This window comes from Hyperolius riggenbachi, chromosome 11 (assembly GCF_040937935.1).
Source record: "Hyperolius riggenbachi isolate aHypRig1 chromosome 11, aHypRig1.pri, whole genome shotgun sequence".
NCBI classification, from domain to species: Eukaryota; Metazoa; Chordata; class Amphibia; order Anura; family Hyperoliidae; genus Hyperolius; species Hyperolius riggenbachi.
The window spans coordinates 32,483,407-32,768,547 of record NC_090656.1 but is presented as its reverse complement, the minus strand read 5'-3'; the positions used below and the strand labels follow the sequence as shown (position 1 = coordinate 32,768,547).

Here is a 285,141-nt window from a genome sequence, read left to right as displayed (position 1 = left end):
GGTTCACAGACAGGAAACTGTCAGGACCATGGTCCTGACTTTACACTGTGGAAGGGGTTTCACCACAATATCAGCCATAAAGACCCCCCCCCCACCCCCCCTGATGATCCGTTTGAGAAAAGGAGAAGATTTCTCATGGGAAAGGGGACATCAGCTACTGATTTGGATGAAGTTCAATTCTTAGTTATGGTTTCTCTTTAGGTATACAGGATCTTCTCAAAAAATTAGCATATTGTGATAAAGTTCATTATTTTCTGTAATGTACTGGTAAACATTAGACTTTCATATATTTTAGATTCAAATACACGCAACTGAAGTAGTTCGAGCCTTTTATTGTTTTAATATTGATGATTTTGGCATACAACTCATGAAAACCCCAAATTCCTATCTCAAAAAATTAGCATATTTCATCCGACCAATAAAAGAAAAGTGTTTTTAAAGCAAAAAAAAGTCAAACTTCAAATAATTATGTTCAGTTATGCACTCAATACTTGGTCGGGAATCCTTTTGCAGAAATGACTACTTCAATGCGGCGTGGCATGGGGGCAATCAGCCTGTGGCACTGCTCAGGTGTTATGGAGGCCCAGGATGCTTCAATAGCGGCCTTAAGCTCATCCAGAGTGTTGGGTCTTACGTCTCTCAACTTTCTCTTCACAATATCCCACAGATTCTCTATAGGGTTCAGGTCAGGAGAGTTGGCAGGCCAATTGTTGGGTCTTGCGTCTCTCAACTTTCTCTTCACAATATCCCACAGATTCTCTATGGGGTTCAGGTCAGGAGAGTTGGCAGGCCAATTGAGCACAGTAATACCATGGTCAGTAAATCATTTACCAGTGGTTTTGGCACTGTGAGCAGGTGCCAGGTCGTGCTGAAAAATGAAATCTTCATCTCCATAAAGCTTTTCAGCAGATGGAAGCATGAAGTGCTCCAAAATCTCCTGATAGCCAGCTGCATTGACCCTGCCCTTGATAAAACACAGTGGACCAACACCAGCAGCTGACATGGCACCCCAGACCATCACTGACTGTGGGTACTTGACACTGGACTTCAGGCATTTTGGCATTTCCCTCTCCCCAGTCTTCCTCCAGACTCTGGCACCTTGATTTCCGAATGACATGTAAAAGTTGCTTTCATCCGAAAAAAGTACTTTGGACCACTGAGCAACAGTCCAGCGCTGCTTCTCTGTAGCCCAGGTCAGGCGCTTCTGCCGCTGTTTCTGGTTCAAAAGTGGGTTCATGCTTCCATCTGCTGAAAAGCTTTATGGAGATGAAGATTTCATTTTTCAGCACGACCTGGCACCTGCTCACAGTGCCAAAACCACTGGTAAATGGTTTACTGACCATGGTATTACTGTGCTCAATTGGCCTGTCAACTCTCCTGACCTGAACCCCATAGAGAATCTGTGGGATATTGCGAAGAGAAAGTTGAGAGACGCAAGACCAAACACTTTGGATGAGCTTAAAGTGAACCTCCGGACTAAAAATCGACTCAGCAGCACTGAAAAGGCCTGGTGTTTCTTTAACAGTTTCACAGCATCAGAACTTTGTTTCTCTTATCCAAGCCTCATTTTTAGCTGCACAGAAGAAAACTGCCCGGGCTTTTTTCCCCTGATGCTGTGCAAAGCATGATGGGATTTCTGATGTTGTTGCTCTCGTTCTGCTGTTTTGGTGCAATTTTTTTTTTTTTTTTTACATTTTGAATTTGACATTTGAAGCCTAGCGTGTGCAGCTGGGAAGGGTTATCAGGACACAGGACAGTTGTAACTGTGTCTCCTGCTCCTTGTCACCTCCTTTTAACCAAAAAGATGGCTGCCCCCATGACAAAGATGGCAGCCCCCATGAATCACAAACATTTGCCTGTTCTTTTAAAACAGGGTGGGTAAAAAATTATATTACCTATCTATTCTAATTAACATAACTAATGTAACTTAATGACAGTATGTTTGTTTAGGCTGAAGTTCCCCTTTAAGGCCGCTATCGAAGCATCCTGGGCCTCCATAACACCTGAGCAGTGCCACAGGCTGATTCCCTCCCTGCCACGCCGCATTGAAGCAGTCATTTCTGCAAAAGGATTCCCGACCAAGTATTGAGTGCATAACTGAACATAATTATTTGAAGGTTGACTTTTTTTGTTTTAAAAACACTTTTATTTTATTGGTCGGATGAAATATGCTAATTTTTTGAGATAGGAAATTTGGGTTTTCATGAGCTGTATGCCAAAATCATCAATATTAAAATAATAAAAGGCTTGAACTACTTCAGTTGTGTGTATTTGAATCTAAAATATATGAAAGTCTAATGTTTATCAGTACATTACAGAAAATAATGAACTTTATCACAATATGCTAATTTTTTGAGAAGATCCTGTATGCTAGAAAGAGTGTTTCTAGGAGCAAATCAAGGCATCAATCATGACAGGCATGGCAAAAGAGAGCTCTTGTGGGGACGCGACAGAGCAGGAGGTGTAAAAATAACCGTTTTCAGCATCATGTCAAAGCAGATCATTATTGAAACGTACATTGAAAAGAGCAAAATAGCCAGGGGATGCTTCATGAGACACATCTGGGAAATCTACAGTCCACAGGAGAGATGGCAAATACTGCAAAACACCTACTAAGTAAATAATCATCTTCCTCATTTTGCAGTTCAATATTATATCAGTCATGTAATCTGAGACTTCTCAGGCTCTAACGAATTTTGACACTGATTAACTTAAATTGCTATTATACCTCCTAAACTAAAAAATTCAGTAACTACAGGTGCATACAACCGCACTACTATAAGGAACGACGGGTCCGTCAGACCCTCCCACTGGGCGGGCGTTCCAGCGATAGTAGAGCGTGTGTACAGTCTGTCGGCAGACTGATAACACTGTTTCTGAACGATCTGTACACACGCTCTACTATCGTTGGAAGGAACGGGAGCGGGAGGGTCTGACAGATCTGTAGTTCCTTATAGTAGTGCGTGTGTACGCACCTTAAGTTACACAAAGGCATACACTGTACTTTCACTGCAGAGAGCAGTACAAGATAGCTTATCTCTGTCTCATTGGTAAAGCAGAAGACACTCTCTATCTCTGTTTTAACCGTCTCCCTCTGCTGAACAGACACATCACCCAGGCAACTGCTCAGTCACTTCAGCCAAAGGGAGGGGGGGCAGAGTGAAGGCACATGCCTCAAAGAGCTTCAGCCAGCAATGATTACTGAGATATGCTATCGTGTACGGTTCTCTGTAGTGAAAGCAGGACCGGCGCTACCATAGAGGCAAAGGGGGAAATCGCACCAGGGCCCCAGAGCCTGTAGGGGCCCCCAAGGTGTCTTTCTACCATCTTAACTGTTGCTCCCTGGGGTCTCTGCAGAGTCTTTGGCAGAGTAGCATCTCACCTGTGCTGGGGGGCAAGTGAGATCCTACACTGCCAAAGACTCTGCAGGGGCTCCAGGGAGTACAGTTAAGTTGGGAGGTGATTGGGGGAGGGTCAGCAGGCGGCTCAGGGGCCCAGGAAGGAAATTTGGCTGCAACAAAGGGCCCGTAATGCTGCTTTTTGGTCAAGGTTTCTGTTGGGGGGCCCCCAGATTAATTTTACCCTAGGGCCCCGTTGTTACTACAACCGGTCTTGAGTGAAAGTATAAGCTTTTACACCCAGCGGAGACTTCAGACTACCTAATACTGGGGGGCTCCTATGATTACCCACTACTGAGGGGGACCTCTGACTACCTAATACTGAGGGAGACCTCTGACTACATAATACTGAGGCGGACCTCTGACTAATACTAAAGGGAACCTCTGGTTACTAAGGGGAACCTCTAACTTTCTTCCATATGGTGAGTTGCACAATTCTAAATATAGTGGCTCTCCCTACTTCTTTATATTTTTGGATTTAAATCACAGGAGCCTATAGGCACAGATGTCCTGGCACCCTAGACTTCGCTCTCCATGAACCCACAAACCCCCACCAAGTATGCTGGCTGGCCCTGCTGTCACTACCCCCTTACTTCCTTTGCCCGTCATAGGTAGCTACAGGTGCCCTTTAGTATTAGGTAACCAGGGGTACCCTTATTAAGTTGCCCCTGACTGAAGGGAGACCCTATCAGTGGAATGTCAAGAATGGAATGTCCCTCATTAGGCGCCTGTAGACACGTGCCTATACTGCCTTATAGTAAATCTGGCCCTGACTGAGAGGGACTTCTGACTACCTAATAGTTTGTAAATATGACAGTATATGCTGTGTATATTTCATGTATTATCTTTTAAACACATCTTTTAAATCACACCTATTGCCACATCCACCTTTCGCTGCGACTCTTTAACCACTTGCCGACCGCCCACAGCCGATGGGCGGCAGCAAAGTGGATGCCGATAGGACTGCAATACGCCCAAGGGCGTTGCGTCCTTTTGGTATGGCGGGGGAGCGATCGCGTCATTGATGATGCGCGCTTCCCCCGGCAACTGGCTCCGCCCACCCGCGACGACAACCCGCCGGCCGTTCGGAAGCAAAGTGTATTATACAGGCTGCCTCCTGCCCTGGTGGCCACAGTGCCCGAGGGACCACCAGGGCAGGCTGCAGCCACCCTAGTCTGCACCCAAACACACTGATCTGCCTCCCCGCCCCCTGATCACCCACAGCACCCCTCAGACCCCCCCTGCCCACCCCCCAGGCCACTGTTTGCACCCAATCACCCCCCTAATAACCCATCAATCACTCCCTTTCACTATCTGTCAACGCTATTTTTTTTTAAGTTCCCTAAACTGCCCCCTGGGGACTCCTGATCACCCCCCCCCCTCAGATTCTCCCCAGACCCCCCCCCCCCCTGTGTACTGTATGCATCTATCCCCCCCCCTGATCACATGTCAATCACCTGTCAATCACCCGTCAATCACCCATCAATCACCCATCAATCACCCCCTGTCACTGCCACCCAACAATCAGCCTCTAACCTGCCCCTTGCAGGCAATCTGATCACCCACCCACACCATTAGATCCCCCGCAAACCTGCCGTCACATCACCTCCCAAGTGTATTGTTTACACCTGTTCTCTTCTCTAAACACCCACTAATTACCCATCAATCACCCCCTATGTAAAAAAAAAATCAAAAAATTGTCATTTACAGAGATATTTCTCCCACCCAGCATGGGTATGTGTAAAAATACACCACAAAACACATTATACTACTTCTCCTGAGTACGGCAATACCACATGTGTGGCACTTTTTTGCACCCTAAGTGCGCTAAGAGGCCCAAAGTCCAATGAGTACCTTTAGGCTTTACAGGGGTGCTTACAATTTAGCACCCCCCAAAATGCCAGTAAACACACCCCACAAATGACCCCATTTTGGAAAGTAGACCCTTCAAGGGTCACTCACCATGCCTCTCAGAATACTTTGGGATGTCTTCTTTCCAAAATGGGGTCATTTGGGGGGTATTTATACTATCCTGGAATTTTAGCACCTCATGAAACATGACAGGGGATCAGAAAAGTCAGAGATTCTTCAAAATGTGAAAATTCACTTTTGGCACCATAGTTTGTAAACGCTATAACTTTTACCCAATCCAATAAATATACACTGAATGTTTTTTTTTTATCAAAGACATGTAGCAGAATAACTTTCGCGCTCAAATGTATAGGAAATTTTACTTTATTTGAAAAATGTCAGCACAGAAAGTTAAAAAAGTTTTTTGACAAAATTCATGTCTTTTTTGATGAATATAATAAAAACTAAAACTCGCAGCAGCAATCAAATAGAACCAAAAGAAAGCTGTATTAGTGACAAGAAAAGGAGGTAAAATTCATTTAGGTGGTAGGTTGTATGAGCGAGCAATAAACTGTGAAAGCTGCAGTGGTCTGAATGGAGAAAAAGGCTCTGGTCCTTAAGGGGTAGAAAGACTGTGGTCCTCAAGTGGTTAAAGAGAACCCGAGGCGGATTTTTATAAATCTTAATAGGACACAGAGGCATGTTCTCTGCACAATGACATGCCTCTGTGTCCTTCTTCTGGTCCCCCCGGGCTCTGCTGTCCCCCCTGAAAAATAGTGCCCGGCTAGCAACAAGCAGATTGTTGCTAGGTGCTAGCCTTCTATTTACCTTGTATTTCTCAATCACTGTGCGCCTCCCCCGCCTCCTCCATTGCATGGCTCCCCGCCTCCGCAAACTTCCTCCAATCGGAAGCTAAGCCGCGACCCAGGAAGTAAACAGAACGCTAGCGACAATCTGCTTGTGACTCTAAGCTGCTCTGGCGCTATTTTTCAGGTGGGGCAGCAGAGCCCAGGGGGGACTGGCGGGGGCACCAGAAGGACACAGAGGCATGTCATTGTGCAGAGAACATGCCTCTGTATCCTATTAAGATTTAGAAAATCCGCCTCAGGTTCTCTTTATGTGCGTCACTCACTCAGTCCCTCCCAGTGTGTCCCGTCTTTCTCATTTTCAAATGTTTAGAGGTATAGGCCTCGATTCACCATTGTCTTTGCGATAACTTTTTCCAGTTCGTTAAATTACCAAATTCGAAGTCTATCAATTTCTCGTTGTATTCATCAAGGTTTTTCTGCATTCGGTAAAATATCAATAACAATGCGGTAACCATTCGATATTTCCATTTTACAGCGGTAATTTAACACAAGGCCATAAGATTCCCGTGGAATTGTGGGTAAAAATCCAGTCCTTTGAACACCACGTAGCAAATTCTGAATAGGGCTTAACACCTGGACCAGGATTCTGGAAGTGGCTTGGGACAATCCCACAATTTCGCCAGCTACGACTTGATAGGAGCCTCTTCTAAAAAAAATATAGTGCAGCTAGCAATTTAGTTTACCCTGCCACTGCCTGTGTTCTCTTACAAGATGATTCAAGAGAAATGCAGATGTCCTGTTATAGCAAATAAATCCATTCTCTTGCAAATTGATATGGTTCTAGACCTTATTCTTGCCCTTCTGCGCCTTTGAATCACTCTCAGCTGATACATAACCACTTCAAATGGCTCCATCTTCTCTGTCAGCAATGATCTGACAGGAATAACGACAGAGCAGTGAAGGCATAGCCCCCAACCGTCCCGGATTGGTCGGGATTCTCCCGATTTGGGGGGGCCCTCCCGCTGTCCCGGGCCCCCCCTCTTGAATCCCGGCCGGCTGGGCAGATAATGGAGGCGGAAAAACTGATCGAGGCTCCAGCCGCAGTAATGAGGGATGCGGGAGCTTCACTGCTTCCTCCCTCTCTGAATACCCCCCTATGTATGTCTGTGTGCCCCCCTCCCCTTCCTGTAGGCAGAGTGAGCGCAGCGGAGCGGGCAGTCGGGTCCTCTTACCGCTAATGCACGCGTACACTGTCTCTGGCATCCGACCTCCATGTGCTTCCTGTTTACTATGACGTCACAGGAAGCACATGGAGGTCCGATGCCAGAGAGACAGTACGCGCGGCGTGCATCAGCGGTAAGAGGACCCGACTGCCCGCTCCGCTGCGCTCACTCTGCCTACAGGAAGGGGAGGGGGGCACACAGACATACATAGGGGGGTATTCAGAGAGAGGGAGGGAGGAAGGAAGCAGTGAAGCTCCCCCATCCCTCATTACCGCGGCTGGAGCCTCGATCAGTTTTTCCGCCTCCATTATCTGCCCAGGCAACCCCCCCCAACCTAAAAGTGGCACCCTCCTCCCCACCCACAGGCACCCTTACCCTCCTCCCCACCCACGGGCAGGGTGTATGAGGGTATACTTATAAAAAAAAATATAAGGGTATAAATATTTAATTAAAAAAAATCTTCAAAAAACGAGGGTAGGCGTGTTGGGGGTGTGGTTAGGGGGTGTGGTTAGGGGTGTGGCCAGTGTCCCGGTTTCTTATTTTAAAATGTTGGGAGGTATGGTGAAGGAGATAACTAATCCTAAATGTAACGCTAAACCACGCCCACTTTCATTTTCATGAATTGCACTTTCTTCCTTTTTATCGCATCACTAACGAATTATTACTGCTGTAGATAACTTTGATGAATCCTGAAATCAACTTATCGAGTTCGGTATTTTACAGAGCTGTCGGTAATTGATTCGATAAGTCTTGATGAATCGAGACCATAGTCACTCCGCTCAGGGTCGGACTGGGACACTGGGGACCCACCAAAGAAATTTCAACCTGGGGCCCACACATCCCATGATTGCGGTGAAAAAAGGGCGTGGCCATGCACCGGAAGGTGGGCGTGGTCATGATGTATTATGGACAGGGCCAAATGTACATGATCTTAGCAGCATTGTAATTCAGAGACACTGCTGCGCAGCAAAACTTTGCATAGAGTCCCCTCCTTCAATATAAAGTAATGTCCTACTTTGCAGAGGTTGTGACCGCAGAGGTTGCGACCGCAGAGGTTGCGACCGCAGAGGTTGCGACCGCATCGGGGCCCTTGGGCCAAAGGGGCCCCGAAGGGCCCTCCCTCAACTACAGTATTGCCTCTCTACTGGTCCTGTGCTCATAATAATCACTTCTATAGATACTTAGAACAGTGGTAATCATTAACAAGCTATTTCCCATCCCCTTCTTGCACCTCTGACACTGTAGTTGCCATTGGCAGATTTTGGTGCGTCGTATCAATTGTTATGTATAGAGTGCTTGGGGGGCCACATTGTAAAATTTGCATCGAGGCCCACAGCACCTTAGCTACGCCACTGCTCTCAGCATGAGAATTTTTGTGCTGCAGGCAGAGCTGGGACAAGGTCCTCCAGCACCCAAGGCTGAGACACCAAAGTGCGCCCCTCCATCCCTCCCACCCCAGCCGTCACACATTGATTGCTATTAGACTAAGAGGGCCACAGGGCCCACAACCTCCCCAACACCTTAATATCTAGCTATCTGGCGTGCAGTCACTGCTATGTATCCCCTTTTCTTATTTCTTTCTGCTTCAAACACAATTAGGAATGACAGTTGAATGAATTGTGCGCCCCCTTCTACACTGCGTCCTGAGGCTGGAGGCTCTCCAGCCTATGCCTCGGCCCGGCCCTGGCTGCAGGCAGCAATTGGAGCTCTGTCAGACAAGGAGGGGGGGCCCACCAGAGACCTGGAGGCGGGGCCCACCGAGGGAAAAAACTGTACTACTGTGGCCCAGTCCGACCCTGACTCCGCTATAGCTTTATCAGAGGCTTCCAATGTCCTGCAGCCATTGGACAGGACCCTCTGACGGCTGCAGCTATGCATTAGCACAGAGCCGCTCGTGTACGGCTGCGCTTGTACACTGCAGGGAGCCTGCTCTCAAAAACATATCCAACCAGCTCTTGCCAGATATGTTCACATGGTCCGTGGTGCCAACGGTAGAGGAGAGGAGGACACTGGAAGCCTCTGGACTATCACACACCCTGACGAATCTCAGTGCAGGCATAACGCGTAGGTGGGCGGGTTCATGTCCCACAAATGCAACGAGTGCTCCCCATTGGCTACAGTCACGGATCTTTTTCTCATTTCACAAGTGCACGCTGCTCCCCGAGGAGACGCTGGCGGCTGGGTAGAGAAGACAACCGTTATTGAGCTGACAATCTGCAAGCGCAACTGAGAGGCCAGATGGGTTGGAGTGGTGAGAATACCTGTGACGGTTACATAACAAGTGCCTGTGTGCTGTTGCTGACAGCAGTTTCTATTACAGTGTGTAGTGAATCAGATCGGGCTCAAACCCACCAGCAGCCTTTTCTAATTGCTAGGGATTTGAAAAAGCTCTTGCTAATGCAATGCTATGGGAGATTTTTTATAAAATCACACCGCTCAAGTGGGATCACACCCATAGCATTACATTAGCAAGAGCTTTTCAAATCACAAAGCGCTCAGAAAAGCTCTGCTAGTGGGTTCAAGGCCTTCCTGTGTTTACACAGCAGCACCCTCACCAACTTATATACACTTCACTGACTCTGTCTTCCCACTCTGAAGATAACATCGGTGATAAGGGTACCGGTACCTAGTGTGTGGATGAGATATGTGTGTCAGCGAAATGCAATCACTTAAAGAAAAAATATGATATAATGATTTGTATGTGTTGTACAGCTAAGAAATAAAACATTAGGAGCAGAGACATAAGTCTAATATTGTTTCCAGTACAGGAAGAGTTAAGAAACTCCAGTTATCTGTGCCAAAGAGCCATTGAGCTCCATGACTTTCAAAGTTGCAGAGAGCTCTTTCTTCTAAAGCTCATTATCTGAACTGTCAGTCACTGTATTTTCTTTTTCTCTCCAGAGGACAGGTCAATAGTTCACTGGCCTGCTCTGTAAAATCATTTATATTGCTGAGTAGTGTGTAAACTGCAAATATTAGAGAATGATCCAATGCTATAAAAAATACCATGGCCTCGATTCATCAAGACTTATCGAATCAATTACCGACAGCTCGGTAAAATACCGAAATGGATAAGCTGATTTCAATATTCATCAAAGTTATCTACAGCTGTTAGCGAGCATTCGGTAATCATTCGGGTAAGGATGCGATAAAAAGGAAGAAAGTGCAATTCATGAAAATGAAAGTGGGCGTGGTTTAGCGTTACATTTAGGATTAGTTATCTCCTTCACTGCTCTGTCGTTATTCCTGTCAGATCATTGCTGACAGAGAAGATGGAGCCATTTGAAGTGGTTATGTATCAGCTGAGAGTGATTCAAAGGCGCAGAAGGGCAAGAATAAGGTCTAGAACCATATCAATTTGCAAGAGAATGGATTTATTTGCTATACCAGGACATCTGCATTTCTCTTGAATCATCTTGTAAGAGAACACAGGCAGTGGCAGGGTTAACTAAATTGCTAGCTGCACTACATTTTTTCAGAAAAGGCTCCTATTAAGCCGTAGCTGGCGAAATTGTGGGATTGTCCCAAGCCACTTCCAGAATCCTGGTCCAGGTGTTAAGCCCTATTCGGAATGTTGCTACGTGGTGTTCAAAGGACTGCCTTTTTACCCACAATTCCACGGGAATTTTATGGGTTTGTGTTAAATTACCGCTGTAAAATGGAAATATCGACACGTTACCGAATCGTTACCGCATTGTTATCGATATTTTACCGAAGTCACACCGAATGCAGAAAAAAACCTTGATGAATACAACTAGAAATCGATAAACTTCGAATTCAGTAATTTAACGAACTGGAAACAGTTATCGCAAAGACAATGAAAACCCTGCAGAACCACAAGTGTGCTGGCTGTCCCAGCTGTTGCCATAGGTAGCTACATGTGCCCCTTAGTATTAGGTAGCCAGAGCTATCCTCAGTATTTAGTAAGTAGAGGTCTCCCCCAAGTATTAGGTAGCTATAGGTGCCCCCGACTGAAGGGAGATCTGGTCAGTGAAACCTCTCATTTACACTCTACTCGGGTCTCTGCAAAGGTAAGGAGGGAGAGAGGCACTAGGGGAGGGGAGTGAGCCGCCTTTCCATCATCAGGCGCCTGTAGGCACATGCCTACAGTGCCTTATGGTAAATCCGGCCCTGACTTAATTCATAACAATCGACATAGTGCACCAAAACCTGCCAAGGACAACCACAGTATCTGAGGTGCAAGAAGGGGAAGGGGACCAGTGTGTTAATAATTAATTATATTCAAAGCATCTATAGAAGTGATTATTACCAGCACAGGACCAAAAAAGAGCTAATACTATGGTTGAGGGAGGGCCCCTCTGGCCCAAGGGCCCCAGTGAGGTGGCAACTTCTCCACCCACTATTGCTACGCCACTGTGATCCCACCTCCTTCCTCCACTGAGAGAGGAGGTGTCACTAAGCAATGCGGGCAAAAGAGGAATCATGTATATTTGTTAATTGGGAAATATGTATCTGAAAACTTTAGAAACTCTTCAGCCCCGCCTCCAATGCAAACTCTAATCCTGTAACCGGTAAGTTTCTGTATCTGTTCTGTACTGGCTCATATAAAGTCCTCACAGGATTATGCAAAGGAAAATGATTTCTGAGTAGCTTTTACCAGAAGTGACCCGGCTTCGGTTAAATCTGTAATAATACAACATCTGGATTCACAGCCATCCTATAAAATCCATCAGTGGTTTTGGCAGTATATCAGCAATATTGCATCAGACAGAATCACAGCACAAATTCCTGTGTGTTATGGACTCAGCCTGTGCAAATGTATCCCAGTAACACGGACCTCACATGTGCATAACATGCCTTAAAGTGACACGGGACCAATGATCAGTGAGGTAATTCTTACAGTCATGCATATGAATGAAGAGTGAGTGATATTTAGCAGGGATGTCTGTCACACCTCTATGTGGGCACCAGTATACTGTATAAGGGGCCGTGCAATGCCCTGAGAAAGATTTTCCTCAACTTGTCCCATGAACACAGTTCTCCATCCCTCTCCCTAAATACCCTTTCTGGACTCTGCTGGCTACATAGAATACTTTTTTCTATAGAGACACATACAAACAAGCAAATGTGGTGGAAAAGGAGGTTGTACTCAAAATTAAATTACTGCTCCAAAGCATTAAACCTACTACTACTACTACTACTACTACTACTACTACTACTACTACTACTACTACTGCTGCTGCTACTGCTACTACTACTACTACTACTACTACTACTACTACTACTACTACTACTACTACTACTACTACTACTACTACTACTACTACTACTGCTGCTGCTGCTGCTACTGCTACTACTACTACTACTACTACTACTACTACTACTACTACTACTACTACTACTACTACTACTACCTTTGATGTAATTTGAATGAATATCTGCACTTCACTGAAGCTTACTGAATTAAAGGGACACCCCAAAGGGAACCAGAGATGAACGTTTCACACAAAATGAACATATCAGTCGATAGCTTGTAAAGAATAAATGCTCTACCTGATAATTTCGCCACTCTGGTGTGCCTTTTTTAGTGTTTTGTATCCATTATTGCTCCAGGAAAAATCCAATATGGCCGCCATCTGAGTTGTTCTGGATGTGCTGTCTAGGCTAAATGAGAAAGGCTGCTGCAGCCTTTCATCTGTGTGCTTTCATTTTGGTATGATGTGCAGCTGCCTGTTGGAAGGGTCTCATAGGAATGAAACTGCAGTCATCATCATTATCTATGCAGAGGCACACAGAGCACATAAATCATATTGCAGCCACACTTGTCTGTTTCAGAGATTCTCTTTCAGCAGAAGCAGCCCCTCCCATCAGAGCTCTCAGTATGCAAAGCAGCAAAGCTGAGCCATGAGGGGGCAGGCTTTGGCTTGAAAAGACTCATAAACAAAAACACACCTGATTAAGAACCTAAAACATTTTATATACTCTGGTAGAAAAGTATTAAAATATAACTTTTATTGAAATAGCAAAATTGATCCTTTTTAATGCTGACCATATAGTATAGATGCGATAAAGTGGACTGGAGGTAAGGGTTAAAGGTCAGAAGACCATCCTCCTAGTTCACACTAGTATTCATTAAACCCTACACCAAACTCAACATGTTTCATTTCCTCAATTGGAAACTTCGTCAGGAGTGAAAAAATACCCTAGTGATAGAGTGACAAAGTGCTCAACATAATAAATACATAATATAAATCACATATTTACAATAGGTTAGCAAACAAAGTAACAGAGTAACGGCCACTAACAGCAGCCTGCTGGAGAGTGAGCGTTCAACCTCTCCTTTTATACTGTGATCAAGCACTCAGAGGATACTGGGTAGGGCGGGACTAATCACGCCCATCCACTAAGTGCAATAGTCCCTCCTTATTGGGCCCTGCAAACATCCATCACATTATTAGACCAATAGCAAATAGCGGCAACTGACCACCATACATTCTCAAAAGGGCACAAAAAGTACCTGTTTCTGAGCGAAAAACGCTCTTTGTATACCACATTCTATGCGCATCCACCAATCAGAATGTGGGATTCACGGAGAGACAGTTTACTCCGCTTTATCTATAGCGGAGACCCTGCAGCTTCTAGGCAATGAATATGGCCTCTTTGGAGTATACAAAGAGCGTTTTTTCGCTCAGAAACAGGTACCGTTGTGCCCTTTTGAGAATGTATGGTGGTCAGTTGCCGCTATTCGCTATTGGTCTAATAATGTGATGGATGTTTGCAGGGCCCAATAAGGAGGGACTATTGCACTTAGTGGATGGGCGTGTTTAGGCCCGCCCTACCCAGTATCCTCTGAGTGCTTGATCACAGTATAAAAGGAGAGGTTGAACGCTCACTCTCCAGCAGGCTGCTGTTAGTGGCCGTTACTCTGTTACTTTGTTTGCTAACCTATTGTAAATATGTGATTTATATAATGTATTTATTATGTTGAGTTGACTTTGTCACTCTATCACTAGGGTATTTTTTCACTCCTGACGAAGTCCGATCTCGCCGCCGCCGATTCCCAGCTCGTTCCCCACGAGCGGACAATGGCAGGGAATTGAGCGAAAGATAAGCAGCGCCGGCGGGGACGAGCGGGTATCTAATCCGACGCACTGATAATGCTGGTCAGTAAAGGCAAGTTTATTAATTAGCAGCCAGTGATGCTCATCACGACCTCGTCATCACGGAATAGCCGTGAATCATAAGCATTTTTTCATTATCCAAATTCGTGATTCAAATTGATGATCGCCTCCCACTCTCAATCATGGATTCAGTTCCGAATGCATTTGTGATTGTGGTCCAAATCCAGCTCGGGATCACGGATTTAGCCATAATCACGGCCGAGATTAAAACCGCCAAAACCCGCCGACTTTAGCAGTTAATAGCAAAGCCCCCTTACATGATATAAACACCCAATTTGCAGGATATGTTAAGTAGAACGGTGGGAAAAGGGGGGAAAGTTGTTTCTAGTAGTAATATATTAGTCATCTTTATCAATATATTACTATGACCTAACCAAACCCTACTCTCAGTTGCATAGCAATAGGGGGTGCAGAGGTTGCAACTGCATCGGGTCCTTGGGCCAGAGGGGCTCCAAGGAGCCCAGTCTCAACCACAGGATTAGCTCTTTATTGGTCCTGTGCTGGTAATATTCACTTATAGGTGCTTTGAATAGTGGTAATCATTAACGCATTGTCCCACAAACCTTGCTTGCCCCTCTGATACCGTGGTTGTCCTTGACAGGTTTTGGTGCCCCATATTGGTTGTTGTGTATTGAGTGCTTGGGGGGCCTAATGTAAAACTTGCACTGGGGCCCATAGCCCCTTAGCTACGCCACTGCCTACTCTCACACAGAACCCTCCCTCTCTGCCGCTGCCTAACCCTATAATCCCCCTGGTGGTGCCTAATGCTAAGTCCCCCAGTGGTGCCTAATCCTAAGACCCCCTGGTGGTGCCTAGCCCTAAGAATCCAGTGGTGCCTAACCTCCCCCTAGTGGTGCTTAACCTTAAAGAGAACCTGAACTGAAAATAAAAAGTCAAAATAACCATACACAGGTCATACTTGCCTCCTGTGTAGTCTACTCCTCAATCTCTTTCTCCTCTCCTGCGTCCCATTTGTCCACTGTGATCAATGGAATTCTCCAGCCTCCATTTTAAAAATGGCAATTACACACTTACAGCTTCCTGGTCAGCACACTGTTAAACTGTAATGTCACGTGTTTGAGCCATAGGAAAACATGGACATTACCTTTCACATTCAGTTGTAACTGACAGCTGCTGATATATAACTGACAGCAACTGGTAGGTTTCAGTTCTGACAAAATATTGTCAGAACTGAAAGGGATCACTGTAAGAAGAAAATGGTGAGCTTCTGAGAGGAACTGACAGTGAGTATGTATGTAATATTCATTTGCAGATATGTCATGTGTATATTTTAAAACATTTTACTCGCTTCAGGTTCCCTTTAACCTGACCCTGGTGATGCCTAACATTAACTCTTCCCCCGTCCCAGTGGTACCAAACCTTAACCCCCCACTGGTGGTGCCTAACCTCGACCCCCCACACACCCACACAACTCCAAAGTATACACCCCCCCCCCCCCCCCTTCTAGACTGCCTACACAAATTACCATTACAAGGGGCGCCAGATGCACCTGATAATGCAAATTGTGACTACAAATCAAATCACAGTAATCAAAGCTACCAGGAAAATTAAGCGGGTGCATGTGCACCTTTAACCACTTTATCCACCACTACAGTATATCTACGTCCTCTGTGACTTCATCTAAGCCATGAGGACAGAGATATACGTCTTGTAGCAGAAGCAGTTCTGTGCAGGACTGAGCTTGTTCCTGTGCATACTTACGGCATTTTCTGATGCAGCACTAATTGGTGAAAGGGAATATTTGTTACCTGAGCTAACGGGATTGATTTTACCATTAAATTGGAATTGGTAAAACTGAGAAATGATGTGTTTTTTCTATTTTTGTACCTATTTTTCCATTAAACTTCATAGAAAACAAAATAGTTTGAGGGGAAAAAATGCCATACAATGAAAGCCTAGTTTGTCTTGAAAAAAATAAATAAATATATATTTCATTTAGGTGTCATAAGTAGGGATAAAGTTATTGCTGATTAAATAGGGGCATAGCTAAACTGTCAAAACTGCTCTGGTCATAAGGGGGAAACAATGTCTGGATGTGAAGTGGTTAACCTCATTTGTTGGAACCCTGCCCATCAGTGGCGTAGCTAAGGAGCTGTGGGCCCTGATACAAGTTTTTTAATGCCCCCCCCCCCCCCAAGCACTCTATATAACAATTGATACGGTGCACCAAAACCTGCCAAGGACAACCACAGTGTCAGAGGTGCAAGAAGGGGATGGGAACAGCTTGTTAATGATTACCACTAATCAAAGTATCTATAGAAGTGATTATTATGAGCACAGGACCAATAGAGAGCGAATACTGTGGTCGAGGGAGGGCCCAAGGGCCCTGATGCGGTCGCAACCTCTGCAACGCCCCTGCTGCCCATGAATATCTAAGCAGAGATATGTGGGGTTCAGCCAGGCACGTGCAGAGTCCATCGCTGTGCGACATTCCTCTCTTCTTACAGCTCGCTCTAGCAACTAACATCACCTAGAGCATGACACATGTAATTACGCATCATGCAGAAGATAATGCCCGGGCGCTAGAATGAGCTGTAAGAAGAGAGGAATGTCGCACAGTGATGGATTCCTGCCTGGAGGTGAGTAGATTATATCTAGTGGCTGAATAGAGTACTGGTTAAGGGCACTGCCTTTGACATCGGAGACCAGGGTTCGAATCCTGGCTAGGGTCAGTACCTATTCAGTAAGGAGTTCAAGGAAAGACTCCCTAACACTGCAGTGTGGCCTCCTGAGCGCGTCCCAGTGGCTGCAGCTCTTGAGCACTTTGAGTCCGACAAGAGAAAAGCGCTTTATAAATGTTCAGATTATTATTATATCTCCCATACACAGTCAGCCATAAGTCTCTCTGCAGCCGGGACTCAGGAATAGGAACTTTCTGCTGAGAAGAATCATTAGCATTACTTCTTTGAAAATCTCAAATAACATCAATTAAGGCCAATTCATACAGATGTGACTTTAATATCTTTATTCATAAAAAAACACAATAACTTATTTATTTACAATAGATATATATAGCACAGACAGGCATGCACTCACAGACTGTGACATACAACACACACAGGTTTACACTAGAATATCAGGCGGGACGCAGAACGTCACACGTGGGCGGCGGCTCTGCCTGCGGCGCCATGTTTGATCCGGGTGTAAGCAGGACTAAACCACAACACAGATGGAATTGTGCAATAAATACGTTTGTTTGAAAAGCCTGAAGCTGCAAGTGACACTAAATATATACAGTATATATTTATAGATATATACAAAACCCACATAGGACTGTAGCATAAACTGGTTAATAAAACACAAAAATGTGAATTTAAATATTGACACAAACTATTTTTGGCTATAATATTTGTTGTGAAATGAAAAATAAAATGAATAGATATGATTAAAGGAGATCTGTTACTAGAAACACATTACACATAAAGAAGACTGTTTAACGCAAACTGAAGCGAAAAAACCTCATGTTATAATAAATTGTATGTGTACGGATAATGAATAGAACGTTAGTGGCAAAAAATAGTCTCATATTTTTTGTTTGCAGCTGTATAGCTTTTTTTTAAAAATAATATTGCATTATTCTGTCACAGTTTAGTTGCGATTTTAAAACCACACTCTGGGGTTGATTCAATAACCAGTATAACGAGCGCAGCTCATTATAGCGGCGCTAAAACAATTAGTGGCGCTATAGAGGCTATGCTTGCTCCTTGCAACGTAGCGTGGCTTATTGTGTAATGTGCGTTGCTTACATAGCAACACGCGCTCCTAATAGTGGCCGTGATACTTCACTAGCGCAGCCTCTACTATGTTAATTAACATAGTAGCGGCCGAGGTCGCAATACTTCACAGAGGTGGCCGCTATTAGAAGAAGTGCGCATTGTTAAGGAAGCAACGCGCATAACACAATAAGGCACGGTATGCTGCAAAGAGCGAGCGTAGCCTCTATAGCGGCGCAGGCGCTAGTTGTTTTTTAACAAGCGTTCGTTACACTGGTTATTGAATCCATCCTCTGTCTTTTAAGGAGAATCTGTACTCTAAAATTCTTACAATGAAAAGCATACCATTCTATTCATTATGTTCTCCTGGACCCCTCTGTGCTGTTTCTGCCTTTCCCTGCTGTAATCCTGGCTTGAAATTGCCAGTTTTAGACAGTGTTTACAAACAAAAGACATGGCTTCTAACCAGAGTATGATAGGCTGAGAACAGCTTACTGTGTGACTCATGCAGAGCTTGGAGAGGGTGTGTAAAGCTTCTGCCAATGACAAGCAGTGCTGTACATTCCAGCCTGAGCCCGACAGAGCCGACAGAGGAAAGGAGATAAGATTTATTACAGAGACAGTGCAACTAGAAAAGGCTGCAGTAAGACAGACCACATTAGAACAGGCATAGGAATTTATAGGATAGAAGAAATAAGGCTCAAAATTGTGTTACAGAGTCTCTTTAAACTATAACACAAAGCAGAAATAATGACCCTTTGAACTTTCCTTCAGTAAAATGATATCTCGAGTTGTCTTTCACTGTTTCTTTGTTGCTTAAGTGCTTTAGAAAACATTTAACCCAAGTTGGGTGGAATAGCTCAGAGAAGCTCTTCTGCATAGATAACAGCTGAAGTTTCTTAACCTACCCTGTACTGGAAAACAATATGAGGCTCTTGTCTTCTTGCTACTAATGTTCTATTTCTTAGCTGCGCTACACATACAATTCGTTATCAAATAAGTTTATTTTCGCTTCAGGTTTGCTTCAAAGGGACACATGGAATCAGAGAAATATGCCATCTTTATCTAATTGTGCAAAAAGTTTCAGATCCTCGGCACCCCATAGTCTCAAAATTGTGTGGTCTATGGATTACCCGAAACGCAAAGGGCACTCGGAAATTTGCCTCCATAGCAGCTTGGATGACAATGGTACAGTCTGTGGACCAGTGCCAACTGTTTCAGTTCACCACAGAAAAAAAATATCTACTAGCCAGGTTTTAAAATAGTTATAAAAATATATAAGAACCTTAATATTCTGCATGTACTGACACATTATTAATCCATCCGACTATCATTTAGATACAAAGTAATATAGACACATTTTTTCCTCTGACATCCTATGTTGTTTTCGCTTAAATAACTAAATTGTGCAGGAAAATATATCAGACATGGAGTACAGACAGAGGATTGTTGAGTTTTTCCCAACAGTTGGATGCTGATGGAAGAGCTTGGAACTGGATGGTGGAGTGAGGAGATTCTCATGCAGTGAGGAGGCTACACAGAGTCTGGTTATTTGTCACATTCCAGGTCCTGTCCGATCTCTGCACCGTGATAATGCTCCTGGCAGAATTCCCGGATACGCCTGCAGGCCTCCACCATCATCTCCTCGGGAACCGTGAGGACAACCCGGAAGTAGTTGGGGTATTCAAAGCACTGGAATGACAGGATGAAAATTAGACGAGGGGCAGAACATGTGTGAGCTTCAGCAGAGAGAGACTTCAACAAGGGAGTTGGTTGTGTTGTGGTTCCACCCAAAGAGGGAAGATTACAGATAGAGTTTTTGATGACCACAACGATTCAGGGCTGGACTTAGAGATGGTCAGTAGTGATTAGTGTTGGGCGAACATCTGGATGTTCGGGTTCAGTGTGGTTCGGCCGAACATGCCCCTGATGTTCGGCATGTTCGAGCCGAACCCCGAACCCAACCCGAACATGTCCCTTTGGGGCCCCTATAGGGTCCCAGCATAAAGGGAGAGCATGCCCCGAGCGCGCGCGGGGGGGGGGGGGTCAGAAATGCCCCCCACCCCTCCCCGCTAAGCTCTCCCTTTTGCCGGTTACCTATAATGTTACATTTAAGCCCCCCAAAAGTACCTGAGGAGGAGGGCAGGAAGCGGGCAGCCGGAGATGCTAGGCGCTAGTACCATCTGGTACTTCCGCCCTCTCTTGACGCACTTCCTGTTTACATTTGAAGTCGCATCAAGAGAGCGCAGAAGTACCGCGATGACGCGAACGAGGGTACGCGTCATCTACATGATGACACGTACCCTCGTACGCGTCATCGCGGTACTTCTGCGCTCTCTTGACGCGACTTCAAATGTAAACAGGAAGTGCGTCAAGAGAGGGCGGAAGTACCAGATGGTACTAGCGCCTAGCATCTCCGGCTGCCCGCTTCCTGCCCTCCTCCTCAGGTACTTTTGGGGGGCTTAAATTTAACATTATAGGGAACCGGCAAAAGGGAGAGCTTAGCGGGGAGGGGTGGGGGGCATTTCCGACCCCCCCCCCGCGCGCGCTCGGGGCATGCTCTCCCTTTATGCTGGGACTCTATAGGGGGCTTTGTTCGGCCGGACACGGCTGTGTTCGGCCGAACAAAGAAGGCCTGTTCGGGTTCGGGCAGCGTGCCTGAACACTCTCCCGAACACCATGAGGTGTTCGGGGGGTGCCGAACCGAACCCGAACAGGCCAAAATCCGGGCGAACCCGAACAGTGGCGAACACTGTTCGCCCATCACTAGTAGTGATAAGCAAACATTTATCCTAGCATGGAACTCTCACTGCAGTCTAACCTCAGCCGTATGATTCCTAGACTGCCCCCCATTGTGACTAATTAACCTAAGTTTGGTTTTGAGGTTCCAATTAGTAGCTGATACCCCCTTTCCCATCAAGAAGTCTTTACCTTCGCTCAAATAGATCATCAGGGGGGTTTGTATGGCTAATATTGTGGTGAAACCCCTCCCACAGAGTGATGTTATGTCCATGGTCCTGACTGTTTGCTGTCTGTGTACCATGTTGCATTGTGGGAAATAACATCTTTTTCCAACTGCCAAGCAAGCAGTATCTCCCTCTGTGCATAGAGCTTTCAGTTAGGGTCAGTGCACACCAAAAAGCGCTACCTTAATTGCAAACGCTCAGCGCTTTTTGAAGTGATTTTTAAGAGCAATTCTAGGCATGTGCCTAGCGATTTTCTAATCATGCCTAGCAATTTTTGGTGCGTTTTGGTATAGCGTTTTTATTGTTTGTTACAGTAGAGCTGGAACTGAACAGCTTCTGTAACAAAAAGGCTTGGAACATCGCTCTGTTCTAGCGCTTTTCAGAGCGATTTTCCACTTTTCCTATGTTTAACATTGAGGCTGAATCGCCTCAGAAAAGCGCAGCAATGCTGCAGGACCTGCGTTTGCGGTTGGGAAAAAAAAATCACAGCGCTCTGGTGTGATCCATTCTATTAAAATACATTAGCCAGGCGCTTTTTAAAGCGCTGGCGTTTCTAAAAGCGCTTAGTAGCGCTCCTTTTGTGCACCAGCCATAACAAGCATTTTGTGCAGATCACCTGGCAGAACTAAAAATGTCACCACCAGTGATACATTTCAGAATGTACCAGTAAATCAGAGAGAGGAAAGATTTTACAATGGGCAAACACTGACAAAATAATTTATAAATGATTTTTATAAAAAATAAGCAATTTTATTAAGTTATTTTCACTACAGTTCCTCTTAAAAGCTGTTGGGATTTAGAGACTTACTGTAGCTGGGAGGCAAAAGACGGACTGTTCAGAGATCATCCTCTCTGTGAAATCCACGTCACTGTCAAACTCTGGGAAATGCTCCATGTCTATCCCAACCTAGACAGTCAAAGGAAAGCATTATGTTGTGCAACCAAGCTTGTGGAAATAATATTGTCAAACTTCAAAGCCTAGGCAGATCGATTTATTCAAAAACAGAAAAAGAGAAGAAGACATTTCCCCATAAAGAAGAGGAAGTCCCACCCCTGACAGGTGTCACCAGAACAACTGCCCCATTCTGGAATTTATTGGTAGGTGAACAGAGGCGCCAGAAGGATAAAAGTACATAAAATTTTTAAAAAATTGCTGGGAGGAAGTGGTGGACTCGCCTCCGTTAAAGCAGACACCAAGGACTGTAAATATATAGATATACACATTTATTGAAAATACCCCAAAGATGCAACGCGTTTCGCGGGCACAGCCCACTTCTTCAGGCAATAAGTAGGGGATAAACAACAGCAATTCAGTTGTAGCAAGTAGAGCACCTTCTGGAATTTGTATCCCCAGCCAGCCAGTTCCTCATCCAGCCTCAGCTATAACATTTGGGAGTTTGGAAGGGGGCGGGCTTATTCCCAGTTCAGATAACTTTTCAACCAGTTTTAAGTAAATGTGAAGTTGTGTGTCAATGATTTGGATGGTGAGTCCTCAGCCTAACTCCTGTGAACTGTATAAAAGGTTACCAAACCTGCCCTTCCCATTTATAGAAACCAAAAGGAGGGGCACACAGCACTCAAATGGCCTCAAGGCAAAACACTGCTTGCTAGGATCTTCATTTACATATCAATGGGACTTAAAGTGAATGGGAACAGCATTTAAAAAAAAATGAAGCAAATACTTACCTAAGGAGAGGGAAGGCTCTGGGTCATATAGAGCCTTCCGTCTACTCTCTCGGTGCTCTCTATCCTGTGCCGGCTCCACCCGCTACCCCCCCCCCCCCCCCCGTTTCAATCCCCAGTCTAAAGGGTATTTCGAAGTCTCTGGGAGTCGTGTCCTCCCGAAGACGTGCGGCTCCATACTGCACAGGCGTGAGCGTGCAAGAGAGCGTGCTTGTGCAGGCGCAGTACAGGGCCGCCCTTCTTCAGGAGCACTCGGGCTCCCTGAAGACTTCTGAAGCCTCCTTCGGCCGGGTAAAGCAGTATTTGACTAAATTAGTCAAATACTGCTACCGGGCGAGCCAGCACTAGAACAAGGGGACCAGGAGAGGAGCGGGAAGGCTCTATAGGACCCAGAGCCTTCCTTCTCCTTGGGTAAGTATCTGTCTCATTTTTTTAAATGCGGTTCCCATTCACTTTAAAGGACAAGCAAAGGTGTAAAACTATACACCCAACAGATACATATAAACGTACACATTGTAACTGATGCCAGGCATGTTGTGTTACACGTATGTTATTAGCTATGTGTGAAAAAAAGCACATAGTGCGTAGAAGGCATTAATCTTAATCTGGTCATATACTATGTGACAGTATGCGACACCATGTGACAGCTGCCTGATTCGGTAAATAGTTGATTTCTACTTGCTTGCAAATCGAGTGATGCAAGTTGTGCCCAGGTTACTGCTTTGTACAACAGGATACTGATCAGGTTTGGTTGAACTTGCAGAACAGACAGTATGTGTCAGCCTATCTTCTCACTGTGTTGGTTCTCTATCTGAACTCTTCAGTGGTTTCATGATATGCATGTACGTCACTCCCTCCCTGGAGCGGCACCAAGTCACATATTACACAACATGGCTCTTGTCTGGCCAGTGAGGCTCTTACCATGAGGTACATGGCTCCTGCCGGCCGTACGGGGCACAGTCCAGGGACAGCGGAGAGGGAACTGTAGCAGAGGTCAGCATTAGACTGCAATAAAGAACAGATTGCACAAGAATAAGTGGGGATCAGGAAAGGTTCCAGAAAACTGCTGATGTTGAGTGCTAGATAGCCAAAGTAAAGAGAGAGATGGTGCCAGAACTAACTGTAACCCACTTGTGACGATGCCCAGCAGGGAGGGCAGATCCCATAGCCAGTAACAATGTTTGTCTATATTAAAGGCGGACACAGACACCCACCGTCACCTCAGGCCTCAAGGACAATGCACTAATGTATCACTATCATCTGTATTCGCCTCCCCCATCCCACCAAACAAGGAGAGGACCCTGATTCACTGTTCCGTACTCCTTTTCATTATGCAGAGCAGCCTCAGCGGAATGCAATTACCTGGTCCATCAACAGGTCCTCCCCAATTTTGCACTGCAGCCGCCATGCAGCAGCGTCTCCCATAGGCTTCCGATGTCACATGACAGGCATCAGGAGTCTACTGTGAAATGCTGCTGCCCAGTGATAGAAGCAGGGCAGTTTGTTGGGCAATGTGGGCAGGGCAACCGCCCTGGGCACCTTCCGGCAAGTAGAAGAAGGGGGCGCAGGCAGAAGCACATAACTGCTAGGGAGCTGGTCACGCACAGTGCAGCCAAGAAGATTACCAGCGTGATCACCTTCCTTGACTCCTCCTATGACTGCCTGGGTCCAACATCAAGTCATCATCACGTCACCACAGCGTGATGACACCTGATGTCCTGTAGCAGTACTGCAAGCTGTCAGTGCACGGCGCCCATGGAGGAGTCGGCTTTCCGGGCTCTCTTCTCCTGTGTGTTTTCCTGGTCTCTGCTTCCTCCTAGATGAGCGGCTGGTCACTAGAAAGTAGGCAGATCTACTTGTGACCTGTGGCTGTGTGACTGTGTGAGTAAGGGTTCACGAGGCCACGGGGGTGGGGGGGAAGGGGGTGCAATTTTTACACCCTCGCCCTGGGTGCAATTTAGCCTAGAAACTGCCCTGGATAGGAGAGGTACAGTACTGAAGAGGATGTTGGGATAGACCAGGTAATTGGGCTTTGCTGCGGCCCCTCTGCATATTGATGTCACTCACCGGTGCCACCCTCCAGATATTGCCGCCTGAATAACATGACTCAGGTAGCTTCATGATAGCGCAAGCAGCACTGCAAACAATTTGCATGCGAGCCAGATTTCATGACATCAATCTAACCATTTTGGTAGCCTTTGTGTTGTTGGGTTTTTAATCCATGGAAATTGAAGAAATTGGCAGAATAAAAACTTGGCAATAACTTATCTGCTCTACTTAAATTTCACTTCCTGGAGAGAGTTTCCCTTTAAGCCTTTAGATTTACCTTGATAAAGTTAATAGTGTTGTCATAAAAATGTTGAGGGGTCCTCTTTATCAGATGCTCAAGTGCCCCCTGAACAATGGTACACGGCCCCAGAATCCTCTGACTTAGCCGCACCAGCCCCTCCCGGATCTGAAATAAGCAAAGAAATTGAAGAAAATTAGGTTAGCAGGGTTTTTTTTGAGACAGAACTTAAATAAACATGGCGGACTTTAGGAATAAAAGTATAACTTATTTGCATTTCTAATTCCTGAGAACATTCTTTATGCCTATATTTTTGCAGTTCTTCAAATTTACTGTATATACTCGAGTATAAGTCTAGAAATTTTAGTCTGATTCACTTCATAAAAGTATAGGGGGTCGACTTATACACGAGTCACGGGCAACATTGAGCACACTGAGTAATGTGTGTACTATTAGTGACATTACCATTTGCAGCAATTTACCCTGTGGTAAGTTCTACTTTGAGAAAAGGAAATTACAAGAAAACACAGGTTTGAAATTCCCGGCCATAATAATTAACAAGGAAAGGGGCAGAGGGGAAATACTTGGCTGCATAAAAGGCAGTGAATAACTGCAGCACTTGGGGGCCTGGAGGAGGTATTGGATGCACTTAAGGGACAGGAGGGGTTAACGGCTGCAATACTGTATGCAGTGCAATCATTATCACCTCCTGAGCCCCAAATGCAGCCAATAACTTTGCTGGGTAGACTTAACCTGAGTCTACTTAACTTGAGTCAATAAAAAATTCCAGCTTAAGAGGGTTGAAAATTGGAGTCGACTTATGCACGAAGTCGACTTGTATTCGAGTATATACAGGTAAGTTCATTACAAAATGGTAAATGGTATTAATGGTAAATTAATAAATTCCATGTAACTTCACGTTATTTACTAATAGAATAATCCTTAAATACTCAAAGGGAACCTGAAGCGAGGAAAATTATTCAAAATAAACAGGACATAGCTGCAAATGAATTACATACTAACCTCGCCATAAGTTCCTCTCAGAAGCTCACCATTTTCTTCTTACAGTGATCCCTTCCAGTTCTGACAATATTTTGTCAGAACTGAAATATACCAGTTGCTGTCAGTTATATATCAGCAGCTATCAGTTACACCTGAATGTGCAAGGTAATGTCCATGTTTCCCTATGGCTCAAGTGGGTGATATTACAGTGCAACAGTGTGCTGACCAGGAAGCTGTTATGGGGTAATGGTTATTTTAAAATGGAGGACAGAGAAAACCATTGATCACAGTGGACAGTCAGGATGCAGGAGAGGAGAAAGAGATTGAGGAGAAGACTACACGGGAGGTAAGTATGACCTGCGTATGGTTATTTTGACTTTTTATTTTCAGTTCAGGTTCTCTTTAATATTTAAAGTGACACTGAAGCGAAAAGAATACTTATGATATAATGAATTGTATGTGTAGTAGGGATAATGAATAGAACATTAGTAGCAAAGAAAAGTGTCTCATATTTTTATTTTCAGTTATATAGCTTTTTTTTAACATTGCATCATGCTGTTATATTTGCAGTTTACAAGCCACACACTGTATTTTAAACTATGAAACAAAGCAGAGCTAATGACCCTTTGAACTCCTCTGCAGTAAAACCTTATCTGAAGCTGCCTCTCGCTTTTTCTTTGATGTATAAGTGCTTCAGTAAATAGGACTGCCTCCGACCCAACTTGGGTCAGAGAGCTCAGAGACGCTCTTTAGCATAGATAACAATTGACGTTTCTCAACTCTTCCTGTACTGGAAACAATATGAGACTCATATCTCTGCTGCTGATGTTTTATTGCTTAGCTGTACTACACATACAAATCATTATATCATACGTTTATTTTCTCTTCAGATTATAAGGATGTTTTATCCTTATATAGCTGGGTAACTTTCAGCTACGCATTGGCCTCAATTCACTAAGGGCAGTCAGGGCATATAGACAATTTTCTAATTTTTCATTTAGGGAGCAAAAAATATTAATCTAACAGCAATTTCAAAAGTTGTAGTTTACAGTGTCTTTAACTGAATGGAATGTATGTTCTTCTGCCATCTTTATGGTCTTTAAAGAAACCTGTTCTACTTGCCATGCTGCTATACAGATTCTTTCCTCTAATCCTTTCTCAGGGCCGGTTCTAAACTTTTTGCTGCCTGAGGCAACCTTGTGAGGAACAGGGCGTACCTAGAAATCCCCGGGCCCCCCACCCCCCTTTGGCCGCTCAGGGACTTTTGTGAGGCAAGAGGGGTCGCAGCATAAGAGGAGAGCGTGGCCGCAGATCGGTGGGGAGGGGGGACATTTCCCCCCCCCCCCCCCTCCCTCACCTCGGGCTCTCCTCAGCGCTTTCCCTCCTGCAATCATTGGTGGCAGTGGCGGCGGCAGGCAGGCTGAACATATACCTCCTTCTCGTTGGAGGTCTTCCGATCACTAAGTGCTTCATGTAACTTCCTGTGTAAACAGGAAGTAGCATGAAGCTCTTAGAGATCGGAAGACCTCTGGCGAGAAGGAGGTATGTGTTCAGCCTGCCTGCCTCCACCCGCCAATGATTGCAGGAGGGGAGCACTGAGAGGAGAGCCTGAGGTGAGGGGGGGGGGGGAAATGTCCCCCCTCCCCACCGATCTGCAGCCATGCTCTCCTCTTATGCTGCGACCCCTCCTGCCTCACAAAAGTCCCTGAGCGGCCCTAGGGGGGCCCCGGGCCCCCCGCGGCAGCTGGGGTCGCATCCCCTATTGTTACCCCAGTGGTGAGGAATATCCCCCTTATTGGAATAGAAGGATTACAAAGCAAGTAAGACAGTTATTTCTATGAAGGAATAAAGGAGGCAGACTCTGCATTCCTCTCACTAGCGATGGTCAATGCGATGCTAGTAATTCTGGGTTGATACAAATTTTATATACATGATTGCATCAACTCAAAATTCTTAGCATTAAAATGACCAGCCCTACAGATAACCTTTAACGTTACATTAATTCACTTTTATAACATTACCTCTTTGCCAAAAATGTCTTTACGATCATGAATTAGAATCCATCCCATCCTCCAGCCTGGTACCAGCCAGCGCTTAGCAAGACCTCCGCAGGATACTATTGGGACATTGGTGCTGAGAGGTGCAAGAGCCTGGTAAGCACCATATTCAAATACCTACGGAGACAAACAAAAAAACCCAAATTAAATATAACTTAAATATAACTTAAAAAAAAAAAAAAAGACTTCTCTACTTTTTCTCTATTTACATTCTTGCTTTCTTGCTCAAACTGATATTAAATAATTATTCAATTTTAAACAATCACAATCACTATCACACAAAAAAAAATTAAAATACATGAAATCACAGAAATAAAGAGTACACGTCTCCCAGTGTAAAATGTGCTATAAATCACTTTTCTCCTATGTTGCTGTCACTTTCAGTTGGTAGTAGAAATTTGACAAAACTGATAGGTTTTGGACTAGCCCATTTCTACAAGGGGGAATCTGAGGGTTTTCTTTATTTTCAAAAGCACTTAGTGAACGGCAAAGCCTCAGTCCAACTGCCAGAATGGTGTGCAAACAGGTACGGGAGTCGGCCTGCATCTTTGAATAAATCCTTTCCAGTGAGTGCTTTTGTAAAGAATAAATGCAATACTGAGATACCCCCATGAAGAGATGGACTAGTCAAAAACCTGTCAGTTCCATCTAATTTTTACTACCTACTATAAGTGACAGCAACATAGGAGAAAAGTAATTTAGAACTCATTCAACTCTGGAAGAAAAATACTTCTTATTTGTATGTGTTTTAACTGTTGCAATTTTTCGCGATAGTGGTCTTTTAAAGTGAACTTGAGGTGAGGGATGTGGAGGCTGCCATATTTATTTCCTCTAGCACAATACTTGTTGCCTGGCCATCCCATTGATCGTCTGGCATAAGTATATCAGAGTCACAACCCCAAAACAAGCATGTAGCTAATCTTGTCAGATTTTTGTCAGAAACATCTGATCTGCATGCTAGTTCAGGGTCTATAGTTACATGTATTAGAGACACATGCTCAAGGGTACAACCTGGCAACTTGCATTTTTTAACGGTAAATAAATATGGTAGCCTCCATGTCACTCTCACCCCGGGCTCCCTTTAAAGTAAAAAAAAATTAAAATTAGAAATGAAATAGTATAATATAGTCTAATCTCCCTTTGATGTGGACATGAAAAAAATACAGATCATGAAAGGGATGTGTGTGCCCAGGGGGTGTAGATAATAATATATATACTTATCTTCAGAATCAGAATAGATTAGTACATAGTACAGGTAGTCCCCAGTTAACGAACGAGATAGGGACTGTAGGTTAGTTCTTAACCTGAATCTGTTCTTAAGTCGGAACAATGTGCTATCTCTGTCCCCTGTACTCCTCTGTGCCCCCCTATGTCCCCCTCTGTATCACCTCTGCCCTCTGTACCTGCTTATACAAAAGTTTAAAGAGAATCTGTATTGTTAAAATCGCACAAAAGTAAACATACCAGTGCGTTAGGGGACATCTCCTATTCCCCTCTGTCACAATTTCGCCGCTCCCCACCGCATTAAAAGTGGTTAAAATCAGCTTTAAAAAGTTTGTTTATAAACAAACAAAATGGCCACCAAAACAGGAAGTAGGTTGATGTACAGTATGTCCACACATAGAAAATACATCCATACACAAGCAGGCTGTATACAGCCTTCCTTTTGAATCTCAAGAGATCATTTGTGTGTTTCTTTCCCCCCTGAGGGGGGGAGTGCATAGCAGAACCACAACACTGAAGAACTTGGCAGCCTTCCAGACACAGGCTGACAAGTCTGACAAGGGAAAGATACATTGATTTATTACAGAGACTGTGATAGTACAAAGTGCTGCAGTAAGCCAGAACACATTAGAATAGCTTTTGGAACTTGTAGGATGATAAAAAACAGCATGCAATTCTTGTTACGGAGTCTCTTTAAGACATTTTTTATTTGAATTTTTTTAAAATTGATTTTTTTCCTTGTTCCCATGGAGACACTGAATCCATGCCATTCGTAACGGCAGGTCGTTTGTAAGTCGGGCGTTTATAAGTCGGGGACTACCTGTACAGCGTATTGTACAAGGAACTGTTTTTGCCACAGACTGCCCAACGGATCACTGCCCAAGTAGGTCTGACAGGCTGTCTGTGCTAAATATACGGTAATTGCTTGTACAATACCATGTACTTGCCTAACAAAATCCTCTCTCATTCTTAAGAAAATAGAATATATATTAATATCTACACCCCCAGACTTCTTTGCAATATATGGCTATATGATATATGGCTTATATATGGCTTTTATTTCTACTATCAGTATATTTTGTTTTATTGTACTTTTATGTATTATTAGTATGTTCAGTAAAAATAGTAAAAAATAGTCTTAAAATGAAGCAAACTAGCAACTAAACATTTGAAATAAAATATATTGATCCCCTTAAAGTGTACCTGAGGCGACATGTGACATGATGATGTGTATGTGCCACTTTAATGCAAAACATTAATAACCAGGCTGTTTTACTTGTTTTATTTTGGTGCCTAAAATAGTAAATTTCTAGGCATGGAAGTGACAGTTTCTGTGTTGTCGGTACTTTGTCAGGAATATAGTAAACATCACTGATAAGGAATATACAGCTATAAATGTTTTCCTGGCAGAATACAACTTCTGAGAGCAGAGGGAGATAAAATACATGAACTATTGACCTTTTTCTAACTCTGGGACACTCATTAGTCTGCCACTGAGCAGAGGCAACAAAACATTCAATCCACTTTGTAAATGTTTAAATAAAATAGAAAACAATGGGATATCTAAAAAGGTCATTTATACGAGTAGGAGGATAAATACAATTGTTTATCTCATAAGTTTATTTTCAGCTCGGGTTCATTTTAATGTAAAACCTTAGAGATGATAATCAGAGAACTATGGTTTGGAAGTTTAGAGTTGGTCTTGTTAGTATGACTGTTGCAGGATTGATTAATGGATTGATTGATTGATTGATTAATGGATTGATTGATTGATTGATTGATTGATTAATTGATTGATCTGAACCTGTAAACTGATAAGACTGTTGGTTCATGTTAATTCTGTCCAAAAATATGTAATTGAAAAAAAAAAAAGAAATAAAAATGTGTTACATTTGGAACATTTAAAATGTTCTCCCCTCTTGAGATTTGCAGAAAAAAAGTGAAATATGCTAAATATTTCAGAACAAAAGAAAAAAAAGAGTAACACACACACACCACACACACACCACACACACACCACACACACACCACACACACACCACACACACACCACACACACACCACACACACACCACACACACACCACACACACCACACACACACCACACACACACCACACACACACCACACACACACCACACACACACACCACACACACCACACACACACCACACACACACCACACACACCACACACACCACACACACCACACACACCACACACACCACACACACCACACACACCACACACACCACACACACCACACACACCACACACACCACACACACCACACACACCACACACACCACACACACCACACACACCACACACACCACACACACCACACACCACACACCACACACCACACACCACACACCACACACCACACACCACACACCACACACCACACACCACACACCACACACCACACACCACACACCACACACCACACACCACACACACACACACACACACACACACACACACACACACACACACACACACACACACACACACACACACGTTAATACGTGGCACTTAGTTGGCCATTTCACCTATTTCCCTGTAGAGTGGAATGTGTGTAACTTTCCTTGTCAGTAATGGCCTGATAGCTTACATACGTCTGTTTAGCTATGAACTAAACCATTTATTTAATATATTGTATGTGCCCACTCTGTAATGGCCTCAAATACAACTGGAAATAAACAAATACACCGTATGCTGGATTGGTTGTGAAATTGTTGTCTGGTCCTTACGTTGCGTAAAGAGGAGTTAATATTTTGTGGCTGGCGTGAAGTTATTCTGTTCCCGTTGTGTGCCGTAAATATGCAGAAACATCTGAGAGTGTTTAGAAGAGCAGAGATAGAACATCGAGGCCACAAAAAGATAACATCAAACATGTACAGAATCTGCCAAGTCATGGTGACATCTGGATCGGGTGAGAGGCAGGAAAGGGCGGGGCTAACATTAGCTGTTGGCTTCTAGCAGGGAGAAAGCAGTGAATACCGACAACTTAGAACACCAAAGAGCAGGGTTGCATCTCTGGAACCCATAAGCACAGAGAAATTCTGCTATCCTAAACTCCACTGATCACGGAAATCCAGACGAGATTGAGAGTTTGCCTGATGAACCACACTACAAGTGTTCTCTCTATCCCCATTCTTTGGTGGATGGGCGGGCTGGGGGGGCGTTAGTATGGGTACAGGATGGTGAACGTTAGTATGTGAACCAGTGAAGGTCACCTTTCAGCACACTGGCACCTCTAGGTTAATGCTTAGTATGCCTGATGCCTAGTCCAGCACCTGGACCACAAATTGGCATGGTGTCGGCCAGCAGCCACCAACATTAACAGAAGAGAAATTGTACTTTGTTAAGTAATAACACATCTTGCACTGTAATTTCTCAGGAGATTAAGACATTAGATTCCAAGTACCCAGACTGACTCCTAAACTCACCATGTCTCCATAGATCTCGTCAGCCAGGATGGGGACACATTGCCTGGAGGCCACTGAAAAAAGTCAAAACGGCCACTTTAGGGAAGTGATCATGATGGACAAGATAGAAAGACAATCATTTTTTTTTTTGCTTTTAAATGTTCTTGAAAATGTAATCCAACTTACTGATAAGAAGTTAGAAGTAAAATCCCCGTCAGACAAATATATTTCAATTTGAGTAGAAAAGTAAGAATTTTTACGACTGTCTGTGTTTCCATTGTTATGATTTTTTCTCATATCCTGTATTTGGAACCTCCATGGAACTTTGTGGCTTGAGGGTAAACCATGTAGGTCCTGAGGACAGGAAAAATGGGATTCTACAAAATCCTGAAGGGACCCTTCAGTGAAAATTCATAAATGGGGTCCAAAGGACCTCATAAAAAGAGCAAAAGAAGAAGGTAGGATCACGTTCCCACTCAGGAATCTGGTTATACTGCACCAATGGTCACCAGTGTTGGTCACTCCCCAGTACAATAATTAGCAGTGAAATTTCAACTATCTATTCACTATCCACCTACCTCCTGAGGCTACAACAGTCTTAACACATATTTCATTTAGGCCCAAGTACAATGCATTTTGTGTGACAACTCCCACTTCTTATAATATCAAAACAGCAGAGCGCTCAACAACTCTCAAATCTATTACAATATTCAAGTTCCTTTCAGACTAATGGCCATAAAGTCCTTCCATTAGTACAAGACACTTCTATGTCTCCCGCAATCTTTATGCAATCCGATATTCCATCACATGTAAACAATATAAGCTCACCAGAAGGGATGGCTAATCAATCAAGATCAGCAAAACACGTGTTTGGCCCAGCCTGTAAAACTCTTCCTTTATCTGTTGTCGCTCTTCTTATACTCATTAATCATGTGGAGAAAATAAACTTCAATAGTGTGATACTGTTAAATAAATGAGCATCTACTTTTCACCAGTGCTCCCCTATTGACCAATACTATCACCAGCGTGTCTCCACCACCTTAGTAGGTAAGCCTCTCACCAGATTCTGTGGCCGACCCCTCACCCCTCCAGGCGTGGCCTGGAGAGCCGGTGAGACGCTAAGACCTCGAGGGGAGAGATACTTTTTACATGCGCATATTTTATGGAATACATGTGAGTGCACTACTTTTTAATGCTTTTTTTAAATAAACGGAGTTATGCTATGTCAAGCGTTGTTTGAGTTTTAGAACATTTAACGCCGGAGGCAAAGACTTATAAGATATATGCTGAACTGCTGGTCTGTGAGGGGTCGGCCACAGAATCTGGTGAGAGGCTTACCTACTAAGGTGGTGGAGACACGCTGGTGATAGTATTGGTCAATAGGGGAGCACTGGTGAAAAGTAGATGCTCATTTATTTAACAGTATCACACTATTGAAGTTTATTTTCTCCACATGATTAATGAGTATAAGAAGAGCGACAACAGATAAAGGAAAAGTTTTACAGGCTGGGCCAAACACGTGTTTTGCTGATCTTGATTGATTAGCCATCCCATCTGGTGAGCTTATATTGTTGACATGTGATGGAATATCGGATTGCATAAAGATTGCGGGAGACATAGAAGTGTCTTGTACTAATGGAAGGACTTTATGGCCATTAGTCTGAAAGGAACTTGAATATTGTAATAGATTTGAGAGTTGTTGAGCGCTCTGCTGTTTTGATATTATTGTAAGTGAGTGTGGCACGCACTATTTGCACAGCGATCCAACAAAGAAAGCATATTACTGTGGAAGGATCAGTGAGGAGCGCAGAATTATTCTATTATCTAAACTCCCACTTCTTCTAGTAAATAGTGCCACAAATTTGTTAAAACGTATGTGAGCACCTCTAACTATAATTGTCTGAGCTGATCCCTCAGAAGCTATGAAACAACTAGTGAGGTTCACAGATCAGAACACATTATACAAATGCAACAGGTGTGGTCCAACCTATTGCCCTACTAAACAGTGTTTATCTTTACTTAAAGTGGATCCGAGCTCTAGCATAGAACGGACTAAAAAGTTTTCATTCCACATAGAAATGGTGTGGAAATCCACTGCACTGAGCTGTGTGTGTTTGTTTAGCTATATCAGAGTGTAATTAGGCTTATCAGTAGCTGTGACTCACAGACTGCTGCTCCCTGAAAGTTCATCCGTTAAATTTTTAGAGCTTTTTTTTCATGATTTTTATACATTGTAATAGAGGAAGTTCTGAGCTCAAATCCACTTTAGGTGTTGCAATGGTAGACTGATCATTACATTGTGTCACATAACTCTAATACCCTACTATTTTACACGTCGCCGAGTGGGAACGATCTTCAAATACTGAAGAGCCATGATATGCTTAGAGTTGAGCTGAAATTTTCTTAATTTCGCATTACTAAAATTACGCATGCGAAATTTGCGATTACGATGCGAAATTACAGTAGCGTAATTGCCATTAAAATCGTAATTGAAAATACCGTAAGCGTAATTTTCAACGCGTAATTTCGCGTTTCGTTCATGCCGTAATTTCGCATTAAACGCTACCGTAATTTCGCGTTAAACCGTAACGCTCCGTATAATATAAAAAAGCCGCCGACTTTAAGGGTTAATAGCAAAGCCCCCTTAAATGCTAAGAGCCTCAAATTTAGAGAATATATTAAGGAGATCAGGAGGAATAAGAGGAAAATTTTTTTTTTCGAAAAGACCTTATAGTTTTTGAGAAAATCGATGTTAAAGTTTCAAAGGAAAAATGTAAACATTTAAAAACCCGCCGACTTTAACGGTTAATAGCAAAGCCTGCTTAAAGTTTAGGAACACCAAATTCCCAGGGTATATTAAGGGGATCAGTGGGAATAAGAGGAAAAAAATTTTTTCAAAAAGACCTTATAGTTTTTGAGAAAATCGATTTTTAAGTTTCAAGGGCGAAAATGTCTTTAAAATGCAGAAAATGTCAGTTTTTTTTGCACAGGTAACAATAGTGTATTATTTTCATAGATTCCCCCAAGTGGGAAGAGTTTTACTTACTTCGTTCTGAGTGTGGGAAATATTAAAAAAAAACGACGTGGGGTCCCCCCTCCCAGACCTCTTTAACCCCTTGTCCCCCATGCAGGCTGGGATAGCCAGAATGCGGAGCACCGGCCGCGTGGGGCTCCGCACCCTGACTATACCAGCCCGCATGGTCCATGGATTGGGGGGTCTCGGAAGGGGAGGGGCAGCCAAGCTTTCCCCTCCCCCTCCGAGCCCTTGTCCAATCCAAGGACAAGGGGCTCTTCTCCACCTCCGATGGGCGGTGGAGGTGGAGGCCGCGATTTCCTGGGGGGGAGGTTCATGGTGGAATCTGGGAGTCCCCTTTAAAAAGGGGTCCCCCAGATGCCCACCCCCCCTCCCAGGAGAAATGAGTATAGAGGTACTTGTACCCCTTACCCATTTCCTTTAAGAGTTAAAAGTAAATAAACACACAAACACTTAGAAAAAGTATTTTAATTGAACAAAAAACATAACCACGAAAAAAGTCCTTTAATATTCTTAATTAACCATTAATACTTACCTGTCCCTTTAAATAAATGATCCCTCGAAATAGCCTCGGAAATGTTCTATCAGTTACAATGTAACAAAGTTATTACAATGTAACAACTTTGTTACATTGTAACTACGCTGCACACATTCCCGACAGAGCTCTGAGCTATATAGCTCAGAGCTCTGAGAAGCATCTTTGTATTTTGGCTCCAAGGAGCCCCATTGGTCCTTAGCAGACCAATGGGGTTCCTTCAAATCAAAAGGAACCCCATTGGTCTGCTAAGGACCAATGGGGCTCCTTGGAGCCAAAATACAAAGATGCTTAGAGAGCTCTGAGCTATATAGCTCAGAGCTCTGTCGGGTCCGTGCAGGACGCTAAGTCCCCGCCGGCTCCGCTGCCCTCCCCGCCTCTCCCACATGTCACCCATGTGGGTGACAGATGTGGGCGGGGTGGGCAGCGGGAGCTGCGGGGATTTAGCGTCCTGCACGGACCCGACAGAGCTCTGAGCTATATAGCTCAGAGCTCTGAGAAGCATCTTTGTATTTTGGCTCCAAGGAGCCCCATTGGTCTGCTAAGGACCAATGGGGCTCCTTGGAGCCAAAATACAAAGATGCTTCTCAGAGCTCTGCGCTATATAGCTCAGAGCTCTGTCGGGAATGTGTGCAGCGCAGACGCGTATGCGGCGGCGGCGAGTGACGTCGGGTGCGGCGTAGTTACAATGTAACAAAGTTGTTACATTGTAATAACTTTGTTACATTGTAACTGATAGAACATTTCCGAGGCTATTTCGAGGGATCATTTATTTAAAGGGACAGGTAAGTATTAATGGTTAATTAAGAATATTAAAGGACTTTTTTCGTGGTTATGTTTTTTGTTCAATTAAAATACTTTTTCTAAGTGTTTGTGTGTTTATTTACTTTTAACTCTTAAAGGAAATGGGTAAGGGGTACAAGTACCTCTATACTCATTTCTCCTGGGAGGGGGGGTGGGCATCTGGGGGACCCCTTTTTAAAGGGGACTCCCAGATTCCACCATGAACCTCCCCCCCAGGAAATCGCGGCCTCCACCTCCACCGCCCATCGGAGGTGGAGAAGAGCCCCTTGTCCTTGGATTGGACAAGGGCTCGGAGGGGGAGGGGAAAGCTTGGCTGCCCCTCCCCTTCCGAGACCCCCCAATCCATGGACCATGCGGGCTGGTATAGTCAGGGTGCGGAGCTCCACGCGGCCGGTGCTCCGCATTCTGGCTATCCCAGCCTGCATGGGGGACAAGGGGTTAAAGAGGTCTGGGAGGGGGGACCCCACGTCGTTTTTTTTTATAATATTTCCCACACTCAGAACGAAGTAAGTAAAACTCTTCCCACTTGGGGGAATCTATGAAAATAATACACTATTGTTACCTGTGCAAAAAAAACTGACATTTTCTGCATTTAAAAGACATTTTCGCCCTTGAAACTTAAATATCGATTTTCTCAAAAACTATAAGGTCTTTTTGAAAAAAAAATTTTTCCTCTTATTCCCACTGATCCCCTTAATATACCCTGGGAATTTGGTGTTCCTAAACTTTAGGCAGGCTTTGCTATTAACCATTAAATTCGGCGGGTTTTTAAATGTTTACATTTTTCCTTTGAAACTTTAACATCGATTTTCTCAAAAACTATAAGGTCTTTTTGAAAAAAAAAAATTTCCTCTTATTCCTCCGGATCTCCTTAATATATTCTCCAAATTTGAGGCTCTTAGCATTTAAGGGGGCTTTGCTATTAACCCTTAAAGTCGGCGGCTACCTAACATTGATACATGCGTCAACTTTTCCGCTTCGGGAGCATGACCATACGCATTAATTTCATAATACCCATTGCAATGCGAAAATTACGCGAAAATTACGCATACGCGAAATTTCACGAAATCCTTCTTCATTACGATTATGTACTTACGGCCATAAACGTAATTACACTAATTACGCGAAATCGTAATTACTCCATTACGCTCATCTCTAGATATGCTGAGTCCTGATTCTCTGATGAATTGGATTACAGCTGAACTTACCGGCAAGAATCTTCTGCAAGTGTTTCTTGCTGAAGACAGAGCCGCAGGGATTGGATGGGTTATTGATGATGATGCAGGCAGTCTTATCATCCACCATAGACTCCATATGCTTCAGATCAATCTCCCAGGATTTCTCTGGCTGTGAACACAATGGGGCGACATTAGTGATAAAAACGTTTGGCCTTCTTCGCTTTTCCTTTCTGCTCCGCATGCAGCCACATAACTATAATGATAATATAACACTTCAGACCAGATCCAGTGAGAACCAGCCAAATTATATTTGGCATCTGATCTGGATCTGATTACAAAAAAGCCATAATCATCCAACTAAAAGGCTTTGAGGAAGGAAAACCAAGGATTGCACTGAAAGTAATGCCTGTTTGTCATTTTCTCTGAACCTGTTAACCCAAATGTGATGTTTTCCAACCGGCAGATAGACTAACTCTTAGGTTCAGTTTCCACTTGAGAAGATGCAAAGCGGGCTTGGTAAGTGCTCCGTCCATCTAACATCTGTTCTGCACCATCTGCTTCACAATGCTCGTCCATGGTGAGCGGTACTCACCTGTCCGCCTGCCAATTGCCGTCCCTATGTACTCAGCCCAGAGGCCGGCAGGAGCATGGGTCTTTCAATAGGATGCAATACACCAGCCTAGAGGCCGGCAGGAGCATGGGGCTTGCAATAGGATGCAATAAACCAATTCTCCCCACCCTGAACTGATGAGAATTTTTCCTGTTGCTGAGGATTCCTATTGGTCTTTTGCAGGCCAATGGAGATTCCCATGCTTCTGCCAGCCACCGGGTTAGAAGCACTAGGCGTAGTTGTAGCAGTAATGTAATTCAGTAATACAGTAATTCTGGGTTCCAGTGATTGCCAGACCCCGAATTACTCCTCCCTCCAAATTGCTACGACTCAGAGGGGGAATAGTATTTAATGCCGCCAGGGACTTGATCGGCAGCAGGGTGAGCCGTCATTTGGCTCACAGATTTATTTCCAGAAACATTTCAGGGAATGAGATTTTGGCCCCTTCTCTGAATGAAATCTCTCAGATTCCTAGAAAGCTGTGTGGCTCGAAAACGAGCAGGAGCAACATCGGTCTGTTCTGCCATACAGCATGTTTTAACCTTTATACTCAATAAAGCCTCTGTGATTGATCAAGGTGGTGCGGACTTCAATCAATTTCTTGGCATTTTAGTGTAATCAGGCCTTGGGTGGCAATTTCTGCAGTCTGGTATGAAACGCCTCTATTACTACACTCATGTCAAAACCATTGTTAAGGCCAAGCCTCTAAAAGAAGATACTCACAATTAAATTATAGAGCTTCACCTCCACCCCCAGAGATAAGGCCAGCGTCTTATAGAGAGAGAAGCCCGGCCGTGGTACCAAGATATTCTGTCCGGGATTGGCCAGAACTGCCAGAGCAAGTTCGATGGCTTGGCTACAGCCACTCGAGAGAATGACATCCTAAAATGCAATCAGATAAAATGTATTGGTTACTTACATAGGCAGATAAGAGAATCTATGCTTCATCTAAACAATATGCCGCATTTAAACAACAGTATTCAATAAGTGTGTTTTTGTAGGAAATGAAAACCTGATCATGGCAGCTCTATCACTTTAGGAATGTTGAGGGCTCTGCTGTTATATTACTGGTACCACCTGACCACAAGTCTGAGCTCTCGGTTGTCTAAGGACAACTGAGCTGATGGATGGTGGGTACATACATGGCAACTAGGGCATGGTCACTAGAATGAATATCTTGTCAGAGTGGAGCTCACTGGCTTGCCATTACTTTATGTAATGTGGTAGGGAAGTGGTCTAAAGCAAAAATATCAATTGTTATTTTATTTGTCTGCCTTTTCATATTAAAAGTCCTTGTCACAATTATTTAACTTACTTTGGCTTCCAGTGGAGCTTCAGGGCACGTATAGTACTTGGCGATCACCTCTCGGCTTGACTGATAACCTAGTAATGAAAAAAAAATATATAAGAAAAGTGCTCTTGAAGGAAATGCACCTCTTTGTAAAAAGGACGCCATGATGAAATGCCAACCAATGCCAGCCTCACTGTTCCCACCGCCTTCCCAGTTTCTGTAATGTGATGGACAGTGTTAAAGATGAATGGGAATCCCAACAAGGGCATCAATGACTGGAAGATCTGCTTCCCTTTGTGTCCCAATTGGAGTGATTAGCTTTTACTTCCTGGTTTAGGCCCATCATGGCTTCAGTATGAACTCTCCCCTCTCCTAGTGCCTCCCTCCCTCCTTCCCTATGCAGAGTCCCAAGCAGAGAGTAAATGAGAGGTTACGCACCCAGGTGTCAGCATTCCACTGACCAGATCTCCCTTCAGTCGGGAGTACCTCTAGCTACCTAATACTGAGGGAACCTCTGGCTACCTTATACTAAGGGACACCTTAGAAGTCTAGGGTGCCAGGACATCTGTGCCTATAGGCTCCTGTAATGTAAATCCGGGCCTGGGTCTCCCCGTGTCTGAGTGGGTTTCCTCCGGGCACACCAGTTTCCTCCCATACCACAAAAACATGCAGATAAGTTCATTGGCTTTCCTCTATTGGCTCTAGACTACGATATGACTATGGCAGGGATTAGATTGGGAGTTCCTCTGAGGGACAGTTAGTAACATAACTATATATAATCTGTAAAACACTGCAGATGATGTTGGTGCTATATAAATACTAAACAATCATAATAATGGTACTGCAGCTTACCTATACTTGGAGCATATCCGTTATACTTCTGGGAATCAATGGCGTCTTTCATTGCTCTGGACACCTCATCATCAGTTGGAAGGTTCCCAAATACTGTAGGATCTCCTGCAAGAAAGATTACAAACAATCAGACTAAAAAACAAACAAACTGTAGCTATTGTATTATTTAGTTTATTTAAAGAAACATTATCTGGAAAACTTATATAATAAATGCTGGATGCTCATCAGAGCAGTTGGCACATTGGGGGCAATATATTAAAGCACACAGCAGACATCCTGTCTGTTACTCCATGTGGAAACAGAGCTATAGGCTGGCAGTGACAGCATAAAACTATGCCGATGTCACTATCCCTATACAACGGCAGGCTATGGTTGGATGTATTATGTAACATACCATGTGCAGTCGCTCCTATCTTCTATGTATACAAACTCCCATCTTCCATGTACAACAGAATCCAACTTCCATGTACAACAGCTCCCATCATCTATGTACAACAACACTAATCCTCCATGTACAACAGCTCCCATCTTCCATGTACAACAGCTCCTATCCACCATGTACAACAGCTCCAACACTCCATGTACAACAGCACCCATCCTCCATGTACAAAAGCACCCATCCTCCATGTACAACAGCTCCCATCCTCCATGTACAACAGCTCCCATCCTCCATGTACAACGGCTCCAACACTCCATGTACAACAGCACCCATCTTCCATGTACAACAGCTCCCATCCTCCATGTACAACAGCACCCATCCTCCATGTACAAAAGCTCACGTCCTCCATGTACAACAGCTCCCATCCTCCATGTACAATAGCTCCCATCCATGTACAACAGTTCCCATCCTCCATGTACAACAGCACCCATCCTCCATGTACAACAGCACCCATTCTCCATGTATAGCAGCTCCCATGTTCCATGTACAACAGCTCCAATCTTCCATGTACAACAGTGTTCATCTTCCATGTGCACAAACTCCCATATGTATAGTGGCTCCTATCTTCCATGTAAAACAGTCCACATCTTCTATGTACAACAGCTCTCGTCTTCCATGTACAGCACCTCCTATTTGCCCTTATTGGGTGTTCCACTTGCCCCATTGATTGATCTTGTAAATACAGAAAGAGAAGTAATCCTTCTATATCAGGGAAATTGAACTCCAGTCCTCGAGGGTGGAAGTCCTCCTCACACATTTGTGGCACAACTCAAATTATTTATGGTAATGAATCAGGAAAGGTGTGTTCCTCAAGTAGAACACATTTCTCCATTCTCAGTCCCCAGTAAACACCGGCATGGATATGACCCTCAAGGACAAGTTTGACATCGGTGTTCCATATTTACAGCATTGAAATTCAGCCTGCTCACAGCAAATCTCTCATTCAAGGACAGCCACAGATATAAGAGGATGGTCAGATAGGCAAACATGGTCTTACCATCCTCAGGCATGTACCTTATCAACCCTTTCCATAAATGTTGACTGCTGTTTTTGCCAACACAGGAGCGAGGAGAGAAATGTAAGTGAATTGTAATTGGACCAGGACGTTTCACCTGCTCAACTGAAGGTGCTGGAAGGTATCTGCTTGGCCAACAGACACAAGATCAGATCACCCTTTCTGAGCTTCTCAGGTATATTCTAAGTACTTAAGTACCTACAGGTATAGTGCTCCTTTAAAGTGCACCTGAACTCCGAAACTTCCTCTCTGCTCTAAAAGATAAGCAACAGCATAATAACCTTTACAGAAAAACATTTGTTGCAGCCCATAGAACTCCTGCAATAAATCTGCAGTGCGTCTGCTTCCTGCTTTCATGGAAGCAGACAAGGCGTTAACATCTTGTGTTTACAAATAAGCTAAGGCTGCCAAGGATTGCCGAATTTCTGTGCTGACACAGCTGAGAGCTCAAATTACAAGTATGATTAGTCACAAAAGAGGGGGGGATTAGATAGGCTGTTCACTCTAAACACAAACAAGGTGGCTTCAGGTCCACTTTAAGATTCCTAGCGAGGGAAGTTGATCTTGTGTAATTGTGAAGAACTCTGAGATTGTTGATGCTGTCCACTGTTTATTGGAGCTCATAAACAAAACTAAGAATCAAAATGTTTCAATATTGCAATGCAACCAAATACTCCATTTCTATTACCTATACCTAAAACATCTGCAATATGAATGGCTTCTATTGGCAAGATTTCTCTCTCATATCAACTTTTGACAAAAAGAGACCCTATTGACACACCAACAATATTCATATTTGCAGTGCTCTGTCTTTAAAAAATAGCATTTTAATCTATTTAGCCTTAGCAATCTGCTCCCAGAGCATCACTTGTCTGGAACTGGCTTTAACCTTTAAGAGGAGATTGGGAAGAAGATGACAGAAGAAATTCCAGTCACTGACCTATAGACAGGGCAATCATTGGCTTGTTGGGATTGGGTTTGGCTTTCATGGTGTCCACAATGGCTCTGATGGGGTTAAATGTTTTCTTGGACATCTCTGATGCCCGGACAGACCACCTTGGTTTTCGGCTTTTCATCTTCTCGATGCCATTGGTTCCCTGAATATTGACATGGACGTCGAGGACTTTAGGATGGACTGCAGAGCCGTTCACTTGGATGACGTAGGAATCTGTCTGCATTTTGCTGCAAAATGAGAAGACATTACCAATGGAATCCAGAGGCTATCACTGATAAATAACATACATACTGCACATTGGGAAAACGGCTTAAAACGTGAAACAAAATAGAAATCAGGCTCATATAACTAAATGATCAAAAAGCAGCTGTCCTGGGTCCACCATAAAAAAATTGAGCCAATGTAATCATAAAACTACAAAGGATAGGTCTTACTATTGGTTTGTGAATTAAGTTAACTTTTAGAGACAGGATATGTACTTGTGTTAGACTGGTAGATGGGTTAGCATGCTTCCCTTGCAGCTCTGGGGTCCTGTACTTAACTCCCAATAGTTAAAGTATGTGTATGCAGTTCTGACGTTTTGCCTGGGTGCTCTCACAAAACAAGTAACAGTACTGGCGGTTTAACTGACTTCTGTAACTCCCCCCATAAATATATAAATACCTCAAAATTTATTGTCAAGAGATTAAATTATAACCTTTGAGTACAAGAGTTCCAAGCACTGAAAAAATATGCTGTATAAATACAGGAAATTAATAATAAAAAATACCCCTGATGTAGTAAACACTATTAAGACAGACCAAGGCCACTTATGTCCTAAATTGGCTCATGTTGAACTTCTTAATTTATTATCGTCGTAATGTATGCAAATTATTTTTTAAAATCCTTTTTTTTTATGACCTTATTTGTCTGTTTTAATTATTTGCAATTCGTTTTTAAAAATAGGTTTAGGAATTAATATAAAAGAACACTAAAGGCAAAAAGAGACTCAAACAAAAAAAAAATAATAATAAAAAAAATGTATTAATTTCCCCCCAAAATTCCCCAAAATTAAAACCTGAAACTCTGGTTTAGAATAGTAAAATTTACTTTAAAATAGGAAGCGCAATTTTTTTTTTTTTATGTCCAGCTCACAATTTTCATCCAGGCTAAAAACTGTATAAATTATCTGAATAGTCATTAAGTTTGGTTTATCTGTAATCAATACTTACATAAATCAATGGGAGGTAGCAAAGTGGGACAACTTTCATCTGACTAACAAATCTATACATGACATTAAATATTTAATAGTACCGGTATTTTACAAATAGTTCAGTAATACAATTAAATATGAGGTGCTAAAATACTTCTGTTTTCGGTAAAATGACTTACCGTAAACCTCATAGTCTGCAATTCTCATAAGATTTTTTTTATTATAATCACAGAACAAACAAGATTTATATTCAATTAAACATTACATTTAGATGTGATCCATAATAAAATTAAATGCCTATTTCTTTATTACTGTGTGACATTAACTAATAATTAATAAAAGCATTTAGGTTTGAAAGATCTACAAATATATTTTTTATTCTTTTTAAATCTACAGAAAGAACAGCTAATTTAATGTGGTAAATTCTGATTTTGAAGGAACACATGCAATTGTAAACAAAAATGATATTCTCTCCCTACACTAATCTTAATCATAAATAAAGTAACAACCTAACATTTATAAAATAAATTTAAAATAAGGCATTGTAACATCAGGTCTGCTTTGATTTGTTTTCCTTATTTCCTACAAAGCCACAATTAAATAAAAAACACAGATATAATTTCAATCAATGTACCTCTGTTGGTCAGGGCTATCTTGTGCTGAAAAATGAGACAATCTCTGGACTCTCTGACACAGATGACAAACAAGACTTACAGGTTGGGCACAGCTGTCCATAAAATAGTCCCGAAAAATGGGAGTTGGACCTGATTCCGCCTTCCTATTGGTGGAAAAAAGAGGGCTGTGTTCCATTACCAGAACATCCCTCCTATTGCTTTATGTACCATATTGAACTGATTTCCAAGGCATCTCAATTAACTGTTTCAGTCATCCCATCACCACTAAAAATATTAGCTTTGTACCTTATCTGTGGGATGAAAAGGTGTGTAAACAGTTCTGTTACCAAAACAAGACTTGTGTAATTTTACACTGGAAAGACTCCTATAGATAACGGAGATGAAATGAACACAGCTATAGTTACACAGATATAGTTATCTTTCTGTTATGATTATAGAATACTTTATTCTGCTTTCAAAGCAGAAAGATCAATCTTTACATTTTATCATAATTTGCAGTGTATGTCTAGTAAAGTAACACATATATAAACGGCACTATAATAGAACAAAGTATTCGGTTGCTGCTTCGTTCCTCCCTGGATAAAGTATGTGGAGCAGAAATGGTAAATGGGGACAAATATCTAAGTCCACAAAAATGCTGATTACAACTTTTTCAAAGCTCAGCAAAGCTTCTGTTTGAGGCTCGGTTCTGCGCCGGGTCACGTGTGGCCAGCAGGAGTGGACAGTAAGTGTAGTGTCCGCTCCGATGGTCCACTGCGGTCCGACTGGTGCATGGGGCAGATGTGCTCCCCCATAGGCTATATGGGAAGTGAACGCATCTGCCTGCTCCAGATTATCGCAGACTGCACAGAAGTGCGGCACGCTTAGACCACTTGTGTTTTCTGCAAATACTGACCGGTGGCACGGATCCGTTCTGGTTCGGTCCGTTCTGAGAACATCTGTTTGCCATCCAGATCCGGTCAGTTCACGTTCAGTTTGCATCTGGATTTACTTCCGTTCTGCATGCAGATTTGGATCCGTTTCCATTTTCAAGGCGCTGGGGTCATTTTTGGAGAGAGCCTGCTGTGTGGACATCATCCTTGGAGAGAGAGAGAGAGACTGCTGTGTGGACCACGGATCCAGTGGTCTGCGTGCCCCTTGTCCCACGGGGCTGTGCCTGGACGGTCGGGGGTACTGTGGGAGAGGCTGGGGGCTGTCCGGCGCTGGGCATATGTGCTTCGCTGTCCAGATGGCCGCCTGTACCATAGAAACCCCACAGGAATTGGGGTAGGACGCCCAGCTTTCATCCGGAAGTGTACTGTGCACTTCCATTTTCTATTGGCTCCTGTTGTGCTGGGTTTTTTGTCTGGATCTGTTCCGGCGGCGGTGGACGGAGGTACCGGTCAGGAAAAAAGGCGCAGGTTGGAAAATTCCGGACCGAAAAACGCATCTGGATCAATGGACGAGTGCGTACAGATCCATTAGCATTCGACCCTTTCTCGTCTGTTCCGTTTCCGTTGTATGCGGTCCGGCTGCGGTCCGCAAAATAACACCAATGTGAACCGGGCCTTACAGCAACGGATCCCGCAGATCCGTAGCAGAGTGACAAGTGTGAACGCCTCCTATTTATAAAATATTTATAAAACTATACTGGGACTGAGAGATGTTCTTACTGCAACAGTGGACTTGTTTTACTATATAGATAAAGGTACACTAAACTTGCTATAATTACAATGATTGTTTAGTAAAAAAAAAAAATAAAAAAAAAATCTGATCAATATCTTTTTTTTTTTTTTTTTTTTTAATCTCTGTTTTAAAGTGGCCCCAAAGTTTAAAAAAAAAAAAGTGCCCCTAAGGGGTACTTACCTCAGGAAAGGGAAGATTCTGGATCCTAAAGAGGCTTCCTACCATCCCTCTCAGCAGAGGTGATCCAGCATTGGGGCTCACAAATCACAGCCGCCCCCTGCTCCTTTTGCTAATTGGTGCTGATGGTCTCACATGGAACTGTCATTGGGCCAATCACTGAACTTGATCAGTGGCAGTGGCATTTGATATGTCACTGCTACTGATCAAGTGCAGTGATTAGCCCAGTGATGGTGCCATGGTCCTGCCTACGAGACCATCAGCACCAGTTGGCAAAAGGAACAGCAGGCAGCTGTGATTGGCCGGCCTGGTGCCAGCACCCTTGACTGATTGGCTTGAGCCAAAGCCTCCCCTCTGACTGGCCATCTCTTGCCGGTGATGGGGTTTATATGGGGGTAAACATAATATGAGGTACATATGATGAGTAATCAGCATTTCGGGGGGGGGGGGGGGGGCACATCCTCCACAGTTTGCTTCTGGCAGCATAAAGTCTAGAACCGGCCCAGGTTATGGTTATTGTCTTTAATTGTCCCGGGCTGCAGGCGCTGGATCAAAACAGCATAGGAAGACGGGGAAGCCTCATTAGGATCCCGAAGTTCCCCTCCCGAAATATCTGATTTTTTCTATTTAACAAACACAGAGGTTTTCTCTTGCATACACAAGCACTATGACTGTTACCTGCAACAGTCGGGACTTGATCTCCTATGGTGGGTACACACGATGCGATTTCCTGCTCGATTTGTTATTCAATCGATAGCTGCAGTAGTCGACTCCCGGTTTTCGCCTCCACACGGAAACGATTTTTCTTGCGTTTTTTTACTTTTTATGATAGATTTGTGTTGAAAGAAATTCGATTTTTTATGTGATCGACCGGAGGGGCGTGTGATTTGGGGGGTGGTGAGGTGATATGATCGAGATAAAATCGTAAAGTGAGCGTGGTCAAAACGATTGTAGGAGGATGGGTTGAGGACAGCTTCAGTGCTTTCATTGTCCCAGTGCAGTGTGGATCATTGCTGTTCTTTCTGGGCCAATCATGTCTGATGTAGACCATCTACGCTGTGCGGTAGCTCTGTTGTGTGTTGCAGAGCACAATAGAGTATCAAAGGAAGGCCAAGAGACAGTGGGCAAAAGGATGGTTGCAAAAGAGAAATCATTTTGATCACATGGCGTTAATCCAGGAGTTGATTTCTCCAAGATTTCCGCAACTACATGCGAATGACGGACGCAAGCTACAACCATTTGCTGGAGAGACTGCGTTCAAGGATTACTAAGCAGGACACGGTTATGCGGGCGGCTATCACAGCAGAACAACGCCTGTCTGTGACGCTGCGATTCCTGGCCACTGGTCGATCCTATGCGGACTTGAAGTTTACGTCAGCCATTTTCCCGCAGGCACTCAGTCGCATCATTCCTGAACCCTGTCAGGCCATTGTATCAGAGCTGATGGGAGAGTACATCAAGGTATGTGTTCACTGTTTCATGATTTTCATAATTTATCTATGCAACAAACAAAGTATAAGTGCACACCGATGTAGCGTCCTTCCATGATTTTGACGGCAATGTTGGTTGATTGAAAAAAACTGTATAGCAGACTGGTCCCCTCCACCATTTAGTCAGTGGACAAGCAGCATACATTATAAACAAAATGGTGGTGGGACAGTATGCTGTACACACAGCTTGTTCAAGCAACTTCCAGCGCTTTTTAAAAAAACAAACAGACATTGTATACAAGATGGTGGAAGGTAAACACTGCTAGAGGTGGACAAGCACCATACATGCTTGTCCACCTCTATCAGTGTTTATCTTCTACCATCTTGGTATACATAATGAATGAAGGCCGATGTCTGATGTCTGCTGTATGTGTATTGGGCCCTCCTTACTTTGCTTTGTTCCTGTCTGTTGTCACCCATTGTTCCATTCCACAGAAAACAATGATGTTTCATTAGTTGTCCCCTTCAAACAGTGCAGTATTTGTTTGCGCTTGGTGAAAAGCTTTCGTTCAAATTCTTTATCAGAAATTCAAGTTAAAGTACTTAATTAAATTTAAGTAATGTGTAATAAGTGTGGAATTCGGTTTTGCGTCTTTCAACACTTTTTTAGGTGCACAGTACAAAGTTTGTTGACCCATCTTATGCGCATATTAAAATATATAATTTTAAATTATATAATTTATTTAATTCTTTTATATTTGAACAGTTCCCACAAAGTGCAGCAGAGTGGCAATTGGTGGTGGAAGACCTCAACATCAGTGTAACTTCCCAAACTGGGGTGGTGCGCTGGACAGAAAACATTTCTGCATCAATCCGTCGCCCAACAGTGGATCATATTTTCATAATTACAAAGGCTTTTTCAGTGTGGTGATGATGGCCTTAGTGAATGCCGGTTATGAATTCCTAATGGTTAATGTTGTGAAACATGGAACGAATCTCAGATGGTGGCGTAATGAAGGATACTGAGTTTAATAGATGCCTAAAAAACAACGAACTGCGTTTGCCAACCAACGCACAAACAGTGGCTAATATGAATTATGTATTGGTTGCGGACGAGGCGTTTGCCTTGGGGGAACACCTTCTAAAACCTTACCCACAACGCGGGCTGGATAGGGGAAAAAAGAGCTTTAATTACCGCCTCTCCAGAGCCAGATGTGTGGTTGAAAATGCTTTTGGGATTTTGGCTTAACGCTTTAGGATTTTCTTGTCTGCTATCAACCTGGAACCTAGCAAGGTTGAGGTAATAGTTCTAGCCGTGTGCACACTGCATAATTTTATGCGTCGGCAGACTCCTCACCATTATTGCCCGCCAAATTCGGTCAACCAAGAGGACATCCAAACTGGGACTATTGTGGAGGGCGAGGGGAGAACAGGACCAAACATCACTGTATTGCAACCGATGCTTGGTCATAACTCTACGACTCTTGCTAAACGGAATAGAGACGAATACATGAACTACTTCTGTTCGACAGGCGCAGTCAGCTGGCAGGACAGGATGGTTATGGGAGCACAGTCTACAAATGTGCCACAAACTGTTGCAAGCAGCCAGTTGTAACCACTGATAGTTTGTAGTGTTGCAGCTTTCGTTTATTTGTTTTATTATACAGTTACTTGTTGAGATTTAATAAAGTGGTATTACGTTATATTAAAAGAGTGACTTTTACATTCTAAAAATTATTTTTTGGGGTCGCACTGGTCACCCAGATAAATGTATCAGGGGGCCCAGGTGCCAGGCACTGAAGGGGCATCAGTGCAGCTGTGTTTCCAGGGGTCTTCCATCCGGAAACACTGCTGCACTGAGCCTTCCCGCACTGCGACGCAGCTTGAGACCAGGGGGCCCAGGGGCATCAGTGCAGCTGTGTTTCCAGGGGTCTTCCATTCGGAAACACTGCTGCACTGAGCCTTCCCCCACTGCCACACAGGTAAGGAGCAGAGAGTTGAAACAGTGCAAAAACATTTTTTATTAAACAAACTTACAATTTGTCCGTCCACGGACAACGTTTTCAAATGGAATCGCTATAAAAATAGATTTTATTTTTTTTTGGGGGGGGGGGGGGGGGGGGTTACTTAAAGATAGTGTTGGGCGAACATCTAGATGTTCGGGTTCGGGCCGAACAGGCCGAACATGGCCGCGATGTTCGGGTGTTCGACCCGAACTCCGAACATAATGGAAGTCAATGGGGACCCGAACTTTTGTGCTTTGTAAAGCCTCCTTACATGCTACATACCCCAAATTTACAGGGTATGTGCACCTTGGGAGTGGGTACAAGAGGAAAAAAAAAATTTAGCAAAAAGAGCTTATAGTTTTTGAGAAAATCGATTTTAAAGTTTCAAAGGGAAAACTGTCTTTTAAAGAGACTCCGTAACAAAAATTGCATCCTGTTTTTTATCATCCTACAAGTTCCAAAAGCTATTCTAATGTGTTCTGGCTTACTGCAGCAGTTCTACTATCACCATCTCTGTAATAAATCAACTTATCTCTCTCTTGTCAGACTTGTCAGCCTGTGTCTGGAAGGCTGCCAAGTTCTTCAGTGTTGTGGTTCTGTGATGCATCTCCCCCCTCCAGGCCCCTCTCTGCACACTGCTGTGTGTTATTTAGATTAGTGCAGCTTCTCTCTGCTCTACTATCTTTTACAAGCTGGATAAATCCTCCTCTGAGCTGGCTGGGCTTTCACATACTGAGGAATTACATACAGGCAGAGCTGTCTGCACTCTGCAGGAAGAAACAGCCTGACACTTCAGTGGAAGATAGCTGCAGGGGGAAAAACACACAAATGATCTCTTGAGATTCAAAAGGAAGGGTGTATACAGCCTGCTTGTGTATGGGTGTATTTTCTATGTGTGGACATACTGTACATCAACCTACTTCCTGTTTTGGTGGCCATTTTGTTTGTTTATAAACAAACTTTTTAAAACTGTTTTTAACCACTTTTAATGCGGCGAGGAGCGGCGAAATTGTGACAGAGGGTAATAGGAGATGTCCCCTAACGCACTGGTATGTTTACTTTTGTGCGATTTTAACAATACAGATTCTCTTTAAATGCGGGAAATGTCTGTTTTCTTTGCACAGGTAACATGCTTTTTGTCGGCATGCAGTCATAAATGTAATACATATAAGAGGTTCCAGGAAAAGGGACCGGTAACGCTAACCCAGCAGCAGCACACGTGATGGAACAAGAGGAGGGTGGCGCAGGAGGAGAAGGCCACGCTTTGTGACACAACAACCCAGGCCTTGCATGAGGACAAGAAGCGTGCGGATAGCAATTTGCATTTTGTCGCCATGCAGTCATAAATGTAATACAGATGAGAGGTTCAATAAACAGGGACCGGAAACGCTAACCCATCACAGATGTTCATTGTTCATGTTACTTGGTTGGGGTCCGGGAGTGTTGCGTAGTCGTTTCCAATCCAGGATTGATTCATTTTAATTTGAGTCAGACGGTCTGCATTTTCTGTGGAGAGGCGGATACGCCGCCGATCTGTGACGATGCCTCCGGCAGCACTGAAACAGCGTTCCGACATAACGCTGGCTGCCGGGCAAGCCAGCACCTCTATTGCGTACATTGCCAGTTTGTGCCAGGTGTCTAGCTTCGATACCCAATAGTTGAAGGGTGCAGATGGATTGTTCAACACAGCTACGCCATCTGACATGTAGTCCTTGACCATCTTCTCCAGGCGATCGGTGTTGGAGGTGGATCTGCACGCTTGCTGTTCTGTGTGCTGCTGCATGGGTGTCAGAAAATTTTCCCACTCCAAGGACACTGCCGATACCATTCCCTTTTGGGCACTAGCTGCGGCTTGTGTGGTTTGCTGCCCTCCTGGTCGTCCTGGGTTTGCGGAAGTCAGTCTGTCGGCGTACAACTGGCTAGAGGAGGGGGAGGATGTCAATCTCCTCTCTAAAGTCTCCACAAGGGCCTGCTGGTATTCTTCCATTTTGACCTGTCTGGCTCTTTCTTCAAGCAGTTTTGGAACATTGTGTTTGTACCGTGGATCCAGAAGGGTATAAACCCAGTAATTGGTGTTGTCCAGAATGCGCACAATGCGTGGGTCGCGTTCAATGCAGTCCTAGGCCGAAGAGGTCATAGCCTAGGGTCACAAAACCTGTTTATTGGGCAATTTCAATGGTGGCGAGTCTGACGTACATAAATCGCAGCAATGGCCGTTAGCAAAGTCTGAATCTCACGAAATGTCTCATGCAGGTAGAAGACATATTGTTAGACTTGGATTCCAAAGATGGGGTCCCTACATCTCTGCAAACCAGAGTTACAGGGGTCCAAAATTGGTAAAATCCCCCATAGGATTTCATTGGCTCCCTATTTCACTTTCCAAAATCTCACATCTTTTCAAAGGGCAATGGCTCAGCAGTACCAAATTTTCTAGCATTGTAGGGACCCTTAGGGGGATCATGACTGGTGAGTTTTGCCACTGCTGAGCCATTGCCCTTTGAAATGGTGTGAGATTTTGGAACGGTAAATAGGAGGCCCAATGAAAGCCTATGGGGGATTTTACCAATTTTGGACCCCTGTAACTCTGGTTTGCAGAGATGTAGGGACCCCATCTTTGGAATCCAAGTCTAACAATATGTCTTCTACCTGCATGAGACATTTCGTGAGATTCAGACATTGCTAACGGCCATGGCTAAGATTTATGTACGCCACCATCACTACCATTGAAATAGCCCAAATAAACAGGTTTTTGTGACCCTAGGCTATGACCTCTTCGGCCTAGGGGCCCGAAACTCACCAGTCATGTTCCCCCTAAGGGTCCCTACAATGCTAGAAAATTTGGTACTGCTGAGCCATTGCCCTTTGAAAAGATGTGAGATTTTGGAAAGTGAAATAGGGAGCCAATGAAATCCTATGGGGGATTTTACCAATTTTGGACCCCTGTAACTCTGGTTTGCAGAGATGTAGGGACCCCATCTTTGGAATCCAAGTCTAACAATATGTCTTCTACCTGCATGAGACATTTCGTGAGATTCAGACTTTGCTAACGGCCATTGCTGCGATTTATGTACGTCACCATCACTACCATTGAAATAGCCCCAATAAACAGGTTTTTGTGACCCTAGGCTATGACCTCTTCGGCCTAGGACTGCATTGAACGCGACCCACGCATTGTGCGCATTCTGGACAACACCAATTACTGGGTTTATACCCTTCTGGATCCACGGTACAAACACAATGTTCCAAAACTGCTTGAAGAAAGAGCCAGACAGGTCAAAATGGAAGAATACCAGCAGGCCCTTGTGGAGACTTTAGAGAGGAGATTGACATCCTCCCCCTCCTCTAGCCAGTTGTACGCCGACAGACTGACTTCCGCAAACCCAGGACGACCAGGAGGGCAGCAAACCACACAAGCCGCAGCTAGTGCCCAAAAGGGAATGGTATCGGCAGTGTCCTTGGAGTGGGAAAATTTTCTGACACCCATGCAGCAGCACACAGAACAGCAAGCGTGCAGATCCACCTCCAACACCGATCGCCTGGAGAAGATGGTCAAGGACTACATGTCAGATGGCGTAGCTGTGTTGAACAATCCATCTGCACCCTTCAACTATTGGGTATCGAAGCTAGACACCTGGCACAAACTGGCAATGTACGCAATAGAGGTGCTGGCTTGCCCGGCAGCCAGCGTTATGTCGGAACGCTGTTTCAGTGCTGCCGGAGGCATCGTCACAGATCGGCGGCGTATCCGCCTCTCCACAGAAAATGCAGACCGTCTGACTCAAATTAAAATGAATCAATCCTGGATTGGAAACGACTACGCAACACTCCCGGACCCCAACCAAGTAACATGAACAATGAACATCTGTGATGGGTTAGCGTTTCCGGTCCCTGTTTATTGAACCTCTCATCTGTATTACATTTATGACTGCATGGCGACAAAATGCAAATTGCTATCCGCACGCTTCTTGTCCTCATGCAAGGCCTGGGTTGTTGTGTCTCAAAGCGTGGCCTTCTCCTCCTGCGCCACCCTCCTCTTGTTCCATCACGTGTGCTGCTGCTGGGTTAGCGTTACCGGTCCCTTTTCCTGGAACCTCTTATATGTATTACATTTATGACTGCATGCCGACAAAAAGCATGTTACCTGTGCAAAGAAAACAGACATTTCCCGCATTTAAAAGACAGTTTTCCCTTTGAAACTTTAAAATAGATTTTCTCAAAAACTATAAGCTCTTTTTGCTAATTTTTTTTTCCTCTTGTACCCACTCCCAAGGTGCACATACCCTGTAAATTTGGGGTATGTAGCATGTAAGGAGGCTTTACAAAGCACGAAAGTTCGGGTCCCCATTGACTTCCATTATGTTCGGAGTTCGGCCATGTTCGGCCCGAACCCGAACATCTAGATGTTCGCCCAACACTACACGTGACCCGTTCGGCCAATCACAGCGCTAGCCGAACGTTCGGGTAACGTTCGGCCATGCGCTCTTAGTTCGGCCATATGGCCGAACAGTTTGGCCGAACACCATCAGGTGTTCGGCCGAACCCGAACATCACCCGAACAGGGTGATGTTCTGCAGAACCCGAACAGTGGCGAACACTGTTCGCCCAACACTACTTAAAGACACTGGAGTATACAATTTGCTATTTCCCTAATATTCACCAGGGGCATGTGTGCCCCTGCTAAAACGCCGCTATGATAGCGGCGCTATCCCACGGCAGAACGGGGGCTCTTTACCCTCCAAATCCCCCCTGCAAAATCCACGACCAACTTGGTCGTAGATTTTGCTGCTCATGGAGGCAGGGCTAACGGCTGCAGCCCTGCCTCCATGCGTGTCTATCAGCGGCGGATCTCCGCCTCTCCCCGCCCCTCTCAGTGAAGGGCGGCCGTTAGCCCTGCCTCATCAGGAAGTGATCCCAGGCAAGTACGGAGGGGATTTGGGGGTAAAGACCCCCCTGCTGAATATAAGAGAGAAAGACAGTTTTTTTCTCTCACTTAAGACTCTCTTTAACAAATAACAAATAAGACAACTTTGCAGAAATATGCACACATATTAACCACCCTGGCATTCTATTAAGATCGCCAGGGTGGATGCGCAGCAGTATTTTTTGATTTCCCCCCCCCCCATCATGTAGCTAGCCTAGCGCTAGCTACATGATGCCCCCCCCCCCCCCCCCTGTGCTATCCCTCCCACCCCTCCGATCGCCGCCGGCGCACTGGCCCATAAGGAAATCCTGTTCTGAACAGGATTCCCTTTAGGGCTTCCCCCATCGCCATGGCGATGACGTCATCAACGTCGTGATGTCATCTGGAGTTCCGATCCACCCCGCAGCGCTGCCTGGCACTGATTGGCCAGGCTGCGCAGGGGTCAGTCTCGGCGGGGGGCGGCAATTATGCGGCGGATAGCTGCGCATCGGCGGCGATCGGGACCAACATGCAGCAAGCAAAGTGCTTGCTGCGTGTTTGAAAACAAAAATTGTGAAAATCGGCCCAGCGGGGCCTGAGCGGCGCCCTCCGGCGGTAATGGACGAGCTGAGCTCGTCCATTACCGCTAAGGAGGTTAAAAAAAACATGACAAAAATAAAAATAAAAAACTCTGCAAGGAGTTCAAACTTTGCCCACTGTTTGAGCTCAGGAACATTGCGGCTCAGGGGACACTAGTGCAAAACTCAGGTAAACTTTTTGGTAACAAACACAACGTTGATAACACTACAACCGTACTAAATATCACGCTGACACTGCTCTTCCATCAGCTGGCACACATATTTCACCTCGTTGCCAAGTCGGTCGATTTGCTTGTTGAAGGCAACTTTGATGTTCTCCACATCCCCTTTCATTTTGTGGACCCGCTGCTTGATTAGCTGCTGTCGATCGTCAGGTTCTTCATTGATTTCTGTAGTAAGGAAACAATGAATTATTTTTTTCCACGCATTCTACATTCTCAGCGGCTGGGTCATCCCATGTTCACAACAGCCTGTTAGCGTACACTCCAGCCAACCAGCGCTCCTCTACAGCACATTTGTGAAAGCCAAGCCCCAGTATAGGTTGTATTGCTGCCACAGTCGTTTTGTTAACACAGTATAGCTAGTCTTGCTGATACAGTATAGCTAGTATATCTTCCCCAGTACAGCTATTATTGATGCCCCAGTATAGGTAGTATTGCTGCCCCAGTATAGATAGTATTGCTGCCCCAGTATAGATAGTATTGCTGCCCCAGTATAGATAGTATTGCTGCCCCAGTATAGATAGTATTGCTGCCCCAGTATAGATAGTATTGCTGCCCCAGTATAGATAGTATTGCTGCCCCAGTATAGATAGTATTGCTGCCCCAGTATAGATAGTATTGCTGCCCCAGTATAGATAGTATTGCTGCCCCAGTATAGCTAGTAGGCTTACCCGGTTGTACTTCCTCGTTTGAGTTCTGTGTCGAGCTCAAGGTGCTGGCCGCTTCTTTTTTTTCTCTGCGCTGCAAACATAAATTAGTGAACATCAAACACTGACAAGAAGGAGCATGATGGAACAGTAACAGGTGTAAAAGTAAAAAAAAAAAAACACCTTTTTATGGCTTTCCTGACCTGACGCATTCGGTGTCCATCGCGTTGTAAGTCAAACCATTTTTTCTGAAGCGCCACTTTGCTCTTATGAATGCCAAAAGACTGGGACAACTTTTTCTGGACTTTTTTTTATGACGTAACTTTTGTGGATGTTGGGGTGGGGAACTTCGGTCTTGGTGCACTCATAGTCCAATTCATCCAAAGTCTTCACCATTACCATCAGTTGCTCGAAAGACATAGCATCAGATCGTCCACAATCAGTGTCAGATGACTGTCGCTGTTTATGCTTATGTTTTTTCTTTTTTTTCTTGTCCCTCTTTTTTGTTTTCTTGGTCTTGCAAGGCCTGGTGTTCAAGTGAACTATGCTGTGTGATGACAGTTTGCTGCTGGATGATCACTATATCCAGGGGTGCAGCTAAGGTTTTTGTGGCCCCAAGCGGACCGCAGGAAGTGGCCCTATCCTGCGCCGTGGCGAAAAATGGGTGTGGCTATTCCGCACGAAAGTGGGCGTGTTCATGACATGTAGGTCGAGCGGTAAGAGGGGAGGATAGCACCAAAAAAATTGGCGGGGGGGGCATGGGGGGGGGGGGGGTAGCGTCGCGCTACGCTGAAAAATGGGTGTGGCCATGACATTGTATGGGTGGAGCATAACCGTAACCCCAAAGCAGCAAATATAGCCAACTATGACCATTAAATAATAAATGCAGCAACAGTTACCTCAGACACCAGAAAATAAACGCAATTGGGGCGACATTTCAGCAGATAAGCGCAGTTCAGGCGACATTTCATCAGATAATAAAACGCAGTTCAGGCGACATTTCATCAGATAATAAACGCAATTTGGCCCACATTTCATCAGATAATAAACGCAGTTCAGGCGACATTGCATCAGATAATAAAAACGCAGGTCAGGCGACATCAGATAATAAAACGCAGTTCAGGCGACATTTCATCAGATAAGCGCAGTTCAGGCGACATTTCATCAGATAATAAAACGCAGTTCAGACGACATTTCAGCAGATAAGCGCAGTTCAGGCGACATTTCATCAGATAATAAAACGCAGTTTAGGCCACATTTCATCAGATAATAAACACAATTTGGCCCACATTTCATCAGATAATAAACGCAGTTCAGGCGACATTTCATCAGACAATATACAACATACAGAGGGGCTGCAGCACACAACAGGAAACCAGTGGCAGGGGCTCTTGGTTACGCTTTAACGTGCACCAACTGCGCCAAAGTGTCCCCGATCTGGTGAGTCCTACTCTAACCATGCAATGCTAGTTTTTATCAGCAGTCTAGTGGGAACTAATCCAAAAACCCAAGAGTCACCTAAATGGGAGAAAAGGAAATTAAAAACACCTCACCTTCCACTAGCTACCAAATGAACTCTCTGAACATGTGCAATGCACTCATTTATATGCTTAATTGTGCTAGAAGTGGGCGTGGTTATGCAGGCTCACAAGGGGAAAATTATAATCAATTAGCAAGGGGTGAGCAGCACAAACCAACTTTTGATGCAATTTTTTTGCAAAGTATGCACACAGCAGTGGAGACCCCAATCCCCACAAGAAATATATATAACATACAGAGGGGCTGCAGCACACAACAGGAAAACAGTGACAGGGGCTCTTGGTTACGCTCACCCCTTGATAATTGATTATAATTTTCTCCTTGTGAGCCTGCATAACCACGCCCACTTCTAGCACAATTAAGCATATAAATGAGTGCATTGCACATGTTCAGAGAGTTCATTTGGTAACTAGTGGAAGGTGAGGTGTTTTTAATTTCCTTTTCTCCCATTTAGGTGACTCTTGGGTTTTTGGATTAGTTCCCACTAGACTGCTGATAAAAACTAGCATTGTATGGTTAGAGTAGGACTCACCAGATCGGGGACACTTTGGTGCAGTTGGTGAGCTTAAGCGAGTTAAAGCGTAACCAAGAGCCCCTGTCACTGTTTTCCTGTTGTGTGCTGCAGCCCCTCTGTATGTTGTATATAGTTCTTGTGGGGATTGGGGCCTCCACTGCTGTGTGCATACTTTGCAAAAAAATGCATTAAAAGTTGGTTTGTGCTGCTCACCCCTTGATAATTGATTTCATCAGACAATAAACGCAGTTTGGGCCACATTTCATCAGATAATAAACGCAGTTTGGGCCACATTTCATCAGATAATAAACGCAGTTTGGGCCCCATTTCATCAGATAATAAGCGCAGTTTGGGCCACATTTCATCAGATAATAAACGCAGTTTGGGCCACATTTCATCAGATAATAAACGCAGTTTGGGCCACATTTCATCAGATAATAAACGCAGTTTGGGACACATTTCATCAGATAATAAATGCAGTTTGGGCCACAATTCATTAGATAATAAACGCAGTTTGGGCCACATTTCATCAGATAATAAACGCAGTTTGGGCCACATTTCATCAGATAATAAACGCAGTTTGGGCCACATTTCATCAGATAATAAACGCAGTTTAGGCCACATTTCATCAGATAATAAACGCAGTTTAGGCCACATTTCATCAGATAATAAACGCAGTTTAGGCCACATTTCATCAGATAATAAACGCAGTTTGGGCCACATTTCATCAGATAATAAACGCGGTTTGGGCCACATTTCAGCAATAAAAAAAAAATCACTCACTTGACAGAAGTCTTCTCTTCCGGCCGGCTTCTGGCGCGCAGCTCCCCCAGAGATCTTTCTCTTCCTCCTCCTGCAGTCTCCCGCACTGGCAGTTAGGCAGAGCAGGGCTACGGGAAGATGGCGCCTGTACTGGAGACACAAATAGTCTCCAGAGCAGGGATTCGGCGGCAGCCATCTTCCCGTAGCACTGCTCTGTGAACTGGCTTGCGTGGCGTCAGTGCGGGGCCTGCGGGCAACAGTGTGACATCACGATGATGTCACAGAGCCTCCGAGGCCCCTAAGAACGTGAGGCCCCAAGCGGCTGCGTGGTCTGCTTGGTGCCTGGCGGCGCCCCTGACTATATCCAAGTCTGAGCCACCAGACTGTTCAATCGGCACACAGTCCGCTTGTATGTCCGTGGTCTCCATTTCCTTCATCATTTCGGCGCTGCCAAATCCGTTCGGAACGTTTATTTGCCGGCGTATCATCATTTGAAGCTGCTGTGGTGGAGGATGGCATTGGATTCTCACAGCACATGTCATCTTCATCAGCTTCCATCTTGTGCTCTCATGCTGTGGGAGAGGCTACAGGATCCGGCAGTGACGTCATCGTGGATTCCCTGTCGTGCGCCGGTAAAAAAATTGTTTTTTCATCGGAATTAATTCCTGAACGGTTTGTGTTCATCCACGGGCACCAGCTTTTCTTCATCCATAGTTGAGCACTTATCACAAACACTTTTAAATCGTCTTCATCATCCATCGTGTGCTCTTGTGCCGTGGTGGACAGGATCCGGAAGTGACGTCATCGTGTATTTCCTGTAGCAGCCTGGTAAAAAAAAAATCGCCTTTTCTTCGGAATTCCATCCTGATTGGGTTTTCTTCGTACACGGACACCAGCTTTGATTCTGCCACAACGAACACTATACAGTTAGGTAACTACTGGAAGGCTTGTTTCCCGATCAGTTCGCGATCACTTTCAGTTCGAAAAGGAACTTATTTAAAAAAAATTATTGTATTTGTGATGCGTGCATGCATGCTTTGTATGAATAAATGTATGCTTTTAGTATAAGTAGGTGTGCAACTTGAATTGTTATGCCTCTGCATGTTCTGGAGTGCTCCTTTTGTGTACTTGTTTTGCACCTGCGCAGTACTCTGCCGGTAACGTGGCCATGAGTGACTTCCTGACTGCGCCACCCTCACATGCGTAGAAGGACGGGGACGCAGCGAGATAAGCCATGTGACATATCAATGTTGAGGCGTACATTTGAAATCGGCGCCAGTAGACTTGGGCGCAGGATACAGCCGGTATATGGCTGATCCTGCTTCTGCACAAGTCCGGCCCTTATTAATTACAATTCCCCCTCCAGGCCTCCATGTATAGTGGGGGGAACAAAATAATTTGGCTTCTAGCGATTGCTGGAGGCCAAATTATTGTGTTTTTAAAGCAACTTCAGCTCCATCTTCTGACGGAGCCGACGTTACTCACTGAGCGCCGCTATAAACTGATTCCTATTACAGTCTATGGCGGCGCTGGCTGCACCCAAATGTTGCAGCGCTGAAAAGCACTGCTCCGATGTTGAAAGAGAGGAAGCCAAGGGTTATAAAATCGAGGGTGGGGGGTGGAGTGGACAGGGCCGGCCCTAGACTTTTTGCCGCCTGAGGCAAACTTAGAAAAAATGCCCCACCAACAGTGGGTGGGGGGCCGCCGAGCTGGAGGGGTAGCGGGCAGGAATGGGGGTATTGGGCCTAGCGGTGGGGAGGGGGGGTCGGACCCCCCCTCCCTCGCCTGGGTCCCCTGACCTCCGCTCCCCTCCAGCTTACATCAGCGTGCGCTCCACAGTGGAGCGCACGCTGGAACACGGAAGAGGTGAGTGATCCCCGCCCGTTCCTCTTACTAAAGCGCCACCAAATTAACTATTTAAAGCTGGAGGGGAGCAGAGGTCGGGGGATCCAGGCCCCCTGCCCACCGCTAGGCCCAATAACCCCTTCCTGCCAGCTACCCCTCCAGCTTGACCAATCAGCGCACACACACTGGGGGTGTGGGTGGGGGTTGTGTGTGGTGTAGTAACAATAATGTTGTAGTTACTTGGCTGTCCATGGGGGGTAGGGGCATAAAAGAAACATATTGCCAACTTGGGGAGGCTGTATAAATAAGAATAGATGTGTTGCTTGTTGTGGGTTTAGATTTGGACATTTGCCTAGCAGGGGGTGGGGGGCTGGTAATGAGGCACATGCAAGCAAGTCTGGTGGGGGGGGGGGGGGGGTGGAAGAGAATATGTAGGAACACATCTGTATATGTGGGTGTAATAATATAAGAATTGTGATAATTTTGGATCAACCTTGACCACATCCACTACACCCAAGTTACCACTGTGTTACGACAAATGCAATGTAGTAGTGGAGGCCTATATCTGTATACACATCCCCACATTATTGTTTTTTTTTTTTCCATTCACGCAGGTGCAGTCTGTGGACACCAGCGAACAAGCTGACATGCCTACCTCGGCCTTTCTGGCTCCTGAACCTTCCACATCAGAACCAACCGCTGGAAGTGTGGATAAAAGCAGCACACCTCAAAGAAAAGGAAAAAGGAAACGCGGACCTGCAACCGAAACAGAAGAGTCCCGCTTCATGGCCATGGCCACCAACTTGACGGCCCGAAAGAATGATGATTCCGACTCTTTCTCAAGGCACATGGCCAATCAGACGAGTAGAATGAGGGAAGATCAAAGACTTATATTTGAGATGGTAGTACAGGACAATATGTACAGTGGCTTGCAAAAGTATTCGGCCCCCTTGAAGTTTTCTACATTTTGTCCTATTACTGCCACAAACATGAATCGATTTTATTGGAATTCCATGTGAAAGACCAATACAAAGTGCTGTACACATGAGAAGTGGAACGAAAATCATACATGATGCCAAACATTTTTTTACAAATAAATAACTGCAAAGTGGTGTGTGAGTAATTATTCGGCCCCCTGAGTCAATACTTTGCAGAACCACCTTTTGCTGCAATTACAGCTGCCAGTCTTTTAGGGTATGTCTCTACCAGCTTTGCACATCTAGAGACTGAAATCCTTGCACATTCTTCTTTGCAAAACAGCTCCAGCTCAGTCAGATTAGATGGACAGGGTTTGTGAACAGCAGTTTTCAGATCTTGCCACAGATTCTCTATTGGATTTAGATGTGGACTTTGACTGGGCCATTCTAACACATGGATAGGTTTTGTTTTAAACCAGGGGTGCCCAATACGTCGATCGCGATCTACCGGTAGATCGCGAACGACTGTCTGGTAGATCATGGCAGCGGCCGTCATATTTTACTGCCGTTCGCTGCTCCTGGATCACGGCCGCCGCGTTCTGTTATATTGTGCTGCTCTGCTGCCCAATGCAGAGCAGCACACAGCCAATCGGAAAAGCCAGGGGAGGGGAGAGGAATGGCAAGGGGAGTGGCGCAGCTGAAAGGGGAGAGATGCAACTGAATGAGAGACAGCGTCTCCCCCTCCAGCACTTCCTGTGGTGATAGCCGTCCTTCCCTTTCAAGCAGTTCACGTGGTTTAGGGAGGAAGAAGAGCTGCTGGGGACGAGTCGCTGTGTGAGAGCAGCCACACAGCAAGAAGAGAGCCACACAGAAGGTAACGAGGGGAGACACACAGGCTGCAGGTGTCTATCTGTTTATTTTTACAATGGCTGGAAACAACGGATTTAGGGGAACGCTGCACTATGTGAAGGGTGTAATTACTTTGTGGTGGGAACTCTACTCTGCTTGAGAAAGGTAAGGGGGGGGGGGGGGGGATCGGAGTGATTGCATCTATGCTGGGATGGGGAAACTATGACTAACTATATTTATTTTTGACTGATTTGAGAGGTAGCTAGCCCAATTATTTTTATTAAGGGGGATACTTCTTAAATATATGTGTGGATTTAGGGGGGACTCTGATATACATTTAAATATTTATAGGGGCCTCTGCCTAATTACTATTTTTTTTTTTTCCAGGGGCAGTAGATGTGCAGTAGATCACGGTGACCGGATAGTTCAAAAAGTAGCTCACGAGCTGAAAAAGTGTGGGCACCCCTGTTTTAAACCATTCTATTGTTGCCCTGGCTTTATGTTTAGGGTCGTTGTCCTGCTGGAAGGTGAACCTCCACCCCAGTCTCAAGTCTTTTGCAGTCTACAAGAGATTTTCTTCCAAGATTGCCCTGTATTTGGCTACATACCGTACATCTTCCCATTAACTCTTACCAGCTTCCCTGTCCCTGCTGAAAAGAAGCACCCCCAGAGGATGATGCTGCCACCACCAAATTTGACAGTGGGGATGGAGTGTTCAGAGTGATGTGCAGTGTTAGTTTTCCACCACACATAGCGTTTTGCATTTTCGCCAAAAAGTTCCATTTTGGAGTCATCTGACCAGAGCACCTTCTTCCACATGGTTGCTGTGTCCCCCACATGGCTTGTGCCAAACTGCAAACGGGACTTCTTATGCTTTCTGTTAACAATGCCTTTCTTCTTACCACGCTTCAATAAAGGCCAACTTTGTGCAGTGCACGACTAATAGTTGTCCTATGGACAGATTCCCCCATCTGAGCTGTAGATCTCTGCAGCACGTCCAGAGTCACCATGGGCCTCTTGACTGCATTTCTGATCAGCGCTCTCCTTGTTCGGCCTGTGAGTTTAGGTGGATGGCCTTGTCTTGGTAGGTTTGCAGTTGTGCCATACTCCTTCCATTTCTGAATGATCGCTTGAACAGTGCTCCGTGGGATGTTCAAGGCTTTGGAAATCTTTTTGTAGCCTAACCCTGCTTTAAATTTCTCAATAACTTTATCCCTGACCTGTCTGGTGTGTTCTTTGGTCTTCATGGTGGTGTTTTTGCTCCCAATATTCTCTTCGACAACCTCTGAGGCCGTCACAGAGCAGCTGTATTTGTACTGACATTAGATTACATACAGGTGCACTCTATTTAGTCATTAGCACTCATCAGGCAATGTCTATGGGCAACTGACTGCACTCAGACCAAAGGGGGCTGAATAATTATGCACACCCCACTTTGCAGTTATTGATTTTTTAAAAATGTTTGGAATCCTGTATGATTTTTGTTCCACTTCTCACGTGTACACCACTTTGTATTGGTCTTTCACGTGGAATTTCAATAGAATTGATTCATGTTTGTGGCAGTAATGTGACAAAATGTGGAAAACTTCAAGGGGGCCGAATACTTTTGCAAGCCACTGTATAAGGCGCTGCAATGTTCATTGGTAGATGCACCTGCGAGAGAGGTCGCCACTGCAAACTGTACACGTTGCAATAGACATGGATACTCAAAGGGCTTGATTCACAAATCGGTGCTAACTGTTAGCACGCCTGTGAACACTCCCTTAACATGTCTAACGCAGACACCTTTTATGTCGCAATGAAACACTACGTCTCAGTGGGAATATGCCCTACTCTCCTCAAAAGTATACATAAACCTAAAGGTCTGACTATATATAGGAACGTAGTAGGCGTCCAGCAATGGTTTCCTTATGGGGAAGCATATCCGGCCTTTGACCTGTGCGACCAGAGCGGTCGCACAGGGCGCCGGCTTCCAAGGGGGCGCCTAATAGCTGGTTACCTATACTGAGAGCACCTACACCTGATTTCCTATACGGGGGGCACCTATAGCTGGCTACCTTTACTTAGGGCACCAACACATGGCTACCTATACTGGAGGCACCTACGCCTGGCTACCTATGAGGATGATGGAGACCTTCAACTGACTATACTGAGGGCACCTATGCTTGGCAACCTATATTGAGGGCACCTACACATGAGATCGAGGGGGAATTTTTGGGGGGCGCGCACTGCGGCTATAACGCGTGGTGCAAATTGTTGGTGCTGTGCCATCATTGTAAATGGGGGTGGGGTGGATAACTGTCCCACTGATTGTTTTTATTAATATTCCTGAAAGGTTCTAGCCTTCATTGCTAAGTATATTTAGGATAATTCACTTATTCCATCCATTCGTGGTTATTAATAGTATTTTTCCTATTATACATATGTGAAGTGTCACAGAGATCTGAGCATTTGGCATGATGTGTCACAACGTCAAAAAGGTTGCTTACCACTGTCCTAGGAGATATCTCAGGAGAAAAGGTGAATTGCATATGGGCCTGTGTGTGTAAGTGCGTGTGTGTGTGTGTGCGTGCGCGCGCATGCGTGAAGAGGATGAAGGGAGGGGGGGGGGCACAAAAATCAGGTTTCGCTCATGGCGCTGTGAAACCTAAGACCGGCCCTGTGGGGAAGTTTCCCATTGCTGCACTGCAGTCAGTTCTGCTTATTGCTGTACGCTCATGATTTTTATCATGAGCGGAGCGCAGAAAGCTGAAGTGACAGCCACGCTGCAATGGAAACTACTGTGAACCTGCCCTACCCCTTTCCTTGCAGCCCTGCTGTCCTAATTGGCTGCAGTACTGCAGTTGTGTTGAGAACCTATTAATCATGTGCCAAGAAGGAAGTACTGTTCGTAGTACACTCCCTCTCCAATGATTGACTACTCCCACTATATAGATTACATGTTTAGTAGGTGGGTCCATGGAAATGCCTAATCGATCACTCTATCGAGCTGCGCGATCGAAATTCGATTTTAATTACAACGAAAATCCACACAAACGCTCGATTATGCATATTTTGATCGACTATTTCCAACATGTTCGTTCAGATTTCGATGGACAATATATCCGATTATTTGGTGCGCTTCGATAAGTGATATTCGATTGCCTCCAAAAATTATCTTCGCTTCGATCTAATTAATCGAACGAATAGCAAATCGAACGGGAAATCGCATCGTGTGTACCCAGCATTAGGCGACAGTTCATGGCCAAGAATTGTTGTACTGTTGCCATAAATGGGGCAACAGACGCAAAGATAAAAAGGCTTTCAGTAGGCGGGGAAAGGAGGAGAACAATGTACTCAACTAAGACAATCCAGCACCTTCCAGTGACGCATTGGGGTTGTTGTACATGTTAGATTCTTGAGGATGGCAGCAACCAGCCACCTCTGCCTCTCTGTTTAGACTAGCAGTAGCAAGACTTAAAGAGACACTGAAGCGAAAAAAAAATTATGATATCATGATTTGTATGTGTAGTACAGCTAAGAAATAAAACATTAAGATCAGATACATCAGTGTAATTGTTTCCAGTACAGGAAGAGTTAAGAAACTCCAGTTGTTATCTCTATACAAAAAAGCCATTAAGCTCTACGACTTTCAAAGTCGTGGAGAGGGCTGTTTTCTGACTTTTATTATCTCAACTGTTAGTTAATATTTTACTTTTCCTCTGGCAGAGGAGAGGTCATTACTTCACAGACTGCTCTGAAAGAATCATTTTGAATGCTGAGTGTTGTGTAATCTGCACATATTAGAGAATGATGCAATGTTAGAAAAAACACGATATACCTGAAAATAAAAATATGAGAATATTTTGTTTGCTGCCAATCTTCTAGTAATTATTCATAGTACACAACCAATTCATTATATCATATATTTTTTTTCGCTTCAGTGTCTCTTTAAATAGGAACTGCAGTAAAAATAACGTAATGAATAAAGTTGCTTTTTTTTTTTTTTTACAATATTCATTTAAAAATGATTTACTCAGTATTTGGCCGTTGTGAAATCTCTCCTCACCCCGGTTTACATTCTGAAATATATCACTGGTGGTGATATCTTTAGTCCTGCCAGGTGATCTCTGCAGAATATTTACTGAAAGTTCTATGCGCAGAGGGAGATACTGCTTGCTTGGTAGTTAGAAACAGCCATTATTTCCCACAATGAGAGCAGGATCATCCACCAGGCAACCAAGGCAGGTGCTTGGGTTCCCAGTGGGTGTCAAAGTGCCCACCTGCCACCTTCTTTGACCTCTCTCCACTTCGGCTTACCAAAAGGACCATGAGAGGGGCTGCGAAAGGGGTTTTGGGGCCCAGTGGGCATCAAGCGGACCACCTTCCACCTTCTTCGACCTCTCTCCACTTCATCTTACCAAAACAACCACAAGGGGGCCCCAAAACTACCACCCAATACATCTTAATCCATCTTTGCCCACAATGCAACGAGGTTCAAAGACCACAAACTGTCAGAACCCTGGCCCTGACATCATGCAGTAGGATGGATCAGCCACACAGTTAGCCACACTATCCTGTTCCGTCCTCCGGCTCACCAGTCACGTACGCCGTAGCTCCGCCCTATGCATTTCATCATACAATGACTCATCAGGGGCCTATTAAATCTTTAGAATAATTGATCTCTGGTTTCTTTTAAGTTCCTCTTTAAGGGTACTGGCAAATAATAGTTCGATTGGTAATTAAGTATAATAAGATGAAGTTTATGGAATAAAAGCGGTTGGAACAGTGGACCTACTTTCTTCAGTTATTGCCTTATCTCCTCCTAATTAGTGTTATAGTGGTGATTTAAGTGATAATCATTACCAAACTCTACCCTTTCCCTTGCTGGCACCTCTTTTGACATTGTGGCTGTCACTGGAAGGTTTTGGGAATAGGCGGATTTACTGGAAAGACTGATTCCTGTACACATAAAGATAGACAAACGTCAACATTTAAAGAGGAACCGTAACCAAGGATTGAACCTCATCCCTTAAGCTCCGTCTACACGGAGCGATGTACAGCCAATGTTACTTATCAATCGAGCCGCTGATGCGGCTCGATCGATAAGATCCGTCAGGTCGGATTTCGCCACCGCCGATTCCCTGCTCGTTCCCCACGAGGGGACAATGGCAGGGAATGGAGCGGAAGATAAGCGGCGCCGGCGGGGACGAGCGGGGGATCGAATCTGACGCGCGGGTGAGCGGGGACGCGGCGGGTACGTGCGGGGATGCGGAAGAGGCGATCCGGCGGCTAATCGAGCCGCCGGATCGCCTCGTGTAGACGGGGCTAAAAACAGTAGTTGATAACCCCTTTCCCATGAGAAATCTTTACCTTTTCTCAAATAGATCATCAGTGGGGTTTGTATGGCTGATATTGTGGTGAATCCCCTCTCACAGTGTGATGTCATGACCCTGGTTCCGACAGTTTGCTGTCCGTAAATTTTGTAGCATCGTGGGAAATGACGTCTTGTTTCCAACTGCCAATCAACCAATATCTCCCTCTGTACATACAGTATGTATATCTATAAAAAATAAAAAAAACAATCTTTTAACCTATCGCATGGTTAATGGGTATGGATATAGATACTGGCAGTGGGTACTGTCCCATGGCGAGCGCTCCGTTGCAGAGGATGACCTTGAGGTTGTCCTTACTGCACCTGTGTGAAGTGCCGTTGTCAATCAAGCCCACGTTGTCCGCCGCGTACTGCGCAGGAATTGTTATTTACAGCTAGGAGTCGGGTGTCCATCGTTGCTGTTCATGTCTTGCTCACATTGTGATTCTGGTAGATTCTTGTGGATTCTGGTGGCTGGATTTGACAGGCAGTGTAAGGGTTCCCATACATTACTTTATTCTCTAAGAATTTGGCTTTTAAGCTCATTTAGCTTCCTTTTATCCTTTTGGCGCCTCTTTTCTCCTGCATATTACTTTATTTTTGGAATCAATATCTGGGCAATTCAATCATAATGATCGAATCTGACAGATATAGACAGTGGCGTAGCTGAGGAGCTGTGGGCCCCGATGCAAGTTTTACAATGGGGCCCCCCAAGCACTCTATACATAACAATGGATACGGCGCACCAAAACCTGCCAATGGCAACTACAGTGTCAGAGGAGCAAGAAGGGGATGGGAAACAGTTTGTTACTGATTACCACTATTCAATGTATCTATAGAAGTGATTATTATGAGCACAGGACCAATATAGAGATAATACTGTAGTTGAATGAGGGCCCTTCGGGGGCCCCTCTGGCCCAAGGGCCCCGATGCGGTCGCTACCGCTGCAACCCCTATTGCTACGCCCCTGGATATAGATGATCGCTCCCTCCTGGAATCTTCATTCCTCACATAAGCCACTCTTGTCGTCCAGCCTGGTCACCTCCTCTCATGCCGCATCCAGGACTTCTCATTAGTGGCACCTCTCTTTGAAACTCTCTCCGACAGTTTGTCCATCATGCTCCAAGCGTGTAAATCATCAAACAAACTCTTAAAGGACTCCCAGGGACTCCCTATCTTTACTTACCTGGGGCTTCTTCCAGCCCCTAGAAATAATTTCAGTCCGTCACTGCAGCTCCAGTCCTCCTGAGTGTCCTGGTGTCCTGCTGGCCACCTGTACAGATTTCGAACGTGCCCGTGTCATCTGCAGACTGCCGCCTACTGTGTCTGCACATTAAGTGCCTGGTGCTCACACCTGCCTGAGCATGCGCAGAAGGGCAGACCCGCCAGCAATTTTTATGGGTGGCCAGCGAGACACCGAGGAGGACTCGAACTGCGACAAGGGACCAAAATGACTCCTGGGGGCTGGAAGAAGCCACAGGTAAGTATGAATTTTTTGTTTGTTTTATTTTCAGGTTTTCTTTAGGCTCCCTGCACACTGCATGCGATTCCGATTTTTAATCTTTACTGCATGCTGCGTTTTTTGATCCGTTTTTCTGTTGAATGTATTCATGGAAAATCTGAATTTTAAATCGGAAAACGGATTTGCAGTGTGCATGAAGCCTTAAGGCGGGAACAGACTTTTTTTTGCCCGTTCTCTGCTCATTGCTAAAGTGAATGGCTCCTATGTCATACATAGGAGCCGTTCACACTTGTCACTCTGCAAGGTGTCCGGGGGGGTAACAGTAAATTCGGGCGCCTGAGGCAAGTGGACAAATCGGGCGCCGCCATTCACTCCCATAATAAATATCGTTTAATGGGCGCCCGACAGGAAAAAAGGGCGCCGGAGAAAAATAACGTTTTATAAGCGGCGCCCGGAGACTTTTACTGTTTTATAACTGCTTCTCATGAATACACATTATTAAATGATTTATAATTTTTTAAACATTATTTTTAAACGAAAAACAGTACAATCTTTTTTAAAACATTATTTTTAAACGAAAAACAGCACAATATTTTTTTCACACGTTATTAATGCTTATCACAGGGGGGTCTTAGGTTTAGGCATCAACAGGGGGGTCTTAGGTTTAGGCACCAACAGGGGGGTCTTAGGTTTAGGCACCACTAGGGGAGTCTTAGGTTTAGGCACCAACAGGGGGGTCTTAGGTTTAGGCACCACCAGGGGAGTCTTAGGTTTAGGCACCATCAGGGGAGTCTTAGGTTTAGGCACCACCAGGGGGGTCTTAGGTTTAGGCACCAACACGGGGGTCTAGGGGTTAGGGGTAGGTACAGGGAGGGTTACTTACTATTTTTTTTAAAACGTTATTATACGTTTCACTTTTTAAACGGAAGATTAACGTTTTCACAATTGCCAATTTCATGCACATTATTTAATGATTTATAACTTTATAAAACATTATTTTTAAACGAAATATAGTACATTATATTTTTAAACTTTATCCATGTTTATCGTTTAAAACCCCGCGCCCTTTTTTCCCAGCGCCCCTTTTTAACGTACGCGTCCGGGGGATCCGTGGCAGTAAGCGGAGCGCATTTCTGTGCAGTCCACGATAATCGCGGGCCAGGCGGATGTGTTCCTCCATATAGCCCATGAGGTGCATCTGTCCTGGGCTGCAGCCACATCAATGCGGCCCAGCAGAGTGGACAATATACTGTCCGCTCCCACTAGCAGCACATGATGTGGAAGTAGGTGGGAACACAGCTTAACTGATGGTCGATCTGGTGGCAGAAAAGTCCTATCTGGCGATTAAAGGTGGCCATACATCAGGCGACTTGACGGCCGATCGACCATCCAATTAGATTATTATAATCGAATTGGATGAAAATCAGTGCCCCCAAGTACGTGCCCGACCCACAATGCGACCAGTTTCAGGAAGAAAATTGCTCCTATTCTCAATCCCGCATGCTGCAAGATGTTGGGCCGACTTGCTCGATCGGGTGCGCAGCGGGAATGGCGTGCAATTTCTAGAGGAAACTCCCAATGCTGTACCCCCAATGTCCCCCCTGGTGCCCCATGTAAAGTATACATTACCTGTCGGCAGCCTCCGCTTGTCCCTCCGCTGTTCCGAGCGCATTCCCCTCTTCATACACGCACGCCCTACGTGGTTTCCTACTAGGGGCGTGCCCTTACTAGGAAACCACGGGTATGCAGTGGAGGAATACCTGAAGCCAGTGGGGGACAAACGGGGTCCGTGGACAGGTAATGTATACTTTACACGGGGCACAGGAGGACATTTACATTAGGGGTGCACAGCATCGGGGCAGCGAGGGGGCGGATGCGGTGCACAAGGCCGATTCCGGATTGATTTCAGCATAGGAATCGGCCTGTGGTGTATGGGCAGCTGACAGATGTCTTTCTTATCAGATTCGATAAGAGAGAGATTTGTCTCTTGGTCGAATCTGTCAATACATTGCTAGATATATGGCTACCTTAAAGCGGACCCAAACCAAACATTTTTTTAATTAAAAATATTTAGTTGCACCACTCTGACACATACAAAGATAAATAAACACTCCTTCAAACCTATGATCATTTCAGTGCATGCTTTTCACCCTTCTCTTTTCATAGCTAGGGTTATACTGGGGGCAGCCATTAGCAATTCCTCCATTGCCGGACACCATCTACTCCACCAGTTTGCCGGAAAAATCCCGGCAATTTGAAAAGAAGGGAGGGGTTCCTCCAATAAATGTAAAATATTTTATATTTGTCATCATGCAACTGAAAAAAGGCTGCTATTTATTATTATAATTTAGAAAATAGATTTTATTTCTGAAATCTTGTATTTTTAATTTGGGTCCACTTTAAGTAGATCAGGATCTGTTCAATGTCTACTCTCTATTGAAAGGTAAATAATCAGTAACTGAGCTCATCATTTCATCAGAAACACTATCTACTGAAAGGCAAATAGTGTACAGGTGAACCCACCACTACAATAGACACATGACAGATAAATAGACAACAAAAGGTGCCATAATTGTTTTCTGCACTCAGGAACTAATGTGGTGTGACTCATTGTGTCACCTCTCACTTTCCCTGCAGATCTCCCCCCATACCAGACCATACACAATCATTGTTTACTGTAGTGATGTAACAAATATATTAACCACTTCACCACTGAGGGGTTTTACCCCCTGAACCCCAGAGCAATTTTCACCTTTCAGCGCTCCTTCCATTCATTCGTCTATAACTTTATCATTACTTATCGCAATGAAATGAACTATATCTTGTTTTTTCCGCCACCAATTAGGCTTTCTTTAGGTGGGACATTATGCCAAGAATTATTTTTTTCTAAATGTGTTTTAATGGGAAAATAGGAAAAATGTGGGGAAAAAAAAAATTATTTTTCAGTTTTCGGCCATTATAGTTTTTAAATAATGCATGCTACTGTAATTAAAACCCATGAAATTTATGTGCCCTTTTGTCCCGGTTATAAAACCGTTTAAATTATGTCCCTATCACAATGTTTGGCGCCAATATTTCATTTGGAAATAAAGGTGCATTTTTTTCAGTTTTGCGTCCATCCCTAATTACAAGCCCATAGTTTATAAAGTAACAGTGTTATACCCTCTTGACTTAAATATTTAAAAAGTTCAGTCCCTAAGGTAACTAATTATGTATTTTTTTTAATTGTAAATTTTTGAATTTTTTTTTAATTACAAAAAAAAAAAAAATGGGGAGTGTGGGAGGTAATGAGTTAATTTTTTGTGTAAAAGTCATTTATTTGTATGTGAAAAATGTGTAGGGTGTAGTTTACTATTTGGCCACAAGATGGCCACAGTAACTTTTTGCTTTATTGCGACCTCCAAGCCTCCTTCCGGAAGCTTGGAGGAAGAATAAGGAGGCTGGACACGTGAGTTTCTTCTCACAATGATCGCGCTGCCCATAGGAGAGCAGTGGGTCATTGTGGGGCTTAGATCAACGAACGGGAATGGATTTTCCCGTTCATTGATCTCCGGGCGAGCGGGCGGCGGCGGTTTTACTAGCGGCGGGCGGCGTGTTTACGAGCGGGAGCGCGGACAGCGTCGGGAACGCGGAAAGTACGTGTTTCTCCGTCCCTGGTTTTTAAAGGATGGAAAAAGGGGCGGAGAAATACGTACGCGCGGGGGTAAAGTGGTTAAAGAGAATCTGTATTGTTAAAATCGCACAAAAGTAAACATACCAATGCGTTAGGGGACATCTCCTATTACCCTCTGTCACAATTTCGCCGCTCCTTGCCGCATTAAAAGTGGTTAAAAACAGTTTTAAAAAGTTTGTTTATAAACAAACAAAATGGCCACCAAAACAGGAAGTAGGTTGATGTACAGTATGTCCAAACATAGAAAATACATCCATACACAAGCAGGCTGTATACACCCTTCCTTTTGAATCTCAAGAGATCATTTGTGTGTTTCTTTCCCCCTGCAGCTATCTTCCACTGAAGTGTCAGACTGTTTCTTCCTGCAGAGTGCAGACAGCTCTGCCTGTATGTAATTCCTCAGCATGTGAAAGCCCAGCCAGCTCAGAGGAGGATTTATCCAGCTTGTAAAAGATAAGAGAGAAGAGAGAAGCTGCTCTAATCTAAATAATACACAGGCAGTGTGCAGAGGGGGGCCTGGAGGGGGGAGATGCATCACAGAACCACAACACTGAAGAACTTGGCAGCCTTCCAGACACAGGCTGACAAGTCTGACAAGAGAGAGATAAGTTGATTTATTACAGAGATGGTGATAGAACGTGCTGCAGTAAGCCAGAACACCTTAGAATAGCTTTTGGAACTTGTAGGAAGATAAAAAACAGAATGCAATTTTTGTTACGGAGTCTCTTTAAGAGAAATACTAATAGTAGTGATAAAAACAAAGAGCAACACTTAAAGGATACCACAACTGAAATGTGACATAATGAGATAGACGTGTATGTACAGTGCCTAGCACACAGATAACTATGCTGTGTTCCTTTTTTTTCTTTCTCTGCCTGAAAGAGTTAAATATCAGGTATGTAAGTGGCTGACTCAGTCCTGACTCAGACAGGAAGTGACTACAGTGTGACCCTCACTGATAAGAAATTCCCCTTTTTTACCTCTTTCTTGCTCTCAGAAGCCATTTTCTGCTAGGAAAGTGTTTTATAGTTGGAATTTCTTATCAGTGAGGGTCACACTGTAGTCACTTCCTGTCAGGACTGAGTCAGCCACTTACATACCTGATATTTAACTCTTTCAGGCAGAGAAAGAAAAAAAGGAACACAGCATAGTTATCTGTGTGCTAGGCACTGTACATACACATGTCTATCTCATTATGTCACATTTCAGTTGTGGTATCCTTTAAAGCGGAATATAACCCTGCATTTCAACTTTGCTCTAAAACATTATTTACAATATATTAGATGCAACCAGCATTTTTTTCTTTACTAGACCAGCATTGGAAGGGTTACACAGGGCTTTAAAGTTCCTGGAGATTTCTGCAGACGCATCCGAAGCTGACATAGATACATTTTGTTTACATAAATGTATCTAAGTGTTGAATGTGACTCACTGTCTCTGACTGAGAAGGAGCTGGAGGACAGCCAAAGAGTGTGTAACATTTCTCAATAGATACATTTAACTAAATAGAATGTAACAATCTGAACTGCTGCATATCTCTCCACTGAACTTTAAACCTCTGTGTTTAACCCTTCCAATGCTGGTCTAATAAAAAAAATGCTTTTTGCATATAATATGCTGTAAATAATGTTTTAGAGCAAAGTTGAAATGCAGGGTTATATTCCGCTTTAAATATCATCAGTAGCGTACATAAAGGGCCCTAAAAATAAATAGCATAGCTAGGGAGAGCATCCATCCTCCCCGAACAACATAATTAGGCATAGTACACAAAGGAAAATCTGGGGGGAAATATTTCTGGCAACTGATTGCTTTGAATGATTTCTTGATTTGTAATCAATTGATTGGGAATGTCAAAGCAATGTTCACAAGTGCCCAATGTCATTTCTGTCCAAGTTCCAAACTGGATTTTGGTTCTTGATCCAGGGGACATGTACATGACTGAATTGTATTTGCCAACATGTCTGATTGCTCAATCTCACCAATATTATAAATGCGAAAGTTGGGATGTTTGGATGTTTGTTACTCAATCACACAACAATGGCTGAACGGATTTGAATGAAATTTGGCACACACATAGTACATTACCTGGAATATCATATCAGATATATTTTATCCCCATAACAAAAAGTGGGTGGAGACAAATACAAATTTCACTGGGAAAATGTACACTGCAGCCATTCTTAGGCTCCCTGCACACTGCAAATCTGTTTTCCGATTCTGTTTCCGATTCCGATATGCAATTCCAATTTTCCCGGAATGCAATCAACAGGAAATCGGAGGAAAAAAACGCAGCATGCAGTAACAATTAAAAATCGGAATCGGATGTAAAAACAAATTAAAAATCGGAATCGAATGCAGTGTGCAGGGAGCCTTACACTGCTAATGGCAGGGTTCTCTAACTTTGCACAGTTGTTCACCGGGTGACTGGGATTAATATTCAGGAAAGTGAGTGGAGCCTACTACAACAGCCAATCAAAATTCACCTATTGATTTTCAAGGGGAATATTAATTGCTGAGGTTCAATTTCAGAAAAGGGGGTGGAGCAATAAGCAATCACATTTGTTTAATTTCAATGAAAATTATTGATGCCAAAGACCGCAAAGCTCGCAAACTAGGTAATTGATTAGTTAACTGTGTGTTAGGGTTAGAAAAAGTGGGCGGAGCCAACACCAGCCAAATACATACCCGGGCAACGCCGGGCCATCAGCTAGTGATCAATAAAGCAACCATCTATCCATAATATAAATCAGTCTGCAGAAGAATTTATTTCCATTCACCAGACAATCTAATGGAGATCAATACTGATTAGGGCTGGTTGGGCTGGTTCACACTGGAGGTGATTGTGATGCGCCTGCTGAACACCAGTGATCTGCAAAGCACTAGTGCAGTGTCAGGCTATGAGGGTGTTCCCACAGTAGCCTTGTGATTCGGTTAAAATCACAAACTTGCTGCATGTTGCATTTTTTGGAGCGATTCAGCTTGAATAAATGTGCCAAAAAGCACATTCCTTCTAAAATTGCTCAGAAAATTGTTTTTTCTCAGCTGTCCCTCTCTGCCAATCCCACCATTAGCTGCCAATTTCCCAAAGGATCCCAAACTCCTAGCCCATACTTGCTAACCTATACATACGTACCTCGTTAATTAACAAATACCATCCCTCCTGGAATCTTTGTTCCTACCATGAGATCCTCTTGCCGTCCAGCCTGGTTCCCTCCTTTCATGCTGCATCCAGGACTTCTCATGAGTGTCGCCTCTCCTCTGAAACTCCCTCCTACAGTTTGTCCATCATGCTCCAAGGCTAGAAATCTTCAAACATAATCTTAAAGCGGACCTGAACTCAGAACTTCCTCTCTGCTGTAAATCATAAACAACAGCATTATAACCTTTAAAGAAAAACATTTCTTTGTTACAGCTGATACAAATCCTGCAATAAATCTGCAGTGTGTCTACTTACTGCTTTCATGGAAACAGACATAGAGTTAAAGCCCGGTGTTTCCAAATTAGCTGCTCTGCCGTGGCACGCCGGCAGTGATGCTCGAATGTACCCAAATTCAATTTGAGTGCATTTGAATTCGTGTCCGGGTCAAATTTGGGTTCGGCCGTGATCACAACCAGTAGAATTCGATTTGAATTCGAGTCGTGATCGGTAATTGAATTCGGGTATTACCACGAATTCGTGATCACGAATTCGGATGGCCTTCAAGCTATTTTTTTTTTAAGGGAAATCACAATTAAATAGGTGTAACTTAAAAAAAAATGATGGAAAACTTTTTTTCTGCATTTCTTGTTTATTCTTCTTCACCGTCTTCACCTTCTTCTTTTTCTTCTCTCCATCTTTTTCTTCACTGTCTTCTTTTTCTGTTTTACCATCTTCTTTCTCATCACCATCATCTTCACCATCTTCTTCTTCACTGGCACCTGGTTCTTCTTCCTCTTCTTCACCTGGTTCTTCTTCTTCTTCTGGTTCATCCTCACTTGGTTTTTCATCTTCTTCTTCACCTAGTTCTTCTACGTCTTCTTCTTCTTCTTCATCATCATCTGGTTCTTCTTCTTCATCATCTGGTTCTTCTTTTTTGTCTTCATCATCATCTGGTTCTTCTTCCCCTGGTTCTTCTTCTTCTTCTTCTTTACCTGGTTCTTCTTCTTTCTTCTTCTTCTTCACCTGGTTCTTCTTCTTCTTCACCTGGTTCTTCTTCTTCTTTTTCTTCACCTGGTTCTTCTTTTTCTTCACCTGGTTCTTCTTCTTCTTTTTCTTCACCTGGTTCTTCTTCTTCTTTTTCTTCACCTGGTTCTTCTTCTTTTTCTTTACCTGGTTCTTCTTCTTCCCCTGGTTCTTCTTCACCTGGTTATTCTTCTTCTTCTTCTTCTTCACCTGGTTCTTCTTCTTATTATTCTTCTTCTTCACCACCATATTTTGTGTGTTTGTGTGTGTTCATATTCTTCCTCTTGTACCCAACTTAATGTTTTTTCCCTTACAGAACTCAAATGTTGTAAAAAAAAATTCAACAGCATGGCTAAATTTGTGGCGTAATAGCTAGTGGCGCATGGCAGCAGCACATAATTCTGTGGACCCTGGCGGTGGGAACACAGACAGCAGGAGGTTAAATGCAGCAGCAACAGCAGGAGGAGGAGGAGTGACGTGTGGATGCAGGCAAAGTAGTAGGCCGTGGCACTTATCGTTGGTACCACGGCTGTAATAAACACCATACAGCAGTAGGTGCTGGACAGCAGTCGTGAAGCCCACATTGTGTCCAATACACAACTGGGACAGCAAAGTTTTCAACCCAGACATCTCAGATTTTTTTTTTACAAAAAAAATGTAGCTTTTGTAGTGGCATAATAGCTAGTGGCGCATGGCAGCAGCGCATAATTCTGTGGACCCTGGCGGTGGGAACACAGACAGCAGGAGGTTAAATACAGCAGCAGCAGGAGGAGGAGGAGGAGTGACGTGTGGCAGCAGGCAATGTAATGGGCCATGGTACCTAGCGTTGGTACCACGGCTGTAAATAAACACCAACAGCAGGAGGTTCCAGACAGCAGTCATGAAGCCCACATTATGTCCAATACACAACTGAGACAGCACAGTTTTCAACCCAGACACCTCAGTTTTTTTTTACACAAGAACAGAAATAGTAGCTATTTTCAGGGTGTGCTAATTAGCTAGTGGCAGCAGCGCATAATGAAGTGGACCCTACTGGTGGTGGTGGGAACACAGACCGGAGGTTTAATGCAGCAGCAGGCAGCCTAGGCCATGGCACCTAGCAGTGGTACCACAGCACCTAAAGAAAAACCAGGTCAAATTTGCAGGGGACTGAAGGTTGATGTTCTGAAAAATAATTCCCAGGCACCTCATGTCCTCCTGTCGCCAACAACAGGTGCCTGGAACGTGCCTTCAATCCACGTAAGCAGCATGCAAATGCTGAAAATAGGAAAGTGCATGAAGAGCAATGTAATGTGACAAGAGATGCCAAAGAAGAAAAGAGCAAAAAGACAGCGTCTGAACGCTGGAGCAAGATGCTGGTGCTTACCAAGAGTATAAATCAGCAGGGGATGTGGGGCATGGTAACCTAAGAGAGCCTTCACGATTCGCCGCTCTAAGGAGTCTAGCGGCTTCCATTGGGCTTGAAAAATCAATAAGTGTGCTCGGCTTCAATCCAGGCCTGGTTGATCTTTAAAAATGTGTGTCTGTCCACGGACACTGTGGACAGATGAGAGCGCTTCTCTGTGACCATGCCACCGGCCGCACTGAAGCAGCTCTCTGACAGCATGCTGGAAGGGGGGCAAGCCAGGACTTCCAGGGCATACTGCGCCAGCTCACTCCACATCTGCAAGCGCTCGTCCCAGTATTCCAAGGGGTCCACAGGTTCCTCGCTGGTGTCAAGCCCGCTGACGGACCCCATGTAGTCGGACACCATCCGGGTCAGGCGCTGGCTTGTGACTTTGAGAGGAGGATGCTGCTGCACGCACCTCCTCTCTCGGCTGCTCTACCGTCATGTAGAGTGCCTTTGTCAAGGACAGCAGGTCTCCTGGGAGCCTGATGCTGCTGCTGGCTGCAGGCACCGGCTGATTTGCTGGCTGGACAGGGACAGAGGGGTTGGAAGGCTGGGGGAAGGCTTCCTCCAATCGCCGAACAAGGATCTCCTGCAACTCCCTTGTTCGCTGCTCACGGTCTCCAGCAGGCAGGAACTGAGCCACCTTCCCCCTCAGCCGTGGGTCCAGGTGCTGATGCAGGCGTCCTCCCGAGCTTGCATCTGCTTTACCCTGGGGTCTGTGCGCAGGCACCGCAACATGTGCCCTGCCATGGTGAACAGGCCAGTCCATACAGCAGAGACATCAGGGTCAGTGGCCTCAAGTTCGCTGTCCTCCTCCTCCGGCCCCTGAGCCTCTTCCTCCTCTCTCCACCCTCTCACCACTGCTGCAGCACTCCGCTGTTCCCCCTCAACAGCAACATCCAGCACCTCCAACTCCTCCTCCTCCTCCTCCTCCAACAACTCAAATTCCTGTGCATAAGTGGGCTGCGCAGGCGGCTGCTGTTCCAGCTGGTTCAGGGCCTCCTCTCCCACATCCATCAAATTACAAAGTGCCCTGTCCAGCAGACAAACAAAGGGCACCCACTGGCAGAGGGATGCCCGTTCCTCACTCACCAGGTTGGTTCCCTGCAGGAAGACAGCCAACACCAAGCAGAACTGCTGCATCTGCCCACACTGTGCGTTGGAGATGAGCTGGAGTTTGGTGGTGCCAGCGACAGTGGCCTCAACGATGTAGCGGTGGATAGCCCTCCTCTGCTCAACCAGCCGCTCCAACATCGCCAGGGTGGAATTCCAGCTAGTTGGCACATCAATGACTAGCCAGTGTCGTGGCAGGCCCTCTCGCTGCTGAATGTCGGCCAGGTTTGCTGCGGCAGAGGCTGAGCACCGGAAACTGCGAACAATTTTCCAAGCCGCTTCCAATATATTGTCCATCCCCTGGTAGGTACGCAGGAACTTCTGCACCACCAGGTTCAGGACATGGGCAAAGCAGAGGACGTGGGTCAAGTGTCCCCTGCTGATGGCAGCCAGCAGGTTTGCCGCATTGTCGGACACCACCAATCAGACTCTGAGGCCTCTGGGGGTCAGCCACGTCTTCTCCTGCACCCTCAGGTAGCAGAGCACGTTGGCTGCCATCAAACTGTTCTTCCCCAGGCTTCTCAACTCCAGCAGCACTTGGCAGTGGCGGGCCTTCACGCTGCTGTTGATGCGGGGTCGCTTGGTGGCGGGAGCTGCTGATTCTCCCCTGACCCTGCGTGGTGGCACCACCTAGTGGATAACTGGTGCCATTGCTGCTGCTGATGCGACTGAGGATGGACCTGCTGCTTCCTCGATGGCGCATTCCACCAGGCTGACCCAGTGAGCCGTGAAGGACAGGTAGCGGTCTGTCCCAAAATGGCTGTTCCAGGAGTCCATGGTAATGTGGATCCGCTCACTCATGGTGTGATTGAGCGAGCGGCCCACGTTCGCCATAGCAAACCAGTGCAGTGCTGGGATCACCATGCAGGAGAAGTAGTGGCGACTGGGGATTTGCCACTCCGGGATCCCATACTGCAGGAGCATTCTCATGTCACTCCCCTCCTGCACAAAGGAGTATGGCAGGAGCTGGGAGCTCATGGCCCGGGCAAGCAACCCGTTCAGCACCCAGATGCGCCTGTTGGTGGCAGGCAGAGCCTTGGTCACACCGGGAAAGGACTCACTGTGCAGGGTCTGGCGGCGTTTGCCTGCACGGGAGGATGAGGAGGCCACTGTGGAAGGAGCAGATGAGGCCACTGAGGACTGGCTGCCCGGGGGAGAAGTGACTTTCTGTGCTCCTGCTGCTGATGCTGGATGAGCAGGAGGGTGGGATGCTGCTGCTGCTGCTGAACTCTGTGCAGTGGCTGTCTGGCTCTGACCACTGGCTGCGCCACTGTCCTTCAGCTTCAGAAACTCACTGTAGTCCTCAAAATGTTTGGTCTCCAAGTGGGTCTGCCGGCACAAGGAACCCAACTTGTTGAGATCGCAACCTCTGCCCAGGCTGGCACCACAACTGTAGCAAATGGCACGGGTCTTGTCGTCAGCGCACACAGTGAAGTACCGCCAGACTGGGGAATTCAACTTGCCCTTCAAAATTGAGGGCTGTGGAACATTTTTGCCTTTGGAGGGCTGTTTTAGGGCTGTTTTTTTTTTTGGAGGAGGTTTGGTGCGGGTGGTGGTCGTAGCGGCTGAAGCAGCAGGCTGTGGCTCCTGCCTTCCACGCCCTGTGCTGGCCGCCATGCTGCTGCCTTCTCCGATGATGTGCTGCCTTCACCCAACTGTGCTGGTGGTGGCACTGGCACATCCAGCACCTCATCATCAGCATCCCCAAACATCTCCTCTGAGCCCTCAACCAACTCCTCTGCCCCAACATCCCCTGCATCAGGCCCCTCCTCCTGAAATTCCACTTGTTGTGCGCTGCCAACAACCTCCTCCACCCCAAACTCCTCCTCTTCCTCCTCCTTGCATTTCCCCATCTTCTCTTCCTCAAACTGTTCCACAACATCCCTCAAAACGCTTGCGGTCCCTGGGGTGAAGAGCGAGGTCAGTGAGGGCAGGCTGGCCGCTGGGGTCGACGTGACCTCAAGCGGTGGTGGAGGCTGACTGCTGCTGCGGACCAGAGTGCTGGTGGTGGCACTGGTGTCGCTGGCACTGGAGGTCTGGCTGGAAACTGTGGCATGCTGCTCCGCCATCATTTCCACCACAGCCTGTGCCTGACTCTCCGCAATGGGCCGAGGACGACGATCCAAGGCAAAGATGGGCGCAACACGCTACTGCTATGCCTCTGCTCTCTCCTCCACAACTCTGCAGCCAGTGGCTGGTGGCGGACCAGTCATAGTGCTGCCAGTGGCTGCAGTAATGGCGCTGCCTCTCCTGGTGGTGCCTCTACCTCTGCCAGTCATCGTACAATATACAAATACAACAAGAAAAACAAAACAAAACAAACAAACAAAAAAAAATATATATATATACATATATATATATATATATATATATATATATACAGTGGAGGAAATAATTATTTGACCCCTCACTGATTTTGTAAGTTTGTCCAATGACAAAGAAATGGAAAGTCTCAGAACAGTATCATTTCAATTGTAGGTTTAACAGTGGCAGATAGCACATCAAAAGGAAAATCGAAAAAATAACCTTAAATAAAAGATAACAACTGATTTGCATTTCATTGAGTGAAATAAGTTTTTGAACCCCTACCAACCATTAAGAGTTCTGGCTCCCACAGAGTGGTTAGACACTTCTACTCAATTAGTCACCCTCATTAAGGACACCTGTCTTAACTAGTCACCTGTATAAAAGACACCTGTCCACAGAATCAATCAATCAAGCAAACTACAAACTCTCCAACATGGGAAAGACCAAAGAGCTGTCCAAGAATGTCAGAGACAAAATTGTAGACCTGCACAAGGCTGGAATGGGCTACAAAACCATTAGCAAGAAGCTGGGAGAGAAGGTGACAACTGTTGGTGCGATTGTTCGAAAATGGAAGGAGCACAAAATGACCATTAATCGACCTCGCTCTGGGGCTCCACGCAAGATCTCACCTCGTGGGGTGTCAATGGTTCTGAGAAAGGTGAAAAAGCATCCTAGAACTACACGGGAGGAGTTAGTGAATGACCTCAAATTAGCAGGGACCACAGTCACCAAGAAAACCATTGGAAACACATTACAACGCAATGGATTAAAATCCTGCAGGGCTCGCAAGGTCCCCCTGCTTAAGAAGGCACATGTGCAGGCCCGTCTGAAGTTTGCCAATGAACACCTGAATGATTCTGTGAGTGACTGGGAGAAGGTGCTGTGGTCTGATGAGACCAAAATAGAGCTCTTTGGCATTAACTCAACTCGCTGTGTTTGGAGGAAGAAAAATGCTGCCTATGACCCCCAAAACACCATCCCCACCGTCAAGCATGGGGGTGGAAACATTTTGCTTTGGGGGTGTTTTTCTGCTAAGGGCACAGGACAACTCAATCGCATTAACGGGGAAATGGACGGAGCCATGTATCGTGAAATCCTGAACGACAACCTCCTTCCCTCTGCCAGGAAACTGAAAATGGGTCGTGGATGGGTGTTCCAGCACGACAATGACCCAAAACATACAGCAAAGGCAACAAAGGAGTGGCTCAAGAAGAAGCACATTAAGGTCATGGAGTGGCCTAGTCAGTCTCCGGACCTTAATCCAATAGAAAACCTATGGAGGGAGCTCAAGCTCAGAGTTGCACAGAGACAGCCTCGAAACCTTAGGGATTTAGAGATGATCTGCAAAGAGGAGTGGACCAACATTCCTCCTAAAATATGTGCAAACTTGGTCATCAATTACCAGAAACGTTTGACCTCTGTGCTTGCAAACAAGGGTTTTTCCACTAAGTATTAAGTCTTTTATTGTTAGAGGGTTCAAAAACTTATTTCACTCAATGAAATGCAAATCAGTTGCTATCTTTTATTTAAGGTTATTTTTTTTATTTTCCTTTTGATGTGCTATCTGCCACTGTTAAAATAAACCTACCATTGAAATGATACTGTTCTGAGACTTTTCATTTCTTTGTCATTGGACAAACTTACGAAATCAGTGAGGGGTCAAATAATTATTTCCTCCACTGTGTATGTATGTATGTATATATATATATATATATATATATATGGAGGGAAAGGCTGTAAACTTTAATAAAGAGTCTGGGTTGGTAGGTGAGTGACAAAAAAAAAAGTTTTTGTTTTTGTTTGTTTTTTTAAATACTAGTAGTACTAGTAGTGTAGTCTACAGTAGTCGATAACTAACTCGTGTGACAGACAGTGACAAATAAAAGTCTGTCACACACGGACACAATCAATAGGGTCAGGCACAGATGACAGTCACAGATCACAACAGATGCTGCCCTCTGTAAAGTAATTAACACAGTACTGAAGCTAATAAACGCACAGAATAACAACAGTAGAAATTAAGTAAACTAGTATGTAGGTAAATAGCATCCATCTGAAAATGGCGCCTGTGAATAATGGCGCACAGTGTTGCCGCTAATCCGTTTGCCGCTTATTGCTATTTAACGTTAAAGCCTTATTGTTATTTAGCGTTAAAGCCTTATCGTTATTTAGCGTTAACACACAGAACCCTCTCTGTACCTATCCCTAAACCCCCCCGGTGGTGCCTAACCCTAACCACCCCCCTGGTGGTGTATATTGTACTGTAACTATACCTAACCCTACTCTCACACAGAACCCTCCCTGTACCTAACCCTAACCACCTCCTTGGTGGTGCCTAACCCTAAGACCCCCTGGTGGTGCCTAACCCTAAGACCCCCCCAGTGGTGCCCAACCCTAACCTTGACAGTGTTACATTAAATCCATTCACCGTTTTGCAGTTAAATAACGTCTGCAGTTTGGCTTATGTAGGGCGCTATTGATAAATAACGTTAGTGTGTGCCACTATTGATAAATAACGTTAGTGTGTGCCACTATTAATAATAACGTTAAGTTATTAAGTAACGTTCTTTTTTCCCTGTGCGCCATTATTATGCAGTACTAACGATAAATAGCGATAAGCGTATCTTTTTAATGCGGCGCCATTTTTATGCATAGGCGCTGGGCGCCATTATTCACTGATCCCAGGTAGCTAACAACTAACTATAATCCCTAGTAGTAGTGTAGTAGATTAGTAGTCGATAATTAACTCGTGTGACCGCCAGTGACAATCAAAGTCTGTCACACACGGACGCAATCAATAGGGTCAGGCAGAAATGACAGGCAGTCACAGATTACAACAGATGCTGCCCTCTAAAGTAACTAACAGAGTACTGAAGCTAATAAACTTACAGACTAACAGTAGAAATGAAGTAAAGTAACTAGTACACACAACTAACTATAATCCTTAACCTACCTAAGCTAGTAGTAGGCTAAGGCCACCTAGGCTAGCAGGCCTAGCCTGCACACAGACCTATCACTAGCCTAGCACAGTATACAGTATATACACTACACTAGCTGACTGAACTATAACACTCAAATCACTATCTAACTATACAGCAATATAATGTGTTTAGGAGGTAAAACACTCTGTTTTCACAGTTGAAAAGCACTTGCTAGACATGCAGCAGCACTGGAGATACTCTCAGTACCGCACAGTCACAAGCAAGGACGGGATCCGCAACATGGCCGCCGTCTTATATAGAGGAGGGGAGAGCCAAGCTTCCCTCCTCTGATTGGTTGCTAGTGCCTCGGCTGGGGGCCTTCTGATTGGCCCAATGATGTCATCTCCTGGATACCGAAGCCAAAATCATGATCACGGGTTAAAACCCATGATCACGGCCGAATTCGAGATTGACTATTCGGGTACATTCGACTTCGAATTCGGGAGCAGTATCGCTCTTCGAATTCGAGTTCGGTGATCATGAAAATCTACCCGTGATCAAGGGTAAATTCGAATTCGCGATCTCTGGAGAGCAACCCTGCACGCCAGCTGTCACAGCCAAGTGATCAAATTACAGTTGTGTTTAGTTACAGATGAAGGGGAATTAGACAGGCTGAACTCTCTCAATACATGCAGGGTGCATTTTTCTCTGTTTTTCTTCTGTCCTGAGCAAAAATTCAAGTCCACTTTAAAACACACCTTTTCAAACAGGCTTATAATTTATTACAGCTAGCATTGGAGGCTCACTGCCTCATCTGCTAACCCCTTGTCTCCTCCCCCCTAGTGACTCCACCCCACTACTCAGTGTATCTTGATTCTGCTGTACTTCATTATATGTACCAGTATCGGTAATGTCTCTAGCACACAAGAACTATGTATGTATTAGTACATATTACTGGATGTCCTGATTGTACAGAGTTTTGAACTTCTCATGCATCTATGCTCCCCACTTTTTGTTTTGTACCATGTACAGCACTACTAAAGATGTTGGCGCTATATAAATAACAAATAATAATACTGGTTGTGCTTTATTGATACAAAAAAAGTAATCAAGCTAAAATAATAATTGCCCCGATCCTTGCAATATACAGAGCTAAATTAAAAGAACCAACAAAACGTTCATTTTCCCTTTAAAAAGGAACTCCAGTGACAATAATGTAATAAAAAAAAGTGTATAATTTCGTACAATAAGTATGTATAAATGATTTAGTCAGTGTTTGCTTATTGTATAACCTTTTCTCTCCCTGATTTACATTCAGACATTTATCACATGGTGACATTTTTTACTGCTGGCAGGTGATGCCAGTGGAAGTAGCTGCTGCTTGCTTTTTTGGCAGTTGGAAACAGCTGTTATTTCCCACAATGCAACAAGGCTCCCACAGTGTGATGTCAGTACCATGGTCCTGACATCACACTGTGGGAGGGGTTTCACCACAATATCAGCCATACAGCGCCCCCTAATGATCCGTTTGTGAAAAGGAATAGATTTATCATGGGAAAGGGGGTATCAGCTACTGATTGGGATGAAGTTCAATCCTTGGTTACGGTTTCTCTTTAATAACTGCAAGCTCTTCGTCCAGCATGGAGCTGCCACCGCTGTTCATTACTGCCAAGCATATTAGTTACCCCTTTACCTGCAGGAAGTGATACTTTGCCTTTAACACTTCCAATAGCCACTATAGGCTGTACTTGGGACGGAATAGAGGTCATACAGGCCTGTTTTTCAGTTATCTGCGGAGTTCGGTGACCCGCCGGATGGTGCTGCTCTGCAGAACAAATAAAAGATGCAGTAATAGGACACCGGCCCCTCTGACGCTGCATCTCAGGCGCTTACATCCACTCTCTCTGACAACCGAGTCCCTTAAAGGACCACTATCCCAAAAAATTGTAAAAGTTTACATGCATGAAATCAGAGTAAAATGAGCTATAAATTACTTTTCTCCTATGTTGCTGTCACTTACAGTAGGTAGTAGAAATCTGACAGAACTGACAGGTTTTGGACTAGCCCATCTCCTCATGGGGGATTCTCAGGATTCTCTTTATTTACAAAAGCACTTAGTGAATGGCAGTTGTTCAGTACAACTGCCAGAGTAGTGTGCAAATAGGCCTGCTTCTTTGTATAAATCCTTTCCAGTGAATGCTTTTGTAAAAAATAAATGAAATACTTAGAATCCCCCAAGAAGAGATGGACTAGTCAAAAACCTGTCGGTTCCATCAGATTTCTGATAACTACTGTAAGTGACAGCAACATAGGAGAAAAGTAATTTATAGCTCATTTTACTCTGGAAGAAACCTACTTCTTATTTGTATGTGATTACATATCTTTAAAATTTTTATATTTTTTTTTTTGCGATAGTGGTCTTTTAAATTTATTCTAAGTGTCCAAACTGAGGGTTCTTCTCAGAGCCGAGACAAGGTCCTCCAGCACCCAAGGCTGAGTCACCAAAGTGTGCCCCTCCATCCCTCCCACCCCAGCCGTCACACACTGATTGCTATTAGACTAAGAGGGACAAAGGGCCCACAACCTCCCCAACACCTTAATCTCTAGTTATCTGTCTTGCAGTCACTGCCATGTATCCCCTTTTCTTATTTCTCTCTGCTTCAAACACAATAGGGGAATGACAGCTGAGTTGTGCGCCCCCTCCTACACTGTGCCCTGAGGCTGGAGCCTCTCTCGCCTCTGCCTCGGCCCTGGGCATAGTGTATGGGTACAGTAAGGTGTGACACTGTGACATAAGGGGCAGTGATGGTGCTTGTGGCACAGTGTTTAGTATTATACAATTGGAATATAAATCTTAGCTGCCCCTCTTATTTCAGCAATGTCCCATCTGTTTACTCCTGGGAGTGAAACGTGACTGATGTGGCGTCGGAATCCTCTGTCACATTTGGCTGCTCTCCAAATAGAGGTGATCCTGCAGCTTTGCACTCTACAGACTTGGCTACAGAACACTGAAATGTATGTTAAGCAAACAGACATTTCTATAGGCAGACAACATGGATGTGAAAACAGCGCTTAACTCCTCTGTATGGCGGGTAAATGACCCCGTGGTCACTCCAGAACCTTCTCTCATGCACGTATCTCAGCATCCTAGCATGAAAGTATATAGGGAGAAATACTTGGTCATGCTTATTGTACCTGATGGGGGCAGATAGCCGGCATGGCTGTATGGAAGTGTAGCTATAAGCCAGCATTTCTTCATTACAGAAGGCCAATGAGATGCTAATTGCTCTGGCTTGCATGTATGGCTCTTAGAATTCACTTTCTCTTGATTTTGATTAGCCCTGTTCCAAGCTGCCTACAATCTGCATTTTTGGTCCCCCTCCCTCCCCTATACAGTTCTCTGGGGTCTAGTGGTCCCCATCCTTCTCCTATACAGTTCCCTGGTGTCTAGTGGTCCCCATCCTTCTCCTATACAGTTCCCTGGTGTCAAGTGGTCCCCATCCTTCTCTATACAGTTCCCTGGTGTCAAGTGGTCCCCATCCTTCCCATATACAGCTTCCTTGTGTGTAGTACCCCCCCCCCCCCGCACACACACACATACCGTTCTCTGGTGTCTAGTGGTCCTCATCCTTCCCTTATACAGTTCCCTGGTGTCTAGTGATGCCACTCCCTCCCCTATACAGTTCCCTGGTGTCAAGCTTCCCCCCCCCCCCCCACAGTTCCCTAAAGTCTAGTAGTCCCTTTCACTCCCATATATAGTTCCCTGGTGTCTAGTGCTTCATCTCTCTCCCCAGTACAGTTCCTTGATGTCTAGTGGTGCCCCACTGCCACTCTCTATCCTAATCCTTCCTTTGCCACTCTGCATGGGGATATCACAGAGGTGCCTACCAGCCCGGGACAGGTTGGGAGGCATGGTGTGAGGATCCGCTTGGCTGCCTGCGCAGGCAGGCAGCCTTTTGACCACTGTTCAGGTCTGCATTCTGCAGGTCTCTGGAAGGCTCCCTGCACACTGCAAATCCGTTTTCCGATTCCGATTCCGATTCCGTTTCCGATTCCGATTCCGATTCCGTTTCCGATTTTCCTTGAATACATTCAACAGAAAAACGGATCAAAAAACGCAGCATGCAGTTAAGATTAAAAATCTGAATCGGAATCGGATGTAAAAACAGATTAAAAATCTGAATCTGAATCTGATTTGCTTGCAGTGTGCAAGAGGCCTAAGAGAGACTTTTTGTCAGTATTGCAGCTTGCTGCTGAGGAGTTTGCATACACTCGTTATGCAAATCCCCTACCTGCTTCCTTTGATGACTGGCAATATAAAGAGCTATGTTTCCCAGAGTCCTTTGCTGGTCAAAAGGATTAGTCCGGTGTAACACTCTTGGAGTGTCAGCCTTGCTCTTTGTTTGAAGATTAGCCTAGAGTAATTCCTGGGACTGCACTAGGCAGGTTCCCTAGTGCAGTTAGGTTTGCATATCTGTTTTGTTTGTCTGTTGCGATTGTCCTGTCCCAGCGGTGGTCGACAGGAAGCCGTTCTGATCTTTGTTCTTGGAGTATAGCTGGAGCAGCGGTTGCTACCAGCTATCTCATCTGATCTGTCTTGCCAGGATCGCACTCGCCTTGCCCTAGTGCTGTGGATCCGTCTGATCTCCATCTCTCGTTCTATACTTGGATTGCACTCGCCTTGTGCTAGTGCTGTGGATCCTTCTGGTCTGCTACTCTCTTGCTGTACTTGGATCGCACTCGCCTTGCGCTGGTGCTGTGGATCCTTCTGTTCTGTCTTCCTGGATCGCACTAGCCTCTTGCGCTAGTGCTGTGGATCCTATCTCTCGCTTATTCCTGTTTTCGTGTATCTGTCTTGTCCGCTACGAACGCTTGCTGGAGGCTCGGTGAGGTAACCGTTAAGCAAGCGCTCGCGTCCTCTGTTTCATGTTTGTCTGTCGGTGGTTAGTTAGGCGTGCTTGTCTCTGTTGTGGTTAACACGCGGAGACCGCGCATAAACGCGTGCACTGTTGCGAATGAGTGCGGTGTTCGCGTTTAGTTAGAGTTTGTTATTTTCCTTACCTTCTCATTGTATGATTTGCTGTGCCTTTGCTATTCTCGTGCTCTGCCTTGCTGTAGCCTTGTGTCACCTCTGGCAATCGCCTCTCTCGCGATTGCATTCCTACTTCATATCTGCTGTTGTGTATGCACCGTCGCGGGTTGGCGACTAGTTTGGTGCACACACATACAATCTGTCCCTTTGCTCAATCTCATTCGCAATCGCTTCTCAGGCGATTGCGTTCTCACTCGGTTTCTTCTGTTGTGTGTCCACCGTCGCAGGTTAGCGGCTAGATTGGTGGACATACATACATTCCTCATCTGTGCTTATTCGGTCTTGTGTCGCTGTTAGCAATCGCCATCTCTGGCGATTGCCTTCTTACTTTATCTTCATGGTTGTGTGTTCATCGTCGCAGGGTGGCGACTAGTTTGGTGGACACACATACCCTCTGTCGCTTTGATCTCTCTCTTTCAGGGCTATCTTGCCCTGCGTTTCTTCGCTTCGTGCAATTCCTGTCTTGCGTCTGTGGCAGGGCAGAGGAGCTGTTCCTCTGTACTCCACAGCTCCACCTGTCGACAGGAATTTCCCTCTACAGGTGCGTTGCACCTTTTGCTGGGTTCCCTCAAATTACACGCTTGTGGAGAATTTCCGCAGTGTCAGCGCACGTTTTGTGCGCTGATCTCGGAGAGAATTCCACAATCGTTACACATGGATTTAGGGATATGTTATCTGAAACGTCGCACTACTTTAGCAGCATTTGAGGATTGCGTTTGACAGGAAGCTTGTTTATACTGTAAAGATTTTTGGAATAGACCCAGAGGAATATGAAAATTGGGACACATGCTCACTTGATTATGAAGAGGAACTTTAACAAACACCTCTATTTCCATCTGGTCTCCTTTTTTCAAGATAAGATTTTCTGCCTCCATATTAACATAACTCTCCTGTGGTAACTATTACCTTAAAGTGATGTGAAACTTAATATTTCCTCCTTGTTCTAAAAGATTATTTACAGCATAAAAGCTACTACCACCCAAAAAAATTGTAGCAGAACAGTATTCAAATAGTTAAACACAGCACTTTGTTCTTCAGTGGAAAGCTCCTTGCTTCAGTGGGCAGCTTGTAGCCGCATCCGCATTATTTTTAATTCACATTCCTTTGTCCGGCGCATTTAGTAAACTTTGGAAAACTGCCAAAACTGAGCCGAGAAGCAGAAAGAGTTGAGAAGTGATCACTAGATAGATTTTAATATATATACAGCAGCTATGCAATTAAATGCAAAGGCACCTTTTAGAGCAGATAAACTGTACTTTGGGAATTTTATGGACAGACAATATTACTTGTGCACAAAATCAAATATGATAAATGTATAGGTAATAAAAAGAAGGGAAACACATTTTTATTGAATGTAATGTCAGAGGGAGGTTTATCTCACTTTAACCACTTCAGGACCACAGTGCTAAACCCTCCTAAAGACCAGGCTATTTTTTGCTAAAATGGCCACTGCAGCTTTAAAGCCAAGCTGCAGAGCCGCACAACACAGCACACGAGTGATAACCCCCCTTTTCTCCCCACCAACAGAGCTCTCTGTTGTTGGGGTCTGATCGCTCACCAGTTGTTTATTATTTTTAAAATAAATATTTATGTTGTTATATTTTATTTAAAAAAAAACGTTTCTCCTGCCTCCCCCAGCCAGCCTCCCCCCGTCCCTCCCCCAGCCAGCCTATCACAGCGATAGGCTTCAGCCTATCCTTGCCGATCGCTCTTTTGTGCCCCAGGGGGACAGCCGCGTGATATGGCTGTCCCCAGTACAGCTCTGCTGCTTATCACAGCGCGGCACTATGGAAATAGACGCGATTACGCCGTCTAACAGTCTCCCGAGCGGCGATTGCCACTCGGAGACTGAAGGCGGGGCAGAACTCCTCCCCCCGAACAGGAGATACGCGCACCCTGCGTGCACCCTGCGCGCGATCTCCTGCAAACTGCAGCCCCAGGACTTGACGTCAATTGGCGTTATGCAGTCCTGGGGCTGCCGCCGAAACCACGCCCATGGGCGTGGAGCGGTCGTCTAGTAGTTAATCAGCAGAGAACAAGAACCCCTTCGTCACCTACATGTGTGGTAAAAGGGGTTGAGAAAATAGTAAACTGAGAGAAAGAAGAACTTATGAAGGTGTCTTGCCTGTGGTCACTGGCAGGATGCTGTCTGCCTAGTTGCCCAATTTATGTATCTGCTTGAACTAAATAGATGATATCCAGGACAAAATTAACCTTCCCCCAAATTCAAACAGCAATGTTAGCTGTGACAAGCGAGACACGTAAAGGAGAACTGGAGTGAGTGGAGACTACCATATTTATTACCTTTTTAAGCAATACCAGTTGCCTGGCAGCCTTGCTGATCCTCTACCTCTGATACTTTCAGCCATAGACCCTGAACAAGCATGCAGCAGATCAGGTTTTTCTGACAATTTTGACAGATATGACAAGATTAGCTGCATGCTTGTTTCTGGTGTGATTCAGACACTTCTTCAGCCAAATAGATGAGCAGGGCTGCCAGGCAACTGGTATTGCTTAAAAGGAAATAAATATGGCAGCCTCCATATATCTCTCTCTCTACAGTTCTCCTTTAAGAAATGACAGGCTCCCTTTATAACTGGATGAAGGTTGTGGTAAGGTTAGAAGCACACATATTTTGTAATTTAATTGTTGTGACTTTTTACAAAAGGTACCACAAACTTATATTTTACATTTAATGGAATAAGCCTCATAGCACAAAGCTGTGATGATAAACATTAAAAGGAGTTTTCCGCGACAATGTGCTGACAAACAGCAGTGTTGCTCAATGTCTGCTTTAAAAAGCTGCAGTTGCAAACAGGGCAGTTTCTGGGCCTCGTACTCTTTAGGGACAGTCATACAGCCACAGGTCACAAGTACATCTGCCTACTTACTAGTGACCAGCCGCTCATCCAGGAGGAAGCAGGGACCAGGAAAACACACAGGAGAAGAGAGCCTGGAAAGCCGACTCCTCCATGGGTGCCGTGCACTGACACCCTGCAGTACCACTACAGGACATCAGGGATCATCACCCAGTGGTAACGTGATGATGACTTGGCGTCTGACGCAGGCAGCCTAGGAGGGGTCAAGGAAGGTGATCCTGCTTGTAATTTTCATCTTCCATTTGACTGCACCACGCGTCACCAGCTCCCTAGCAGTTATAGCCTTCTGCCTGCGCCCCCCTTCTTCTACTTGCCAGGCTGCGCCCAGGGCGGGCGCCCTGCCCAAGAAACGGCCCTGGTTGCAAAGGTGCTAAAAACAAGCAATGCCTGCTGCCCCCATATTACTTTGACTTCAGGTGTCTCCTTCCAGCTGGAGAGGCGTATAAAGCATGCCCATGTAGGTGACGTTATTGCATTGTTAGACAACTGTTTAAATAATGATGGCTTTCTCTTACCATAACTGCTTACACAGAAAACCTGCTTCATACAAAATGACATTTTCCTCTGAGTTTCATCAGCTGAAGATGATTTATCCATATATTGGTTACAGGTTGTGAAAGGAGAGGGGATTTTCGTGCCAGGATAAAGCAATGTGTAACTTGGCTTCTGCACAGCAGGCCTTGTCCAAGCTGATCTGCCAGATGGTGTAAAGGGGAACACCGCTTCACCAATCAGCCCAGCAGGTCTTTTATCCGTGGGATCCTCAGACACCCAACTCCAATTGTTAAGGGGGTGGAGCTAGAGGAAATTGGTCACAACAGCAGAAAATGGAATATATATGTATGTATACATGTGTGTATATATATATATATATATATACAGAGGGTTGCAAAAGTATTCGGCCCCCCTGAAGTTTTCCACATTTTGTCACGTTACTGCCACAAACATGCATCAATTTTATTGGAATTCCACGTGAAAGACCAATACAAAGTGGTGTACACGTGAGAAGTGGATCGAAAATCATACATCATTCCAAACATTTTTTTACAAATCAATAACTGCAAAGTGGGGTGTGCGTAATTATTCGGCCCCCTGAGTCAATACTTTGTAGAACCACCTTTTGCTGCAATTACAGCTGCCAGTCTTTTAGGGTATGTCTCTACCAGCTTTGCACATCTAGAGACTGAAATCCTTGCCCATTCTTCTTTGCAAAACAGCTCCAGCTCAGTCGTTTGTGAACAGCAGTTTTCAGATCTTGCCACAGATTCTCGATTGGATTTAGATCTGGACTTTGACTGGGCCATTCTAACACATAGATATGTTTTGTTTTAAACCATTCCATTGTTGCCCTGGCTTTATGTTTAGGGTCATTGTCCTGCTGGAAGGTGAACCTCCGCCCCAGTCTCAAGTCTTTTGCAGTCTCCAAGAGATTTTCTTCCAAGATTGCCCTGTATTTGGCTCCATCCATCTTCCCATCAGCTCTGACCAGCTTCCCTGTCCCTGCTGAAGAGATGCACCCCCCGAGCATGATGCTGCCACCACCATATTTGACAGTGGGGATGGTGTGTTCAGAGTGATGTGCAGTGTTAGTGTTCCGCCACACATAGCCTTTTGCATTTTGGCCAAAAAGTTCCATTTTGGTCTCATCTGACCAGAGCACTTTCTTCCACATGGTTGCTGTGTCCCCCACATGGCTTGTGGCAAACTGCAAACAGGACTTCTTATGCTTTCTGTTAACAATGCCTTTCTTCTTGCCACTCTTCCATAAAGGCCAACTTTGTACAGTGCATGACTATTGGTTGTCCTATGGACAGAGTCTCCCACCTGAGCTGTACATCTCTGCAGTTCATCCAGAGTCACCATGGGCCTCTTGACTGCATTTCTGATCAGCGCTCTCCTTGTTAAGCCTGTGAGTTTAGGTGGACTAGGGCAGTCTTGGTAGGTTTACAGTTGTGCCATACTCCTTCCATTTCTGAATGATCGCTTGAACAGTGCTCCGTGGGATGTTCAAGGCTTTGGAAATCTTTTTGTAGCCTAAGCCTGCTTTAAATTTCTCAATAACTTTATCCCTGACCTGTCTTGTGTGTTCTTTGGACTTCACGGTGTTGTTGCTCCCAATATTCTCTTAGACAACCTCTGAGGCCCTCACAGAGCAGCTGTATTTGTACTGACATTAGATTACACACAGGTGCACTCTATTTAGTCATTAGCACTCATCAGGCAATGTCTATAGGCAACTGACTGCACTCAGATCAAAGGGGGCCGAATAATTATGCACACACCACTTTGCAGTTATTTATTTGTAAAAAATGTTTGGAATCATACATGATTTTCGTTCCACTTCTCACGTGTACACCACTTTGTATTGGTGTTTCACGTGGAGTTCCAATACAATTGATTCATGTTTGTAGCAGTAATATGACAAAATGTGGAAAACTTCAAGGGGGCCAAATACTTTTGCAACCACTGTGTGTATATATATATATATATATATATATATATATATATATATATAATTTTTTTTTTTTTTTTTTTTTTTTACATACACAGACTGTTGCACTAAATACCAAGATAAATGTGATGAACCTGAACTTAAGCAATTGTCCTTGGAATCACTCACTCAACAATAAGAACATATACTCCACTTTCTTCCTTAGAAACAGTATGTATGAGGTTGGTTCTGATCAGTGTTGCCAACTTAATTAACATTAAACTTTAATTACTTAAACACATGATGAATTATACAGGTCTTGTGGTTAAATGCAGTTTAGGCACTGGTTGCATGTAAGTCAGAATCAGAATCATTTCATTTCGCCAAGCATGACTGGGTCATGCCCGGAAGTGTTTTTGGCACAATACATGAGCTCAGGAGGAAGACATAGATAGAAAAACGGCATGGATATATAGCAGCGACATCAGTTAACATTACATTACAATATACATCCCAGTCCCCAGTGTATCCCTGAGATGACTGGCAGTTAGTCTTTTGGGCTGGTAGGTACGGTCAGCGGCTCGTTGAGGCTTGATTTGTCGGTAGTATGTGGAGAGAATTTAGGAGATTGACCGCCGAGGGGAAGAAAGAGTTCCTGTGTCTTGCGGTCTTTGTGGAAATGGCCTGTAGCCTCCGGCCCAATGGCAGCAGACTGAAGTAACGGTGGCCTGGGTGTGAGGGATCATTTGCAATCCTCAGTGCCCTGGACTTCAGTCTCTTGTTGTGTAGTAGGGCAAGTGAGGGGAGGGGGCACCCAATGATCCTTTCCGCTGACCTGATGACCCTCTGTAGTTTGACCTTGTCATGGGCGGTGGCACCGGCATACCAGACCAGGATGGAAGAGCAGAGGATCGACTCAATGGTGGCGGAGTAGAAGTTGGTTAGAATTACTTCAGTCATTCCGAACTTTCTCAGTTGGCGGAGGAAGAAGAGCCTCTGCTGGGCTTTCCACTGGGTGGCGGTGATGTTGGGCTTCCAGCTAAGATCACTGGAGATGGTAGTACCCAGGAGCCGGGCACAGGGCACCCTGGCTACCTCAGAGCCCTCAATATAAATTGGAGGTGAGGTGGGAGCAGACTTCCTGAAGTCAATGATTAGTTCAACGGTTTTTGCAGTGTTAAGCACCAGCTTGTTCTCCTTGCTCCAGTTGCAAATTCTCTCCACCTGCTGACGGTACTCCTGGACGTTATCCTTGGTGACAAGGCCAATGATGGTGGTGTCATCTGCGAACTTGATGACCTTGACAGAGTCTGCCTCAGATCTGCAATTGTTCGTGTAGAGGGGTTCTCAGTGGTGACAGGACGCAGCCTTGAGGTGACAGGACGCAGCCTTGAGGAGCACCTGTGTTCGTGGTCGCAGCTCGAGAGTGGATGTCGCCCAGTCTGACAACTTGAGACCTGCTGTTGGTAAGAAAGTCCGTGATCCAAAGTTGTAGACTTGGATGGACTTCAAGTGCAGCTAGTTCCCGTTGTAGAATGCGTGGGCAGATGGTATTAAATGCTGAGCTGAAGTCCAGGAGTAGCATTCTAGCGTACGTGTCTGGCCTGTCCAGGTGGTCGTTGATGAGCTCCAGGCATATATTGATTGCGTCATCCGTGGACCTGTTTGCCCTGTAGGCAAACTGGTGGGGGTCTAGGTGGGGCAAAGTGGAGAGCTTGAGGTAGGCTAGGACCGCACGCTCCATAGTTTTCATGATGATGGACGTCAGGGCCACGGGCCTAAAGTTGTTGAGTTCAGAGACCACTAGTTTCTTAGGGACAGGTATGATGGTAGACCTCTTGAAGCATGCAGTGACTTTGCCTACCTCTAGGGACTTGGTGAATATGGCGAAGAGGATGGGAGCAAGTTGCCGGCAACAGGTTTTCAGGCAGGCTGGAGATACTCCGTCGGGGCTTTCCTGGCATTTAGTGTTGATAAAAGGCGCAGGACCACTGCCTCGCTCACCACCAAGGGAGAGGGCGGGCTCAGGCTGTTGTTCGCAGGGCACAGAGGAGGAGAGGTCGTTGCCAGGTTCCTCTCCGGTGTTTCCTGGTTCTCGAATCTGCAGTAGAATCCGCTGAGTTCTTCTGCTAGTTTCAGGTTAGGTGTTGCATGTTGGGGTTGGGGCTTGTAGTTAGTGGCGGCCTCCAGCCCCTTCCATACAGCACGTGAGTCATTTGAGGATAGGTTGTGTCTCATTCTCTCGGCGTACCCTTTTTTGGCCACTCGCAGCTCCCGATTTAGGTCGTTTCTTGCCCTTCTGTAGTCCTCCTGGTTCTCGGACTTGTGTGCAGCCTCCTTGCGCCTCCGCAGCTGCCGTAGCTTGTTTGTGAACCACGGCTTGTTGTTTGGGTACACCTTGAAGGATTTCGTTGGTACACACAAGTCCTCGCAGAAACTGATGTATGAGGCGATGTTATCTGCCCATTCATCCAGATTTGGCGCTTCCAGGGACTTCCAGTTGGTGCATTCAAAGCAGGCTTGGAGTTTCAGTTTGGCCTCGTCTGACCACACCTTGGTAGACTTAACGATCGGTTTAGCTAATTCTAGGCGCCTCCTGTAAGTAGTGATAAGATGGATGAGACAGTGATTCGAGGATCTCAGGGCTGCCCATGGGGCTGCTTTGTATGCATCCTTCAATGCCGTGTAGCAGTTAGCAGTGGTCAAGGGTGCTCGTTCCCCTGGTGTGGAAGGCTACGTGTTGATAATAGCGTGGCATCTCCTGAAACCGGCATAACTTAGATGTGTCAGTATTTAAAGGGAGTCTGTGGTAACCCGTCAAATACTTGGTTCTGCCAAGTTTTTCAGAGCCCCCAGTTTCAGGCAAAAAAAAAAATTATGCAAAAAATTATGCAAAAAAAAGTTTTTGCAAAAGAAGAAAAACCTGTGCCCCTAATATGCAGATGTCCTCCTCAGTAACACAGCTGCCTGCTCATTTCACCTGAGGAGAAGTGAATTGGTGTAATAGGCATTTATTTCGTTATTTATTTTGTACTGCAAAAACTTTTGTAATAAAACAATACTTTTCAGCTACACAAGCCCAGAAAACTTTTGTTCCCCCAGCTAATCATACAGGGGATAACTGAATTATTTTGGATCACTGTTATGTTGCAAGATCAATTTTTGCCTGAGCGTCAATCTTCTGAGACCGATCTCACATTATCCTCAAGTACCCTCTGGTACAATGAATGAAGAATTTATGGTGGATGTGCAAAGCAGCACCAATGTTCATTTCCTCCACCCTGCTTTACAGCTGGTATCAATCAGGTCTTTCTTATAAAGTGCTGTTTTTGGTTTTCTCAAATATCTTCTGGCACTCTTGTCATAACATAATATACTGTATTTGTGTCTTCTTCTCCTGTCCACAACACATTTTTTGGATGAATTCTGGACTTTTCCTAGGTTTATAAGAAGAAAGTTTGCTTTTTTCTTCTGTTTAGACAACAAAGGTTTCCTCTTGACCAGGCCCACATTTTCATCACTGGAGCCTATAGGCACAGATGTCCTGGCACTGTAGACTTTACCCTTCAGGAGCCTATAACCCCCCGTTGAACCGCACCGCAAGTGTGCTGGATGGTCCAGCTGTTGCTTTCCTTGTCCATCATAGGTAACTACAGATGTCCCTCAGCATTAGGTAGCCAGAGGTACCCTCAGTATTAAGTAGCTAGTAATGCCTCCAGCTGAAGGGAGATCACGTCAGTGAAATGTCAAGAGCTGGGTGAGTGAGGTTATGCTCTTCTTGGGATTCTGCATAGGAAAGGAGGGAGGCACTAGGGGAGTGGAGTGAGCCACCTTTCCATCAAGAGGTGCCTGTAGGTACATGCCTACAGTGTCTTATGGTAAATCGGGCCCTGCTACTGACATGCACTTCCATGTAGATGTATGTTGTGCAGTATATGTCATGGTATGGAATTCTGAAGTTCTTAGAGTCCTCTTTCAGCCCATTGCATTCTCAAGCTGTATTTTCTTTGACGGCCTGTTCTGGGCAACATGGCAGTTGGAAATCTTCCAGGAAGCAGAACGATTGACATCCAGTTGTTTGGCAATCTTTGTCAACCATGTCCAAAACTTGTAGACCTCTATAAGTTTCTTTCCGAGGCCTCAGAGAGCTCTTTCAGGCCAGATGGGGTTCTACAACACATTTCAACAACAAATAGCAAACCTAACAAAATGTCTGAGGGCTATATGAGACTTGTTCCTCCAAAATCCTGTCTCCAACATACTTTTTTTTAGTTATCCTATGGTTTTATTTTATTTTGAAACATGTACAAAGTAAATGTTTTATTGTCTCTGCTCAATACAGTCTATTAAGTGTCCCAGAGCTAAAATACATGAACTATTGACCTTTTTATCTATCCCATGCTTTCAGAATATCTTCTCTTCCAGAAAAACTTTGACAGGGCTCCCAATGTTCTCACTCTTTCCCTTGCCTGCTCCTGGTGACCCTCGCAGCCTCAGAACCCATCTTACAAGAGTCAAAAAACAAGTGCAGACATCATAGTCTTCACACCTGTAACTAGTGTAGCCATAAAACACCTGATCTGAAGGATGGACCCCTTTATTGGAGGGAGTAGTAGTTAGGGCCCCCTTACAGCTCTGGGCCCACCCTGTGGTCGCAGGGGCTGCTCGCCTCTAGTTACGCCCCTGTGTCACTTGCATGCCTGATGTTTAACTTTTTCAGGCAGAGAAAGAAAAAAAGGAACACAGCATAGTAATTTGTGTGCTAGGCACTGTACATACACATGTCTACCTCATCCTGTCACGTGTCACCCCAGGTACACGTTAAACTTGAAGCCTACATTATAAAAAATGGTTAATGGTATGTATGTATTATATTCTGCAACCTTTGCCTATCAATATTGGTGAAATGAAAATAAAATATCCACAAAAATATTTGATGGCATATAAAAGTCTGAATTTAACCCGAGGTGAGAGGGTATGGATGCTGCCATATTTATTTAATTTTTTAAACAATACCAGTTACCTCGCTATCCTGCTGATGCTGTGTCTCTAACACATTTAGCCACAGACCCTGAACAAGCATGCAGCAGATCAGGTAATCTAACTCAGCTGATTTAGGGTTTACTGGATTAGCCATATGCCTGTTCCAGGGTTTTGACTCAGACACTACTTATGCCAGAAGATCAAGACTGCTGCCAGGCAACTTGCATTGTTTACAAGGAAATAAATATGGCAGCCTCCGTATCCCTCTCACCTCAGGTTCCCTTTAAAGGGTATAATAAAATTTGAACTTACCCGGGGCTTTCTCCATCCCAGCCCTGGTCGGGACGTCCCACGCCGGCCTCCTGGCTCTTCTCCCGGCGGCTGTCCGCATAGCGCGTACAGGCCGGTCCCCCCGGCGACACTGGCGAGTGTCGGGCCTTCTCCTTCCTTATACGTCACGAATGACGTCACACGCCGGCCGCCGCGCGTCATGACGGCGGCCGGCTGACAGCACGGCGCATGTGCGATTAAACCGGCGGCCGGCGTGTGACGTCATTCGTGACGTATAAGGAAGGAGAAGGCCCGACACTAGCCAGTGTCGCCCGGGGGACCGGCCTGTACGCGCTGTGGGACGTCCCGACCAGGGCTGGGATGGAGAAAGCCCCAGGTAAGTTCAAATTTTATTTTTAGTCTGAGCTCGGAGTCACTTTAAACTTTATCAGACCAGAAGAGAATGGTAGATGGCAATCTGGGACTTGTGCTGTCCTACAGTCACAGACCAGGAACAAGTCTTAAGCTGAATACTCATCCACCATAACAACACAGGAAGATGGATCCAGCCATGGCCGGATTTCAGGCAAGGCCACAAATGCCATGGCCTAGGGCACCAGGAAAGCAAGGGGCGGCCTCTGGACAGCAGGGTGGCAGTAGCAGTTAGCCTGCCAAACCTTTGTCCTGCTTCACAGAATTTGCACATAGAGGTGGGTGGCTACCAACAGACGGAACTGGCACTCGGGGTGTGAAGGGGCAGCGAACGGGCACTTACAGTGATCTCTGAGCTGCCTGTCACTCATCAAATGTGCTGCTCGCCAAGGAGCTTACAATCTAACCCCTGCCATCATGTCACTAACTGCTCTCAGAGGAGCTTATAGTGTAATCCCTGCCATTACTTTACTAACTGTCCTCAGAGGAGACTACAATCTAATCCCTGCCGTATTGGGAGGGAGGCGCTGGGGAGAGGTAGGATGCTGTCAGTTCAGGGGCAGCTGGGGATAGTGGGCCTTGGGCGGTAAAAAGTACAAATCCGGCCCTGGATCCAGCGACGTCCAACGATGAACAGTACCTCCCCGAGCCATCTTCTTGCTGGCGGGTACACTTGACATCATGCCACGTTTCACGGCGGGCGTGAACGGGAAGTCAAGCAATCGCGGTACTTTGTGCGGAGTGGTCAGGGATCTTAAAGATCCGTAGTGACGGTCGTTATCACGGCACGTCGCTAAATGTCATTGGTGTGATCCGAAGCGCCGGTACCCACGCCGCGAGATCGTTGAAAGGATCGCTTGTCACTCAAAAAAATCACCAGTCATCAGAAAAATCTTTAGAAATATCATGTAGTGGATACGGGACTTTATTCTAATACTGTACCATATTTGATAAATGGGTGTCAATCAAGTTGTATCATTTTTAATCATAACATTTATTATCTGTAGTTCAATCTAATTTCACAATTCCAATTTTTGGATTTTTATGCACAAATGTATATTTCCCCATCCAGATTCACGACTATGTTGGACCTGTTTATGCTGTAAATCCGATTGGAGACGCTTAGCTTTTACCGGACACCGGTCACATCTCAGAACTACTATTTTGAGATGATAACTTGGGTTATATTCATTTTGGCAGATCTGCTATTTATCTTCTGAAGGCGGAGGGGAACAGACGAGCAAATAACTTTGGAAATGGTCTATAAACTTAAAGGCTTAAAATATCCTGACTGATCCAATCCAGAGGTCGCACCCCTAGGAGAGAGCGCTCTCGTTGTATGCACACCGCGGTGACATCAATGCCAGAAGGCCAGATTGTTCCATGCTTCAGCCCTGACCAACTGTATGGCGCGATAACAGGTGGGTCAAGCTTCCTGGAACAGAGTTCACCACAGGGCAGAACAGGAGAGCGTAAGAGCGAGGCCCCTCTTACATCACACGGACAGGCAACGTTTACTCGAGATAAGAGCTCTGCACAAATACACACACACATGATACCGGACACAAGCCTCCATGGTGGTGCTGCTACTCCCATCTCTGTATGACACCATGTCTACGTAGAGAACCCATCAAACCACGTCAAGAACACGGTCATCCCACACACTATGTAAATAAACAGCAGACAGGCGGATCCTCTTTAGAATACATGCAAAGAAGATTTAAAAAAAAATAAATTGAAAACAGGGTATTTACTAATTTTAGCCATAAGAAGCTATGAAATGATGTGCCTCATCTCTCCAGTAGGTGGCGCAACAGCAAGTCAACTCTCTGCACAGGGCACCTCTATGTCTAAATGCACCCATAGGAGACATGATACTGGTGTCTGTTAAAAAATGTGCAACACTGAGCAGTTTCTCGCTGGGCACTTTTCCCACAGAAGATCTATTGCAAAGTCTAATAACACGCACGTGCCAGAAACTTCAGCTTACATCTCGTCTGCGAAACGTTACAAAGTACTTTCTGCAATACTCACTCACTACATGGGCGTAACAATAGACCCTGTAAGGGCTGCGGCCGCAGAGGGGGCCCAGAAGCCACAGGTGGCCTGTCCTGAGACTGACAACTAAGGGCAAGGAGATAAAAAAACTTTTTGCTCTCTGCACAATTGTTCTAATGACTGCATCTGCTCAGCCACTGATAAGGAATCATACAAAGTTTTGCAGACAAAGATTTGTAGACAGTTCCTATTCAGTGTTCGGCAGGCTCTTGTGTACAGACCTGTACTACCCCCTGCCTTTCGCCCCTCCCCAAGTGTTGTGTACTGTAGTGATGTTTGAGTAGCCTGGGCATGGAGAGAAAAAGCTTTCTATTCGGCCCAATCCAAATTTTCGCAGGGGGGCCCAGTGATTTCTAGTTACGCCCCTGACTCACTGAGCACTTTACTGAGAACACTACAAGAATACTGGGTAGGACCTCCCTTTATTCGAGACACTTAATACTGGGCAGTGCTTTTCTTTATTAGGCACATGATACTGTGAAACTTACTCTGCTTAGGCATAGATGAAAAACCGGCTCCGGAAAATTTGGGTGCAGGGTAAAGCTGAAAAACGGTTCACCCTGCTCCTGCAAGAGTCCTGGCGGCATCTTTTCCTCATCCACGCCGCCAGGCAGTAAGACGTTATTTGGCTGCCAACTATTGCTATTCCCCGCCCTGGAAGAGCCCCGCCTCCCACCAGTGCAGTGGTCAACTGGATAACTGAGAATCCACACACCATTATGGCCTGAAAATCATCCGTGGATGAGTTTCACTGTGTTAGTGGTTATTTTAAATGGAAAATCGTATAGACCACAATGCACTTACTCTGCATTTGGGAGAAACTCAGCTCAATGACTTAGCCACACCTGCCCAATCCGCTACCCCATAACACTTGGGCTTAGCACACTAGCGTAGCCACATTGACATAACTAACCCTGGAACATAGACAGCTGGATTGGTGGGCTAGATGGACAGTCCCATCCAGGTCTCTATACTCCAATCAGCTCTGATTGGAAAGCACAGAGTCTTGGATGGATATTCTTTAATGGAAATTTCCATCCAGCTCTCTGTGCTTTAATCACCGCCAACAGAGCACGAATTCTTGGATGAGTGTGCTTTCATGGGAATTTCTATCCAGGTCTCTATGCTTTAATCACCACATATTTGGCTGTAATTACCTGTAGCTTACCTTTCTTGCAGGATCTTTCCGCTAGCAGTTGCAGAAAGAGTGCGGCTAATATTGCCTCTGATGCCTCTCATCCTGCTCACTCCATCTTCCAGCTTATGCGTTCAGGAGTGAAATACCGTTCAGTTGCAACAAAAACTTCCAGGCATAGGAACAGCTTCTTTGAAATTGGATTTTTTTATGGCGACCGCATTTTCCCTTTTAAAACCCCTTTTGGGGCTTTCTTATTTTTACCTTTCTTTGATTCAGAGAAGGTCACCAATTTTTTACTACTCCCAGATGCTTCAGATGCATCAGTTTCCCCTCCCGACGCACCTGTTGATGGCCTTCTGTATCATGATCGGCTCCTTCTCCTATATTGACGTTTAGTTACTTTTATCCTAGGATCAAAAGCTTTCTCCCAATCCCATTTTTTTAAAATCATTTTGAAATTTATTGTTTTCTATTTTTGGTTTCAGCTTGCATTTTTTTCAATAAACAGTTTTAGTGATTTATTTAAAGAATCAAATTCGTCATGATGCCTGTATTTGTACAATTTGACAGCATTGGCTGAGATGAGGTCAGTTATTTCGTCCAACTGGACTCTCTCTTCTTCTGCTATCATTTTAACCACTCCAATGCCTCTTTCAAAGGCCTTCTTTTTCCATTTCTCCACAAACCTTTCGGCAAGTACGTTTTTTTCGTCCAGAATCGTTTTGTCATAAAGACCATCAGGAACGATTCCAGCCTTTTCATATGACTCCAAGAGAGAGGCATTCCACTTACGTTTAAGCTGTTTCACCAACAGACCTCTAGGTGTCCTAAACATGGCCTTCATCTCAGCCGTGTCGTCATCTTCCTTGTCTACAGGGGCAGCAAAGCTATCCTTTATTTCCTAAATAATTTCATCCGAAATCATATATGCCATTGTTGTTAGATCAGATGCAAGTTCAGATAATGTCACCAGTATTGTAATTGCCACTAAAATTTACTTCATAAAATGAATTGAAATTCTATTGATTTTATGGCTTCCAACAAACACTTGTTCACGCGGGCCACCTTAGTGTCTATTTATCTTGCAGTATTCCCATAATTGACAATCATATCTCGATAACTACTTAGAAATTTGATTTTTTTTATGGAAACCGCACCGCACAAATTCCTGTGCAGAGAGGTCTTTGTTTTGGCTCCATATGAGAAGCTCCATTGTGTCTATGGTGTTGTGCAATAATGTTTATGGTATTTTGGACTATTTTGAACAGGTGTCAATGGCCAATTTTTTGCAATTCTCTTTGAATAATAGGAACATCTTCTGGCAGGCCCAGATTTACATCACATGAGCCTAAAGGCACAGATGTCCTGGGCACCTTAGATTTCAACCCTCCATGAACCTACAAACACCACACTGCAACTGAACCCGCAATACTAGTGTGCTGGCTGGTCTAGCTGTCACTTCTTCCTTAGTTCCCTTGCTCGTCATAGGTAGCTACAGGTGCCCTTAGTATTAGGTAGCCAGCCGTACCTTAAGCATTAGGTAGCTACAGGTGCCCCTCAGTGAAGGGAGATCTGGTCAGGGGAATGCTGAGACCGGGGTGAGTAACCTCATTTACGCTCTCCTTGCGACTCTGCAAAGGGAAGGAGGGAGGCACTAGGGGAGGGGAGTGAGCCGCCTTTTCATCTTCAGGTGCCTGTAGGCAAGTGCCTACAGTGACTTATGGTAAATCTGGCCCTGGCTTCTGCCCTTAGGCGGTAGCCATGCTTAATGCAGAACCACGCCAGAGCTGCTAGGACTGGAAAACATTACAGCAAAGAACTGAAAATGAACACTTCTTACCCTGTTTGCTATCACTTTAACTTATATACTGTCCTTGACTTGTAATGATCTACACTGTGTGTCTTGGATGGATGTGCTTTAATGGACATGTCAATGTTTGATTTGTTACCTCTGCCGCAGATCCAATACTTGCCACAAATAAGTCACTGGAGGCAACCCGAGTCGGGCAGACAATTTCAGTCTACTGTTCAAGCTGGGGCTTGACTATAGGGGAAGATCGTGGTGGAGATTGGGGTAATGGATCTGAAGGATAACTTGTAATCATCTGAATTCCATACAGGAAAATTGCTGCAGGGGGAATCATGACATTAAATGATGCAAACATCGAGCTGTGCAATTTGTTGAGCAAGCTGTGGACCCTGTATCAAGTGTTTGGAGGTTTGTAATTCTGCAAATCCAGTTGTGAGTTTGGGTTCATGGACCTGTTCGCCTCGACAAACCACCATCCCTATCCTTTATATGTATTAGACTTAAACTTTATATGTTCTATTCTATGTTCTAGGGTATTGAATATATTCAGGATTTGGTCAGATATGGCTGAAAGCGTACTCTCCTTCCTTATTTCAGTGGAGGAGCTTTTAGGTTCTTTTTTTTTTCCTACAAAATACATGTCTGACACGTCCGTAAAACTGAGATCATTACAGAACCTCTGGGAGGCATATACTGGAGATGAAAGGAGGGCGATTAGAGCTTTCTTTCCACCAAAGAGGGCACAGAGGTCAAATTCTGCTCATTTGTAGCTATGGTAAACAGTACATCATTTTTTGCAAGCTTTAATGTAATGTGTACCAGCTGCTACTGCATTTGGCTTGTGCAGTTTCAACCTGCATACATACTTCAACCCCATTTGTGTTGGTTTGGAAAAAATTGCTATCAGGGAGTCAGGGACTGACGACTGGATCAGAAGTAATAAGTAATAAAAGTATAACTGGTTTTTGCTTTCCATGTCATTAACAGGTAATCGCTACCTTCCCAATCTTGTAATCTAGCCTTTTTCTTTTAATTACATCTTCAACAATCCATCTGGTGTTAGAGGACTCCGAGCCCTCCATGAGACTACGGCACAGGAGAAAATGGAGCCTTAGCGGTAAAAGCGTTTTAATCAGGGCTGATTTCCACTGTTCAGCATTTTGCGAACCGTTTCCGGGAGCGGAGGGGAGTTTGCAATAAAAACGATGGTGTACTACATTTGTTTTGGGGATAATAGGATAACAGAGGTGCCAATAGGATAAAAAACACTAAAAGAACTTAAAAACCCATCTTGGTAATAGAGGAGGCAGTGGTGGACTCACCCCCTCCAAGCAGAACACATGACTGTGGATTTTCAGTCAAAACAATTTTATTGGATACTCCAAATAAAGTGCAACGCGTTTCACGGGATACAAACCCGCTTCATCAGGCAATAACAGATAGGAGCAACCAGCATCTGCCAGTATCATCAACACTGAGCGCCTCTGTCACAGAGGCGCTCAGTGTTGATGATACTGGCAGATGCTGGTTGCTCCTATCTGTTATTGCCTGATGAAGCGGGTTTGTATCCCGTGAAACGCGTTGCACTTTATTTGGAGTATCCAATAAAATTGTTTTGACTGAAAATCCACAGTCGTGTGTTCTGCTTGGAGGGGGTGAGTCCACCACTGCCTCCTCTATTACCAAGATGGGTTTTTAAGTTCTTTTAGTGTTTTTTATCCTATTGGCGCCTCTGTTATCCTATTATCTACATCAAGTCCACCCTTGGTGGAGGGTTGTACCCTTCCTTCTCCAACTACAGAGAGCGACTTTTTAATCCTGAGTGGGGTCAGGACAATCTCCCCACCTGCTTTGACAGTGGTTGCCTACTTGGTAACCCTGGTTTGTATTAAATGAATATTATTACTCTATCAATTATACCTTACCAGTACATACTACACTATATTGGGCTCTTTGTGTTCTCTCTTTTTCTCATTTGTTTTGGGAGCCTTGTGATATGAGTGAAGAGCGGAGGAAAGAGGCGGTAATATCCGGAGAGGAGGCAGCTCCATTATTGAGATTTTAGCTGAAGGGCAGAGCAACATACCATGCAATGCAGTAATGTAGCAGGCCTCTCATCATGGTGGCTGCAGATGGGCAAAGCATAGATGAAAACATAGTGAGGTACACCAATAACATAGTCTCATAGGCCTGGTGCACACCAGAGGAGTTTTTCTGAGCGTTTTGAGTTTTTAAATCTGCTGCTAATGTTATCCTATGTGTCTGTGCACACTGGAGCAATGAGGTTTTGTACAAAACCCATAGCATTACATTGGGAAGAGCTTTTAGAGGTTTCAAAAGCTCTTCCCAATGTAATGCTATGGGGTTTTTTACAAAACCTCATTGCTCCAGTGTGCACAGACACATAGGATAACATTAGCAGCAGATTTAAAAACTCAAAACGCTCAGAAAAACTCATCTGGTGTGCACCAGGCCATAGAGAGAAGCAACAGAAATGTAGAACAGGTGGCATTAGGTAATCAGAATGATATTGAAGCAGTGCAATGTTGTGGGTTTGTTCATATTTACCATGTGATTATTGCTCCGCCCTCTGGTGCTCACATCAAGGGCTGGAGCAATGAGCCGAACGCATTGCAGGAGCCGGGCCTGGTGGATCTATATGGGAGGGGCATAAAAAGATTACATCATGAAGAGAGGTGGAAAAACAACATGGGAGGAGCAACAAATATCCATGTCTATAGCCTAGGTACACCATCATTATAAACTACATCTCTGCCCCGACATCTAAGTACTCCCAAATGCAGCACATCACCCAGTATTCTCCCCAGGCTCTTAAAACAGGGTGCTCCACCTGGCTAATTTTGGTGAACCCAGCTGTCATCGGCTTGCGCTTCCTGCAATGCTGCCCACTAGAGTACAGTGAGCGGTATTGCAGGTAGTGGCGCAAGCGGTGGACTGCAAAGTCTGGACCGGAAGGAGATAATTGCTTCCCTGCTACTCTCTGGGACAGTAATGCTGGGAAAATAGCTGGAGGGGGAGCACAGACGGGGGAGCCCCAGGTGAGGAAGGGGGGGTCCAACCCCCCTCCCCACCACTGTGCCCGCTGCCGCACCCTTCCTGGCTGCTACCCCCTCCAGCTCGGCAGCCCACCCACGGCCAGGCGGGCGGCGCCCCCCACTTTCACCGACACAAAACCGATAACACGCTTCGTGGAGCACAGTCCGCTTCCTCAGATCAAATAAAGCAGTGTCGGAAAAGATGAAAAATGTAGGCCACTTTTCGGCCTCTTTCCTACTTATGTTCTCATTGGTTACAGTACAAGTTGCATTAAGCCAATATTTGCTAGTAGACAAAAATTCACAGATACAGGATCCTCAGTGAAAAATAAGTGAAAGCCTGATGGTTACACAGCAGGATGTGTAAACAAGTGCCTAAAGTTAATTTAAAGAGACACAACACAAAACCATTAAGCTGTTTGATCTTACTCACGTCTTATAAATAAAGAGTGTTGGTAACATTTGGCAGTGCAGCCATGTTTTGTGTCCATATAGGCATCAACATATTGGAGATGATTCACAAAGCTTTTTTTACCTGTTTTCATCTTATCTATGTTACATTTTTAAAGCACTTCCAAGGTGATGATTACAATCTCTTTTTACTCACCTGGGGGAACCCCGAGGTAAGTAAATCTGGTTTACCTTATTTTTCCTGATGTTTCATTTAACTACTTGACCACTGAGGAGTTTTCCCCTTCTGGACCAGAACAATTTTCCCCTTTCAGAGCTCCTCCCATTCATTCGCCAATAACTTAATCTCCACTAATCACAACAAAATGATCTATATCTTGTTTTTCACCACCAATTAGGCTTTCTTTGAGTGGTACATTACGCTAAGAATTATTTTATTCTAAATGCATTTTAATGGGAACATTAAAAAAAATTATTATTTCTCCGTTTTTCGGCCATTATAGTTTTAAAATAAAACTGTTCAACTGTGGATAAAACCCACATATTTTATTTGCCATTCGGCCAGGTTATTGCCACGTTTAAAATATTTCCCTAGTACAATGTATGGCACCAATATTTATTTGGAAATAAAGATGCATTTTTTCAGTTTTGCATCCATCACTATTTACTTACAAGCCCATAATTTCATAAATAACATTAATATACCCTTTTGACATACATATTAAAAAGTTCAGTCCCTCCGTCCCTATGTATGTATTTTTTTTTATATATGCATATTATTTATTTGGATAACTATGGGAGAGTGTGGGAGGTAAGGGGTTAATTTTAAATGTAAAAATGGTTCTTTTTATTAAAATAAATTAATGTAGGTGTAATTTTACGATGTGACCACAAGATGTCCTCGCTCATTATTTCCTATTCGTGTACTATAAGTACGTGAATAAGAAGTAATGCGTGGGCGTGTTACTTTGGAAGTCATTTCATTGATGCCGGCGATCATTGAATTGGGGACTAAGATTAATCAATGGGAACTGTATTCCCATTCATTCAACTCCTCTCTAACGGGCGGCGATATGAACAAGCATGGGAGCCATTGAGGTGCACGCACAGCGGCGATGTGGCAGGAAGCACATATCTACGCCCCTGAAACGGGAACAGACCTCCCCACCACAGAAGTTGCACAGCAATGCACTGCAGTGTGTCAAGTCTCATTGACTTTAGAGGCCACTGAGGCTGGGAAAAGTACTGCAATACAACATATGGCGGTAAGTGTAAAAGGGGCCTTGCAAATGCGCAGCTGTCTTTAACTGCTCCCAACCCCCAACCTACAGATCCAGGTCTCACAGTTCATACGTGGCTCTCCCCTCTGCTGGCAGTACAGAACAATTTACCTCAGTCATTACCATCTCATATAAATGGTGGGGACGGATGTTATTTTTTTATTATAAATTATTCATTTTTGCTTTCCTGCATCCAGCTGGTCTGTGTTTAGATTTATTTAGACTGAAGCCAGGGCATAAGAGGGGTAAAACATCTGCATTCTGCTGTTATAGAAAGTGGATGATGAACAATGGGAAATAGATCATGACATGCTATACAGATTGAGGAGAAATGTAAAGAATCCTGGAGCTTCTCAGGAAATCTGAAGAACTTCTATTAAAATCATAACCAAATGTAGCAGATAAGGTGCAACGTCACAAGGCAGTACAAGGGCTGTGTAATGGTTTATGTCTGGAAATCATAACCAAATGTAGCAGATAAGGTGCAGCGTACATTTCAAAAGGGCGCCTGGAAAAAAAGGGCGCCTGGTGTAGCCCATATGCCAAATTCAGCTACAAAGGGCACCCGGTGTAGCCCATATTCCAAAATCAGCTACAGAGGGTGCCTGGTGTAGCCCATATGCCAAATTCGGCTACAAAGGGCCCTTGGTGTAGCCCATATGCCACATTCGGCTACAACGTGTGCCTGGTGTACACGAAAAGCTAGATTTAGTTTATAAAAAGGATGCTGTTATAGGCAAAATTTGTTGGGCTATAAAAGTGCTCTGGATATAGCCGAGAAAAGTGATTACTATGACCTAACTTCTCCCTACTCTCCCACAGAACCCTCCCCTGGTGGTTCCTAACCCGAAACCCCTCCCTGGTGGTGCCTAACCCTAACCCCCCCTCGTGGTGCCTAACCCTAAGACTCCCCGCCCCCTTCCCCCGGTGATTACTATGACCTAATTTCTCCCTACTCCCACACAAAACCCTTCCCTGGTGGTGCCTAACCCTAAGACCCCCTTGGTGGTGCCTAACCCAACCCCCCCCCCCCTTCCTCGATGGTGCCTAAGCCTAAGACCTTGCCTGGTGGTGCCTAACCCTAAGACCCCCCTAGTGGTGCCAAATACTAAGATCTCCCCTGGTGATTACTATGACCTAACCTCTCCCTTCTCTCACACAGAACCCTCTCCTGGTGGTGCCTAACCCTAAGACCCCCCCCTAGTGGTGTCTAACCCTAAGCCCTTTTGTAGCAGAATCAAAAACCTTGTAGCCAAAAACCTTGTAACCAAATACAAAATATAGGGTACAAAGAGGCGCCCTTTTGTAGCCGAATCGAAAACCTTTCAGCCAGAAAAAAACCTCAGGCGCCCTTTTCACCACCTTGAAGGCACCCTATTAATACAGACGGCTCAGGTGCCCTTTTCAACTGATTCCAAGCTGCAATGTCAGAAGACAGTATAAGGGCTGTATGATGGTTTACGTCCTGAAATCAAGACCAAGTGTATCATATAAGGTAGAACGTCACAAGGGCTGTATGATGGTTTATGTCCGGAAATCATAACCAAATGTAGCAGATAAGGTACAATGTCACAAGAGGTGTATAATGGTTTACGTCTGTCGCCAGCCTGATTGTAAACAGCCACCTGCAGCCCAGACTTCCTGACAGCAGATTTTCCTGATGAAGAATGAGAGCAGCACACCTCTGCTTTCAGCACATACACTGCAGGAAGTATGGAAATCATTTGGCTGGTGAATGTTTTGCTGCAGCTGTGCAGCAGTCCTGTACCAATGTCCCCAGCAGGGGCCCCGGGCCGGCACCGAGCTAAGTGTAAACATTGTGATGGAACATTGTGTACCTCCTGCAGGAAATGTATTCCATCTCCAGTCGCCTGACCCCAGCAGCATGCAGTTATAACAACATTCCATCAAAGCCTAGCTCTGGGAGACACGGTTATTTATTTTTATCTTGGATAGCGAACCAAGAACCTCTTTAGGGTTTTACTGCTGTTTTTGTCCGTCTGAATCTTCTTCACTGTCCATCCTTACAATAGCACTAGCAATGTTGCACTCACGACTGACTGTGCACTGCAGTCAGGTATATGTTCACTCTTTATGACCAGTGACCTCTGGGGATGATGAGATTAAAATATTCCCAAATTGATGCTAATTTATATAAATATATGCAGTTTGAAAATGGACCAATCAATTTAAACCCAGGTTTAAATTAATTGGTTCGTTTTCAAACTGCGTATATTTGCATAAAAATTTGCATCAACTCGTTAATAGTTGCATCTCATTGATCACCTCTAGTGACCGCGAATACCATTGCATTCAATTTATTTAGGCCTTTGGAGCACCGATCTTTGCAGATGTGTTTGCCCCAAACCTGTATACTTCTACATGATTAAGCCTTGTATTCTGCTCATAGCGTGGGGGTTATCAAACCCCCCCATTGGTACACTCAAGCTACTTCTAGCTGCACTCAAGGCTGGATTTATAGTTTTTGTGCCCCAAGGCCAAGTATGTTGGTGCTCCACTTTCTTGTGCAGCTACTTTCATGTGTATCACCCATGTACATCAGCCCCTGCCATTCCATGTGCAGCCCCCTCTTCCATGTGTATCATTTCTTGTACAGCTGTCCCTCTCATTCCATGTGAACCCCCCTCTTCCATGTGTATCATTCATGTACAGCAACTGCCCTCCCATTCCATGTGTATCATTCATGTACAGCAGCCCCTCCCATTCCATGTGCAGCCCCCTCTTCCATGTGTATCATCCTTGTACAGCAGCCCCACCCACTCCACATGCAGCCCCTCTACCATGTGTATCATCCATGTACACAGCAGCCCCTCCCATTCCATGTGCAGCTCCCTCTTCCATGTGTATCATCCTTCTACAGCAGCCCCCTCTTCCATGTGTATCATCCTTGTACAGCAGCCCTCCCACTCCACATGCAGCCCCTCTACCATGTGTATCATCCATGTACACAAAAGCCCCTCCCATTCCATGTGCAGCCCCCTCCTCCATGTGTATCATCCTTCTACAGCAGCCCCCTCTTCCATGTGTATCATCCTTGTACAGCAGCCCCTCCCACTCCACATGCAGCCCCTCTACCATGTGTATCATCCATGTACAGCAGCCCCTCCCATGTGCAGCCCCCTCTTCCATGTGTATCATTCTTGTACAGCAGCCCCTCCCACTCCACATGCAGCCCCTCTACCATGTGTATCATCCATGTACAGCAGCCCCTCCCATTCCATGTGCAGCCCCCTCTTCCATGTGTATCATCCTTGTACAGCAGCCCCACCCACTCCACATGCAGCCCCTCTACCATGTGTATCATCCATGTACAGCAGCCCCTCCCATCCCATGTGCAGCCCACTCTTCCATTTGTATCATCCATGTACAGCAGCCCCTCCCATTCCATGTGCAGCACCCTCTTCCATGTGTATCATCCACGTACTGTAGCCTCTTTTTTCCATGAACAGATCCCTTAAGCATCAGTTTCTCTTTTTCATGTGTTGCCCCCTAATTTCAGTCTCCTCTTTCATATGTAGGAACACCTCTTTTATGCTCAGATGCCCCATGGGGCTGCTGCCACCCAAGGCCTGTGCCTTAATGGCTTTTAAAGAAATCCAGCCCTGGCTGCACTGCTCCTCTATTTGCACATCTTTTCTCAATTGGTGACAAAATGGAAGTCCAGCTATCCACTTTAGGGACCCCCAAGGTGACGCTCACCAATTTTTCCTCAACATTTCCATTTGGCATCTGCTTTTGGCTTTGGGATCACCTCGCAATCTTGTTGTTGGGGTTTTTAAAGGGATACTGTGGGGGGGGGAAATTAGTTGAACCCACCTGGGGCTTCTAATGGTCCCCCGCAGACATCCTGTGCCTTCACAGCCACTCACCGATGCTCCGGCCCCGCCTCCAGTTCACTTCTGGAATTTCAGACTTTAAAGTCTGAAAACCACTGCGCCTGCGTTGCAGTGCGTCCTTGCTCCCGCTGATGTCACCAGGAGCGTACTGCGCAGGCACAGACCATACTGGGCCTGCACAGTACGCTCCTGGTGACATCAGCGGGAGCGAGGATACGGGAACGCAGGCGCAGTGGTTTTCAGACTTTAAAGTCTGAAATTCCAGAAGTGAACTGGAGGCGGGGCCGGAGCATCGATGAGTGGCTGCGCGGGTACAGGATGTCTGTGGGGGACCATTAGAAGCCCCTGGTAAGTTTAACTCATTTTCCCCTGACCCCCCTACAGTATTCCTTTAATGGTATTTATGTTTAATACAAAATCTAAATGTAAACAAAGGCCTGATGAAGAGCTACTACAGCTCGAAAATAACTAGTGTCATCGCCTGAAAGTTTTAGAAAACGACTCCAAGCCATTCTTACATTATCTGATTTTCATGAAATATTGGCTGAATTGATAACTCATGTACCACCCCTACAGCAATTGTTATACAGATGTAACGCTCAGGAAGATCAATCGACGATTGAATTTTTTTGAAAAAGTTTTTGTATTTTTGTGTAATAAAGCTTAAAACACATTTTTGGACTGCAATACAATTCCTTGTGGTTTCTGTTTGAACGTTGATAACCTAACTTAAATCGGAACGGTCAACCATAAAATCAAATTACATGTTTATTACGCAGTCTACAAACTGACCCTGCATTGCAAATACTCCAATCTATTCAGAAATGTTTCTATTCCAATAAATCTTATCTCAGTCAGCCTGGCTCTATTTGGTACATTGTCGACGAGCAGGAAGCTTGTTATCTCCCCTCCCACATTCCTGCTCCCGCCTGATTGGCTGGGGGCAGTTCAATAAGTTGCTGAAATACGAGCTATGCTGTGCTTACATGTGTTTACAAAGCAAGCTAGATATGACAATGCAGTTTCTAGGAGGAAAAAAAGAGCAAGGGAGGAAATGACATCAGGATTGGCTTCAGTCAGTGGGAATAAAAATGGAAAATGCCAGGAACAATTTCACTTTATTTACTATATAAATTCACTGCTGCTTTAACCACTTAACGACCGCCTAACGCCGATAGGCGTCGGCAGGTCGAAATGGTGTTTCCATGGAAACGCATGTCAGTTCACAGAGGGTATCTCCGTGAACAGCCTGCGAGCCTCCGATCGAGGCTCGCAGGCTAATTGTAAACACGCGGGGAAGAAATCTTCTGTGTTTACGTCAATACGGTGCTGCGCAGCAGCAGCGCCGTAAAGGAGATCAGCGATCCCCGGCCTTTGATTGGCCAGGGATCGCCGGCATCTGATAGGTTAAAGCCTATTAGAGGCGGCGCAGGATGGATTGCCGTCCTGTGCCGCCTACAGCAAGGAGGGGAGGGAGGGAAGGGTGGAGAGGGCAGAATAGTGATGCGGAGGGGGGCTTTGAGGAGCCCCCCCCCGCAAAATCCAAACAGCCGGCGGCGATCAGACCCCCCCAGCAGGACATCCCCCTGGTGGGGAAAAAAGGGGGAAAGTCTGATCGCCCTGGCTGAAACACGATCTGTGCTGTGGGATGAAGAGCCCACGCAGCACAGATAAGGGGAAAATCCCCTGGTCGTCAAGTGGTTAACAAGTCCCTGCGCACAGCCAGGAAGGAGTGCAAAGTTACAGGGAGCGTGAGTGGACAGAGCATGCGCTGCTTCATGCAACTGGCTCCAGCCAGAGCCACAAACAGAGAGGACACCAAGCAAACCGATAGAGGTTAATACTACTGTACACACATCACTCTTCTCCTTGCACTGGTTTTGATAAACCTGCTGTATTGAGAAGATTAACCTATTTAGAAACTCTTCTCCTCACAGAAACTATCAGCAAAAGTGTCACCCAGTGCGGGCTATATAGCTATACTGGACAATACAAGGGACCCGATGCTGAGTAAGGAGCAGTGGGGACTGGAAGATGTGTGCTGGGGGAGAAGAGTATCACCTCTTCTTCCCATTGCTTGATTTTACATTTCTGCCTGAAGACGAGAACAGGCAAAAGTACCGTAGATTTTTGGTTTTGCTGCTGTGTAAAACTGATGCACAAAAATGTGTCTAACGAAGCAGATTTCCATGGCCCACAAAGCTAAACAAACTCTGCTTAAAGGCATAGCTGCTAATCTGTTAGCAGGGATCTGGTTAATTAACCCGGTAGCCTGGTCTTTTTTAGGGCGTATGAAATCGCAGCCGGGAGACTTGCACGCAGGATATACGGCTCACCCCGCTCCTGCACAAGTCCTGGCGGCGCTAATTACTATTCCCCCTCCAAGTTGACGTGGATGGTGGGGAATAATGTAAATCGGCTGCCGAATTACAGCGTTTTTTTTTTTTTTTATAACATCTTTTTATTAAAGTAGCAAGAAATGAACAAAATTTGCCGTTCAAAATTAGAGTTATACCGAAATTCACTTTACATGCTAACACATTTTCCATTATAAACAGGTCTGAGAAAATTTCAATTGTAGGTACATTTCAATAATAAAGTATCTAATTAGTTCGACCAAACTGGACGATGATCTAAATTTTTCTTTTAGATTGTGCATAATTTCAAAAACAGATTTTCACGTTATACAAATAATTTCTCTGTAAGTAGTAAATGCAGCTTATTCTCAGACATATATTAGTATTAGTATAAACAAAACTAAAATCAAAATCAAACTGGTTCCCCATATCCCCCCCGTTCTGAAACCCCAGACCAATCCCCATTCCACCCCACCAGTGTCTCAATCACTTGTGCTGAGGATAGTTTGATTTCTAGGCCTCCTAAGTATCCCCCGATCTTAGCCTTCAAATACCATGTAGTATCTTCAAAGGGCTTCATAATTTGAACTATCTGTTCCTTTGTATGACATTTTTCAATAAAGACTTGCCATGTATAAAAACATTTCTGGACTGTCTTGGATTTATGCCTTTCTATGTTAAGTCTTTCCATGTGGAGAAGGTGGTCAAGAAGAACTAAAACATCTTGTGTGGTGGAGGAAGATGGATCCAGCCATTTTTTCATTACTGAGTTTTTTGATGCTAGCAGAAACAAATGTTCCCGTTTGGTAATTGAGGTAGCTTTTTTATTTTCTACCAGAGATAAGCTATGAAACAGACAGAAAAGAAGGTCAGGCGATCTCTGGATATTATAAAGAGAATTTAGAAATGGGACTACCGTTGACCAAAATACTTTTATATTAGGACATTGCCAAAGCATATGGTTGAGTGTGGGGTTAGGATCATTACATTTTGCAGGGGTCTCAAACTCGCAGCCCGCGGGCCATTTGCGGCTCTCGATACAATATTTTGTGGCCCTCGCCGGCAAAAGCTTCCTTATAGTTCGCTTCAGTGCTCCTAAGTAACCCGCCGCATCCCTGCCGCTAAACGAGGGCTGCAGAGCCCCCAAATCGCCCAGGGGGCAATCCGCCGGCATTTCCTGGAAGGGGCAGAGCTTTCAGCTTCAGCTCTGCCCCTCCTGACGTCAATCGCCGCACGGATCGCCGCCTCTCCCCGCCCCTCTCTGTGAAGGAAGAGTGAGAGGGGAGGGCAGAGGCGGCGATGTGCCGCGATTGTGAAATTCCTTATGCGGCCCAGCCTCATCCTGACTTTGCCTCCTGCGGCCCCCAGGTAAATTGAGTTTGAGACCCCTGATTTAGGGCATAGATTAAGGGGAGTCCCCTCACCATGTCTATATGGCCCTTTTATGAGTATATAATACATTTCTTGCCAGACTTCTGCTACCATAGTTTTGCGTACTTCCAACCACCCCTTTTTTGCAACCTCAAGAAAGAGTCTTTGGTCATTTCTAATAATTCTGCCCATTTTTTAAGTGTAGGGTCTGCCTCAAAAAGCCATATAACCATGGCAATGATTGTTTAGTTTTAGGGCTGTTGAGAAGATCTTCATAATGAGAATTAGATGCCACTGATCCATCTTTCCCCAGTATTCCCAGTACATAACTCTGGACTTGTTGGTAATAGAAAATATGCAGCTTGGGTAAGGCAAATTTCTTTGCCACCGCCTCAAAAGGTAAAAAAAAAGTCCCCCCCCCTGGCTCATTACAGTGTTTTAAAAGTAACTTCAGCTCAGTCTTCTGAAGTTACTTACTGTGCGCAGCTATAGCCGTCAATCCTATTAGTTGCCCAAATCTCCTGCGCTGAATTGTATGCGTTTGTTTTATAGGAAGCAGGAATTTTAGGCGCCCGCTAGTGGAGGAAGATTGGGCAGCATGAGCCCATTGAAATAGCAGTATTTAAGGGAAATTTGGCCGCCCGATAAATAGCGTCCAAATTACCCCCCAATGCCGCTATTTAACTACATAACGACTGCGTCACACTAACGGACGTGATCGCGGCGGCAGCCCCAGGACCACCTAACGCCACTCTGCGTCAAGTCCTGGGGTCGGCTATTGCAGGAGATTGCATGCAGGCTGCGCGCGCATCTCCTGCAGTCTCCCAGCGGCGATCGCCGTTCCGAGACTGTTAGATGGCGAAACCGCTGTCTAATTACCTGGTACAGTAAAAAAAAAATTAGCAAAACAAAGAAATACATATTTATAAAAAGAAAAAATCAAACACCTGGGGGGCGATCAGACCCCACCAACAGAGAGCTCTTTTGGTGGGGAAAAAAGGGGGGGGGGGGAATCACTTGTGTGCTGAGTTGTGCGGCCCTGCAGCTTGGCCTTAAAGCTGCAGTGGCCAATTTCTCAAAAAGAGGCCTGGTCTTTAGGGGGGTTTAACACTGCGGTCCTCCAGGGGTCAAATGGGCGCCTATGGCTGCGCCCGAAAAACGATATGCTTTTGTTTTATGTTTGCAAAGGAAGAAACAGAAATCCTAAAAAAGAAGTCGGCTGCACCACCAATATATGTCTCAACCAATAAAGTTTTATTAGAACAATATAAACAACAGGGTCGGTACAAAAATAAAACCATTTAAAACCAATGTGCTGGACAACATAGCAGAACCCTATATTCCCAAGAGAATGCCTCAAGGGGACTCCCAATATGAGGTGCCTCACCTCCTAACGTAACCTTGTGAGCTGTGTGATATAATCAGCTTTGGCTCAGAAAAAGCCAAGTGTGGAGGGCGGAGACCAGGGTCTCGGTGATACAAATAAAGGGGTCAAAGTGCCAGTGCTTATATAGTTAAGTGATAAACCAACAATGAATATGCGGGCCAAGGTGATAAAAGTATAGTACATCAAATAAATATGCTCATGTGGATAAAATATATATATATATATCACATAAGTGAGTGACAAACCTCTAGTGATGAGACATGCTTAAAAGTAACACAATTTGGGATGCTGAGGCATTCAATACACAGAAGCTGGTCCCGTAAATAGAGAAACAGGTAGGGTGTTTAAAAGGGGGGGCGGGGTAGGGGGGATAGAAGCTGTTAGGCACCAGGAAGTATGTCTGTGTGGGGAGGGGGGCGGGGTGCTAGGCATCAGGGAAGGGTGTTGGTGTCGGGATACGGGTGGTTAGGGTTAGGCGCCAGGAAGGATGTCCATGTGGGTAGGGGTGCTAGGCATCAGGAGGGGTGTTTGTGGGGGGTACGGGCGGTTAGGCTCCTGGTAGGATGTCTGTGTGGGGAGCTAGGCATCAGGAGGGGTGTTTGTGGGGGGTACGGGCGGTTAGGCTCCTGGTAGGATGTCTGTGTGGGGAGCTAGGCATCAGGAGGGGTGTTTGTGGGGGGAGGGGGACACGGGTGGTTAGGCACCTGGAAGGATGTCCGTGTGGGGTGATAGGCATTAGGAGAGATGTTGGGGGGTAAGGGCGGTTAGGCACCTGGAAAGATGTCTGTGTGGGGAGGGATCAGGAGGGGAGTTTGTGGGGGGAGGGGGCACGGGAAATTAGTCACAAGGAAGTATGTCGGTGTGGGGAGGGAGTGGGTTGCTAGGCATCAGGAGGGGTGTTGGGGGGTAAGGGCAGTTAGGCACCAGGAAGGAAGTCCGTGTGGGGAGGGGGGTGGGTTGCTAGGCATCAGGAAGGGTGTTGGGAAGGGGGGGCAGGCGGTTAGGCTTCAGGTAAGGTGTTTGTGCATTTTGTTTCTGCATGTTAATAGAATTCCTATGATTATTACTGTGTAGTAACGTTAATATTACTGTATAAAAAAGGGAAGAAAACAGAAATCAGTAACGCTTTTGGCAAGTTAGGACCTTGGGGAGAACCCCTCCTGCTCAGAAAAACTTCGCCATTTAAACCAGATTACTAAATTAAAATGTACTAATTTATTTAGTTGTATGATAAATACGTAAACAAAACATGATAAAAATATAAAACAAGCAAATCTAATTACAAACACTATAAAATCAATTTGAGAACGACAGCAATTACTAAACACAGTGATTGCATAGATTTTTTTTTCTTTATCTACAATGAGGTAGAAGTATTTATTTCTGTTGTCCTGAGATGAGATTTGGACGGCCATTAACACTACTAGGGACATAAGACAGTTGTTTGTATTAAGGTACAGCAAAGTCCCCGGTCTCTGGCAAAGGCGGGGATTGCCTGATGTGCTTGCCGGTTGCTTGAGCAAGTCGAAAAAGCACAAACCTCCTCTCCATGCAGAATAACATACTTACCAAGCCTCACTGGGCAGCATCATCTACCCATCCTGTAGCTCCTGGCAGCTTTTCACTGGCCTCCATGTATGTCTCCCAGTGTGTCACATGGCCTGCGTCGGGTCACGTGACAGACTGGGAGCCATGCACGGACGCCGAAAATCCGCTAGGAGCTGCAGGATGGGTAGAAGATGCTGCATCCCCCCTTCCTCCCCCCCAAAGCACAGTCCCCATTATCCCCTCGGGCATGCCGGTTAGTTGAGACTGGTTACCAGAATTCTGGATAACGTGGACTTGGCTGTACGTTGCAAAACATTTAAAATACATACCAGTACATATAAATGTACAATTCTCCCAGAGTGAAATTACTTTTTCCATGTGGCAGTTACTTACAGTAGGCAGGAACAGCCTTGTCAGGTTTTGGACTAGTCCATCTCCTCATGTGGGAGTCTCAGTTATTTATTCACATAAGCACTTACTAAAATGCAGTTGCTCGGTCCAACTGCCAAAATAGTGTGCAAGCGAGTAGAAAAAGTGGTCTGACATCTTGGCGTAGATCATTTCCAGGGAGAGCTTCTGTAAAGAATAAAGTTAATACTGAGAATCTCTCATGAGGAAATGGACTAGTCCAAAATCTCATCTGTGTTTTATTACCCATTGAAAGTGACAGCAACATAGGGCAAAAATAATTTATACTGCATTTTATTCTGGGAGATATGTACATTTTAAATGCATGCATATTAAATGTTACAATTTTCCATGATATTGGTCCTTAACCACTTGATGACCCACCCTTTACCCCCCCTTAAGGACCAGCACTGTGTTTAGTGATCTGTGCTGGGTGGGCTCTGCAGCCCCCAGCACAGATCAGGTAGCAGGCAGAGAGATCAGATTGCCCCCCTTTTTTCCCCACTAGGGGGATGATGTGCTGGGGGAGTCCGATCTCTCCTGCCTGCGTGTGGCTGGCGGGGGGGGGGGGGGGCACCTTAAACCCCCCCTCCGCGGCGAAATTCCCCCCTCCCTCTCCTACCTGCTCCCCCCCGGAGATCGGGGCTGCACAGGACGCTATCCGTCCTGTGCAGCCAGTAACAGGCTGTCCCCTGTCACATGGCGGCGATCCCCGGCCGCTGAGTGGCCGGGGATCGCCGATCTGCCTTACGGCGCTGCTGCACAGCAGCGCCGTACAATGTAAACAAAGCGGATTATTTCCGCTTGTGTTTACATTTAGCCTGCGAGCCGCCATCGGCGTCCCGCAGGCTATTCACGGAGCCCCCCGCCGTGAATTGACAGGAAGCAGCCGCTCGCGCAAGCGGCTGCTTCCTGATTAATCAGCCTGCGTCGCTGGTCCTGCAGCTGCCACTTTGCCGACGCGCGTTATGAGTGCGCGGTCGGCAAGTGGTTAAAGAGACACTGAAGCGAAAAAAAATATATGATATAGTGAATTGGTTGTGTACTATGAATAATTACTAGAAGATGAAAATATTCTCATACTTTTATTTTCAGGTATATAGTGTTTTTTCTAACATTGCATCATTCTATAATATGTGCAGATTACACAACACTCAGCATTCAAAATGAGACTTTCAGAGCAGTCTGTGAAGTAATGACCTCTCCTCTGCCAGAGGAAAAGTAAACAGTCCAGGAACAGTTGAGATAATAAAAGTCAGATAACAGCCCTCTCCACGACTAACTTAGTCGGAGAGCTTAATGGCTTGTTTGCATAGAGGTAACAACTGGAGTTTCTCAACTCTTCCTGTACTGGAAACAATTACACTGATGTATCTGATCTTAATGTTTTATTTCTTAGCTGTGCTACACATACAAATCATAATATCATAATTTTTTTTTCGCTTCAGTGTCTCTTTAAACAATTAAAGTGCACCTGGACTTAGAACTTCCTCTGTGCTGTAAAAGATACGCAACAGAATAATAACCTTTAAACAAAAACATGTCTTTGTTACAGCTGATACAAATCCTACAATAAATCTGCAATGTGTCTACTTCCTGCTTTCATGGAAGCAGACATTGTTAACATCCTGTGCTTTCAATGTAGCTTATCTGCCGTGGCAGTTAGCTGACATAGGAGAGATCATATTACAACTTGTAAATAGACACAGATGAGGGGGAATTAGACAGGCAAAACTCTCAAAATACATACAGGGTGCATTTCTCTATGTTTTCCTTCTGTCCTGTGCAAGAGTTCAGGTGCACTTTAAGATAAATAAGAGGTGCCAACATACACACAACTTTTGGGGTAGGCTGATAACGATAGTAGTTGGCACATAAATCTAACCCCTCGCGGCGTGCTGACATACTGTGGTGGGCATTATACAGAACCCGCTGTCAGTATAACCATGCCTATGGATGGGTTACCTTAGACTGGATACAGATTGAATTCTGGAAGGAGGGTAGTATTTTTTACAATTATTCTGGAGGCATCTTGGAAGGAATTGTTGATTTTCGCATTAATGTTAAAGGACCACTGTCGCGAAAATCTTAAAATATCTGTAAACATATACAGGTAAGAAGTACATTTCTTCCAGAGTAAAATGAGCCATCAATTACTTTTCTCCTATGTTGCTGTCACTTACAGTAAGTAGTAGAAATCTGACAGAACCGACAGGTATTGGACTAACCCATCTCCTCACGGGGGATTCTCAGGGTTTTATTTTCAAAAGCACTTACGGAGTGGCAGTTTCTCCATCCAACTGCCAAAAAAGTGTGCAGCGAACATGGGCTGGCCAGCATCTTTCCATAAATCTTTTTCAAGGAGTGTCTTTTATAAAGAATAAAGGTCATGCTGAGAATTTCCCATGAACAGATGGACTAGCCCAGACCTGTCGGTAAGGTCAGATTTCTACTACTTACTGTAAGTGACAGCACCATAGGAGAGAAGTAATTTATGGCTCATTTTATTCTGGAAGAAACATGCTTCTTATTTATATGTGTTTACATGTATTTTATATTTTAAGATTTTTGCAACAGTGGTCCTTCAAAAATAAAGCTAACATTTTTCATTACTTATAGCAAGAAAGCTAGGTGCCTGGATAATAACTGGGATCATTACTGTAATCATCGGGAGTGAGGAAGGAGTCGTTTAGCCAGCTGTAAGTGTGGTGGTCAGAATCCGTGGCTGCAGGAGTAGACTCGCTTTCTATAGTCACAACATGTGGGTTAGAGTATTTGCTAACAACATGAAGTGATAGAGGTTTTAGACAAACTGTTGGTTGAAATCTCCAAGATGTCAATTCTAGAGGAGACCCTCTGTCCTCTTCACTCCCCACCTTGTTCTTTACGCCATAAAGACTTGGAACAGGATTCTGTTCCTCACGGGCGGATAACGTTCGCCTTGTGGGTGGAGTCACATTTCTCCCTCTCCTACTGTTCTTCCAAGCTTGGCTCTGTGTGGTCCTTTTAGGTACCTCTGTAGGCCTTCTGCTTGTATCTAAACATGGTATGGGATCCATTTCCTGGGACTGTAAGGGGTTTGGAGGAGAAAGCGGTTTATGATGATTTTCTTCAGTTCTCTGAGTGCAGTCGAAGCCGAAAATATCAAAAAATGAAGGCAGGTGGTCCTGATTCTCCGAGGTGTGGTATGAAGCTTTGGTGCTGGAAGGAGGACTGAGACCTGGTACAATTCTAGTACAGTTACTCTGTGAACCCTCAATCATTGTTTGGTCAGAGTCATAGCTATCTCCCTCCTTGGCAGAACCCAGTCCTGTTCTCACACCATCTTGTTGTGCCTTCCTCTGGCTCGGTGTGGTGTTGTGAGCCTCCTGTGAGGAGCTGCTGGACTCATCGGAGGGGAAGAGGTACTCACGATGCTGCTGAAACACTGTTACTTCCTCACTTGATTGACCTATGGTAAAGCAAAAAGGAGACCAAGATTGTTACGGAATTTCATGATATTCATTCATGCTGGCAGTAGACTTGTCACAAAAACACACAAACACACACACTTCTTGTAGTGGGGGAAGTTTTATTATTTTGGTCACTCACTTCCTTCACTGGTGACGACAGTACAGCGCCACAATAAGCAAGTGTGTGGATAGCTGTGGCTGACTGTTGCTTATTTTCCTCATAGTTACATAGTTATTTGGGTTGAAAAAAAAAAGACATACGTCCATCGAGTTCAACCAGAAAAAGTACATCAGCCTGCTCCCTCACATATCCCTGTTGATCCAGAGGAAGGCGAAGAACCCTTACAAGGCATGGTCCAATTAGTCCCTAAAGGGAAAAAAATACTTTCCGAATCCAGATGGCAATCAGATAAAATCCCTGGATCAACATCATTAGGCATTACCTAGTAATTATAGCCATGCATGTCTTCCAATGCAAGGAAAGCATCTAAGCCCCCTTTAAATGCAAATATAGAATTTGCCATAACGACTTCCTGTGGCAACGCATTCCACATCTTAATCAGTCTTACTGTAAAGAACCCTTTCCTAAATAAAAGGCTGAAACGTTTTTCCTTCATGTGCAGATCATGTCCTCTAGTCCTTTGCGAAGGCCTAGGGACAAAGAGCTAATCTGCCAAGCTATTATATTGCCCTATGATGTATTTATACATGTTAATTAGATCCTCTCTAAGGCGTCTTTTCTCTAAACTAAATAAACCCAGTTTATCTAACCTTTCTTGGTAAGCGAGACCTTCCATCCCTCGTATCAATTTTGTTGCTCGTCTCTGCACCTGCTCTAAAACTGCAATATCCTTCCTGTATTGTGGTGCCCAGAACTGAATTCCATATTCCAGATGTGGCCTTACTAGAGATTTAAACAGGGGTAATATTATGCTAGCATCTCAAGTTTTTATTTAACTTTTAATGCATCCCAAAATTGTATTCGCTTTAGCTGCAGCGGCTTGGCATTGAATACGATTATTTAACTTGTTGTCGATGAGTACTCCTTCTCCAAGTTTGATGTCCCCATCTGTATCCTGTTTAGTTTCCATGGTGTTAGACCATTGGTACGACCAAAATGCACGACTTTACATTTTTCAACATTGAATTTAATCTACCATTTATGTGCCCATATAGCCATCCTATCCAGATCCTGTTGCAATATGTCCCTATCTTCCTGAGAGTTGATGATTCTGCACAATTTTGTATCATCTGCAAAAATAGCAACATTGCTTTCTACTGCAGCTACTAGATCATTAATAAATAAATTGAAGAGCACTGGACCCAGTACTGACCCCTGTGGGACCCCACTGCTAACAGTCACCCATTTTGAGTATGATCCATTGACCACAACTCTTTGTTTTCTGTCCATTAGCCAGTTCCCTATCCATGCACACAGACTCTTCCCCAGTCCTTGCATTCTCAACTTTTGCACCAGACTTTTGTGGGGAACAGTGTCGAAGGCCTTTGCAAAGTCCAAGTATATCACATCTACAGCATTCCCAATATCCACATTAGCGTTCACTACCTCATAAAAGCTGAGCATGTTAGCATGTTAGTCAAACAGGACCTGGCTTTAGTAAGAAAGGAACTGTGGGGTGGCTCTGCACCGTGGAAAAAAAGACACAGGAAACACAAAAACGAGAGCCCAGTAGTGCAATATGTATGGTACAAAGATTTGAAGTGTAATAATAGAAATACAACTCACAAAGGAGGGTTGCATGGGGCAACCGACCACAGGAAGCAGGTGGAGACAACAAACCCGACTCCACTCGGGGTGGTCATAAACGGGACCTAGATGTGGTCGCTCTCTTCAGAAAAAGGTAAGAGGTGTCCACCGTAGAGGGAACCACCGGTGGCTTGTCGCCACCCCTCGGACCAGAAAGGTACGGGGGTATACTTACCACAATTGGGGGGGGGGGGGGGGGGGGGAAGAGGCGCCCTGGGTATGATAAAAACAGCTTAAAAACGAAATATTGTATGAAGTAGCTTATCTCAATGACGAAATCTTTGTAAGTGTACAAAAGATTTTTTATTTAGCACAGGCAACGCGTTTCGCGGGTCTGAGCCCGCTTCCTCAGGCCAATAACCGTACCAAATAGCTGAAATCCGTGTAGCAAAGGGAGCCTCTCGCTACACGGATTTCCCCTCCCTTTGCTACATGGATTTCAGCCATTTGGCACTGTTATTGGCCTGAGGAAGCGGGCTCAGACCCGCAAAACGCGTTGCCTGTGCTAAAAAAAAAATCTTTTGTACACTTACAAAGATTTCATCATTGAGGTAAGCTACCTCATACTATATTTCGTTTTTAAGCTGTTTTTAGATGCTTTTATCATACCCAGGGCGCCTCTTCCCCCCAATTGTGCTGTCTTTAGTAAACCCATGCTGATGCTGAGAAATAAAACGATTTTCTACAATGAAGTCTTGTATAGTACCTCTTAGTAACCCCTCAAATAGTTTGCACACAACTGATGTTAAGCTTACAGGACTATAATTTCCCAGATCTGATTTTTTTGCCCTTCTTAAATAATGGGAAAATGTGGGCTGTAAGCCAATCTCCTGGAACTGCCAGTTGAAAGAAAGTAAAAAAAGATAAGATAAAGGGGTTTATCGGTAACGGAACATAATTCCCTTAGGATCCGAGGATGCATGTGAGATACAAAAGTGACATGAATGTCTGATTGATTGATAAGAGATTACTGTTCACGGTATATATGTTAGCTTCTTTAAGTACTGGATGTTCTATGATAGTTCATTACAACACTGGCAGTTATAATTCAAAATAACACATTTGTTCATTCCCATCGAAAACTGACCATGAAATGCTGCTAGTCACAACACTAGTGGTTATTTTAGTAAACATGTTTTTTTCATTCTCATGGGTAACTGACCATGAGAATGTTGCTATCTCCAACACTAGTCAAAATATGAGATGTTGTGCGCAAGTTCTCACATAAGCAACAATAGTCAGACGTGTTCTACGACGCTTCTAAAGCACGTTGTGATCACGCAGTCATGTGCCTTGTCTGCACAGGCACAATGATACAAGTGCATGGTGATCATGCACCCTTATCTGCACAGGTGCATGGATGAAACATGTTCTGAGCCTGCGCAGACATTGAATTCTGTCTATATAAAAGGAGTGAAAAATACTTTTGAGTTGGGACTCTTGAAGAACAAGCAGACATGCCGTCCGTTTGTGTTGCCAGCCAGGTATTTTCCCCTCCGAGGTCGCTGAGGTCCCCCGATCTTCTCTGGGTGATGTTACAATACTTGGTAAGAATATTGGTACTCAATTACTCAAATACAATTTAACTTTAATTCTGCAAGCCTAGATGATTATTATAACAGGATTGTAGCTCAATAAATATTATTATTGAACCTTTCCTCATGTTTTGCTGCAATTCATTTTACCCACTACGGTGGTGAGCGAAGTAGAGGGTTTAAAAACCCTTCCCGTGAGGCAAAATAGCATGCCATCCGGGCCAGGTGCCTTATCTATTATTCATTTATTTAGTCTTACCTTCAATTCTTCCTGCGTTAAGTATTTAATATTACAATTGGAAGATTGAGACTCTTCTGCCCCTGTAATTTGCAACAGTGAGGTTTCCCTTGTGAAGGGGATATATTTACTATAATATTGATTGAGAATAATCTATTTGCATCTGTAATTTGCAACAGTGATGTTTCCCTTTTGAAGGGGATATATTTACTATAATATTGATTGAGAATAATCAATTTGCATCTGTAGTTGATGTACTTGTAAAACTTCTTTGGGTTAGATTTGATATCCCTAGTGATTTGATTTTCAGCTTCAATCTTTGCCAGCCTAATTTCTTTTTTACAATTTTTATTGCACTCCTTATAAATGCTTAATGCAGCCTCGGTCCCCTCCTGTTTTAGGACCTTATAGGCATTATTTTCCACTTAATTTTATCTCTAACCTTTCTATTCGTCCATAGAGGCCTTTTTCAGGCCTTCAGTGCCCTTCCCTTGTAGAACATTATCCCAGTTCACCAAACTTAGTGCCTGCCTGAGTTGATTGGACTTTGCTTTTTTAAAATTCATTGTTTTAGTGGTTCCGCTGCCCCACGGCCTATCAGTCACCAGATCAAAAGTTATCATGTTGTGATCACCATTTCCCAAATGTTCTTGAACCTGCACATTTGATACATTATCTGGTCTATTAGAAATGATCAGATCCAGTAACGCATTACCCCTAGTTGGTTCAGTTACCATTTGAGTCAGGTAACGGTCCTGTAGTGTTGCCAGAAATCTGCCACATTTACCAGAATGGGTAGCCTCAATATTCCAGTCAATATCTGGAAAATTGAAGTCACCCATAACTGTGACCTCGTTTTTACTTGCCGCTTTTTCAATCTGCTGTAGTAATTGCAGTTCTGCAGCTTCATGAATATGTGGTGGCCTGTAACATAAGCCTGTAACAATAAGCAATTGGCAACAGTTACTTCCGCCATGAATATTTACCCAAACGGACTCCACATCTTCGCAATCTTCCTCCATCTCATCGTTCAGGACAGCTGTAAAAGAGTTCTTAACAAAGAGACAGACCCCTCCACCTTTTCCCCTGCTCAATCCTTTCTAAAGACATTGTATCCCCCTAAATTCAATATCCAGTCATGGCTTGCTCGTAAAAAGCTAATATCCAAATTGGTACCACGGAAAGTGAAATTCCACTAAAATTCCATTATATCTGCTGTAAAATCCCTTGCAGGTCACCACAATGCCCACTCCTTAGGAGTAGACTGATAGAGATTGGCATTTGTGGTACAGATCCCTCCACCAGCATAACAAGTTAGGTGGGTGGGTCTCCAGTCATTAGGTCGGACACAGGCTGAATTGTGGAAGGAGGTTGGCTGGCCACGTCTTTTTTTAAATTGGCCTTGGAGTCATTTTGAGAAGCATTGCTACAATATAAATTTACACTTAGAGTACAATTTCACATTAGAGTTACCAAGCTAAAATTTACCGCATGAAAAGAAAAAGGGTTTCATTCCTTAACCTCCCTGGCGGTGCATTTCTGTCTGCAATTAGGAGTCGAAACCGGTACATTGTTTTTCAAGAATTTTAGGCCTCCAATTCTTAAGTCATAACTCACCAAAATATGCCAGAATAAAAGCCTGGTAGACATTCTGCATATAAATAAAAGAATAGAACACAAATTTGTTGAATTAATTACATTTATGAATAAACTTAAAAAATGGTGGAACTGTACAAATAAGGCAGGCAGAAAGTAGTCAAAACCCAGGCAGACGACGGTACAGGCGACAGGCAGAGAGTAGTCAAAATCCAGGTAGAGGTCAGTGCAGGCACTGATTGGCTGCCAGGTCCCCGGAACAAGAGCGGGGATGTGGGGATCCTGGCGGCCAGTAAAGGCTGCAGACAGCCAGGGACAGAGGCTGGAGTCCGCTGCGCAGCTCCAATCGCGCGCGGGACTACTAAACATGCAGGAAAACCAGATAATCAGCTACCTCGACCTGAGTTCGGGCATACCGCTCGCAGCTCATTTTTCCTACCCCAAGCTCAGGTCGGGGTTACCACCAGGGAGGTTAAACCGAATGAGATGAGAGATACTGTAGCCTGGATAATTGTGATCCTTACTAGAACTGTTGGGAATGATGAAGAGGTAATAATGCATTTGCACGCTGTGACGATGTTATTGCGTTACGCCTTCAAACCTGTGTTTAGTTATGTGCAGTGGGCCGGGGGAGCGGCCAGGGAGAGAGAGCTGCCCAATGGCAGCTCTGGAAACCCTGCAGGAATGCTCCTGACGGGGGGTTTTGAACCAGGAATCACTCTCCCTGTGTTTACCTCCGAGATGGCGACAAATAATGTCGCCAATCTTATGGGCTATAGTGCTGTGGTGGGGGGGGGGGGGGGGGGTCAGAGAGCGGCAGTGTGGGGACACAGCGGCATGTTATGCTGTGTCCCATCTGGCATTGCAATAATGTACAACAGCATGTTTGTGAAGTGGTTAATCCTTTACAATTTAATAGGAAAATCCCATATACTGAGAATATAGGGTACTGGGGAAAGAAGCACAGAGACAACGGGAGCCCAAATTGTGCAGTATGTCACAGATAGATCGATATATAAATTAGTTTGAGATGAGGATACTCACAAAGGTGGGTTGCACCTCTAGAGTAGAGGCGCCCCGAATGTGGACTTTAGACTGCAGTGGCACTTTATTTGGCCTGAGGAAGTGGGCTAGAGCTCGCGAAACGCGTTGCCTGTGCTTATTAATAAACATTTCTACTCAAAGTGAGTTGTCGTCTATGAGGTAAGCCTCCTCAATCTTTCTATTTTAGTGTTTTTAGCTTTTTTATACTTCCTGGGCGTCTCTTTACCTTCATCATATGCTGAGAGAATTCAGTACCTTCAAATTATGCTGGTAATACACGGGTCGATTCTGAGCTGATAAGATGGTTAGATAGATAATTGTGTCAGATCACCGGTCAATCGGTTTGCTGCTCGATTTCTCATTGAAGTGAATTGAAAAGAGCTAACAAAACGAGTGGAAGATAAGCGAATCGAGCGGGCAAAACGATCGGGCGCAGAATCGAGCGCCAGAACCGACCCATGTATTCCCAGCATTAGACACCTTGTCGGTGAGCAAATTGAAAAAAAACAAGCAAAAAAAAAAAGATACCTCCCCTTTGCCCTTTGGAGCATACGGTTTTGCTAATCCTCAGATGATGGGTTCTATTTCTTTTTTGAATAATTATTTGTCAATGTTTGATACCCTCGAGCAGTATCCAAGGCGTGCATGAAATAAAGGTGCGAGGTAAAAAGGGCGCGGCTGGATACCGAAATCGAATTAATGTTTTGTTTTCAAGTGGGTGCAGAGTGAAACCAAAAGAAATAAATAAACGATGAGTAGTGTTTAACCACCCTGGCGTTCTATTAAGATCGCCAGGGCAGCTGCATGAGGTTTTTTTTTAAATAAAAAAAAAAATATTTCATGCAGCCAACTGAAAGTTGGCTGCATGAAAGCCCACTAGATGGCGCTCCGGAGGCGTTCTTCTGATCGCCTCCGGCGCCCGGAATAAACAAGGAAGGCCGCAATGAGCGGCCTTCCTTGTTTTGCTTAGATCGTCGCCATAGCGACGAGCGGAGTGACGTCATGGACGTCAGCCGACGTCCTGACGTCTGCCGCCTCCGATCCAGCCCTTAGCGCTGGCCGGAACTATTTGTTCCGGCTGCGCAGGGCTCAGGCGGCTGGGGGGACCCTCTTTCGCCGCTGCTCGCGGCGGATCGCCGCAGAGCGGCGGCGATCGGGCAGCACACGCGGCTGGCAAAGTGCCGGCTGCGTGTGCTGCTCTTTATTTCATGTAAATCGGCCCAGCAGGGCCTGAGCGGCACCCTCTGGCGGTAATGGACGAGCTGAGCTCGTCCATACCGCTAAGGTGGTTAAAAACAGTCAGGAAATCAAAATGAAAAGATTTAAAAACCATTAAATAATTCAAAAATACAGCGTAAGCTAACCCTACTCTCACACAGAAGCCTCCCTTGTTGGTGCCTAACCCTAAGACTCCCCCTAGTGGTGCCAAACCCTAACCACCCTCCTGATGGTGCCTAACCCACACCACCCACCTGGTGGTGCCTAACCCTAACCTCCCTCCTGGTGGTGCCTAACCCTAACCACCCTCCTGGTGGTGCCTAACCCACACCACCCCGCTGGTGGTGCCTAACCCTAACCACCCCCCTGGTGGTGCCTAACCCTAACCACCCCCCTGGTGGTGCCTAACCATAACCACCCCCCTGGTGGTGCCTAACCCACACCACCCCCCTGGTGGTGCCTAACCCACACCACCCACCTGGTGGTGCCTAACCCTAACCACCCACCTGGTGGTGCCTAACCCTAACCACCCCCCTGGTGGTGCCTAACCCACACCACCCCCCTGGTGGTGCCTAACCCACACCACCCCCCTGGTGGTGCCTAACCCACACCACCCACCTGGTGGTGCCTAACCCTAACCACACTCCTGGTGGTGCCTAACCCACACCACCCTCCTGGTGGTGCCTAACCCACACCACCCTCCTGGTGGTGCCTAACCCATACCACCCTCCTGGTGGTGCCTAACCCTAACCACCCCCCTGGTGGTGCCTAACCCTAACCACCCTCCTGGTGGTGCCTAACCCTAACCACCCTCCTGGTGGTGCCTCACCCACACCACCCACCTGGTGGTGCCTAACCCATACCACCCTCCTGGTGGTGCCTAACCCTAACCACCCTCCTGGTGGTGCCTAACCACCCTCCTGGTGGTGCCTAACCACCCTCCTGGTGGTGCCTAACCACCCTCCTGGTGGTGCCTAACCCACACCACCCCCCTGGTGGTGCCTAACCCACACCACCCCCCTGGTGGTGCCTAACCCACACCACCCACCCGGTGGTGCCTAACCCTAACCACACTCCTGGTGGTGCCTAACCCACACCACCCTCCTGGTGGTGCCTAACCCACACCACCCTCCTGGTGGTGCCTAACCCTAACCACCCTCCTGGTGGTGCCTAACCCACACCACCCTCCTGGTGGTGCCTAACCCTAACCACCCCCCTGGTGGTGCCTGACCCACACCATCCACCTGGTGGTGCCTAACCCACACCACCCACCTGGTGGTGCCTAACCCACACCACCCACCTGGTGGTGCCTAACCCTAACCACCCTCCTGGTGGTGCCTAACCCTAACCACCCTCCTGGTGGTGCCTAACCCTAACCACCCCCCCGGTGGTGCCTAACCCTAACCACCCTCCTGGTGGTGCCTAACCCTAACCACCCTCCTGGTGGTGCCTAACCCTAACCACCCTCCTGGTGGTGCCTAACCCTAACCACCCTCCTGGTGGTGCCTAACCCTAACCACCCCCCTGGTGGTGCCTGACCCTAACCACCCACCTGGTGGTGCCTAACCCACACCATCCACCTGGTGGTGCCTAACCCTAACCATTCCACCTGCACAAACAACCTTCCAAACATAGAAAGGATAACGTATTTATTAATGTAAAATCTGTACATACAAACTAACGTTGCAAGCTTCTAAAATGATAACATATTTCAAAAACTTTAATGTTCTAATGTTGAAAACGATATTTAGCATCTGCCCATTTCTCTGCTTTGAGTGCCGTATTACCAATAAATGCATTAGAGTCTATGGCAGCGCCCAAAACGTCCATTAGCCGTCGGCACCCTTTTTTCTTGCTACTGTATCCTAGCCTGGGAAGCTGGCATAACCTTCACTGAAAAGCACTGGACCATTTAGGCCCGCCTGCATTACAGAAACCCCGGTAAAGCCACTTCTACGTTGGTATATTACCCTTCATCGGTTTTACAAGATTTATCTCTCTCTTTCTCCATGTTATTTCTAAATAATTAGAAAGTGTGGTGTGAAAGTAGACATTCTCTTTCTAGGTCATAGTGTTGGGTTTAGTATACTACTCATTTATATATATGTTCAGGCAACATTTGTTTACTTTTTTTTATTGTATTTTAACCACTTTTTACTGTATTTTAATGACTTAAATATCAGCAGTCTCTGGCCCCTTAAAGAGAACCCGAGATGGCATATGATAATCCTAATAGGACCCAGAGGCATGTTGTGTGCACAATGACATTCCTCTGGGTCATTGTAGCACTGCTGCCAGCCCCCCTGCACCCCCTTAATAGATGACCAGCTAGTGACAATCTGCTTGTCGCTAGCTGGCTTTATTTATCAGCGACTTGGCTTCCTATTGGTGGAAGCTAGCAGAGGCGGGGAGTGGAGGGGGGAGCCTGGAATCCAGGCGGAGATGCTACAAGGCTGACTGACAGCCGCTGATAAATAAAGCCAGCTAGCGACGAGCAGATTGTTGCTAGCCTGGCGATCTTTTAAGGGGGTGCAGCGCAGCACGGGGGGGGGGGGGGGGGGGGGCTGGCAGTATAGTAACCCAGAGGCATGTCATTGTGCACACAACATGTCTCTGGGTCCTATTAGGATTATCATATGCCACCTTGGGTTCTCTTTAAAGAGGAACTCCAGTGAAAATAATGTAATTAAAAAAAGTGCTTCACAGTGTACATGTAAACAGCCAGCAGGCTGTTTACATGTACACTGTCACTCTCCGCTGCTCCCCCGCCTCCTCCCTTCCCTTCCCACTGATTGGAGGGAAGGGGCGCGAGCGGGGAGCGGTGAAATAGAGAAGGCGGGGGAGCGGCGGAGAGTGACAGTGTACATGTAAACAGCCTGCTGGCGACACGCTGTGTGTCGCTAGCACGGCGGTCTACTTTGGGTGGTAAAGAAGAGCGCCTCAGGTTTTCTTTAAGAGCTCAGCCTCTAACACAGGAGACCAAGGTATGCCTGTTCAGTAAGGAGTGCTGGGGCAAGACTGCCTAACACTGCAGGGTGGCCTAGTGAGCGTTTCCTTAGTGGCTGCAGCTCTCAAGCGCTTTGAGTCTAACAGGAAAAAAGCGCTATATAAATGTTAGGATTATTATGAACATTACTCTGCGTTCCTGTAATGTAATAGGGGAAGCAGGTATTTTATAACTGTCCATCATGTACTTACCTTTGTGACAGCCTAAGGCTCAAATTAGAGTTCTTTGTGTTACATGGACTGAAAAAAGTCACATTCCCACCCCAAAGTGACACAGAAAGCATTACAAACATTTTTAACACTAGTCCAATGACGTTTAAAACAAAACACAATTTGTAATCCTTACTGGAACTGTTGGGAATCATGAAGGGCTTGTCTATCCAGCTGTAGTCATCTAAGGCCGGAATCTGGTCAGAACTCGCAGCTGCAGGAGGAGGGTCACTTTCTATAGCGCCGACACGTGGGTTAGCGCACTTGCTAACAACATCAAGCGATAGCGATTTTAGACCAACGGTTGGTTGAAATCTTATTGATGTACATTCCCGAGGAGACTGTGGAACTGGTTTCTGTTGCTCATGGATGGGTAAGTCTTGAGTTGAAGGTGGAGTCACTGTGGTCCTTCTCCTACTGCTTCCCCTAGCTTGGCTTGATGAGGTACTCCTAGGTACCTTAGTCTGCGGCCTGCTTCTATCCAAGCTTGATGTGGGATCCATCTTTGGAGACTGTAAAGAGTATAGAGGAGAAAGCTGCTTAATATGGTTTCTATAGTACTCTGAGTGCAGTCAAATCCCACATTGTGAAAAAAATGAAGGCAATTCTGCCTCTCAGCATTGTGACTTGAGACTCTTCTTTCGGATGGAGGGCTAGGACTTTGGTTTGAGGGCATTCTAGCAGAACACTTCCCTCAAACATTAATATTGGTCAGAGTCATAGCCATCTCCCTCCTGGTCAGAATCCAGTTCTGATCTCATAAAATCTTGCTGTACCTTCCTCCGGCTCTGTGCGGTGTTGCGAGCCTCCTCTGAGGAACTTCTGGACTCATCGGAGGGGAAGAGGTACTCACGATGCTGCTGAAACACTGACACTTCCTCACTTGACTGGCCTATGGTAAAGTAAAAAATTAACAAATAAAACGAAAACCAAGATGGTTTAAAAACCCACAGTATTCATTCACCTTTTCTAGGAGCAGACTTCCAGAAAAGATTAAAAAAAAAAAAAGTGGTGGTTACTATCAGTATTACCGAAAAATTACTGTATAGCTTTATTATAAAGTTTTCATTGTTTTTAAGTCTCAGTCTCTTTAAATCTCAAGAAACTAAGTATTATAATCAGATACAGTTTAAATTCTAGTATGATTTCTAGTGTGTATATAATAAAATTAGCTATAGTTAGGGAACGTATTTATCTAGTGTGGTCGATAACGTAACAGTTTGCATTGACAGTGTACACCAATGGTCCTCAAACTTTTTTTACCGGCCCCCCACACAAAATGTATTACTTATAGATACAGTCTGCCACATCTTTAAATATTGGTGGTCTGCATATTGAATAGCAGTGCTGGCACCACCCATCCATATGGAAGCCAGAAAGCAGTCATACGCTGTTTTCCAATCAAATTCCACATCAGGTGACACTGCTGTCCAATTGGACTGCAGGTTGTCACCTGGGTATGCTTCACTGTCTGGCCCGCAAAAAACGTCTACATCATTTTATGTACAGGTAGTCCCCGACTTACGAACGCCTGACTTACGAATGACCCGCCAATACGAACAGCATAAATTCTGTTTTCATGGGAACAAGTCAAAAAAAAAATTCAAATTGGACTTGTAGTTTTTGAGAAAATAGATTTAAAAAAAATCAAAGTAAGAATGGCTTTGAAACTTGTATAAACCGGTACAGAGGTGACAGAGAGGGGGAACACTGGAGGCACAGAGGCCATAGATGTCACAATGTTCTGACTTAAGAACAGATTCAGGTTAAGAACGAACCTACAGTCCCTATCTCATTCGTTAACCGGGGACTACCTGTATACTCCGGCCCCCAGCAGTCTGAAGTATGTTGACCCGGCCCTCGACCCAAAAACGTTTGGGGACCCCTGGTGTACACGGTTGTCTAATGATTAATCAACTCAAACATTTTGTAGCTCTCTCTTGAATTCTAGTATCTTTTAGTGCACAGACAGGGTGCATCTTGTAGCTGGCATACCGAATGTTTATACAAAAGATGTAACAGAGGTCAAGGAGAGAACGTCTGCACTGGAAGTCTAGACATGGCACATCTAGTAGCTTGCGTACTCAGTGATGGCTTCAATCTACAGTAAGGTCAAGTACATGTCTTCTCAACATGAATGCCTAAGATCCACATGTATCACACGTACTAGCAAAAAAAAACAAAAAAAAAATGGTGTATAAATATGGGCCCAAATAGCTCAGGTGACACATACATAGAGACGTCCTACAGTATATTGTGTGGCTTAGAGCATGAGACGCTGAAAGGGACACTGAAGCGAAAAAATAAATAAATCATGATATAATGAATTGGTTGTGTAGTACGGATAATTACTAGAACATTAGAAGCAAAGAAAATATTTTCATATTTTTATTTTCAGTTATAGTTTTTTTTAATAACATTGCATCCTCTAATATTTGCAGTTTACACACTACTCAGCATTCTAAATGAGTAAACTTTTGACCTGTCCTTTGGGGAAGAAAAAAAACAATACAATGACTGACAGTTGAGATAACAAGCTTCAGAAGACAGAGCTCTCTGCGACTTTGAAAGTTGTGGAGCTCAATGGCTTTTTTGCATAGATGACAACTGGAGTTTCTTAACTATTCATGTACTGGAAACAATATTAGACTCATACCAATCATCAATCATCAATTTTTTTTCCGCTTTAGTGTCTTTAACCTCAGGGTCCTGGGTTCAAACCCCAGTAATGCAGGGCTGTTTCTGTTTGTATTTCGACTCCACAAGTGGGGCTTGCACTCTTTTGCAGGTAGGCACCTGCCTGTTTTTAAGTAGCGCTGTTCATTTCCTTGCTATGTACTAATTTATTTCGTTTTTGGTCAGCTGCTCCCACTTAACAGCCATGCTTTTGGTGTATATGCAGAGCTTCTGTTTGGGTTCAAGGTGCGTTTGTAGTTTCTGGGGGGGCTCAGCGCACCTCTGATTGGAGGCCATTCGGAGGCGGCCTGGTGTTGCGCTGATCCACCTTTTGCGCAATTTTAAATTTTCGATTTTATTTGATTAGCCGCACCCAGGCTATGCATATACATAGGTTAGGATTTAGTTAGTGTTAGGCCCCTCCCATGGAGGATCGACTTCTTCGCAGTGGGAGGGACGAGTACTTAATAGGTTGCATGCAAGCTGTTACAGGAAACTAACATCCTCCTCCAGTGGTAGACAGGACATGTGTATGCTCAGTGTGTATTCGACTCCACAAGTGGGGCTTGCACTCTTTTGCAGGTAGGCACTTGCCTGTTTTTAAGTAGCGCTGTTCTTTACCTTGCTATGTACTAATGCAGGGCTGTGGAGTCGGTACAAAAATCTTCTCCGACGTTTATGAAACCACGACTCAGACTCCAACTCCGACTCCGGGTACCCAAAATGGCCCCGACTCCGACTCCCCGACTTCCGACTCTAAAACTTAATAGGGCTGTGGATTTTGTACAAAAATCGTCCGACTCCGACTCCGCAGTTTATGAAATCAACGACTCTGACTCCAACTCCGGGTGCCCAAAAATGTCCTGACTCCGACTCCACAGCCCTGCAGTAATGAGAGCTTGGTAAAGTATAATTTTAATTTCATGTACTTTAGATGACCAATGATGTAAGATATTTTTTTGTTACTCGTATTTGAATACTTGTTATTACTCTGTTATGCTGTATGTAATTGTTGTTGTAACGGCTTGCTGGTACGTGGGGTCTGCACTGATGACAGCAGGAAGGGGTTAACAGGAGAGCACAAGTTTATTCAGAAGTGTATAGACAATGGTGTTTATGCAGACGGTAACCTAGTTCCCGGACTCCGCCTTTGCCAGGCCGTGTGTGGCGAGAGGCCGAGTCGCAGGTGGTCAGGACTCAGGAACCCCCACACAGCACTGGAGTCGGTCAAGCGGTAATCGGGTCAGTGCACTGGTATCGACACGGGTACAAGGATCAGGCAAGCGGGTAGTCAGGCGGAAATCAGATCGGTACACGGAAGGCAATACGGATACAGGGATCAGGCAAGCGGATAGTCGGGCAGTAATCAGGTCGGTACACGGAAGGCAATACGGATACAGGGATCAGGCAAGCGGATAGTCGGGCAGTAATCAGGTCGGTACACGGAAGGCAATACGGATACAGGGATCAGGCAAGCGGATAGTCGGGCAGTAATCAGGTCGGTACACGGAAGGCAATACGGATACAGGGATCAGGCAAGCGGATAGTCGGGCAGTAATCAGGTCGGTACACGGAAGGCAATACGGATACACAGAATACAACACTCACTAACTCGCTCAGCTTCACGAACAGCTACCTAGCTAGCCTAGCAGACGCTATAACTGGCGCGGCGCGGCGTTCCCGGAAGGCTTAAAATGACCTGGTGACGTCACCTCCGGAACGCGCGGCGCCCCCTGGGGTACGGCGTGCGCCCCTTGGGACGCACGCTAGCAGAGGAGGAAGAGTCCGTGGAGTGCAAGCCGGAAGAGGATGCGTCTCCGCAGGAGCGAGGAGCAGGTAGTATAGTTACAGTTGTATACTTTTTGTATATAACTACAAGTACACATTTTTATATAAAAAGATTCTGGTATAAGACTCTAGTTCAGTGGCGTAACAATAGCTCCTGGGCGGGGCGGTCCTGTACCTAATATTGTATTATGCAGAAAGTGCAGCAGAATCTTTAATATACATAACTTACTCCCGACGATCGCATCTCCTCCACTTGCTAGTTAGTTTGCAAGTGCCATCCAATCACCACGTGGGGACTGAAGTTGCATAGTGATTGGCTGGCTGCATGGCACTTGCTACCTAATTAGGAAGTGGAGGAGAGGCGATCGCCATGAACAGGTAACGTATAATGCAGCGTGGTGGCATAGAGGATAGTGCCAGGGCTGGATTTCCCATAAGGCATTGTGGGTATGAGCCTACAAGCGCCTTATGTCTCAGAGGCGGCTCCCCTCCCCAGCTCTGCGATGCCGATCAGGTCCAGCTGTAGTCTGACAGCAATTCTGTCAGCAAGTGTCCCCTGTGGCCATAAGAAGGCATCTGTGCCCCTATTAGAATGGTGTACTGGTTAAGGGCTCTGCCTCTGACACAGGAGACCAGGGTTCAAATCTCAGCTCTGCCTGTTCAGTAAGCTGCACCTAATCAGTAAGGAGTTTCTTGGGCAAGTCTCCCTAAAACTGCTACTGCCTACTGAGTGTGCACTTGTGGCTGCCTCGCAAGCGATTTGAGTCCGACAGGAAAAAGGTGCTATACAAATACTGGAATTATTATCATGATGCAGCACACCACCGGAATTGTGGAGGGGAACTACCAGGAAGGTGGGAGGGGGCGGAGCTGGGCAATTTAGCAATCCATCAAAAAAGCCTTCCCCCCCCCCCCCCACCCTTTCAAGTGGTGCGATGGAGGAAGAGGAATTTCACAGGAATCACAGTGGTGGTGCAGCATTCAGTAGCCTACAGGGATTATCTGCACACAGCTTGTAGGCTACAGCTCCCCTTGAGTCTCGTGTGTGGTGGTGCAGCTCCAGCCAGGGAGACAGTCACACATGCGATGGGCATGGTCACAACACAGTGCAAGGCTGTGGCAACTTATTTTTTCTCAGTGTGTTTATTTTGCATCTGTAGTTTGTGTGTGTCTGTGTGTTGCCCCTCCAGTTTGCGTGTTGCATGTGCAGTGTGTTGTATCTTCAGTGTGTGTGTGTGTGTGTGTGTGTGTGTGTGTGTGTGTGTGTGTGTGTGTTGCATGTGCAGTGTGTGTGTGTGTTGCATCTTGTGTGTGTTGCATGTGCAGTGTGTGTGTGTGTGTGTTGCATGTGCAGTGTATTGCACCTGCAGTGTATGTGTGTGTTGCTTGTGCAGTGTGTGTGTGTGTGTGTGTGTGTGTGTGTTGCATCTCCAGTGTGTGTGTGTGTGTTGCATGTGCAGTGTATTGCACCTGCAGTGTATGTGTGTGTTGCTTGTGTAGTGTGTGTATGTGTGTGTTGCTTGTGTAGTGTGTGTGTGTGTGTGTGTGTGTGTGTTGCATCTCCAGTGTGTGTGTGTGTGTTGCATGTGCAGTGTATTGCACCTGCAGTGTATGAGTGTGTTGCTTGTGCAGTGTGTGTTGCTTGTGCAGTGTGTGTGTGTGTTGCATGTGCAGTGTATTGCACCTGCAGTGTATGTGTGTTGCATCGCGTGGGTGTGGGTGTGTGTGTGAGTTGCACGTGCAGTGTGTGTGTGTGAGTGTGTGTGTGTGTGTGTGTGTGTGTGTGTGTGTGTGTGTGTAGCATCTCCAGTGTATTGCACCTGCAGTGTATGTGTGTGTTGCTTGTGGTGTGTGTGTGTGTGTGTGTTGCATCTCCAGTGTGTGTGTGTGTTGCATCTCCAGTGTGTGTGTGTGTGTGCAGTGTATTGCACCTGCAGTGTATGTGTGTTGCTTGTGCAGTGTGTGTTGCTTGTGCAGTGTGTGTGTGTGTGTGTGTGTGTGTGTGTGTGTGTGTGTGTGTGTGTGTGTGTGTGTGTGTGTGTGTGTGGGGCATCTGCAGTACACGTGTTTTTTTGTTTTTTTAAACCTGCCTGGCGGTAAGCCGCCGGGAACTCAATGCAGAGTATAACGCACAGCGGGCGCTTTTACTCACCTCCCGAGGGATCCAGACATCGGTAGCCGAGACATGTTTTATGTGGTGGTGGTGGTATGGAATGGTTTTTGCAGGGACTGTTGGGGGGGCAACTGGAGTTAGGCTTTGTGGAGGGGGCGATGGATTAATGTAAATTCTTGCGGTTAGGACCGGTAAAGGGCCCGGCCATCAGCCAATAAAGTAGTGGGTGCCAGATTTGCCATTTGTAACCACACTTTGCATAGCTGCTGACCCCACTGCCTGCTATTTTATCGGCGCTCTTTCTACTGGTCATTGCCCTGATCGAGGCACTACATTAATCTTTATTCCACCACCCTGTCGGATTCACAAAGCACTTTTTTTTTTTTTACAAGCGCCTGTTTTTGAGTGTACTGGATTTCTTGTCTAGGCCACAAGCTATCTTTATACAGGGTGGTGCACGAAAGACTGGCCCTGTTACCTGTCACATGTGCGGGTTTACAGGCAGCTGCTGACCAGTACACTGTACACCTCTTGATCAGTCCCCGCTGTGTGTGCCCTCTACAGCTTTATTAAAGCCTGTGTTGCCTGTATTTGCTGCTGTATGGGTAACGCTCTCATACATAAATGCAGGTGACCCAGGCTGCAGTAGGGATAGAGCAAGAGGCACATGAAGACAGGCCAACCAGCATTTGCATGTATAGTCACGTTCAAGACAGGCAGCGGGGCCAGTCTTTCGTGTGCCACCCTCTACAACTCTCGCCTTACAGAGCTGGGTCCTCAGTTTGAATCCCAGCCAGCGCACTATCTGCATGGAGTTTGTATGTTCTCCCCTGTGTCTACATGTGTTTCCTCCCACACACCAGATACCTACAGATAAGTTAATTGGCTTCTCCCTAAATTGGCCCTAGACTATGATAAATACACTACAGAGACATGACTACAGTAGGCAATATTGGCATATATTTGGTAAATTCTGCATGGCATTGGTAAGATCTACATTATCTTGCATGGTTTTATTTCCTAAGAAAAGGGGTGTGACTTGGGGGTGTGGCCTTAGCTGAGGGGCAGAGCTTAAGCACCAGAACTTCTGTGCCTATAGGCTCCTGAGCTGTAAATCCGGCCCTGGATAGTGCTCTTGCCTTGCAGTGCTGGGTCCCTGGTTCGAATCCCAGCCAGAGAACTAACTATTTGCATGGAGTTTGTTCTCCCCGTGTCTGTGTGGGTTTCCTCCAGGCACTCCGGTTTTCTCCCATATCCCAAAAACATACAGATAAGTTAATTGGCTTCCGCCTAAAATTGGCCCGATGTTAGGATGGACATACGACTGTGGTAGGAATTAGATTGTGTGACCCTCTGAGGGACAGCTAGTGACATTACAGTCCTGGCCAAAAGTTTTGAGACTGTCAAAAATATTGGAAATTAGAAAAGTTGGTGCTTAAGTTTTTAAAATAGCAATTTGCATATACTCCAGAATGTTATGAAGAGGAATTGCATACATACTACTACTTACGTATTTTTTTTAAAATGCTGTCATGTTAAAGAGAACCCGAGGTGGGGATCTTAGAGTTAAATCTATACACAGAGGCTGGGCCTGGCTATAGTGCCCAGCCTCTGTTGCTAGTTGAATATTCCCTAAATCCCCCCTGTGCTCTGCACGAGCCCATAAATTACAGCCGCGCTGTCTGGCTCTGTTTACCTTTCTAGTGTCACTCACGCCGCTCCCCCGCCTCCTGCGGAGCGCTGGTCCCTGCCTGAGTCCCTTCTCTCTAATCAACGGCGAGGGAAGGGACGTGAGCGGGGATCGGCGCTCCGCAGGAGGCGGGGGAGCGGCGTGAGTGGCACTAGAATGGTAAACAGAGCCCGACAGCGCGGCTGTAATTTATGGGCTCGTGCAGAGCGCAGGGGGGATTTAGGGATTATTCCAGTAGCAACAGAGGCTTGGCACTATAGCCAGACCCAGCCTCTGTGTATAGATTAAACTAAGATCCCCACCTCGGGTTCTCTTTAAATGCTGGCCTCTGAGGAAGCAGGGAGACCTGCGAAACGGCTGTCAGGCCACCCTGTTCACTTTTCTGATGTAATATACTGTACCTTCTTGGATTAAAATTACACTGAAGCATTGAACTGGTGCCCGACCTGCTTTTTTCCTTGTGACTGGGGCTGTCATGTTAGCTTTCTTTTTTTAACAGGTGTTTTATTTTGTAACTATGGTGGTGGTGGTGGTGGTGGGGGCAGAACGGGTTACTAGCTATAGGGGGTTGTTTTTCTAATGTATTTTTATTTCAATTTATGTCCACTAGATGTCCTCACACTTTATCCTGTGTACATAGAACAGTACACGTGTGTGTTTTACTTTCCTTTCACTGACTTCTGGCTGAAGCAGTGATCTTTCACTCACAGGCACTTTGATTAGCTTTGGGAACATATGTTCCCATTCACTGATCAGTGCTCAGCAGTGACAAGTGATAATGCATGGCGCACATAAAAAAAAAAAAAAAAAAAGTACGCAGTACGCATATATACGCCTCTGATCCCTAAGAGGGGTTTTCAGGGGCATATATATGCGACTGAATGATCTGGAACTGGTTAATGAATACTTGAAAAGTTTATCATCGGATTCTGTAACAATCTTTTAAAAAATTTGGAGCCCTTGGATTCAATCTCATTATGGGTCACATTTCCAATCTCAATTTTCCCTTATACATAACAGGAAACAGTTGTAATCAATATGCTTATCAGTTTTTTCTTTTTGTTTATTATTTTCAAACCTATACTTATGTATATAACTTTGTACCTCAACACACCTTAAGTGAAATTAGTACAATACAATATGACTAAACTGATTTTTTAATTTGCCTGTAAGTTAAATAAATTGCCTGTAAATAAATAATAATAAACTGTTTTAACTCATTTGTCTACTTGATTGAGTGATTTAGTCTTGTAATTTTTCTTAAATGACACCTGAGGCGAAAATAAGCTAAATTAAATAATTGATTGTATCTATCTTCCTTCTCCTAAAAAAGACTTTTTAAAGATATTCCACAGTTTTATTTTATGTTTAAATCTACTTTTTAAGTTTTAACAGTTTTATTGTTTTTGCTCAATGACACATTCATTGAACTATGCCAGAGCTAAAATCTATGAACTATTGACCCATTTTATCTCTTTCCTGCTCTCTGAAGCCATTTTCTGCTAGGAAAGTGTTTTATAGCTGGAATTTCTTATCAGTGAGGGTCGCACTGTAGTCATTTCCTGTCTGAGTCAGGACTGAGTCAGCTACTTATATACCTGATATTTAACTATTTCAGGCAGAGAAAGAAAAAAAGGAACACAGCCTAGTTATTTGTGTGCTAGGCACTGTACATACCCATGTCTATCTCATCAGGTCACATGTCACCTCAGGTATCCTTTAATAAATGTATCTGAGAGTTAACATTTTACACCAACAATCAGTCTGGTAATATCTATAACTGATATTTATTAAATAAAGAGATGAACATCATCTACAAAATAACATCTCCTTTAGAAGACACATGCTCTGTCAAACAGACTATGAAAAACTTAAGAGTGCATAGAAAAAAAGAATGCACTTTTGAAAGGTAGCTATAACAGTCCAGTCACATGACTTGTGGTCATGTGATGAGATCCTGAACACAGAGGCCATCTCCACTAGGGGCTCTGCAACTTACTCGATGAGACAGGAAGCACAGGAGTGCAATCAAGATTCTCCATCTCAGAGTCTGAATGCTGGGTGGATTTACGCACCTAGGAAGTGAAAATGAAAAAGGTATTATCGTCAGTCTTTAAAGCGGTATCGTCACCATAAAAATCAAATTTCAACAGCAACTAGTCTGAGTGTATTAAGTGATAAAGATGCTAAGCCTATATTCAAAACTTTCAAAACTGTTTCTGCTGTTATGATTTGGAGTTATCACATACTTAAAGAGAACCCGAGGTGGCATTTCATTACGTTAGTGGGGCACAGAGGCTCGTTGTGCACACTAACACCAGCCTCTGTTGCCCCATCGTGTGCCTCAAAGACCCCCCTGCTCGTCGCTTTACCCCCGCAGTGCTGGCGACACGCAGCGTGTCGCCAGCACAATGTTTACCCTAGCGCTGTCTGTCAGCGCCGCTCCCCTGCATCGCCGCTACCCGCCCGCGTCCCTTCCCTCCCGCTGATTGGAGGGAAGGGACGCGGGCGGGTAGCGACGATGCGGAGGAGGCGGGGGAGCGGCGCTGACAGACAGCGCTAGGGTAAACATTGTGCTGGCGACGCGCTGTGTGTCGCCAGCACTGCGGGGGCTATAGCGGCGAGCAGGAAGGTCTTTGAGGCACACGATGGGGCAACAGAGGCTGGTGTTAGTGTGCACAACCAGCCTCTGTGCCCCACTAACGTAATGAAATGCCACCTCGAGTTCTCTTTAAGGAGCACTGGCCCTTTAGTAGTCGGTGCCAAAGAATTGCATGCTGGGGGTTCTTTTTATCTATAATCTATTCCTCCTCTTCCCTTTATTTCCCTGCCAGCTGCTTATCTGAAACCTAATCCCCTACTCACTTGTGTTTACAAGCAAGGCTGAGGTGACTCAGCAATTGGAGGAGACAAGAAAAAAAGTAAAGGGCAGAAATGACATCACGAGTTAGCTTTAACTGTGGGCAAAAGACATGGCCCCCACCAGGAACAGAATTCTCGTCATTTACTATATAACATTCACTGAAATCAAAATGTGGACAGTATAATACATGTGTTATGTAAGTAGATCAAGTATTTATCTACTTATATATGTGTTTTTTTTCTCTGGCATAGTTTGGCTAATCCTCCTGCTTTAAAAGTTTTATTGTATGGTTTAAAACACAATACTGATCTTACTAAAGCCGCCTCCTGCTTAAAAATATTAACTTATTTACCACAAACTAACATATAAAAGCAACATGACAGGTGCTTAGGTGAGCAAAGTAAGCCACACCACAGTTTGGGTGTTTACCCCGTGAGGACTACTCAGCTGGAAATAAAAGGCCACTGCACCCAGTATAGAGCTACCTGATGTGAGAGAAGCACATAGGCTAAGCTGCAAAGGTACTGTCATTTGTACTGAAAAATACTGCTATACAGTATTTGAGTTTGTACGGTCCAAGACAAGTATTTTGTCACCTTGCATAGGGATTTCTTTTCTTTTTTTTTTTTTTTGGCCTCAGAATATGTTTATTTATTTTTTTTAAAACGTTTTATTGAGTTTTCAATTTTAACACATCTCCCCTGGGAGTCCAAAAGCATATAAGAAAAGCTATTACATGTATCCTAAGGAATCACACATATTCCTGATGAAATAGGACATTCCAAGGCAGAGGTCAATTAAAAAACCCCTTCCCCCCCCCCTTTTCTCCTTTTTTCTTTTTTTTACCTCCCACCCCCTTTTTCCCTTCCCACCCGCCTCCCTCCCCTTGTCACCGTCTCTATCGAGGGAACCTGGTGGTTGTGCAGGTAAGTTTATGAAATAAAACATAGTTTGCAGTTGGTTGGTCATCGAGTTTGATTTGCGTCTCTGCTTTTACAGCTGTTCATATCTGTTTCTACTAGTAAATTTTAAGTTTACCAAGGCTATTTGATAGGTCTTTTTCAGCATACCATGACGTATATTTAAATGGTGTCATAAATGATTGGATTTCGGCTGTTGAATAAGAGTATGAAATAAAGCATTTCCACACAGTGAAGAAGCGCTTTGTTTTCTTTTCCAGATCTTGTTGGGTTTCTAGTTTATCTAGTGCCATCATGTGTAGTAATTCTTGCTTTACATCCCATACAGATGGGATACTGGGAAATATCCATTTATTATAGATGACTTTGCGTGCTGCTATGATGATGAGATGAGCTATAGGGGGAAGCCCAGGAGTGTTTTTTTTTCCTTCTGTCATTGTGTCTTCTTGTTGGGTGGGATAGTTGAAGAGACATAGCTGCGGGGATAGCACTACTGTATGTTTACATATTAAAAGTATATATTTTTGAACTTTCCCCCAGAACTCAGCTATATATTTGCAATCCCATAAGCAATGAAACATATTTGCATGTTCTACTAGGCATTTTGGACAATGTGGTTGATAGCCAGGTGGATTTTTTTTGTATTTAATATTGAAAGCATATTTTGCTCTATGTATCATTTTTAGATGGGATTCCCTCCATGTTTCATCTATGATCAATGAGCGTATCAATTTATTTCCTTCTATGATTTTAGTGCTTAAATCATCCTCTGGTATATCTCTGGCCCACAATTTTAGATTGTGTTGGGCTAGCTTCTCTACATTGTTGTTTGATAGCCTCATTTGGATATCCGATAAGGACATTTTTGTAGTTTGTGGGTTAAGAAAATTATCGAAGGGATTCAGGTTCATGGCATCTCCCACCTTGTCCACTATGCCCGATACATATGATTTTAATTGTGCATAATACAGGAAATGCGATTTGGGAATATTATACAATGTTCTTAGCTCATAGAATGTGAGCCATCTTTTATTGCGAAGTGACCATATATTCCCCAGTTTTGTGATTCCTTTGTCCTCCCACACCATGAAGCCTTTATGAGCAATGCTGGGTGGGAACCCCGGATGACCCCATAGAGGCATACATTTTGTTATCTGGTATGGCTGTTCATGACATTTGCATAGCTGTTTCCATGCTGCCCATGTATCAATAACCATTCTGCTTTGTTTGAGTCTGGCGGGTAGGTTTCTAAAAGGGGTATGTAGTAGTGCCATGGGTAACCAAGGTTCTATAAATGCTTTTTCTAGGGTGTAATTTGAGTATATGCTAGTCTGTCTTTCCCAGTCTCTGATGTGCCTAAATAGACAGGCTAAATTATAGGACCTGATATTAGGTAGTCCAAGCCCACCCCATTCCTTAGGTATTTTTAGTTTTGTATATGCAATTCTTATTTTGCGGCCTTTCCATAAAAATTTATTAAAAGCTCTTTCCAGGGTTGTAATATCTTTATGCTTTAATAATAAAGGGATCGTTTGAAGTGGGTATAAGAGTTTTCCGAAGCAGACTGATTTGATTACAGCAGCTCTGCCCATTAAATTGAGTGGTAGGGATTCCCATCTATCCAATATTCTTTTGATGTCCTTAATTAGAGGACCATAATTGAGATTATAGAGTGTACCTGGATCTCTGGTTAGTGTGATTCCTAAGTACTTCACTTGTGATTTTATTTTGATAGGGGAGTCTTTCATGATTGTGGGTAGATTTGAAGAGGATGATAAGCAAATAAGGTCACTCTTGTCCATATTAATTTTGAATCCACTATGTTGTCCAAATTGGTTGATTATATTTATTGCTAGGTCTAGCTCTTCGTGGGGTTTAGCCATGAATAACAGCATGTCATCAGCAAAGATGGCTTGCTTTACTTCTTCCGATCCTATGGTGATGCCTGTAAGGTGCTTTTGGAGGGTACGTATCATGGGTGTTAATGCTAATTTGTATAATAGAGGGGATAGGGGACAACCTTGGCGAGTTCCTTTTTTGAGATCAAATTTTGTGGAGAGGAAGCCTGGAATGCTAATTTGTGCCGAAGGACCATCATGCAAGGCTTTTATTAATTTACAAAATGAGCCCTTAAAGTTCATGTTTTGAAGGACAGCATTTAGCCAATGCCATTTAACATTATCAAACGCTTTTTCTGCGTCAAGTAGTAGGAGTGCATAGTGTTTACTGGTAATGGGATATGTTTTAGTATGATCTAATACTGTAATTACTTTGCGAATATTCATGACAGCTGACCTGTTTCTAATGAAACCTGTTTGTGCAGGACTCACCAACTTATGCATAAGATCCGCCAGCCTATCAGCCATGATCTTTGTCAGTATTTTAATGTCTTGGTTAATTAAAGATATAGGCCGATATGCTGCCGGATCTGTGAGGTCTTTCCCAGGTTTTGGTAGTAGTTTTATATGGGCCATTTTATCTGATCTGGGCATTATGCCATCCAGCAAAATTTTGTTGAATAGGTTCTGTAATGTGGGAGATATCTCAGTTTGCAGTAATTTATAAAATTCTGCTGATAAACCATCAGGTCCTGGTGCTTTATGATTGCTCAAGGCTTTGATTGTGCCTATTATTTCTGGCTGGGTTATTTCTCCATTCAGAAAGCCTAGATCAGATTCTGATAGTTTAGGCAGGTGTAGATTTTTTAGTAATGTTTTAACAGGGGTGGTGTCTGATATATACTGGTCATCATATAGTTTAGCATAAAATTGTTGAAAACAATTGACTATGTTTGCTGGATCAGTTATTAACTTTCCTTTAGCATCTTTCAGACTTGACAAGGAGGTGGGCTGTCTTGGGCCTTTAAGGAGAGTGCTGAGCAATCTTCCCATTTTGTTCCCGTACCTTCTATATTTAATTTGTTGGTATTAGCCTATTAAAGACTCTTTATTTTTAAGCCATATGTCTACTTCTAGTTTTTGCTTGACCCATTGTAGCTTCGTTTCTGGATTGGGATGGGCTTGGAACTTTTCCAGTGCAGACCTCACTTTTTGAACTGCTTTTAGATATTTAGTGTTTGCCTCTTTCTTTCTGTGTGCCATGTAGGCTATTATTCTCCCTCTTAAAACTGGCTTAGCGGTTTCCCAGAAAAGTCTAGGATCAGATTGGTGTTCTTTGTTGTCCTGTTAGTACTCATACCACCATTGTTTAAGGAGGGCAGCAAATTGTCCATCCTGGTATAACTGTGTAGGGAACCTCCATATGATATCTGTCCCTCTTGGTGTTGTTTCTTTGAGTGTCAGCAGGATTGGGGAGTGGTCAGAGATTATCATATCTGAAATATCTGAGTCTATTATCTGGGATATAAGTGTATCTGGTACTAGGAAGAGATCAATTCTTGTCCAGATATCATGTGGAGCTGAGTAAAATGTAAAAGCTCTTTCATAAGGGTGTTGAGTTCTCCAGATATCAATAAGGCCTGTGTCTTGTAGGAAAGTGCTAAGCTGGTCAGACTTTTTTTGATAAAGTTTAGGTGTTTTTCTTTTTATGTTAGATCTGTCTTCTTTAGTGTTAGGTACTGTGTTGCAATCCCCTCCTACTAACCACTTACATGAGTTATGTTGTAAGATCATGTTGCCAATCTCCTTTAAGTAATGATTATTGTCGTCATTTGGGCCATAAATATTGAGTATGTTCAAGATTTCTTCCCCTAGTTTTATGGTTATCTTTACCCATCTGCCCTTTGAGTCCGTTTGATGATGCAACACTGTGCCTTTGATATTTTTATGTATGAGTATCAATACTCCTGCTTTTTTTTCGTATGCTGCAGAGCCAAAAACTTGGCCTACCCATTGTTTTCTCATGTATGGAAATTGATCTGAGGTAAGGTGTGTTTCCTGTAGTAATGCGATATCAATTTTTTGTTTTTTGAGATGACGCAACACTAGGTTGCGTTTATTTGGGGATCTAAGTCCCATAACGTTCCAACTGCACAGTGTGTACTTCATTTCTCAGACTCAAAGTGTATTTATTTTGCAAATATATCATATAAGAAGCATGTTGCACATTTAACCTTCCCAGAGACGGTGACACCCTTCCCTTCTGCTTAAGCTGCAGACCCCCCAACCCCACATTTGTATAAACATTTTTACCTGTTTTGCGTCTAAAAGTATTACTTAACATTAACGGTAGGCTTCTACATAACAGATAACTTAAAATGATAAAGTATAACCATAACATGACTTCACTTCTTCCCCTGATGAACCGCATCTGCGTCTACCTCCCCAGTGGAACAACACCTATCCCTTTTCATACGTAGGCAGCAGTCTCTATTTTAGCTGATAAGTACCTAAGGAGGGAAAAGTTAAAATCACCCCTTCTATGTTTGCAGGGACTACATCGCCTTTGTTTTGTGTGGCGGCACCCCAACCTCCAAAAAAGAATATTCGCCATAATAAAAGAACGTCACAGATCTTCATTTTGTGTTTCAGGTTCAGATGAGGGAGATTCCTCTGGGAACGTAGCAAAGTATAGATCAGCTTCTTGCGGTGTTTTAAAGACTTGGACCGTGTCTTTATCGTCTGTTAATTTCAGAATGGCCGGATACTGCAGGGTAAATTTCCATTGCCTTCGTACGCACTCAGCACACGCAGCATTGAATTTCTGCCTTTGTTTAGAGACCTCTAGCGAGAAATCGTTAAAGAGTCTGATCTTGTGTCCTTCATATTCTATAAGCTGGCCATTTTGTCTGTAAGCACGAAGTATGGATGTTTTATCGGCAAAATCCAAGTATCGCACCATCACTAATCGTGGTCCCCGTTTAGACTCATTAGATTGCGGAGGGCCTACTCGGTGAGCCCGCTCAACCTTGTACGTGGCTTCTAGGCCTAATATTTCCGGAATTGTCTCGGAGCAGAATTTTGGGAGCAGCTCTGATTTGTAGGTTTCAGGTAGGCCTACTACTCTCAAATTATTGCGTCGGGACCTATTCTCGAGATCCTGAAGTTTATCATACATCTCCTTATTACTTTTTAGTAGTGCCTTCGTGGTGTTTTTCTGGGCCGCATGATCATCTTCTATGTTTGAAATGCGCCTTTCTGCTTGAGAGATACGTGTGGTGTGAGTCTGTAGCTCTTTGTGCACCTTTTTAAGTGATTGCGTAATGGCTGTCTGGATCATGGCCTCTAGGTCGGGTCGGAGCTGCTCTACCACTGCCTTGGCGATCTTAGCGTATTGCATGTGTGGCTCACCTCCTTCAGTCGTACCCTCCGAATCCATATCCCAGTCTTGGGTATGTGGGGGATCCGACCAGTCCTGTCCTCCCTCTGTATTTTGTTTCCGCTCTGGAGACTGGCGGCGCGAGCCCTTCGTTTTATTTTTCGGCGCCATCTTGGGCGTGTCTTTCCGGGCTTGGTCGCGCTTCTCTGCTCTCGTAAGATAGCGATCCATTCTTGGTCCACTGTCCCCCCGGGCTGTCTGCGGGTTCCGTGCACTATCCGGTGAGGCTTGTGGGGTGCCTTTGCTGCAGCTCTATAGTGCGGGATAGGAGTTACCACCGGAGCTCAGCGACTAGCGTCTTCTCTCCAGGGCGCCGGAACCGGAAGTCTTGCATAGGGATTTCTAAGTGTTTATGATTACTTAGTAAACGGATCCTGTGTTTTATTTTCTGAATATATTTTAAGCAGCTCAGCGACGGGGGACATCAGACCACCGAGGGAAGCCTCAATAGGTTCCTGGGGCTTCCCTCTCTTTTTGTGTGTATTTTTTGTATTTTGTGTATCCGAGCGTCGGCTCAGGTACACTTTAAGCCCCTTTTAGACAAGTTGCGCTGGTTTAAACAGCTAGAGGGGGAATGTAAAGCACTCAATAAACCAATAGAATCATGGGAGATTCAATCATTCAGATGACATCTGGCCAAAAACCTTTTGTGGCATTTAAAATGAATTGCTAATTCGATTTGTAAAGTATGATCTATCAAAAACGGGACTGGAAAGTTTGGGAGATTTCAGTTGAATTTGCTCCACATTGATTCTATGTAGCTTACTCTGTATAGAGTTTTCCCTGTGTTTCTTGGGGTTTCCTCCCACACACCAAAGACATACTGGTAGGTAATTGGTTTTCATCTAGACCACAGGTGTCACATACAAGGCCCGCTGCAATGGCATGGCAATGCGCCTTCCTTGCCATTTTATGTGGCCCTGGATAGCTTCAAATGTGCATCACTGTAAGCAGTAAAGAACAGTAGTACACTTGCTTTCCCATCCAGAGGATGAAAGGGTTTCTGGTTAAAACATTGTCAATTTGAGCCTCGGTACAGCAACAACCTATGGGGCCCTCTCCTTGGATCCAACTTCCCCTGAGTGTCTGCCAACACACACACACTGCGATCGGTGAATGCAATACATGCTGCATTTTTGGTGCATTGCCATCTAACTGAATAGAGGTCAGCAAGGACACTAAAACTGCATAGCAAGCACACAAGAAAACACTGCCGTCTTTCCAGTGTACTCTGCATTTTGCAGTAGGAACATGTTATTAGCGGCTGGTAGCTAGAAAGGCTGCTGGTAGCGGGTGTAACACACGGGAGGGGTAGCGGGTGTTTAGCCTTCTGGGACAGGCATGGTGAAAACAAGACAGTCTTTAAAAGGAACCCAGGGTGAGAGGCTTATGGAGTTGCCATATTTATTTCCTTTTAAACAATCCCAGTTGCCTGGCTGTCCTGCTGATCATTCTGGTCAGTAGGGTCTAAATCACACACCTGAAACTAGCATGCAACTTATCTTATCAGATTTGTCATAGACATCTGATGTGCATGCTTGTTCAGAGTCTATGCCTTAAAGTAATAGACGCAGAGGATCAGCAGGACAGCCAAGCAATGTAGATTCTTTAAAAGGAAACAAACATGTCAGCGTCCATATCCATCTCAACTTGGGTTCCCTTTAAGGCCCGGCTTACATTTGAGTTAAAAAACTCAAAACTTAAAATCGGAAGGGAACGGATCCAATGTTAACCTATGGATCCATTCACATCTGTCCATTCAAACGGAACTGTTCCCAATGATCCGCTGTTTCCCGCTGCACCAATTTTTCTGGACCGCTGAGCCCAGCGGAATGGAAACAAAAGCTGAAGGCAATGAGAAAACAGAACGTTTCTTCACACTAGTGAAGAAACGGACCGTTCTAAATAGAAAAACGCACTTCGGGAGCGGGGTCTGGGGGGAAACAGAAGCAGCGGAACGGAGTGAAAATGGATCCGATCGACCGGTGATCAGATCCGTTATCAGGGATTCTTTTGCCACTTCAACGCAAGTGTGAACCGGCCCTTACACTTACATGTTATACAATTAAACAGGAAGCAAAACAAAACAAAACCTGTGGCGACTAACTATGAAAACAATGTAAACAAACAAAAGCGCTTTTCTCCTAAAAAGGACTCAAACCACACAGACTTGTCACAGATCAGTACACGGTTGAGGTTTGGAAAATGCTACAGGGGAAAAGGTCACACGATCATAAATAGTGTTGATGCTTGAATTTGCGACCACATGGCCTGGCACCCAATCAGATACATTCAGCACCAACAGCACGATGGGGTGGGTTACATTTAACTGCGATACTTTCTCCTTCCAGGCTGGAAGAAGGACGTATGAAATGCACCACATCCCGCTGTCTGGTGCTGAAATTATCCTGTCCCAAGTTCAAACACCAACACTACTCATAAATGCCAGACTAAATGGGTGGCTTCTCTGTTTTCATTTAAATGTCTCCACGAATAAAGATGCCCTGATTGGGAAGGAATTCCAGATGAAGGGTAGCATCACTGAAGGCTCTGGTGCCAAATGTTTTGAGGTGGTCAAGTTATAAATAAAGCTAATATTCCTCTCTACTGGGTGCACACCTAGCGTTTGTCCTAAATAGAATAAATGAACAGGTGTCCTTACCAGTACAAAATGCAAAGGCCTTTTGATCAGGGACTTCCTGGACTGACCAAATCAGCCATCTTATCTCATCTGAACACCAAATCCCAGAGTGGATTTGCTAAAGTGGCAGAAACTTTGCACATCATCTATCACTTTCCCAGTCAATTGCAATTGCCACTATGTATGTATGTTTATGTAAATATAAATGTAAAATCTATTGTACCTCTGTTGCTTCATTCTCATCTTTTCTATCTTCCAGAAGAAGTTGCTTAAAGAAATAATAAAAAAACAAAAACAAAAACCTTTTACTGTTGTGCTGCAAGTTGTATACTGTTGGAATCTGCGCCAATCAAATGCACTTTCAGCCAATTTGGATTGGTCCAGTTTTAATGTACATAAAAACTTTAAAGCGGATCTGAGATGAAAAACTATCTATAACAAGTAACTTGTCTATATATCTTATCTAAAGTTTAGATGGATTACACAGCAAATTTAGCTGCAAACAGCTTTAATAGAAAATGATTATTTCTTCCTGTGATACAATGACAGCAGCCATGTTGTTTGTAAACATTACACAGAGGCAGGATTATCTGTATCTTGAGAACTCAGCCTGTGAAAAAACCTAATCCCCCCTCCTCCCCTCTGCAATCAATGGCTAGTAACACCTTCTCCTCCTCCTGCCCAGACTGAGCTCCCATGAGCCCTTGCTACTGCCAAGGCTCTCTGAAAACCTGTGGGCGTGGTTTATTTAGTTTATAGGGAATTAGAGTATTAAAACAAAAAAGTATTTGGCTTGAGGAATGCCCTATAAGCAATAGGAAAGGAACACAATTATGCAATGAGTAAAATTTCACCTCGGATCCACTTTAACTCATTCAGGTAGAGAAAAAAAAAAAGAAACATAGCCTAGTCATTTCTGTGCTTGACGCTATACATACACATTGTCTATCTCATTATGTCACGTGTCACTTTGGTTGTCCTTTAAGATGAGACTCTCATCATTACCTAGTAGGGTTTAACATATCCTGTGTTTTCAGTTTTTGTGCTAGTTTCAGGAAAGCCTTTGCAACATACAGAGGTGGAATGTTTAGTATTGTTTGTTATTGCTTCACACGTTCAGACATTTGCAGAATACTGCCATTGTCTAAGCATTCATCCGTCACGTCTGCTGACAGCCAATTACCTGGCTTAGAATAATACATGCATAAATTAGACCAGTCATTCAGCTGACATAAAACTACCATTCAATGAGCACTTCCTGTTACTGAGTACCTGTTGGCTGCGGACGGTCTCCAGGCGATGCAAAAATTCCCAAAGCAGGTTCTCCAAAGCCGAGACAAAGGCTTCTCCATATTCCACTTGTAGCTTGGTCTGCCGGGACAGAGGAAAGGAATAATTGTTCTGATTTTAGATGTTTAGCTCTACAACGAATATCGTATTCTTACTATGTGCTGACTGACTTATTGCCATATGTTACGTTTCATGCATATGGCCTAAACCCTGATAAAATATACCAAGTTTAGTTTAGTGTAGCTGCACTTGATTGACAGCGGCACCTGCTCAGTACACCGCGGACAACTTGCACTTGATTGACAGCGGCGCTTGCGCAGGCGCAGTAGAGGAGGTCGGCCCAGGTCCGAACTTGCATAGGGGAAATCTTGCCCTTCATAACAGGCTGCAGCATTGGTCACAAGTTATAATATTTCTCATCAAGAAAACATGTGGTGGTGTTGAAAGTCATTCTTTTGATTTTTTACCAGCCGGGCGGCATCACCGCCGGAGGCTGCCGCTCAGGCCCTGCTGGGCCGATTTTCATCAAATAAAGAGCAGCACACGCAGCCGGCACTTTGCCAGCCGCGTGTGCTGCCTGATCGCCGCCGCTCTGCGGCGATCCGCCGCGAGCAGCGGCGAAAGAGGGTCCCTCCAGCCGCCTGAGCCCAGCGTAGCCGGAACAAAAAGTTCCGGCCAGCGCTAAGGGCTGGATCGGAGGCGGCTGACGTCAGGACGTCGGCTGACGTCCATGACGTCACTCCGCTCGTCGCTATGGCGACGATGTAAGCAAAACAAGGAAGGCCGCTCATTGCGGCCTTCCTTGTTTATTCTGGGCGCCGGAGGCGATCGGAAGAACGCCTCCGGAGCGCCCTCTAGTGGGCTTTCATGCAGCCAACTTTCAGTTGGCTGCATGAAATAGTTTTTTTTTTATTTAAAAAAAAAACCTCCCGCAGCCGCCCTGGCGATCTTAATAGAACGCCAGGGTGGTTAATGGTTTTTAACTTGTGCTAAAACCAGTTATTGCCAACAACTATTTTTCAAGAGTACACACGAGTGACGCAGCCCATTTTCAGGGATTACTTTCCTTTGGTTGTTACTTGTGCCGGGTGTGTTTAATAACATTTGTGTGTGTGGTTTGCGTTTTTTCATTCAAGAGGAACTGATAACCCCTTTCCCATGAGAAATCTTTACCTCTTCTCAAATAGATCAGGTATGGCTGATATTGTGGTGAAACCCCTCCCACAGAGTATTATCAGCACCTAGGTCCTGACATAACACTGTGGGAGCTATGTTGCATTATGGGAAACAACGGCTGTTTCCAACTACCTATATATATCCATCTAACGTTTTAGCCTAACGCATCGTTAGGGGTTGTGGTTATAGATAACTAGCAGACCCAAGCCCGGGCTCTAGGGTCTATGTTTCTCGCCGCCGCATGTTACTGCGCTCCCGCCGCACACCTGGCCGTCCGCCCGGCTCCCTGGCCCCTGTCCTCCTGTCTCTGTGAGGTTGGGTCCATGCTGCACACATGCGCAATAGCAAAAAGCACGGACCCAGCTACACAGAGAAAGCACATGCAAGGACACAGGGGTTTTATTATAAAGGATAGCAGTTGTTGCTATCTAGTTTTTTTCATGTCTGCCAGTAGTAAATAAGATGACCTGCAGGCTGATTGTGGATCAACCAATATAAACAAATTACATGGCGAATATCAATCATTTCTTCTCTCTTCCATTTTCTAACTTCTCACTTTGCAATGTATTGCTTTATTTTTCCTACTTTTTAATACATCTCCTCTTTAAATTAAAAATTACAGAATTCCTTGGCAGTGAAAGGGTCAAAACTGATATAACTCAATGCTGTCTGTCTTCTAATTGGGGGATATTTCTCTCATTTCCTGTTCATGTGGTTGCTACTCTTTGGGGCAGGAAATGAGGTTAAATCCTTTTGAAAGGGACAGAGACGGCAATAAAAAACACAAACAAACACAAACTCTCAGCCACAGAAATGTCTTCATTGTACCTTTACATAATGCTGCCGAAATTTGTCATCGCAAATCATCCGGAGGATCAGCTGACGGAAGTGCATGTGGCTCTGCTGTACCTTCCAGGTAATACTGCTGGGCTGCAGAGAGGAGAGAAGGTTTCATCAATCACATGATTGGCTGACAATATCGAATGCTCTGAACTGCTGGAAGATTACAGGGGGCCTCCGACTACTGCAGGAATCTGACTTAGGCCTCGTTCACATCAGGGCCGTTTCTGTGCGCTTTTTACAGAGCATTACCCTGTGCGTTCTACAAGGTATTGATTTTCCCATGTACTTAAAGGGAAGGTTCAGGGAGGGGATTAAAAAAATAAAAATAAATTTCCACTTACCTGGGGCTTCCTCCAGCCCGTGGCAGGCAGGAGGTGCCCTCGCCGCCGCTCCGCAGGCTCCCGGTGGTCTCCGGTGTCCGACCCGACCTGGCCAGGCCGGCGGCCAGGTCGGGCTCTTCTGCGCTCCATTTCCTGGCACTTCTGCGTCCCACGCCGGCGCGCTGACGTCAGACGTCCGCCGGGCTGTACTGCGCATGCGCAGAACTACTGCGCCTGCGCAGTACAGCCCGGCGGACGTCCGATGACGTCAGCGCGCCGGCGTGGGACGCAGAAGTGCCAGGAAATTGAGCGCAGAAGAGCCCGACCTGGCCGCCGGCCTGGCCAGGTCGGGTCGGGCACCGGAGACCACCGGGAGCCTGCGGAGCGGCGGCGAGGGCACCTCCTGCCTGCCACGGGCTGGAGGAAGCCCCAGGTAAGTGGAAATGTATGTTTATTTTTTTAATCCCCTCCCTGAACCTTCCCTTTAAATGTGCCTGGTTCAACTCTATGCGCTGAGCTGAGTTACAAAAACGTAGTGTTGCATGCATTTCTGTGCGTTGGTAAAAGCGCACATCAATTCAAGTGAATGGGTGCGTTTGTAGCACATAGAAGCCACGTTGCGTTTTTTACCCCTAATTGAAAAAAAAAATACATTTTTATATGAAAACAAAGCTTTATTGACAACTGCTACAATAAGCAAAACATGCTTAAAGAGAACCAGAGATGAAGCAACCTCATGTATTTTACCTTATAAATCAGTGGGAACATGACAGTAAACACCTAATCTGCTCTTTGTTACATTGTTCTCTGTTTAATTTGCCTGTTATCACCTCTAAGATAAGAATCCCGACTAATGCTGGGAATACACGGTTCGTTTTTGCCTTCGTTTAAACCTTCGATTCGTTCGGTAAACGAATCGAGTGTTGAAAACGTATGTGAAAATAGTCATAATCTCATTATAGTTTCGATTAATAGACCCCAAAAACGAACGACTAGTGATCGAACATGTTTGATATTATCTCTCTTTATCCATCTAATCGAGCCATTGGTAGGCTTGATGGCTGTTCAGATCGATTATATATTCGTTTATGCTAGTCCGTCCCTGTAAAAAGGGATTTTCGTTTCGTTTCTTTGCAGCCTTCGATCATTGGAAAAACGAAACCATCAGAATCGGAAAAAAAAACGAAACCGTGGGTGGTGATATTAACCGTATGACTGATTATTTCGGGATCGAAAAGGACAAAAGGCACAATCGAAACGAAGGTTTAAACCATTGGTCCTCAAACTAAGGCCCGCGGGCCAAATGTGGCCCCCTGAGGCTTTTTTATTGGCCCCCCACACAGAAAATGTATTACTTGTAGATGCGGTCAGCTACATCTTTAAATATTGGTGATCTGCATATGGAATAGCAGTGCTGGCACCACCCATCCAAATGGAAGCCAGAAAGCAGTAATTTCGCTGGTTTCCAATCAAATTCCACATCAGGTGACACTGCTGTCCAATTGGACTGCAGGTTGTCACCTGGGTATGTTTCACTGTCTGGCCCGCAAAGACTTCTACATCATCTTATGTATACTGTGGCCCCCCAGCAGTCTGAAGTATGTTGACCCGGCCCTTGACCCAAAATGTTTGGGGACCCCTGGTTTAAACGAAGGCAAAAACGAACCGTGTATTCCCAGCATTAGCAGTCGGTCTGGCTTTGCTACAGAATAATTATAGCTGAGACTGTGTTCTTTGCTGTCTTCAAGTCCAAGCCTGCCCCCTGCTGGCTTTGCTCAGGAATCATTATAGCTGAGTCATTATAGCAAAGCCAGAATCAATGCTCAGTCCGGGATTCTTATCTCAGCTAGATAACAGACACTTTTAGCAGTGAGGATGGAACAGAGAGCATGGTAAATGTTTTCTCTAATGTTCCCGCTGATTTCTATGGTAAAATACACAAGGGTGCTTCGTCTCTGGTTCACTTTAAACAAAAAAGCACGCAGCAACGCACTGAAACACGCACTGAAGTGCACAAAGGCATACATTTTTTATCATGCGCTTCTACACGTTTCTCAACACACCCAATGTGAATAAGGCATAAGCCCAAAGCACAAGGATGATTCTCAAGGCTGGCCTGTAGATCTTTTTGTTCTAACTGAAAACCGTGGAGCTGTTCATCAGCTTATAGGCTCCCTGCACACTGCAAATCCGGTTTCTGATTCTGATTCCAATTTTCAATTCCGATTTTCCCTGAATACATTCATCAAAAAAACGGATCAAAAAACGCAGCATGCAGTAAAGATTAAAAATCGGAATCAGAGGTAAAAACCGATTAAAAAGCGGAATCGGTAATGCATGCAGTGTGCAAAAGTCCTTATACCGCTACTGTTGAATCCATCCTTTGCTCCTACCTCATTGCCTGCTATACAGGAGCAACTTCTTGTGCAAAGTACACACTCCATAGAGTAATCAGTGCTACAGAAAAGATCATAGGAATGCCCTTGCCACCTCTAGACCTTCTTTACACTGCCAGAATGTGGACGAGTGCCCCCAGCATTTCACACAACGCCTCCCACCCAGGCAGTCACTTCTTAGAGCTCCTCCCATTGGACCGTCCTTTCAGAGCCTCCCCTTCCAAAACCATTAAACACAGGAGCACCTTCTTTCCCCAGGCAGACATCCTACTGAACTCCAGCCCCTCCTGAGAGGTCAGCCTGACTGCGGTACTCTAGTACCTTGGACAGCATTATTTCCCCCAACGCCCACCACGAACCTCCAAGCATTCTTGTACAGAACTTTCCCTAGCTGTTTAGAGTTCTTGCTTGCCCCCCTTGCTTTGAATGAATGCTTCTCATGTCTGTATCATGATAATTTCTCATGCCATCACTGCTATCTCTGTCTTATGTACTACTGCCATTGCCATGTGTTCCACAAATATTTCTGCGTACGTCATTTGGCGTACTTGGCGAATAAAGGCGATTCTGATATTAGTGTAGAGCCCACCCCAGACTGTCAGTACTGCAGTGCCTCACTCCATATATAACGTCACAAAGCCCCTCTCTATATAACGTCACATATCAGCAGATCTCTGATGGAACGTCCACCTGACTGTTGCTGTTACAGATGTAGGAAACGCCACTTTTGAGTTGCATCTCCCCTTCCCCAGTGCAGAGCTGAAAAATGTTTCCCGCAATCATAATAGTATCAGGCACACAGTACAGGTGTTACTTCCATGCTCACTGCCTCTCCACTATACATGGCCATCACCTTCCACCATATGTTTTATTATAATGCAGGGATGCTGGGAAATGTAATCGGTATTGTTCATGCTACTTTGGGTGTAACATGGTGTAGGGGGTCATCGGGGCTGGGTGCTGGACGGGAGGTATATTTCCCCATTATTTGGACTTTGGTCCCTTTAAAACTATATGTGTGGCAGGGGAGAAAGCAAGCAGAGGAAACCGCACTGCAAAGTAGCTGATTTATTCTTCTTCATGCATAAATAGTAATACATACAAAAAGTGGCTGGCACAGTAAAAAGTTTTCCACTTTTTACTGTGCCAGCCAGCTACGTTTTGTATGTATTACTATTTATGCATGAAGAAGAATAAATCAGCTACTTTGCAGTGCCGGTTTCCTCTGCTTGCTTTTTCCCCTGCCACTCTGCTTACCTTATACCAGAGCACGCTCTATCATGCTGATATAGGGGCACCTTACAGACTACCACAGCACGCTTGCCAGTACCTTAGTGCCAACCCGCTTTTTCCTCCATACACTACTAAAACTATATGTGTACCTGGGAAGGAGTCCGGGTAGTGTCTGGCAGCAAGCCAGTTGCAGCCTCTGTTTTTCTTTTCAGGGCCGGACTCCTGGACTGGAAGGGAAGGAAGGGCGGGCCTTCCAATTTTTCTGTGCAGCAAAAGGAAGCTCTACTAAAATTTGCATATTAGGAAGCAGCTCACATGCAGTCTGGGTGGAGTTGATGTGGAGCAGCATGTGTGCTGCTGAGCTCCTGACAAGTCTGTTTGGAGACAATGGGCTGTATTCACAATCACACATGCCAGTGTTCTCCCCAGGCTCTTTTAGCTGGGTGCTCCACCCGTCTAGTTTTGGTGAGCATCCGGCTGTCATCGGCTCACCTTCTATGCTGTAAGCAGATTTGCACCCGCCCTGCATTCTCTCATCTCGCCCCACCCGGCTACTAAAATTCTGGGGAGAACACTGCATGCGGTAAGAGATTTTTAGCTATATTACCGTCAGTGATAATTTTCGCATTTTTTCACATTCACTTAAAATTTCCGAATGCGGGAACAATACGTAAAACATTTGGGGAAACATGCATAATTACATAGTAAACATACGGAAACCTAACGTAAAAAAAGTGGCATAAAGAAAAGAAAAAAAAAAAATTAAAGTCCAGCAAACACAGCGCTCAAGGCTGAAGACTCCATTTAAAGAGAATCTGTATTGTTAAAATCGCACAAAAGTAAACATACCAGTGCGTTAGGGGAGATCTCCTATTCCCCTCTGTCACAATTTCGCCGCTCCCCGCCGCATTAAAAGTAGTCAAAAACAGTTTTAAAAAGTTTGTTTATAAACAAACAAAATGGCCACCAAAACAGGAAGTAGGTTGATGTACAGTATGTCCACACATAGAAAATACATCCATACACAATCAGGCTGTATACAGCCTTCCTTTTGAATCTCAAGAGATCATTTGTGTGTTTACCTTCTGTCCCCTGCAGCTCTCACACACTGAAGTGACAGGCTTCCTGCAGACAGCTCTGCCTGTGCCTGTGTTTGTAATTCCTCAGTATGTGTCAGCCAGCTCCTTTCACAGCCTAACAGAGGAGGATTTTTATCCAGCTCTCTTTCACTGATAAGCAGAGACGCTGCTGACTTATGTAAATAACACACACACTGGAGTGTGCATAGAGGGGCCTGGAGGGGGGCATGCATAGCAGAACCACAACACTGAAGAACTTGGCAGCCTTCCAGACACAGGGTGACAAGTCCGACAGGGGAAAGATAAGCTGATTTATTACAGAGATGGTGATAGTAGAAAGTGCTGCAGTAAGCCAGAGTACATTAGAATAGGTTTAGGAACTTGTAGGATGGTAGAACAAAGCATGAAATTTTTGTTACAGAGTCTCTTTAACGAGAAACCGTGACCAAAAATTGAACTTCATCCCCTTCAGTAGCTGATACACCCTTTTACATGAAAAATCTATTCCTTTTCACAAACGGATCATTAGGGGGCGCTGTATGGCTGATCTTGTGGTGAAACCTCTCCTACAAGAAACTCTGAGGACTGTGGTATTCCTGGCAGTTTCCTGTCTGTGAACCTCATTGCATTGTGGGAAATAGATGTTTACAGCTGTTTCCAAATGCTAAAAAAGCAAGCAGCAGCTTCATCACCTGCTAGCAGTAAAAATGTCACCATGTGATAAATGTCAGAATGTAAATCAGGGAGAGGAAAGATTTTACAATGGGCAAACACTGACTAAATCATTTATACATAATTATTGTAAAAATAAAGCACTTTTTTTATTACATTATTTTCACCGGAGTTCCTGTTTAAGCGAATGGGAAGCAAAATATATCACCAAGTACTAGTAAGTGATTTAAAAAAAAAAAATAATAATAATAATAATTAAAAAAAAATAAATAAAATCGGTAGTTAAGTCAGAAATAATGCGCCCCTTTTTGTGAGTGAATTTCATTTTTTTTGCAGTAATTACAGACTTTTGTGGCTTTTTACTGCACTTTTTACACATGAGGGTAAACAATGCGTACAATTTTACGCATGCAGTAAATAAACATGCGTAAAATTTTGTGAATGTCAAGAGGGTCTTTTTTCAGTCGGGAATTTACCGCAAGTGCATTTCCGCATGCGGAAAATGATTGTGAATAGAGCCAAATGCTGGAAGCCAAACCATACTTTGGACTGCTGTTTGTATGGCTTTGGTTTAAAGTGAACCTAAAGACGGGGGAAAAAAAATGAAATGAACTCACCTGGGGCTTCCCTCAGCCCCCTGCAGCCGATCGGTGCCCTCGCAGCCCTGCTCTGACGCTCCAGGACCCGCCGGCGAGCACTTCCGGTTTGGCTGTCACCGGCCGACAGGCATGGGAACGCGTTCCCAGCCTGTATATCGCCCCCTATGCTGCTATTGCGGCCAGGCGGCCAGATTCACCCTACAAATCGCCAAAGCTTGCAATAGCGCTGGCAATTTATAAAGTGAACAAGGCCTGAGAATTTGTTCAAGTTTGGGTTTATTTGGCCTTTGTAACCCAATACATAAAACCCTGTGCATTATGGTCAATGACATGCTAATCATTCTGGCTTACATGCAAACTGGAACTAGGTCAATTCGACGCGGTTCCTGACAATTCTGATTATCCCAATTCCAAGCTGCGTACAATTTGCATGACGTTTGCATGCTATTTTCAAGCAAGAAAAACAAAGATAATGCGCTCGCTCTGTATAAAAATGAGTGGGAATCACCAAACAGGCTTAGTCCACTGGAATGTTCCTTTAAATCAATACTGTCATGTGCAGCAACACAGTCTCTGGGTTGTACCAGTAAATCAAACAGTAAAAAAGTCTACAAGTTGCGCTCTTGACATATAAAACTTGCTGCAAACAATCCCCCCTTTCAGAGGCGTTTATTAAAAAGTTAAAAAACTAAAAACAAAGTCTATGCGCTGAGCATACGTGGGCTTGCAATACACATGGGTTGTGGGGGAAGGTACATCCCGTATGGCTGCCAAACCCTCTGCCACCCTGTGCAAACCCCGTCCGCTTTGCGGATGCAAAGTCCCCGCTATACTGCTCTCCGTACCGGCTAGCGTCAGCGCATCCAGCGTGATTACGTCACTCCGTTAGCTCCGCCCTACACGTTTCGTTGCGTAGCAACTCATCAGGGGCTTGTACGGAGTGACGTCTTGCCCAAATTTATTGCCTGTCAGGCTGCCAACGGGGAGGTAAATCCTCCTTTACATAAACTCATAACGATATGCATTCTCGAGAGAATATTAAGGGAAGCAAGGACATAAACTGCATTAATATTTATGAGAAATATCTCATCAGGAATCTTTAACAGTTCTTCAAACTAAATAAATATGTCAGAAAGAATCTCCATTGATTATGTGTTAATTAATACGTCTCAGGGGAACATTTAAAAGTATGTGTAATTGAGAGATCTTATAAACTAATAGATCGTGAAATAGACAAAAGCCACTACTTTCATTACTCTGTTTAGGCCCATCCACCAATGTACACACGTCATATGCTATACACCAGAGGAGGCCAAAATATATGCGGACTAGATCAATATGTGCTGTAAGAGTGTGCGCATGGGCCACTGATTAAAGAGAATATTCATCAAGCCCAAATATGTCACACACTCCAACAGCACAGTCCACAACACATTCCACCTCCATAGGGGATCATGAATTATTCAAAAAGCAATGTAGGTCAATATCTATGTTCAAACCTGCTGGTTCAAGGGTGTCCAATTCATATATATTTTTGGTCTCCAGCTTGGATAATTCCCAGATCTTGTTACTGCCTCGCCAAGAGGCAGGGCCGGCCTTTGACCTGAGCGACCGGAGCGATCGCTCAGGGCGCCGGCATCCAGGGGGGCGCTCCTGTCTCCCTGGCCGCCCGCATACATTAACAAGCAGGCGGAAGAGTAGGTAACAAACTGTTTGCGAGCAGGCTGTTCTCTGGTGCAGCGGCGGGCACTAGGACCTGGCTGGAGGCATACCTCTCTTCAATCTCCGGCTCTCAGATGCTTCCTTATCAGCCCCCTCCCCGTCAAGCTTGCAGGATGTATACAGTAGTCCGAGGTGGCAAGGTAATCCCCATGAGGGCTGCTAGGAACTTCTGTGTCTCTTTCAAATGTCCTCTCTGCCGCTGCTAAAATGTATTAATTCTTCTGTCTTTGGCCAGAGAGGATGTTAGGATAAGTGTGTGTGTGTGTGTGTGTGTGTGTGTGTGTGTGTGTGTGTGTGTGTGTGTGTGTGTGTGTGTGTGTGTGTGTGTGTGTGTGTGTGTGTGTGTGTGTGTGTGTGTGTGTGTGTGTGTGTGTGTGTGTGTGTGTGTGTGTATATAGATCGTGTATGTGTGTAGTGTGTGTGTATAGTGTGTGTGTGTGTGTATAGATTGTGTGTGTGTAGTGTGTGTGTATAGTGTGTGTGTGTGTATAGATTGTGTGTAGTGTGTGTGTATAGTGTGTGTGTGTATAGATTGTGTGTGTGTGTTTAGTGTGTGTATATAGTGTGTGTATAGTGTGTAGTGTGTGTGTATAGTGTGTAGTGTGTGTGTATAGTGTGTAGTATGTGTGCGTATAGTGTGTGTGTGTGTGTGTGTGTGTGTATTGTGTGTGTGTGGGTGTGTAAAGTGTGTGTGTAGTGTGTGTATAGTGTGTATGTATAGTGTGTGTAGTGTGTAGTGTGTAGTATGTGTGTGCATGCATTTGACAATTGTGATGCGGGCCAGGGGGAAACAGTCATGGGCCCATATAAATAGCATCTATATGGGTGGAAATTTAGTGCCTACTGTTTGCAGCCGTATTTTGCATTGTGGGTGGCCAGATTTCAACCTGTAGCCTCTATTTATATGGGCACCTATGGTGGTGTCTAAAAAAAAAAGTCATTTTGTTGGTGGATTGTCCAGGGGAGGGGATGGGGGTCAGATATGTTGGGGGTGCCAAAGTGTGTGTGTGGCACGTGCAAAGAGGCTGAAGGGAGGGGGGGCTCCAAAAATCAGGTATCGCTCAGGGCGCTGTGAAACCTAAGGCCGGCCCTGCCAAGAGGGCTGCAATTTCTCAAGACCCACCATTTTCATGTTATTCAATTTGCATAGGGGATTGCACATAAAATGTCTTGGGACACTATGGTTAGTGTGACCTTTCTCGATCTTATAATAGTGTTCCCCCAGTCTTTCCTTAAGCTCTCTGCTGGTCCTACCTATATATTGTTTGCCACACCCACATGTTAAGCAATAAACTACATATTTAGTGGTGCAGGTGATGAATCCTCTTATTTTTATCTCACGCCCATTGGCAGTGAATGTTACAGAAAAGGCCTTTTTTGTTAAACCCGCCTGACATAACCTACAGGTTCTGCAAGGGTAAAAACCATCCTGCTGCCAAGGATTTTTTTGTCTCCTGGGTGGGTTCACACAGCTCGGTGCCAGCATTGACTTCAAATTATTAGCCCTCCTATAAATGAATTGCGGTCGATCAGGGAGTGTGGCGCCTAATTGCGCATCCGCCTTCAATATGTTCCAATGTCGTCTGACAATGGCTTCCATTTCTCGATATTGCTGACTGAACCCAGTCACAAAAGGTATGTTATCGGGGTCTCTTGCTCTACTTCTCCCGACAAATGTTTGTTCGCGGTTCATAATCGCTACCTGACCAATCTGTTCATCAATGTAGGCCGGATTGTATCCCTTCTGGACAAAACGTTCTCTCAGGATTTCAGATTGTTCAAGAAAATCATGCTGATGTGAACAATTTCTCCTGAGTCTCAAAAATTGTCCCTTGGGGACCGATTTGACCCAATTTGGGTGGTGGCAACTGTCCACCCCGATATAACCGTTGCGGTCCGTTGTTTTAAAAAACGTACGCGTCCAGATATGGGATAGCCCTTTGTGTACCTCTAAATCAAGAAAGTGCACTTTGGTATCACTGGCCTCCATGGTGAGCTGTATGTTCAGGTTATTTGCGTTCAAAATGGTCATGAATTCCTGCAATTCTTTTTCAGTGGCATTCCACACCATTATCAGGTCATCTATGTACCTGGCCCACATTATAACTTCCCTGGAGCATGGATAGGATAGCACTTCCTCCTCCCATACTGCCATGAACAGGTTCGCGAAGCTGGCGGCGAACCCCGCCCCCATCGCACAACCTCTGATCTGTACGTAAAATTGGCCGTTAAACCAGAAATAATTGCTTCTTAGGGCAAATTCCAGCAGTTGTATGATGAATGTCACCTGTGTTTCAAACATCCCTGTTCGGACTAAATACTTCCTAGTTGCTTCAACCCCTGGCCCATGGGGAATGTTAGTGTAAAGTGACGCCACGTCTGCCATCACTAGTAGCATGTGTGGCTCAACCCGCACCGTGTCCAGCACCTGCAGGGCATGCCTAGTGTCTTTTAAAAGGTGTGGCACCAGCGCAACCGCTGGTTGAAGCATGTCATCCAGGTACTGGCCAAGTCTGTACGTCACCGACCCCAACCCGCTGATGATGGGCCTACCCGGTGGACACACTGGATCTTTGTGTATCTTGGGTACATGATAGATTACAGGCACCTTTGGGGCCGATGGGATTAGGAAATCAAACTCACGGTCATTCACTAAGCCTTCACTGAGGCCTTGTTTTAGTATCTCCCTCAGTTCTTCCAAGAACCGCTTTGTTGGATTTTCAGTTAAGCGTTTATAGGTAGATGTGTCTGCTACCAAGAACTTACTAGACTTGTAGCAGACACATCTACCTATAAACGCTTAACTGAAAATCCAACAAAGCGGTTCTTGGAAGAACTGAGGGAGATACTAAAACAAGGCCTCAGTGAAGGCTTAGTGAATGACCGTGAGTTTGATTTCCTAATCCCATCGGCCCCAAAGGTGCCTGTAATCTATCAGGTACCCAAGATACACAAAGATCCAGTGTGTCCACCGGGTAGGCCCATCATCAGCGGGTTGGGGTCGGTGACGCACAGACTTGGCCAGTACCTGGATGACATGCTTCAACCAGCGGTTGCGCTGGTGCCACACCTTTTAAAAGACACTAGGCATGCCCTGCAGGTGCTGGACACGGTGCGGGTTGAGCCACACATGCTACTAGTGACGGCAGACGTGGCGTCACTTTACACTAACATTCCCCATAGGCCAGGGGTTGAAGCAACTAGGAAGTATTTAGTCCGAACAGGGATGTTTGAAACACAGGTGACATTCATCATACAACTGCTGGAATTTGCCCTAAGAAGCAATTATTTCTGGTTTAACGGCCAATTTTACGTACAGATCAGAGGTTGTGCGATGGGGGCGGGGTTCGCCGCCAGCTTCGCGAACCTGTTCATGGCAGTATGGGAGGAGGAAGTGCTATCCTATCCATGCTCCAGGGAAGTTATAATGTGGGCCAGGTACATAGATGACCTGATAATGGTGTGGAATGCCACTGAAAAAGAATTGCAGGAATTCATGACCATTTTGAACGCAAATAACCTGAACATACAGCTCACCATGGAGGCCAGTGATACCAAAGTGCACTTTCTTGATTTAGAGGTACACAAAGGGCTATCCCATATCTGGACGCGTACGTTTTTTAAAACAATGGACCGCAACGGTTATATCGGGGTGGACAGTTGCCACCACCCAAATTGGGTCAAATCGGTCCCCAAGGGACAATTTTTGAGACTCAGGAGAAATTGTTCACATCAGCATGATTTTCTTGAACAATCTGAAATCCTGAGAGAACGTTTTGTCCAGAAGGGATACAATCCGGCCTACATTGATGAACAGATTGGTCAGGTAGCGATAATGAACCGCGAACAAACATTTGTCGGGAGACGTAGAGCAAGAGACCCCGATAACATACCTTTTGTGACTGGGTTCAGTCAGCAATATCGAGAAATGGAAGCCATTGTCAGACGACATTGGAACATATTGAAGACGGATGCGCAATTAGGCGCCACACTCCCTGATCGACCGCAATTCATTTATAGGAGGGCTAATAATTTGAAGTCAATGCTGGCACCGAGCTGTGTGAACCCACCCAGGAGACCAAAAAATCCTTGGCAGCACGATGGTTTTTACCCTTGCAGAACCTGTAGGTTATGTCAGGCGGGTTTAACAAAAAAGGCCTTTTCTGTAACATTCACTGCCAATGGGCGTGAGATAAAAATAAGAGGATTCATCACCTGCACCACTAAATATGTAGTTTATTGCTTAACATGTGGGTGTGGCAAACAATATATAGGTAGGACCAGCAGAGAGCTTAAGGAAAGACTGGGGGAACACTATTATAAGATCGAGAAAGGTCACACTAACCATAGTGTCCCAAGACATTTTATGTGCAATCCCCTATGCAAACTGAATAACATGAAAATGGTGGGTCTTGAGAAATTGCAGCCCTCTTGGCGAGGCAGTAACAAGATCTGGGAATTATCCAAGCTGGAGACCAAAAATATATATGAATTGGACACCCTTGAACCAGCAGGTTTGAACATAGATATTGACCTACATTGCTTTTTGAATAATTCATGATCCCCTATGGAGGTGGAATGTGTTGTGGACTGTGCTGTTGGAGTGTGTGACATATTTGGGCTTGATGAATATTCTCTTTAATCAGTGGCCCATGCGCACACTCTTACAGCACATATTGATCTAGTCCGCATATATTTTGGCCTCCTCTGGTGTATAGCATATGACGTGTGTACATTGGTGGATGGGCCTAAACAGAGTAATGAAAGTAGTGGCTTTTGTCTATTTCACGATCTATTAGTTTATAAGATCTCTCAATTACACATACTTTTAAATGTTCCCCTGAGACGTATTAATTAACACATAATCAATGGAGATTCTTTCTGACATATTTATTTAGTTTGAAGAACTGTTAAAGATTCCTGATGAGATATTTCTCATAAATATTAATGCAGTTTATGTCCTTGCTTCCCTTAATATTCTCTCGAGAATGCATATCGTTATGAGTTTATGTAAAGGAGGAGTTACCTCCCCGTTGGCAGCCTGACAGGCAATACATTTGGGCAAGACGTCACTCCGTACAAGCCCCTGATGAGTTGCTACACAACGAAACGCGTAGGGCGGAGCTAACGGAGTGACGTAATCACGCTGGATGCGCTGACGCTAGCCGGTACGGAGAGCAGTATAGCGGGGACTTTGCATCCGCAAAGCGGACGGGGTTTGCACAGGGTGGCAGAGGGTTTGGCAGCCATACGGGATGTACCTTCCCCCACAACCCATGTGTATTGCAAGCCCACGTATGCTCAGCGCATAGACTTTGTTTTTAGTTTTTTAACTTTTTAATAAACACAGTATCACACTATTGGAAGCTGGTCTTCCTGTGTGCTTTTTTGTTGCAAGTCATCGATCCCCATCCCAGAGAGGACCTAAGGATCCACTTTCCACTGGACTATACAGGAGGTGGTGAGATCGTGAGGTGACGGGGGGGCCATACACCCCGGAGGCGCATATTGTTCTGTTTAGACCACATCATCTGGTGAGTGACCTCTGAAAGGGGGGATTGTTTGCAGCAAGTTTTATATGTCAAGAGCGCAACTTGTAGACTTTTTTACTATTTTCAAGCAAGTTGGAAACAGTCTCACTTGATCACCTCTGACTGCAGCTAAAGGAAGAGCAAACTGCACACCACTGACTCCAATCATACTGACGATTATGCTGTGACACTGGTGCCCTCTGCTGGAGATTCTTAATACTATGCGCAGCAATCTCACTAATATTATAAATGCGAAAGTTTGGATGTTTTTTACTCAATCACGCAACAATGGCTGAACGGATGTGAATGAAATTTGGCACACACATAGTACATTACCTGGAATAACATATAAGATACTTTTTATCCCCATAACCAAAAAGTGGGCGGAGACAAATAGAAATTTCACTGGGAAAATGTAAACTGCAGCCATTCTTACACTGCTAATGGCGGGTTTCTCAAACTTTGCACAGTTGGTCTGGGTGACTGGGATTAATAATCAGAAAAAGCCAATCAAAATTCACCTATTGATTTTCAAGGGGAATATTTAATTGCTGCCATTCTTGCACTGTTAATGGCACAAACCTCAAACCTGGTACAGTTGGTCATTGGGTGATGGGTTCAAATTCAGAAAAGGGGGTGGAGCCACAACCAATCAGATTTGTTTCATTCCAATGCAAATTATTGATGCCAAAGACTGCAAAGCTCACAAACTTGGTCATTGAGTAATTGTGCGTTAGGGTTAGAAAAAGTGGGCGGAGCCAACACCAGCCATATACATACCCCGGGCAACGCTGGGCCATCAGCTAGTATGATATAATGAAGACATCACATGAAACGCACTTCTGTTCTGTTTCTCACAAAATTAAAGGCAAACAGTTGAAAATAATGGCAGATAATGTTCTATGAATTGTATTGGTGTCTCTGGAGTAAAGCCTTGTACACACTTTAGGTTATGAAACAATAGAAACACAGTACACTGGCACCAGAATGGAGCAGGGATGGATTTGACCACACCTGGGCTTACCTGCAGTGTGCTCCAGTCCACATAACCATATCACAGCCAAAAAGAAACCACCACTGTAGCCACGCTGTCTACCCAACCACAATAAAGGGGTTTTATGCAGCTGTGCCCATCTGTTTTTCTTTTCAATTATGATTGGCAAATCACTAAACAGTTTTAACACTTCCATGTAGTAGGAGGGGGGCCAACAGATATTGAATACAATGAGCAGATTGTGTAGGTAAACCCTGAGCAGGGCCATATTTACCTCACGAGTCTATAGGCTCTCACGAGTCTATAGGCTCAGATGTCCTGGCACCCTATACTTCACCCTCCATGTACCAAAGAAGCCCCACCATAAGTGTGCTGGCTGTCCTAGGTAGGTGTCCCTTAGCATTAGCTAGCCAGAGGTACCCTCAGTATTAAACAGCTAGTGGTGCCCCCAAGTATTAGGTAGCTTGATGAACCTCAGTATTAGCTAGCTAGAGGTGCTCCTGACTGAAGGGAGATCATGTCAGTGGAATGGAAGAGCTGGGTGAGTAACCTCTTATTTACACTCTCATCAGGGCTCTGCATAGGTAAGGAGGCTCTCCGGGAGTGAGACGCCTTTCCATCAGGCGCCTGTAGGCACGTTCCTACAGTGCTTTATGTACATGAAGGTAGTAAAATTGCTCAGTGATTTGCCAATCAGAATTGTAAGTGTGTACCAGGCTTAAATGTGCCTATATGCTGGAAGATGAACAGCAGATTCGACGATCTAGTGATCATCAAATAGATCGCCTTCTGATCAGATAGGGATTTATTGCTGCCAGTGTACTGCACACAAATTTCAGCATGAAATCTATAGGTAATCTGTGTATCTGTGTCCGCCTGTCGGGCCCAGGGCAGATGCAGTACCACCGGCCAGCCGGGCCCAGGGCAGATGCAGTACCACCGACCAGCCGGGCCCAGGGCAGATGCAGTACCACCGGTCAGGCAGGCCTAGTGCTGATGCAATACTGATAGCCAGCCAGCCTTCCACCGGAAGCAATTCAGTGAATCCTGTGCCCATATGCTGGAAGATGAACAGCAGATTCGACAATCTATTGACCATCAAATAGATCACCTTCTGATCAGATAGGGATTTATTGCTGCCAGTGTACTGCACACAAATTTCAGCATGAAATCTATAGGTAATCTGTGTATCTGTGTCCGCCTGTCGGGCCTAGGGCAGATGCAGTACCACCGGCCAGCCGGGCTCAGGGCAGATGCAGTACCACCGGCCAGCCGGGCCCAGGGCAGATGCAGTACCACCGGCCAGCCGGGCCCAGGGCAGATGCAGTACCACCGGCCAGCCGGGCCCAGGGCAGATGCAGTACCACCGGCCAGCCGGGCCCAGGGCAGATGCAGTACCACCGGCCAGCCGGGCCCAGGGCAGATGCAGTACCACCGGCCAGCCGGGCCCAGGGCAGATGCAGTACCACCGGCCAGCCGGGCCCAGGGCAGATGCAGTACCACCGGCCAGCCGGGCTCAGGGCAGATGCAGTACCACCGGCCAGCCGGGCCCAGGGCAGATGCAGTACCACCGGCCAGCCGGGCCCAGGGCAGATGCAGTACCACCGGCCAGCCGGGCCCAGGGCAGATGCAGTACCACCGGCCAGCCGGGCCCAGGGCAGATGCAGTACCACCGGCCAGCCGGGCCCAGGGCAGATGCAGTACCATCGGTCAGGCAGGCCTAGTGCTGATGCAATACTGATAGCCAGCCAGCCATCCATCAGAAGCAATTCAGTGAATCCTGGTCACACTACTGATGCTGGACAATGTACGACTACAAAACATATCTATCAACACTTACTGCAGCAGCGTCATCTGCAGAGATGGAAGGAAAGTGAATGTCTAACGATCTGAGAATGTCCAGCAGGGGCCGATTCTCTTCAATCATATTGAGGATCATCTGTAGGAATTAAAGACATGTTATAAGCCAGGCACAAATCCTATGGAGACAATGGAGGGCAAATAGTGGGGCAGCATTGGCAATCCTCCTTTTAGGAGTGGAAAATTCACCTAATGTCAAAATATTTATGTTCTGTCCAAGTGCTGCGGTGGATGTCAGTGCTATATAAATACTAAATTAAAAATGTGATTCCTTCTCAAAGGAAAGTGTTTGAGGAGAATCCCCAGAAACACTTTCCAGGGTTGACAATGTTTGTGTCACCGTCACAATGTCCTGCTGCAGCATTTCCCTGGTATTTGCCATCAGCAATATATTGTCCAGATACAGAACAAAATTATTATTATTTCAATCTGAAAAAGGCAGCCATCTCCACAATAACTTTATTACATTTTCCTGGTGCTAAAGTCAACCCAAACAGGAGCGCCCTGAACTGCAGGTGAATCAGGGAACCCCTTATCCACACTGCTGCTCTCAGAAATGTTTGAGAACTTCTGATTGGGATGTGGTAATATGCATCTGAGAGGTCTATGGAGGCCAGAAAAGCTTTCTTCTCTATCAAGGGAATTGCTGTAATCACTGATTCCATCTTGAATGACCTGAACACCAGAAAATGTACAATCAACCTGAACTTGCCATTTGGTTTTGGAACTAGGAACAGGGTAGAGTAAAAAAACCTGAACGAATTTCTGCTCCGGAACCTGAATCGCAACATTTTCCTGAAAAAAAGATTCAGCACTAAAAATTCGAATGCTGGCAATTTCAATTCTTTTTTTTTGTAATTTTGAATATTTGCGGGGGCCTCCTTTCAAATTCCAATTGATAACCGTTTTGGACAAGATCCAGAACAAAACCATTCGTAGTGACCTCCTCACAGTTTTGCTTGAAAATTTGCTAGTCGCCCCCCTACCCTGATGGGTGTTAGAAGATTTATTGGCTTCTGTATTTTTGTGGGATTAAACAGAAATCTTTTGGGTTTTTGTTTTTGTCCCTGCCAAGATTTGCGAGGCAGTCCTTTTTTTTGCCTTGTTTTGAGTCTTAACCTCTTGAGGACTGCAGTGCTAAACCCCCCTAGTGACCAGGCCATTTTTAGTAAAAAAAAAAAAAGGCCACTGCAGCTTTAAGGCCTTGCTGCAGGGCTGCACAACACAGCACACAAGTGATTCCTCCCCCCCCCCTTTTCTCCCCACCAACAGAGCTCTCTGTTGGTGGGGTCTGATCGCCCCCACATTGTTTATTTTTTTCTTTGTACAAATATTTTTGTTACATTTTTTAAAGGGGAACTGAAGAGAGAGGTATATGGAGGCTGTCATGTTTATTTCCTTTTAGAAAATACCAGTTGCCTGGCAGCCCTGCTGATCCTCTGCCTCTAATACTATTAGCCATAGCCCCTGAACAAGCATGCAGCACATCAGGTGTTTCAGTGGTTCAGACTTATAAGTCTGATCTGACAAGACTAGCTGCATGCTTGTTTCTGGTTTTAATCAGATACTACTTCAGAGAAATAGACCAGCAGGGCTGCCAGGCAACTGGTATTGATTAAAAGGAAATAAACATGACAGCCTCCATATACCTCTCTCTTCAGTTCCCCTTTAATGAAAAACCTATGTTTCTTTAAATGTATTCCCTCCCTCCCCACAGCCAGCCAATTATGGCGATCGGCTGTCATAGGCTTCTGCCTATGAGAGCCGATCGCTCTCCAGTGTCCCAGGGGGACAGCCGTGTCACACGGCTGTCCCCAGTACAGCGCTGCTGCCGATCGCAGCGCTGCACCATGTAAATAGATGGCGATCACGCTGTCTAACAGTCTCCCGAGCGGCAATAGCAGCTCGGAGACTGAAGGCGGGGCGGAGCTCCGCCCCCCAAGCAGGAGATGCGCGCACACCCTGCGTGCGATCTCCTGCATTAGTTGGCCCCAGGACTTTACGCCAATCGGCGTTTGGCGGTCCTGGGGCTGCCGCCGCGGCCACGCCCATCAGCGTGATGCGGTCGGCAGGAGGTTAAAAAAAGTTGAAAAATCGTTTTGATTGTGAATTTCTTTTTCTTTGGTGGAAAGTATCACGGATGATGCATGGAAAGCGCAATCACAATTGGTTTTCTGATCGCTGATTGTGATTCACGTTACTATTCAGATTGGATGTGTAGTTGTAGTACAGAGCAAAAGCCTGAGGTTTTGCCTATTCCAGTTGGATACAAGCTGCTATTCTGGGATAACCAGGGAGTCGGAGTCGAGGAGTTGGAGTAATTTTGGGCACCTGAAGTCGGAGTTGGTGGTTTCATAAACTGAGGAGTGGGATGATTTTTGTACCGACTCCACAGCTTTGGGCATAACAATGTTTTTCTCTAATTGCCTGGACAAAAGAATCTTCTTTCAGGTGGCAGCTCACACAGGAGTGTGAATTCTGGCCTGAAAAGAACCATTTGCCCAGGAGCAGGGCGAGCCATTTTTCAGCTTTACTCTGCACTGATATGGCTGCGCTGAGAATGAATAGACCGGTGGAGCCACGCCCTGTGTTTCTTCATTAGTGTCAGTAACCTCCATGCTGCCTGCACATCTCGCTACCACAGTCTTTATATACTGTTTGCTGGGATACTCACCAGGCTGCGCTACTTTCTCCAGTAGGACGTCTTCCACATTCAATCTTTGTGCCAGCAGACCAGGAGTTTGACCCGGCGTCACTTTAACTGAAAAACTCCAAAAAGTGCTGCACAGTACTTTATTCTAGTCTCCACCACAGAGACCGGTGATAGTTAGGAACGTGGAAAAAACGGGCTCCTGCCCCCAATCCCAGGGCTCCTGCCTGCTAAACCTTCACCCACAAGCTGCATTGCACCCTCGGTCTTCTACAGCCACAGGTATAATAAGTAGCATAGCAATCTTAAAGAGATACCAAAGAAGGGTAATCCCTGCACTCTGATTGGCAGACAGCCTATTAGACCAGAGTTTGGGGATCACATCTTTTAATGTGACTGGACCCGAAGAGGCTTAGGGCGGGAGGAGTGCAGCAGACATTAAGTTACTAGCATTCGCTATGCTGCAATACAGCAGCATAACATGTGCAGAGTGGCCGCTCTCCTGACAGCCTGATTGCGCACGCTACACTGCCACTAGCGCACGTAGCATGCAGGGATGCTAAATTAAGGCCCTCTGATTCACTAGTGCGCGTAACAGTAGATAACTTGCGCTGTTACGCTGTGATATCCATAGTGAATCAAGCCCTGAGTGCTCTTTATAGTCCTATTTTAAAACACAATAAAGAACAGACACTCTTTCCAGCCCTGTCTCCCCTAAGACGACAGGTAAAGCACTGAGGGTATATTTGGGGAGGGGCCTGTTAAAGCTCTTTCTGGTTCCTGTCTATTTAGGAGCTCTCTATCTTTCTCTCCATATCCTGTAGCGGATGATGTAACAGAAAATGTATTTTTGCTTGTAAAACTGTATTATCGTTATTTTAGTGAAGGACTTAGCCACTGATCAGTGAAGTGCCAGGTAGCCAGGCTTAGGTTGCCAGTACACTTTGTAGCAGACAAGAGAGGCATGCACTTACCTTTCCTCTGATCCCGCTGTTGAGCTTGGCATAATGCCGGTAGCAGACCAGTCCTGGGGCCTGTTCAATTGTTATCTCAATTAATTCTATAATTCTTTCAAAATTCCTGAAGTCTCTGTTCTTCATCACCTGCCAGACAGCCCCGGCCACAACACTGACAGCGTCCTCATTTGTCTCTACAATGGATGAAATCATATTATCACTAAACAGTTAAGAAACAAAGAAAATAAAGAACATTCAAGTTACAGTACAGAGGATGGATAGCTACAGTAGGCAGATGCCTGTTAAACGTTGTCAAAAGCATGCATATTTTTCCTTCTTTTATGCCTGATAGAGTGAAAATACAGGGGTCGACTCTGGCGCTCGATTCTGCTCCAGATCGTTTTGCTCGCTTGATTCTCTTATCTTCCACTTGTTTTTCTTATCTTTTTTCAATTCGCTTTAATGAGAAATTGAGCGGCAAAATGATCGAACGGTGATTGGACATGTCTTACCCACTTTCTCCTCCTCTACGTAGAGATACGTCCAGGAGGCCATGTGCGCTCCCACGGCCGATCGCGCGCGTGCATGTGCACTCCCGACTGCGGATCGTTAGCCCAGGAATCAATGAATCAGGCGATGGTGCCCGATTACTGATTCCTCTCCCCCGCAGAAAAAGCGACAGCTTCTCTCGGAAGCCTTGCTTTTTCTGCCTCCTACGTCCCCCTAATGGCTCATACACACGGGGCACAACTGTCGCCACAAACACGTGGCACGCGCATGTTGCGGCAACAGGTCCCCCGTGTGTATGAGGTGCGCGCCCCGAATTGGAAAGTTCAATCACACGGCGACTGCTGTCTCTGCAACTGTCGCTAGTACGCCATGCGTACCGCGTGTGTATGTGCGGACTAGCAACAGCTACCCACAGCCAGAAGGGAGCTTCCGGCTGTGGGACGCAACTATCAGCGACAGCTTCCGACGCATCTCTGTCCCTTCTGTGCGGCAGCGTGTGTACAGCTGCCGCACAGAAGACCTGGCGACGAACTGTCGCTTTTTTTTTTTTGTCTCTTGTCTGCAGTTGCAAGCAGACACTTGTGCCTCATGTGTATGAGGCTTAAGCGTACATGTTACGCTTAGAGTGACGTCATGTAAACAAACCTAAGGTCTACATTAAAAATAAATAAACATATTATTACATTAAAAATACTCCTATTAGACCTACCGGTAATGGAGTTTCTAAGCGTCTTCCGGGACAACAGGAGATCCGGTCCCTCCTCCGGATCTGGGAAACGATCAATCAAGAAGCATTAAAAGCCCCCGCCCACCCTCATTCCTCAGTGCATCCATAAGTAAAACCTACTAGAAACCACCAGAAATGAAGATAGCAGAAAAATATATACACCCAACAGTGATTCCTCTAACTAGTATAGGGCGAAAAATAGAAAGATGTACCCAGCAAGGGCCGGGTTATAGGCGTTGTCCCGGAAGACGCTTAGAAACTCCATTACCGGTAGGTCTAATAGGAGTATTTCTCTAACCGTCATCCGGGACAACAGGAGAGATAGACAAGAAGTCTTTTTTAGAAGACAAAAACTCTCACCTAGGGAGGGACAACTGCTTGGAGCACCTTTCTGCCAAACGACTGGTCTTGCTGAGATAGCACATCCACTCTATAATGTTTGATGAATGTGGATGTCGTCGACCAGGTTGCTGCTTGACAGATCTGCTGTATAGTTGCCCCTGCTCTTTCAGCCCAAGATGTGGATAAGGAACGTGTGGAATGGGCTTTGACATTGGTAGGTACTGAACAGTTACTAGTCTGATAGGCCAAGATTATAGTCTGCCTAATCCATCTAGCTATAGTTTGTTTTGATGCTTGCTGCCCCTTCTTTTTACCTGTATATAGTATAAATAAATTATTCGACTTCCTGAACTCCCTGGTCCTAGTCAGGTATGCTACAAGAGTGCGTTTTGCATCCAAACAATGAAACTCCCTTTCCCTGTCGTTGGAAGGCCTATCACAAAAAGAGGGCAAAACAATCTCCTGAGTACGATGAAACTCCGAAGAAACCTTCGGAATATAAGATGGGTCTAATCTTAACCGAACACAATCTGGACATATTACCAAAAAGGGATCTTTAATTGACAATGCTTGTAGGTCCCCTAGTCTCCTTGCCGATGTTATAGCTATCAAAAAAGCTAATTTAAAGGAAAGGAGCTTAATGTCAATTTTGTCGATAGGCTCAAAAGGAGGCCTAACGAGATGATTGAGAACTAAGGGCAAATCCCATTGAGGAAAAATCTTTTGTCTAACCGGAGTCGATCTTTGAATCGCTTTAAAAAAATTTTTTTACTAACTCCTCCTGAGCTAGATGCCTGTCTAATAAGATAGACAGCGCTGAGCATTGGACCTTCAGGGTACTGGGTGCCAGCTTCATCTCGAACCCATCATGAAGGAAATCTAGAACTGAACTAGTCAGACTACAATCCTTGTCTTTAGAAGTACACCATGATAAAAAAACTTTCCAGACCTTCCGATAAATCTTCTGAGTTACTGGCTTCCTACACTTCATGAGAATTTCAATAACCTTCTCTGAAATACCCTTCTTTCTCAGAATTACCCTCTCAGGATCCAGGCTGCCAGTTTGAATAACTGGGGCTTGGGATGATACAGAGGACCCTGCCTCAACAGGTCCTGTCGATCTGGAAGAGGAAAAGGATCTCTTTCCGACAACCTCAACAGGGTCGCATACCAGGGTCTTTTTGGCCATCTTGGGGCCACTAAGACCAATCTCACCTTTTCTTTTTGTAGTTTTACCAAAACCTGAGGTATTAGAACTAGTGGAGGGAAGGCATAACATAGATTGTATTGCCATGGGAGACTGAATGCGTCCAATCCCAGAGATCCTGGGCTCCTGTGCAGGGAGAAAAATTGATCCACCTTTGCATTCTCTGAAGTCGCAAAGAGATCTATTTCTGGCGTGCCGAATAACTCCGAGATCGAATGAAACACCTCCTGATGGAGACTTCATTCTGACTGGATTATCTGTTGCCGACTCAAAAAATCTGCTTCCAGATTCAACGTACCCTTTATATGGACTGCAGACAAAGATAGTATCCTGTGTTCTACCCAGCCGAAGATTTGTGAGGAAAGAAACATCAGGTCCCTGGACCTGGTTCCTCCCTGTTTTGCCAAAAAGGCCACCGTCGTAATATTGTCGGAAAAAATTAACACATGGTTCCCTTCTATCATTTCTCGAAATGCTAGAAGTGTTTCCCAGGCCGCCCTGAGTTCTCTGAAATTGGACGATTTTACTCTTATGTCCTGAGGCCAGGAGCCTTGTGCATGTTGTCCCAGAGCTGTTGCACCCCAGCCCCAAGAACTCGCATCTGTGAAAATCTTTATTGGATTTCTTTGTCTCCACCATCTCCCCCTTTGCAGATTTTCCTGCTGTAACCACCATTCCAGACTGCTCTTCACTGGATCTGGAATGGAAATCCGCAGATCTAGAGAATCCTGGGACTTGTCCCAATTTGTCAACAAAACCTCCTGTAACAGCCTGCCGTGAAACTGAGCCCAAACAACAGCCGGAATTGTGGCTGTGAACAGACCCAGAAGTCTCATAATGAGACGCAGAGAGCACTCCTCCAGCCCCAACATCTGTTCTACCTGTGACTGGATCTTCAGCACTTTCTCCTGAGGCAAAAAAATCTTTTGTAATTTGGAGTCTATCTGGTATCCTAAAAAGGTAATCCTTTGAACAGGGGTCAAAGCTGACTTGGCATAATTTATTATCCAACCCACACGCGTCAGAGTGGATAAAACGATTTCCCTGTGTGCCAGAATCAAGTCTTCTGTCTGTGCAAACACCAGGAGATCGTCCAAATAAGGGACTACTGAAATCCCCTGCAGTCTTAGCTCCTTCATCACCTCGGCAAGTACCTTGGTGAAAATTCGAGGGGCTGATGCAATGCCGAAAGGTAGAGCTTGAAACTGAAAGTGTCGAATCCGAAATTGGTCTCGGATTGCAAACCTTAAATATTTCTGATGGCCTGAAAAAATCGGTATGTGCAGGTATGCGTCCTGAAGATCTATTGAAATAAAAAATTCGTTGCCCTGGAGGAGAGCCCTCACAGAGTAAATGCTCTCCATCCTGAACTTTTTGTACACTAAGAACGGATTGAGAGATTTTAGATTCAGAATGAAACGAAAATTTCCGTTTGCTTTCTTTACTAGAAAAACGTGTGAATAATAACCCTGGAACTCCTCTATCTGAGGAACCTGAATTATTACTTTCTTCAACAAAAAACTTGAAATTTCTGAATCTAGACCCAGAGCCTTTCCAGGGTCTCTTGGAATCTGGTTCACAAATTTTCTGTGGGGGGCGGGGGGGGGACTGAAAATTGAAGACGGTAACCCCGCTTGATGATTTGCAAAACAAAGGGATCGGGAGATAATCTCTCCCATTCTGTCAGAAAAAACTTTAACCTGCCCCCCACTGGCAGAACGTCATTTGTTCTGTTTAGTAGGGTTGGAATTTCCAAGAGTAAAGGTGCCTTTCCCTTTACCCTTAGGAAAGGACCATTTACGCTGCACCGTCCGATTTTTATTAGGCCCTGAACCTGAATCGCTGGCTGTCTTTTTGGCTACAAAGGGTCTTTTACCCTTAAAGACCTTCTTTTTATTAGGGAATTGTTTCCCCTTCTCTGCAGAACGAGATAAAACATTATCTAATTCCGCTCCAAACAGAAGATTACCCTCAAAGGGAATAGAACATAGTCTATTCTTGGAAGTCAAGTCCCCCTCCCAGGTTTTCAGCCATATCGCTCTTCTAGCAGAATTAATAAGAGCCGTCGTGCGAGCTGTGATACGAACCATCTCAGTAATTGCGTCCGCCAAAAAAGCAACTGCCCTGAGAACAACCGGCAAAGAGGCCGCATAATCTTTAGGCGGGGCCCCTTTCTCAATTTGAGAAATCAAATTATCCATCCAGATTCTTAAATTACGAGAAATACACGTGGCTGAAATCCCAGGAAGGAAACCGAAGGCTGCTGACTCCCAAGCCTTTTTAAGAAGACCCTCCACCCTTTTATCCATTGGGTCCTTTAGGGTCCCTGCATCCTCAAATGACAAATCTGAATCTTTTGAATATTTTGCCAATGCAGCATCTAATTTGGGACATTTGATCCACTTATCAATGTCCGATTGAGAGAAAGGATATTTCCTTTTAGAAGACTTGGGAATAAACAATCTTTTCTCCGGGTTTTCCCATTGAGAGGAAATGATTTCCTGTAATGATTTGTGAATAGGGAACACCCTCCCTGCGGGCCTAGCTAAACCCGAATAAACCCGATCTTGCGGAGTTAATTCAGCAACTGTCTCTTTAATTTGCTCCGTAGCATAAACTGCTTTAAGTAACTCAGAAGATTCATCGGGTGAAAACAGAAATCTCGGAGTTTTAAGTAAATGTTCAGACTCAGAATCAGACTCTGGGTGTTCCCCCTCTTCAAGGGATATCACCTCTGACTGCCCCTCTCCCTCTTCTTCCCCCCCCTCCTCAGCTCCTAAAATATCCGATAAGGAAGACTGCTGAGAAGAACCCCCAAAAGGGCCCGGGAAAAAAGTCGAGGAAGAACCAGGTAAAGGTTCAGGGGTAGGAGGAACAAAAGATTCTTTAAACTTATCCAATGTTTCCTGCATTCTAACATTTACAGATTCCATAACCCCTTTCAAAATATTAGAAGTTTCTGAAGCCACTAATGTATCTATACAAGCCTGACAGGCATTTTTAGGAGCTTCCAATGGAATCTTAATGCTACAAAAACCACATCTCTTATATTTCCTCTCTGGGGCTGTAGCAGAAGTTTTGGGCTCAGCTTTTGCCTATAATAAAATATATAAAAGGCAATTGTAAGAGCACTTACTCAGACCGAAAAATGAAGACAAACCACCTCCAGAACGGAGGACTCACCCCACCGGAAGCTGCCGCTTGGGTCTGGGTCTGTCCAGAAGGCTTTGCCGCTGCTTGGCCTTCCATGCCGGTCTGTGTGTGTGTGCGGAGGACGCCAGGACTCACTTCCTCCTTCCTGGTCCTCCGCTTTATCCTCCCCTTTCCGCCGCGCCACGGATGACGTCAGTGCGCCCGTCCCTCCTCCTGCGGCTGACGTCAGAAACCCGGAACTACTGCGGCGGTGATAGACGCTAGAGCTATAGCCGTGAGCCGGCGTCTAAAAGGCAGGAGGGGGAAAAAGCGCTGTTCACCTCCACCAAAGCGCATTTCTCCCAAAAGAAAGACAGGCCCCACAGGAATCCCCTCCGGAAAATCGACCAGGCCTGTCCCTCGGAAAACCACCTCACCCTCCGGTAAGGTAATAAAAATAATAAACGGGAGCTGCTTCTTGAAGGTGTTTCCTGGAGGGAAACACAGATGAACTGAGGAATGAGGGTGGGCGGGGGCTTTTAATGCTTCTTGATTGATCGTTTCCCAGATCCGGAGGAGGGACCGGATCTCCTGTTGTCCCGGATGACGGTTAGAGAAAAATTACTATTTACATCCCATCCTCCCAAAAATACCCAAATAAAATGTTAAATAATAATTAAAAAAAAAAAAAGAAAAAAAACACATTACAGTAAAAAAAAATAAAAATTATTTACCTAAGCGTCTAAACATTTTAACCACTTCCGGGTTTCGGGTGGTCTGGATGATCTGTGCTGCGGGGGCTCTTCAGCCCGCAGCACAGATCAGATAGCAGGCAGGGCGATCAGACTTCCCCCCTTTTTTCCCCACTAGGTGGATGTCCTGCTGGGGGATCTGATCACCGCCGCGCTGCTGTGCCTAGCGGGGGGGGGGGGGGCTCCTCAAAGCCCCCCTCCGCAGCGCTATTCCTCCCTCTGCCTCCTTCCCTCCCTCCCCTCTTCATTATGGGCTGCCCAGGACGGAAATTCGTCCTGCGCCGCCTCAGATAGGCTTCAGCCTATCAGATGCCGGCGATCCCCGGCCAAGCAGCAGCGCTGTATGTATGTAAACAGCGGGGAAGATCTTCCCCGAGTGTTTACATTTACCCTGCGAGCCGCGATCGGAGGCTCGCAGGGTGTTCACGGAGACACCCTCCGTGAACTGACATGGAACGGCTTCCATGGAAACCGATTCAGGGGCGTACTTATGCGTACGCAGAATCCTGAAGTGGTTAAATATCTATGTAAAGATGAAATATTTCTATTTTTTTTTTTTATAAGCTTGTAAATAGTGATGGATGCAAAACGGAAAAAATGCACTTTTATTTCCAAATAAAATATTGACGCCATATATTGTGATAGGAACATAATTTAAACAGTGTAATGACTTGGACAAATGGGTAAATACAATACATGGGTTTTAATTATGGAGGCATGTATTATTTTAAAGCTATAATGGCCGAAAACTGAGAAATAATGATTTTTTTTCTGTTTATTTCTTATTCTTACTGTTAAAATGCATTTACAGTAAAGTGGCTCTTAGCAAAATGTACCACCCAAAAAAAGCCTAATTGGTGGCGGAAAAACAAGATATAGATCAGTTCATTGTGATAAGTAGTTATAAAGTTATAGGTTAATGAATGGGAGGTGAACATTGATCGGATGCATAAAGTGAAAACGAGGGCTGAAGTGGTTAAATTATCTATCAAGCCATCTTAATGTCTCAAAATCGAGACGTGTATTCCCAGCATTAGGGCTGGTTCACACAGACGTTTTGCTGGCATTAACCTCCTGAGAGGTATGCCCGACACTGTGTTGGGTATGCAGCTCAAGAGGTCTATCCAGCGATCGCCGCAGCCTCCCCGCACAGCTCCGGTCCACTGTACAGGGAGGCTGCGGCGATTGCTGGATAGAGGCTTGGTATGTATATAGCGGCTGGATCGGGGGGTTGTGGACAACAATACTAGCTAGCCTAGTGCTAGCTAATATGTAGTGAAGATACTACACCTAATAGATTTATACTGGGGGACTCAGACTAGCAAAACCTCTTGAGCGGCACACCCAACACAGCGTTGGGCAGACCTCTCAGGAGGTTAAACGTATCGGAGTAATCTGGGGTACCTGGAGTCGGTGGTTTCAATAAACTGAGGAGTCGGATGATATTTTTTAACCAAATCCATAGCCTTTGCAGAAATTAGACTCAGGGCTTGTTTCCACTGTTGCGACGCGATTTCGGCCGCATTCCGACGCTTGTAAAAACGCATGCGGATGCGTTTCCACATGCGTTTTTACCCGCGATTTCGCATGCGATTTCGCATGGCAGGGTGCCATGCGAAATTAACCATGACACTGCCAGGGCTAAATAAAATTGAAAAAGGTGCGAAATCGCACGCGAAATCGCGGGTAAAAACGCATGTAACAAACGCATGCGTTTTTACTATTAAATACATTAGCGGCGATTCGCACGGTTTCCGACGCAGGCAAAATCGTTGGCTCTTTTGTGCGTTTTTTTCACGCTGAAAAAAACGCACCTCAACAACGCTACAGTGGAAACAGGCCCATCCACTTGCATCACATGTGCGGATCTGCATGCGTTGGACGCATGCAGATTCGCGATAGTGGGAACGAGCCCTAAGGAGTCGGAGCGATTTTGGATACCTGGAGTTAGAGGTTTCATAAACTGAGGAGTCGGAGTGGGAGTTATAGTACCACAAAAGTTGGAGGGTCCCAGGTTGCACGGAGCATGCTGGGAGTTGTAGTACCACTACAGCTGTAGGGTCCCAGGCTGTACGGAGCATGCTTGGAGTTGTAGTACCACTACAGCTGGAGGGTCCCAGATTGCACAGAGCACGCTAGGAGTTGTAGTACCACTACAGCTGGAGGGTCCCAGGCTGGACAGAGCATGCTTGGAGTTGTAGTACCACTATAGCTGGAAGGTCCCAGGCTGTACAAAGCATGCTGAGAGTTGTAGTACCACTACAGCTGGAGGGTCCCAGTCTGCACAGAGCATGCTGGGAGTTGTAGTGCCACAACAGCTGGAGGGTCCCAGTCTGCACAGAGCATGCTGGGAGTTGTAGTGCCACTACAGCTGGAGAGTCCCAGGCTGCACGGAGCATGCTGGGAGTTGCAGTGCCACTACAGCTGGAGGGTCCCGGACTGCACGGAGCTTGCTGGGAGTTGCAGTGCCACTACAGCTGGAGGGTCCCAGGCTGCACAGAGCATGCTGGGAGTTGCACTACCACTAAAGCTGGAGGGTCCCGGACTGCACAGAGCATGCTGGGAGTTGTAGTGCCACTAAAGCTGGAGGGTCCCAGACTGCACAGAGCATGCTGGGATTTGCAGTACCACTAAAGCTGGAGGGTCCCAGACTGCACAGAGCATGCTGGGAGTTGCTGTACCACAATAGCTGGAGGGTCCCAGGCTGCACAGAGCATCCTGGGAGTTGCAGTACCACAATAGCTGGAAGGTCCCAGGCTGCACAGAGCATCCTGGGAGTTGCAGTACCACTACAGCTGGAGGGTCTCAGGCTGCACAGAGCATGCTGGGAGTTGCAGTACCACTACAGCTGGAGGGTCCCAGGCTGCACCGAGCATGCTGGGAGTTGTAGTGCCACTACAGCTGGAGGGTCCCAGGCTGCACACAGCATGCTCGGAGTTGCAGTACCACCACAGTTCCAGGCTGCACAGAGCATGCTGGGATTTGCAGAGGTTTCATAAACTAAGGAGTTGGAGTGGGAGTTATAGTACCACTAAAGCTGGAGGGTCCCAGGTTGCACGGAGCACACTAGGAGTTGTAGTGCCACTAGAGCTGGAGGGTCCCAGGCTGCACAGAGCATGCTGGGAGTTGTAGTGCCACTACAGCTAGAGAGTCCTAGACTGCACAGAGCATGCTGGGAGTTGCAGTACCACCACAGCTGCAGGGTCCCAGGCTGCAGAGCATGCTGGGAGTTTCAGTACCACTACAGCTGCAGGGTCCCAGGCCGCACACAGCATGCTGGGAGTTGTAGTGCCACTACAGCTGGAGGGTCCCAGGCTGCACGGTGCATGCTTGGAGTTGAAGTACCACTACAGCTGGAGGGTCCCACACTGCATGCAGGGATTTGAAGTACCACTACAGCTGGAGGGTCCCAGGCTGCACACTGCATGCTGGGAGTTGTAGTGCCACTACAGCTGAAGGGTCCCAGGCTGTACAGAGCATGCTGGGAGTTGCACTACCACTAAAGCTGGAGGGTCCCGGACTGCACAGAGCATGCTGGGAGTTGTAGTGCCATTACAGCTGAAGGGTCCCAGGCTGTACAGAGCATGCTGGGAGTTGCCGTACCACCCGAGCTGCAGGGTCCCAGGCTGCGGGGTGCATGCTGGGAGTTGTAGTACCACTACAGCTGGAGGGTCCCAGGCTGCACGGTGCATGCTGGGAGTTGTAGTGCCACTACAGCTGGAGGGTCCCAGGCTGCACGGTGCATGCTGGGAGTTGTAGTGCCACTACAGCTGGAGGCTCCCAGGCTGCACGGTGCATGCTGGGAGTTGTAGTGCCACTACAGCTGGAGGCTCCCAGGCTGCACACAGCATGCTGGGAGTTGTAGTGACACTACAGCTGGAGGCTCCCAGGCTGCACAGAGCATGCTGGGAGTTGCAGTACCACCACAGCTGTAGGGTCCCAGGCTGCACGGAGCATGCTGGGAGTTGCAGTACCACCACAGCTGTTGGGTCCCAGGCTGCACGGAGCATGCTGGGAGTTGTACTTTCTCACAGGACATGTCACCCCCCAGGTTTCCCGCCACCCCTCACCTTCCTCACTGCCCATCAGATCCACCATCTCTGCACAGCGCACAAGTCCAGACACACTTCCCACATCCGACCAATCAGCGAGCCGCAGACACTTCCCCGCCAATCGTGTCCTGAAGCTGCGCTGTCTCCTCCCAACCAATGGGCGGCTCTCTCCCTGCGCGCGGCCGTCCTCCACAGGGGCGGCGAGAACGCGCATAGTCTGCATGCCAGGCGTCGGGGACGCGCAGAGCTCAGGTGTGTTGTGGTGGCGGGAGCGCGCTGTGAGGTGAGTTTCGGTTCCGGGAGCGGCGCGGACGGTAAGAGGAGCAGCAGGTGGGTGAGGGCAGAGTGTAAGGGTGTGATAATGGGGGGGGGGATACAGGCACAGAGGGGAGGGGGACATTAGGGGGCGCTAGAGAGCCGTGACAGGTGTACCCCAAACTTTTCTCCAACTCTATGGAGATCTGTGTTACCTTCCCCTGGTATTATTTATCTGCATGATACTTCCCTACCTTGTACAGCACTATGTGGCTGCGCCCCGCCCACTATAATAATTCCTGATACCTTGCAACACTATGGGCTTGATTCACAAAGCGGTGATAACTCAGTTATCACGTCTAAAAGACTTTAGGCGTGATAACCTTTGCACTAGCAAAGTTATCACCGCTTTGTGCTCTAACTCGCGCGAAGCTCCCGCGCGCAAAGTTTTGCGCCGTACGCGCAAAGTCCCATAGGGCTTAATGGGCACTTCGCACGAAGCAAACCTTTGCGCGCGGGAGTTCGCGCAAATTCCTTCAGATCACGCCTAAACTAAGTTTAGGCGTGATAAAGGGCTTTTCACAGGCGTGCAAAGTGTTTGCACCGCTTTGTGAATCAGGCCCTATGTGTCTGTGCATGGTAGCAATGCAGCAAAGGGGTGAATAGGCTCGGAGCAGTGCTTTTCACGCTGCTAGATTTGGGCACAGCCAGCACCGCCATAGACTATAAAGGGATTCAGTCTATAGCGGCGCTCAGTGAGTAATGTCGGCGCCGTCAGAAGACGGAGCCGAGGTTGCTTAAAAATCATAATAATTCGGCCTCCAGCAATCGCTGGAAGCCGAATTATTTCATTCCCCCACTATCCATGGCGGCCTGGAGGGGGAATAGTAATTAAAACGGGCCGGACTTGTGCAGAAGCAGGATCAGCCATATACCGCTGTATCCTGTGCCCAGTCTACCAGCGCCAAATTCAAATGTACTCAATAGGCTTCCCTCAACAGTGGCATATAAATCCCAATCTACACGATATGATTCTATTTACGATTCGATTACGATTCTTTGTACGATCTGATTGAATCTGACATGTCCGATCGAGATTTGATTAAATTCGATTCGCCATTGTAAAACAATGGCAAACTGAATCGAATCCCTATCGGGCATGTCGGGTTTAATCGGATCGTAAATAGAATCTTAATTGAATCGTAAATAGAATTGTATCGTGTAGATGGGGCTTAAATGCCTAGTACACACCATACAATTTTCTGTTAGCTTTACCAGCCAGATAAATAATTTCCAACATGTTGGAAATTATCTATCTAACCATCTACTGTATCTGCCGAGCAATTAGGCATTGTTCTACTCAGCAGGAGATAAACAGAAGACAATGCACCAGAGATAATGACCAGTCTCTACCACTACTTTACAGAAAATAATCTAATTACAGAAAATCTAAAGCCCAATCTACACGATACGATTCTTTGTACGATTCAATTACGATTCTATTTACGGTCCGATTAAATCCAACATGTCCGATCAAGATTCATTTCGATTTGCCATTGTTTTGCAATGGCAAATCGAATTGAATCAAATCGAATCCTGATCGGACATGTTGGATTTAATCGGATCGTAAATAGAATCATAATTGAATCGTATAAAGAATCGTATCGTGTAGATAACAGAAAATTGTATAGTGTGTACTAGACATTAAGCCTCATCTATAGATGAGGCTGCGATCCGGCGGCTCGATTAGCCGCCAGATCGCCTCTTCCGCATCCCCGCCGCGCGTGCGCCGCATTCGATTCCCCGCCGGCGCCGCTTATCTTCCGCTCGATTCCCTGCCATTGTCCCCTCGCGGGGAGCGAGCAGGGAATCGGCGGTGGGGAGATTCGTCCTGTCGGATCTTATCAATCGAGCCGCATCAGCGGCTCGATTGATAAGGAACATCGCGGCCGCATCTACGCGTGTAGATGCGGCTTTAGGTTTCGCTACAGCTTTGCTTATAGGCTGGGACCACACTTGCCAAAAGCTCAAGTTTTTTTTCCTGCATGTAAAATCGTATTGGGCCTTGTTCACATCGTTTTGCGCAGATGGCTTTGTGATCGGAATGCAACATGTACGATTGCACGCCATCTGTGCCGCGGATCCCATTAATTACAGTGAATGAGTCAGCAATGCGCTTCCCAAAAAATGCATGCATAGTAAAAAAAAAGAACCTTATGGAACATAATATTGCATTTCCCCATTGAAAATCAATAGCTACTGTGAGGTAACGCACGTGTTCAAACGCGCATTGTCTTCAGTTCATGTAGGTCTTGAATTCATGTGGACCTGTAAAAACTTCATGTGAGGTACGGTAATTTTTTTCATGCATTAAAAAGTATTTTTATTAAGTACATAGCATAGTTTACACACATGCGGAAATAGTTTGGTAAATTATTAAAAACTATATGACCGTTCACAAACTGTTTAGCTCACAAAATAGTAAATTGCTCTCTGCAAGCAGGGAGGTTTCCTACCTCTCTAAAAGAAGGAATCATCAAGCCCCTTCTTAAAAAAACTTTCCATGGATCCAGATGCAATGAGCAGCTACAGACCTGTCTCCAACCTCCCCTTCCTAGGTAAAGTTATTGAAAAGGCTGTCTATCTGCAACTTGAAACCAGGCTGTCAGTAAACAACATCCTGGACCCTCTACAATCTGGCTTTAAGAAACACCACAGCTGTGAAACAGCCCTCATCCAAGTCTGCAACGATCTGCTCATGGCAAGGGACAGAGGGGAATGCTCCATCCTAATCCTGTTGGATCTCTCAGCGGCTTTTGATACAGTTGACCATGAAATCCTGCTTAACAGACTGCAGGAGTACTTTGGCATCGGTGGACCAGTCCTCCAGTGGTTCAGATCATTCCTGACTGACAGAACACAGAGAGTATCCCTAGGGCCCATAATGTCCAAACCTGCACCTCTAAAATTCGGAGTGCCACAAGGATCAATCCTATCCCCTCTGCTGTTTGCAATCTACATGTTGCCACTCGGTACACTTTTCCAACGAAATGGCCTGACGTACCACTGCTACGCCGATGACACACAGCTATACCTGTCCTTCAAACCTGGTGGAACAGACCCTACTCCAAAAATAAACCCTTGCTTAGCTGAGCTACAGGCATGGATGAATGATAACTGGTTGAAACTGAATGCTGACAAAACTGAGGTCCTTTTTGTCCAAACCCAGCGCTCGCCATCAAAACAGCTCTATCCTAAAGCACCAATCAGGATTGGGAATTCAGACATAAACCGCTCCAACCTTGTGCGCAGCCTTGGCGTACTAATCGATGGGGAATTGAGTTTCAGAAACCAAATTTCATCTGTAGTTACATCTTCCTACTTTCATCTTAAAGAGAATCTGTACTCTAATATTCTTACACTAAAAAGCATACCATTCTATTCCTTATTTTCTCCTGTGCCCCTCTGTGCTGTTTCTGCCACTCTCTGCTGCAATCCTGGCTTGTAATTAACAGTTTTAGGCAGTGTTTACAAACAAACTAACCAGCTTCTAATAGGCTCAGCTAAGCATAGTGTATGAGTCATTCAGAGTATGCAGGGGGCCTGCAGAGGGTGCGTATCGCTTCTACCAATCACAAGCAGCCCTGCACATTCCACACAATCAAGCTTTAGCCCGACAAACAGGACAGAGGAAAGATACATTGATTTATTACAGAGACAGTGCAGTTAGGAAAGACTGCAGTAAGCCAGAGCAGATTAGAACAGGCATAGGAACTTATAGGATAGAAGAACTAAGGCTGAAAAATTTGTTACAGAGTCTCTTTAAGAACATTGCAAAGATTAAACATCTGATTCCCCCAGAGGATCTTCCAACCCTAGTTCACGCCTTTATCACATCACGGCTGGACTACTGCAATGCCCTTTATGCTGGCCTCCCCAAAAAGCACCTGCGTCGCCTGCAATTAGTGCAGAATGCTGCTGCCAGATTACTAACAAACCAGCCTCGCAACTGTCCCATTACACCGATCCTTCGCTCACTGCACTGGTTACCAGTAGAATGGAGAATACTCTTCAAGATTTGACTGCTGACATTCAAATCCCTGCACAATCTGGGCCCTGGATACATGAAGGACTTGCTGAAGCAGCACCACACCTCTCACAACCTCAGATCAGCAAGTTCTATAAACTTGGTCACTCCCAGAGTGCACCTCAAAAAATCTGGAGACAGAGCCTTCTGTCATGCTGCCCCTACTCTTTGGAACTCCCTGCCACACCCAGTAAAGACAGCACTATCCCTGGAGCTATTCAAATCCAGACTGAAAAGCCACCTGTTTATCCTGGCATTTCCGGACTTATAAAATTCTTCCTCTGTACCACGATGGTCTGAGCCATGCTTATGCGCTTTGAGTCCTGCGGGAGAAAAGCGCTTTACAAATGTTGGTTGTTGATTTTGTTGTATTTCATGCCATATTTTAAGGAATCGTGCGGTATTTCCTCTGGTATCTGCTGGATTATTACAGTGTATGGATAATGGAAGGTAGATTTCTTTTTCATTATACTAAGGGGCGGTTCAGATGGGCGCTCAGGCAACAGAGAAGCGTTTGGCATTGGTTCCTGTCTTGAAAGATTGGCAAAGCGCAGTGCTTCCGTGTTCCCTGGTGGGGATCAAAAACTGGATGCGCTTACCTGACCTTTCAGAGCCCTGTCTCCAGCTCTGTAGCCCGCCCCAGCTCTGTGGCCACGTAACTCTTTCAAGAGAGAAGAAATTGCACGTGATTACAAAGTTGGAGGCTCGGCTGTGTAGGAGGTATCCTAGCCTTCAGAAAAAACTGCCATGGCGTTTTTTCGTAATGGGGGGCACACTTGATTTCCACTTCAATAAGGGAGATTCAAAACAATCTCCACCACTCCGGAGTGTGACATGAATATAGAGGTACATTACTATCCTATTTCCACAAAGGCATGTACTATAATAATAATAGAAAAAAAAATGTCCCATGCAATAATCCTGCTTTCTTCCAATTGTACATTTTTAGGTGGAGGAGGGGATGAGGTAGGGTTATATTAAAGACATAGGGCTGTATTCACATATTCATTTCTCATAAATAACTTCTTTATCACCTACGGTAATTAATAAAAATAACCTTTCGGCACATTTACAAGCAAAATAATCACTCAAAGTAAGTTGTTCCTGTTTAACTTCATTTCAATATTACTCTTCTTACCTAAATTATGGAAGCTTAAAGGAGTTATCAGCTAAAATATGCTGCCCCAAGATATACTTACACAGGGCTTCCTCCAGCCCCTGGCAGCCGACATGTCCCTCGTAGCATTTCCGCTCGCAGCCGCTGGCCCGAGGTCCCCGCCGGTGTGGAGGCCGACCTTGAGGTCATCCTTACTGCGCCGCTGTCATTTGAGCCCACGTTGACCGCAGCGTACTGCGCAGGCGCAGAACTACTGCGGACAATGTGGGCTTGATTGGCAGCAGCGCAGGCGCAGTAGAGGAGGTCGGCCTCTGCCCCATCGGGGACCCTAGATCGGCGGCTGTGCCATTTTGTCTTCACCCTCGCTGGCCACCACTACTCCGTGCCCCGGCACTATGTACATACTCAAGTAACATGCTTGCAGGAAGGAGAGACAGTAACACACAGGCTAATGGAGGAACGCACTAGAGGTCGTTTAAATGTCACGTACACACGTCCAAACAACGCAGCCGACAAACTAATTTACATGTCGACTCTTTGTCCAACTCTCGTCCAACTTATCAGTTGGTGAAATGACTGCTGGGCGTTTAAACGACAATTGGTCCAACTGATCTGTCAAGCGGATCGGACAAACCGGCTGTTATCAGTCGCTTGACTGCACGTACACGTCCAACTTGTCGTTCAAACTAGACGTCGGATGTCAAATTGGTCAGAAAATGAGGACGTGTGTACGTACCTTCACAGGAATCCTAGATATTTGGTCTCTCATGATACTTGCTGCTTAAAGAGAAACTCCAACCTAGAATTGAACTTTATCCCAATCAGTAGCTGATACCCTCTTTTACATGAGAAATATAATGCTTTTCACAAACAGACCATCAGGGGGTGCTGTATGACTGATTTTTGTGCTGAAACCCCTCCCACAAGAAGCTCTGAGTACCGCGGTACTCTGGGCATACTGCCACAATGTAACAATGTTCACAGACAGGAATTAGCTGTTTACAGCTGTCTCTAAGGGCCCTTTTCCACTAGAGCGATTGTGATTGCTGAATCGCAAAATCGCAAATCGCTAGTGATTTTTAAATCGCTAGGGTTGTTACTTTATCATAGAAATCATGAGAAGTATTTTCCACTATAGTGATTCGATTTGGAAAACGCTAATCGCAAATCGCAATCGCTTGCTGGAGCGATTTTTACAATGATAATGCAATGCAAATGAAAATCGCATAACAGAATTAATGAAAAATCGCAATCGCAATCACTGGCGTTTGTGATTTGTGATTGCGATTGCTAGTGGAAAAGGGCCCTAACAGCCAAAACAGCTAGGAGCAGCTACATAACCTGCCCACAGTAACAATGTCACCATGTAATAAATGTCAGAATGTAAATCGGGGAGAGGAAAGATTTTACAATGAGCAAACACTGACTAAATCATTTATACATAATTATGGTAAAAAATGAAGCACTTTTTTACTACATTATTTTCACTGGAGTTCCTCTTTAATTTGTCTTTCAGTACATTTCCTCTGTATACTTAACAGTTATCAGTGCAGCAGTATCTTATGTAAATAACCTCCCAGAATGGATGTGTGCAGAGGACAAATAGAGCAGAATTGTTGATAATATTGTAATAAAACATTTATCATCTATCAGGAATCACACATGCTCAATAATTGCAGGTCAGAGCCACCGTCTCCTTAACCTCCTTGGCGGTTAATTTTTTCTGCAAAAATTGCAGAATTCCAATTTTTTTTATTTTTTTTTTTAAAGTTTCATGTAAAGCTACCAGAGTGGTAGCTACATGAAACACCACTAGAGGGCGCATGTGGCCCTCTAGTCCGATCGCCGCCGGCAACAATAGCAAACAGGGGAACGCGTATACAACGCGTTCCCCTGTTTGGCTTCTCCTGTCGCCATGGCGACGATCGGGATGACGTCATGGACGTCAGCCGACGTCCTGACGTCAGGGACACACGATCCAGCCCATAGCGCTGCCCGGAACTCATTGATCCGGGCAGCGCAGGGCTCTGGCGGGGGGGGGGCCCTCTTCAGCCGCTGCGTGCGGCCGATCGCCGCAGAGCGGCGGCGATCAAGCTGTGCGCGCGGCTAGCAAAGTGCTGGCTGCGCGCACAGCAATTTACAAAATGAAAATCGCCCCACCAGGGGCTGAGATCTCCCCCTGCGCGGCATAGCCCGAGCTCAGCTCGGGCTTACCGCCAGGGAGGTTAATGCTGGGAATACACAGTTTGTTTTTTAGCTGATTAGATGGTTCGATAGATAATTTCCGACATGTCCGATCTCTGTTTCGATTCTTTCGCCGCCCGATTTCTGATAGAAGTGAATGGAAAAAGATAAAAAAAAACGAGCGGAAGATAAGAAAATCCACTGCAGAATCGAGTGGCAAAAACGATCGAGGAGAGACGCACGGCAGAATCTAACCGTGTATTTCCAGGATAAGGTGACCATACACTTATAGATTTGCAGCAAATTCGACCATCAGGTAGATTTCTGTCAGATGCCTGTCAAGTCGAATCTGACGGGAATCTATCTGATGTGTTCCACACACTAGGAACAGATTTCCAGTAGATTTCAGAATTAAATCTATTGGAAAGCGATCTAAATGCATTATTGGACAATTCGATTCAATGCAGCTGTATGGGCCATCGATCTGCTGCCAGCAGCAGATCGACGTAGATCTTCCATTCTGTCAGATAGATCAAATCCATTGAAATCGGCCGCAAATCGATAGATATGATAGAATCGATCGATGGCTGAAATCGACCAGTGTATGGGCCCCTTAAGCTTAGGTTCCATTCACGCTTTGCTAATCACCAGCGTTCAGGAAAGCTGCACAAGTAATCCTATGGGATCACTCTCGCTGCAGCAATTGTGGAGCATATGCGATTATCACACTGTTGCGATTACACAGTGTTAAAGGGCCCATACACTAGTCTATTTCAGCCATCGATTATATCAAATCGATCAATTTGTGTCCGATTTCGATCAATTTGATCTGTCTGACAGGATGAAAAATCTAGGTCGATCTGCTGCTAGCATTAGATCAATGGCCCATAGAGTTGCATTGGATCTAATGGTCCAATAATGCATTTAGATGATTTGGAAATCTATTGGAAATCTGTTCCTAGTGTGTGGCACACATGAGATAGATTGCTGTCAGATTCATCTTCACAGGCATCTGCCAGAAATCTATCTGATGGGCGAATCTGCTGCAAATCTATAAGTGTATGCCCACCTTTACAACCACTGTACCGACACACCACTACAAGCTCCATGCAGACACACTGTTTGGATGCTATAAACACAACACTGCTACAAGCACTGGAGGGGTACACTGCTTCATGTGCCATATACACACCACTATAAGCGTCGTACAGACAGGGCCGATTCACACTCAAAGCGCAAATCAATTCTGCATTATGATTTTGCAGCGATTTGTGATTTGATTCCCGTTCAACAGAACGAGAATCACACCGCAATCACCCCCACCCCAAGGCCCTACATGGAGCACGTTTGTGATTTATACAAATCGCAAACACTACAGTGAGAATGATCCAGTTACTAGCAGTGATCAGCAAAGCGTTGAAAAGTGCTCAAGTGTGAACCAGCCCACACACTGCTGCTACAAGCGCTGCATAAGCTCACTGCTACAAGCTCAGTACAGACACACTGCTACAAGCTCAGCACTACAAGGACTGGACAGACACACTGCTACAAGGGTTGGACAGACACACTGCTACAAGGCCTGGACAGACACACTGCTACAAGGCCTGGACAGACACACTGCTACAAGGCCTGGGCAGACACACTGCTACAAGGCCTGGGCAGACACACTGCTACAAGGCCTGGACAGACACACTGCTACAAGGGCTGGACAGACACACTGCTACAAGGGCTGGACAGACACACTGCTACAAGGGCTGGGCAGGCACCCTGCTACAAGGGCTGGGCAGGCACCCTGCTACAAGGGCTGGGCAGGCACCCTGCTACAAGGGCTGGGCAGGCACCCTGCTACAAGGGCTGGGCAGGCACCCTGCTACAAGGGCTGGGCAGGCACCCTGCTACAAGGGCTGGGCAGGCACCCTGCTACAAGGGCTGGGCAGGCACCCTGCTACAAGGGCTGGGCAGGCACCCTGCTACAAGGGCTGGGCAGGCACCCTGCTACAAGGGCTGGGCAGGCACCCTGCTACAAGGGCTGGGCAGGCACCCTGCTACAAGGGCTGGGCAGGCACCCTGCTACAAGGGCTGGGCAGGCACCCTGCTACAAGGGCTGGGCAGGCACCCTGCTACAAGGGCTGGGCAGGCACCCTGCTACAAGGGGCTGGGCAGGCACCCTGCTACAAGGGCTGGGCAGGCACCCTGCTACAAGGGCTGGGCAGGCACCCTGCTACAAGGGCTGGGCAGGCACCCTGCTACAAGGGCTGGGCAGGCACCCTGCTACAAGGGCTGGGCAGGCACCCTGCTACAAGGGCTGGGCAGGCACCCTGCTACAAGGGCTGGGCAGGCACCCTGCTACAAGGGCTGGGCAGGCACCCTGCTACAAGGGCTGGGCAGGCACCCTGCTACAAGGGCTGGGCAGGCACCCTGCTACAAGGGCTGGGCAGGCACCCTGCTACAAGGGCTGGGCAGGCACCCTGCTACAAGGGCTGGGCAGGCACCCTGCTACAAGGGCTGGGCAGGCACCCTGCTACAAGGGCTGGGCAGGCACCCTGCTACAAGGGCTGGGCAGGCACCCTGCTACAAGGGGCTGGGCAGGCACCCTGCTACAAGGGCTGGGCAGGCACCCTGCTACAAGGGCTGGGCAGGCACCCTGTTACAAGGGCTGGGCAGGCACCCTGCTACAAGGGCTGGGCAGGCACCCTGCTACAAGGGCTGGGCAGGCACCCTGCTACAAGGGCTGGGCAGGCACCCTGCTACAAGGGCTGGGCAGGCACCCTGCTACAAGGGCTGGGCAGGCACCCTGCTACAAGGGCTGGGCAGGCACCCTGCTACAAGGGCTGGGCAGGCACCCTGCTACAAGGGCTGGGCAGGCACCCTGCTACAAGGGCTGGGCAGGCACCCTGCTACAAGGGCTGGGCAGGCACCCTGCTACAAGGGCTGGGCAGGCACCCTGCTACAAGGGCTGGGCAGGCACCCTGCTACAAGGGCTGGGCAGGCACAAGGGCTGGGCAGGCACACTGCTACAAGGGCTGGACAGGCACACTGCTACAAGGGCTGGACAGGCACACTGCTACAAGGGCTGGGCAGGCACACTGCTACAAGGGCTGGACAGGCACACTGCTACAAGGGCTGGACAGGCACACTGCTACAAGGGCTGGACAGGCACACTGCTACAAGGGCTGGACAGGCACACTGCTACAAGGGCTGGACAGACACACTGCTACAAGGGCTGGACAGACACACTGCTACAAGGGCTGGACAGACACACTGCTACAAGGGCTGGACAGACACACTGCTACAAGGGCTGGACAGACACACTGCTACAAGGGCTGGACAGACACACTGCTACAAGGGCTGGACAGACACACTGCTGCAAGGGCTGGACAGACACACTGCTGCAAGGGCTGGACAGACACACTGCTGCAAGGGCTGGACAGACACACTGCTGCAAGGGCTGGACAGACACACTGCTGCAAGGGCTGGACAGACACACTGCTACAAGGGCTGGACAGACACACTGCTACAAGGGCTGGACAGACACACTGCTACAAGGGCTGGACAGACACACTGCTACAAGGGCTGGACAGACACACTGCTACAAGGGCTGGACAGACACACTGCTACAAGGGCTGGACAGACACACTGCTACAAGGGCTGGACAGACACACTGCTACAAGGGCTGGACAGACACACTGCTACAAGGGCTGGACAGACACACTGCTACAAGGGCTGGACAGACACACTGCTACAAGGGCTGGACAGACACACTGCTACAAGGGCTGGACAGACACACTGCTACAAGGGCTGGACAGACACACTGCTACAAGGGCTGGACAGACACACTGCTACAAGGGCTGGACAGACACACTGCTACAAGGGCTGGACAGACACACTGCTACAAGGGCTGGACAGACACACTGCTACAAGGGCTGGACAGACACACTGCTACAAGGGCTGGACAGACACACTGCTACAAGGGCTGGACAGACACACTGCTACAAGGGCTGGACAGACACACTGCTACAAGGGCTGGACAGACACACTGCTACAAGGGCTGGACAGACACACTGCTACAAGGGCTGGACAGACACACTGCTACAAGGGCTGGACAGACACACCTGCTACAAGGGCTGGACAGACACACTGCTACAAGGGCTGGACAGACACACTGCTACAAGGGCTGGACAGACACACTGCTACAAGGGCTGGACAGACACACTGCTACAAGGGCTGGACAGACACACTGCTACAAGGGCTGGACAGACACACTGCTACAAGGGCTGGACAGACACACTGCTACAAGGGCTGGACAGACACACTGCTACAAGGGCTGGACAGACACACTGCTACAAGGGCTGGACAGACACACTGCTACAAGGGCTGGACAGACACACTGCTACAAGGGCTGGACAGACACACTGCTACAAGGGCTGGACAGACACACTGCTACAAGGGCTGGACAGACACACTGCTACAAGGGCTGGACAGACACACTGCTACAAGGGCTGGACAGACACACTGCTACAAGGGCTGGACAGACACACTGCTACAAGGGCTGGACAGACACACTGCTACAAGGGCTGGACAGACACACTGCTACAGGGCCTGGACAGACACACTGCTACAGGGCCTGGACAGACACACTGCTACAGGGCCTGGACAGACACACTGCTACAGGGCCTGGACAGACACACTGCTACAGGGCCTGGACAGACACACTGCTACAGGGCCTGGACAGACACACTGCTACAGGGCCTGTACTAGAGTGACCAGACGTCCCAGATTGCCCGGGACGCATCCCGGATTCGGGGTCCGCTGTCCCAGGCAGCATGAGGTCCCGGGAAACGTCCTGCTTTCGGCAGCGGGACGTCCCGGCCTCGGGACTCTGGCCACTCTCCTCATGAACTGGCAGCGGCGTCTACAGACGCCGTGCCAGTTCATTGCCCGCAGCCCCGCTCCAGCCTCCTCTTCCGGTGTCTGTTCCGACACCGGCAGGCGAACAGGGCTACGGCAAGATGGCTGCCGAAGCCCTGTACTGGAAACTATTTGTGTCTTCAGTACAGGGCTTCAGGCGCCATCTTGGCGTAGCCCTGCTCTGCCTGTCAGCGCGGGAGACTTCAGGAGGAAGGTGGTCCCGGGAGCAGTGCGCCAGAGGCCGGAGACTTCTGCCAGGTGAGTAAATGCTTTCTTTTTCAGGTGAAATGTTTGCCCACATTGCGTTTTTTTTTCCAGGTAAAATGTTTGCCTGCATTGCGTTTCTTTTCTGGTGAAATGTTTGCCTGCATTGCGTTTTTTTTTTCAGGTGAAATGTTTGCCCGCATTGCGTTTCTTTTCTGGTGAAATGTTTGCCCGCATTGCGTTTCTTTTCTGGTGAAATGTTTGCCCGCATTGCGTTTCTTTTCTGGTGAAAGGTTTGCCTGCATTGCGTTTCTTTTCTGGTGAAATGTTTGCCCGCATTGCGTTTCTTTTCTGGTGAAATGTTTGCCCGCATTGCATTTCTTTTCTGGTGAAATGTTTGCCCGCATTGCGTTTTTTTTCCCAGGTGAAATGTTTGCCCGCATTGCGTTTCTTTTCTGGTGAAATGTTTGCCCGCATTGCGTTTATTTTCTGGTTAAAAGGTTTGCCCGCATTGCGTTTTTTTTTCCAGGCGAAATGTTTGCCTGCATTGCGTTTCTTTTCTGGTGAAATGTTTGCCCGCATTGCGTTTTTTTTTCCAGGTGAAATGTTTGCCCGCATTGCGTTTATTTTCTGGTGAAATGTTTGCCCGCATTGCGTTTCTTTTCTGGTGAAATGTTTGCCCGCATTGCGTTTCTTTTCTGGTGAAATGTTTGCCCGCAATGCGTTTCTTTTCTGGTGAAATGTTTGCCCGCATTGCGTTTAATTTTCTGGTGAAATGTTTGCCCGCATTGCGTTTATTTTGTACTGACATGTTGCCCGCATTGCATTTATTTTATACTGACATGTTGCCAGCATTGCGTTTATTTTCTGCTGACATGTTGCCCATTGCGTTTATTTTCTGGGGTCCGGGGTAACTGTTACTGCATTTATTATTTAATGGTCATAGATGGCTATGTTTGCTGCTTTGTGGTTACGGTATACTATTAGCATCACACAGTTTCTGCACACCCATGATGCAAAGTCTCGTTTGTCCACATCATGGCGTAAACACTGCTTTCTTATGCCTCGCTGTTACATCATTACGTTAGCCTGTACAGACACACTGCTACCGGGCCTGGACAGACACACTGCTACCGGGCCTGGACAGACACACTGCTACCGGGCCTGGACAGACACACTGCTACCGGGCCTGGACAGACACACTGCTACCGGGCCTGGACAGACACACTGCTACCGGGCCTGGACAGACACACTGCTACCGGGCCTGGACAGACACACTGCTACCGGGCCTGGACAGACACACTGCTACCGGGCCTGGACAGACACACTGCTACCGGGCCTGGACAGACACACTGCTACCGGGCCTGGACAGACACACTGCTAATGGGCCTGGACAGACACACTGCTACCGGGCCTGGACAGACACACTGCTACCGGGCCTGGACAGACACACTGCTACCGGGCCTGGACAGACACACTGCTACCGGGCCTGGACAGACACACTGCTACCGGGCCTGGGCAGACACACTGCTACCGGGCCTGGACAGACACACTGCTACCGGGCCTGGGCAGACACACTGCTACCGGGCCTGGGCAGACACACTGCTACCGGGCCTGGGCAGACACACTGCTACCGGGCCTGGACAGACACACTGCTACCGGGCCTGGACAGACACACTGCTACCGGGCCTGGACAGACACACTGCTACCGGGCCTGTACAGACACACTGCTACCGGGCCTGTACAGACACACTGCTACCGGGCCTGTACAGACACACTGCTACCGGGCCTGTACAGACACACTGCTACCGGGCCTGTACAGACACACTGCTACCGGGCCTGTACAGACACACTGCTACCGGGCCTGTACAGACACACTGCTACCGGGCCTGTACAGACACACTGCTACCGGGCCTGTACAGACAGACTGCTACCGGGCCTGTACAGACACACTGCTACCGGGCCTGTACAGACACACTGCTACCGGGCCTGTACAGACACACTGCTACCGGGCCTGTACAGACACACTGCTACCGGGCCTGTACAGACACACTGCTACCGGGCCTGTGCAGACACACTGCTACCGGGCCTGTGCAGACACACTGCTACCGGGCCTGTGCAGACACACTGCTACCGGGCCTGTGCAGACACACTGCTACAGGGCCTGTGCAGACACACTGCTACAGGGCCTGTGCAGACACACTGCTACAGGGCCTGTGCAGACACACTGCTACAGGGCCTGTGCAGACATACTGCTACAGGGCCTGTGCAGACATACTGCTACAGGGCCTGTATAGACACACTGCTACAGGGCCTGTGCAGACACACTGCTACAGGGCCTGTGCAGACACACTGCTACAGGGCCTGTGCAGACACACTGCTACAGGGCCTGTGCAGACACACTGCTACAGGGCCTGTGCAGACACACTGCTACAGGGCCTGTGCAGACACACTGCTACAGGGCCTGTGCAGACACACTGCTACAGGGCCTGTGCAGACACACTGCTACAGGGCCTGTGCAGACACACTGCTACAGGGCCTGTGCAGACACACTGCTACAGGGCCTGTGCAGACACACTGCTACAGGGCCTGTGCAGACACACTGCTACAGGGCCTGTGCAGACACACTGCTACAGGGCCTGTGCAGACACACTGCTACAGGGCCTGTGCAGACACACTGCTACAGGGCCTGTACAGACACACTGCTACAGGGCCTGGACAGACACACTGCTACAGGGCCTGGACAGACACACTGCTGCAAGCTCAGTACAGACACACCTGCAACTATGCCAGAAGAAAGCAACTAGATGCTTAAATTTTGCATTCTGAATCTTATTTATCATTTTTGCAGTGATGAATGGCCTAATAAGAAGCAGTTTTCTGTACAGAGAGAAAGCCATAACATCCACTTCTCTTAGCTTCTCACAGGGTTGTCATTTTTGCAGGTCTCAGGATGACAGACTCGGGGCCCGTCCTGGGCGATGGGGACAGCAGGCCACCGAGGAAGCACAGATCTGATCAGAGAGGTGGCCGGGGCGTCACAAAGCAGGATGGATACAACGATGACATCGCTCAGAGTCGGGGTCACCACCCAGACAGAAGCAGAAACAGACACAGCGAGGAGAGGGGACAGAGCAGGGGAGATGCAGGACGCCGCACCCAGGAAGGGATGCATTCTGGAGACCTGATAGCTACAGACATGACAGGTATTTTGTGATCTCTGATGATGACCCCCTGCCAGGGATGTGCCCATCCTCTCATCCTCCACAGAGGAACCTTTATGTGGAGAAACTGCTGCAATCACTAAATAAACTTCAGTGTGTGTTTCCTAAAAGTGGCATGAAACTCCATGTTAACTTAAAGAATAAAGAAAAAATCATCCACTGAGAAATTACTTATTTAGCTTACCTATCCTGTGTTTTTAGTGTTCGCTGATATGTGATATGAAAAAAAGAAAATTATATTTCTGCTGGTTTCCATCTTTACTGTCATTTTGCCCTTTTCTTTACATCACTTTTTCTTTTTTTTCAACCCAGCTCAGTGTTAATTTTCCCTCCCTACTGCCACAGATTACCGTCCCTCCCACAGCAAACATCACCTAGACAACAGGCTTACTGGTGAATCTTGAAACATTAGAATATCGTGCAAAAGTCCATTTATTTCAGTAATTTAACTTAAACCGTGAAACTAAAATATGAAATAAGAACCCTTTGCAGGTGTTTTGGATGAATTGGCTGACTAGAGTCTGACACATTGAGCCTCAATTCACTAAACTTTATCAAACACTTTATCGAACGTTTGATAATTTACCTCATGAGTAAAATCTAATTTTGAATTCACTAAGGTGTTATAGATTTGTTTTATCAATACATTCTTCAATAAATCTATAACACCTTAGTGAATTCAAAATTAGATTTTACTCATGAGGTAAATTATCAAACATTCGATAAAGTGTTCAATAAAGCTTAGTGAATTGAGGCCATTGAACCGAGAATATTAAACATTTCCACAATATTCTAAAGGTCTGAGATTTTGATTTTGGGGATCTCATAAGCTGTAAGCCATAATAATAAAATTATAATAAATAAAAGCTTGAAATATTTTGCTTTGCATGCAATGAGTCTATTTCATATACTGGTTTCACCTTTTAAGTTGAATTACTGAAATAAATGAACTTTTGCACCATATTCAAATTTTTCGAGTTTCACCTGTACATCACTATGAAATCTCTTTGAAGGATTGGGGGTTGGGGATTTAATTAAATTCTGCTGGTCAGTGTGCGAATCTCATCCATAGGAAGCTTTCTGCTATTTGAATGCTTGGATAAGCTTGATACTGTCGCTAAGAAAAAAAAAACTTCCCATACTCCAGCTGGGACACCCAGACCAGGTCAAAAGAGAAAGAAATGGGGGTCATATAGAGACCCAGTTTAGAAAAAAAGGTGGATCAAATATATATTTGGGACATTAACTATTTTTGGCAATTTCTTTATTTTTGGCGTGACTGTGTAATACCAATTGGCGTCAAGTCCTGGGGGCGTATTTTGCAGGAGATTGCGTGCGCACATCTCCGCTTGATGCGCGTTCATCTCCATTTGAATGACACTCCGCTCCGTTATCACTCTCCCATTCCATAAGTGATGCTGTGCAGCATGGGCGTAACAATCACCCCTGCGACCCCTGCCATCACAGGAAGGCCCAGAGGCTTTGGGGGGGCCTCTCCACCTCCCTCTCCCCAACTGCAAGTGCAGCAAATTATCAAAGAAACCTCCCCATTCACTCACAAAAACCGTGTGTAATTTTTTTCCTGCTTCCAGAGGCTGCTTCACAGCAGAACACGCTCTGCTGCCATTCGCTGGCTCCCAATACTGAGGGGTTCAAGGACAAAGTGGGCCCTATGCTATCAATGTTGCTAGGGGACCCTATTAAAGGAATACTATCGATTCACATATTTTTTTCAATTGACACAGGAATTGTTTGGGAAGTGCTGCTAAGTACTGGTGTATACATTTTAGTAGCAACTTCTTTGTTTACTGTTATCAAAATACATTCAAAGTTTACTGACGGCCAAAACTGAAGGCTGACTGAGCTATGAGGAGAGGGGACATATGTGTAGCTCTGTGTGTGACAGAGAGAGAGCTCCCAGCAGCTGCAGCTCCTGTGTCCTGTGTTTCTGACTGAAGTGTCTGAAGAGAGCAGAGGAAAATGTAACTAATTGTCACAGCTTTTTCATATTGTTTTTGCTTTCAGAGTTTGATATGTTTGATATTTGCTTTCTGTAGTATGATATGCAACTCTGGCTGTGCATTGAAGCAGACACCCCTTCTGCAATTGATTTGTCCCAATATAGTGAAATCCTACCCTCAATAAATTACAGCTTTTGCCTCTGATATTCAACATGAATAGTAGGAAAATGCTTACACAGCTACTTAGACATTATTTGTACATTGTCATTTTAGAACACTTGGATATCACTAGTATTCCTTTAAGTCTAGTTACGCCCCTGCTGTGCAGCTTTCTGTGTGGCCAGGGTGGAATAGTCTATTGTTATAACATGTAATAGCTTTGGTAAAATGACTTATGCTGGGCATACACGAGTTGACCCGGCAGCTCGATTAGCCGCTGGATCGACTCCCCGCGCGTCCCTGCGGGCGGCCAGATCGATTCCCGCTCGTCCCTGCAGGCGCTCCTTATCTTCTGCTCGATTCCCTGCTATTGTCCGCCCGGGGGGATCCAGCGGGGTATCGATCCGGCGGGTCATCGGACCTGTCGGAAATTATCAATCGAGCCATCACCAGCTCGATTGATAAGGGTGCATCCGCCCGTGTATGCCCAGCATTAGAGATTGTAACATGAGAGATGCCTGTTGTACGTTTCAGACAACATTTACAGGATCTCATTAAAGCAATGATATGTAATGCCATGGTATTAGCTTTTATAGAATAGCACTAATAGCCACAATAAACTTTATTGCAATGTTTTATTTTCTGTGCACTGTACTTTATACATCAGTAAACAGATTCTGTATATTTATAAAGCAGAGATACGTGTTATTGCGCAGTTAAAATGCTCTGCATAAAGCTGTGCGCACTTGGTGGATGAAACTTTGCCCCTATCGACCGCTTCTGTAGAGAAACTAGTGCATGTACAGCGGCCCCTCACACCTCAGCCAGCCATCAGACCGACACATTGATTCTGTTCTCCCCACTTGCCACCGCGTGACAGCAATCCCACGCTGCTCAGTTGGCCCTCTTCCCCCCCATATAGCAACAGAACATGTCGTTAGCCTAAAGGCTAGCAACGTATCACTACAGCCACAGCCCTGCATTGTCATCCGAGGGATCGAATCCCTGCTGGGAGACATGCCTCTTTAGTGTGTACAAGGCTTAAAGGACACCCGAAGCGAAAATGAATGAAATAAATTATTGTACCTATCTTCCTTCTCCTAAAAATGACTTTTTAATATATTCCACAGTTTTATTTTATGTTTAAATCTACATTTTACTTTTTAACAGTTTTATTGTTTTTGCTCAATAACACATTAATTGAAATATGCCAGAGCTAAAAATGTATGTACTATTGACCCTTTTTATCTCTTTCGTGCTCTCAGAAGCCATTTTCTGCTAGGAAAGTGTTTTATAGTTGGAACTTATCAGTGAGGGTCACACTGTAGTCACTTCCTGTCTGAGTCAGCCACTTCCATACCTGATATTTAACTCTTTCAGGCAGAGAAAGAAAAAAAGGAACACAGCAAAGTTATTAGTGTGCTTGGCACTGTACATACACATGTCTATCTCATCATGTCACACATCACTTCGGGTATCCTTTAACCCCCTTGCCGTTCCAATTATGTCAACAAGGGGGCGGTGCAGCACTTTTTTTTTTTTTTTTTTTTTTTTTAAATCATGTAGCTAGCCTAGCGCTAGCTACATGATAGACGCTGACAAGCGGCATCCCCCCACCTACTCCGATCACCTCCGGCGATCTGCGCAAGCAGGAAAACCCGCTCAGAACGGGCTTTCCTGCTTGGCTTCCCCAGTCGGCATGGCGACGATCGCGATGACGTCATTGACGTCGGGAAGTCAGAGGGAGTCCCGATCCACCCCTCAGCGCTGCCTGGCACTGATTGGCCAGGCTGCGCAATGGGTCTGGGGGGGGGGGGGGGGCGGCGCGGCTCGGCGGGTAGCGGCGGCGATTGCATACTACACGCAGCTAGCAAAGTGCTAGCTGCATGTAGAAAAAAACGGCAATGAGGTTAAGCAGGCCCGGATTTACATAGGAGGAGCCTATAGGCACAGATGTCCTTGCACCTTATGCTTCACCCTCCATGAACCTACAAACCCCCTCCGAACCGCACCGCAAGTGTGCTGGCTGTCCCAGCTGTTACTTTTCCCTTACTTGTCCTGTCCATAAGAGGTAGCTAAAGATGCCACTTAATATCAGGTAGCCAGAAATACCCTCAATATTAAGTAGCTAGAGGTGCCCCCAAATATTAGGCAGCTAGAGGAACCTCAGTATTAAGTAGCTAGAGGTGCCCCTGACTGTAGGTAGATCTCGTCAGTGGAATGCAGAGACACAGGCAAGTAACCTCTCATTTACACTCTCATCAGGACTCTGCATAGAAACAGAGAGAGGGAGGCACTCAGGGAGGGGAGTGAGCCGCCTTTCCATCATCAGGCGCCTGTAGGCACGTGCCTTATAGTAAGTCCGGCCCTGGTCTTCAGGGTCTCCATACTGAAAACTCTGACACCATTGTTGTTTTCAAATACAGCACTATGAAAAATGCACTGAGGATTGCAGCGGTTTCACAAATCAACAATAGGAGAAAGTTACCACTAAATCTAGTTTTATAAATACCGGTAATCCCAAAGTGAGTCTTCCCTAGATGTCTGATCTATTATTGCATCAGTGATGCAGTTATAATCCAGGTGTTACAGACTACCCAGCAAGCTCATGGTGAGCCCACCTGAATTATCACAAATACCTTCTGTTTTAAGAAGACAAACCAGGGGTGTAGCAATAGCCATAGCAGCTTCTATGGGGCCCCGGAGCATAGGGGGCTCAGCTGGTACTTAATGTATTCACCATCAACTTTCCTGTGATTCTCCAGCCTCTGACTTTGTCTCAATGCCCATGGGCTATATGCTGTGTTGATTGCTTGAGAATGTAAATTACCCCAAAAACTCATATCCATAGTGTAGGGGAGGGTGGCATAAGAGTGCCTCCACCTGAGGGCCCCATGAAAGTTTTGCTATGGGGCCCCATGATCTCTAGCTATGCCACTGAGGCAAACTTTTGTTTTGCAGTTATAATCCATCACTAATTTTCCTCTCCTGAAGAGATAGATCCTTTGGCTGCTGTTTATGTACTGTACACTCCCCTTCACAACAGCTTGTGTACTGTGTGTACTGTGCACCCACTATACTACTGCTGAATCCTTGTGTGACAGCTTTACTCACATGACTAGTAGATCTTTGCTCTGTACTGTCCTTCCTGCTGCTGTCTACATTGTATAATATGTACACCAGCTGTAATATTGCTGCATCCCTGTGTGACAGCTTTACTCGCATGACTAGTAGATCATTGCTCTGTACTGTCCTTCCTGCTGCTGTCTACATTGTATACTATGTACACCAGCTGTAATATCGCTGCATCCCTGTGTGACAGATTTAATTATAGGACTTGTATATCAGGTCTCATAACTTTCCTTTCTGGTGAATGGTGCATTTTCTGGGTACAGACAGGAAAAGGAAGGCATTTGCAGAGAGCATTGTGGAATTGCAGGAAGTGACTTGGGGAAGCTCACAACATGTTCAAACAGAGAGCTGGACACAGAATGTTGAGATCAGACCTGATTTTTACACACTGGGTCTATTCACTATCTACTGGTAAACTTCACGTGTGAAGGCAGTTTAACTTCCCTGATGGTATGATTATTTCTGGATTTTAGGATCTTTTTTGAATGTTTCAGACTCTAAAACCAGGAAACAATCATGCTGCCAGAGAGCCAGCGGCAGCCCCAGCACTCACTCACCTCCCTGGGCTCCAGCGCTGCAATTTTCCCTCCGTCCTCCGGGTGGCACTGCAATTCTTTAGTGAGATTGATGACGGTGATCTCACCCGGTTGATTCAGAGCCTCGGAGGACAGGAAGGGGAATGGCTACCATTATCTGGATCCCTCGGGAGGTGAGTATATACACCTGCTGCACTCCAATCACTTTCATTGAGCCTCCGGCGGCTAGCCCGAGTGCAGCTCGGAATTACCGCCAGGGAGGTTAAAGGTGGCCATACATCAGGTGATTATCATATTCGATTATTATAATCGGATGAAAATTGGTAACAGCAAATGCATGCTCTATCGATGATGTGACCAATTTCGGGCCAAGCATGTTAATTGGACCTGCTGCTAGATGTCGGGCCATCGTGGTTGATCAGGTGCATAGCGGTAACCGCGAGCGATATCTGGACAAGCAACAACCCGCTACAAAACCACCGGTGCTATTTCCCCAGTGTATAAATGTTCATGTATGTGTGCATTTATACATTACCTGTCCTGTGGCGCTGTGCCCGTCCGTCTTCCAAATCCACCACTCTTCCATTGGGCCTGCAAGTGCCACGCCGGCAGTGTGTATCGGGCTAATGGAAGAGCGGCAGATTCGGAGGACCGACGGGCACCACGACACAGGACAGGTAATGTATAAATGCACACATACATGAACATTTATACACTTGGGAAACAGCGCTGGGAGTTTTGTAGCGTGATGACGTCATCAAGCCATGACCCGGAACTTAACAGCAGTGCAAGCGAGGATGCCGGCCAGAGCAGAGGGGGGCTAGAGCTGCTCATCGCTGGAGCCTGGGAGGTGAGTAAAGGCTGCTCGTAATACGGGGGACACCTGGATACATCGGGGACACCATGCCCAGCTAGCCATACTGGGGATCCGGGATGCCTGACACCCTCCTCCCCATGTAATATGGGCCGGTCCTTAAGGGTTAAGTACATTTTTTAGCATTTTGCAATTGAAAATGTACTAAAATGTAGGAGAAAAATCTATCAAAATTATTTTGAGTGTTTTCTTGCTTGCTGGTGGTTTAAAGGAAACCAGAGACGCTGACAACGAAAGATTTGATACTTACCCGGTGCTTCCTCCAGCCCGATAAGCACGTGTGAGTCCCACGCCGTCCTCCCGCGGTTTGCCATTCATCCACAATCGGCCCCGGTAACTGGACTGCGCATGCGAAGAAGACCTGACTCAGCCAATTACCGGGGCTGATTGCGGCTGAACAGTGGCACGTGGGAGGACGACGAGGACGGCTAGGAGAAAACTCAGGAGGAAAAGTGCATTGCATATGGGCCAGTCTAACCTGCACATCATCTCTGTATGCTGTTTATATCTACTTATCAGCCTGACTGCAACAGATCTGTTCAATTTAAGAATAGCAATCAATTTTTCTGACTGATTGTAACAATTCAAAAATCTGACCAATGTACCACACACATGTTCAATTTTTGCCCAATCATGAATAAAATGAAAGTTTAGAAAAAAATTTATTGAAACTATACATCAAGTAATTGACAATCCATCACACACCGTACAATTCTTGATTAAGTTGGTCTGAAATATCCAATCTCCAATAATCGAAAAAAAAACGGGAAATTCAATCGGATTTATCGATCGAAAACAAAGAAAAGCTTTTGCTTTTTTTGGGACAAGCAATCAAAGTTATCGAATTGGTGAAAAAGTGGATCTTTTAATTGTATGGTGTGTGGCTTCCTTTAGAATTTGTCTGTTTCAGTTTCTGCCTGTAGTTGTGATTTGAAGCTCTCTCAGAGGAAGATGCTGCTGCCCTGTTAGTGCGCTTCAGTGGCTGCCAGAATAACTGAAGCACGTCTCTGGGGTATTAGGCAATATGGGTGTGCTAATGGAGATGACAGCAGAAACCAGACAAGTTTCTATCACTCTCCCTCCCCCCCTCTGACGTAATACTAGCTTGTGTATAGCAGAGCATTCAGGACTCTGCCATCATGTTACTAGAGAGAGGAGATCTAATCGCTATTACAGCTGACTGTATCTCTTTATATAGAGTATTAGTGTACTTGTAGTGTTTATAAGATGATATCACAATGTAATTACATTACTGATTGTTTTATAATACAGGCATGTTGCCCTGAGGATGTACAGTGTACGCATTTACTCTTTGCCTGTACTGATAGTAACCTAGCTGCAGTGTGTGCTGATCTCTTCTACCTCCAGTATGTACAGTATAAGCTGTTACTCTGTGCCTGTACTGTAAACTAGTTGCAGTGTGTGCTGGTACCAGCCCAGTATTTTCAATATATGCTATTACTCTGTGCCTGTACTGATGGTAAACTAGCTGCAGTGTGTGCTGATCTCTTCTACCTCCAGTATGTACAGTATAAGCTTTTACTATGTGCCTATACTGATAAACTAGTTGCAGTGTGTGCTGATACCTCCAGTATGTTAAATATACGCTGTTACTCTATGCTTGTATTGTTAAACTAGCTGCAGTGTGTGCTGATCTCTGCTACCTCCATTATGTACAGTATAAGCTGCTACTCTTTCTTTACTTATAGTAAACTTGCTGCAGTGTGTGCTGATATGAGCTACCCCCAATATGTACAGTATACGTGGTTACTTTGTGTCTATACTGATAGTAAACTAGCTGCAATGTATACTGATCTCTACTGCCTCCATCATGTACAGTATAAGCTGTTACTATGTGCCTGTACTGGTAGTAAATTAGCTGTGTGCCTGTACTGGTAGTAAATTAGCTGTGTGCCTGTACTGGTAGTAAATTAGCTGTGTGCCTGTACTGGTAGTAAATTAGATGAAGTGTGTGCTGATCTCTGCTACCCCCAGTATGCACAGTATATACTGTTATTTTGTGCCTGCACTGATAGTTAACTAGATGCAGTGCATGGTGATTTCTGCTATCTCTAGTGTGTACAATATAAGCTGATAGCTAACCTGTGTCTGTACTGATAGTAATCTAGCTGCAGTGTATGCTGATCTCTTACCTTCAGTATGTAGAATAAAAGCTGTTACTCTGTGTGTATACTGATAGCAAATTAGCTGCAATGTCTGCTGATCTCTGCTATCTCCAGTATGTGCAGTATAAGCTGTCACTCTGTGCCTGTACTGATAGTAAACTAGCTGCAGTGTGTGCTGATATCTGCTACCTCAAGTATGTGCAGTATAAGCTGTCACTCTGTGCCTGTACTGATAGTAAATTAGCTGCAGTGTGTGCTGATATCTGCTACCTCAAGTATGTGCAGTATAAGCTGTTACGCTGTGCCTGTACTGATAGTAAACTAGCTGCAGTGTGTGCTGATATCTGCTACCTCCAGTATGTACAGTATAAGCTGTCACTCTGTGCCTGTACTGATAGTAAACTAGCTGCAGTGTGTGCTGATATCTGCTACCTCAAATATGTGCAGTATAGGCCTCTTGCACACTGCATGCATTTCAGATTCCGATTCCGCTTTTTAATCTGTTTTTACATCCGATTCCGATTCAGATTTTTAATCTTTACTGCATGCTGCGTTTTTTGATCCGTTTTTCTGTTGAATGTATTCAGGGAAAATCGGAATTGAAAATCGGAAACGGAATCGGAATCGGAAAACGGATTTGCAGTGTGCAGGGAGCCTAAGCTGTCACTCTTTGCCTATTATGACAATATAAAGTGTTACTGTGCCTGTACTGATAGTAAACTAACTGCAGTGTGCCACACTCGTCTCTTTGGCTTTTTCTATTTAAGTTTACCGCTTCTATGAGTTTGGAGAAGTGACAGTTATTGGGCAGACCTGGACTGTGTCCTCCCTCTGGGGTATGCAGCATAGAAAGCTTGTGTTTTATACTCACAATACAAACTAAGCCACTGCAGCACTGCTTCCCATCCGTCCTGGTAATATAAGAAAACATTTGTGTGCATATACTGTACATGTTTGCAACATTTATTGTCAAGTCAAAATCTGATCTGCAACCTTTTATTATATATAAAAAAAAATAAAAAATGTTCCATTCACAATAAATAGCAGGTGGTTGAACAGCATATACTGGTAGCGTGTTGTTTTCTTGTAATTGTTGATTGACCAGTGCTTGTGCCCACCTGGGTTGCGAATGGTTATATGCACAACGGTGTTTCAGTTTTTAGCTGCCAATATAAGGCGCTGCAATGAAGATCTGTTTGTTTGTTTGTTTTACTGGAAAATAGCATCACATAAAACTATCTCTGTAAAGACTGTACATTTTCAGTCAGTTTCCTAGTTAGGCCCCGTTCACATCACAAACGCGGATGGCCATGCGTGCGGAACGCAACGCATGCGAAAGCACGCCATCCGCGTTTGTGTGCGTTGCGTGGCTGATCCCATCACTGAAAAAGTGAATGGGACAGCCACGCATTTTTGCAAAAAATGCGTGCAGCATGCGTTCCCGGACCGCACAGGTCCGGAACGCATGCAGTGTGAACATCAGACAGTGCACTCTATGCACTGTCTGATGTCGTGCGTGTCGGCCTCCCGCACGGGTTTCCAAAACGCGGCTGGAAACGCGTGCAGTGTGAAAGGGGCCTTACAATAGTTTAAAAAGGAACTGTAATGACATACAGTAGAATGCAGTTTATTATTTAGGATACCTACGGTACTTTTACAGTACTGTAATTTTCCTAGTTTTAGCATCAGAAACCTTCCTTTATCTATATATTACAGTATATTCTATGTAACCCCGTCCTCCCAGTGATGTCACAGCCTAGGCTGATTATATGGAATTCTCTCCCCCAGAGCATTTTGGGAAACCAGGTATAATTTGTACTGGCTTCAGGAGCTCTCAGTAACCAAACATTCCAGTGGCTCTGGAGCTGTGGCTAGCTTACAGGGACAACAAAGGATAATTTTGCATATTCAGCAGTGATGCATCGTGGGAGATATCATATATTCAGTCCAACCTGAATTATTGCAAATGCCTTCTGTTTTAAGAAGGCAAACATTTGTTTTGCTAAACATTCTAGAGAGATCACCTGTCAGTACTAAAGATGTTGCCGCCTGAAAATTTCTGAATGTAAATCAGGAAGAGAAAATATTTTACAAAGCAAACACTGGCTTAATGTATAAATGAATATTGTAAAAGATGAATATTTTTACTATAGTTCCTCTTTAATACACACCGAATGACATTTTACGGCTGGCAGGATTCTAATTATCCTATAACCATGCCTAGGTGACTACACTCAACACCTAAAAGGAAGCCATTTACAGTAGACTGTACACTGAGTGGCATTGTCTGTCTGGCCTTAAAGGGAACCTAAACTGAAAGGGGAAAAAAAAAGTGTTTCACCTACCTGGGGCTTCTACCAGCCCCCTGCAGCCACCATGTGCCCGTGCCATCATGGAACGATCAACTGGGCCAGCCGATGGCCACTGCACCTGTGCTTTCATGTAACTGTCAGGCATAAAATTCAAAATCAATTCTTTATTTTTATCTGCTAAACAAGTAATAAGGATGCTAACCAGGCAATCCAAAAGTTAAAATCACTATTACTTTTCTTGTTGATAAATGATCATTCCCTAGTTTACCTGACTTATTTGGTACATTGCTGCATAAAGGAAGTTGCAGGGCATGCTGGGTTTTTGGGGTCTTTTTTGCTTCTTTACTTTCCTCTCAGACTTAAAGAGAGTCTGAAGCGAAAATAAATCTCGCTTCAGACCTCATAGATAGCAGGGGCATGTGTGCTATCGCGCCGCTAAACGGGGGTTCCTTCACCCCCAAATCCCCCTCCGTGCAGCGCATCCCCTCTTCCTGGTTGGGGCAGGGCTAACCGCCGCAGCCCTGCCCCACGCGCGTATCTCCGCCTCTCCCCCGCCCCTCTCAGTCTTCCTTCACTGAGAGGGGCGGGGGAGAGGCGGCAATGTGCCGCTGATAGACGCGACTAGAGGCAGGGCTGCAGCCGTTAGCCCTGCATCCAGGAACGACCAATTCTACGACCAACGATTGCGGGGGTGGGTTTGGGGGTGAAGGGACCCCCATTTAGCGGCGCGATAGCGGCGGTTTAGCAGGGGCACACATGCCCCTGCTAACTATGAGCTCTGAAGTGAGATTTATTCTCGCTTCAGAGTCTCTTTAACTAATGCAGCTTGATTGGTTGAAGCCTCTTTCCCTCCTGTTTTTCCCTCCCACACCTCGTTTCCTCTCTGATTGGCCAATATTTCTCATGCTGAGACAATGCACTTTCTATTGCAGAGCTGGAGCTGAGTGCCTGAAGACTGGTAGGAGGGCGGGCAATACACAATCAGGCAAAGGAAAGTAAGGGAGGAAATGACATCAGGATTGGCTTCAAGATAGACAAAGTAAAAATGGAGAATCCTAAGAAGGATTTTGTCTTTTTTTTACTGTAGAAAAATCACTAAAATCAAAACGTGGACAGTGCAATACATATGTTATGTAAGTAGAGCAAGTACAGTATTTATCTACTTGTATATGTGGGTTTTTTTTCTGACCGCTCCTGTTTAAGACTTCTGTAGCGGATAACTTAGCTTTCCATTACCCCGGTCACATGACAGCACAGTGCTTGCACTCTTTAGCTCTGCCCTGCCTATTACTGTAAAATGATTAGTGCTGCAGGTGGGAATGAAGCTGATGTCACTGCAACTCCACAGCCTGAAAGAGGTTCCCTGTGGCATAACTACAGTTTACAGGGCCCCCAGCAATACTTTGATGGGGCCCACCAATGCTCCCTTGCCTCCCCTTGGTACCCGTGACAAATGTGACGTAACCCTCCAATTCCTGTTCCCTCTGCTGCAGTTTACTATTCGGCCTCAGACCCTGAGGGAATCCTGAAGGCATTCAGCACTGTGGGCAAAGTAACCTTTTGGATTGGTTGGTGAGTCCATACACAGTACAATTTTGATTGTATTTACAATCGGGTCGCTGCCACCAATTCGCAGTAAGTGTGCGAATACGCAAATCTAACTCCAGCTAAATCCTGTAGGAAAAAGGTTATTTCAACAACCCTTTCTAGAGATAGCAAAATAACAATATCAGTAACCGTTATGGTAACGTTCTAACGTTCTCTCAGGAAACTCTATGCAGAGATTTCAGAACAAGCACTTAGACAAATGATTTTTAATAGTTTATTTTATAATAGCATAATGCGTAAACTAAATACAGCAAATCGATATAGGGTATAAAATAATGGGAATAAAAGTGAAAATCATGGATAATGGTCTGAGGCAGTCTGTAGAATTACTGTGTCCTTTAAAATTGTAAGTCCAAGCAGAAAATATTAACCACTTAACGACCGCCTAACGCCGACAGGTGTCGGCAGGTCGAGTGGTGTTTCTATGCAAATGTTCCATGTCAGTTCATGGAGTGTGTCTCCGTGAACAGCCTGCGAGCATCCGATCGCGGCTCGCAGGCTAATTGTAAACACGCGGGGAAGAAATCCCCTGTGTTTACATCATATGGCGCTGCTGTCGCAGCAGCGCCGTAAAGGAGATCGGCGATGCCCGGCCTCTGATTAACCGGGGATCGCCGCCGTCTGATAGGCTAAAGCCTATTAGAGGCGGTATAGGATGGATCGCCATCCTGTGCCGCCCATAGCCAGAGGGAGAGGGAGGGAAAGAGAGGGAGGCGGAAAATCACTGCGTAGGAGAGCTTTGAGGAGTAACACAATCCCCCCTCCTTGCTCGTCCACACATAGAGAGCACACGCAGCACAGATCAGCCAATAATCCTCTGGTCCTTAAGTGGTTAAGTTGTGTGTAATAGTCCAATAATACAAGTTTAGATCCTGGATTGTATATGGATACTCCAGGGCAGTTTCTTGGCTACATTGCACTCAGAACCCATACTACGCCCCCAGTATAGGTAGTCAGGTATGAGTGCGCCCAGTATAGATAGCCAGGCATAGGTGTCCCCAGTATAGGTAGCCAGTTTTGTAGGTGCTCCAGTGTAGATGGCTAGCTATAGGTGCTCCTGGTATAGGTTAGCTAGGTATAGGTGCAGCCAGTATAGGTTAGCTAGGTATAGGTGCCGCCAGTATAGGTTAGCTAGGTATAGATGCCGCCAGTATAGGTTAGCTAGGTATAGGTGCCGCCAGTATAGGTTAGCTAGGTATAGGTGCCGCCAGTATAGGTTAGCTAGGTATAGGTGCCGCCAGTATAGGTTAGCTAGGTATAGGTGCCGCCAGTATAGGTTAGCTAGGTGTAGATGCTGCCAGTATAGGTTAGCTAGGTGTAGATGCTGCTAGTATAGGTTAGCTAGGTATAGGTGCTTTCAGTATAGGTAGCTAGGTATAGGTGCCTTCAGTATAGGTAGCTAGATATAGGTGCTTTTAGTATAGGTAGTTAGGTATAGGTGCCTTCAGTATAGGTAGCTAAGTATAGGTGCCACCAGTATAGGTTAGCTAGGTAGAGGTGCTTTCAGTAGAGGTAGTTAGGTATAGGTGCCTTCGGTATATGTAGCTAGGTATAGGTGCTTTCAGTATAGGTGGCTAGGTATAGGTGCCTTCGGTATAGGTGCCTTCGGTATAGGTAGTTAGGTATAGGTGCCGCCAGTATAGGTTAGCTAGGTATAGGTGCCTTCAGTATAGGTAGCTAGGTATAGGTGCAGCCAGTAAAGGTTAGCTAGGTATAGGTGTCTTCGGTACAGGTAACTAGGAATTGACCGTGCCCCCGTAACCACGTGAAGGGGAGCCCAACTTCTGCCTCCCTCTGCCCAGGGCTCCCCTCCCTGCTCACCCCCCCCCCCCTTCTTGGCAGGGTAAGCTCAGTGGGAAGCCTCATATTAGCAACTCACCTTCCTTCCTTCTCCAATCGCCTCTCACTTGCCGTTTGTCTCCTCCATCGCATAGCCGCTTAATACACGCTCTACTTCCTGATTAGCAGGAAGTAGAGAGTATTTACTCAGCTATGCAACGGATGAGACCAGCGGCAAGTGAGCGGCACTTGGAGCAGGAAAGGAGGTGAGTTGCTAATATAAGGTATATATACCACAGGATGTACAGCAAATATTTAAAGAGACACTGAAGCGAAAAAAAAATGATGATATTATGATTTGTATGTGTAGTACAGCTAAGAAAAAAAACATTAAGGGCCCTTTTCCACTAGCAATCGCTAGCGTTCACGCTGAACGCTAGCGATTGCTGAATCGCAATAACCGGCGATTCCCCGACGTTCGCGGCCGTGATTTTGCTATGCTATGCACTGCATAGCAAAATCGCGGCAAATATCGCTCCGCCGCGCGTTCGCGTTTCCGGCAAAAACGAATCGCGGTAGTGGAAAGGACCTACCGCGATTCCTATGTTAAAAAGCAAACCGTAGCGATTGTAAAATCGCTAGCGGTTTGCGTTTTTGCGATTCAGCCAGCGCAAACGCGCTGGTGGAAAAGGGCCCTTAGATCAGATACATCAGTCTAATTGTTTCCAGTACAGGAAGAGTTGAGAAACTCCAGTTGTTATCTCTATGCAAAAAAGCTATTAAGCTCTCCGACTAACTTAGTCGTGGAGAGGGCTGTTATCTGACTTTTATTATCTCAACTGTAATTGAACTGTTTACTTTTCCTCTGCTAGAGGAGAGTTCATTACTTCACAGACTGCTCTGAAAGACTCATTTTGAATGCTGAGTGTTGTGTAATCTGCACATATTATAGGATGATGCAATGTTAGAAAAAACACTATATACCTGAAAATAAAAATATGAGAATATTTTCTTTGCTGCTAATCTTCTAGTAACTATTCATTGTACACAACCAATTCATGATATCATATATTTTTTCGCTTCAGTGTCTCTTTAACTATTGAATGTGCTTGGGCTGAAAATCTATAGTTCTTTATATGGGAAGACAGTAATATTCCATACCGCCCCACTTTGTGCAATAGGAATGAGAGATGACTTTTTTTTTCTTTGATGTCAGAAGCTTTATTTAATTTATCCCAACTTCCAGAGTTATGGGAGACAGCATACATTTTCGTTAGTGAATTAGTGAGTTGTATTTTGGAGTTTTGGGTCATGAAATACCTCCTTGTTTTGGGTGTGCGCAGGGAAATGCGCACAGCAGAGCTGGGTGTGTTCCTTCGGACTTGTATTGTGTGCAGGAACGGCCTGCTGGGCTCCTCTGGGTGGGTTTATTCTGGAACTTATTCAATCTTCCTACAAGAAAAAACATTCACAGTAGAAAGCAGCAAGGTGCAGCCATGGTAAAAAGCAAGTATCTATAATGTGTAGCAGCGTGATGTGTAACATTTCAGCAAACGGCTGGCAAATCATTCCTTCTCACGCTCTTCGATTGTCATCCCTGCAGGTCCCACCGAGAGATATCTAGGACCACATCCAGGCGAGGAGGAGAGCCGGTCACCCAGGAAGAACAAGCATGACCAGAGAAGTGGCCGGAGTGGTGAGCGGAGCTATGAGCGTGATAGACCCCGAGACAGAGACTACAGCCGGGAAGACAGAGGCCCCGGTACAGCTAGAGAGACCCAGTACTCCGGAGACGTGATAGCAACAGGTATGACACATATTGCTATGGTGAGCGGAACTATGAGCGTGATAGACCCCGAGACAGAGACTACAGCCGGGAAGACAGAGGCCCCGGTACAGCTAGAGAGACCCAGTACTCAGGAGACGTGATAGCAACAGGTATGACACATATTGCTATGGTGAGCGGAACTATGAGCGTGATAGACCCCGAGACAGAGACTACAGGTTTGCTAGGTACAGCTAGAGAGAGACCCAGTACTCCGGAGACGTGATAGCAACAGATATGACACATATTGCTATGGTGAGCGGAACTATGAGCGTGGTAGACCCCGAGACAGAGACTACAGCCGGGAAGACAGAGGCCCCGGTACAGCTAGAGAGACCTAGTACTCCGGAGACGTGATAGCAACAGGTATGACACATATCGCTATGGTGAGTGGAACTGGCGTCCGAGAGAAATCGCCGCCGGGAGACTTGGGCGCAGGATACAGCCGGTATATGGCTTATGGCTTATCTTGCTGTTGCACAGTTCCCGGCAGCGTTAAATACTATTCCCCCTCCAGGTCCACGTGAATAGTGGTGAATTATGTAATTCGGCTTCCAGCTATTGCTGGAGGCCAAATTACAGTGTTTACAAAGTAACTTCAGCTCCGTCTTCTGACGGCACCGGAGTTATACTCTGTGCGCTGCTATAGCCGTAATTCCTTTTACGCTCTATGGTGGCGCCAGCTGTGCCCAGGTCTCCTGCACTGGATTTGCAGTTTCAAGTGCTATGGTGAGTGATGCTATGAGCACGATAGACCCAGAGACAGAGTAACAGCTGAGAAGACAGAGGCCCCGGTACAGCTAGAGAGACCCAGTACTCCAGAGACCTGATACCAACAGGTATGACACTTATTGCTATGGTAACGTGATCCAGGTACATCCTTAGCTCCACTTCCTCCAGAGACAAAGGTTTATCAGGAGGAAAACCTCAGTCTGCACTTCCAGATATTCTCCCTATGATAATATAATGTACTAAAATCTAATTGTCATGTTATATTGTGAGTTCTAATCCCAAATGGCAAACATGGAATTGTATGGGAGGCAACCTAGCTCCTTGTAATGCCTGATACACAACATTCAATGTTCCAGCAGATTAACGGGTCGAAACGATTATTTCTGGCATGTCTGTACTGTTGTGCAGTATTGATCAGACTATCGATCCCGTGTTTGGGAGCTGATCGTCCATCGGAAATAATCTCTTGACCTCTTGCCAACAGGTTTTAGGCCTAGTTCACATTGGACAAAAAAAAGCAGACGGTTTAGTGGAATGGGCGAGTACGAATAACCACCGGATCCATTCATATTGGTCCGTTTGAACGGATCCGTTTGGTCCATTCCGCCGCATGGCCCAAAAGTTTGAGTCTGGAGCATTTTTTCCCGGATCGACGGATGCATTGCATTGACCGTGCGCTAATTGAACTGAGGGTCATGGATGGAAAACTGATCCGTTCTAGATTTTAAACAGATCAGTTTTACATCCATGCCAGTGTGTACTGGGCCTCATACTCATCCAAAGTTCTAAATCTAAACCATATCAGCACACCATTGTTGCAAATCAAACAGCATGCTTTATTGTGCTTAAAGGACATCTGCGGTAAAAATAAACTGATAAGATAAACAATTGCATCTATCTTCCTTCCCCCCAAAAATGACTTTTTAAGACATCCCACGGTTTTATTTTAAATTTCAATCAACTTTTTAAGTTATTACAGTTTCATTGTCTCGGCTCAATGACACATTCATTGAAGTAGCCCAGAGCTAAAATCTATGAACTATTGACCCTTTTTATCTCTTTCCTGCTGTCAAAAGCAATTTACTACCAGGAATATGTTTTTATGGCTATAATTTCCTCATCAGTGAGGGTTACGCTATAGCCTAGTCCTGACCCAAACGAAAACGGTCACTTGCATACCTGATGTTTAACTCTTTCAGTCAAAGAAAGAAAAAAAGGAACGCAGCATAGTTATTTGTGTGGTTGGCACTGTACATACCCATGTCTATCTCACTATGTCCTTTATAGACTTTTATGCTCGTCCAAAGTTCTGATGAGGGATTTTCAAGGTTTTGTGTTTCGCGTTGCTACAGCTGAAACATTTAGCCTTGTAAAGGTGGCAATACACTGGTTGATTTTTTTTTTTTTTTTTTTTTTTTTTTATTGCTGTCTGGCCAATTCAATCATTTGATTGAATCTGCTAGAAATTGATGTCGCAAATGATTCCCAATTGCTCGATTTTAGGCTGATTTGATCGACGCCATGTCAGGAGTGTTAGATTTTGCAATGTGCGGTGTACGCAGCAAAGCTTACACTTACCTGTCCATCGGTGTGCCTCCTACCTCTTCTCTCCCAGGGCACTTGTACCGCTTCACTAAGGCTAGAGGCCTCTAGTGGTCAAGTTAGGTAGGTGCCACATTGTCCTTCGTGTTTAGCCCAGGCTTTTTTCAACCAGGGTTCCTTGAGTACTCTGCATGGGTTCCTTGGCATTTTTTCCCACGGTGGTGGTGGGGGGTGGGGGGGGGGAGGGGGGTTAATAGAGGGCACAGTATATTAGTGGGTACTGTAAAAAGAAGCACTAAATTGGGGGTCAGAATAATAATGAGCACGTAATAAAAAGCACTAGAATAAGAAGACCTTGTAATGATGGCACTGTAATAGGGGGTGGTGACATAAACAGCCACACCAGCTTTTGAAGGCCATGCCAGAGGTTCCTTGAGATCCAAAAAGTATTTGCAGGGTTCCTCCAGGGTAAAAAGGTTGAGAAAGGCTGGTTTAGCCTCTAGCATTTGTCATGGGACACATGGATACCTGGGAGAGAAGAAGCCGTAAGCAGCGCCTGTCATGCACAGAAGACAGCCAGCAGACAGGTTTGTCTAAGCTTCGTTGCCCCTTCTTTCTACACCATACATTTCAAACTCTGGCCCACCAGAGAAGCTCTATTGGTGGGTAAGCCCTGGATCACCAGGGAAGCCATATGGGGAGGGAGCCAGCACTAGATACCAGGGGCCTGTGTAGGAAAGGGAAGTGGGTCACTAGACACCAGGAAACTGTATAAGGGAGGGAGGACCACTAAACATCACGGAACTATAGGGAATATAGGTGGACTATTAGACACTGGGGAACTTATAAGGGAGAGAGGTGGCCACTAGACATTGAGGTTGGTACGCGACTTGGTCCCAGAGCTCTTTTTCGGTCCACTTTGTATTTGAGTTTGACACCCCTGCTCTACACAGACTGGGGGGGAGGGGGGGGGGCATAAGATACTTGAAGACCTGGTGACCATGCAGGCAGTGTGTACATATTTTCAATAGCGTTTATGCTGAAATATATTTTTTAAAAATCTGTGTAGTGTATGGAGGGATTTGATCAGATAGATCCCTCCCTGATCAGATTACACATTGACCAGAGTATGATCACCTTTAGGGCCTGTTTCCACTGAGCTGGCGTGCATCTTGCAGTGCAATTCCGATGGCAAGCCATAGGAAGGATAAGAGGCATTTCCCTGTCCAACCCGCCTGTGGGTAAATGTCGCAGATTCGGCCCTAATGGAAATGGTCCCTTACCTCTACAGATATAACAACTTGTCAGTTCAGCGAAGTACAGTGTTGTTTACACTGTAGAATTAGCAGAATTCCAGAAAGTTAAAAGGTCTACAGAAGGGTGAAGGGTGTGCCTGGAGTCTGGCCAACAATTCCAAACCTTATTACAGTTCTCGCAGCAGCTCCTGTTTTTTTTATAAACAGCTTTTGATTTTGGGATTACTGAATTAAGAAGTTTGTTCCACAAGTGTTTTCTAACTGAGAATCTCCACTCAGGGCCAGATTTGTACTTTTTACCGCCCAAGGCCCACTATTACCAGCTGCCCCCAGACCAACAGCATTCTAAACTCCCCCCCAACATGGCAGGGATTAGATTGTAAACTCCTCTGAGGACAGTTAGTGAAGTGATGTCAGGTATTACATTATAAACTTCTCTGAGGACAGTTAGTGAAGCGATGGCAGGCATTACATTATAAGCTCCTCTGAGGACAGTTAGTGACATGTTAATTTAATATTGTTTTATTGCTGGTCCTGCGACTAGCACACAGCACCATCCTCCCCCCTCCTGTGCCCCCAAAGTCTTTGACTGAGGCAGAACATCGGATATTATCGGGGAGGAAGTGACAGTTCTTCCTCCCCGCTGTGCGTACATAACTCCGCCCCTCCACCTGCCGCTTTAGTTCCATATGTGTTTCACTGCACACAGCGCACAGGGGAGCTGCGCTGTGTGCGGATTTGTGATAATTGAGGTCGGATATTCTTCCTACCTCAATTAACATGACTGCAAGAACTGAGAATATTGTCCCAATCATCCTCTTGCAAATCTGAAAACCATCCTTTATGGTTAGCTGGTTTTTGATTTGGCAATGTTTAGGGGGCTAGAGATGAGATATTGTGATCCCAGTATTCCTATCCGGGGATATCCTGTGGTGGAGGCATTCTGTGTTTCCCACACGGGCCACAGTTGTTTATATGCGAAAAAAAATTGTCTGTTAGGGATGCAAAACCTTTGTCTAATGCTTTCAAATGCAGTCAGTCTGCCTCTATGTAATATATGAGGGACTGTGGTGTCTCCTGACTCTGGAGTTCAGTGGTCTGTTGTAGTGCAGGAACGACCTCTCCAGTGTATTCAGTATACTTAATGTTTTACAATTACAGTAACATTTCTATAGCGCTTTTCTCCCATAGGACTCAAAGCGCTTAGGCTCTCTCAGATTCAGTAATTGTTAGTAGGATGAAGTATTCAATGTTTGAGGCCTCTTTCACACTATAGCGGTACGATCGTTCCAACCAAAAGCGGTGCGATCGTTCAGTGTTTGTTGGGCTAGGCAAGTTGCACCGCGTATCATAGCGTAGTGGTTAGCACTCTCGTCTTGCAGCGCTGGGTTCCCAGTTCCAATCCCAGCCAGGGTACTCTCTGCACAGAGTTTGTATGTTGTCCCCGTGTCTGTGTGGGTTTTCATTGGCCAACCCGGTTTTCTCCCACATCACAAAAACATACAGATAAGTTAATTGGTTTTCCCCTAAATTGGCCCTAGACTATGATACATACACTACACGGTACATACATAGACATATGACTATGGTGGGGATTAGATTGTGAGCCCCTCTGAGGGGCAGGTAGTGACAAGACAATATACTCTGTACAGCGCTGAGGAAGATGTCAGCGCTTTATAAATACTAAATAATAATAATATCCACGGTGCAACAGCAACAAAATATATATACTGGTATATAAATGAACATGTGACTTCCAGTCCACTTCTGGGAGTTGCCAGGTAACACACACTTCAGCTTCTGCATTACCCAGAGGCACCCGGAGCACTTGCGTCACACCTTGGGTAATGTGGCCAGTCTCATAACATTTCATGCCCGCTGCGGCGGGGCAGAGTACCGCATCGTCAGGGGCGTAGCAGTAGCCATAGCAACTGCTATGGAGCCATGGCGATGAGGGGGTCCAGGTGGTACTTGATGTGTTCATTATTAACTTTCCTTTTTTTCTACCCTACCCTCAGACTTTGTCCCATTGCCCATCCACTATACACAGTGTACACTGCAGGGAAATGTAAATTGCCCAGTCAACACATAGCCATAGATTAGGGGCAGGTGGCATTGCTGAAGAGGCCCCATAGTCTCTAGCTACGCCACTGCGCAATGTGATGCAGTAAGTGTGAAAGGGGCCTTTAAAGGAGTTATCAGGGTAATTTTTACAAAATAGGTGCTACTTCCCGGGGGCTTCCTCCAGCCCCAAGCTCCCAGCATGTCCCCCGCTGCAGCTCCGCCGTCAGCCGTTCGCCGCAGCTCCGTCCCGGTCCCCGGCGATTACGTCAGGCCGACCTCCAGGTGATGGTGGTGGTGATTGACAGCGCTGCTCGCGGACGTCATCGCTGGGTTCGGAAGCGGGCTGCAGCGAACGGCTGACGGCGGAGCTGCAGCGGTGGCATGCTGGGAGCTTGGAGCTGGAGGAAGCCCCGGGTAAGTAGCATCGATTTTGTAAAAATTATCCTGATAACTCCTTTAAAGAGACACTGAAGCAGAAAAAAAATTATAATATGATTTGTATGCGTAGTACAGCTAAGAAAGAAAGCATTAAGAGCAGAGACATAAGTCTAATATTTGTTTCCAGAACAGGAAGAGTTAAGCTCCAGTTGTTATCTATGCAAATAGCCATTGAGCTCCAAGACTTTCAAATTCGCAGAGAGCTCTGTGTTCTGAAGGCTGTTATCTTAACTGTTTTTCTTTTGCAGAGAACAGTTCAGGACAGGTCAAAAGTTCACTGCTTGTTCTGTAGAAAACATTTAGAATTCTGAGTAGTGTGTAACCTGCAAATATTAGAGAATGCAATGTTATAAAAAAAAAAAAAAAAGCTGTATAACTGAAAATAAAAATATGAGAATATTTTTTTTTGCTACTAATGTTCTAGTAATTAATCTAATCCGTACTACACAACCAATTAATTATATCATAATTTTTTTTCCGCATCAGTATCTCTTTAATGTGAAGGGCTCACATTAACCACTTCACCCTAACTGGACGAAAATTTTCATCCAGTTAGGCTGCGTGCACTCCCGCGTGCCCCCCTGTGCGCGCTTCCGCCGCCGGCCGTTAGCCCAGCCATCAATGAAAGGGATTATAGATCCCTTTCATTGATCGGACCCCCGCGGAGAAAAGCCGACAGTGTCTCTTCAGACGCTGCGGCTTTTCTGAGCTCTGGTCTTCTTTTTTCTTCCTGGGAGCGAGATCGATTGCTCCCAAGACTTTTTGACTGTGGCCATCTTGTGGCCAGATAGTAAAACTACACCCCAAACCACATTTTATTAAAGAAATACATTTTAACACATTTCAAATCCCGTTTACCTCCCACACCCAAAAATACCCACATACAAGTTTTAATAAAAAATAAAATAAAAAATTACAATAATATTAAAAAAAACAAAACATAAATAGTTACCTAAGGGTCTTAAAATATTCATGTCAAAGGAGCATATCAATATGATGTATTAAATTATGGGCTTCTAAATAGTGATGGACGCCAATTGAAAAAATGCACCTTTATTTCCAAATTAAATATCGGCGCCATACATTGTGATAGGGACAAAATTTAAATGGTGCAATAAGCGGGAGAAATTGGTGAATAAAGTACATAGGTTTTAATTATGGTAGCATGTATTAATTTCAAACTATAATGGCCAAAAGCTGAGCAATAATGATTTTTTTCCATTTCTTTCTTAATATTCCTGCTAAAATGAATTTAGAATAAATTAATTCTCAGCAAAATGTATCACCCACAGAAAGCCTAATTGGTGGCGGAAAAAACAAGACATAGAACAATTCATTGTGATGAGTAGTGATAAAGTTATTGGCAAATGAATGGGAGGTGAAAGTTGCTCGGTTGTAAAAAAAAATCTCAACCCTGTAGGCTGAAGTGGTTAAAGAGACACTGAAGCGAAAGGACATTGTAGGCAAATTTGTCCTCCGATCACTTTAGTAAGGCAAAATAATTCATGGCTATCCTATCTAATAATATCCCTTTGTCATCCTGTCCCTGTGTCCGTGTGTTGCGCTACTGCGCATGTGCAGAACGGACAGTCGTTTGGACAGGTAGACAGGTGCACGCGCATGCGCACTGACTGGCGGCCGCGTAGTGAAAAGACCTACAGCCTGATTTTAAACGGGCTTAGGTGAACTAGTACGTAATAACATTGATCAGAGGGCATTTTCGAGTTGAGGCAGCATATTTATTTTTTAGGTTCACACACATATATATATATATCCAGTAAGTTAAGTGGACCTGAACTCTTGCACAGGACAGAAGGAAAACATAGAGAAGTGCACCCTGTATGTATTGAGAGAGTTTAGCCTGTCTAATTCTCCCTCATCTGTGACTAATCACAACTGTAATGTGATCTCTCAGCTGTGTCAGCTGGCTGCCATGGCAGAGCACCTAATTGGTAAGCACAGGATGTAAACTATATGGCTGCTTCCATGAAAGCAGGAAGTAGACATACTGCAGATTTATTGCAGGATTTGTATCAGCTGTAACAAAGAAATGTTTTTCTGTAAAGGTTATGATGCTGTTGCTTAACTTTTAGAGCAGAGAGGAAATTCTGAGTTCAGGTCTGCTTAAATTAAGCCGTATACTGATAACACCATGTTCTCCGTTGATGTTAACTGATCAGTACACAAATACATCAGCTGTTGTACAAGCTGTGGAGGCTCATTACACATAAAGGAGATTGCATTATAGGCTCTGGGGCCTTCACAGAGTATGCTTGGTTCAGTGGTGTAACAATAGACCATGCAAGGTATGCAGCCGCAGAGGGACCCAGATGCTGCAGGGGGCCCCATAGGGGGAGAAGATTCTTTTCCCTGTCCTGAGAAACTGACAACTGGAGGCATGGAGAGAAAAAAAGTTCAGCTCTCTGCACAATTGTTCTAATGACTGCATCTTCTCAGCCACTGATGAGGAATCATACAAGGTTTTGTAGACAAAGATTTGTAGACAGTCCCTATTCAGTGTGCAGCAGGCTCTTGTGTACAACACCCTGCCCCCTGCACCTCCACCCCCTTCCCAAGAGCTGTGTACTGTAGTGATGCTGGAGGGGTCTGTAGAGCCAATATCTGCATGGGGAAAACACATTCAAGTGTGCACTAGCAATTGTATAACATTGGTTTTCAGTGTACCTGTGCAGAAAGCAGGAGTGGGGGATTTTTTTTTGGGGGGGGGGGGAGGGGGGGTTACAGGGGCCCCATCCAGAGTTTTGCAGGGGGCTCAGAGATTTCTAGTTATGCCCCTGGCGCGGTTAGAAGATTACCTGCTCCCCCTTTCTCCTGCATGTGATAAATGCTGCAAATCGGCCAACTTTTATAAAATGACCAATTTTTTTTTCTTTGACCCTGCCTGGCTTTTATACCAGAATTTACAGCTGATGTAGGAGTGTTAAGCAGACCTCAGGATCCCCTTTACACTCCATCAGATAACAGCGCAGAATCTTAGGACAACCATTACCGTTAAGGGCTCTGCCTTTGATATGGGAGACCAGGGTTCAAATCCTGGCTAGGTCAAGTACCTATTCAGTAAGGAGTTCAAGGCAAGACTCCCTAACACTGCAGGGTGGCCTCCTGAGCACGTCCCAGTGGCTGCAGCTCTTGAGCGCTTTGAGTCCGAAAGGAGAAAAGCGCTATACAAATGTTCGGATTATTATTATTATTATTATTATTATTATTATTACAATTCCTAATACGCTTTTGTTCACCAGATTTTAAACCACAAATCTGTCCATTTTGTGCCTGTAAATAGGGGAAGCCATGCAGCAGACCTGGGTGTGTTCTTCATGTTTACAGCAACAACCTGTCCCTCTTCTCAGTGGGAGTTTTGGAATCTGCAGAGTTTAAAGAAACTACTTTTCTTATCTTTTCATAATATTGTCGTTATTGCAGGTTTCACCACAGCAGACTCGGGACCCGGCCTGAGCGATGGGGACAGCCGAGCACCCAGGAGACACAAACACGACCAGAGGGGCGGCCGGACAGCCACAAGTGAGCAGGACACGCAGAGTGGATACAGCGGTGAGAAGGTTCCGAGCCGGGGTTACCAGGACCGCAATGGCCACCGAGACTACAGCCGTGATGACAGGACCCCGGGCAGATCCAGAGATGACCCGGACAGAAGCAGAAGCTGGCAGTATGAAGACAGAGGGCAGAAGATGGACAGAGACAGAGGACACAGTGCTGACCCGCATCAGTCAGACAGGAACCGCCAGTATTACAACCTCAGAGGTCCTGATCGGCTGGAGGAGAACCAGGCCCGAGACTATGACTACAAGCAGAGGGACCACGCCAGGCGCGTCAGCTTTGAGAAGAGGGAGAAACCAGGTTATCCGGGGTCTGGTAGAGATCCAGATGATTACTCCCCATCAGAGAGGTGGGTGCAGGTCACACTATTACATTCCACAATACATGCTTGTATTAGTTCAGCCTCCCATTGTTAATGCATGTGATGGTAAATTTGCATTAATTAGATCTGCAGAAAGTTCTATACATTGTACATTTGTACTTTCTGCAATGATTTGATTCAACACCCCTGCCTGGCTGACTCCTGTACCTTTGTTTCTTGTGAGGACAGCGCTCATGGGCATCCCATTTTCTTTGGTATTGGAAATTACTGTGGGAAATAGATGCCGCGCTACTGCCTGGATTAAAAGGGCACTACGGTGAAAAATTGTAAAATGTTAAATATGTGCAATTATATACAAATAAGAAGTACATTTTTTTCCAGAATAAAATGAGCCATAAATTACTTTTCTTCTATGTTGCTGTCACTTACAGTAGGTAGTAGAAATCTGACAGAGCCGACAGGTTTTGGACTAGCCCATTTCTTCATAGGGGGATTCTCAAGGATTTATTTATTTTCAAAAGCACTTAGTGAATGGCAGTTACTCTGTCCAACTGCCAAAAAACTGTGTAGCGAGCAGGGAGGCTGGCCAACATCATTGTTTAAATTCTTTTTAGGAAATATATTTATAAGGAATAAAAGCCTTGCTGAGAATCCTCCATGAAGAGATGGACTAGTCCAAAACCTGTCACTTCTGTCAGATTTCTACTACCTTCTGTAAGTGACAGCAACATAGGAGAAAAGTAATTTATGGCTCATTTTGTGCTGGAAAAAAATACTTATTTGTTTATGTTTGCACTTATTTTAAATTGTACAATTTTTCGCCATAGTGCCCCTTTAAATGTCCGATGCGCGGCAAAAACGCCTTTTCCTGATGTTTTCCAAAGCCAGCATTCATATAGACAGACTTATATCATGTTTTACTTTCGCACAGAGGTTATCCTCGCAATGGAGACCAGATGTACGACATGGAGTACGAGAAAGAGAGGACAAGCGGTATCTTGGATTGCTACCAGTGCCGGTACCTGTGCAGTGGGAGAGGTAAGGAGGCTGCAGGCTGCCTGTGTCATGTGATCAGGCAGGAGCATGCAGGGCATTGTTTGTTCTCTCCCATTTATATAGTGAGACTGGAACCATCAACCTTTGTATTATATTCTTGGTTTAGTAGAAGGAACTGTTATGTAGTCTCAACAGCCCATTGGATTGTCCTTCATGGCAGTGCAGGAACTTGGAATGGTAAGTCTAACATGGACAACATGGACAGTGGCAGACCGCTTCATTCATTTATTACTGAACAGAGCCTGAAATACCGTCCTGCTGTACAGTAGTCATTTACAGTATATTTTGAGTGATGCTGGCCTTAACTGACCCATAGCGTTATGCTGTGTGGGGGGGGATCCGGGGGATCCGTGTCCCATTTCGTCTCACTGTGAGGGGTTGGGGAAGGAGCTGTACGAGATCTATAGCCCATAGTATTGCTCTGGGGGAGGAGCTGTGCGAGATCCATGGCCCATAGCATTGCTCTGGGGGAGGAGCTGTGCGAGATCCATGGCCCATAGCATTGCTCTGGGGAAGGAGCTCTGAGGGATCCGTGTCCCATTGCTTCTCACTGTGAGGGGTTGGGGAAGGAGCTGTACGAGATCTATAGCCCATAGCATTGCTCTGGGGGAGGAGCTGTGCGAGATCCATGGCCCATAGCATTGCTCTGGGGGAGGAGCTGTGCAAGATCCATGGACCATAGCATTGCTCTGGGGGAGGAGCTCTGAGGGATCCGTGTCCCATTTCGTCTCACTGTAAGGGGTTGGGGAAGGAGCTGTACGAGATCTATAGCCCATAGCATTGCTCTGGGGGAGGAGCTGTGCGAGATCCATGGCCCATAGCATTGCTCTGGGGGAGGAGCTGTGCAAGATCCATGGGCCATAGCATTGCTCTGGGGGAGGAGCTCTGAGGGATCCATGGCCCACTGCATCTTGCTGTGAGGGGTTGGGGGAGGTGCTGAGGGAGATCCATAACACATAGTGTTATTCTGGGGAAGGAGCTGTGGGGAAGTTATGACCCATAGCATTGTGCTCTGAAGGGGTGGGGGTGGAGCAGTGCAGGATCCATGGCCCATAGCATTACGCTGCGGGGGGCTGGGGGAAGAGCGAATTGGGAATCCATGGCACATAGTGCTGCAGTGCATCAAGCAATACAATGATTACGGCTCAATCAATGCGCAATAGATTTCTGTCAAAATCTTTTGAAACTGAATGTGCCATGAGGGAAGGAATGGAAGGGTTTGAGGGTCAGTGGGTCCCTGGGTTGGTAGCGATCAGGTGGGGTATGTAACACTGCTGCAGTTTGTAGACTTCCACTAGAAACAGAGCAATGACAAGAAAAAACAGCGCTCACAATGATGACAATGCCTTCCCCTGCCAACAATCAGAATCTACAGGAGAAGGGCTATAGCTTATCAGTTGGTGGAGGGCTCTCAGTCCTTATCACAGTTCAGGAAAGATATAAGTACCAGTAGTTGTTAAGAGTAGCCCACAATGCTGGTTAGTGATTTCTCAAGTACATAAATCAGGCCAAAGGTGCCCATACACTGAGCCGATTAGCGGCCGATCGATTGAAATCGATCAATCGATCTGACATGCTGGAAAATCTAGGTCGATCTGTTGAGATGGCTTATCATTTTGCATTGGACCTAATGGAAATCTGATGGCAAAAAAAAATGCCATCCGATCAATTTTCAATAGATTTCATACTGAAATCTATTGGAAATCTGTTCCTAGTAAAAAAAATGTTCCAAAACACATCAGATAGATGAGAGATCTATCTGATGATCTATCTGCTGCTAAACTAACGAGTGTATGGCCTGCTTAAGGGCTTGTTCACACTATGAGCATTTTTGTTTTTTTAAGTGCTGGCAAATCTTTTAAATCTCTGTAAAAGTGCTTGAGCTTTAGTGTTATCGCATGAGCGATTCTTTCCGAGCGCAAACGCGGGTCATGCCCAATTTCCTGAGCGTTTATGCTTCAATGCAAGTTTTAGGGAAAACGCAAAGCACTTGAAAAAGCGCTTTGAAAAGTGATTTGGTGAGCGATTTGGAAAAAAAAATGCATTGTAATTATTCAGTTCCAGGTCAAAGAGTTCACTTCCTGATTGTCTTCAGGAAGTAAAGGAAAAAAAATCGCCAAGCTAAAGCACTTAGAAAAGCCCAAAAAGCAGAGGGAAAAGCGCTTACAAAAGCGCTTGCGCTGACGATTTATAATGTAAACAAGGCCTAAGTTTGATTAAACACAGAAGCACAGTAAAGTCCGCCAGCTAGGAGATGCTCACACCGCCCCCCCCCCCCCCCCAATAAGGTAAATGACTCACCAGATCCAAAGACCCTCAGGGTCTGTCTGTGCATGTGGGGTGTATGGCCACCCCCATTCACTTTGGTAATCTCCTTCACTGGGCCCCTCTGCTACTCGAGTCGTCCTCCAGCACACCTCAAAAAATAAACACTTCAAATAGCGTAAAAATACCTTTTTTTATTTTATTAAAAATGTACATGGGCACTTTAAAATCTGGTATGCGGCATGGGTGGGTTATCTGTATCAGCCCTGCCAGACCAGCCTCGCCTCCCTGCGATATGAGTGGCTGCCGCTGCCAGCTCTATGCGCTCAGGCTCCCATGAGCTCTGCAATTACCATTAAATCAAACGGCTAGCTATGAGTATGGAAAAAATGGTTGGAGACTCCATGATTAAGTTTGGGTGTTTATTATACTGTGTTCTGTCCGTGATTGTTCATGCATTTGCAGAAAGTTGGTTTTTGTACATCCAACATAAAATAAATTGCAGGGCATGATAAAAGGTAGATCACAAAAGTGCTTTCACAGGTCACATAGCTGGTAATTGATAAAAAAAGAAAACCCAATTACCAGCTGTATGGCCTGTGAAAGCACTTTTGTGATCTACCTTTTTTTCATGTTTTTTTTTTTTTTAACTTTCCTGTTCCTATGCCCAACCACATAGCCCAATTTGTACCCAAACATGACACTAGCGGCACTTCCGCCCAACCTCCGTTATATCCGCGGTACTTCAGCCCAAACTGCAAAGAATCGTGGTACTTCCGCCCAAACATCGGAAACTGCGGGACATCTATGTCACTTCCTCTTCCGGTCCCAATTAAGAAATGCTCATGTACAGGAAATTATCTACAGAAGCTGAAAGCATTGCATATCCATAATGTGATGCAGATAGAATGCTTAGATGGTGAGGACAGTGAGGGGAGTTTCTTATCACAATGATTTGTTGCTCAGTCACTGCTGGTAGTTCAGGCTACTTACAAGAGGACGAGGAACTTGGAAGCTCTAATCAGTGTCTTATTGGGTTGGATACCAGGAGGTCACACAGGAAACTGCAGAGGCTTATGGGCTGAACAGTGCTGTCCAGATTACAGTGTAGCAGGGGTGTGTAAATGGCAACAATAACAGTACAAATACTTTAGCAGGTGGAACCAGTTCCAGATATATGTAGTAGATAACGAGTCCTGAACAGTTTAGCTGGAGTTTACCAGTGATTTCTTCCAGTTCTTCAGTCTTAAAGTTGCCTTTCTAGCTGAGCCAGTACAACAGCAGCCCTCATAGTTTGACGGCTATGCTGAGCTGCTCTGAAGCATTCCTAGAGGAGGACATGCTGTTACACCTGATTGTCAGCCTGTGTGGGGGTTGTACATCCAGCAGTGCTCCTGGCAGTTGGAAAGGAGTGGGCAAGGATCGTGCAAAAGCTTCCAGGTCATTGGCCATTATTGAATGATAAAGGAACATATGCATGCCTGGAGTTCATTGCCCAAAATTATCCTTAGTGATTGCTTCGGGTGACAGTCTGGCAGGAACACAGGTGCCCCTCGGCATCTCCCGCTTTCGTCTTCACTGGTTTCCTGAGCTGGATAATGCTAAGTTGACCATTATTTGTAGTTCCCACTGCAAGCTGCAGGGGTCCTCCTACTCCTCCGCACTTCCTCCTCCATCATACAGAACAGGCTGCACAACAGAGACAGCAGCAAACCATGTCTGGACAGAACTCAGTGGATGGGATAAAAAACACCTTTCTGCCAGTGGGTATAGCTAGCCATTATGGGGCCCCATAGCAACATTTTTCATGGGGCTAACTTATCTAGGCACTCTTCAGCAATTCCACCTGCCTCTACCCTATGGATAGGAGTTGAATGGTCATTTTACATTTTCATGCAATGCACGCAGTGTATAGTCCATGAGCACTGATAGATTTACGGTAAAATAAATTAGGAATAGAAGGTGAGATGAAGGAGGGTGAGGGTAAGTGGTGGATTAGACAAACCAGGAACTATCTATACAGTCGCACTAAGAAAAATAATAAAGGAGGTATGTTGCTAAAATAAATATGAGGAACATACATTTAAGGGCAAAATAGATAAGTTTTAAACATTTAGATGTTCTCAGTCACACAATAAAGTCCACCCTAGTTGTCTGAAATGGGAAGTAATCCTTAAAAGCAAACTGGATGCCAAATGGCCCAAAATATTAGACGTCATTTAGAAATTCCACAACCATAATCTACAATGGATTTAATATAAATTAATAGCCAGGAGATACCTAACCCCTTCCCATGTGCAGAAATTCTACCCAGCAACAAGTATACTGTGTTGGAAATGCCAAAAGCCATAGATGATGAAATATATGTGTAGTGGCACTGCTCTGCAGTAAAGAAACTTTGGGAGGACCTGGAGCACTTTGGTAAATAAAATTATACGGAAAATGATTTTTCTACATCCGTAAACACAGGACTTTTTGAACTGGAAAAAGGCAATGAAAGCACAAGTTAATTAACCAAAGAACTCTGGGCACTAGTTGCTAAAAGCATGATTGTAGAACGGTGGAAAGACCCCTCCTTAGTGGTGTCTGTACAGTACCAAACCTTAGTGATGTCTGTAGGGCACCAAACCTTAGTGATGTCTGTAGGGCACCAAACCTTAGTGATGTCTGTAGGGTACTAAACCTTAGTGATGTCTGTAGGGTACTAAACCTTAGTGATGTCTGCAGGGTACCAAACCTTAGTGCTGTCTGTAGGGTACCAAACCTTAGTGATGTCTGCAGGGTACCAAACCTTAGTAATGTCTGTAGAGTACCAAACCTTAGTGCTGTCTACAGAGTACCAAACCTTAGTGCTGTCTACAGAGTACCAAAACTTAGTGATGTCTGCAGGGTACCAAACCTTAGTGATGTCTGCAGGGTACCAAACCTTAGTGATGTTTGCAGGGTACCACACCTTAGTGATGTCTGTAGGGTACCAAACCTTAGTGCTGTCTGCAGAGTACCAAACCTTAGTGTTGTCTGCAGGGTACCAAACCTTAGTGATGTCTGCAGGGTACCAAACCTTAGTGATGTCTGCAGGGTACCAAACCTAAGTGATGTCAGCAGGGTACCAAACCTTAGTGGTGTCTATGCGGTACCAAACCTTAGTGATGTCTGCAGGGTACCAAACCTTAGTGATGTCTATAATGAACAATGTCAGGACACCTGATCACTTAATCTTTACAAATATAGTACAGAACTGGGTTTATATGTCAGTAGAACCTGCATAATGTTTGCATATCTCTCCCTACATTCCTGCATCTCCGTACGCTTGCATAGCTTGTGATAGTGAAACATACAATATGTGTGACCTGTTATAAGGTTTGTGTAATTTACTTGTGACGTGATGTCTCCTGTATTATCTGCCCGCAGTCACACACTCTGTGAATAATCTCCAGAGTCTCTCTGGTGTGAGCTGTTATTCCGCTTACATTCCGCGCAGTGTCGGACTTTGCACTTTCGGCAATAAAGTTTGCAGCATTGATTGATGTTAATTATGTTTAATTGGCTCATAAACTTGGTGTAGTTCTGTAAACAGGTGGGTCTGTGTCCAGGTGCATGAATTATCTGTGCTGTTTATAGGAGACCTGCAGGAGCTTACAGCCTGACTCCTGCAGGAGCTGACAGCGCTCAGTGGCAGACCATGCTTACAGGGAACCCGAGGTGAGAGGGATATGGAGGCTGACATGTTTATTTCCTTTTAAGCAATACCAGTTGCCTGGTTGTCCTGCTGATCCTCTGCCTCTAATACTTTCAGCCATAGCCCCTGAACAACCATGCAAATCAGATTGTTCTGACTGGATTAGATGCATGCTTGTGCAAGAACTGGTATTGTTTAAAAGGAAATAAATATGGCAGCCTCCATAGGTCTCACAACTCAGCTGATATTACATAAATCACTTCAGGAGCCCAGCAGTCACCCCCTGACAGCTACAGGCTTTCTGAGAGCTCTGTCTGTGCCCCGCCCATTCAGAAAACCTATTTGGAAGCCCCGCCCCCACTGCCCGCTGTTTTCAGAGGGGAGTGTAGAAGCAAGTTCAGATAAGACTCTGCTACAGCTGGATGCAAATACTGAGGTTCTGCTGTTGTCATGTTTTCCAAAAGAAGTTAAGTCAACTCTTCAATATATGTGTATCATTCATTGGGAGCTAAGGTGGGCATGTATCTATCGATTTTGTTCCCCATCGACCATTTAATTTAATAATTTTATCGCATCGGATGAAAATTGGTGTCACAACAAGCATGCTCGTTCAATTATTCAACCAATGCGTTTGTTGGACATGCTGGAAAAATCTCGGTTTGAAGTGCTTGATCGCATGCGCGGCGGTAACAGTAATGAAGAACGTGACAGACCGCGGATGCTGTTCACCAGGTGTAATTAACCCCTGCCCCCGTGTCCATGTAGTGTTAAAAGCTCACCTGTCCTGCTGCCTCAGCTCCTGCCTCATCTGCCACCACCCCTGTATGGCACGGGGTGACAGCGGAGGAGGCTGGCTGGGCGTCACACCAGCAAGATGGGTGAGATTTTACACAGCACAGGCAGCAGGGGGTGGGGACATTAACACATTTACATGTTGGGGTTGGACAGGCAGGCAGTGGTGGCATTGCTAGGCTGCTTCCACATGCTAAAATCTATTGGGAATCTACCTATGTATGGGCAGGCAACAGATCTCTCTTATCAGAGAGAGATCTGTCTCTCGGTCGATCTGTCCATACACCACTAGATGTATGAGCACCTTTAGAGCTTGCTGTGATGACAGATATAAGTTTAGGGTTATGTACATGGGTGTCCGCACATAGGGGCAAAATGGGGCAGCCCCCCCTAGCAAAGCAAACAGTGTGTCTGTCCCCTCTGCCTGTAATGGAACAGTGAGGCAGCATCAGAACTCTAATCAGCCGGCGACCAGTGAGAAGTGGGTGCTAGTACCTCGCGGACGGATGGGACACATCACAGTGAGTGTGGGGTGGTTGTCCCCTTCACTACCGAAAACTGGCGGGCACCTGTGACCACATAAACTAGGGGAAGTCCCTGTCACTAAACATGGGAGGTCCCTGTCTTTACCTAAACTGAGGGGGGGGTGGTGTCCCTGTCACTACCGAAAACTGGGGGGCACCTGTGACCACCTAAACTAGGGGAAGTCCCTGTCACTAAACATGGGAGGTACCTGTATTTACCTAAACTGGGGGGGGGGGGTGTCCCTGTCACTACCTTATCTGGGGGGCACTTATGTTGGAGGCACTCACAATCTAATCCCTACCATGGTCCCAGTCTAATGTCCCACCATTGCTAAGGTCATGTAAATTTAGCTCCACCCATGGCCACACCCATATCCTGGTCCATGGCCACGCCCATTTTTGCACACGCCACACAACTCCCCCAAACCCACCCCCCTGCCTGGTGAATTGTCTGCGGACGCCCATGTTTATGTATTGTCCACACAGCCTGCGCAGGTACCCCAGAGAAACACTTCTATAGTTGATTGTAGAGATCAATATTATATCAACCAATGATTCAACTAATGATTAAACAGGGAGGTTCCCAATGATAACAAAATAATGACTGCAATAAAGTCCTTTTGATTTATCGTGTCTCTTTATCCATCTGAAGAGGTAAGTGCTATTCTTTCACTTCTTTTCATGTTTTAACTTTATCATTATCTGCTTCCTAATTCAATAATTCATATAGACGTTCACAATCTATGTCAGGTGATTGATTTCTTCTTCTCTGATTGGCTGCTCACAATCTGCTTCCTTGGGAAAGGGAAGTGAAATATGATCACATGATTATGAAAAACTAATCAGAGATATAGAAACCACACCCCTGACAGATGGATCATGTGATTCTTCATGAATTGATAAATGTAATTGTCTGTTACCTCAAAGAGGACCTGTCACATTGCGGTAGTTGTAATGAGGAGACTGAGAAGGAAAGACCATGCGGGCTTGTTTTTCTCAGTTGTGAAAGTTTTTTCTGTGTTTTAGTGCGATGTCAAGGTAGTGTAGCTGTCTGTTGGGAGATTAGGTTGTGGGGAGTTAGGTCTGTTTTTTCCGAGGAGCTGCTGGAAAGAGGGAGCTACAAGCAGAGACTTGGAAAGGGAATGATATAAAATGTTACTTGGTTTCTAGCTTCTAGTTTCCCATTAGTATACACTCTCATTTCCATCTTTTCCTTCCAGCAATGACTGCTGTAAGTAACTGTATGACCAGCTCATAGTCATTGGCAAAACATGATCGTTACGAGCTAATTCCTGCTGACCCAAGAAGAGAAAGAAATTCACCTGACCACAAGCAATAACTGCCTTTCAGTTAGCTGGCAGCCAGTTAATTAACCAGCATGTCTCTGAGTCAGTGAATATTTGTATATCGTGATACATTTTTGTTCAGCTCTACAGCCTAACCTCCTAGCGCTGCCATAGTAGCAAGCATGGAAGAAGAATGGAGAGCTATGTAGAATGGATTACATAATAAACTTTACATGTAAGGGCCCCTTCTCCCAGGTCAGTGAAATGGGACTGTGATAACTTTTCCTGTGCACTCCCCGCCCCCATGTGTCCCCTTCCCTGCCAGGCCTGATGTGCAGTCCCTTATCTCACTGTACTCTTCAAACTCCTGACTGCCATGTGTCCTCTGCCCTGACAGTCCTGATGTGCAGTCCCTCCTCTCCCTGTTCTTTTCAAACTCCCCATTCCCATGTGTCCCCTTACCTGCCAAGCATGATGTGCAGATGATAGATATGTGAGTGACCCTCCTCTCACTGTTCTCTTCAAACTCCCCACCCCCCCATGTGTCCCCTTCCCTGCCAGGCCGGATGGGTGGATAACAGGTATGTCAGTGATGCAGTGGAAACCTGTGGACCTGGATGAAACCTATAAAAACAAGGGGAGCATACAAATGCCATGCAAATAGTATTGCGGTTAGAATCATTCTGAGTTATGCATTATTGTGCACTTCATAAAGTGTCGTCACATTATGAGTAATCTCCAAGCTTCGAGAAGCTGACAATCTAATTTTCCAGACACAGCTTAGTGCCAGTTTGGATAGGGAATTATTTCAACCCCCTGGATGCTTTTCGGATGTGGGAAAAAAAAAGTCTGTACTTGGAGGAAACCCATTCAAGTACTAGGAGAACACAAAAAACTCCATTCAGACACTGTCCTGGACTCCAGTTCTGCAAACCCAACATGCTAAACACTGTGATAGTCACAGGCTAGAAAGACTCAAGACTCTTCTGGATCAGGAAGCTGAAATAGACCGAGCGAGGCACTAGAGAGATGTAATCCAATTAAACAGCAACACCTAATGTTCAGAGCTTATTCCACTGACTCTGTGGGGAGTCGAAGGATAAACTTGGGTATCAGGGAGGGTTTAAGTTTAGTTGGAGAGGTTGGGCGTCAGATGCCAGGAAGAGGTTAAAGGTGAGGTTAGGTATCAGGAAGGGGTTAGAATTAAGGGAGAGATCAGGGTTAGATGGCAGGAAGGTGTTAAAGGGAGGTTAAGGTAAGGTGCCAGGAAGGGGTTAATATTAAAGGGGTAGGGGAGGCATGGTCATCCGTTAGGGTAAGTCAGTCATTGGAATTCCAGAGTATAAGATTTGCCTTGCCGATACTCATTTTAGGCACTAATTTTGCCGTATTTGGTACAGCATCAAGTCCACTGGCACCAAATTCATACATACTGGCCAATGGAGTACAGTATTTGCATGATTGGTAAAGCATTAGGTTTGCATTAATGATAAAGGATTAGACTTGCATTATTAATCCGAGGTTAGTTTGGGATGATTCAGCCTGTTAACCCCCCCTCCCCCCATACAGTGTGATGTCAGGGCCTTGGTTCAGACAGTTCCCTGTCTGTGAACCTCATTGCATTGTGGGAAATAACAGCTGTTTACAGCTGGGTCCTACTGCCAAAAAAGCAAGCAGCGTCTCCTTCCACTGACATCACCTGCCAGCAGTAAAAATGTCACTATGTGGTAAATGTCAGACTGTAAATCAGGGAGAGGAAACATTTTACAATGGGAAAACACTGACTAAATAATTTATACATAATTATTGTACACATTTTTATTACATTATTTTCACTGGAGTTCCTCTTTAAATTATGTTTTAGAAATACACTAACTGTTTTATAATGAGACAAAAGACGATCCTTTCCAGCCTCCCTCATTGCAGCGCTTTGCTACTAGAAGGTGACAGGTCCTCTTCAGGTCCTCCTTTGTTTGACCCTGATGTAAACCGCTGTCCCCCCTCTCCTCTTTCAGCTTGCTGTCAGCTTGTGGAAGTTCTGCTGAACATGCTGATCCTCATCTGCTGCTCCGTCTCCTACAACTCTACGGGGGGCTACACAGGCATAACTAACCTGGGTGGAATCTACTATTACCAGTTTGGGGGGGCTTACAGCGGCTTTAGCGGTCCGGATGGAGAGAGGGCCCAGAAGCTGGACGTTGAGTTTTACAACTTAAAGCTTCCCACGGTGACAGCTTCTATGGCGTTTGGGGGCGCTCTCATGGGGTTCAGCTGCCTGTTCATTCTGCTTGGGGTGCTGCGGATCCCGTGGCGATGGCCGTTCTGGCTGCTGGTGGAAGGAGCATTGGATGTCCTCATCGCCGTAGGCTACATACCGGCTCTTTATTTCTACTTCACGCGGCTGCAGAGCGCGTACAGTTCCCAGGTGTGCACTGACCGCGAGACTCTGTACAGCAGTAAAGGCTACCAAGGCTTCACATGCGCTCTGCACGGAGCGGACATTGCTGCCGCCCTCTTCGCTTGCATGGCCATCATCGCCTTCTTCATGAGCGCTGTGCTCGCCATTCTGGGATTCCGGACTGTACGCCGTATGAAGCGGAAGCCCAACACTTCCCAGTTCTAACCTGCATGACCTGTGAACAGGGGCCGCCTTCCTGTGAAGCTCAGGAGACACATTTAAATCACACCAGCCTATAATATCCATGTGGAACTATGGCAACCCTAGGAGGTTAGGTTGTGAGGGAGTCCACCTAACCCCAACAATGAACAAGGCAAATTCTAATAGCAGTCAAGTTGATAAGTGAATATAAACACACAGAGACGAGATGAGTTAGATGTGAGTGCCGACCTCTGCTGCAGCTTTCCTCCTCTCCCCCCTGTATGCAGCTGCTGGGAAGGTCAAATCAGGAGTGACCATGTGACAATTAATGTAGGGAGAACAATAAATGCCAGATACAGATTTGTGAACAGAGGCGCCAACAAGAATAAAAACATTTAAAAAACTTTTAAAAAGGGGGAAGTTTTAGTGGCATTACCTACGTCGTACAACAGACTGAAAAAACTTTACTTAGATTCAAGGTAACATTTTTTAGGAGCTCCAAAATGCAACGTGTTTCGCAGGTCACAATCCTGCTTCATCAGGCAAATAATTGGAGAAAACAAATGGGGTCTGAGTAGCAGCCAAGCGCCTCTGGTCCTAAGTGTATCTGGCTAGGTTCTCTGCTACAGTTCAGCTTTACAACACTTCTAAAGCCTCGTACATAGGCTAAACTAAAGCTGTTTCAAACAGATTTCGTTCTGTGGTCGACAAGCATGTGCAACTATATAGCCCAACAAAATCGACTAGCAGCCAATATTGGCCATTTTGAGCGATCTGTCCGGCGGATCAACTCGGACGACTGTTAGGCAGATATTGTGCAGTTAGCCTCATGTGTACAATGTAATTTGAATAACCTTGTTCTACGGAGTATGTGCATGTCGCACATAATGTCGTTTCCACTTGCACTGCAGTGTTTACACGAGTTGGTTGTTTGCAATATCGGTGTGTGAAAAATCGGCAAGTCTTTCCAGCGACGTCGCCAGTAAAGTCATTTCCATGGCGTTAGTCACCTGTTTCCAGCGACTTTTTTTGGAAGGGTTTACGAACGTTAAAGAAGATGTTTCTAATTTACTTATATTTAATTGACACTTATCAATATAATTGCCTTACAGGATACGTCCAAGATCATAAAAAAACGAGATCTACTTACCTGGGGCTTCCTCCATCCCCTGGCAGCCGATCTGTCCCTCGCCGCAGCTCCCGTGTCCCGGGATCCCCTCCATTGGCGATGCCGACACTGCCCAGGCAGGATCTTCTGCATAAGTGCGTGGCCGCGCCGCTTGCGATCGTGCTCACTTGGCCTGGAGTGTTGCACCTGCGCAGAACAGGAGCACCTCGTGGGAGAGCAAAAGATCCCGAACTAGCGAGGTCGGCATTGCCTAAGGAGGGATTCCAGGGACAACGGAGCTGCGGCGAGGGACAGATCGGTTACTAGGGGCTGGAGGAAGCCCCAGGTAAGTAGATCTCATTATTTTATGACCTCGGACATATCCTTTAAGAATGTGAGAACTTACCTTGTTCATTGTTGGGTTGAATTAGGCTTCATGTGACATGTTGACATTTCAAGCAATTAAAGCAAAATGCTGGCCAAAACTTTAGTTTTGTTATGGTCAAGTTAAAAAAAAAATCCCTTTTGAGTCTGTTTTCTATAGTCTACAAGGTTTGAAGATTTATCCTCATTTCCTGTCATCATAGGAACAGGTGGTAATCTTTGCAACAGGAACATAGCTGGCAGTAATAAATAAGTAGGAGGAGTCACCTGTCTCTCATTTCCTCTTCCAGTTGTCTCCCTCACAAGCCAGGGGTGAGAACTAGATGGTTTGCATGGTAAGAGGAGGACTGATTGACCCTCTCCCTGCTCTACATGAAACTAACAAAACTGTCTTGGTCGGGTTTTCACTTCCCTATGGGGCCCATACACTCAACTGATTTTCTGGCCGATTGATCGATTGCAAATCGGTTGGCCAATCGACCGATCGACGGCCGATTTCAATCGATTTCGATGGATTTCCATCGAACTGGCAGGGTGGAAAATCTAGGTCGATCTGATGAGATTGCTTACTATTTTGCATTGGTTCTAATGGAAATCTGATGGCAAAAAAAATGCCATCAGATCGAATTTCAATAGATTTCAAACTGAAATCTATTGGAATTCTATCCTGGTAAAAAATGTTCTAAAAACACATCAGATAGATCATCAGATGCATTTCTTATCTATCTGCTGCCAATCTGACGAGTGTATGGGCACCTTAACAGTTACAACTTCCAAACCTAAATCTCCCCAACCTAACTTCCCAACACTGCCTTGTAATATACAGGAAGTACTCGGGCACAAAGAATCATTGTGTCAAACACAACACTACTAACACTACTAAGATAAGAAACCAAGTTCAGCCTCACTTCATTCCTTTAAAACAATATTCTTCACTTCCGACTTAATGGTGTGCTTTAAATGTCGGCTCAGGGATACACTGGGATGTCTCCTTACATACAAATTTCCGCTGAGTAGGAAGTGAAAGCTGTACTAGAAAATGACAACCACTAGCCGAAGCTTCTACTTCCTGGGTTGTTCTACTTCCTTGCATGTTAGGAGGTCTATAGCAAGGAATGGTTGTGCCTCCACCAGCAGAGAAGGTCCAGAGACTGTTCATGCAATGGATGATAACGCCAGTAATATCTGTATATACATGTAAATGTCATGTTACTAACCAAAGACATGTTTTAACCTTTTGTAATAAACTATAATAAAATTCACATTTTAGACAAACTGAAGATTATGTTCTTACTTCATTGGTCTGATCTTCTACATATGACCGGATCTAAATGGGGAAACAGAATAACTTCAAGTCTGCAGGGAGCAAAATACATAGGCTGCCATCTTTATTGTCCTTTGGAAAATGCTTGTTACCTGGCTGACCTTCTGATTTCAGTAGAGTCTGACTCAAACCCAGGACCAGCATGCAGCCAGAGGCCTCAGGTCACCTCTATAGCATCTGGAATCTGGGTCAGAAGACCAGCCCAGATAGCAGCCTCCATATCCTTCTCATTGCAGTTTTCCTTCAATTATAGAGGTTTTTTCGTGCTGTTTTCTTCTGCTGTTTAAGGTGAGAGAACTGTATATTTAATGTACAGTACTGTAAGAAAAAAACAAAGACAAACGGGAGCCCAAATGGCGCAGTATATCATGAGTATTAAGTATTGGAAAATACTTCTATAGAAATGTACTCACAAAGGTGGGTTGCACCAGGGGGCAACCGACCACTTTAGGCACGTGGAATGTCTTAAAACCTGACTCCACTCAGGTTTCCCAGAGATCCTGGACTCAGTCGCTCTCTTAGAAAAAACCTGCACTCCTTAGGTGGGTGTCCTCCAGGGAGGACTATGGAAATAGGTACATTAGAAGGTAAAGCGGCGCCCAATGGATATAAAACACTTTAAAATCAATAAAATGAAAACAATTGAGGTGGCTTACCTTATAGATGACAAACTCACTTTAGGTAAGGAGGTTTAATAGAATAAGCACAGGCAGCGCATTTCGTGGGTCTATGCCCACTTCCTCAGGCCAAATAAAGTGCCTCGACAGTCTATATGCCGCACTTGGGGCGCCTCTAGAGAAGACCCAAGTGCGGCATATAGACTGTCAAGGCACTTTATTTGGCCTGAGGAAGTGGGCATAGACCTGCGAAACGCGTTGCCTGTGCTTATTATTCTATTAAACTTCCTTACCTAAAGTGAGTTTGTCATCTATGAGGTAAGCCACCTCAATTGTTTTCATTTTATTGATTTTAAAGTGTTTTATATCCATTGGGCGCCTCTTTACCGTCTACTGTATATTTAATGCAATGATTCCATAGCCTTAAAGAGAATCTGTATTGTTAAAATCGCACAAAAGTAAACATACCAGTGCGTTAGGGGACATCTCCTATTACCCTCTGTCACAATTTCGCTGCTCCCCGCCGCATTAAAAGTGGTTAAAAACAGTTTTAAAACGTTTGTTTATAAACAAACAAAATGGCCACCAAAACAGGAAGTAGGTTGATGTACAGTATGTCCACACATAGAAAATACATCCATACACAAGCAGGCTGTATACATCCTTCCTTTTGAATCTCAAGAGATCATTTGTGTGTTTCTTTCCCCCTGCAGCTATCTTCCACTGAAGTGTCAGGTTGTTTCTTCCTGCAGAGTGCAGACAGCTCTGCCTGTATGTAATTCCTCAGTATGTGAAAGCCCAGCCAGCTCAGAGGACGATTTATCCAGCTTGTAAAAGATAAGAGAGAAGCTGCCCTAATCTAAATAATACACAGACAGTGTGCAGAGAGGGGCCTGGAGGGGGGAGATGCATCACAGAACCACAACACTGAAGAACTTGGCAGCCTTCCAGACACAGGCTGACAAGTCTAACAAGACAGAGATAAGTTGATTTATTACAGAGATGGTGATAGTAGAACGTGCTGCAGTAAGCCAGAACACATTAGAATAGCTTTTGGAACTTGTAGGATGATAAAAAACAGGGTGCAATTTTTGTTACGGAGTCTCTTTAACTCCTTCTGATACAGTTGGAAAGCTACAATGAAGTCTGACTATTGCAGGAGTGAATTGAGCAGAGCCTGTCCTGGCTGGCCACATGATTATTCCTGATTCTTTTTTCCTCTGCTGAGTCATGCTGTTCTTCTATGTGATTTTATAGAACACTCACAGCAGCTGTCTGAAATCACACAAGAGAACTGCTTGGATGCCAGAAAGAAGGGAGTGAAGACTGATCATAAGGCCAGCTGCGATTAATGCAGTAGTTGGATTTCCCTGCAGCTCTACCGGAGCTGTGTGTGAAGGATGACAAATATATTTCCTTTCATTGCCTGGTTTATGTATCTGGAGGTAGCAGAGATCAGCACACACTGCAGCTAGTTTACTATCAGTATAGGCAAAGAGTAACAGCTTATACTGTCCATATTAGGGATAGCAGGTATCAGCACACACTACAGCTTGTTTACTATCAGTACAGGCACAGAGTATCATAGGTATGTACAATATAAGCGTTTGCTCTGTTCCTGTACTGATAGTAAACTAGCGTCAGGTTGTGCTGATCACTGCTACCTCCAATATGTACAGTATAGGGTGTTTAGTACACAAGAAGAAATAAGGATTAATGAATTGCTCTGAAACTGGTATTTTCATTTTTTTTGTTTTTCAAAGATTTTTTTTTACTTTTTATGTATCATTTTTCTAATTGGAGGATATAAATAATAACTATGCCCGCTCTTTTCTGCCAATTACTGGTCTTTTCAAAAGATGGTCAATAACATGCTAATAATTCCAACTTGCAGGCAGATTTCAGTTCCACATGAAAAACATTTGATTGGCTCATTTCCAAGCAGCAGGAAGTTGTTAGCATGTGATTGACGTCTTTGCATTTCTGGTGTCCGGGCATCTGTGTTGTCCACATCCTGGACTGACCGTCTTGCCATAGGAGGTGGAAATGGGGTTCTTAGCCTTCTCTCTCTCTCCTCTTAGGTATTCTACGTTTCCTGGAGATCATCCTCAATGCTCTGGTTTTGATTTGCATGATCGCCTCCCATTTCACCTATTCTGGGTTAAGCAGCAGCCTGGGAAGCGGTGGCTTTGGAGGTGGCTACTTCCCGTTTGAGGGCCAGGAGCTCCAGGAGGTACGACAGCTGGACCAGGCCTACACCCTGATGCGGGCTCCCCTGCTGTATGTTGGCGTGGCGGTGACCACGGTGGTGGGTTCTCTGACGCTTGCCGTACTGGCTTCAGGATCCAAAGATCTGTATGTCCTCACTGAGAAGTTTTTAATAATGGAAGCTGCCTTTAGTGTTGTGGCCTCTTTGGGATATGTAGCTGCAGTGGGAGTTTTTTTACACTTCGCCCTCCAGATTAACGCCACAGATGTGTGTAAGAGGCGGGAGAGACTCTATGCCAGGAATGGCCTAACCTGGATGAATTGTGACCTGGCGGGATCAGACGGAGGGGCGGCCACCTTCGCCATCTTACTGGTCATTGGTTACGGTGCCAGCTTTGTTCTCACCATCCTCACCTACAAGAAGAAGAAGTCTCTCCAGGAATAGCCTTCCTGCCTTCTGCCAGGGAAGTCCAAAATATGTTATATTCGTTATGGATCACTCCAGGGGGAGGGATAGGGGTGATATTGCTGTCTATGTCCCTGACTGGGACAATATCTCTGACTTCCTGCTCTGACATTACGAAGATGGCAAGAAATGACATTTGCTCTTTACGGTGGGTTGGAGAGGTAGAACCTACATCATATTTTTAGCACTGTCCTGGATTCATTTCATGTCTGCAATATCAGCAGATGCCCTGTTAATGTCGGGGAGGCAACGTAGAAACAATCTGACATAGTTATAGCTCATCCTCCATTCTAGGGTAAGTGGTGGAGTGACAGCCCTGGCCAGTTTTTGGTGGTGTGCCTCATTGCTTGTCCAGGGAATAAGGTAAGTCATGGAGAAGGCTGGAACAGAGAATAAACTTCCTCCCCATCACTATACATCAACGGCACAACATGGTTGAGTTGACATTAGGCTTTATTCTTGCCTTCCCGGCTGGAGGTGGACTTTAAACTTCGCATTGCACAGTTTTCTATAATCTTCAAATTGAGGGCATATACTTGCACAGACCTGACTTTCCACTGGTCATTATTACAGCAGCGATGTTCTTCTTTGGGGTAATAGGTTCCCTCTAGGACTCCTTCCCTTTCACCCCAGATACCGCTGATCTTCCCTGTCCCTCATTTTAGCCTGTGGAAGTTCTGCTGACCTATGGATATTTGTTGTCCTCAGGAGGAGCACCGGCTTTACCATAAAGTCTGGGAGGTCGGTGGAGAGACAGAAGTTATAGCCCTCCCCCCACTCTCTGTACAACAATCTGAAAATAGCTGTATTATAACTGATGAATACTGCTATTTCAAGAGTTTTTTTCCCTCATTATAGAATATGGATGTAAATTTGACCTGCCCATTTTCAGCCCAACGTGTCAAGGCCAGATGCAACAGATTCTGGTTTAGCCTACCTGATAATTATGAGTCCAAACCCTGATCAGTTTCCTAGCAACAAGGACCTTCTGAAAGCAGGCCAGAGGTGTATGCAGCGTTCCACACAGCTGTGTCCATCTGAGCAGAGGTCTTCTTCCGTCTTATCAGACTGTGGCCATAGTTAGCCAGAACATAGAGCTTACTTCTCAATGATGGCTGCGGGTGCTTTATTGCACCATGGCTCATATGCAATTACTTTTTTCTCTTGAGTCTTCTCATAGATGAAATGACCTTTTTAGTAAAATTCCTTTGAGGTCACACTTGCCGCTGTAACCCTGAAAGTGCACCAGAAGTTGCTTATTAATTTTTTTTTACTTCAGTCACACCGCGGCTATTTTATAACGCAACATTTTTTGGTCTGCGGCGCTGTTTGATTGTTCCAAACACCAGTATAAAAGGACACATAAACCACCATCAAGCAAGAAAATACTCAGAATATTATTGATAGTACTTTTTTTTCCTACTTTTTGGTACTTTTCAATTGCAAAGTGCTGAAAAGTTATTTTAAAGAGAACATGGAAAATGATCTCCAAGTAGAAAAAACTAATTGCATATTGCTCTGTGTTCTGCTCCTGCACCTATCAGCAACGTGAGGTGAGTCTGTGGGCCACAAGTAGGAAAAAAGGTGTTATTTCAACCAGTTTAGATTTGGTCCTGCTGGGATTTTTTTTGCCAAACCTCTCAGATACTGTATCTGTCCTTGGCAGGTTTTGGTGCTCCATATTGATTGTTATGTATAGAAAGCTTGAGGGGGCCCCCAATGTAAAACTTACACAGGGGCCCAGAACTCCTAAGCTACGCCACTGGTACCTGGAGTTATCCTGAACAAGAATTTCCTTCATGAATATGAATCTGTTTATTGTACAAGCAAGTGACAGGTGTAATTTACAGCACTGTGTTACCAGCTGATATCTGAGAATTGTTAGTCCAGACATTTCATAGTCTGTTGTGTAGAAGTCAGGAGCCATTCAGTCTAGGCCAGCTTCACCTGTAGCCCTGTAAGTGCAATGCAGGTGCCCAACGATACTCTGAATGTAGGCACCAGCAGAAACTCTTTGTTTGCTCTCGATATTTGGCTCCAGGAATGGCAGATGAGATGACAATAATGTAACAATCAATATGATGCTGTGTTTGATTGGCCCATCTTCAGGCTGCATATATTTGCATAATCTTGTAATTATTAGCATCTCGCTGACCCCTGGCATTTCCCACACTCTGCATGCAGTCCTGTATTATTTCCAGTCCTCTTGTCTCCTGGCATTTCCCATACACTATTTCCAGTCCTCTTGTCTCCTGGCATTTCCCATACACTATTTCCATTCCTCTTGTCTCCTGGCATTTCCCACACTCTGCTTACAGTCCTGTAGTATTTCCAGTCCTCTTGTCCCCTGGCATTTCCCATACTCTGCATACAGTTCTGTAGTATTTCCAGTCCTCTTGTCTCCTGGCATTTCTCACACTCTGCATGCAGTCCTGTAGTATTTCCAGTCCTCTTGTTTCCTGGCATTTCCCACACTTTGCATACAGCTCTGTAGTATTTCCAGTCCTCTTGTCTCCTGGCATTTCCCACACTCTGCATGCAGTCCTGTAGTATTTCCTGTCTCCTGGCATTTCCTATACTCTGCATACAGTTCTGTAGTATTTCTAGTCCTCTTGTCTCCTGGCATTTCCCATACTCTGCATACAGTTCTGTAGTATTTCCGGTCCTCTTGTCTCCTGGCATTTCCCACTCTCTGCATGCAGTCCTGTAGAATTTCCAGTCCTCTTGTCTCTTGGCATTTCCCATACACTATTTCCAGTCCTCTTGTCCCCTGGCATTTCCCACACTCTGCATACAGTTCTGTAGTATTTCTAGTCCACTTGTCTCCTGGCATTTCCCATACACTATTTCCAGTCCTCTTGTCCCCTGGCATTTCCCACACTCTGCATGCAGTCCTGTAGTATTTCCAGTTCTTTTGTCTCCTGGCATTTCCCATACTCTGCATACAGTTCTGTAGTATTTCTAGTCCTCTTGTCTCCTGGCAGTTCCCATACTCTGCATACGGTTCTGTAGTATTTCTAGTCCTCTTGTCTCCTGGCATTTCCCATACACTAGCATTTCCCACACTCTGCATGCAGTCCTGTAGTATTTCCAGTCCTCTTGTCTCCTGGCGTTTCCCACACTCTGCTTACAGGCCTGTAGTATTTCCAGTCCTCGGGGACACTAATGAGCATCTAGGCTTCTCCACTCCTGCTTACCTAGAAACAGGAAGGTAAAGTGGTGCAATGTTGGCCTTTTTATATTTATGCTTATATTTTGCTTTCTGTCTTCACACTGCCGTACGTCGCTGCTTTGATCTGGTTTATTTGAAATATGTGCATATATGTTATTGTTAATTGTAGACTGCTTTTATTTTGTCATGATGTATTATTTTTATTCAATCCATTTTTACAAGCTACGAATTTGACTGAAGATGTCACGGCTAGTTGCACCTGGTGGGTGTTATAGTGACACTGCTGTGGTGAGAGCTGTACTTCCCTGAAGCCAGATTCACACCAGAAATCAGTGTTTTGATTGTGGAGTGATCGGGGGAATGCGAGCAACACAAACACTTTACTACACAATATTTCAGATACAAGGCTGCCACTACCTCTTTTATCTGGGAAACCCGCTAGTCAGGCTGCACTAAGAAGAAAGGGTTAACAATCTATTATTACTGAAACAATACAATACAATACTCCAGGTAGCAAATCTTCAGAAAGGCTAGGATTCTTTCTGCGGTGCTCAAACCAGGTATGTAGCCCAAAAAATGACCATAACGGACACCTGAGGTAAAAATAAAACTAATGAAATAAACAATTGTATCTATCCTCCTTCTCCTAAAAACTTTTTAAGATATTCCACAGTTTTATTTTATATTTAAATCTACGGGGTTGGACAAAATCATGGAAGCACCTAACATTTTGGCATCATAATCTTTGAACATGTTTTAAGCAATCAAAACTTGACATGTTAATTTTTTTGGTTTATTATTTTTGTTATTTGATATGTTTATATAAAATAATTGTTTTTTTTACAGATATTTAAACCAAAGTTGTTTATAATTTATAAAAATGGCAGATCTCTCAGACTTTCAAAGAGGCCAAATTGTTGGTGCTCGCATGGCAGGCGCTAGCTACTGTAACCGAAACTGCCCGAATGCTTGGCATTTCAAGATGTACTGTCTCAAAAGTAATGACTGCCTTTGAAAGAGAAGGAAAAACGTCCTTAGCAAAGCACAGTTGTGGCCGACAGTTGAAGCTGTCTAAAAGAGACCGTCGGACTCTAAATCGAATTGTTAGAAAAGCTCGCAAGACCACGGCTCCTAAAATCGCTGCAGAGCTGAATGAACACCTACAGAACCCAGTTTCCACAAAAACTGTTCGTCGGAAGCTGCACAAATTTGGATTCCATGGAGGAACTTCAATTAGAAAACCTCTGCTTTCAAAGACAAATGTTTCAAAGCGTTTATAGTGGTGTAGAAACCACCAGAAATGGTCCCTCGAGCAGTGGAAAAATGTGATTTTTCTCTGACGAATCATTGGTTACCTTATTTCCGAACTCTGGCCGAGTGTACATTTGGAGACAGCCGAAAGAAGCATTTCATCCAGACTGCCTTCTCCCAACCGTAAAACATGGCGGGGGTTCTGTGATGATCTGGGGTTCTATTTCTTGGAAATCCGCAGGGCCAATTATTTCCCTTCTTAGAAGAATTAACAGCCGAGACTATTTAGGAATTTTGAGCGACCAAGTTCATCCTATGGTTCAAGAACTGTTTCCGGAGGGGAATGCCATCTTTCAAAATAATGCCCCAATCCATACAGCTAGAATTGGTAAAGAATGGCACGAGGAACATTCTAATGAAGTTGAGCATCTCATCTACCCACCACAATCCCCAGACCTCAACATTATTGAGCATTTATGATCGTTTTTAGAGATTCAAGTAAGAAGTTGATTTCTGCTGCCATCGTCTCTAAAAGAACTGGAGGGTGTTTTAACTGAAGAATGGGCTAAAATTCCTTTGGAAACAATTCACAATTTGTATAATTCAATACCTCGTAGAATTGAGGCTGTAATTGCCGCAAAAGGTGGACCTAAACCATATTAACATATATTTTGTTGATTTTCAAGGGGTTTCCATTATTTTGTCCAACCCCTGTACTTGTTAAGTTTTTACTTTTTTATTGTTTTTGCTCAATTATACATTCATTGAAGTATGCCAGAGCTAAAATCTATGAACTATTGACCATTTGTATCTCTTTCCTGCTCTCAGAAGCCATTTTCTGCTAGGAAAGTGTTTTATAGTTGTAATTTCTTATCAGTGAGGGTCACATGGTAGTCTGACCCAGTCCTGACTTAGGAAGGAACAGCCAGTTACATACCTGATTTTTAACTCTTTCAGGCAGAGAGAAAAAAAAAGGAACACAGCATAGTTATTTGTGTGCTAGGCACTGTACATACACGTCTGTCTCATCATGTCACCTCGGGTATCCTTTAAGTGTTTTATTGTAAATGCAATATAAATAATGAATATATACAGAAAATTAATAAATGTAACAATTATGGAGATAGTAGCCACAGGTAAAATAAAAGGTCAAAAACTAAGAAAATGAAAAGAGAAACTAATAGCAAAAATATGCCCCCCCCCACATGTGTAAGTAGATAAATACTTGCTCTACTTACATAACGGATGTATTGTAGTGTCCAGGTTTTGGTTTCAGTGCAGTAAGTGCAGTAAATCTGGAGAGTTCTGTAGATGGCAGGGGCCATCTTGTGTTCTCCGGCTGGATTCCTCCCCCCTCCCTGCGCCCTTGCTGCCGCTGCGACCACACAGATAAGGGGAGAACAGGCGGCCAATGAGAGAGAAGAGAGGTGAGTGACAGAGGCTTCAGCCAATCAGGCTGATCCAGCATATATGTCACTTCTCTTTTGCGTCCTGCATACGCTGTTAGAGCCTGGGGGCATGGGGAGAGAAAAGCTCATGTGAATAAAAAGTAAGATTGGTTTCAAACTTTTGAATTGCCTGGTTAGCATCCTTTTTATTAACTTAATAGCCTGCAGTAGAGAATTAATTTAGTATTTTATGCTTACAGCTACTTACACAGTGGGACGTTGCATTTGATGCGACGTTAATGTCGCACAGCGTGGCCCTAACGCAACGCATATACACTTTCGTTAGAAAATGTATGTACTATGGAATGAGAGCGGCACATGAGGAACATTTTAAAAAAGGACAAAAAACATTACTGAGCATGTGCAACACAAGTAACGCAGCAGATACATTGCTAAACGCACAGCATGCAGCACTTTTCAATAACGCTACATGTTACTGCACTGTGAATGTCGCACAGACTGCATTGCTGTGCATTAGTCTGCATTAAAGTATTTTATAACGTGCGACTTTGTCGCACTGTGAAAGAGCCCTAACAGTTACTCTTTAAAGTTTTGGAAGAGATATGTCCTTTGTGTGGAAATCCAAGAAATTCAAAGTTCCTTTGTTTCAGAATTCAAGGAAACTAGCTGTGGGTTCTCCTGCTAGTTTCAATCCATATGTGGTGTTAAAATGGTGAACTATTATCAGATTTTAGCCCTTTGCTTATATTGGACCCAGATCTTGAGGACATCCTCTTATTTTGGAGGTAATCTTAAATCTCAAATATGTGACATTTTTATAAAACAAACCAAAGTTCATTGCACACAAATAATAATAGCAAATTCTGCAAACGCAAGGTATATGGATCACATTAATACCAGACAATGGATAGTGTGTGACAATTCTTTCCTGAGAAGTGTAATAACGGCTGCAGCTTACCCTAGCTCCCAGAAAGGGGTACCAAAACGTCCGCCGGGACATTAGTAATCAAATGATCCACTTTCCATACAGATCACAAGTACGATATCTCTAAAAAAAGGCAAATATCATACGATACATCTATTTCATATCTGTTCCTAGTGGCTTCAACTAGTCTGCGGTTCTGCCGTGCTCAGTGCTGCTTTCTGCAGTGTACTACCAAACGGTTATTTCAATAGATCGTAGATCTTATCTCTGGCATACTTCAATGAATGTCATTGAGCAAAAACAATAAAACAGTAAAAACTTAAAAATAACATAAACCTGTGGAATATCTTAAAAGGTCATTTTTAGGAGACGGATGATAGATACTATTGTTTATTTCATTAGTTTAATTTCACATCGGGTGTCCTTTAAGGATGTCCCTTTCATGTTAGTTAATAAGGAAAAATATCGTCTGCCCAGAATAGCAGCTGTATGCCACTGTAATAGGGCAGACCCCAGGCTTTTGCTCTCTGCTACTCCTAGACATGCAATCTGGATTGTACCGTGAATCACAATCAGAAAACTGATTGCGTTTTTCCACGGTTCGTCTGTGACACTGCTTCCTGTGCCAAATGTGACTTGCAAAATCCATTGCAACTCTGATTCCCCCCCCCTCCCCTCCCCGCAGAGTCAGCTGATTGGCCATTCACTTGTGGCCATGTGACACCTGCACTAGGGCAGGCAACAGAGGCTAGACTACATTTTCCAGCAACCCTGCATTACAGTAGAAACGGTAAATAAGATGCACATTTCATGATTCTTGAAAATGTATGCTGCATTTGATTGGTTTGTTTTCAGGCTGTTTTAATATTGAATTTCATTCCATGGTAATTTTTTTTCTGTATTATGGAACTCTGACATTTCTGAAAGTCCAGCAACCATTTCAAATTAACTTACTGGCCTTTGGGCAAAAATGAGTTAACCACTTGAGGACCGCCCCCAGCCGATGGGCGGCGGCAAAGTCCGGGCCCAAACGACTGCAATACGCCCATCGGCGGGGGCGGCTGCGGGAGTGGCTATGCGGCGATCGCGTCATTCGTGACGCGATCAGCCGCCGGGGACTGGCTCCGCCCACCGCTCGTAGTAACCCGCCGGCCGTTCGGAAGCACCGGCGGGTTACTAGCACCCGGATCGCCGCTGCACATATGTATAATAGGCTTTGTAATGTATACAAAGCCTATTATACTGGCTGCCTCCTGCCCTGGTGGTCCCAGTGTCCGAGGGACCACCAGGGCAGGCTGCAGCCACCCTAGTCTGCACCCAAGCACACTGATTTCCCCCCCCTGCCCCCTGATCGCCCACAGCACCCCTCAGACCCCCCCTGCCCACCCCCCAGACCACTGTTTGCACCCAGTCACCCCCCTAATCACCCATCAATCACTCCCTGTCACTATCTGTCAACGCTATTTTTTTTTTTATCCCCCCCCTGCCCACTGCCCCCTCCTGATCACCCCCCCACCCCTCAGATTCTCCCCAGACCCCCCCCCCCCCCGTGTACTATATGCATCTATCCCCCCTGATCACCTGTCAATCACCCGTCAATCACCCCCTGTCACTGCCACCCATCAATCAGCCCCTAACCTGCCCCTTGCGGGCAATCTGATCACCCCCCCACACCAATAGATCGCCCGCAGATCCGACATCAGATCACCTCCCAAATCCATTGTTTACATCTATTCTCTCCTCTAAACACCCACTAATTACCCATCAATCACCCCCTATCACCACCTGTCACTGTTACCCATCAGATTAGACCCTAATCTACCCCTTGCGGGCACCCAATCACCCGCCCACACGCTCAGATTGCCCTCAGACCCCCCCTTATCAATTCGCCAGTGCAATATTTACATCTGTTATTCCCTGTAATAACCCACTGATCACCTGTCAATCACCTATCAATCACCCCCTGTCACTGCCACCCATCAATCACCCCCTGTCACTGCCACCCATCAATCACCCCCTGTCACTGCCACCCATCAATTAGCCCCTAACCTGCCCCTTGCGGGCAATCTGATCACCCACCCACACCAATAGATCGCCCGCAGATCCGACATCAGATCACCTCCCAAGTGCAGTGTTTACATCTCTTCTCTCCTCTAAACACCCACTAATTACCCATCAATCACCCCCTATCACCACCTGTCACGGTTACCCATCAGATTAGACCCTAATCTGCCCCTTGCGGGCACCCAATCACCCGCCCACACCTCAGAACGTCCTCAGACCCCAGCCCTGATCACCTCGCTAGTGCATTGCTTGCATCTATTTCCCCCCTCTAATCACACCTTGAGACACCCATCAATCACCTCCTGTCACCCCCTAGCACACCTACCCATCAGATCAGGCCCTAATTTGCCCTGTGTGGGCTCCTGATCACTCGGCCAAACCCTCAGATCCCCCTCAGACCCCCTTCCGATCACCTCCCCAGTGCATTGATTGCATCTATTTTCCCCTCTAACCGCCCCCTGAGACACCCATCAATCACCTCCTGTCACCCCCCTAGCACTCCTATCCATCAGATCAGGCCCAAAACATCCTGTCATCTAAGAGGCCACCCTGCTTATGACCGGTTCCACAAAATTTGCCCCCTCATAGACCACCTGTCATCAAAATTTGCAGATGCTTATACCCCTGAACAGTCATTTTGAGAAATTTGGTTTCCAGACTACTCACAGTTTTGGGCCCGTAAAATGCCAGGGCAGTATAGGAACCCCACAAGTGACCCCATTTTAGAAAGAAGACACCCCAAGGTATTCTGTTAGGTGTATGATGAGTTCATAGAAGATTTTATTTTTTGTCAAAAGTTAGCGGAAATTGGATTTTTATTGTTTTTTTCACAAAGTGTCATTTTTCACTAACTTGTGACAAAAAATAAAATCTTCTATGAACTCACCATACCCCTAACGGAATACCTTGGGGTGTCTTCTTTCTAAAATGGGGTCACTTGTGGGGTTCCTATACTGCCCTGGCATTTTAGGGGCCCTAAACCGTGAGGAGTAGTCTAGAAAACAAATGCCTCAAAATGACCTGTGAATAGGACGTTGGGCCCCTTAGCGCACCTAGGCTGCAAAAAAGTGTCACACATGTGGTATCGCCATACTCAGGAGAAGTAGTATAATGTGTTTTGTGGTGTATTTTTACACATACCCATGCTGGGTGGGAGAAATCTCTCTGTAAATGGACAATTGTGTGTAAAAAAAATCAAAAATGTGTCATTTACAGAGATATTTCTCCCACCCAGCATGGTTATATGTAAAAATACACCACAAAACACATTATACTACTTCTTCTGAGTACGGTGATACCACATGTGTGACACTTTTTTGCAGCCTAACTGTGCTAAGGGGCCCAAAGTCCAATGAGTACCTTTAGGATTTCACAGGTCATTTTGAGACATTTGGGTTCAAGACTACTCCTCACGGTTTAGGGCCCCTAAAATGCCAGGGCAGTATAGGAACCCCACAAGTGACCTTATTTTAGAAAGAAGACACCCAAGGTATTCTGTTAGGTGTATGATGAGTTCATAGAAGATTTTATTTTTTGTCACAAGTTAGCGGAAATTGATATGTATTGTTTTTTTTTCACAAAGTGTCATTTTCCGCTAACTTGTGACAAAAAAAAAATCTTCTATGAACTCACCATACTCCTAACAGAATACCTTGAGGTGTCTTCTTTCTAAAATGGGGTCACTTGTGGGGTTCCTATACTGCCCTGGCATTTTAGGGGCCCTAAACCGTGAGCAGTAGTCTAGAATCCAAATGCCTCAAAATTACCTGTGAATAGGACGTTAGGCCCCTTAGCGCACCTAGGTTGCAAAAAAGTGTCACACATGTGGTATCGCCGTACTCAGAAGAAGTAGTATATTGTGTTTTGGGGTGTATTTTTACACATACCCATGCTGGGTGGGAGAAATCTCTCTGTAAATGGACAATTGTGTGTAAAAAAAATCAAACAATTGTCATTTACAGAGATATTTCTCCCACCCAGCATGGGTATGTGTAAAAATACACCCCAAAACACATTATACTACTTCTCCTGAGTACGGCGGTACCACATGTGTGGCACTTTTTTGCACCCTAAGTGCGCTAAGAGGCCCAAAGTCCAATGAGTACCTTTAGGATTTCACAGGTCATTTTGCGACATTTGGTTTCAAGACTACTCCTCACGGTTTAGGGCCCCTAAAATGCCAGGGCAGTATAGGAACCCCACAAATGACCCCATTTTAGAAAGAAGACACCCCAAGGTATTCCGTTAGGAGTATGGTGAGTTCATAGAAGATTTTATTTTTTGTCACAAGTTAGCGGAAAATGACACTTTGTGAAAAAAAAACAATTAAAATCAATTTCCGCTAACTTGTGACAAAAAAAAAAATCTTCTATGAACTCACCATCCTCCTAACGGAATACCTTGGGGTGTCTTCTTTCTAAAATGGGGTAATTTGTGGGGTTCCTATACTGTCCTGGCATTTTAGGGGCCCTAAACCGTGAGGAGTAGTCTTGAAACGAAATTTCTCAAAATGACCTGTGAAATCCTAAAGGTACTCATTGAACTTTGGGCCCCTTAGCGCAGTTAGGGTGCAAAAAAGTGCCACACATGTGGTATTGCCGTACTCAGGAGAAGTAGTATAATGTGTTTTGGGGTGTATTTTTACACATACCCATGCTGAGTGGGAGAAATATCTCTATAAATAGACAATTGTGTGTAAAAAAAATTAAACAATTGTCATTTACGGAGATATTTCTCCCACCCAGCATGGGTATGTGTAAAAATACACCCCAAAACACATTATACTACTTCTCTTGAGTACGGCAATACCACATGTGTGGCACTTTTTTGCAGCCTAACTGCGCTAAGGGGCCAAAAGTCCAATGAGCATCTTTAGGCTTTACAGGGGTGCTTACAATTAGGCACCCCCCAAAATGCCAGGACAGTGAACACACCCCACAAATGACCCCATTTTGGAAAGTAGACACTTCAAGGTATTCAGAGAGGAGCATAGTGAGTCTGTGGCAGATTTCATTTTTTTTTGTCGCAAGAAATGGAAACTTTTTTTTTTTGTCAGAAAGTGTCATTTTCTGCTAACTTGTGACAAAAAATAAAATCTTCTATGAACTCACCATGCCTCTCACTGAATACTTTGGGATGTCTTCTTTCCAAAATGGGGTCATTTGGGGGGTATTTGTACTATCCTGGAATTTTAGCCCCTCATGAAACCTGACAGGTGTGCAGAAAAGTCAGAGATGCTTGAAAAAGTCAGAGATGCTTGAAAATGGGAAAATTCACTTTTGGCACCATAGTTTGTAAACGCTATAACTTTTACCCAATCCAATAAATATACACTGAATGGTTTTTTTTTTATCAAAGACATGTAGCAGAATAACTTTCGCGCTCAAATGTATAGGAAATTTTACTTTATTTGAAAAATGTCAGCACAGCACGTTAAAAAAGTCATTTTTTTGCCAAAATTCATGTCTTTTTTGATGAATATAATAAAAACTAAAACTCGCAGCAGCAATCAAATAGCAGCAAAAGAAAGCTGTATTAGTGACAAGAAAAGGAGGTAAAATTCCTTTAGGTGGTAGGTTGTATGACCGAGCAATAAACCGTGAAAGCTGCAGTGGTCTGAATGGAGAAAAAGGCTCTGGTCCTTAAGGGGCGAAAAGACTGTGGTCCTGAAGTGGTTAATGAATGACAGTTCTCTCCGCCCCAATTTGGTCCAGAGTATTTTCTCTGAATAATAAGAGAACTGCATGGAATGTGCAGACCATGGGATCGACTGAGGCATCCCCAGAGACACCCTATAGATTCCCAGTGACCCCCATAAATCCCCAGCAGATATTAGGTGGAAGAAGCTTGTAACTCTCACCTGGATAATATTGGTATAACGTTAAGGTTTCCGGAAGATTGTAGCCTTATGGAGGCACCCAGGGCCGTATTTTCCATAAGGCACTGTGGTCTGGTGCCTACAGCCACCTTATGCAGAAGAGGCGGCCCCTCCTCCTCAGATCACTAACCTCAAGAGCTTACAGACTAATCCCTGGCTCATATCCGTAACCTCAGGCACTTACACCATAATCCTCATGTCACTAAGGGTGATTACAGTGTATGGTTCTAAGGACAGCTAGAAACATAAGGCAGGGATTAGAGTTCAGTATATTTTTATTTAGAGGTGTGGCCTGTCTTCTGGGCGGAGTTAAGTGCACCAGAACGCCTGTGCTTACAGCCCTGCAGGCACCCGCAGTGAGAACTGTACTTTATTTTTTATAACCTTTGCTTACCCTGGATGTAATAAAAATAGTTTTGAAAGACACACAAGATAAATTTACTATGTTATCCTCACATAAATGTGTGTTGTTTTTTTTTACAATATCAAGCTCCTCCTCTCTGTGATGCAGCCTAATAAAGCTTAGAGATGCAAAGTTCGAATCTTTTCAATGATCCGGATGATTCGAATCGGATCATTGAAAAGATCCGGATCTTTGATCCAAATCTCGGATCATTTTACTACGTAAGCATTCGGGGGTGAAATGAATAGCAGGACAGGTCTTTCCCTGCGGTGGAGAGAGAAGGGGAGGGGGGTGGACACAGAGAAGGGGAGAAGATGGACAGAGGGCAGGGAGTGGATAGAGAAGGGAGGAGGGACGAGCAGAGAGCAGAAATGTTTGTTTGCACACAATCCCCACATGCTGCAATCCTATGCTTTACATATATTTCACCTATATGTTCATCTGTATACTTTGAAAGCAAACGTCGCACAGTGAAAGAAAGCATTCCCAGAAGTGAAGTGCAGCTGTTTGGAGCAGTGCAGGAGGATCATATTGCCCTGCAATCACAGTGCCTGCAAAGTTACTGAGCTGTGCTGAGCTGAGCCAAAAGCTTCCAATTTGTTCACTGTGCACAACTACGGAACAGACAGCCTATAATGAGCAGCACATTATAGCCAGTATGTGTGCTCTACACATATCTGGCAGTGGCACCCATGTCCCCTCTCACTCATCTACCTGTCCCTGCAAGGCTGGCTCCCCTCCAACAAAGCGATCCATCTCTGCTCTGCTTCCAGCACCCCGCTGCCCGCTGAGAGGGGGCGTGTCACTCCTGGCCCTGCCCTTTTTGCGATCCGAATCACTCATTTTGATGATTCGGATGATTCGACTCACAAAAGAGATTCGGATCAAAGATCCGAATCGTTCATGATCTGGACAACACTAATAAAGCTGCAGTGGCCATCAAAGCACACATGAAGTTCTTGGCTTTCCATGTGATCACTGCAACACCCATCCTCCTGCTGAGTCATGCTGACCCCTAGTGGGTATTTTCAGGCAAGACACCTGTTCTGAGGATTAATTGGAATGATAGCTTCCAATTTGTTCACTGTGCACAACTACGGAACAGACAGCCTATAATGAGCAGCACATTATAGCCAGTATGTGTGCTCTACACATATCTGGCAGTGGCACCCATGTCCCCTCTCACTCATCTACCAGTCCCTGCAAGGCTGGCTCCCCTCCAACAAAGCGATCCATCTCTGCTCTGCTTCCAGGACACCCATCCTCCTGCTGAGTCATGCTGACCCCTAGTGGGTATTTTCAGGCAAGACACCTGTTCTGAGGATTAATTGGAATGATACCTGAGGACAGCATGGCCAGTGTGCCTCACAGCTCTGATCATGCGACTACTGCAGTAGCCGGTGTAACGTATGATTACGCTGCCTCAAAGCTGCCCTGCATGGCAGACATGACTTCCTCATTCTGTAGAGATCACAGAAAGAGAAGGCAGCACAAGGAGAAGGCAGCACAATCAGACATAGCATAGCTCAGACTGTGCTTCTGCAGAGCTGCCCTCCAATGGTAATTAATCCCGCAGCACTTCCCTGCTGTGAATGGGGTCTATTGTAATGCACTGAAGGTGGCTGATTGTATATGAAAATTACTGACAGGGCAGGAGGTTAGGTTAATTTGCAGGGCAGACAGCAGTCAGAAGTGCTTGATTAGAATACTGAGAGTGTAATCCAGTCAGCCGTCTAGCTGCTGTTCAGTTTCCACATTAATACAGTCAGTGCACTTTTTTTTAACAGGAGAGACCTATTTTATGTGACATAACTACCAGGAGCAAAGTCATTTTTTAGTTGGGATATATTATCGTTATTTAGTATTTATATAGTGCCAACATTTTACACATCGTATATATTGTCTTGACACTATCTCATACCTCTCAACTTTTTGAGATGAGAAAAAGGGACACTTAAGCCACGCCCCTGTCACACCCCTGGCCTTGCCCTCATCACGCCTCTAATCATGCATACCATAAAGATTTCATAAGAAACATATGTTGTTTTATAATTCAAACCACACTGGTCTTTTCTATCCTGGTTCATTTTCCTTCATAGTAACATTTTAAAATTAGTAATATATCAATTTAAAGGTTGGGAATAAAGTTTAGAGTCAATCATACACATTTTTAGTATAGAAATATATATATTTACATAGAAAGAGGGACAAAGTCCTGAAAGAGGGACAAATGAGGGTGAAAGAGGGACAGGGCTCCCAAAAAGGGACCGTCCCTCCGAAAAAGGGACAGTTGGGAGCTATGCTATCTGTCCCGATGACCTGTTACCATGGAGTTTAAGTATGTGTCCAGTCACAGAGTAAAGTATTGTTTTCCGTGCAGTCAGGGTGAATTCCAAGAGCAAATCACCATAAAGGATACCGGAGACGACTCGCTTATTAGAAATGTGGGGGGATCGGCATGTACCAGAGTCCCCAACCGTCCCGTTTTCATCGGGACGGTCCCGATTTGGGGGGCCCCTCCCGCCATCCCGCACTGCCCCCCCTTCTGTCCCGGCCACTGGGCAAGGGGGGGGGGGCTGAACTGATCGAGGCACCAGCCTCGGGGGATGCCGTATGCTATGCGGGATGGGTGGCCGCTATTTCTCCCTCCCTCCCTCCTAATGTGCCCCCCCCCCCCGCCTGCAGAAAGTTAAATGTGCAGCGGGCTGTCATTAATCTTACTATTGCCTCTCCGTACCGGGATCTGGCTCTTCTAGGCTTCCTGTGACGTCGCAGGAAGCCGAGAAGACCAGATGAGATCCCGGTGTGGAGAGGAAATGGTAAGATTAGTGACAGCCCGCTCCGCTGCGCATTTAACTCTCTGCAGGCAGGGGGTGACACACTGGGGGGCACATTAGGAGGAAGGGAGAAATAGCGGCCACCCATCCCGCATAGCATACGGCGTCCCCAGGGCTGGTGCCTCGATCAGTTTTTTCTCTCCCCACCCACGGGCACCCTCACGCTCCCCCCCCCTTTCGGGATTAATATTAATAATAAATAAAATACAAATATTTAGTTTTTAAAACATTGGTGGGTGTGATTAGGAGGGGGTGTGGTTAGGGGCGTGGTCTAAGTGTCCCGTGTTCAGAAATTAAAATGTTGGGAGGTATGATGTACAATGAGCTTTCCTGATAACCACCACTCCACAACCCCCCCCCCCTCCCCCCTCCGTTCCACTCCTTTGCCTGCTAAGTTCCTGCCGGAACTCGCTGAAGATGGGCAGCACCGCGCCTACCCTGGCCCACCTGTGCGCATCATACAGCAACAGCACGCAATTGCGGCCAGGAGTGCACTGCGCATGATGTCATCTTGACGTCATGCGCAGAGAGTTCCCAGTTGAGTTCGAGTGCTGTCGGGTGTACGCAGCCGGTCCAGCGTAGGCGTGGTGCTTCCCGGCTCCGGCGACCCAGAAGGGGTTGCCGGTGTTTATTTATCAGGCAAAGGAGGAGAGCGGTGGGCATCTGGACAGCTCATCGTACATGCCATCTCCCTCAGTTTCTCATCTTTTTGGCTCTGGCCTCTTGCACACTATATGCGATTGCGATTTTTATGTGGTTTTACATGCAATTCCGATTTGTGATTTTTAATTGGTACTGCATGCTGCGTTTTTGTTTAGAACGGAGCCTTCGAAAAGCCTTTGGGAGGCCGAGTGCTCTTGAAGACGGGCCTCTCTACACTGCGCATGCGCGAGCAGCCACTCACACGCACTCGTGTGTGCGCAGTTTGGAGCCGCCTGTCTTCGGGAGGACTCGGCTCCTGAAGACTTCTGAAGTCCCGCGCAGCAGGGGATTTGAATGAATGGAGGAGCTGCCGCCTGAACGAGAGGACCGGGAGAGGAGAGGGAAAGCTCATTAGGACCCAGAGCCTTCCCTCTCCTGGGGTAAGTATCCGGCTTTGTATTTTAGGGTGGCCACTAACCATCCAATCTTTTTCATCCAATCTTACCATTTCTATGTAATAGAAGGGCCTGCCTATAGTATCTGTTCAAGTATAATCACTCAGTTTACTCTTCTACTACATAGATTTGGTAAGATTGGATGAAAAAGATTGGATTGTCAGTGGCCACCCTTAACCCCCGGTTCCCATTGGCTTTAAAGAGAATCTGTATTGTTAAAATCGCACAAAAGTAAACATACCAGTGCGTTAGGGGACATCTCCTATTACCCTCTGTAACAATTTTGCTGCTCCCCGCCGCATTAAAAGTGGTTAAAAACAGTTTTAAAAAGTTTGTTTATAAACAAACAAAATGGCTACCAAAACAGGAAGTAGGTTGATGTACAGTATGTCCACACATAGAAAATACATCCATACACAAGCAGGCTGTATACAGCCTTCCTTTTTAATCTCAAGAGATCATTTGTGTGTTTCTTTCCCCCTGCAGCTATCTTCCACTGAAGTGTCAGGCTGTTTCTTCCTGCAGAGTGCAGACAGCTCTGCCTGTATGTAATTCCTCAGTATGTGAAAGCCCAGCCAGCTCAGAGGAGGATTTATCCAGCTTGTAAAAGATAACAGAGCAGAGAGAAGCTGCACTAATCTAAATAACACACAGGCAGTGTGCAGAGAGGGGCCTGGAGGGGGGGGATGCATCACAGAACCACAACACTGAAGAACTTGGCAGCCTTCCAGACACAGGCCCGACAAGTCTGACAGGAGAGAGATAAGTTGATTTATTACAGAGATAGTGATAGTAGAAAGTACTGCAGTAAGCCAGAGCACATTAGAATAGATTTTGGAACTTGTAGGATGGAAGAAAACCGGATGAAATTTTTGTTACAGAGTCTCTTTAAGTAGATGCCCACCTCGCCATCGCACTCACGTAGTCTAGAGCCTAGTTCCCCAACCCTGTCCTCAAGGCCCACCAACAGTACATGTTTTGCAGAAAACCACAAGCTTGCACAGGTGAGGTAATTAGCTTCTCAACAGAGCAGATTAACTACCTCTGTGGATTTCCACAAAACATGCACTGTTGGTGGGCCTTGAGGACAGGGTTGGGGAACTAGGGTCTAGAGTGTTCTGTGCAGGTGCAGTAGTTCTTCACCTGCGCAGATCATTCTAGATTATGCGAGCGCAATTGTGAGTGACGCGGACACGTGCTTGCGCAGGCGATGATGACCTGGCAAGATGGGCATCTGCAACAGGGGGGATCCTGTTGCATACATGGTCACAGCCACGGCGTTCCGCTTCTTTTCTCCCCTACACTTCCAAGTCGTTCCCCTTTTGGTTTTTCCTCTTGACCATAACAAGTAGTTATTCCACAGTTGTTGTAGTGCTCTCAGCTGGTGTTTGTACACATACCCTGAGTACGCTGTCAGACATATTCTAATGTTGCAAACAGGTTACTTGTCCCTTCAAAAGGCCACAAAACAATGGCTACTTGTTATTGGTTCTAGCATTTTCATAACAATGACTTTTTTGTGTACAATGTTCATTGAGGCTCCAAAGGTGTGTGAAAATGTAATTGCTGGCTAGACAGTACTTGCAACCTCAAAATACTTTCAAACAATAGTTATGAGAACACTGTAATTGTTCCTTTGAAGTCTTGTAATTCGAATGTGGAATACACTTATCACAACCTGTAGCAATGCCTTGTGCGCAAGTGGAGTAAAGGTAACCATACCTCAGATGACTTGGTGGATGATCGACTATCCAATTATATTATTATAATCGAATTGGATGAAAATCTGTGGCGACAAGTGCATGCACGACTGACAATGCGACTGGCGTATTCTCCCCTAATGTTAAATGTTCCCCCACTGCCCAGTGCAAGTGATACATTACCTGTCCGTATCCTCCACTGGCTCCATTCTCCTGACAATTGCGACCCACGTGGTTCCCTAGTAAGGACGCCACACACACGGGCATGTCACTAGGCAACCACGTGGAGCATGCGTGTACGTAGAATGGAGGAAGCCAGGAGCCAGCAGAGGACAAGCGACGGGCACGGTGGAGAGGTAATGTATAACTTGCAATGGGGGGGCACATTTAACATTAGGGGGATATAGTATCACAAGCGAGGTGGCCAGATGCAGTGTCACAAGGCCAATTCATGATCAATTTCAGCAATGTTACAGTGGCATTTCAGCATGAAATTGACCGGTGATCGGCCTCAGTGTATGGCCAGCTGATCAATCTCTCTCTAATCAGATTCCTAATCAAATTTGGTTACAGAGAGATTTGTATTTTGGTCGGCTCATCATCGCTAGATATATGGTTGCCTTAACCATGGCCAATTTGTTTGCCAAGATGTTTGTGGTTTTTTTTTTATTACTAATGTTTTATTTTGTTTTTTAAATAAAAACACTTCAACCATCTATGTCCGTGGTTCCAAACCTTTTTGAAATCATTAGTAACAAGACTATGTTCTATTTAAAGTGTTGTGGAAGATGTCAGCATTATATAAATACTAATTAATACTCATAACCCCCAGGCATATCAATGGAAGTGTAAAGGGGGACCAACAGGAAGTGCAAGGGGAGTGGAGCCACAAGACCACCAAGGAGAGCTATCCTCCCCTACACCATGCTGTGCCACCTACCCTCTCCCCTACACCATACTGAGCCATCTACCCTTCCCATGAGGTGCCTGCTACCCTCCTCCTAAACCATATTGTGCCACCTACCCTCCCATGAGGTGCCTGCTACCCCCCTCCTAAACCATACTGTGCCACCTACCCTCCCATGAGGTGCCTGCTACCTTCCCCAACACTGTACTGTACTTCCTGTTTGACCGGAAGCCAGAAGGGGAATACCGCATAGTAACGCGGTATTTCCTGAACGCCTGTTTTTGATGGTGCGGTGGGCGTGCCGCACCGCAGACCCCAAAATACAGTGTGAAACCGGCCTGAAATTAATGGAATGCTGTGCATCAAGTTTGTTATCAAATGATGTATAGGTGACTTCACGTAATCAAAATGAGGTGTGGAATAAATTTTGATGTGTCTTTCAGCTTGGACCCCTGTCACATAAAAAATAGGAAGGGAAAAACTCAATCCTACATCCCAAAAAAATAAATAAAAGTATAGGTCATAAATTATTGTTACCTTGCTTGTGAAATATGTTGTCATGAGGGTGTATTACTGTTGTTTTTGCAAATAAAGCCGCATCTACACGCGTAGATGCGGCCGCGATGTTCCTTATCAATCGAGTCACTGATGCGGCTCGATTGATAAGATCCGACAGGACGGATCTCCCCGCCGCCGATTGCCTGCTCGCTCCCCGCGAGGGGACAATGGTGGGGAATCGAGCGGAAGATAAGCGGCGCGGCGCGGGGACGAGCGGGTATTGATTCCGGCGCGCGAGCGGGGACGCGGAAGAGGCGATCCGGCGGCTCGATTAGATGAGGCATAAGGGTTTGTAATTATTAATAGATTACAACGAGGGAGCAAAACACAACATGGAAAACAAATACACCTTTATTTCTAAATACAATAATGTCATTGTACTAGTAACGTAACCTAAATGTTGTGATAGCCAGGACAAATGGGCAAACAATATGTGTGAGTTTTATCTACAATAGCATTGTTTAACCCTCCTGGCGGTTTGCTAAAAATCGCCAGGGGGCAGCAAATCTTTTTTTTTTTAATTTTTTTTTTTTCATGTAGCGAGACAAAGTCTCGCTACATGATAGCCGCTGCTCAGCGGCATCCCCCCAGCCCCTCCGATCGCCACCGGCGATCGGCGATCAGGAGATCCCGTTCAAAGAACGGGATCTCCTGGAGGGCTTCCCCCGTCGCCATGGCGACCGGGCGGGATGACGTCACCGACGTCATTGACGTCGTGACGTCAAAGGGGATTCCTATCCACCCCATAGAGCTGCCTGGCACTGATTGGCCAGGCAGCGCACGGGGTCTGGGGGGGGGGGAGGCTGCGGCGCGACGGATAGCGGCGGATCGGCGGGTAGCGGCGGCGATCGGGCACTGCACTCAGCTAGCAAAGTGCTAGCTGCGTGCAGCAAAAAAAAAATATGCAAATCGGCCCAGCGGGGCCTGAGCGGGGCCTGAGCGGTGCCTTCCGGCGGCATAGCCCGAGCTCAGCTCGGGCTTACCGCCAGGAAGGTTAATGAAGACATTGTCATTCTTCAATTTCCTGCCTTTAAAATGCATAGAAAATAGTAAAAACAAAAAAAAAACAAAAACCCTAATTTGGCCCTAAAAACAAAACAAAAACAAGACATAGATCATTTAGGTATGATGAGTACCGTAGTTGGGCGAATAAATGAAAGCAGCTCTGCAATTTGAACAATAAAGTAAATATGTAATGTTGACTGAGGCAGTGGCGTACCTAGGGCATTTGGCACCCGGTGCTGGGTATTAAAAGACACCCCCCCTTTAAAAAAGGGCGTGGCCACAACCGGCAAAAATTTGGGCATGGTCATGACCGGATGAGGGCGGAGCTAACTGTAATTTAAAGTATTAGCTAGTATAGTTGCCCCCATTATAGCTAGTACAGTTGCCCCCAGTATAGCTAGTATAGTTGCCCCAGTATAGCTAGTATAGCTGCCCCCAGAGCTGCCCCAGTATAGCTAGTATAGTTGCCCCCAGTATAGCTAGTATAGTTGCCCCAGTATAGCTGCCCCCAGTATAGCTAGTATAGTTGCCCCAGTATAGCTAGTATAGCTGCCCCCAGAGCTGCCCCAGTATAGCTAGTATAGTTGCCCCAGTATAGCTAGTATAGTTGCCCGCAGTATAGCTAGTATAGTTGCCCCCAGTATAGCTAGTATAGTTGCCCCAGTATAGGTAGTATAGTTGCACCAGTATAGTTAGTATAGTTGCCCCAGTATAGCTAGTTTAGTTGCCCCCAGTATAGTTGCCCCAGTATAGCTAGTATAGATGCCCCCAGTATAGTTGCCCCCACTATAGCTAGTATAGTTGCCCCCAGTATAGCTAGTATAGCTGCCCCCACTATAGCTAGTATAGATGCCCCCAGTATAGCTAGTATAGATGCCCCCAGTATAGCTAGTATAGTTGCCCCAGTATAGCTGCCCCCAGTATAGTTGCCCCAGTATAGCTAGTATAGATGCCCCCAGTATAGCTAGTTTAGTTGCCCCCAGTATAGTTGCCCCCACTATAGCTAGTATAGTTGCCCCCATTATAGCTAGTATAGCTGCCCCCACTATAGCTAGTATAGATGCCCCCAGTATAGCTAGTATAGTTGCCCCAGTATAGCTGCCCCCAGTATAGTTGCCCCAGTATAGCTAGTATAGATGCCCCCAGTATAGCTAGTTTAGTTGCCCCCAGTATAGTTGCCCCAGTATAGCTAGTATAGTTGCCCCCAGTATAGCTGCCCCCAGTATAGCTGCCCCAGTATAGCTAGTATAGCTGCCCCCACTATAGCTAGTATAGATGCCACCAGTATAGCTAGTTTAGTTGCCCTCAGTATAGCTAGTTTAGTTGCCCCCAGTATAGCTAGTTTAGTTGCCCCAGTATAGCTGCCCCCAGTATAGTTGCCCCAGTATAGCTAGTATAGATGCCCCCAGTATAGCTAGTTTAGTTGCCCCCAGTATAGTTGCCCCAGTATAGCTAGTATAGTTGCCCCCAGTATAGCTGCCCCCAGTATAGCTGCCCCAGTATAGCTAGTATAGCTGCCCCCACTATAGCTAGTATAGATGCCACCAGTATAGCTAGTTTAGTTGCCCCAGTATAGCTAGTATAGTTGCCCCCAGTATAGCTGCCCCCAGTATAGCTAGTATAGCTGCCCCCAGTATAGCTAGTATAGCTGCCCCCACTATAGCTAGTATAGATGCCACCAGTATAGCTAGTATAGATGCCCCCAGTATAGCTAGTATAGATGCCCCCAGTATAGCTAGTTTAGTTGCCCCCAGTATAGCTAGTTTAGTTGCCCCCAGTATAGCTAGTTTAGTTGCCCCTGTATAGCTGCTCCGGGAGGGGTGAAGCAGCGCTAGAAGGAGGGGCAGTGGGGGCAGCGGCGGGGAGGGGGGAAAAGATCCCCCCCCCTCCCTCACCTGGGACCCCTCCTTCTGCCTCTCTCCCCCTCCAAATGACAGCGTAGGCAGCGGGCAACTTACAGGCAGGGCGGGCGGGCAGAGACTACTTACTTTACTTCTGCGTTCCAGCAGCTGGAGCGCTCCGTCGCCGTCACGTGCCTCTTCTCCGCCTCCAATGCTGTGACACGCATTGGAGGCGGAGAAGAGGCACGTGACGGCGGCCCAGCGTTCCAGCTGCTGGAACGCAGAAGTAAAGTGAGTAGTCTCTGCCCGCCCGCCCTGCCTGTAAGTTGCCCGCAATGCCCGCTGTCATTTGGAGGGGAAGAGAGGCGGAAGGAGGGGACCCAGGTGAGGGAGGGGGGGGATCTTTCCCCCCTCCCCGCCGCTATCCCTGTCACCCCTCCTTCCAGCGCTGCTCTTCCCCTTCTGCACTGTTGCAATGGGGGGTCGTGGCGACACCCCCCTGGCTGGCTGTCACCCGGTGCGCCACGCCCCCCCTGCGCCCTATTGTAGGAACGCTACTGGACTGAGGAGATGAAAAATTAAAGGAACGTGCCCAAAAGAGTAACCATAGAAAATGGCTCCTTCAGTGTTAACTATCCCACTGACCGAAACTGGTTTTAAATTAATAGGCAAATTTGCATGCAAAAACATGCATGCAATTTGACAAATGTTAACACTGCCTAAAATGCAGGTGTGGAGCTCCAGTCCTCGGGGGTGTAAGATCCACTGGCTGCTCATGGTGGTGGAACGCCAAGATCCACGCTGAGGCGCAAGCCTCTGGGTCTCAGCCTGTCTCTGCCATCACTGGAGCACAATGGCGCTCAGCCCCCTTTGGATAAGCGGCGGACGCCCTCTTCATATGCGCTCCAACGCTGTAAACAATGAGTTGGGTTATATGTCAGTCATATGGACATACAGTCTGACTCATATCAGGTGACCAGGCAAGCCTGGGGAGCACTTGCCCTGGAAGATTACTGGAAACAATGTTACCAGGTAACTAATAACTCTAGTCTTCCCCACTAATCTTCTAGCATATGTACTCTGAGATGATCAGCAAGAAATGAGAGGTTAGGGTGAGTCCCCAGCTTGGAGAAAGTCCTGAATGTAGAGCAGGTGACATCTTTAGTGTAGTTCCAGCACTGTGAGGCCACGTCATTGCTGCTGCTCTAATAATATGTGCTTCCAGGAGACTTGTGCTTGTTTCCCTGCAGCTTCATAAGCTGCCTGACTGTAACTTTCCTCCTGACATGACTAAGGACGCTCCTGTGTGACTTCTCGGAAGTTTAATAAAACTAGCTTTCTGACTGAAACATTTCCCACACTCTGAACACAAATAAGGACGCTCTCCTTTGTGTCTCCTGTGAAGTCTAAGAAAAACAAATTTCTGACAGTCATTTCACACATTCAGAACATGTAAAAGGACACTCACCCATGATTTTTCTGATGTGTAGTAAGATTACCTTTCTGTCTGAAACATTTCCCACACTCTGGACATGAATAAGGACGCTCTCCTTTGTGATGTCTAAGAAAAATACATTTACGAATGAAACATTTCCCACATTCAGAACATGTAAAAGGATGCTCTCCTGTGTGACTTCTCTGATGTATAATAAGACTACCTTTCTGCGTGAAACATTTCCCCCACTCTGGACATGAATGTGGATGCTCTCCTGTGTGACTTCTCTGATGTTTAATAAGACTACCTTTCTGCGTGAAACATTTCCCACACTCTGCACATGAATGTGGACGCTCTCCTGTGTGACATCTCTGATGTATAATAAGACTACCTTTCTGCGTGAAACATTTCCCACACTCTGCACATGAATGTGGACACTCTCCTGTGTGAATTCTCTGATGTTTAATAAAATTTGATTTGACACGGGAAGATTTTCCACATTCGGAACATGTATAAGAACGCTTTCCTGTGTGATTTCTTCGATTTCTAACAATCAGATTTCTGACTGAAGCATTTCCCACACTTTGCACATGAGAAAGGACGCTATCCTGTGTGAATTCTGTGATGTGTACGTAGACCAGTTTTCAAACAAGAACGTTTCCCACACTCAGAAGATAAAAAGGGATGGGTATTTGAGCTAACAGGATGGGGTCTATCAGACGATTCCTCAGGATTGGAGAGATGTGGTGATTTGTCCTCATGGTGACGTCTGCTGTGTATATTTTCTGCAATGGAGTTTCCTGCTGGTAAATGTAGTGCGGCACCATTATCGTCTGCACCATAATCTGTTGGAGAAATAATAACAGAGAATAGTCATTGTCCTGTCAGCAGTCGTGAGTGTTGCCGTAGCAGTTACAGATAATAAAGTCCAGGTCAGACACAAACTCAATAGATAACAAGATAAAACCAAGAAAAAAAAAACACAGCGACCCACCCATAAGATCCAATGTCACAGAAACAATCACATCAATCAATCCAGTCCAACAATAGAGTAGATGCCTCCCGCCTTGCAGCACATGTAATGTACAGACTGGGAGCCCCAATACACAGCAAGGTGCCACATGGCATCACAGATATACCACCCAACACATCATACCAGTATAGATACATAAATGTAAGTGCTGAAGGGTTAAAGCGCTGTGTACCAAAAGCTATATAAAGGTGGCCACAGACCATCAAATGTTTCCTTCAGCTCTTTTAAATACAATCAGTTTTCTTGATTGCTTGTTTTGTTTAAAAACCAACACACCATTCAGATATGTTTAGAGACTGATCAGAGTTTTGCCACCGCAGCTGATAGATCAGAAGGCTGAAAACATTTTAGGGAGTTTAACCCTTTAACAGTTTTTTTTCCCCACAAAAGCCAGTTGTTATGTTTGTATTGTGTTTATAGCCTCTCGAGGACCACAGGCTTACACCCCCAGGTGACCGGGCCATTTTTTACAATTCAGCACTCTGCAGCTTTAACAGTTCGCTGCACAGACATACAACTTATCACCCAAATGAATCTTGCCTCCTTTTCTTGCCACCAACAGAGCTTTCTGTTGGTGGCATCTGATTGTTGCTGCCCACAGAATAACGTGAACTTGAATATCAGGGACTACTACTCCAGTGCATGATCTGGCATTGTGTATGTTACTGCTTATTACCTGCAGTGTGTTGCATGTCAACCCTATTATCATTGTCTGTAATCTTATTTATCGTCCAGCACTGTGTAATATGTTATTGCTATATGAATCCAATACACCTGTGAAGTGAAAACCATTTCAGGTGACTACTTCTTGAAGCTCATCAAGAGAATGCCAAGAGTGCGCAAAGCAGTAATCAAAGCAAAAGGTTGAATATGACATATTTTCAGCTGTTTCACACTTTTTGGTTATGTACTATACTTCCACATGTGTTAATTCATAGTTTGGATGCCTTCAGTGTGAATCTACAATGTTCATAGTCATGAAAATAAAGAAAACTCTTTGAATGAGAAGGTGTGTCCAAACTTTTGGTCTGTACTGTACCTGATGCGGTACTTTACCAAACTATTATTTTTTACCAAACAGCTCTGAGTGATTTGAAGCCAATGTGAAGGCCGGAGGGATGGTGCACATGGTCTTGTCTGGGGCACCAAATAGGTGGGAAATGGCCCTGGGTGTAAGCACATTGTTACATATGGCAATGGGCAAGGCTGCTTGTTCACCTGGAAGTGGCATCCCTGAGTCACTGGTCCCCATCATGTCACTCTCCTCTGCAGACTGCAGCCCCTCCTTCACATGTGTCTCTTCATCTCCATCCTCCAGCTTCACATTTGTCACTCCTTCAGCCTAAACACAGGAAATAACACTGTTACAATGCAAGCACTGATGAAGTGAGGTCATTCCATATGGAGTCAATGTTATGTTTACAGCCTCAGTTCCATCTACCTGACGAGGGTGGGGGATGGTGTTATCTTCCTGTGTACTATCCTGGGAATTAAGAGGACCTGTATATCTCTCCGGTGAGGTTCTGTTACTGGATCCACCTGTAGGGAACAAACACAAGGGTGTGAAAGGCAGAAATATGAGATTCCTCTACTACAGCATAAAAGTGATCTCTGCCATGTAGTGCCAGTGACTGCTGTACAGAAGCAGCTTTGTGTTTGGCTGGGGGAGCTCTGCAGTGTATTGCAGCTCACAGATAACTAATGCATGCTCTATAATAAGCTCCTTATTAGATGGGGATTGCCAGTAGCCTACCCCCACAGCACACCTGCAGAGACAGGCCCTGACCAAATCCAGAGGAGGAGCAGCCCTATTTGAGATAAAACAAGGCTGTCACCCTCAACCACACTTTGCAAGACTCAGACACCACTACCAGTTGTGTGTGAACAATTCTGCTAGACACAAACACACACACACAGATTTCTGCGCTGAAAGGATATCTGTCCCTGTCTATGGCAGTTACGACAATGTCACGCACTGCTGTCAAGCAGCACACATTCAGGTTGGCGTTCACGTCTCTTGGGTCAGCCGCAGGATTTGCTGGCATAGTAGTGACACAGTGGTGGTTGCTGCTGGCACATTACGGGCACAGCGGTGGCTGCTGCTGGCACAGTAGTGACACAGTGGTGGCTGCTGTTAGCACATTAGGGGCACTGTGGTGGCTGCTGCTGGCACATCAGGGGCACAGCGGTGGCTGCTGCTGGCACATTAGGGGCACAGCGGTGGCTGCTGCTGGCATAGTAGTGATACAGTGGTGGCTGCTGTTAGCACATTAGGGGCACTGGGGTGGCTGATGCTGGCATAGTAGTGACACAGTGGTGGCTGCTGCTGGCACATTAGGGGCACTGGGGTGGCTGATGCTGGCATATTAGGGGCACTGGGGTGGCTGATGCAGGCACATTAGGGGCACTGGGGTGGCTGCTGCTGGCACATTAAGGGCACTGGGGTGGCTGCTGCTGGCACATTAGGGGCACTGAGGTAGCTGCTGCTGGCACATTAGGGGCACTGGGGTGACTTCTGCTGGCACATGAGGGGCACCAGGGTGGCTGCTGCTGGCACATAAGAAGCACAGTGGTGGCTACATCTGGCCAACATGCAGAAAAAGAGGATTTGCACATCCCTAAGTAAAACTTTTGATTTATTTGAAAAAGATTAAATGGCATACATTACAAATCCAAGTGGTATAACGGAGAGAGGTACAGGCTGGTGGGGAGGTCGACAGCCGTTTCGCGCCGTCACATAGAGTGGCGCATCGTCAGGCTACATCTGGCAAATTAGGGATACTGTGATGTGACTGATGTGTTAGTAAGGCTGTATGATAAAAAAAAAGAGGGGTCTACATGTGCCAGCAAGAGTATAAGATGACAGAGGTACACAAGGACTGTCAGTAGTGATGTACATCAGACAGGGGTACAGAGGTGTCTCCATATGTCAGAAACTGTGTTTGATGACAGGCTGGGAGAGATGGGGGGGTATGATGGTGAATGTCAGTCAGGGCCCGTTTCCACTAGAGCGAATCCGCATGCGTTGTCTGCATACGGATTCGCATAACCAATACAATTGGATGGCCCTGTTTCCACTTGTCAGTTTTCTTCAGCGTTTTTCTGTGCAGGATTTTCTGCACGCCAGAGCCCGCAGAATTCGCCTGCATTCCACACGCAGGCAAATTCTGCGGGCTCTGCCGTGCAGAAAAATGTATTTAATAGGGAAATCGCATGCGTTTGTTGCATGCGTTTTTCCCGCGATTTTGCATGCGATTTTGCATTGAAAGTAATGTAAATTGACACAGGCAGTGACACGGTTAAAATCGCATATACCCTGCCTATGCGAAATCGTGGCAAAAAACGCATGCAGAATCGCATCCGCATGCGATTTCGTCAGCGGTGATATGTGGCGATTCCGCACCGCAGTAGTGGAAACGAGCCCTGGCCCTTTTCCACTAGAGCGATTGCTGAATCGCAAATCGCTAACGATTTTTAAATCGCTAGGGTTGTTACTTTATCATAGAAATCACGAGAAGTATTTTCCACTATAGTGATTCAATTTGGAAATCGCAAATCGCAATCGCTTGCTGGAGCGATTTTTACAATGATAATGCAATGCAAATGAAAATTGCAATCGCATAACAGAATTAATGAAAAATCACAATCGCAATCGCTGGCGTTTGTGATTTGTGATTGCGATTGCTAGTGGAAAAGGGCCCAGTGACAGACATGCACAGTACACATAGTGCTCACATTAGGCAGGATATAGTATCCATGTGTCATTAATTGTGTTTGATGACAGGCTGGGAGGGATGGGTCAGGGGGGGAGGGGGGTTTGATGGTGAATGTCAGTTAGACCACCACAGTGACTGACAGGCACAGTACACATAGTACTCACGTTATGTGGTCTATATTGCTGAAGTGATGCACAGGCAGCAGAGCAGAGGGCACCCCCAGCACAGCCAGACTGGACAGCTCCTTCCCTGAGGGAATCATTGCATCAGGGGCGGGCATACGGCCGTGCAGGCCGTGCCGCCGCACGAGGGCCCCTGAAGTTCCGTTTTCTTCAGGGGCCCATTAAGTATTTTTTTTTTTTTTTTAATATTTTTTTTTTTTATTATTATTTTATTCCCGGGGGGCCCCCCGACTCCTATCCTCCCTCCCTCCCTCACCTCGGGGGGCCCCCTCCCGATATGCGCGGCGGGAGAGCGAGCGAGCGGCAAATGCAGGAAGGGCTCTCCAGGCATCCGCTAGAGGCCCAGCCGCTTGGTCTCCAATATGTCTCCAGTTGGAGACATATTGGAGACTCAGCGGCTGGGCCTCTAGCGGATGCCTGGAGAGCCCTGAAGACTTCCTGCATTTGCCGCTCGCTCTCCCGCCGCGCATATTGGGAGGGGGCCCCCCGAGGTGAGGAAGGAAGGGAGGGAGGGAGGATAGGAGTCGGGCCCCCCACCCGGATAGCTACCCACCCGGCTACCTAACCACCTACCCACCCGGCTACCTACCTACCCACCCACCAGGCTTCCTACCTACCTACCCACCCGGCTACCTACCCACCCACCAGGCTTCCTACCTAACCACCCACCCAACTACCTAACCACCCACCCGGCTACCTACCCACCCGGCTACCTACCCACCCACCAGGCTTCCTACCTAACCACCCACCCAACTACCTAACCACCCACCCGGCTACCTACCCACCCGGCTACCTACCCACCCGGCTACCTACCTACCTACCCGGCTACCTACCTAACCACCCACCCGGCTACCTACCTAACCACCCACCCGGCTACCTACCGGGCTAGTTACCAACCCACCCACCAGGCTACCTACCCACCCACCCGGCTACCTACCTAACCACCCACCCGGCTACCTACCTAACCACCCACCTGGCTACCTACCTAACCACCCACCCGGCTACCTACCGGGCTAGTTACCAACCCACCCACCAGGCTACCTACCCACCCACCAGGCTACCTACCTACCCACCCACCAGGCTACCTACCCACCCACCAGGCTTCCTACCTACCCACCCGGCTACCTACCTACCCACCAGGCTACCTACCCACCCACCAGGCTACCTACCTACCCACCCACCAGGCTACCTACCCACCCACCAGGCTTCCTACCTACCCACCCGGCTACCTACCTACCCACCCGGCTACCTACCCACCCACCAGGCTTCCTACCTACCCACCCGGCTACCTACCTAACCACCCACCCGGCTACCTACCTAACCACCCACCCGGCTACCTACCGGGCTAGTTACCAACCCACCCACCAGGCTACCTACCCACCCACCCGGCTACCCACGCACCCACCAGGCTACCTACCTACCCACCCACCGGGCTACCTACCTACCTACCGGGCTAGTTACCCACCCACCCACCAGGCTACCTACCCACCCGGCTACCTACCCACCCACCCACCAGGCTACCTACCCACCCACCCACCAGGCTACCAACCCACCCACTCACCCACCCACCAGGCTACCAACCCACCCACCCACTCACCCACCCACTAGGCTACCTATCCACCCAACCACCCATGGGAGCTGCGCGCCGGATGGAGGCTGGGACAGGAGGTCTGCTGCTGCAGGTGAGTAAATGTTTTTGTTTTATTTATATTAGCAGGTGTATGTTCTGGGCAGGTCTGCCACATGATTGCATGTATTTTCTTCGCAAATCTGCCGACATGATTGCATGTATTTTCTGGGCATATCTGCCGACATGATTGCACGTATTTTCTGGGCATATCTGCCGACTTGTTTGCACGTATTTTCTGGGCATATCTGCCGACTTGATTGCATGTATTTTCTGGGCATATCTGCCGACTTGTTTGCACGTATTTTCTGGGCATATCTGCCGACTTGATTGCACGTATTTTCTGGGCATATCTGCCGACTTGATTGCACGTATTTTCTGGGCATATCTGCCGACTTGATTGCACGTATCTTCTGGGCATATCTGCCGACTTGATTGCACGTATTTTCTGGGCATATCTGCCGACATGATTGCACGTATTTTCTGGGCATATCTGCCGACATGATTGCACGTATTTTCTGGGCATATATGTGTATTTTCTTGAGAAAACCTGCACAATTATGTGAATTTTCTGGGGAAAGGGTCACCAAAACTTGGGCCCACTGTCTTTGCGTTGCACTTTTCAAGGGAACCTGAGGTGAGAATAATATTGAGGCTGCCATATTTCTCTCCTTTTAAGCAATACCAGTTGCCTGGCTGCCGTGCTGGTCCTCTGCCTCTTATTCTTTCAACCATAGACCCTGAACAAGCATGCAGCAGGTCAGGGGTTTCTGACAATATTGTCAGAACTGAGAAGATTAGCTGCATGCTTGTTGCTGGTGTAATTCAGTTTATTACTGCAGCCAAATAGATCAGCAGGGCCGCCAGGCAACTAGTATTGTTTAAAAGGAAATAAACCCTCACCCCGGGTTCGCTTTAAGTTACAGTTAGCTCCGCCCTCATCCGGTCATTGCCACGCCCATTTTTTTGCCGCGGCGCTAAGCGCCGCAGGTTCTATCCACTAATTTTTGCCGCCACGCCCATATTTTGCCCATAGGGGGCCCACAATTACAATTTTGCACAGGGGCCCACTGCTGGCTGTGTCCGCCACTGCATTGCATCACATGTCCTGAACTCGGAAGCTGCCAGCAACATTTCTAAAAAGTTACAGTCCAGTCTGTAGGATTTATCCCAGGAAACAGCGCTGCAGCCATCATTCCAGTCACCAGTGACCTCCTCCACCACACAGAAAGTACTCTGCAGCCAGCCAATACAACAGGACAGGAAGCACAATACAGGAAGCACTATGCAGCCAGCCTGTGGAGCTCAGGGGCAGCTTAAAAATACTGCATCTGCGCATGTGCTAAGCCTCCAGGGGACATGTCACGTAATGCAGTGTAATTCTACATGATTTTGATACTGAGCATGCGCGGCACCTTAATCCTTAGGGCAGCGTGATCAGACACAACACCGGCATGCACACGCCAGTCACTCACATAACATCCTCCTGTTTCACACTAGTGTTGTCCGGATCATGAACGATTCGGATCTTTGATCCGAATCTATTTTATGAGTCGATCATCCGAATCATCAAAATGAACGATTCGGATCGCAAAAGGGGCGGGGCCAGGAGCGACACGCCCCCTCTAAGCGGGCAGCGCGGTCCTGGAAGCAGGGATCGCTCTGTTGGATGGGAGGCAGCCTTGCAGGGAGACAGGTAGATGAGAGAGAGGGGACATGGGTGCCACTGCCAGATATGTGTAGAGCACACATACTGGCTATAACCTGCTGCTCATTATAGGCTGGCTGTTCCGTAGTGCTGCACAGTGATCACATTGGAAGCTTTTGGCTCAGCACAGCTCAGTAACTTTGCAGACAGTGTGATTGAAAGGCAATATGATCCTGCTGCACTCGGCACTAAACAGCTGCACTTATCTTCTGGGAATGCTTTCTTTCACTGTGCGACCTTTTCTTTCAAAGTGTACAGATGAACATATAGGTGAAATATATGTAAAGCATATGACTTCAGCATGTGGGTATTACGTGCAAACATTTCTGCTCTCTGCTCCTCCCTTCTCTGTCCACTCCCTGCCCTCTGTCCATCTTCTCCCCTTCTCTGTGTGTCCGCCCCCCTCCCCTTCTCCTATCCACAGACCTGTCCTGCTGTTCATTTCACCCCCGAATGCTTCCGGTAGTAAAATGATCCGAGATTCGGATCAAAGATCCGGATCTCTTCAATGATCCGATTCGAATCATCCGGATCATTGAAAAGATCCGAACTTCCCATCTCTATTTCACACACTCCTCCTTCCATTCTCTCTGGCTGCTTGCAGGAGATTACCACATGTGGGGGCGGGGCCAATATGGAGGGAAAAAGAAACTGGTGACATCATTGGCCAATGGGAGGGACAAAGGCTGAGGCTAGACTGCGGTGATTGGTTTAGCAGGGCTGAGGGGCGGGACTGTCTTGTCTGCAGGCATATTTATGGGCATTGCAGCGATTCATACAGAAATGCCAGACACAAAAAAAGTAACGCTATTTATAGAAAGTTTGTTAATTAACAGACGTTTGGAAATGTGTTGTGGGCGGGGTTTGGCACTTACATCATCATCTAGCTCAGCCTACAGCTATCCTTATGGGCTGAGGCTGTCTCACGAAAATCCGCCCCTGACCAATCACTGGCAGGGGGTGTGGATTTGATGTGAAAAGGTGGGAGCTTTGAGTAGTACTTCTGAACTGTGCATGGGTATCAGCTGATCTAGTCTGGCTGGAGGCTCACAGCCTGCCTGCCTTCCTTCCTTTGCCTCCTCCACCAGGACCAGCAGCAGAAGCCAGCCTCATGCCTTCTCCACCAGGACCAGCAGCAGAAGCCAGCCTCATGCCTCCTCCTCCACCAGGGCCAGCAGCAGAAGCCAGCCTCATGTCTCCTCCTCCACCAGGGCCAG

At 45.6% G+C, this 285,141-nt stretch overlaps 4 protein-coding genes across 9 annotated transcripts in view; 1 reads left to right on the top strand and 3 right to left on the bottom strand.

Moving 5' to 3' along the window:
- Positions 1-17,394: 17,394 nt before the first annotated feature.
- Positions 17,395-45,409, bottom strand: TAT (tyrosine aminotransferase). Of its 2 annotated transcripts, none has more exons than XM_068261635.1 (12): positions 45,350-45,409; positions 43,509-43,750; positions 41,115-41,219; positions 40,287-40,354; positions 39,695-39,853; positions 38,392-38,530; positions 32,832-32,884; positions 28,117-28,269; positions 25,133-25,261; positions 23,728-23,811; positions 21,932-22,030; positions 17,395-19,849 (listed from the first exon to the last, which is right to left on the bottom strand). In XM_068261635.1, the coding sequence occupies exons 2-12, from the start codon at positions 43,744-43,746 to the stop codon at positions 19,706-19,708; spliced, it is 1,371 nt and encodes a 456-aa protein (XP_068117736.1). In that variant the 5' UTR covers positions 43,747-43,750; positions 45,350-45,409; the 3' UTR covers positions 17,395-19,705. The 2 variants fall into 2 exon arrangements, with proteins under 2 accessions (XP_068117736.1, XP_068117737.1); XM_068261636.1 differs by lacking the exon at positions 45,350-45,409 and adding an exon at positions 44,003-44,112.
- Positions 45,410-125,113: 79,704 nt separating this feature from the next.
- TINF2 (TERF1 interacting nuclear factor 2) lies at positions 125,114-190,722 on the bottom strand. 3 transcript variants are annotated; one of them, XM_068261791.1, is made up of 11 exons: positions 190,667-190,688; positions 181,146-181,205; positions 179,945-180,120; positions 176,301-176,399; positions 159,900-160,001; positions 157,878-157,976; positions 156,829-156,873; positions 146,904-146,979; positions 137,414-137,529; positions 136,774-137,149; positions 125,114-126,021 (listed from the first exon to the last, which is right to left on the bottom strand). In XM_068261791.1, exons 1-11 carry the CDS (start codon positions 190,680-190,682, stop codon positions 125,198-125,200), a joined length of 1,989 nt encoding a protein of 662 aa, XP_068117892.1. In that variant the 5' UTR covers positions 190,683-190,688; the 3' UTR covers positions 125,114-125,197. The 3 variants fall into 3 exon arrangements, with proteins under 3 accessions (XP_068117892.1, XP_068117894.1, XP_068117893.1); XM_068261793.1 differs by lacking the exon at positions 181,146-181,205 and having other exon boundaries at positions 190,667-190,722; XM_068261792.1 differs by lacking the exon at positions 156,829-156,873.
- A 197-nt stretch (positions 190,723-190,919) lies between these two features.
- MARVELD3 (MARVEL domain containing 3) lies at positions 190,920-246,472 on the top strand. The gene is made up of 6 exons (XM_068261757.1): positions 190,920-190,962; positions 206,349-206,609; positions 222,718-222,921; positions 232,413-232,896; positions 233,801-233,907; positions 244,487-246,472. The coding sequence occupies exons 2-6, from the start codon at positions 206,357-206,359 to the stop codon at positions 245,092-245,094; spliced, it is 1,656 nt and encodes a 551-aa protein (XP_068117858.1). The 5' UTR covers positions 190,920-190,962; positions 206,349-206,356; the 3' UTR covers positions 245,095-246,472.
- A 28,737-nt stretch (positions 246,473-275,209) lies between these two features.
- The window catches only part of ZBTB32 (zinc finger and BTB domain containing 32), a 13,934-nt gene continuing 4,002 nt past the window's right edge, over positions 275,210-285,141 (bottom strand). Inside the window, exons 1-4 of one of the 3 annotated variants that reach the window (XR_011024675.1) lie at positions 280,572-280,653; positions 278,133-278,230; positions 277,910-278,033; positions 275,210-276,503 (exon numbers count right to left, since the gene is read on the bottom strand). Coding sequence is in view for 2 of the 3 variants with exons in the window: in XM_068259927.1 (XP_068116028.1) it covers positions 276,262-276,503; positions 277,910-278,033; positions 278,133-278,230; positions 283,692-283,698 (471 nt within the window). In the remaining variant the exon portion in view is untranslated. Of the gene's footprint in view, positions 276,504-277,909; positions 278,034-278,132; positions 278,231-280,571; positions 280,654-283,691; positions 283,705-285,141 lie in introns of those variants that run through there. The other 2 variants (XM_068259927.1, XM_068259926.1) reach the window with 2 other exon arrangements.

Coding starts and splice junctions, on each gene's coding strand:
- TAT (XM_068261635.1), bottom strand. CDS start 43,746: ATGCAGACAGATTCCTACGTCATCCAAGTGAACGGCTCTGCAGTCCAT. Junction 41,220..43,508: donor AATGATTGCCCTGTCTATAG/GTCAGTGACTGG, acceptor TCTTTCTTGCAG/GAGATCCTACAGTATTTGGG. Junction 38,531..39,694: donor TGAAGCTCTATAATTTAATT/GTGAGTATCTTC, acceptor TTGTGTTCACAG/CCAGAGAAATCCTGGGAGAT.
- TINF2 (XM_068261791.1), bottom strand. Junction 160,002..176,300: donor CTGCAGATGACGCTGCTGCA/GTAAGTGTTGAT, acceptor TCCTCTCTGCAG/CCCAGCAGTATTACCTGGAA. Junction 137,150..137,413: donor CCGCACAGAGCCGGAGGAAG/GTACAGCAAGAT, acceptor TACTCTTTACAG/TCTCCAAAGATGGATCCCAC.
- MARVELD3 (XM_068261757.1), top strand. CDS start 206,357: ATGACAGACTCGGGGCCCGTCCTGGGCGATGGGGACAGCAGGCCACCG. Junction 222,922..232,412: donor CGGAGACGTGATAGCAACAG/GTATGACACATA, acceptor TCGTTATTGCAG/GTTTCACCACAGCAGACTCG. Junction 233,908..244,486: donor GTACCTGTGCAGTGGGAGAG/GTAAGGAGGCTG, acceptor CTCCTCTTTCAG/CTTGCTGTCAGCTTGTGGAA.